Source organism: Acipenser ruthenus, chromosome 11 (genome assembly GCF_902713425.1).
Source record: "Acipenser ruthenus chromosome 11, fAciRut3.2 maternal haplotype, whole genome shotgun sequence".
In the NCBI taxonomy this organism is placed as follows: Eukaryota; Metazoa; Chordata; class Actinopteri; order Acipenseriformes; family Acipenseridae; genus Acipenser; species Acipenser ruthenus.
Window position 1 is genome coordinate 5,743,566 of NC_081199.1, and position 288,358 is coordinate 6,031,923.

The 288,358-nt window shown below is 40.5% G+C and overlaps 7 protein-coding genes, 2 non-coding genes and 1 pseudogene across 39 annotated transcripts in view; 2 read left to right on the forward strand and 8 right to left on the reverse strand.

Annotated features, from left to right (window-relative positions):
- LOC131739320 (serum amyloid P-component-like) overlaps window positions 1-66 on the reverse strand; it is a 676-nt pseudogene extending 610 nt beyond the window's left edge.
- Window positions 67-6,802: 6,736 nt separating this feature from the next.
- On the forward strand, window positions 6,803-27,206 carry LOC117426358 (refilin-A-like). Of its 3 annotated transcripts, none has more exons than XM_059033089.1 (4): window positions 6,803-7,205; window positions 8,074-8,424; window positions 19,984-20,093; window positions 21,538-27,206. In XM_059033089.1, exons 2-4 carry the CDS (start codon window positions 8,206-8,208, stop codon window positions 21,869-21,871), a joined length of 663 nt encoding a protein of 220 aa, XP_058889072.1. In that variant the 5' UTR covers window positions 6,803-7,205; window positions 8,074-8,205; the 3' UTR covers window positions 21,872-27,206. The 3 variants fall into 3 exon arrangements, with proteins under 3 accessions (XP_058889072.1, XP_058889071.1, XP_058889069.1); XM_059033088.1 differs by lacking the exon at window positions 6,803-7,205 and adding an exon at window positions 7,222-7,397; XM_059033086.1 differs by lacking the exon at window positions 6,803-7,205 and adding an exon at window positions 7,222-7,363.
- Window positions 27,207-37,172: 9,966 nt separating this feature from the next.
- LOC117426165 (nuclear receptor corepressor 2-like) lies at window positions 37,173-164,996 on the reverse strand. 10 transcript variants are annotated; one of them, XM_059033094.1, is made up of 47 exons: window positions 164,528-164,996; window positions 143,332-143,493; window positions 139,406-139,533; window positions 129,561-129,741; window positions 115,158-115,340; window positions 108,588-108,701; window positions 102,608-102,664; window positions 100,786-100,838; window positions 94,926-94,992; window positions 91,759-91,931; window positions 90,950-91,040; window positions 89,979-90,157; window positions 86,400-86,454; window positions 85,496-85,594; window positions 79,401-79,552; window positions 77,694-77,863; window positions 74,885-74,947; window positions 70,154-70,296; window positions 69,140-69,287; window positions 68,034-68,520; window positions 66,022-66,142; window positions 65,020-65,269; window positions 63,494-63,541; window positions 61,959-62,123; window positions 60,444-60,601; window positions 60,020-60,125; window positions 59,695-59,775; window positions 59,160-59,263; window positions 58,779-58,929; window positions 56,753-56,896; window positions 56,311-56,397; window positions 55,690-55,925; window positions 54,953-55,295; window positions 54,187-54,417; window positions 53,772-54,017; window positions 53,213-53,365; window positions 52,738-52,998; window positions 52,306-52,489; window positions 51,199-51,752; window positions 47,235-47,383; window positions 46,406-46,608; window positions 45,995-46,129; window positions 45,749-45,894; window positions 45,475-45,528; window positions 43,977-44,192; window positions 41,171-41,347; window positions 37,173-40,721 (listed from the first exon to the last, which is right to left on the reverse strand). In XM_059033094.1, the coding sequence occupies exons 2-47, from the start codon at window positions 143,434-143,436 to the stop codon at window positions 40,552-40,554; spliced, it is 7,521 nt and encodes a 2,506-aa protein (XP_058889077.1). In that variant the 5' UTR covers window positions 143,437-143,493; window positions 164,528-164,996; the 3' UTR covers window positions 37,173-40,551. The 10 variants fall into 10 exon arrangements, with proteins under 10 accessions (XP_058889077.1, XP_058889074.1, XP_058889076.1 ...); XM_059033091.1 differs by having other exon boundaries at window positions 79,401-79,558; XM_059033093.1 differs by having other exon boundaries at window positions 90,950-91,043.
- Window positions 164,997-206,575: 41,579 nt separating this feature from the next.
- LOC117427111 (nucleolar complex protein 4 homolog) lies at window positions 206,576-212,073 on the reverse strand. Its single transcript, XM_034045490.3, has 15 exons — window positions 211,879-212,073; window positions 211,293-211,413; window positions 210,925-211,031; window positions 210,510-210,617; window positions 210,226-210,375; window positions 209,769-209,871; window positions 209,635-209,669; window positions 209,496-209,546; window positions 209,295-209,406; window positions 208,982-209,042; window positions 208,636-208,746; window positions 208,073-208,236; window positions 207,726-207,808; window positions 207,312-207,425; window positions 206,576-206,821 (listed from the first exon to the last, which is right to left on the reverse strand). The coding sequence occupies exons 1-15, from the start codon at window positions 212,032-212,034 to the stop codon at window positions 206,705-206,707; spliced, it is 1,593 nt and encodes a 530-aa protein (XP_033901381.2). The 5' UTR covers window positions 212,035-212,073; the 3' UTR covers window positions 206,576-206,704.
- Window positions 212,074-213,059: 986 nt separating this feature from the next.
- On the reverse strand, window positions 213,060-243,331 carry LOC117426488 (E1A-binding protein p400-like). 15 transcript variants are annotated; one of them, XM_059033115.1, is made up of 53 exons: window positions 243,134-243,331; window positions 240,537-241,886; window positions 240,303-240,413; window positions 239,706-239,790; window positions 239,405-239,524; window positions 236,373-236,773; window positions 235,875-236,162; window positions 235,353-235,538; window positions 235,055-235,195; window positions 234,853-234,931; window positions 234,503-234,616; window positions 233,981-234,070; window positions 233,451-233,558; window positions 232,971-233,167; window positions 232,627-232,804; window positions 232,337-232,473; window positions 232,039-232,208; window positions 231,601-231,775; window positions 230,871-231,007; window positions 230,588-230,774; window positions 230,200-230,369; window positions 229,783-229,949; window positions 228,846-229,169; window positions 227,366-227,530; window positions 226,656-226,826; window positions 226,078-226,175; window positions 225,687-225,982; window positions 225,146-225,348; window positions 224,688-224,857; window positions 223,983-224,179; window positions 223,753-223,864; window positions 223,099-223,389; window positions 222,823-222,906; window positions 222,510-222,644; window positions 222,129-222,173; window positions 221,856-222,009; window positions 221,361-221,596; window positions 220,807-220,980; window positions 220,482-220,529; window positions 220,125-220,261; window positions 219,967-220,023; window positions 219,794-219,872; window positions 219,459-219,635; window positions 219,014-219,062; window positions 218,804-218,913; window positions 218,291-218,489; window positions 217,894-218,048; window positions 217,373-217,588; window positions 216,789-216,960; window positions 216,069-216,214; window positions 215,656-215,805; window positions 215,409-215,480; window positions 213,060-215,263 (listed from the first exon to the last, which is right to left on the reverse strand). In XM_059033115.1, the coding sequence occupies exons 2-53, from the start codon at window positions 241,866-241,868 to the stop codon at window positions 215,021-215,023; spliced, it is 9,438 nt and encodes a 3,145-aa protein (XP_058889098.1). In that variant the 5' UTR covers window positions 241,869-241,886; window positions 243,134-243,331; the 3' UTR covers window positions 213,060-215,020. The 15 variants fall into 15 exon arrangements, with proteins under 15 accessions (XP_058889098.1, XP_058889097.1, XP_058889086.1 ...); XM_059033114.1 differs by having other exon boundaries at window positions 219,014-219,059; window positions 227,357-227,530; XM_059033103.1 differs by having other exon boundaries at window positions 227,357-227,530.
- Window positions 223,501-223,634, reverse strand: LOC117428603 (small nucleolar RNA SNORA49). Its single transcript, XR_004548353.2, has one exon. It is a non-coding gene; the product is annotated as a small nucleolar RNA SNORA49 (small nucleolar RNA).
- Window positions 224,516-224,648, reverse strand: LOC117428602 (small nucleolar RNA SNORA49). The gene has a single exon (XR_004548352.3). It is a non-coding gene; the product is annotated as a small nucleolar RNA SNORA49 (small nucleolar RNA).
- An 813-nt stretch (window positions 243,332-244,144) lies between the features above and the next one.
- On the reverse strand, window positions 244,145-248,868 carry LOC117426444 (pseudouridylate synthase 1 homolog). 3 transcript variants are annotated; one of them, XM_059033117.1, is made up of 7 exons: window positions 248,745-248,868; window positions 248,326-248,388; window positions 247,307-247,575; window positions 246,825-246,962; window positions 246,441-246,543; window positions 245,589-246,280; window positions 244,145-245,313 (listed from the first exon to the last, which is right to left on the reverse strand). In XM_059033117.1, the coding sequence occupies exons 2-7, from the start codon at window positions 248,384-248,386 to the stop codon at window positions 245,278-245,280; spliced, it is 1,299 nt and encodes a 432-aa protein (XP_058889100.1). In that variant the 5' UTR covers window positions 248,387-248,388; window positions 248,745-248,868; the 3' UTR covers window positions 244,145-245,277. The 3 variants fall into 3 exon arrangements, with proteins under 3 accessions (XP_058889100.1, XP_058889101.1, XP_033899902.3); XM_059033118.1 differs by having other exon boundaries at window positions 248,326-248,348; window positions 248,745-248,867; XM_034044011.3 differs by lacking the exon at window positions 248,326-248,388 and having other exon boundaries at window positions 248,745-248,867.
- Window positions 248,869-249,254: 386 nt separating this feature from the next.
- LOC117426200 (uncharacterized) lies at window positions 249,255-252,315 on the forward strand. Its single transcript, XM_059033119.1, has 4 exons — window positions 249,255-249,868; window positions 250,156-250,542; window positions 250,842-251,187; window positions 251,397-252,315. The coding sequence occupies exons 1-4, from the start codon at window positions 249,814-249,816 to the stop codon at window positions 251,455-251,457; spliced, it is 849 nt and encodes a 282-aa protein (XP_058889102.1). The 5' UTR covers window positions 249,255-249,813; the 3' UTR covers window positions 251,458-252,315.
- Window positions 252,316-257,939: 5,624 nt separating this feature from the next.
- Window positions 257,940-288,358, reverse strand: part of LOC131739397 (serine/threonine-protein kinase ULK1-like) — a 34,582-nt gene continuing 4,163 nt past the window's right edge. For 2 of the 4 annotated variants that reach the window (XM_059033120.1, XM_059033123.1), the window contains exons 4-28: window positions 281,730-281,762; window positions 280,916-280,952; window positions 278,636-278,809; window positions 277,617-277,690; window positions 276,805-276,906; window positions 274,585-274,643; window positions 273,046-273,128; window positions 272,455-272,505; window positions 272,264-272,352; window positions 271,734-271,893; window positions 271,440-271,500; window positions 271,002-271,091; window positions 270,075-270,200; window positions 269,504-269,658; window positions 269,055-269,129; window positions 268,176-268,435; window positions 267,759-267,952; window positions 267,195-267,307; window positions 266,777-266,920; window positions 266,342-266,529; window positions 265,026-265,204; window positions 264,770-264,888; window positions 263,712-263,869; window positions 263,081-263,216; window positions 257,940-262,490 (exon numbers count right to left, since the gene is read on the reverse strand). In XM_059033120.1, the coding sequence (XP_058889103.1) occupies window positions 262,435-262,490; window positions 263,081-263,216; window positions 263,712-263,869; window positions 264,770-264,888; window positions 265,026-265,204; window positions 266,342-266,529; window positions 266,777-266,920; window positions 267,195-267,307; window positions 267,759-267,952; window positions 268,176-268,435; window positions 269,055-269,129; window positions 269,504-269,658; window positions 270,075-270,200; window positions 271,002-271,091; window positions 271,440-271,500; window positions 271,734-271,893; window positions 272,264-272,352; window positions 272,455-272,505; window positions 273,046-273,128; window positions 274,585-274,643; window positions 276,805-276,906; window positions 277,617-277,690; window positions 278,636-278,809; window positions 280,916-280,952; window positions 281,730-281,762 (2,916 nt within the window). In that variant the 3' untranslated portion in view covers window positions 257,940-262,434. The remainder of the gene's footprint in view (window positions 262,491-263,080; window positions 263,217-263,711; window positions 263,870-264,769; window positions 264,889-265,025; window positions 265,205-266,341; window positions 266,530-266,776; window positions 266,921-267,194; window positions 267,308-267,758; window positions 267,953-268,175; window positions 268,436-269,054; window positions 269,130-269,503; window positions 269,659-270,074; window positions 270,201-271,001; window positions 271,092-271,439; window positions 271,501-271,733; window positions 271,894-272,263; window positions 272,353-272,454; window positions 272,506-273,045; window positions 273,129-274,584; window positions 274,644-276,804; window positions 276,907-277,616; window positions 277,691-278,635; window positions 278,810-280,915; window positions 280,953-281,729; window positions 281,763-288,358) is intronic. The other 2 variants (XM_059033122.1, XM_059033121.1) reach the window with 2 other exon arrangements.

Below are 288,358 nucleotides of genomic sequence, written 5' to 3' on the forward strand. Positions count from 1 at the left end.
GGCTTTCCCTGATAGATCTATTTGGGGCATAAACAAAGGATTTCAAGAGTTGATGCTGTTCATTAGATCAACTATTATATGCAAACACTAGTTTCAAGACCGCAAAACTGGTAACTGAATTGGAACCTAAAAAGTGATGTAATTGCAGAAGCAGTGGCACAAAATAACCTCAATCTGTTATCACTATTACCTCAATTAACACAGCAAAAACATCCATCTCTTTCAAGGAAATCTATCAAACTATCTATGTATATACAGTGCAATCCATATTTTGACCAAAGAAACTGAGTGAACTGGTCCTAATATAAAGCAGAGGGATACTTGCTGATTATCTCCAGACTCAAAGGCACTGACTGATTGGTCTCATTGATAAACTGGTCTTCGCAATGATACACCCTGTTCTGAGGTCTGTCTTGCTGCCATGCTTTAGTTTTATTAGGTAGTTTAGTAGCACAGCTGGTATCTGGTTCTCATCTTGTGAAGCTCCAGAGCAGCCCGGCAGCAGAAGCAACAGAAAAAACAGCTTCTGCATGTCAGTGAATCCCAGGGTTCAGAGCCTGCTTCTGCTTCAGGAACATTAACATTTTCTATTGATTTTTGGTGCATTTTTATTGCCCACTTCAACAACTTGCGAAATCAATTTTTGGACTGGATGTACTGTTTTGTGTCAACACTTCGATTAGGCAATTTTATTCAAAAGGTTTAAAGATTACAGATTAAGTATCGAAAAGAAAATAAACACATTGTGCTGCTCATTAGGGAACATGCAAGATACATACACAAAAAGATCTTATTTTAATTAGCCTTTAGTAATGCTGTTACTACAGTTTCTAAGTCAAGTCTATTAAGCATATAATATATTAAGCATATATCTGAGGCAAGATAGCTAAGAACCTTGGAGTCACCCTGGACCCCTGCCTCTCTTATTCCCAGCACATCTCCACTCTGGCACGCACTTGCCGATTCTTCCTGAGCAACATCCGAAGAATCCGACCCTTCCTCACCAACTATGCTACCCAGCTCCTGGTCCAGGCCCTGGTACTCTCCCGCCTAGACTACTGCAACTCCCTCCTGGCTGGCCTCCCTGCGTCCGCCACCCGTCCGCTCCAGCTCATCCAGAACTCTGCTGCCCGCCTAGTGTTCTCTCTGCCTCGCTTCGCCCACGCTACTCCACTACTCCGCTCGCTCCACTGGCTCCCGATCACCGCTCGCATCCAGTTCAAGACTCTTGTACTAGCCTACAGATGCCTTGACCAGACTGCACCCAGCTACCTCCAGACCCTCATCTCTCCCTACACCCCCACTCGACCTCTCCGCTCCGCCTGCACTAGAAGACTAGCTCTACCACCGCTACGCTCCCCTGCCTCCAAAGCCCGCTCCTTCTCCACCCTTGCTCCACAGTGGTGGAATGACCTTCCTACAGATGTCAGGACTGCCCAGTCCCTGACCACATTCCGGCGCCTCCTTAAGACTCACCTCTTCAAACAGCACCGGTAGAACTCCTCTGTTGTATCCTGGGACACTATCACCCTTCATTTAAATATGCTTTATTTTGCTCTTATCTGCCCCCTATTTTACTGCATTTAATCCTGTACCTCAGAATATTGTAATCTGCCAAGTGTTTAATCTGTAGTATTTTGTACTTAATCATATCCTGATGTAACTATCACTATTTAATCATATCCTGATGTAACTATCACTATTACCTGCTGTATTATTGAATTGTGGTTTGTCAAACTTGTACTTTGCTTGAACAAAAGTTATTGTATTTCTTGCTCTTATTGTATTACTTGTATTGTAACGCTTGAAATGTTTTTGCTTACGATTGTAAGTCACCCTGGATAAGGGCGTCTGCTAAGAAATAAATAATAATAATAAAATAATAATATATATTAAGTATTCTTAATATATTAACGATATAGTAGTACTGAAGAAAAATTACAATCAGTAAACGAATAACAATGTCTGAACACCAATTCTGTGACTTAACAGAAAAGTAATTACAATTAGCTTGCCTACTAAAAAAAAAACAACAAACTTTGCGATTGATTCAAAGCTAGACTGGTGGTCTCAGTGGATGGTAGTGTAATCCACATAACACAACTATTGCACCATTCAACAAAGGTTGGGCATGGAGAATACAATGCTCTCTTATCCCCAAACAAACTTCATGCTGTTGCTCTTTAACGCTATATTAATCCCCCCATGGGTGATGGATTGACCCATAAGATAAATGAGATCTGCAATATTTGTTACCTGCCTTACCCCACTCAGACAGCGTGCCTACTAAATCACTGAATATATTTGTCCATTTGTTTTTCACTAACTATAAAACAGACTAACTGCGTGGGATATTTGTTCTTCAATTTTACCCCCCTCCAAAATGGTGAAATACCAAGACAGCGTTGAAACTATTTTACATTTGCTTTCTGCTATGTATTATATCGTGCTTCATTTCCAAAGGACTCCCTGTTAGCACCTGTGGACTGCCAGAAACTTAACTGAGCTCCTGAGTTAGTGTTTCTGCAAACATGGCTGAACTCTTCTCTGAGGGGTTATATTGTTTAAACTCCAGGCGACAACAGATGCATGTTCCTGCAAGTTTTCTTAAACTTATCATTAATCAAAAATAAAGCTAAGCTACTGTATACAATGTGCTTCCAATTAATATCATATGTAGTTTATGAAAGGCTTCAAAATAAATTATAATGGTAACTTATACTACTACTACTACTAATAAATAATATATAAAAGAGCACATTATCCATGAGTTCAAATGAATTAAATCTTGAGATGATTTATTTATTTGGGATATCAACACTGTTATCCCTAGTCTCCAGGATGTACTGCTTTGGAGTGTGATCTTGTCTGCTCTTAGTGTCTCAAAGTTTGGGCCTTGTCAATACTTGGGCCTCGAGGGACAGGCGTTGCTGTGGGCCATGTTTGTGTTGGCTCAGTAGGAGGCGCTATTCCTTCAGTGCGAGAGCCTGTGCCTCAGCATGGTGCTAGGAGTTACTCCTTTGTAAATATGACTGTCCAGTTGCAAACTGGCCTCACCAGTGGAATCACAGAAATAATACACCACTGCGTCCTGTGTTTACCTGTGTTTACCTTTCATCAGTCACTCAGCCACTGACAGATTGCTGTCCAACAGCCAGACTTCACTTAACATGCCTGAGGATTACTGCTAATCGGTCTAGAGAAACGAAAAAAGTAGGTTAGAACAACACAAGGGGAAAAGTTAATATATGATATGATATGGCAGGGAACCAGACAAAACACCACATTGCAGTCCTTTGTTTGTGGTTTGTATTTTAGTTTGGATTATAAATAGTTAGTCTAAAATACAGTCCAAGAGGGCTTGCTCTGGTTGGTCCTGTATACCAGGCCTAGACAGACCAATTAAACTTCAGACCAGATTCAGTTTCAATCTTGGTTTAATCTTCTTTCCTGACAGGGTGGGTCACATCCTGACACCTTCAGATTGGAACAGTGTTTCTAAACGGCCCTTATTTTCGTACTTTTAGGCGTGGAACTTGACACTCCAATGTCTGCACAACAATTACTCTTGTTAAAGCCCGACGAGCTCATAACAATTCTAATTGTCACGCTGGTTGCCATGTTTCGAACAGCGTCAATAAAAACACCAATTTTTATGTAAAAGCCTATTATTAATTTGGCAATTCAAAATACATAAAAGAAGTGTCAGTATCAGTAAAATGAAATACTCTAAGCGTGGACACAAGCTTTCCTACTGAATTCAGCCAGGCCTTCACGCCACCCCACACAAGCACGCATACAGTACATAACATGTGGCAGACTAGCTTTTGAGTGCAATATGAAGTATACCCATGGCAGGCTCTAATATTTATAATACAGGTAATATGGTAATTGAGAAATATCAAATCCATGTGTAATTATCTAAAGTCTTTCATCTTGCGCACCATCTTCTGTGCGGTACATATTCAGTATCATAATTCTCCTGTTTTAGCCAAAAAATAAATAAAATTATTCAAAAATAAATATTTGAGCCGGAACTGGGATCTATGCTCGTGGTTAAATGTTATAATTAACTTGCTCCTCTCCAAACGCACCAAAAAACATGTTCTTACAACAAACTAAAACAGCCTCGCGTTTCACAAGAATCATGCTGAATTCATCAGCCCCAGCAAAACTCACACTTTCTGTCTTTCTTTTTCTTTTCACAGAGCCACTAAGCCAACATTTCCATCGTATATGGTTTCATTGTTTCCATTATTATAAAATGGTTTATTTACTTTGTTTCCACTACAGCCACCATGAAGACTGAATTACATTTAATTGGATAATAAATATTATTGTTGCAGAGCGCATATCTTTAACTGACATGTTCTCAATGACTTCATAAGGTTTGGGATTGCTATAGTGGGTGCTTGTGGATTATATTATCTCTGCACTTTAAAGCTACAGATAAGAGACACTTAAACCCGGCAATACAGAGCATTGTTCTGGAGTTATTTTACACCTTAGTGAAATCATTAAAACTGTTACGGACACAAGTACAGTACAGTGATTGGTCAGGATCAGCTCTTGGGGCCAGCAGTATGCACCGCTTCCCTCTCACTTTTTGCGACCAGTCGCAACATTTGGTATGTCAATTTGCTGTACATACAGCACTTCTCCATTTATGTATACCCTCCCAGCCAATGGGAGAGCAAGATTTATTACCATTGTGAATCAATTATCATTTTAGCTTACCTATCAAAATACCCTACCTTCACCAAAATAAAGCATTATAGTTTCAACCTCTGTCAAATTCATCCTACTAACCTCCTGTGCTACAGTACAAGACTTTCACCTGCTTCGTCTATCGCTTTCCTACACCTTCATTTTAATCCCAGGTTAAGCCACTTTATTCAATTGAGTTATAGAGATTGGCTATGACAGACACACTTCTCCATGTTTTACCATACAGTGACTAATACAGTTATTACAAAACCAGTCTCTCAAAATACCCAGTCTATGGTGTTCTCTGTCAACACAGGTGTGAGATTGTGGGAATGTTCAAGGTGCGGAACGGAAAGACAAGTCTGATAAGATGCAGAAAAGGATGGAAAAGTGTCACTTTGGTTCTGAATATACATTTGGGTGCTGGTGCTTGTCAGAAATGGCACTGTTATTTGTCCAGTTTCAATCTCTGTCCAAACACAGTGCTTAGTCCAGACCACAGGACGCAACTGTAACTTGTAACACTTAGTTGGCATTCATCATCCGTGACTTTTTTTTTTTTTTAAATCATGTATAAAAAAATAGGATTTATTGGAATAAATGTGGATGACACTACCTATTAATGAGCCTAATTGCACAACATGACATAACTAAATTCCCATTGCCTGGTGATTTCATGCAAGGATGAAATTGAACAGGAAAGTAAACATATTATATTGTAGTCAAGCAGGAGATTGAACATGCTTGTGTTAGCCCAGGATCCCTTGCAGATTGAATAGGTTTAGGCTGAACAGGTTGCAAAGGACCAATAGAAGATTCACAAAGGTCACGTACAGTATCTTGCACGTGTTTAGATGACTTTCTCTGGGGAAACTTGAGACTCTTGAATACCCAAAGGCCAATATAAGGGCTGAATGTGTCCTGAAGGTTGTACTTAACCTTCAGGATCAACATCTGACAACATCAAGAACGGTGTGCAACTGAAGATGATATTGAGTTACCATCAACATCTGGGAGGACCTGATATGAAGGCCTTGTATCTAAGCACTAAACAGGCTGAACTCTGCTTAGCTTCTCAGAACAGACAAGATTTAAAAAAATAGAAATACTCTGTATCGGGAATGTTAGACAGCTGCTCACATGCACAGGTTGTGTTTTGTAGCCCTTAGGAGACTTTCAACCTTTTTTCCTTGAGTGGGAGAAGAAACGCATCGACCCTCTGAAATGGAAGCTGTTCATCTTTTATTTTATACAATCAACCTGTTTTAATAATAATATTGGGAGGACTGTAGTGCAGACAATATATACCATTATATCTGTGTAGAGTCTATTAAACCTGTGATGAAAAAGCTCTTTGCTTTTGCCTTTATCATAGAGGAAGTGCATGTGTTTCCCCATTTGTTTATCACAAAGTAACAAAAAAAAGAGAAAAAAGTCCATTAGCATGGATGATTGTATAAATACCAGCATATAGTGTCAATACTGAAATGTAATATTTCACTGAATGGCTTCAAGTCCTATTTTTTTTGTTAAGAAGTTGTGGTGTGTGTGTGCATGCGTGCGTGTGTGTGTGTGTGCGTGCTTGTGTGTTTATGTATATAGTGTATGCCTGCATCATGTTAAAAAGTCTGTCTAAAACAATTCCATTAAAATCACTTACTAAATTGTAGCATTTCAAAGTGACCTTAAACATGCCAGTACTGTTAGTATATTTACAGTATCCTTTAAAAAAAGAAGACAATACAGTATTAACATTGTAGTCCTTGACAACACAGTATTAACATTGTAGTCCTTGACTGAACTGTGGTGTGCAGTTTCGTATTCCAGACGGCAGCATATTAGGGCTATTGTGTGGGCTGCTGCCTCTGAGCTGTGCCAAGGCAGTAGTGTGTTCTGCAGAGGTTAGTGTAAACCGTTTACCAATCACAAGTGCTGAATACTCCACTGATTGTGGGGAGAGCTGGGCCTCCCTGGACTGGAATTGACGCACTGAAAGCACAACCCCAATAACTACAGCTTATTTAAAACGTAATAGTGCAGCTGCTGTGGATCTGCTGAAGTGTACTGGTACACGAGTGCTCTTTTTAAGGAGAGCAAACCAATGCTTTAAAATCAAAGCTGGCAGTGTTTTCTGTTCGGGGAGGACAGCAACATTTTAATTTGAGTGTAATGCGAAGACTGTCCAGTAGGTGCGTTTAGAGTACTGTGAAAACAGTAATGTGTTTGTGTACTATGTAGCATTGTAGTATTATAGTAGGTTGAAAACCTATACCATCAAGATTGTAATCCCATCATTTATCCGGATTCTCAAAGGCCTCAGTTGTTGCTGTTTCCATTTGCAACGTGTTTGATATTCACAGCTGATCAGCCCAAGTCCAGGCTGTGGAGTCCTTTCCTCGCTCTCTCCACATAAGGATGGATGTACAGTATATGAGAGCTCTCCCTACTGGCCGGATCTGGAATCGTTCCAGATAATCATTGGGCTGGAATCTCTCCAGGTAGGAAAAGTAGCTGGCACTCAGAATTAAGAGCAGTCTCTCAAAGCAGGGCTGCTCAGTTTAGTGCGACGGGAGACACTCGGTGCAAAGAGACTACGGATTTATAAAAAGAACCCGACTACTGTACTGACGAGAGCTGTATTCTTCACAGAGCTCGGGTACTTTTTTAAAATTATTATTTGTGTGCATAATGTACGTCGGTGTGTCTGTTTTTTCTTCTACTTTATTGTTTTCTATTTACAAATTATAATTACCTGCATAATTTCAATACTAAGCGGGTTTCTTTAAATATTGTACAGTTTACCTCTAAACAGGATTGTATTATTGTTTATTCGAGATTTATTTTGCCGTTCCTGTGCAATAATATATTTTTTTTTTGTGTAGTGTATTGAAAATGTCAATTTTATTAATAATTTATATACTTTACAGTTTAGCGTTTAAGAAAAAGTGAATTAAAGTACGGTACTATTTGTGGTCCTGTGCTTTGTTTACGCTTTGGTAGATTATTCCTTCGCGTTTTAAATGCGCTTTACACTAGTTACATATTTGCTGTCAGTCAAATCTATAGCTGTCAAAAGAAGGTTCGAGTCAAGCAGTAATTCTGTTCAGTAATGTTCACCGCAATGGTATAAGATTAGCCGAGCAAGTGTTAGCTTAAAAAATACAGTTGACATTTAGTTTGATTCAGATAATGACATAAGTATTAGCTAGATCTAGGATTTATTTAATTTAAATTATTATTGTGTTGCTTATTGTAAATAAAAGTGTTTTGTAAACACACACACAGAGCTTTCGATACGACATAGGTTAAAATAATTGCAACAAAACAACTAATTGTTTTTCCGGTTTTTTTCTTTCTTTTTTGCAGATATCTCACACGTAGGAGCTTCGTGGTTTAGCTATTTTATCATCCTGGATTTGTTAAACATTAACCCAATTCGTAATCGAGATTAACATTTACGAGCGAGTTTTCCCAAGTTTGAATTCAGTTGCCCCAGAAATGGTGGGCCATCTACACTTGCAAGCGATGGATGACAGCTTGAAAGGGAAGAACCGGGAAGGGTTGCTTGACAGTCCGGATTCAGGGCTGCCTCCGAGCCCCAGCCCGCCTTTCTATTCCATCTCCCCGGGTATACTGGAGAGCCGAGCCGGGGGAAGCAGCACACCCATTGAACAGCATGGATACAATTACAGAAAGGAGAGCAAGGAAGGCAAACTGGTAAGAAACCAAGTATTTATTTATTTATTTGTTTATTTATTTATTTATTTGTTTGTTTGTTTGTTTGTTTGTTTGTTTGTTTATTTATTTATTTATTTATTTATTTATTTATTTAGTTAGTTAGTTAGTTAGTTAGTTGCCTATTTATTTGTTATAAAAAATGAAATACTGTTTAGCATGTGATACTAATAACATACACACTTATTTAAGGAGATGTAATTGCAATTAAAAGGACTGTACTGTAATTGGATTTTATTTACAGTACATGCCCAGTCTGAAATCACACAATTACATGATGATAATAGTCTACATGCAGTAAAATAAAGCCTTCCAACAGCTAGTCTACTATTGATGATACACATTAAATGCTAGCCTCCAGTTAATATGTGACTAAATAACAAATAGCCTTGGCCAGGGAATATAGTAGACCGGTAATGTAAATCATTACCCATCAATGAGGGTCATCTGCCTTATGAGAAATTCCAGCGCACAGAACTGTTCTTGTGTTATAATAAAGGTGATGTACTTTACCCCTAGCTTATAAGCGAGTAGCTGTGTGTTATTGTTCTGAACTATTGCTGGTCTTTAGCGAAACCGCGGTTGCTGGAATTTCTGGTAGAGTGGAAACCTGAATATCTGCATACCCAACAATGCAGACTGCAGTAAACAATAGCAACCTGTTTTTGACCAATTATTGGAGTGTGTGGTGTTAACTGTGGACAACTGGTGTGTTCAGAGGCACAGTGGACGGTAGGGTGGAACTTCAGTATGTTACAAAATAAAGTTCTCCAGATAGGATTGAGATAGGAAACGTCATTATTCTAAAAGTATTCTGGGTTTAATGTTGCAGTACCTGTCTAAAGTAAATGACCAGGGCAGGGGTACAATGGGACCTCTCACTGGCTACTATAAGCAGGTCTATACCTAACATTAGCTGAAACAAAGCAAATGTTCTGCCATCAAATAAGAACACTATTGTTGGTATATTGACCTTCCAGACTGCTTATTCATTTCATATGATTACGTAGTGCTCAGCATTAGGCTTGGATGCCTGTTAGGATTTTAAGAAAATCATTGTTTGTAAGCTGCAATGTTGTTTTGTGTATTTTACTCATTAAGGCTCATGTGCAATTCTTAAAGACAGCGACCAAGTCAAAAGGCAACGTAATGAAAATACAATGTAAAATACTTGAGATTTGCACCAGATGTCATAGTAAATTAATATCTGCATATAAGAAAAATGTAAAATTATGTTCTTCATATCTATGGTCTTTCGTTAGTTACTGTTACAACAAGGGTGGTTTTCAAACCTGTGCAAAATGAATTACATTTTATTAATTTATATTTAAAAATTAGCACCACAATAGTACGGCAGATATTACAGTAAATGTGGCACATTTAAAGTAAAACAATTAGTTAACAAAAAAAAGGCACTCCATTCATTGAACAATCAATCCACACATTTCAATTTAATTAAAGACCTCTACATATTTACAAATACACAGCACATGTTTCCCTTTCATTGTCGATCTTTCAAATACCGTTCAAATTGAAGATGAAAGACTCACTTCAGGGTTTAACATTGGCTGCACACTAAGTAGAATAGGAGCAACAGCTAACTACGCAGACTGGCAAGAAATAACATGACATTTATTGGGTTGTTAAGCAGAGTAAAAAGTTATCTGAAAGATTGTTAGGATTCTAGCTATACCCCAGACAGTGCCTGATGCCTTCTTCCAATGGCCCAAGGGCGGCCTGTTGTTATGTTACTGAAATATATATGAGTTTCATCTGCAAAAGCTATTTCATGACAATGTACTTTATTCTGTAGACATTGTTTTCTAAGCTGTATGTCTTTTGAAGGATTTACATTCCCTCAGAAAAGTACATTGTTCTGTACAGCACTGCACGCAGAGCAAATTACCATGCAAATCTAGTTAAATAACCAGCCCTTTGCTTTCTCAATGCAGCCACGCAATGCCGTGTTTGGAACTGTTTGCATCTAATGCCCTGCTGTCATTTGAATATAGAATTGCAGCTCTATCCGTCACAAGTGCACACATTCCAACTTTCGATATTCAATAGGGCAGCAGTGTGGAGTAGTGGTTAGGGCTCTGGACTCTTAACCGGAGGGTCGTGGGTTCAATCCCTGGTAGGGGACACTGCTGCTGTACCCTTGAGCAAGGTACTTTACCTAGATTGCTCCAGTAAAAACCCAACTGTATAAATGGGTAATTGTATGTAAAAATAATGTGATATCTTGTAACCATTGTAAGTCGCCCTGGATAAGGGCGTCTGCTAAGAAATAAATAATAATAATAATACGTCAGCCTGAAACAGAAATCAGAAAACATACTGTCCATCAAATGTTAAAATCTTCCAACTACCTACTACCCACCTTTAGAAACCTGACATGTTCTGAATGAAGGTTCCATGAGGTTAAACATTCTATGGATCTGTGTTGTCCTTTAACCAGCATGCTTTAAAAATAGTTTCCAAGACCGTCAGGTTCCATACACGCCACTTATCAGGAGTTCTTGACTGCAGGTTACACAAATTCATTTTTTTGGGGGGCAATGTGTGCCAGTTCCCTGTTGCTGTTAGTTTAGGAATGTGTTGATTATTACTTTGGTCCTGCCTGTCACATGACTGGATTTCTGGAATTGCAGCCTTGCATGTAAGCTGAGACAGGCTGTCTGTCAGGAACCGAGCGTCTCTGCTGTCCAGCCTGTCCTCACAGAGCTACATTTTACTGGGGACGCAGGGTACCCTTGTCCTTGTGGGGGAAGGAGGGGGCGGGTCATCTTCTGTGGAATAAAAGTGCTTGTAAGGAAGCAGAATTCAAAACTCGGTATGCTAGATTCTTCACCAAGTACAATACTGCAATAATACTTCTGCAGAATTGTGTGTTTGCAAACCAGTCTTGAAGTCCATACTGCAGCAGCATACTTGTTCAGTTTTGTGCTACCATTTGGCATCAGAATTGGTGTCAGAGAAAATAAAACAATAATATATAAAAAAAAAAAATTGGTGTCAGTACCTATTTGCATAAATATAATTGTATCTATTATATTAACCACATAATAGTTCATATGAATTACAGAGTAAATAATAGGGCAATTATCTGTAATCATCTTCTCTGTTTCCCAGTAGTGCTTATATGCATATGAAAATATAAAGGAAAATGACTGGTTAATTGACATTCTGGTTAATAGACTTCCGGATGCTCAACTCTGTACTGTTCTGTATTAGCAGCTTCCCAATAGGTGGTGAATTGACAGCACTAGTGACTGATGTATTTATCCACAGATCATGTTTAACTCGGTGTAGTGTTGCCTGTACACTTTCCTGCTAATGCACTTGAACCATAACCTACTGCGACCTCTGTGCTCTGTCAGCCTGTGAGCCTGGCCGTGGTGTGAACTGTGCAGTGAGACAGGGGTTAGCAATGTGGACTGCTGAACCCAAGACCACGGGAATGAGCTAACAGCAGCAAACTCCTCTGTAACCCCGTCTGGCTTCAGCCCCAGCTGTCCAGCAGCTACAGACATTTACTTGACTATTTGAAAAGGACCCAGGAGCTGGCTAGGTACAGCCTGTGTTCATTTGTTTTCACCTCTAGGCTTTTAGTGAAATAGGTTTGGAAGTCCCAATCTACAGCTATGGCCAAATATATATATATATATATATATATATATATATATATATATATATATATATATATATATATATATATATATATATATATATATATATATATATATTTTATTTAACATCATGTAATCATAGAAACTACAAAATTATATCGCAAAAGTCTACCATAATAGTAGTACAGTATTTTATGTTAGATTTCAAAATGTCACATTTTTTTATTTTTGGCAGTTTTTCATTAAGTATATGGAAAACTACAAAGTACTATGTAATTCAATATGTTAACTTAACATTATTCAGCAGGTTTCATGTGACTTTATGAAGCACAATGAGTTAATTCTATAGGGGGGATGCAAACTTTTTGGCCACACAGCTGTAGGAGCCCAGCGGCCATTGCTCTTCACATAGCCATTGCGCTGGTCTCCAAGACTGAATGATAGGGGCTTCAAGACAGGATCAAGGTGTGGCAAACGATACATGGTCAGACACTGTATTAATCTGTACAGACAGCATGAGGTGCCATATTTTCTACCTACACTGTTTATATATAAGGAGATAAGTAAGGTATTATTTTATTTTTTAATATATGAATGTATTTATTTTTAAATTCATGCCGTTTCTCAATCATACCCAATATTTTCCATAAATGCCAGTATTCTCAGTTTTCTTTCTGGGATATTTCACAATATTAGTGCATAAAGTAAGCACTTGCATGAGGTGCACAGTGTCTGAAATAAGGACGGTTCTCCATAGCGCTTCACTGTTAAACAGCTTGTTTCCATGTAAGATGTAATCCTTTAGAAGTTACTATTTTAATAGCATAAATCAACAGTACCATACTGTACTGTGTTTCCTCTTTTTACGTGGGAACTACAATAGGGAAGAACAGTAAGTCACACTGTAGCTTTTGTTTTTTAATTTGATAGATAACCTGTTTCTGAAAGTTCTGCATTGTTGTTTAAACACATGCTGGCTGTACTAAAGAACAGTGGATTCATTATTTAATGCAGAGGAATGGCTTTTGATGGTCTTGATTATAGGGGTTATATGAGCTCAATGTTCTTAGATATCAGAGTTGCATGGTGACTTTTTCCCATTACACCTAGTTATGTGTGTATGTAAATGTGTTAGTGTGGGGCTTCCTGTTGATTTTTCTGGCCTGTGGTTTCTCTGGATACATTGCTTTGAGGGTTGTCCTTCATCTCTGTGTTAACAGCAGCAGCATCACAGCACAATTCTGCAGGGTTCACGTTTCAGATTGGGAATTCTGTTATTAGAGTTCATAGACTTCTACCTGGCTGGTTTACGTGGAGCTGACGTGGAGTTTTTATATTCCTTTTAAATTCGCAAACTCACTAAACAATTAATAAACAAGAATTGAATGATAGAAATACCATGTATTTAAATGGCAGAAACATAAACCATAAAACTCTGCGAAATGCACACACATTTACACTTACAGTTTATTTAGTCAGTGATTAGACATTCATTCCAGCTCATTTAATACGCTATCAAGTGAAATGTTCCTAAAACACATTGGAAATCTAAGAACAGGCTTTTTTCTTCTATTCCAAAGGAAAACAAACACTGGATAGACATCCAGCAGACAAAAGGTTAATTTATGAGAGCATGAACCAGCAGCTAACACTGGGAAGGAAAAAAATAATAATTAAAAAGTAAATAAATACCAGTAAGTCCGTAACGCTTACTAAGTGTTATCTTTTTTCAGCGTTTATTTTTTTGCTGTGATTAATGGTAATTTCCGATAGACATGCACATTTGTCAAAGTTAAATTTCACACGTGTCCCCTTTAATCGCTCCAGAGAAACTCTAAATAGATGCACCCCATTGGAAAAATATAGTACTTTTTTTTTTCTTCCCTAAAACGTGACATTTTTTAAATTCCACCAGGAAACCGGCCTTCACCTGAGATAACAAACCTTTGGGGCTGTGCTAATCAGTTTATTTTCTGCTGGTGCTGCTTTCCAATAGACACATGCTGTGCACGGGTTGCGTATTCCCTTACCGTGCACTTACTGTGCGTGGGATAGGTATTCCCAACACTTTTATGTGTACATTCACTCAGATTATATTCCAATCTGCCGTGCATGTACAGTAATATACTGCACAGCTGTCAACTGGGCATCAAAAGCATGTTTTTCTAATTAATCGATTACTCGTGCATGTAAACCTTTACACTTGTATATATTGTAATATCCGAGGACCACCTACCATTCCAAGGGTAACAAAAAGCTAAGTGGTATTCCTGGCATATCTAAAAGAAAGAAAGAAAGAAAGAAAGAAAGAAAGAAAGACAACATTCATTCTGCAGGAACTCAGCTTTATTTTTTGGAAACAAGTAGGTTTACTGAGAAGCTACACTTGGGAAAATAATAAGGTATTTTTAATATGTAAGCTTTTGCCTATGTGATGTATTATAACTATTACTGAATACTATATATACACAGTGATCTTCACTATTGAATGTTCAGTATTGTTTTGAATTTGTAACTGTTTGAATTGACAGGACACTGTTGACAGTGAGATGTTACAGTATGTTTCAGTAGGTATCTCACAGTTAAATACATTTCATTTAACTGCATAATGCTTTTGTATAGATTTCAAAACATGTTACTTATAAGATATTCAAACGTTTTGCTTGAAACATATAACATTATAAAAAGTTCAATACTAGGTTTGAAACACCTGCATGTTTTTTTTATTTTTTTTTTTTATTTTAATGAACTGACAGGAAACTAAATAAGTCCTGCCATTATATGAGTCTTTTTACTTAATAACTTAATACTCTCTTGTCCGTACCAATTACTCCGTACCTCCTCCCTAGTGCAGTGGCTTGTAGGTCTATTCTATGTATTGTTTTCAATTTCCTTCTCCGGCTCTCAATAACTCTCTTGAAAATGAAACCTAGTAGCTTTATCTCAAGACCTACAAAACTACATTTGAAATGAACAAACAGAAATAGCCTTACATATTTTTTTTCTTTTGATAAGTGTATAAAATTTGACTTTTTAGCTTTGTTTTTTGGTAAGCATGTAATCTGTCTACTTGGCAGCTGAATGTATTTTTATTTAATGTGTCAAATAGGCTAAATGATTGTAAGTACTTACTATATATTTACAGAGGGCACTGGAATCAATATCGATTGTGTGAAGGTGAATTAATACTTTAATGACAGGCCAAACATCTTGTTTTAATAAAGTACCTTGAGGAAGTGGTGTACACAGTTTTTATTTGTATTTTATTTTAATATCTGCTTCTTCAAACTTGATTGAATCCATTCTAGGATTAGACATTATCTGTTAAATGAGTGCAGTTCAGTACTATGTTATCAGTACAATTTGCTGATGACTGATCTTTCTGAAAGAAGAAAAGGCCTGCAAGACTTTCATGAATGCCGATTAAAGGTACGCATTTTTCTGTTGATAATACTATACACCCAGACACAGCTCCAGACAAATTAGTTTATCAGAAAACTTTTGGCATTCATTTTGTATCTGTGGTATTTTTTTTTAAATATAAACCTTTTCCAACATCATTCCTATTATCCGCCTGACTTTTCTGCCATGCTTTTAACATCATTCTTAAGAAAATATTAAGGAGATTCCCTCATCTGTACTTAAAATAAATGGGCCATTTTAACTTGCAACCAAAATGAAAATAATATTATGGAAGACATAAAAAAAAAAAAATTATCAAAATGCAAGTTCATAAAATGTAAGCTAAAATACATGTATCTGTGTTACCTCATTATGGGCTGGTGCCATGCGATTTACTGTCTCACTGCTCAATTACAGGCGTATGCCGTTCTTGTTTTGTGTGCATACTTTTTGTTTTGAGCACTGGACAGTGTTTTGCACACAATGGAGCATTTTTGGGTGTTAGACAATTCGGACACAACTACTCTACAGTAATCCATTATACTTATAGTGAGCTTCATTCAAGCAGCACTCAATACTGGAGTTAAAAATTAGGTTTCATATTAACGTTTGGCATTCTGGTTTGTAGTCGTGTCTCAAGTAGCAATAATGTGTTACTTGTTACACAACTCATTCCAATCAGTGAGACTATTATAAGAATGCTACTGCTGTATCTCAGGTGCTAATGCAACATTGTGTCTTCCCTGAGAGAACTGCTGACTTAGTGACTCATCTTGGGAGGTCTCGTTTGTTTTCTTCTGTCTGGTTTAAAATCGCGTTTCGAGGGAGTCCAGGTTAAAGATATAGGAATTGCTAAGTGCTAGGTGGCGCAGTAGCCTCTCAGAGATTTGTTCCCTCCACACTGATTGGTGTGGTTTTTGCTGATTGGCACTTCTTGAGAGTGAATAGCAGGAACGGTTCCGAGTTCTTTTGTACGGCTCATCTGTTGTCCGCCCTGCACTGCACCTGTCATAGAGGTGGATTTTCCACTTCCCCTTATTAAATTGTGTTGAAAACGCCCCCTCATTTAGGTTAAATATCCCAGTGTAAGGGACATGCAGTATGAAAATAAATGTAATCTAAAAGAAATATATGAGACAGGTGTGATCACAGCGTTATTATATGACCTTACTAAATTAAATAAGTAGTGATTCCAGCACAGTGGGGAATACGACCCATTGTCCCACTATTAAGAACATTATTATTTTTTTTGCAGGCATTGGGGTCCACTGAGCATCAGCATTAGAATGGTTAAAATAATTACTTTTTGATTATGACAGAAAGAATGAGCATTCAATAACTGAAAGAAAAAAAAGAAACACAAACTATATACCTAGACATACATACATTTACAGTATCAACAGCAGATACATGTTTTAGCAAAATATACAGTCTCTTTAGCAACTGGAACAAGCTCTGACTTGCAATAATTTATTGATGTCTTGTGATGGGTTGAGCAGGTGTACTAAGAGTGGTGCCCAGATACAGACAGACAGGCCAGCGAGTCAACCTTCTGATACTGTAAGAAAAACTATTGAGGTGCTGGTTGCTTATTCGACACTCATACAAAAACCTCTGCAAACAGCACATATGCTCTGTATGGCAATGCCCACCTACCATGATGAATTGTACATATTTTGTGAAACGTCATGCAAAATATAGTGTTGGCAGCAGGTAGTGTAAAACAACAACAGTCTTGTTCTCTAAACCGAGGATTTGGTGTTCCAACGAAACAAGATTATTCAATTTAGAGAGCATGAGAATGCACTGAAGTACTGGCAGTGCAAACTTCTGTATCTGGAATCTTTCTCTGGAGATTCATGGTTTAAATATTTGTTTTTTTTCATACATTTTTTGGTGTCTTGGTGTTTTCCAATTAGCATTGCGTCGATCTGTCTGTATTTAGATTAAGCTCAACACATCAGTTCTGACTAATATCAAAACCATAACCTAATTGTAGGTTATGCAATTAATAGCATTATCCACAAATATAAAACACTCAGTGGTGGAATATGTAGTAATACTTAAAGAAACAAAACGTATATGTTTCTTATAGTATTACTACATAAAAATGTTGAGAACTTGCACCATATAGCATATGCAATATAGCATATGCAATGTATTGTGGCTATACTAATACATTTGCATGCCCAGTGGATGAGTTCTGTACTGTACTGGAAGGGCAAACTTTTTTAACTGCATTAGATATACACCAGCAGGTGCCTTTCAGAGAGAAATCATTCCTGCCAAGACATGTTCAGGGAAAATGACTAGTCGCACAACCCTAGGTAAATTGAAATTCGGATGCAAAAGCTGCCGTATGGAAACACTGTTGTTGGTTTGTTCAGCATTTAGCCATCCAGGCGGTCTAAGAGTGGTTAGGAGACCAGTCAAACCACTCTGCTATAGGCACTGTCCTTTACCCTTCACAATGGGATTTAATATTAACTGTAAGATTACGTTCAGCGCTTAATTAAGTTATTAAAGTTACATTACTAGAGGTGCGGTGATACATTTTTTTTTCGTCATAATCATCAGCATCAGTAGTAGTCTGTATCTGTAGTTCAATGCCGTATCAATTCATGACTTTGTCTAGCCTGCTGGACTCTCCAGCTGGTCCTTCCATTGATTTTTCTTTTTTTTTGACTGGTTGTCACTCGTGCCACGCAACATTGGGTTAAAAAGCGTTTTGGGAACCTGTTTGTACCACAAACCTGCTCTGGAATCTGAGGACTGCAGGATGGAGGCTGGGGCTGATTCAGCGTAGTTCTGGAGAAACTAGCTGCCTGTCTGGAGTGTATGTAAATCCTAAACTGCCAAGGGGACATGGATCCGAAGCATGTCCTGCTGCTGACAAGAGCAAGCAGCAGGGTACCTCCAGCAGCATTAGGCACTGCACTTACCATACCTGGCTACTGAGTCACAATAATAACAGCACAATAATAACATTTAAATAGCACAGATTTTTAAAGCAGACATCTTAAGGTTCTGTACATTTAAATAAAGGTTTAAAAAAAAGTGGTGATTTTGTAGATAATCCACATTGCTGACTGTGCTTGAATGCCACTAAGCAGCATGATACCCCCCCATGTCCAAATATCCTAGCAACACCACTTGGAAAAAAGTGAACAATCTGCCCTAGAGTTACAGGCTGATAACAGCTAGAGAGTGGGAGAGAGAAACAGTTAAACATTTGAAGGGTGATTTGCTTTGCTTGGCTGCACACATTCACTGTGATAAAACTATATTACACAAAGGAGTTTTCTTACATTACGTTAATTAACTTAAAGCCTTTCTCACTCCAAAATAATATAGCTGTCGTCTAGTTTGTTCCAGTATTTTAGAACAGATTCAGCCATAGCCACCAATGCCAAGGCTTATACAGTTGTAAACAGCTTTCACTTTAAAACCTGGCTTGATTTTTGCTTTGACAAGCAAATCTTGAGCTCTGCCACTGGGGTAGACAGGGGGATTGAAAACACAATTAAACATTCAGGCTGAAGTACAAAAGGAACATTGTTCACACGTCCCTGCTTAGGTCAGCAAAAAACAACAACAAAAAAAAAAACCCTCCCCTACCATTCAAAAGAACAACCAACAAACAATGAAATACAAGAGCATTTATCATTCTTTTCTGCTTCCATTTCCCAAGCAAACTTAATGCAATTTCCAAAGAACTGGCAGCTTGCAGTTTTATTTTCACGCATGCATACCACACAAAAACAAACAGTCCTTATGCATCAAGGGCTGTGCATACTGTGCCGAACAGGCAAATGCTATCAAATAAGAGACTACACATAGACCAATCATGCCATGTACTGTAGGTCAGGTGTGTACAGAGTTGGCCCTTCCATTCCTGGTCTTTGTTCTAGCCCTGTTCTAAATTGTTTAATTGACCCTGACATACTTTGTTATATCATTTTACCTGTTAAACGTGGAGTGGAATGGCCCTCCAGGACTGGGATTGGACACCCCTACTGTAATCAGTAGATGAAACTGTACAGCCAACTAAAGAGAATGGTGGTTACAACCCTTGCTAACCTTTAAAACACTTATACTGGTATCTGTTTCCTCTGCTAATCCCAGGGAATCAGTACATAATCTTATAAAGACCCCAAACCATGACAGGCTTTGCCAGCAGACTCTAAACTTTATTTATTTCACGTGGCCGTTCTGAATCTGTTCTTATTGTTTTTGATTTTGTATATATTTTTTGTATATAGGTTTATATATTGGTTTTATTCTGGTTTGTCAACTGACAGTATGCAAAGAGCCTTACATGAAATGTGTTTGCATAGTATATAATGTAGTATAGTTTTAAAAATATATTCTGCACATGTGCACAGAACAGTATGTGTCTTTTCTTATCTCACCCTTGGAGTTCCGTAACGTTTATAATCAGTGCTTATTTTACAAAATCCAATTCTGAAATGGAATGCGTCTCAGCCTTTCATTCCCCTGTTGTGTGCAGCTGCCGTATCTCCTCCTGAACTCCCCTGGGACTGAGATGAAGCCCAGAATGTACCCGGTGTTCTTCGGAGAAAGCATCGAGGTCAAATCAGAACCAGCTAAAGAAATCAGGTCAGTTAAAAGAAGCAGGTGATGCTTTTCTATTCACTGCACCTCCTTGAGGTTTACATCATGTTGAGCAGAATATCGTGTGTGCACAACTGTATGGCTTGCAGTTTCGCTGCTTATTTAATTAAGCAATATTCTACACCAGGGGTGACCAATCCTGGTCCTGGAGAGCCGCAGGGTCTTCTGGTTTTCGTTCCACCCGAGTTCTCCGTTACTTAATTGAACCAATTATTTTTGCAATTGAGCCAATTGTTTTTTTTAAACGGTCAACACTAACATGTTTCCTAGGTCTTTGGCCATTGATGATTTAAAGAGACCCAGAAAACCTGCAGGATTGGCCACTGCTTTTCTACACCATCACCACCTTTACAACCAATCAGATCGCTCTGTCGCTGTAGGATATGTCACATTACAGCTTTTTCTGTAGTTAAGGAAATTCAACAAGAAAAACAACATTCCAACTGGCTAAAGTACCGCATAAGAGAGCAAAGTAAAAAAGAAGACTGTTTAGATTCATTCAGATATCCCAGTATAAAAGCAAAAGAAAGGAAACAAAAACATGTTTCATGGTATTTTTCTATAAAGTAATGGTGCCTGATTTGTTTTTAAGTGCAGTAAAGGTGGAGGTAAACATTCCAAATTCTAAAATAAACGACTTGCCAGGCATTTCTTATAATTGGGAATGTTAACCCCCTTGTGCTTTACACTTAAAAACTAATTATGGCTTAAATACACCTTGAAATGTGATTGGCTGAGATGATCTGTGAGGTTTAGATCATTAGAATTTTATAATGGATCCATTGAGGTGCAAATACTGTCTGGGTTTTTTTGAGAGCAGACTTTTTCTTTGGGGTAAGAGTGGTGATTGACCAGCAACGGTTCGACCAGTAATGAGAACATGTTTCTGAGTGGTCGGGGGTTTACATTTTCTTCAGTATTTAATTCTTAAATCCAGCATTAGTTCGCCTGCTCTGTGGATTAGCTCCTCACTGATTATATTTAGATAGCAGTGCCACCTAGTTGCTGGAACTGGAACTGTTCTTCTCAGAGTGGAATCAGTTAGTCTTAGCTGTCAAAAGTCATTCCTGGAGCTGCCGTTATGGAGCAAGGACACTGTTGTTTTGTGTTTACAATTACCTCCCTATCTTTTGCCCCCTGTTCTTGCATTCTTGAAAAAAACATATGTAACGGGCAGTGTTGTGATGGATTCTGTCGTCCCGTTGGTGAGATGAGGTTAAAAGCTCTAAAACCACGAATGCAGAGGAGCCCGGCTCTTTTGCATTGTGGTTAAGATGCTTGCTTGCGGTGTGTGGGGTCCCCAGTTCGCGGCCAGCCTTCTCCCTGTTACACATAGACAGTTCCAAATGAATGATTTATCAAAGAACTTTTCTTCTTTTTACCTCTGACAACATATTTTAATTGAAATTGCATTTCTTTTTCATTCCAGGTGCAACTCGGAGGTGAAGTACGACTCCGACAAGCACTACAGAAATGAAGTCTACTGCGCCCCGATCCCCACCGTCACCTCTTACAGCGAGACCTTCATCGCGGCCCCTAACTGCACGTGGCGGAACTACAAGTCTGAGCTCCAGTTCGAGCCCCGGCAGAAAGCACTGCGGTTCCAGAGCACAACCATCATCTTCCCCAAGCACGCCAAGAATATTTACAGAACCACCCTCAACTACAACTCTGCCAGCGCCAAAAGATGGTTTGTGTCCAGTGTGCAGCTGAAGTCGAGCGAGGACGTCAGCCCCTGTATAATCTACACCGAGGACCTTTAACTGGTGCAAAGCTCATCCCCTAGTGAGAGAGAGAGAGAGAGTCCTGTAAAGACTGACACGCTGGGCTTAGCGGCTGTTTGCTAACAGTGAAAAGGTACTTGAAATTTTAATGGCAGGACTTGTGCTGTCTGGATGACTGTACATATTTATATACATCATATACATTTGCTGCCTAAAGCAGACATTTTTAATGTTATTGCTTAGTCGTCTTGGTATAGGGTAACGCTCTTATTTTTGTTTTAGTTTGTGGTTTATTTGTGTTCTGGGATTTGGTGGAATGTGCCCCCTCAAGACTACGACTATATCTCCTGGGTTGGGAGTGAGACTGGGAGACAAGCACTTTTTCTTTCATTCCTTAAGCACTACTCCCACAAGGCTTCAAGCCCAGAGGCGGGGTATCACCAACAATAATACTATTGGGGGGCTATTGCCTACTTACCTGACTGCCTGTCAGATGTAGCAGCGGTGTATGAGGGAAACAGAATTGAGAGTTTCTGATAAGATTAGGCAGGTGTGGTGCCTTTGATTGCTCTGGTATACCCTCCTTGGTCCTTTTGCTCAATATACCAAACATTTTTCATTTGAAATTGCCCGCGCTACTGTCAGCGAGAGAGCCCTCGTGTATAGTTTATTTTATCCAAAATCACATCTCAGCTTCATATGAAAACAATATCCTACAATAGTGTCAGGGTAGTGCCTTTTAAATATTGGATGTAATATTAAGCATTTGAATGCGCAATGCAGATTCATTTTAATATATTTTCGGTTGTGTTTCTGAAACAGATTACTATGCTCATGAGTAAAATCATTCACCTGGTGTATAATATAAGTGCCTTTGTTTTCTTTTTTACACATGATTTAGTGGTAGCATGAAAAAAAACAAAAACTCCCAAATTGTCTGTATTGTGGACCAAATATTTCATACAGAATCAGGTCAAGCTGCGATGCACTGATATGTAAAGAAATATCAGCAATGCAAGGCCTTATTACTTCAGTAGGAAGGCTTGTTTTACTTGTGGCAGATGTAATTCTATAATAATGTTTTAAATTATTGCGTCAGTGTACTTTAACCAGCTTTTCTCTTTGCTAAATGTATCTAGTCAAAAAGGTAACATTACATTCTGAAGGACAGCTAAGAAGGATTTTCAAGCGGAAAAACTGATGCTGCAGAGACGGACAAGAATTGTGCTTCAACTTATGTTTATCAGTCATTCTTAAAAAATACAAAACATTTTCAATGAGAAAAAACAAGTTCAAATGACAACACCAAAGAGATGACTTTTCTAAAGTCGACAGGAGTCTGATTCGTTCGATAGGTCTTTGTGGGCCTTCCCTTAGCTTTGGTCATTACCTAGCACTGGCTTTGGCTTGGAGGCCCGGTTTATGCCATACACTGTACCTACAGTATCTGTAAGATATATTTATAAGGTTGAAATCTGGGGAAAATCTAAAGTGATGCAATGTTTGTGTCCTCCACTGTAGATCTGTATATCTTAAAAAGCCTCCACACCTGAATTGCATTACTGCACCGCTAATGCCAAATAACTGGCTTAGGAAGCCCTGGTTTGTTGTTGTAACCTCATCGAGGGAATAACCATAAATATGCTTGTTGTTTTTTAATGACCGAGACATGGACGCTGTAAACATTCATATCACTGTGCAATATCATTCGTCTCATGTCCTCTTTCCAGTTGTGCATCTTGGGCCCTAATTTTCAGAAGTTGGGTAATGGGGTTTACTAAATAGCAAGGATTATATCTTACTTTTGACATTTTAGGCCCTTAGCACAAAACTTTTGAATTCACACACAAAATGTATTCCATATGAGATACACAGCGTGTGCTAGCAAGCTTCAAACATTTTAGCCCTGCAGGTAGATGCATGTGTTTCTTGAAGCTGCGCTACAGTTAATGGGATGTGAGCAGCAGCCGCCACAGATTGCGTTCAAGGATAGAAAATGTAACTGGAAGGAAATCCCTCAAGTCTGCCTCTGTTTCACTGTGATTTACAAGCCTGGTACCCTGGCCTGGTGCGGGAAGCTGGACATGAAGCAGGAAACACAATGAATCATAAATCAGCTTTTTACAGCTTGTCACAGGCACTTATAAAACGGCTGAAACATAAAAAACGTTTATAAAGCTCTGCCACCACAACGCTGTGTTGCTAATACAGCGTGTGCACATAGCACTGCCTGATAACTCTGAAGATCAGCGGCATCTGATACTACCCAGGTCACTCTTACCAGTATCAGCCGCATGCCATTTATTCCAATATAGAGCAATGCACTCCTTATCCATCTTTTTGTACTCTACTGTAGCATTTAAAAGTGCTTTACGGAACAGATCAGCTCTTATGTAGGCAAATGACCACCCATAACCTAAATCCTCAATCATAAAAATTAGAGTACTGCTAAAAAAAATAACATGGTGATAAAAATCAGAACATGGTTTCAATGAAAAGACTTGCACTGCATGACTGCTTTTTCCAGTCAGTTTAGCTGCCCTTCAAATCTAACTTACTGTCTGTCTTTCATGTTGTTTGCCGTGCAAACTCTCAAAATGTAATCCTATAAAAACGAAATATATATATATATATATAAATAGTACTTGAAGAAGTGACCAAATCTTTTTGAGGATTTTTTTTTTTTTTTAAATCTGTTCCCGACAGAAAAATTAAGAGATTTTACAAAATATATATATATAAACAAAACAAAAACAAAATAGTCAGTTTTTAAACACATTGCATGTTAGTTGTTGAGTGTTGTAAATGTAAATTCCATTGGATTAAGTGAGGGAGAAACAAATAAAGGGATGCTTTTTGAGACCAGTTCAACCACCCCTGCGCTGACTCGGGAGGGCGAAGATGAACACACGCTGTCCTCCGAAGCGTGTGCCGTCAATGCGGACCGCTTTTTTTCACACTGCAGACTCACCATGCAGCCACCCAAGAGCTACAGCGTCGGAGGACAACGCAGCTCTCGGGCACCCGGCCAGACTACAGGGGTCGCTAGTGCGCAGTGAGCCGAGGACACCCTGACTGACCTAACCCTCCCTCCCCCTGGGCGACGCTCGGCCAATTGAGCGCCGCCCCCTGGGAGCTCTCGTCCTCGATCGGCAAAGGAATAGCCTGGATTCGAACTCGCGACTTGCAGGCTATAGAGCGCATCCTGCACTCACGTGGAGCGCCTTTACTGGATGCGCCACTCGGGAGCCCCAGAATGATAAACTTTTAAACATTGATGCTAGAGCTAAGAGTTCTGCCCTCCCAGAAACACAGAAAAAAAGTCCTGACCTAGAAAAAATGTGCTAAGTGAATTGAAACAGAAGCCTGGCTGCCTAATCTAAGGTACAGATTCCCTTTTGTGCAGCTGTGCCAGGACTCGGGTTCAGCAACTATTGTGAGATATTGTAAGCGCTGTATACTTAATGAATGAAAGTACTTTTGTTTTCACAGGGGTGGGTTTAGTAGCCACTGAATCCTAGTGGTTCTGTTTTTAATATACAGGGAGTCAGTCTTCCTTGCATGCTGCCACATGTGCTACTGAAACTTATCCTCACCAAAGGCTTGGAGAGTTTGCGTTTTATCGACATAATGATATGTGATTTGTAATAAGACATGCTGAAGGAGGTATTAAAAAACCTTTATAAATTCCCTCCCCAGTCAGTTGTTTTGTAGATTTCAGGATGTTAATTTCTATCCAGTTCATCACTGCCAGGAAAACAATTGTGCCTGTGATGTTGCACCTTATTGCAATATTTATAATCAAACTCACCTTAACGTTTTAATGCCGTCATCTACGTTTTTAAATATTTTGACAATTATTAACAAGGAAAACTGTTTAGTACAATGCAATTCTACGGGCACCTTGCTAGTAGAAATACTTGTGTCATATTATAAAGTAATTATGATGCTTCTATAATTCCTGATTATTTTTACTAGGTAATGTTAATAGCTGCCTAATACATCCTGTTTCACACATTTAGATGTATAATGAATTCTTCATAATGGATCCTTAAGCTAAAGTGTTGTTAAATATACATCCTGATACATGTACGTTATGTACTAACCTTTTAATGTTTGTATTACTGGTCTTATTTTAAATGTTGCTTACCTCGGTTTTTTTTCCTCACACACGGTCTGCCAGTTTCTCTTTATGTTGTTCAACACTGCATAATTACATCACAGAATTGCTGCCGTTTTTTGTTTTTGTTATTATTATTTAAGAAATATGTATTCTGTTGAAGATAATGATATTCCTGTATGTTTATGCATTTTAAATTCAAAATACATCGCAGAAGGACTATGAGACAAAGGAGTATGTTTTATGAATTTTATACAAGTGTGGGTCACACTGTATGTTTAACAGTACTGATTGTGTATAACAGTGAGAGCAGCTGGGCTGGAATTGTATAATTGCTGTTTCAGACTGTTGAATGAAGATGGTTGTGGTGAAGGTGCAGAAAGACAATGTGGACTAAATAAAACAAACAAAACTGGTGCCTTATACAATAGTTCCAATCAGTTGCCGAGGTTCTAAATGTAGTTACAGAAATAAAGTTGTTCCTATTGTTATAGCCTGTAAAAGGAGGCAGGGAACTTCGGTAGTTTTGGACATTATTCAAAGCCTGGCTCATACTGATCAATGGTGACTTTCTGTAAAGCACATTGAAAAAAGTTGAAATGTTGCCTTAAGTTACACCTCGTTTAAGTCAACAAGCATGAAGTTGAACAAAACTCTACTTCACACAAGTTTATCACATTCTGTAGCTGGGTTCCAATTTCAGTAGCACTTCATCAAACCTGTCTCAGAGACCTGCTAGACTTCCTTATCTCCAGCCCCCAATTATTAAATGCTGCTGCAGCCACCCAAGAGAAATCTTCAAAGGTTTTGTACAATCATTTTTGAACCCCCCCCCCCCCCCCCCCAACCCTGCCTCCAAAAAGATGGATACCAGCTGATTTGCTTTCTCATCTCAGTCAGTAGTGACCTTCCAGAATACAGCACTGTGCTTTGGAATTTTTAAAAGTTTGTGGTTTGTCTCTACCACAGTACCTACGGCATACGTGTCCTTGATGGCAGTGAAAGATGTAGCTGGTCCGAGCAGAGTAGAGAAAGGTGACGCGAAGGGAGTATGTGTAATATAAGTTTTTTTGTAATAACTGTTGGTTTTTCTAACTTCTTGACAACTGCTTGTAAAATACTTTCATGTTGTAAATGTGGCAATAAGGCACTTCACAATTTCCTTTATATTTTTGTATAATTCCCACGTTTATCCTTTTCTGAACAATCGATAAGAAAAGAATAAAAAAAAGACAAATGTATATCTTAATAAAATGTTTGTTGTCTTGTGGTTGATTTTCATAACCTCTTACATATTGTCCAGCAGAATTTGAACTATTACGTTGTGTACACAGATATCATTCAAGGACAACTGTGTTCTATAATCTGGCATCCATCCATTAGTGAATATGTCTCTGTCTGCTAACTGATGCTTGAAAACAAATTTCATACTGCATATTAACTTTACTTACATTACCTTTTATTCTACTGAGAATGTTTTACTTGTTTTGTTTTTTATTACCTTGATCCAAAATATGTAAATATTTCAAATACGACATTGTAGATAATCTGCTGCATGCTGCTACCTTTGCTGTGACTCACATAGTCTCATTGCAGATGAACCACTGGAGAGAGTTTGAACGTAATTAGTAACCACTTTGCAAAATTACAAAATACAAGCAAAAAACAAACAAACAAAATAGTAACATGTAGTATCAGCTCCTTCAAGTTATTGAGTGGCAGCATTCAGATCTACGTGTTTTTTAAAATAATTTTTTAGAATTTTACTGTCAAGGCATGTTAATGACTGAATCATGCAAATAATGAAAATATTATCAATATATAAACAACATTGTAATACAAAAAAAGGACGAAAATCAATTCCATCCAGTGCGATATTGCATATCCTATTGTGAGCAGCTGCTTGAAATAAATTGGAATAACTCAACATTTATGAAAAAAAAAACTAAAAAACATGGAGAGCTATATATCATTCATCGTAACTCCCTGCTTTCCCAAGCTTTCATGTCTACGGAAAGGAATTTAATTTGTCCTGTACACAAGCAAGGAAGTTTCCCAGACATCAGGGCACTTAAGGGAAAGGTCACTCAATTAACGTGGCCAGCTTTTAAATGGAAAAATGTGCACTAACACTTGGGTGCAGTCAGATGGTCCCTTTGAAGACTGGGTTGAGATCTCGTTCTCCAGTGCTGGAGTCAGTCCTGTTCTCATTGCGGCCTCTGCAGCTTCAGACCTCACTCTTTTAATCTGTCTCCATAGCCCACAAATATTTCATGCATTGTTTTTACATGGATATCTATTTTGGGATTACAATTTTATTATTTTTTTCCTATGAAGCTTTGGGCTGAAGGACACCCAATAAACACACAACTTAAGTAAATGACTTGCTGGTTGAGAGGTACATTGTACAAAAGCACTAAGAAAATACAATACCATGAAGTTCATTATCTATCTGTACCACGCCTAAACACTGACTGACAATTTAAAGAGATTACTGAATGTAGAACAAAATCACATGACATCGTTGGTGGTCTATCATGTGAGAACAGTTCCTGTAAGTTCATTAACAGGTACGGGAAATTAAGTTAGATTTTATACACAGCACAGAGAATAGGACTAGGGGGCATAAACCAAGATGGATTGAGCAAAAGCAAGACAAACCAACTGTACTTGTTTCTGGGGGCAGACTGACTGGCTGCAGGGGTGTTTCTCCAGCCTTTCTCCTGATGCCATGCTGTGCTATGCAAGCTCCTTCCTAAGTTAAAGCCTCTCTGTTTTCTCTCTGCTTCAGATCCTTTCAATTGGTGGCACCTTAGTTAGTTTTGCTGCCAGACCACTCATGGGCTCTGCTGTGAATTCACCTCCAGGCTTACCTGCATGCTGATTCTTCAAGGACTAACATGCTCTAGACCTGATTCAATAGACATGCACTCTGGTGCAAATTTCAGCAATGTTACAAACTGTTTATATTGCAGAACTAGCACCATGCAGGTCCATAGGAGCTCCTAAATTACACATGTATTTTGCTTTAGTTTAGACAGCATTGTGTTTAAATGTCCCTTCATTTAAGTTGCCCTAGTTTAAGAGGTGTGACATTTAAAAATGAATGTATTTTAAGAGGAAAGGAAAACATGAAACTGGTTTAATTACAGAAAGGGTGATGATATCATCTTTTGACCTTACTAAATGAAGTATGTCATGCCTTTATAATTAAAGCACAGTTGGAAATGGGCTACATTTACTGTATAAACATGACTATCTACAATATAACAGGTCACTCTGAGTGCATGATGGATTAGTAGTGATTATATATACACTGAATTTATATATACTGTAAAGGATACGGTAACCATGGAATGTATCTGAATCTGCATTGAATGAGAAATCATGTGTTAGCAATTACATATGAATTACTGCCACTTATGAACAGTTACCAAAATATGTCTTTAAATAAGTCTGGCAATTAAAGCTTGTGTGCTTTTATTGCAAGCACTGGGACTTGCTTGGCGTGAGATGGAGGGAGCTGGGCTCGTCCTACTGTAGTTAGTGGCTTTTGTTGACTGGCACATCTGCATAGAGTAGGAATTGTTTTCATTTTTACTTCATATTTTTGCACTTGTCAAGATGACAGTGCAGGAAAAAGAAAATAAATATTTAATTCTCTTCAGCCAGTACTAAAACCCTTCAGCTGAAAGGCTTATGGAGGGGCGTCAACAGAAGTACTTGATGCCCTATTCATAAAAAATGACTGCTCCCATACAGTAAATACACATGCAATGACAGCACGCTAATCCATTACTCAAAGAGAGCTCAGTGCCTCGAAATACTGTTCGCTCTGGGTTAAACTTATTGAAGCAGATTCAAAAGCACAAATCTTCTTGAATCATCTGACTGTCTTAAAATAGGGGAGAATCAGGATTTTGCATTGTCATATCCACCAGAGCCCATAGCCCCACTGATCACATTTACATGTAGAGTAGCATTAACAATCAATTCATTTCCAATTCAGGGGATTGCCCGGGTATTGTTTTGTATATATGTAACGGGCAGTGTTGTGTGATACACTGCCGTTACAGATTCTGTCCCCTGTCAGTGAGATGAGAGGAGGTTCAAAGCTCTTTTGCTTTGCTCCTCTTGGAGTTTTTCATGGCAATCCTCGACTCCTTGGTGTGGTATTCAGAAAGAAAACTTCTAGACAAGAGAGGGAGACCCCGAATTTCAACAAGGTGAGTCTCACAGCATGCATTAAATAAAACAGCCATCAATTACAGACAATAAATCTTTCTTCTGAGCAATTTCAAGAGGAAGGACTGATCTGGAAAAAACACACATGCTCCTCTCCTGGGCTTCCTAGAGAAATGACTGGATTTCTCTTATGGCAGTGAGAAACATCAACACCTCATTTTTCGTATTCACCGTAATTTATTGGTGTCACAAGTGGTTCCCAGATTAATGCTACAGCTTCTGCGTTCATTTTCCAGTATTTGTGATGCATGCTTGCGATGGGCAGACTGGGTGAAGTTTTGATGCTAATCTAGGTATTCAAAACCCTTTATCCCAACTAGTAAAATAATACTTTGAATACACGCTCCAGATGGTACATATGGTACACAGGCAGCCATTGTCACTGAATTGGAAGCGATTCAAGTTAACAGTTATAATATTAAAATATATAGTAGAATAGTATCTCGCTATTTTAATAATTAGCTACATCATCAGACTACCTAGCTATTTCTACCATGCTATCTAAAGAGGGCAGAAGCCAGAAACTGTGTAGCTAAATAGCAAGGTTTCAGTTTATCCTTTTCTTCATTAAGTATTGTTTATGATTGATGAGTATCCTGATTCTCCTTAGAGAGCGGTTTTCTGTTTTTGAATTAATTCTCTCTCTATATCTATCTATCTCTATCTATCTATATCTATGTATGTATACAAACGTTTGATTTACAATAAAGAATAAAAGCTGATTGTAATATTTGTTAACAGATGGTTCATGCATGGGCGTTGTGAAGTGCGTGCTCACCACAGACAGGGTGGGCGAGGACAGTCTACTGCAGTGGGAGGTGTTCTGATTCCTCTCCAGGCTCTTCAGCAAGGATCCAGGCTCCAGCACTTTATAATCTGGCTGTACATACAGACAGCGATCCACCGCACCAAGAGGCCACCTACACGAAACTCAAAACCTTTTACAGGCTGGAGGACGCAGAGTGATGACCTGTTTATTATCTGTGCGAGTGTCTGGGTGGCGCTCTGTCTTTAAAAAAAACAAACACCCAAAACCACGGCACGGACGCTCAGTGTTTGTTGGATTAAGCATCATTCATGTTCCTTCAGGTTTCACTGTGTGTGTCAACATCTGCTACACTTGGGATATTTTATAGCGTTTTTATGGATCGTATTCATTTTGTATCAACAGCAGTTGTTCAGCTGATGCCGGTCACTTTTATTAAATATGAAATACTGCCAAATCCATTGAATAAAATTGGCCTAAAATGGCCTATTTCATGAATACAGCAGGGCCAACAGTTGCTTGTAATTTTTCAAAATGGGAAAATTGCCTGCCAAAAGTAACATATGTAGTGCAATAACTAACTGCTTTGAAAGCCCAAACAATATACTAGATTATATTCTTTTTCATGGCGTGAACCTAATCTAGTTGTTGCAGAAATAGTGCACACAAAAGGTCAGTTTCACTACTTCTATATCTTCAGGGAAAGTCTCTACAGTTTCCAAGGAAGAGTTCAATTTCCTGATGAATCCAAAAGACTCCTGCTGACCCACTGAAACAGTTACAGGTTTTATTTCTCAGGAAATAATGTAGACCGAGACTAAACAGTCTACAGCTTCATTCACTGTGACAAGGTTACACATAACCCTGTGTTACATACTGCAAAATCAAAACAGCAAAACTGATTCAAAGGGTTTTAGAAAACATAAATATAGTCAAGGAAAGACTTTAAGTACAGCTTACCAGCAACACATCTTTAAAAACTTCCGAAGTTAAACTCTATACACTGTATGAGCTTCTTAATTGATATACCGATATTCTGGACAAAATGCCACCAAAGGTTATAACGAATGCCCTGGTTAATCAATGGATGCATCAGCACTGTAGTGTCTAAGAGTGTACAGTATATCCTGTATCTGCCGAACCATTCTGACTCCAGAGTAACCTCTCCAGTCCAGACGGGCAGAATAAAAGAACCCTGCTCTCCCATTAGTTCTGTTTTATATTATCTACCATTCCAGTAATACTGTTGTCTTATTATCCCAGTGCGCTGTAAGCCAAGTGGCCTGGCCTAGAAATCTCAAGCAGACAGCCTTCCTTTGAAGCTATAATTTATTGCTCATAACCAAACATTTATAAAGGAATTATAGTTATAATTGTCTTTTATTAACCAAATGAATTAAAAATATTTTTCAAATCAATTTTAAATAATCTTTCTTAAAATTGATACAAATAAAGAGAAACTGTTTTGAGCAAAATACAAAACAGGCAGACTATTTGCAATTGTTTCACCACAGCTACAATATGTCTTGAGCCTCTCTGCTTACGTGGCAAATCTGGAGAAGAATACAGTCTTCACCAGAATCTAAGGTTTTAGAAATTTGTTCCAAGCTTTAGGGCTTTTTTGTGGTCTTTAACTTCTAAAAACAGCGTGACACACAGTTAGTGTGCGATTTACAACCGAGCCACCACCACCAACGAAGATCCTTTTCAGGGGATGTACCGCAGCACCTCATGGATCAATAAAACATTCCTGGCTAGCAAAAAATAAAGAAAAAAAAAAAAGACTCTCCGATGCTGGATTTAGTTTTTGTCGAGTCTTAACACGAAAGGTGTTCCTGCAAGTCAAATATTTTTATAAGCCCATTTGAAAAATAAATCTTGCAGGTTGATGGATGTCTCGCAGTGCCACACCTCACAACTTACCAGCTGACAGAGGGGGGTGTCTGAGTTCAGAAGCTGTGTCTCCACGGCAACGAACCCCATTCTTGATGAGCCTGCTGTTCCTACGGTCACAGGCAGGTTTATTCAGTCCTCAGCGAGGGCGGTTAGTACTCTAAAGCATTCTCTGTATAGTATCATAGGTCTTTCTTTCCATTAATATTAGTAATTCATATGTGTTGTCCTATATACCGATTAATTAATTTCAACTTTAGAACAATCTCAGTTGGGTTTTGCCTCATTTTAACCATTCCTGTTATTTTAGACTTGTGATGAATCAGCGTTTGCCCAAATCTCTTATTGACGTAGCTGTTTTGATGTGTCCCAACTTTAACACACCTTACTTTCAATAAACAAACAACAAAAAAAAAGATGGAGGTTCACATTTTTTTGTGCATTATTTCATAAGCAGTTAACCAACTGTATAAAAGTCACCACGCACAACGCCAACCCTCTCCTTTACTGGGCTTTCCACACAATCAAATCAATTATCTCATCCCTGCCTGCATTCCTCAGTGGAATGTGATATCCCCACAATTAGCTCATTAACTTGACTACAAATGGATTCATACTATACCAATACCCTAAATAATACTCGATCCTCACATGTTGAAAACGTGGTTGTGAATGAATGGCGTGGTTTCAGAGCCTGATGATTGCGCATTACACATTACACTTTCTTATGCGTACAGACACAGTTTTACAGCCACTTTCTACAGAGAGCTCAATAGAAATCAGAGCAACACCCATGTTAATCTGAATAATGTATTCATTCATTCAATCATTAAAAAGGGCACGGGAAGGTTAATTATTACTTCACCCATAACTCAGCCGAAATGTTTGTCTAATTAGTTTGACCTGAAGTAATGTGTCTTGCATACACCGTTAAAACTTAACTGTACATTAAAACTGTGTGTGAATGAAATGTATATTCCTAGAATTGACCTTTATAAAAAGAAAATGCATCAACGGTAGACAGTGTTGATTCAGTATCTTTCTTCTTGATCTATGCCCCTAAAAGGAATCCCTCTGTACCTTAACGGGAGCCAAAACAACTAAATTGCCAGCGACTGCTGACGTGCTCAATGCACTGCCAAGTTCTGCTAGACTATTCCGTTTTTATTAAATAAGGGATGAGCTTGCATAATTGCAGCCTCTTTGTTAGAGCTCGGATTCTGCAGCTCTTGATTTACTGCACCTTTCCTGGCTCGCAGTCAAACATGTCACTTCCAGTAATGGCCAGTTGCCAACTAGAAATCCTTTAGTGGGAATGGAGCACCAGCATGGCTGTTGAGCTGCCAGTCAGAAAACCAAGCCAACAGCCTTGCTTCAAATTTGAAGGTTTTGAAACTAATTTACCCAATAAATTATCAAGTTCAATTAAGATCTTGTCCGCAGCAGATTTAAGTTGTTGCAGTAAATCAAATTAAGGTGGAGCTAAAACTCAGCACTTCTGAAGCATGGGTATTATGTGAAAAGTGTAAACTTGTTTCATTTTACCTTCCAATTTAATATTGAGTGTTGCATTTGAGGGCTGTTTTTTTTTTTAAATCGGTATTTGTCACTTGCCTTTTTATGGGACAAGAAAAAAGAAAACTAATATTTCCTCAAAACAGCCAAAAAAGTCTTGAAGAAGGAAAACAGCAACACACAAAAATTACGGACACTTATGAAATTAAACACTCAAGACCAAACAAAACAGTCGCGCATCAAATAGAATGATTCATTTTGGATAACTGAATAAAGTCAGAATAAACACAGACTGTCAACTCGTACTCAATTTAAAGCTCCTGACAATGCCACAGCTAAGCACTTGTGTGTCCATCAGGCTATTTCTGTCAGGCTCTTTTATATAATCCAGACTGTCCTGCCCTGAGGGTGTTGGAAAACACCAGGGGCTCGTAAACAAGTTGAGTCACACGCTCCGGGCCTCAGACCAGGCCTGGGGGAACGAAATGCCACCTGTGCACTTCACTGAATCGTGCTCGTCAGCAGATCAAGACGCACCAGCAAAGAGCAGGAGGGGAACCCTGGGGTTTCACACACACACACACACACACACACCCTGTACAAAAGAAGGGTTTAAAAAGGGTGATATAGAACGGATTCTAGTTTCACCTGAGGAGAGGGAGAGACACACACACACACATGCATGCTCTTTTCAGTCCTAGCACAGCAAAATGACACTGGTGGGTAGGGGGTGTACAGTTATTAGACAAATGAAGCAATCAATATAACACATACTGTACTGTACATACTAGACATGCAATTGTCCATTCTAGAAATTAGCAGTGCATCTCCAAGCAAACTGAACTCAATCACTACGTGTTCTTACTGGACTTTACTCATATAAGAAAATAGTTACTATAAGGTTTAACTGCACTTAGTCAAATTCACTCTTACTTATTAGTTACTGAATGCATTATTTTGCTCTTGAATTGATTTTTATTGTACTTTCATATCTGCATTATGATATTCTGTAATGTGATATTTTAGAATGCAATTCTTTTGTACTGTAGCTTGTAACAATTGTAAGTCGCCCTGGATAATAATAATATACCTGCTCATGCAGTGCAGCCTGCATACTTAGTAATACAAGGCAACCTCCCCTAATGCTGCTCAAAATAAGAAACACATTTTGGTAAACGCTCATTTGCTTACACAGCACTGCGCGCCTGGAACAAATTATCGCCTGACCTCAGAAACGTTGAATCTCTGTATCTTTAAAAAGAGCCATCACACAAAATTCTAGCCTGGCATTTGCAGTTGTTTTCAACGCGCATTTTATTACATTTCTGTTCTTTTTTTTTTTTTTTTTTTTTTTTTTTTTAAGATGAGGATACATTTGCTTGTGTTTCGACAGGATGTTCCTGTAAAGAGAAGTCTGTACAGTAGATCAACGACCCAACCTTTGGAAAGTATCCTGTCCACATCTAGTCAAAATATAAAAAAGTCACAAATAAAATGAATCTTCTGTATAAATAAATCTACACAGAAAAACCCCACTAATTAAATGAATATACTCATTCTGCAAGTCTTGGTAATTGGAAGTAGTTCATTATAAGGACTGGTTTTACATGCACTTATTAGCACTACTCTTTGACTACTGAAGGTAAGGTAGTCCAAGAGCTGTTCTTATCTGAATCAATGAAACCAGCAGATAACATCGGTAATAAAACGTTTCACCAAGTAATTGCAGCGGTCTAAGCAGTGTGAAGTAACCTGAGAGCAGCACGCTCTTTATAACAGAATCAAGCCCAATCCTCCACAGAGAAAGAGCTGCAGTAGTTCAATACCCCACCCCCTGCAGCACCTAGTCCCACAGGACACTTGACATGAAACACATTTAAACAATGGTTTCCATATGGTCTTAGTGTGGGGGAGCTGGCTGGTGGATCCAACTGAATCCACTTTGCGTTTTACATAATAATCCATTTCCAGTAATCTACTTTTTGCAAATGGGGTTACCGGGGCACACTCCATTCTACATGACCTTTAGCCCTACCCCGCTTAAAATATACATTTTAAAATTGTGTGAACAGAGTCTCGGTTCTGTGGTGGGAAGTTATTGTGTCTGTACAGCGTTTTTGAGAGTGGGGGAGCACAGAGTTTCCTCAAATGAATGCAACAGATGCTATAAATTAAAAGTGGCTGGCATGAGCTTCAGATGTATTTCTGTATAAATGCAGCCATCATGAGGATTAATCTTGCAACTGCAGTTTTTGGTCATATGATATCTCACTCCAGATTACTTCACTGACCAGCTGCAACGGTATTTAAACGGTGAACTACGTGTAAATGTGGAGAAACTGAGCATAGGTGTGGTAACAGAACTGTGGCTGGTTTAATTCTAGCTGCTCGGAATTTAATGGTACCACTGGCAGGGGTGCACATTGGTTTGAAAATTGGTGCTAAACTGTTTTGAAAGTTTAGCTCCAGAGAGCCTACTGGTGCTAAACTATCAAACCCTGCCCTAATCAAGGTCCCCTCACAAATTTCTCACACAACACAAATCTTCTCTCCTGTGTATGTGGATGAGTGTGGGTGGGTCATTTGAGTAGTCAGACCCAATGGGAAAATGTCAACATCTACTGGCGCCAGTATTTAAGTGTTGCTGGCACTATATGAGGTACCCTGGCGCTAGAATCTGAAGCCAGATTATCTGCGAAGGAATGAGATTTTCTGCTGGAATTTGTGACCCTGGTGTGTGTCGGCTGTCCCGGTTATGCACGTGTGAAAAAGTAAAATAAAATAAATAAATGTCAAACATATTGTCTTTGCTGGCAATAAGCTTTTTTATTTAAACATTAAGGCAGTGTAAAAACACTGCTACCCACAATGCTTGCTGGTGGGCATGTTGAGTAAAACAGTGAACAAAATCTCCTTCTGTTGAAGAAAAACAACCCTGTAGCAAGCCACATAAATATGTACATCTCTTCAGTTCTATATACACTCCATTCTATCATACACTGGGTTCGAAAGATCAACATGCACAATGTTGGTTGTACAAAAGATAGACTTTTTTTTTCCTTCCCCCTTGTTGTACAGTTGAGACAATAGATTGGCCTTACTCGTTCATTTTAATTACAAAAAAAAATAACACTAACATTTTTCACTTTTGCTTTCGAACATAAAATCGTTCGTCTGATTGCACAATCAATAGAAACAATAGCAGGCAGCACAAAAAGACACATTCCACAAAAAAAAAAAAAAAGAAATAACCAGATGCTTAAACAATGACTTTAAAAGTAAGAAAACTGTTTGAAAAAGAAAAAAATGAACAGTGTGTTTCTGGTACTGTTATTTCCTTAGCATCCCCCCTTCAATTCGACTGATGTTTTTGCTTTGCGGCCAGTTTTAATAATATAGATTTGTAGTCGGGACACAAACAGCCTAATCGCTCTACTCCGATGGCAATGATAGTCGGCAGGCAACCGGTGCATTAAGACCAAACAGTCCTGGTATCAGAGAAGTGTTCACTCATAGGACAGGTTCATTCACAGGACTGAGTTACAGATAACACTGTATAGCACAGTATAGTATTTCATAGTATTGTTTACCAGAGGTGTGTTGAACTTGGTTAATGGTTCTTTTTGAAGAAGTCCACAAAGTTAACTGGATAGAGGTCCATTTTATTTTTTGCTGAGGCTGTTGTAGCGGCCTACATGGCTGTCTTCGGCTAGGTCTTTGCAACTGTTATCTGTCGTTTTTTGTCGGGTTTTTATACGCTAAAGGGAAAGGGTTAAAAACATGGACCAGGACTACATTTGATAAGTGTTTCTGGGACCTGAGTAAAGCACCAAGGGATTAACCACAACTGATCACAATTGTTGATCCAACCTCCACCTCGGTAAGGTTAAACAATCAGATCACAAGATGTTTGGCAACACAGATTTGCTTAGTAATGAAGGGTAAACAGATCAGTCCTTCTGCCTGACTGGAAACGTATCTCAAGAAGGTAACCGTATGGGAGGGGGGGAGGGGGGGAACAATTCAAAATCATTGTCAGATTTTTTTTTTTCTTTTTTTTGTTTTTTAAACAGTACAGTATTTTCCAAATCATAAAACTGGCCAGCTCTGCTTGAAAACAAAACAACTTTCAAGTTAAAGAAAATGAAAACTTCACTCCTAACACTTTCCACCTCAGCAGCGATGCAACAGTCTCGTATTTGTAACAATAACCTTTTAAAAATAAAAACACCTGTATGAATGTTAGGATATTGAAATGACAATGTTACTGCCGCTTTCAACACTGCATTAGAGTTTGGCTTTGAAGATTGTTTTTTTGTGAATTGCAAACCAGGGACTGCAAGATACAATAACGTATATACAATACATTTTAAATGATGATTAAAACCAAGCTTACAGGTGAAATCTGAATTATAATATAGCATGAACCGTTCAAAAAGAAGTCTTTACATAACAGAAAGGTAAAGTCTTAGCAGTACACATGGTTCTCTAGGTTTAATCACTTGAATATTTTAACAAACTGCAGTCACTTTCCTTTTGTTTTTTCTTCCTGTGGTGCTGATGCTGTTTTTTGAAAAGTCTTGATTTTATAGAACACCATTAGTTAAACATCCAACAGGTTCGTTTGTTCTACTGCAGATGCAGTTTCACATTTATGATTGTGATTTAACAAAAAGGGAATCTCTTCAGATTTGTAATACAGTACCTCTAAACATGTACACCTTGGCATTTTAAAACACTTGTGCGTAGTCACTTGGTAAATTCACTTCTGTATTGTGTATGTTACAGCAATGGCACTTTAACACTAAAATATTTTATAAATGTACATAAACAAAACGTTTTTTTTTGTTTCTAATAACAATAATAATTATAATAATAAACAGAAATGTGTATAACGTTGGTTCAACAGCATGTCGTAGAACTGTTTCTCAGATTGACAGGCCAGTGCAACACCATGCACTGCTAAGATTGTAATACCACATTGCTACCAGCAGAGGGGGTCAATTTATTTTATTCTGTATTTTTTTTTTTTTTTTTTTTTTAATGTTACTGGGGAAAGTTCAAGTAAGCATGTGAATGGCCTTAGAAAACTAGCCTGCCACTGCCCCCTGGCTGTTTTTAAATGCTACTAACTTCAACCTATTGTGCAACAGTGACAAGTGTCCAGTGGTTACACAGACGGTGTACCATGTAAATTTAGTATACCAACGTCTTGCAGTAAGTGCCTATACAAGAAAATGATTAGACTCCCTCTGAAGAACATTCTGCATAGCTCGTTTACAAACTGCAGTAAAAACTGTGCTGCCGTGACACACATTCTACTCTTGTAATGGTTAACAAAGGGAAAACAAACTGTAACTGTTCATTTAGTTTGGGAAGATCTCTCTGATGCTTTAGAATAGATCAAACCCTTAATTATCTAACCACAGGATACATACAATACAGTGATTACATCACTTCCAGTTGTTGACCATGTAACTGATACAGTGCAGCCACCTGGACACACAGTGGTGTGTAGAACTGTCCTCTTCAGTCCTGTGCTGAGGTGCTTTACCAACCTGTAAATGCCCCCTAGACTAGAAGGGCCAACCTTTGAAACCGAATAGGATTTGGGGTGATTTGGTGCTGAATAAACTCCTGGAACAGTTATTTTCGCTATGCTTCTGCATGTTCAGCTGTTAAAGATATCTGAGCTGATAATCCAGTGCTTTGAGAATGTATGTCCCCACCCCCACTGACTGACACTGATTTAGAATCGAATGAGTTCAACAGTTCTGTTCAATTACCCAAACAATAGCATTCGCTGGTCCTGTTTTAGTTCAAGGGTTACAGGTTGCTACAGTACCTTCCACTAGCAAGCTTCAGCCCCGTAGGTATGTTGGGAAGGCTGGTGAAACACATGTTCATTACCCAGAATTCTTTACATATGTTTTGTGGTCGTCTTGACAGTAAGGTCAGCCAGTCCCAGTTCACAGCCAATGATTTGAGAACAGAGAAAGCCTTAATGTTAATGTGTGTGTGTGTGTGTGTGTGTGTGTGTGTGTGTGTGTGTGTGTGTGTGTGTGTGTGTGTGTGCTTCCCCTTAAGGCCAGCAAGGACATAAAAACCCAGCTCCTCTTAAAACTGGTTCCCCAGACAACGTCCGTGATGAATCTGCAGCAGACCCGCAGTCTCTGCGGCTCACTCGCTGTCCGAAAGGGTCTCATACTGGGAGCAGAGCAGTGGCTTTGGTTCCTCGTCCCACACTCTGTTGGGACCGCTAGCGCTGCCCTGCTGAATTGTCGAAGGGGCTGCTACAAGGCCGGTGGGGAGTTGCATTGTCAGTGGATTGCAGGGGAAGGGAGTCGAACCTGTAACCGGGATACAAAAAAAAAAGAAGAGCCTTCTAATAAGAGTGGACTCACACATGAACATGAAATCAGACGGCGTTCAGTTTTATACCAATGTTGTTCTTCAGTGGTACTCTAATCTAGGACCTTGCCCCCACCAAGTTACTAATAATTCAATTAGGAGACCGGGTTGGACTGTTCAAATAAATAAATTAAGCAAGCGATTAGTACAAGATGCTGGACTGGAAAGCACAGGAGTACTGTTTTTGTTGTTGCTCATACAGTGGTATTGAGAATGACCTAATTTGCCATACTTGTCTTTACACACATTTATGACAGACTATTGTTTCCTTTTTTTGTTTTTACTGTATTGAATTTGTATTCGATTTAGTTTTGCAGATCGTTTCAGTGACCCAGCTGAACAATGCGGTTCTACAGCACAGGTTCTGAGGCTGGGCAGGGAGCTGTACCTGCGGAGGAGGGCCTATCCTCCCAGACCCGGTTGGTCAGTGGTGTCCGGCGGTTGCAGTCACCCTCGGAGTGCACAGAGGAGACGGATGAAGGCCTCTCGCCGCCGGACAGGCCGGGGCCCGGAGACTTGCTTTTCCGGCTATTCGACCGGCCGCTGCCCTTTGGCTTCCCTCCAGCTGCAAGCAAAAGAGTTCATTACTTAATCTTCACCTGCTCCTTCCGTTACTTACAGATAGCACAGAGATTACAGCGATCTGCATATCGCCACTTCTAAAGCTGAACCAAAACCACGACTGTTCTTGCTGCCGGCGCTTCTTTCTCTTCTCCTTTGATGTAATATTGAGCGTTTATACCGGCCTTGCCAGGAATCTCTTGTTAACAATTTGTTTAACCTCAGTGGCTGCTAACATCTACCCTCCTTTGGAGTGCCCAGAGTAAGCTTTCCTGGTGTCCATGGTTACCACGTAGATGTCAACCAGTCACAGAACTTGTAACCTACAGTATTCCCTTGAGATCTCACGAGCCAATAAAAGTGCCTTAAATGCTTTAAATAAGGTCTGTGGTCCTGTTCTGAACCAAAGGAATCAAATAAAAGTAAACAAACACACCAATTCAACTGCTCATTCCGGTGACTAAGTTGTTTGTTACGATTTCCTCATAGCTTGACCCAGGAAGTACCTTTCCACCTGTTGCTGTGGTTACACCAATAACCATAAACACATTCCTAGTGACCCAAACACCCACATCCTGGCACTTGGATTTGGTTTGGTACACAGACACAGGTAGTGAGCTACTTTCTGAAATCGGGGGTGGGGCAAGGGACACACTTAGGGCCTGATGTAAGGACAGGCACAGTGCAAAATTACCAAAGCAGCCAGGCAATTATTTTGCACTGCGGCCTACGTGAACTTAAGAGCAATGCAAATTACTCAACACCCGCAAATAATGAGCTGCAATCATGATAATGAGGGTCGCAATGAGCACCGCCTGTGCATCGGGCGGCCGCACCTACAGCCCAGAGGTGAGTTAGGAGTACGGAGAGCAGTAGGCACTGTATGAGATTTGTAAAGCACGAAATTCAAACCAAACAAAAAAAAATACGTCCAAAGAAGGGCAGCGAAGTCCTGTTGGCGCACAGAAAATAAAAGTTTTCTGAGGAGTAGCCGAGAGTCCTTACGGCTGAGATCACTCAGCATGAAATTTAGTTATTTGGAAAAGCCTCAGCTAACATCAGTTTTGCTGCCAACAATCTTTATTTGTATATATCCTTATTCAATCTTTATTTGTAAATTCCTATGTATATATCTTTTTGTATTTTTCTTTATTTATATTTATTTTGTATATGTGTTTGTTTTGCATTTTTATTACCTGTAAAGTATATACTTTTATATTTTGTTTAATTTTCTGTAGGTCTCTTTGGATTAATAATAATAATAATAATAATAATAATAATAATAATAATAATAATAATAATACCAAATAGGCCATGTGGTTCTCTATAGTGGAGAAAGTCAATGGTGTTACCAGGAGGACAGGTGATGAAAAGGTGGCAGGACCTGCGGCGACGAACAAAAGCTTAACTCGCAGCAGGAACAGGAGGAGGAACGCCATCCACATCACAGCTTGACATCGCTGGACAGGCAAGCGGAGAGGACAATCCATCCCAAACAAAGTGACCCTGGGTTTGAATATGCAGGGTCTTCCCATCTCCTCTGAAGGTTTTCCTGCCTGTCCTCAACAAGAGCCAAACTCGTCGTCGCATCAGGAAGTGCTCCACAGCAGCCATCCTGAGGCCAATGTCAGGTCTCTGAAGGTGTGTGCTTCTATACAGCTCTTAATTACTCGCTTCTACAATGGTTTGCATCTTGTCAGAGGAGGTGCAAAGTTTTTGGAGGGTCAGCAATTGCCCAAATGCAAGGCAAAATCCTTACATCTCATTATAATGTTTGCGCCCGCTTAGTATTCCGGATCCCTGCCCAATTCCATGCTCTTTTCTTCATTTGAATACATTTCAATATCATGGATTCATGATGGCAAAGTGCTAATTTGATAGCAGGTGCAGAACGCCAGGTGAAAACCACTCTTTACACACGCCGCATTTTTAGTGACCGCTATAGTCTCAGTTTACGCTAGCTAAAGGCGTTATTTGGCAGCACTATGGGTGTTTTGCAGCCGCAGATCACTTTGCACGTATCCTTACATCGGCCCCTTAAATCAGACAGTGAGGCTTCTCAAAAGAAAGCACATGTGTGAAATGGAGAGCATAAAAAATGAATACAATTGCAAAACTGCGGCAAACAGACAAGCAGGCCCATTAAGAACACAAATCTATGAAGAAACTCATTACTGTACTTTCAATTGCTCATTATAAACAGCCTAAGAAGAGTGAATGAAAACACTAGACTCAAATAGACATTCAATACATAGTGAATTACAAACAGCCACATGGTGTGACACAATCATAGGTTTGAGTGCCAATGCCTCATTTTCACTTTTTTTTTTACCTTAGGAGAGAAAGAGAGAGAGAGAGAGAGAGAGAGAGAGAGAGAGAGAGAGAGAGAGAGAGAGAGAGAAATGTGATGCATCCGTTCAAAGCAAACAACCAGCTGTGGCTAAAAGCTGACAGATAGAGAGGCGCCTTTTAGAGGTTTTAAAAGGTTACGGTATTAGCAAATTAAACAGAAAGACACGTTAAAAAGAGGTAAGAAAAAACAAAACAAAGCTTAAAGCCTTTTGCAGAAATCCAGACAAAAAACAAACAAAAAAAACCAAAACTGTGGAGTAGTCTGGAAAAGAAATGCAGACCTGCCAAGGAGTGAATGTCCTCATTCTGTCCATCAGCAGCAGCAATGGGGATAGCAGCAGGCACACTTGCACTGGCAGCCAGAGTGTTAATAGCAACGGCACGCTCCTCCCCTTGGTCATCATATTTACCCATTAGGGCCTTCCTAATTATTGCCTCCAAGCCTATGTTGTTACTGGAATGTTCTGGAGTGCTGTGGCTTCTATTACTGATTGGCCCTGGGAGACAGAGGTGTTGAAAAACCAGTGAGAAGGAAGAAAGATATGAAGGGAGGGAGAAAAGAAAGAAGGTTTCAAAGTGTGGAAAGTACAAAACAGACAGAGAGAGAGAAAAGGGAAGAAACAAACAAACAGTCAGCACATTATGGCAAGCGACATACTTATTCAGTGCAAGTAGTAGATTAAGTTTCTTTACAAGCTCTTGGAAAAAAATAAAATAAAAACCAAGCCACCGCCTTTTAGAACTGATTGCAGTACAAATTGCATAGCTTGGCCAGGTTAATAAAATCCAGTCTGTTAAATACAATACTAATTCATACTGCACTTGCATTCCCATCACCAGCTCATTGACTTTATTAGGTGTGGCAGTGTAATTTAATACAGTAGTAATGGGCCTTTAAATGATCATTTCTCTACAAAGTCTGGACACTAAGTGGTAGGCCAATTGTCTTGTGCTTCAGTCTGGTGCCCCACAACCTTGGATTGTAGCGTGTTAAACTTTTATAGTCTGCACTGCAGCAAGCATGAAGATGCTGAAGCGATTCCAGTCTGCATGCAACTGGACGGGCGGTGGCAGAGTTAAGCAGAGAGCTTTCTTGGCATGTCCACGCGCTACAGGCCACAGGAAACAGACAAAACAAGGAATGTCCAGTGCTGGGACCCAAACCTCCTATTTGTGTTTAAAGCATCAATATCAGCTACTGTAGCGTCTATTAAGAACATACACATATTCACAAGGTCCTAGGATTATTAGAATAGTTGAGAGGCTAGCATAATACATTTTCAAATCAACTTCTACAGATTATCTTTCTTTCTTTGTAGAATGGCAAAGCCAACTTAGCTCACTGTGCTCAAAGTGTAAAACACAGAACTCAAGGTATGCAAAATTCTTTCAAGGCACAAGATCAATATGTTCTTATGCTGTACAGTATACCCATTCTACTGGTCCATAACCTGTCCTTCTGGTATACCCTTACTGTACACCCCCTGTAACCAAAGGGCCCTATTGATTAGTCAGCCTGCATTGGAGCAACTTGCTTTCTAATATAGAAGGTTACCAAAATTGCCACCTACAGTCGTTTTGAAAAACTATTCCAGAAGTTTCTAAAACTCACACCATTTGTAATGAATAAAGACCAGAGCAGAAACAGCCAAACCTGCCTAACAACACACACTCAAGGTGCAATTTAACAGGCAAGTAAACTTTGTCTTCATTTAAAGAACCCCTTCAACAAGCAAAAAGGTATCATTATTACAGAAAACACAAAACTAACAACATTACCTGCTGTCGTCGAAGCTGGCATATTGAATATTTCAGTTCCTGGCTGTCCAGTGTCTAGAATAGAATGATAAAAGCAAAATGAGTTACTTTCTTTTATTTTCCAACAACATTTTTTAGCCCCCACAGCAAAACTGATTCTAATTAGTAACATACAGGTAGGTAATGCAGTATTGGCAACCAGGAAAAAGTTCATGTAAGATTGAACAATGTGCAATAGCAGCCATGGTTTTGCACGGTCCCCTCCAGATACAGAACGCTGAAACAATGCCCTTACTGAAGTGCGGCTCATTTCCACTGACTGCGCTCATCTTCTTGAACATCTCCTGCTTCTTGGACTTGACGATGGCAGAGTTGCTCTCCGTCAGCTTGCTGAAGAAGGCTGGGGGCTGCGAGCTGTTCGCCGGAGAGCGGGAGCCCATTCTGCAAGAAACGAAGAAATCACGAGTCTCAGAACACACCGGCGAGGGAAGACTCCGCTGCTCCTTACACACGATATAAAACAAAACAAAAAAAAGCTTACGATTGATCTCCTTGATCCCCGTGACAGCCAGGGCCCTGGGACTGCTCGGACTCAGATAGGCCCCCTGCTGGGGAGATGGGTTCAATGCCATCTCCTGACCCACTCATTGGTGACACCTTGTTCTGCAGCGGAGACCTAAGTGAACAAATATCTTCTGTCATACGATGTGAGGGTATGGAGGTGCATTAATACCAGGGATAATCCAAACCATCTGCCTGCAGAAGGTTTGAGTTTTAAGCCCTCTATAAGGATCTATTTTGGATCCAACGTGCTCAGCGATTTTCTTTCAGTACTGCACGCTAGTCTCTTTGACTAAGGCATGCTGTCATTAATTTGGAACCTGGTGCTGATGCTTGAAGGGTTGCACATGCTTGGTCCTGTGCTGAGCTATAGTTTTCAAAGCTGCCCTACCTGTCACGGCCCCTGTCCATGCCTGCCCCATCCGGAGTGTAGCGGGCACTCTGGCCAGGCTCCTGCTGCTGCTGGGAGAGCTGCTCACTGGGGGTGCGTCTCAGGTCCAGCACTGGGGAGCTCTGGAAGGGGTAGCCCTGCTGCTGGGGCTGGGAGTTCAGCTGCTGGGGGTACTGACGGGTGTAGTCCTGCGTGATCACCTCCTGTCAGGACACACAAGGCAATTATGATTGTTATTAACTATTCTAGCATTTCGTTCAGAAGAGACAGCAATAATAATACATCCATCCATCCCTTGATCCTTATCCATTAACATTGGAGACGTGTATAGATCCAGAGTACATGATCTCATGATGCAAGCTCTACAGCTCTTGTAACAGTACAGTGTTATTATATAAAGGTCATGGTTATGGGTATTTAACCCTCATGGGGTGCTGGAATCAGCTCCTGTGTGTCTTCGTTACTACCAGATGGCCTTGTGATTCTCTTTTCACTTTCATGGGGTATCCTCTATACCAATCCTGGTCCTGGAGGGCTGGTGTCCCTCCTGGTTTTTGTTCCAGCTGCACCCTAAATTGCTTAATTGGTCCAATTACTTCATTCATTTCACCCTGTATACTTTATATACAGATATCATAAGTGATTAACAACCAAGGCAATCGTCTTCATCTTGTAAGTGAGCACCTATTTTAACCAGTAAGATTGCCTTAAGCTGAGAAGCTATTGAGCTACAACATGACAATATACCCTAAACTTACTATAGAATATTTCCTACTTATTGAATATTTCCTACTACCACCGCCCTCATACTAACAACGTTAACACCTACGTTGATGTGCTGAGCCAAGGTGACGACTCTCTGATGCCCTTTGAAGGAGGAGGGCTGCTGTTGCTGTGTGGGGTGACCTGGTGACTGGTACCCTTCAGGTACAGTGCGGAAATGCTGGAGATGGGACTCTGAAGACATCTTCTGTTGAACTGGAGAACAAAACAAAAAACAAGATGCGTTCAGCCAACGAGGTTCAGTTTCACAAGACGACAAGAACTAAGCAAGGATACACACAAGAGGCTCTTAGGGCCAGATTTACAAAGTTTGAAAAGAAATAACCAACCCATAATCTGACCAGTCTGAACTCTGTTTTCCACAATAATAAACAGCGTCATTTCTTTCAGTTGCTTGGGGGAGTTTCCTTCATTTTTCTTTATAGGGAGTATTTCTAAGGAGCAGCTACTGTGTACAGCACATTTGCAAACGGAAGAGCACACATACGTTTTACTTTAAACTCTTGGGCATGTCAAAATGGAATCAAGGAATTAAGTAAGTTTGCCTTGTACTCTAATTCATCAGAAATGTGAACACAAAAAAAGTCCAGGTGAACATAATATTACAAAAACTATCTGAGCTACAGCCACCCGGTGCACCTGTTAAACCGACACAAAGCATTACATACAGAGTCATCATGCCACCTGTTTTATTCATTAGCAACACTGGCCTTTCAAACACTGTGCACATGTACTGCTGTATTGTATCAAGCAGTCATGGATTCTGTACTGCAGGCCTGGTTCAAAGTGCTATGCTGGAGTACTGGAAAATAGTTTCTTGGGAGGGGGGTAATCTCAAAAGGTCTTTGGGGCCAAAGGTACAACCTGTTGGCTCCATTTAAGTTATTTTTGTTAGTGAGTCTCCTTATGGTTTCAGAGTTTGATGAATGACTCAGAAGCACTTTTTCCATGCTTAACCTGAATATAGAAAAGCTACAAACTCAATCATCTACATGTACACAGCACCTTGATGAAATAACCAGAGTGCCTTCAGAAGGTTACGCATCTTCTACATAATGTACCTGTGTGTGCTTGTGTTCTCATTAATGAGACAGTAGGGGAAGTCAGGCACCATTTAAAAGGCAAAGCTTACTTCTATTTATTACATGCTCATTGCTGATCATGTATCTCTACACAAAATAACCCCCTACGCGGATTTGCTTATTGAAATGTGTACTTTTATTGTTGAGGTTATAGGCAAGTGTTTCGGGGCGAGACACCGCGTTAGTCCACTTTTTTTTTTTTTTTGTAGTGTCCAGTTTCAGTGATCATACCTGCCTATGTGGCAACCACCTGGGCCAGGGTTTGTTCAGCATCATTCAGTTTGAAAGAATGGGGACTGCTTTGGAAACAGCTGATGCACACAATAACAAGCACTGACAGGGACCTCAATACACATAAGAGAAGTAAATACAAAATACACAACTGCACCCTTTGATTTCAAGCCAGCCTTTTTGCATGTGATGAAGGACCATCCTTGGTCATGCATCTGACTAAACCAGCTTCTCTCTTCACTTGCGTAACATGGAGAAGATCTCCATTCACAGCAGATTCAGCGCTACCTGGACTACTGAAATATCCTTCTAATCCCCCACCTCGGCCGGAATTAAATACATACAGTAATGCTATCTTGTAAAGGCTACATCATTGTTAGAAGTTTAATTCAGGCCGTATCACTAGATTATTTTTAAACACCAAGTTAAACAAAATGCAAAGGTCACAGAAAAACAAAACTGTAATATACTGTGGTGGTTGCAAATGTAGTTTTCACTGAAAAAAATTCTCATATACAGGTAGTACCCATATAATAAGACTTAACCATATAATATGTACCCTGCTTGCAATAAACATGCAAGTCAACAACATACAGTAAGCATCAACTACTGACTACCAGCAGCACACTAATCATAGCAAAAAACTATATATAGTATAAAAAAGAAAAGAAAAAAAAGGCTAACATGCAAGTAACTAGGCAGAAAGCTGGGGTGGGCCTGTATGCCACAGGAAACATGCACCTACAATGCACAGATACTGTACACAGGTTTTACCCCCCCAGTGACAACATACTAAAAGGCAAAATCTGAACAGCAATCAGTACAGCTTAAAAGTAGCTTTAAAAAACAACCCAACCGAAAGCTTCAGGAAATGCAAATATCAGCTTTAACAGTGGTCTGTATGAGAAACATGGTTCATTCCTTCTTTACTAAACCTCAGGAGGAGATTTAAAAAATTCTGTTCTGTTTTTGCTTCTCTATACACTGCATCCATGAAATTGGCTCTACAAAGCGTTTAGAAGTGGCTTAACCACAATTGTATAATTAGAGCTGTTTGTCTAGGTTTTTGTCAAGATTTCTCTGGGAATGAGATACACTTTTTTCATGTTATCCTAGATAAATGAATTGAGCATTATAAGACCGAAAGACATGCAATTTAAACCTGGTTCAAAGCCCTTTTAAAATCTACATTTAAAGACCACCTTCATGCGCATGTGTCTGCTTTGACACTTGATGATGTGGCAACATGGATTGTCCTTAATCTAAAGCCTTCAACTGTGTGTTCAAGATCGAACATAAAAATGTGGTTGCCCTGTATTCCTGAGAAACAGCCTGCAAACAAAGCATCGTTTTTCCACGAGACACATTTTAAATAAACACATTTAAACTCAACCTTGGGCAGGCCATGTGTCCAAATGAACCTGCTGTGCTACAGAGTGGAAGCAGAGCCCTGCTGACGACTATTCCTCTTGGTTAAATGTAAGGTCAATCCAGCCCTATTGTATAAGCCAATACATTCTGTCCAGCTAGTTTTCTACTTTTGCAGTGAAAGAGCGTTATGCAACACAAGTTATTACGAACGAGATTCTCATCATTGATCTTGATAACCAGCATCTGCTCCACAGTTCAGATCCCAGTGCTCGCAGTTCACTTTCGTTCTGGTGTGGGTTTTAACTGGGGAATTATGGGTGAGGGAATCACTGTATTAAAACAGCAGATTAACCTCTAGTGCCCTCTAATCTCTACACGTGAAATCTTTGCAGTCTGACTCCAATAGGATTTCAGATAAAGTAGGAGCAGAAATAATCCCACCAATAACCTCCACCCCTCTCTTGAAATGCAAAATGCTGTGCATTTCCTGAATTACAGAGAGTACTGATGCTCTAATTAACAGGTTCTAATTAACAATGTTAGTAAAACACATGGCTACGAGTACAAAACTAGAAGTCATCAGTTGAAAATGTTTGGAAACAGGTGCAATTACTGAAAGAGTGATAGTTTCATTTGATTTTACTAAATAAATAAGTCATACCTCATTACAGCACAGTGGGAAACTATTAAAAAAATGTAAAGCAAGTTTACTGCTGTATAAGGAATTGTACCTTATGTAATTATCTTCTACAGGCATTGTAGCTGGATGTAGACAGATTGAGACGTAAATAATCTAACTGACAGCACCGTGAGATCACACCACAGCACTGTCCCTCATCGTTGTAAATATAACCCTGTTATATCTATACATTACAAATGCATTGTCTCTCCAGTCTGGCATTTTTCCAGCACAGTGATGGCTTAACAGTGATTTCCACTGGTTCTGCAGTTTGCCATAGGAGAGTCTCCACTTGAGAACAATTCAAAATTCTTCTACAGCCACTTGCACATCTCACTTAAATTAAAAATCGACCATACCACACACAGAGGCCACTAATAAAACTGAGATCTACCAAAGCTCAACACCCGGACAAAAAAATCATTGTCTAAAAAAAAAAAAAACAAAAAAAAAAAAATCCACCTAGCCCAGAAATTGTTTTTAAAAACAAACAAACAAACAAACAAACAAACCCACAAATGATTACAACAATAAAATAAATATATAAAAAGAAAAAAAAAAAAGTATATATCACTGATTTGATAATGCCAACCACCACAACGTGCAATAGGCCACAAACTGGAACCCCTTGTTCCCGAGCATCTTACCATCACAAGCGGAGCTGGCAGCGAGCGAGCCTCTCTCTCGCTTCCCCTTATCGCAAGGAATTTGACGCATGATAATTGCGTTTATGAAGTTGGCCGCAGTCATGGTGGTCTTACCGAGTGCTCGGAGCTCCTGTTCCTGAACCGAAACGGCTTTGTTTTGAGTATTGTCCCTACTGGGGTGCTCGTTGGCGGCCGGGTCCGAGGAGGGCAGGGTGTGCGGGTGCTGGTTGGGTAGTACATGATGGTTTCGACCCTGTTGCGGTTGGTACTGGCTGTTGTAGCCCGCGCCCAGTGTGGCAATCAATGTCCTGGGCTCAGTTTTGGCGGGTGAGGCTGCGTGCTCTTGGGCGTGCTTTGGCATCATGATGTTGCTGCTCGCCCTGTTGTGGTGGCGCTCTGCCTTGCCTCCTTCATGCCCCCTCCCTAAGTCCCCTTTGGGCACGTTGGCAGGGTCCATGCCTGACTGGTAAGTCTCTGCTGAGCTGATGGGTCTCTGAAGCTGGGGGTTATACCCAGTGTATCGGCCTGCTGGGGAGCCTGCTGAGGACATAGACCTGAAAACAAAAAAAACAAAAATGAATAAAAACTCAATAGAACTCAAAACTCTCAGAATGAATAAGGCTGCCACCTTTACATGTGCAAACTTCTCGGTCAGTTTATAGCTAACTAGTAAACATTTAGTTGTGTTATTGCACTACAATCGCGTAGTTTACTTGAAAATTAAATCTAGATCAATGTTTCTGGGAAAATCTCCTAGGAAAAAAATAAATAAATAAATAAAAAAACACTGAAGCAGAATAGGCCTGGTCTGCCTTAAACCAAGTAAGCAAGCAAGCAGAGACAACATGATGTCAGCACCTGGCACAGAGGCACACGACATCATTATCAAAAACGAGCGGTCAAGCCGGTGGGTGGTGGGTGGAACCCACAGTGGAAACTTTCTGACGTCAGCTACCAGCGTAGGGGCCCGTCTGATTGGCCAAACGCACAGACATTCAAAACCCGAGCAAGTGGTTTTGAGTGCAACAAATTCACTATTGCAAGTATGAACACTAGTCCCTGTTCCAGCATGTAGCTCCCTCCTCATTGTTTTTCTGTACAGCTCACCTGAGCACGGAGGGTGTGGTTGACTCGCTGGTGGGCAAGGGGAGCGTCTTGTGCAGCACGCTGGGTCTCTGCTGGATGTTGTCCTGGGTGCGCGGGGAGACCGGGGAGTGCTGGAGGCTGTAGGAATGTGTGGGGGGGTGGCTGCTGCTGCTGCTGCTGCTGCTGCCGCTGCTCTGCTCTGTGCCTGCAGGGGAGAAAGGAAACAAACACCACTGGATGTCACGCCTCAGCTGGCAAAAAGAGCAACTCACTGACACATGAAAACACACCACATGCTCAGGACTAGACCTGGTGGTGTTCCTCTGTGTTGCCTGCTAATTGTAGGAATTTAAATGTTGTCTACCATAAAAATCGAACTATAATGCTTTTATGTGATCCTTGATTTCTCTGTATCCAGAGGTAAATAAAGTGATAAATAAAGCCAACTCTCACCGGGTCTCCAGATGGGGGCATGCTTCTCGTTGGCAGCAGACGGAGTAGGCTTCTCCCTCTCCCTGTCCCTGTCCCTGTCTCTCTCTCTGTCCCTGTCTCTCTCCCTCTCCCTCTCCCTGTCTCTCTCCCTGTCCCTGTCTCTCTCCCTGTCCCTGTCTCTCTCCCTGTCCCTGTCTCTCTCCCGCTCTCGCTCTCTTTCCCGTTCTCGTTCCCGCTCTGACGAAGGTGTCCCGGGCATTTTGGTCATGTGAGATGGCCCACCTGAATTAAAAAATAAATAAATTAATAAGTAATAATAAAAATCAATATATAAAATATGTGTATGATTTCTTCTGAGATGTGTTGCTGCTGAGGCCCTGCCTCACTATCTTGTAAAGGATCTGGTTCAATTAACTTTAAGCTGGAGCGAAACATTATGGGCAGGTGTAATATCATGCAGGTAATCTGAGTGGAATGTAGAGCAATATATATTCACCTGGTGAGATCGGGGAGGTGTTGTAAGGCCTACTCCCGTAGGCAGAGGGCGCTCCAGGGATGTACGTGATCCGATCCATAGGGGGCGCTGATGCACCAGCACTAGACTGCACCAGGACAGGCAAGTGTGGAACTTGAGACAGGTCAATGATCCCTGCAAAACAGACCAGGTGTACATGCTTACAATCCTGGCAACCGAAATCTACGCATGGTGTTGGACACCAATTGTTCCCATTTGGAAATTACCAAGACACACACGGGATGATTCATTTTGAGCGATACCACTGTAAAAACCAGTTCGATCCTTACATTCCTTCAGTGTCAGGTCTGGGTTTTATTATTGTTTAAGTGCCTTGTGGTGAGCATGTGTTTAAGTATGCTTTACAAGTGCTATTCTGTATTACACAGCCCATGAAAAACTGTTGCCAGGAAATCCCCCCAACACCATTCCACACGCTCCAGTAAATGAGCCTATGGATTCCAGAAAATGACTCAGTCCACACTGTGTACACCAATTACTGCCAACCCCAGAGGTGGGAGGCATGGAAAGCTGTACGTACCCCGCGGGCCTGCAGAGTAGGAGAGAGCCAGGGCCTGTTCCCGAGGCGACAGCCCACGCAGCAGGTCGGCCCTCTGGGCCATGGCAGCGGCTGCGGCGTGGTGCATCTGCTGGGAGGTGATGTAATCGTTGAGGATGGTCTGTCTGTTCTCCAGTGCGGCCGTCTCGGGGAACCCACGGATCAGGTAGGGCGGGTAGGGGTGCCCATAGGCGTGGTTGGGGGCGAGGTGCCGAGGAAGGTAGTAGGCTGTGAAAAGACAAGAAAGAATGGCTTGCATCTCATGGAGAAATATAAATATTAAAAGAAACTTACTAAACTCAAATCACTTTCAATGCTTAATGTACATGTTTTTTGTGACACCCAGGCATATAGGCAGTTGTTTTGTAGGTTCCGCTTGGTTCCCTTAGCACAGTACCTGGTTCCATTGGGATGCCCCTGGGCAGGGAGGCAGGGTCGAAGGTCAGGGGGATCTGCCCGCGGTACAGCTCAGCCGCACCCACGCCCCGCAGCAGCTGCTCGTAGGAGGCCAGCGAGGGGTGGTGGTCCTGGACGCCGGTGTGGGGGGACTTGGTGGCGCTCACCTCCCTTGGTGTGGGCGTGGACTTCCTCTCCTGAGACTGAGCCTTCCCTGAACTCATCCCACTGCCTGGAGACAGACGGACAGAGAGCAGAGCGTCATGACACCCCCAGACAGACACACTGCATACAGTATGTGTGTATGCACTATATAGAAGCACTGTTATACTGTAGGTAAATATAAGCAAACATTTAAATACAAGTAAACAATATACTTTATGTTTGAATGGTAAACAGCTGTTAACTGAAAAGTTTTCAACATTTATGGTTAGATTCTCAAAACTATTAATTGAAAACGGTCTTTTTTACCATTTCAGCACTTTACAAAAAGACTACCCAAGGATAAATAATTAAATAGTTTCTTCGTCCGATAATGAAAAAAAATATATATATAATATATAATATATATATATATATATATATATATATATATATATATAAATGGGCTTGGATACACATGATAGTATATTAGTTTACTGGTCTCCTTATTCGAGAGGCATTATCTTCAGTGGTCTCTGGAGTTATCCTTCCCAGGCCTGCTGTATTGTGTCAAAAGGCCCATATCTTGCTCAGTTCCCCACTGAAGATGAATAATGAAGCCTTACTCTCGTGCTGCCTGGCTGCGGATTCCCTTGACGATACAGGAGAGCAGCGGTGGGGGTGCCCAGCGAATGCGGCCCTGTGTGCGGCCTTGTGGTCCTCGTAGGCCAGGGGGCTGTGGTGGGCCTTGCCTGGCTCAGTGATGATGACCGGGGAGCCGCGGGAGATGGAGCCCGGGGTGCTGACCACCGCGCTGGGCCGGCCCTTGAGGCTCTCCTCGTAGCGCGCCCGCGCGTCCTGCAGCATCTCCAGGTGGTGCTGCATCGGGTGGTACCGCGAGGGGTTCCCGATGATCGAACGCACATCGTGCCTTTTACTGGAACTGCTGTCATGCTTCATTGGGGTGCCCTAGAGTTTAAAAAAGAAAAAAAAAAAATATATATATATATATATATAGCACCTGCTTTACGATTTGTCTGTTTACTGTTTACATTCTTCCAGGATTAGCCTTCTATGTATTGAAAGGTATATTTTTTATTAATGCATCGTTGGATGATTTTGTTGTGATTTTATGGATTGCATGTGTGTAGTTATTGTTCTGCCTGCTACCTCTCCACTTGAATAAACAATACATTGCATCTCAATGAGATTGCAGTTAATGAGGAATCAGTAGGGAGTGGAAATGAAGACAAAACAGGTACAGTAAAGCTTCTCCTCAAGTGAGACTTGTACGGAAACGGACGGTCATTAACTGTTAAACCAGCTGAGTGCGACTCCAGTGATCAAAGTGATAAGCACTCACCTGGGTAATAGATCCCTCTTTGGCAGGCTTTGTCGCTATGGAAACCTCTGGAATGTGCCGCATTTCCTCTCGCGGGATCTCGTGAATGGACCTGCCTGGCTCCTTCACCGTGGCAACTTCGTGCCTTCCTTTGAGAGCCTCAGGGGGCGGGCCTCGGGGAGGAGTGTTCTCTCTCTTTAATTGTTTGCCGTCTCTTCGGAGATAATCCTCCATGGGCTCCATGTGGCGAGGTATACCTGCAAGAGCAGTCAGCCTGTCAGCACAGGAAGCACTGGACGGCTTTGTTTTATACGGCTTATTGGATGTTTAAAAGCAAACTCATGCTCAAAAAGAAAGAACATAAGGAGTTTAGCCATTGTTATTGAATTACGGCGCTTTGGGCACCTGCTGTTTTCCTATGTGTTTAAAACATGCCATACGCTGGTCATAATGTGATCATGTGTAAAAGGAACAAAATGTGCCAAGATGTACGTTCACAAAAAACAAACTATAATATCATTTCAGTTGCTGATACTGAAATGATATTATAGATACTGTGGCGATGATCAGCCCGAGAGTCAGTACAGTAAATGAAGAGCGAGCCGTGCTCTGTTGTGTCCACGCTCACACACTGTACTGTACCTTGTGAGATTGATCCCCGGATGTGATGCGCATCCTTGTACTGGTGAGGACTGTGTCTGTCCTGTGGCATGGCTCGACCAATCAGCCCTGAGCACAAAGAAAACGCTATCACTCAACAACACCCATCATCCAATCACAGACTTCTACAGTCCTTAATTAACACCTAGAAAATTACGATTTAAGAGACCTAACAGAAACTTTGCCTATGTAAATGTCCCTCTTAATTATATCATTTGTTTGGTTTTGTAAAATGATCAGGGGTCTTTTTCCTTTAAAAAAAAAATTAAAGAATGAAAGAGCTTATAAATCTTCCTTTTTTTTAAAATTTACAGCCGGTGTCAATGCATCACCCAGGCAAATGCTATGAAAATAGTATAGAGCAAATGTAGAAACCAACGCAGCGAGTAAGACGAATGCTCAGGCTGACTAGTCCCGCTCGTACCTTCACAGTTGACAGACAGGGAGTCCCGTACAGGTAACCCTCTGGAGATTCCTCCTTCCATCATGTCATAGGAGCGCTTCATTCCCGTCGCCTCGGGGGGGGCGCTCGGCCCCCTGCTTTCCTCTTTAGAGTTCTGGCCAGCACCTGGACCCAAACAACACACAGTCATACCCTACAATAGCAACTCAAACAGAGTACTGCAGGAGAAGCTGAAAATGTACATGCAGCATAACATAAAACAGCATACTGTACCACTTGTTTCTTGAAGCTTCTGTTTTATTGTTACAGTCTATCATCAGTATTAAAAAAGAGCTTTACACTTTGAAAAATCTCAACCTCCAGCAGAGATCATTTTTACAGTGTCTTTGGGACAGGCTAGGTCCTAATGCATCCTTCTAGCGTGGGTACATCATTGGCAAAGTGGTAAAATAAAAAAAAAACAGGCAATTTTTTGTATTGCCCAATAGGAACATACGGTAGGAACTTTTATTATAGCAACAGTTTGCCATGAAATGCTGAAAATGGGCTTGTTTACAGTGCACTGCTTTAGCGATCTGAAGGGTGCACACTCAAGATAAATGCAATGCCATTCAGTATTGTTTGAGTTTGTCCTTCAGTGCATACAGCAGCTCTCAGGTTCTGATGAAATGGTTCTGAAGTACAAACACAATCCATTATCCATCCAATCAAGCATCTAATCAAAAAATGGCTGCGGCATTACTAACTGGACGCGCTTCATGTTTGTACATTATGCAACAATGGACTCGTAGGCTTCTGACATTTATCTCTCGCATTTCAGACTGGAGCCCTAATTTCCCATCTGGGGTACATTACTCTCCTAGACAAGTGATCAGCAAACATCAGGCTTATGTGCTTGTTCCCCCCCCCGAACAAGACTGTACAAACATCATCTGAGCAAACAGTGTTTGTAGGGCGAGGGCCATGGTTGTTGAGTTTAGTTGTGTAATGTGATGGCTATAAGGACATCCATTGATAGGAGGGTGGCAGTAAAAAAAAAAAAAAAAAAAAAGTCTCGCATTTTATATGACAAAAAATCAGGCAATAATAGGCAGATGTGTTCCACAGCCATGCTTTTGGATGGAAAGTATCTGCTCAACAAGATGTAAGGTTGGTTAATGATTTTCTCAGATTATCCTGCAATAATGGATAGCAATAAAACAAAGCTATTCTGCAATACTAAATTAAGCTTGTAATAAAACTGACTCTTAAAGGTTTTATAAGTCAACATACGATAAACCTCATGGATTTTTTTTTATAGGCTGGAAAGTATATAAAAGCCTGGAATGATGTTCGATTCTTTGACACTCCCTGTATTAGCAGGTTTTGTTGTAGCCGACACAAAGCAGTATTTCACTTGAGTCAGCTCTGTTTCTGGCAGGCTAACTCGCTGGCATGCAGTTTCAGGAGCGCTCTCTCTGGTGAAAGGCACTGTCCTGGTGGTAAGCAAATGGAAAGAGCGTTATTGGGCACGGAAGCCCTGTCCCCCAGGATGTGTACAACTCTGCGGTCAGTGAACTGTATTTCCTGCCACATATTACAGAGAGAATGCTGTTCCTGTTAAGTCAACGCGAATCACCATTTTTAGTGTGTAACGCATCTTGCTCTTAATAGAAATGCAATGGATTTTGCTTGTTGGTTTTGTAGATCACTGATGAAGCAAGTATTGCATTTGTCGTGAGGTTTTTAACTAGATATTATTTGTTTTTTGCAATACAAGACACTTAGTCGTAATAAAGCATACAATATTTTACATTAAATATGACAGAGAGCATGTGTTTTCTGCTTTGGGCTGACACTACACTGTATTATAACATTTTGATACACATTTGAGGTGTCGGTACCATGTCACCACAGCCTACAGGAGTGGAATAATATATTGTAATAAATGCCCATTTAATGTATGCAGCCTTCATTCCTGCCACCAATCAAAAACTCAAGAAAAACAACTTGTTCCAAACATTCAACGTGAAGCTTCCAAGCAAGAAGCTCCCTCCAGCTCCCGTACCATCGTAGGACAGTATGTGGCCGATCTTTCCCTCGTAGATGACGTGTCCTTTACTCGAGGCCTCCTCTCTCGATCGCTCTGCTCGGTTGGGACTGTCTTCAGTTATTATCCTTGCGATGGTACCTTTGTACAGGACCTCTGCCGGAGTGCCCTTCAGGAAAACAAAGAAACAGAATTCATTCAGTAGAATGTTGCAAACCCTTTCAATCTGAGCAAACCACTGAACCACGCTTTAAAAAGCAAAGCACTGTGTCTGTGTGTGTTTATTAGGGGTGTGCTAATACTGCCTTTCAGGAGTATTTATTGGCAGGTATTAAACCAATCCACTCCACCTGCTTAGAAATGCTGTGCAATGCTTACATAAGATGTTCTCAGACTAACCTGAGTGATGGACCCTCTGTAGGTCATTGGTGCCTCCTGAGGGATTCTGGTACCGGGGATTCCCTTGGTAATGCTGCCCCCTTGCACTGCAGAGATGGAGGACCCTGCAACGACATTCTACCGTCACCTTCTAGTACGCAACAGGCATTTAAGAGGCCGAATGATTTCAACAGAGATGAAACAGTGGAGAATGACTGCAGGCTGCAGGTTAAGACAGTTTCAGGTTAATGGAAATGGCTTATTGTGTCTACAGGAAGCAGTTTTCATTCTTTAGGGTTTGACAGGAGTATGCCTTCCTGACCCCACGATTAGGAACACAAACTGGAAACAACACTTGCGATTCCGGTTAAGAATTAGGTAAACTAAACCATCATTTTATTTTATTGCGTTTTGTAACAATGCTGCTTCCTGAAGTACATTGTGTATTTCTTTGGCTGCAGTTTAAGATTAAAAGAGGATGTTGCAGCGAGGCTGGTTGCATCACACCTGTGTATCATACAGAGTTCATTAGTTTCACAAGAGAGTCCTGACTCACCCCTGATAATGGTGCTCTCTTGGGTAAGCATGCTCTCCGCCTGGATCGTTTGACTGCGAGGAGAAAGCTGCTCCTGTTTCACTGCAGGGAATGGAAAACAAGCAAAGCAAACGCATCAGTAAAACCAGGAACACTGAACATACCACTGCAATAGGACGCAAACAGGAATGCAATGAAGTCTCCCTAACTGTGTTTCTAGTGTGGTGTGATCTAGATGGATGCACGCAGTATAGACTGCTGAAAATCACTGAGAAATCATGACGATGAACAGTACAAGATGTGCAGTATTCAATAGTTCCCCAATCTGTTACAAAGAAATTCCTACCCGTTTTTTTGTGATCCATCCAGGGCATCCCCAGGGTGAGCGAACCTGCAGAGTCCTTTCCACGCTCAGAGACATAAGCCGAACTGTGAAGCTGAACAGGTGTGCCCTAAAAAAAAAAAAAAAAAAAAAGTATAGTACAGTACCCCCTATGGAGCTAGTGACCTATTGCATGACTTAATATACAAGTCTATTGATTACAGTACATTTTAGAAATCAATGGTCAGACTGCCCTTATAAAAAGTTTATCATAGTGAAAGCATAGCAATGTGTAATATAGCACCTTGAAAAGCATGGCAAAGCATAGGTAAGCATGGAAAAGCGTATTAAAAAAACCAACAACAACATGGCAAACTATGGTAAATGCATAGTACAATCATGGGACAAGCATGGTAGAACTGTAAACTTTTCTAAGGGTGGTCCTTACCTGTGTGATGGAGCCCCCCGGCCTCTCCAGCGTGCCGGGGGGTTTGGTTGACGAGATGAGCGGAGGGGGGTTGGGGATTTGGAGGGGTCTGACTGCTGCCAGTCCACCGCTGTCCTGCTGCAAGTTTATTGGCATGTGGTGAGCCGCAGTCTGATAACCTGGAAACGGCAACAAAAACGACAGCATTAAAAACAACGCTAACAATAATAATCACAAACATGAAAATTCACGTGCATTTCTTTTTACTTTGACAACATAGCAATAAAGACTAGTCATCTTATCATCGTATCTGAGAGCAGGTTCCACCAGTATGGTAATCATTTTATAGTAAGACCGAACTGTCTCGGGGCTGGAATGAAACTCAATCTGAACCCAGTTCTCTGCAGTGAAATCCAAGATCGACCCATTATGAGATCTGCGTCACACTGCTATGATTTCGCAATGAAACACATTACTAGTTATACTGTTACTGACTGAAGCTGGGAACACAGGCCACTTCATAAAAATGTATTCATCCAAACCCTTTACCCTTGCTGAAGGCTTTTGGTGTTGCCAGGTAACAGTGCTCTGTAAAGATCTCTGGAAACCCCAGAAGGGCCTTCATGACACGGCACTTGTGCAGCTAGAACAAATACTGTTTTTTTCTTTCCATTTCTATCGCAAAAACATTGCGAAATCCTAATCATTACCTGTACTCTGTGTTTCTCCAAAAACTACAAAATACACTGATAACCTTTAGTTTACTGCAGAAGGCCTACATCCCCTACACACAAGAAAAACCAAGGGCCTGATTTTCCAAGTTGGTCAATTTGAAAACTGATTGTATTGTTTTTAAACCCAAGAACTCCTCCTTATGTCGGACAACCATGTCCGGTTTAGCGAGGGGCTACTGTATGATTATGAAAAGCTTAACTATAGAATCTGATGGGATTAAACTGCCTTTCATTTACACATATATTATATATATATATATATATATATATATATATATATATATATATATATATATATATATATATATATATATATATATATATATATATATACACACACATACACATATAAACACAGTATTAAAACAGGTAAAATGAAGATGGAACTGATTGCATTGTACAGAGGACGTTTACACTTAACAAAAACAATGTTATTTTGATTCTTGCAACCTTGCATGTATAGACATTATCCTTTGGGCACCCTCTGCTGCAGCAAACCACAACTCAACTTTGTAAATTGCGGCTCTCTTCATTAACATATTTTTTTCTTAGTATATATGACAAAATGTTTACTTTGCCAAGTGTCGCAACGAAAATGCAAATTGCGGTATGTTTGCGCTGCGACTAGCCCATCTTAGTACATCTACCCCTCAGTGTTTAATAGTTATGGACGTGCAATAAAGAAATCCTTACAGGTTACCACATGCAGTTCAAATAAAAGGGGTTTGTGAAAATTAAAATTACTTTACATTAAAAGCATAAACTTAGCTAAATGATATATGAAACAGGCTCTAGGACTCACCTTGGTTGTAATGCAATAGGTGAGGCTCAGGGTGAGAGGAGATTTTGGGCATCTCTCTTGGAGAATGCTGGTATGGCGACAATGTGGGCCTAGACAGGTTGGTAGGCCTCAAATCCTGCTCCCCACTCTGCTTCCTCCCTTCTGGAGAGTAGGCAGATTGTTTATCTGGAGGACAGAGAGAATAGCAGAGAGTCAGTACTGGACTCATTTAAAATGAAAACAACATTATTAGTAGTTCTGTATTTATTTATTTATTTATTTTAAAAAAGAGTACCATTTTTAATGTCAATACTAGAATTTTGATTTAATTCAGTGCCAAACAGAATGGCGTTTAGCTGCAACACCTTTTGGTTTGGGAGCTTGAACAATGGCTGACCTCACAAGCGAGTCGAACATGGATAAAATCATGACCGGTATGCAGTTCAAGGAATGAACAGGTTAACTCTCTTATTTACTAGCTGAAAAACAATCTATAATTCCGAACTTCCAAAACCAAACCGAAAGCCTACATGTCCTTTATTACGATCGCTTGGCATGTATCCAACAGTTCCTTAACATTAACATATGAATTGTAACACAACACAAGCCTGTGTGCCCAGTACATGGTCAAGGGCAGGAAGCTGGGGCTTTAGGTTCTGACTGGATTATTTAGGAGCTCTAAACTGCGTCTCCCTTTGGGTAGTCTGGACTGACTGCTCCCTAGAGAGAGGGTAGCCACAACACTGCACTTCTGTCTATCAGTGGGAGGGCAGATTGCATGTGGGGAATGCACAGATTAAATTGATATAAACATCAAGACAATAAGACGATTTCTTTCAAATTCTTTTGTGATATGGACTGTTTACCTCATCAGTGGCATGCGATTAACCACATGACTAGATCAACGGCTGAAGCAGCTGTATCAAATGTCCATTACTGATGTCGTTGCTGAATATTGTAATTTAGAAATACTGAAAAAAAACTTAAATAAATACATTCAATAACAAGCGCTTTGACTCTGATGTCTTTTTAAATATCTTCAAGTTGAAAAGAGCTTCTCCTTGCTTACAGTAACTAGCGCCAAACACACTTGTGAGGTTAATAACGTCTGATATGTGCCAAATCAGCATATGCACATTGCTCTTAATGGGTCCATTAAGAGATCCTTCACACTTTATCATTTGGTGGGGGAGTCCACTTCACCCAGTGATAAAAGTATACGAATCAAAACTCCTTTGAATACTGACGACATTGAAAAAGACATCTGAGTCAAAACGCTTGTAATTGAATATAATCTAAATGATGCACTACTGTATACTAGATCACATTAAGCACTAGCTTCTTAAATTGGTCAATTCTAGCTCAATATAAAAGGTGTGCGTTTCCTTGGTCAACCATGCTCCGACCAGTGCCGAGGTGTATCACACACACACACAACAGTTCTAGCAGGTTAAAAGGTTAGGCATTTCTCTCCACACACAAGGGGTTTTACGAATTTGAAACTTGCGAATTAGTTTTGCTTTCGCAATACATAAAAGGTGTAAAGAATAACCTACGCAATCCATGTAGCAGAGTCTGCAGCCATCTCTCGTTCTCATTGATTTCTGTAAGGGACACAGACACAAGCTTCCTCTTCAATATGCATACGTGTGGGTCACAAATTACATTCCAGCCACAACCAATCATTAGTGTTTGAAAACGGCCTTCTGAAAAAACAATACTGACCCTTTCATTCCTAGTTTTCAAAATTTTCGTTTTAACAAGTCAAAAATATATATATATATATTTACACTAACCAGAGTTTTTTTTTTTTTTTTTTTTTGCTCAGTACGGTAATTTCAAGACACCAGTAAAAAGTAAACACAAGTTAAAAAGGAAACTTAGGCCATTTATTCACATCATGTGTTTATATAAAATATTTGGAAGCAATGAGAAATTCCAACATGAATGGAAAGTTAGGTCTTTTACTTCAAATACAAGTCATTTATAAGGGAGTTTGTCTTCACTCTAGTAAGAAGTACAATGCTTGCTGGTGAATACACTGGAACTGCAGTCCATGTACAACAGACGATTTCAATACACATACACAGCTTCACATGTTATGATTGGGCTGAATCAATACGCTATTATTTATCATGAAGAGTAAACAGGAAAAAAACCCTCAACGAAACGGCTTGTTCAAAGAGCATCATTAGGGTTCATTTACTCAGAAATCAGCAATAGAAATGTCACTGTGCTCTTAAGAGCCAGCTGCTCACAGTGCTGCAGGTTGCTAGTTGAGAGGCTGTAACCAATAAGAAAGTAAACAAAACAATAAAAAAACCCACACTCTTCCTGTTACGTCCAGAAGAGGTATTATTTGTGTACAAGATTATTTTTGTACAATGACTCCAAATACCTAGAACCTAACACAGTTTCCCCATTAGTGAATTCAGTGCACTTTGTGTGTGAAAGCACCACAATGCCAGCAGAAAAGCAGAACCCCCCAGAGCCTGAGTTTTATTTCAGCGAGAAACAAACTTGTCATGTTGTAAACTGGAACTGAAACCAATCTCTTCTGGCCTAATTCAGTGAGGGTGCTGCGGCTACATCACCTGGCAACGCACTGGCCTTTGCGTGGAGAGTAACACACCAAAACTGCCTGCAAGGCTGAGTTACAAAATAAATCCCCTTTATTAATAGAAAATAGGCACAAAAAAATTGAAAACCACTGCGTAATGAATGGCTAAATAAACAAACAGAACGGTGAAAAAATATGCTGGTATCTTTTTCCAGTCAGATTTTATAGGCATAAAAAAAACACAAAACGACTGATTAAATTGGAAGGCGTAACCAAGCAGCTGGTATATCTACAATATATAAGACATGGCAAAAACTACAGAAACAGAGAGCTTGTTCAATATCAGCCTTAGGACCAAGAAGGACTTTTAAACCCCTGTAAAAAAAATACAAAAGGTGAAAGCCTACTACTGTTATCTGCCCTTCAGCACCTGCAATCTAAAAAAAAAAAAGTACCGTATTTAATTTGTTGTGTGAAGTAGGGTAAAGGGTTATGAGAACATGGAAGGGGAGTGCTTATTACCTTCTCTGTCGCTGGGGGCTGCAGGGCTCCTGGTTTTGATCCGAGGGCTGCTGCTCAGCTGCTTCTCTCTTTCAGCCTGTTGCTGTTGCTGCTGCTGCTGCTGCTGCTGCTGCTGCTGTTTTATCGCTGCCTTATTCTCCTGCACAGATTCATGCACCATTGTAATTTGTTGCTGGTATAGGGCCAAGGCGTGGTGAGGAGCCTGAGGCTTCCCGCTGCGGGGCGTTCCCTGAAGGGACACCTCGGGCATCTAGCAAAACAGAGAAGAAAAAAGCTCAAACGCTAGCGCTGCAGAAAGCCAATCTGACCCCAATTACTTCAAACTCCAGCATCGTAAAGGGGCTGCTTAATCCCAGCGGCACAAGCAACTGAAGCTCTAACCTCCAGTTTGAATTAGTCCTACAGCAATGCTGCCACCGCACCTGGCTTCACTTATACCATCCGCCAGAAACAAACAAGAGTACTACAGAGGAGAAGAGATTCTTCAGCAAACAATATTACTGAATTCTCATCTTCAGGGGCCGGTTGCTTAGACAATAAGAATATTATACATACAATACCTGCCCGTCAATCTGAAGCTGGTTATCATGTGATGTTCTGCTAATGGTTTTCAGAGCTTCTTATGGGGTGTGTTCTTTAATACCCAACACAACCAAGTTACTTTTTAACAATGAATCTGAGCCAAACTGCTACTTCATAAAAATGGAAGAAAAGTAAGAACACAAGTGTTTGTTTGTTTATTTTCCCCCCAGTTTCCCTTCTATTTTTTCTGACTCAGATGTGCATGTTGCTAGGCGGATTTCAGCTGATGACCAGTATTAATGTATTGGTCATTCGCTGTGGTTTATTGTGGAATAATATAGTATGTGATTTTGGTCTCTACATGTGGTTGTGTACTGCTGCCTATGTCTGTTTCTAGTCTGAGACCCCCACTGTTAATAAGGTTACTTCACCTCACCTGGCCGTGTTTTTACCTGGTTATTTCTTTTTTTAAACACTTACAATGGGAGGGATGGCTGCAGCCCGCTGTTTTAGCTGTTTGAGGTCCATCGGCTTCTGCAGCGGTGAGTTTATGACAGTGTCGTGGGAGTAATTCAGCAGGCTTGGCCGAGGCGAGGTTATCCTAAATAAAACAGAAATCCTTCTGTTGGCATGGTGTACAATACTCCAGTGCTGAATCATGGTGACTGCTGTTGGATCACGATCCCTTCTATTAGGTGTGCTCCAGCTGGATAACAAGACCGTGAAACACCAGGCAACTTCCACGCAGCGTTTATCTGTCAGCTGAATGTGACATTTTCAAGCAGTTTTCATTGTTTCTCACAGCAAAATTGCTGACGTGTATACTGCTCAACCGACTTGCACGATGAACATTGCTAAAAAACAGCAGCTGCATACTTCAGTAGCTGCTTGAAAGGTTGACAAAGTTACTTCACAAAATACACTGAACCTGGGAAAGACTGTTCTCAATTCAGGGAAACATGTACTGTACCAAGGACAAACAAACACAAGCTTGTTACAATAAATGAAAACCATGCCAGGTGAAACTGTAATTGCCATTAGTTAGAAATGAAGTTCAAATGCAGTTCCTGTTTACTGTAACTGTATTTACAGAACACACATGGCGTTCAGACAGGGTGACTCGCAATGTTCTTGCCACCACGGAATGGATCAGACCTGTGTAAAGCCGTGTAATGAAACCATTAGATGCCTGCATCAATAACAGAACATGTCGAAGATTACATGGGCACACGACTACAAGCCACTCTCAACAAGACAGCAACACGGAAACACACTGTAGTGCAGCTAAAGGAAAGTTACCACGCAACTGCAGCAGGTGAGCAATTACAACGTAAATACCGAGTAACAAGTTAGGGAGGTTTTGACCTGCAAGAACAACCAAAAAGTGTTTTGAAAAGTATTTGCATTAGGGGTGTGCTGATACCCGTACTCGGAATTGCCTTTAAGAGGGGTTTATCGGCAGGTAACACACAATGTTCCCTTCCAATCGGCTTTTAAAACACATTGTGCTGCTGATTGGTACTTGGTTGTAGAGGTGAGGGGAGGACAGCTGTTCTTGTTTTGAAACAGACAGTTTCAGACGCAGACAGCTATAAAAGCTGTGCACTTCACTGTTTGCTGTATGAAGGACGCATCGTGTCGCAGCCCTTTTGACTGCGCAAAGTGGTCACAGCTGTTGTTCATACTTTAAATACATACTGCATTCGCGAAATTGGATACATTTACATTTAAGTAGATGTGCTGAGTTTTAAAAAACAAGAGGTTTTTCCGTCCTCTCAACCAACAGATAACCCGAAAGGGAGAATTTCAAACATTAATTAGAGAGATACAGGTATGCAACAGTGAGAGATATTTGAGGTATTTTAGAATGACAGGTGAAAGGTTTGACGATCTGTTAAGGAGGTACACCTTTTCAAATAAGATTGCAGATGACGTAACCACTCTCAAGATTGCCTCTGGCCTGCTGGTCCCCAGATGCTAACAGAAATGTCAGCCTGTGAATTGCACGGTGCCCTACAGGGTTCACCTGGCAGACTGCCAGCTTTTAATTGTTACACAACTTACACTCTGCTCTGTCAAAATGGATCAATTTTTCCAGAAGTACGGCTCGTCCTAGCTTGTTTAACTCTCCTTTACACTTCCCCTCTATAAACAAATCCGTTATGTATTTTGTATAGTATCGCTTATTATTATAGAAGATGTAGTATTGCGCAGTTTGGGAGACTGGATACGATTTCTGTTATACATGCAAACGTAAGAAACAGTTGTTGATTTTTTGTTTTTCTGAATTAGAACGATGTCATATGTTCTATGCACCAGGTGACGGCTATACAAGATGGTACGGTACATGGACGGAAACATTTTAGAAAGCCGACAACTGCCTCCATGTCTCCAATAGTTACGCAATGGAAATTGTATTAAAATCAGCAGTACCTGGTGCACCTCATTGCTGGCACCTAACAGCCACCTATCTGTATACAGTCTGCCCTTACCTGTTCTTGTCTGAGGTATCCGGCTCCTCTACTTCATCTGCACTGCAGGTGGCGCTAGAGTCACTGTCAGTGTTCGCGCCAGCCTTGTGTCCATGCTGGTTTTCCACTTTCATAGCCTTGGCTGTCCTTTTGCCTGCCTCAATATCCACGGCTGGTTTCTTGTCAGTAGAGTCAGACTGCTGCTCCTTTGAGTCCTCAGAGGCTTCACTCTTAATGAGGTCTTCTTTGAGAGTCTCCTCGACTTCAACTTTCACCTCTTTCTGCTCCTTAGGCTTGCTGCTCTGAGCAGAGGTCTTGTCTGGAATTCTATGGGGCTCTCCAGCCGCAGTGTCGTCTGATCCAGCACTGGGTCCATCGCTGTTCTCTACTCCAGTTCCAGGAGTTGACTTGGGCCTGTTACCTTCATTGCTGTTGTCTTTGGTTTTGCTTTCCTCTGAAGATCTGGGAGATGGGAGGCTTTCTGTGTCTGAGCTGTTATTGGCTGCACCTTAAATAAAAAGAAAACATATCAGGAGATATAAACAAGGCAGGATATTACATTTATTTTCATTATGTATGACTAAATCAGTTCTTAAATAGTTATAAAGAGCTAGTGCTCAACACAATCAATTTACACGTACGCCCAAGCAATTTCTAGCATTAAAACATGCCATCATCCAAATGACTGAAGGAAAGAGAGACAGCGCTGGATAAAGGTGGTTACTACTCCAATGTACGGGTCCTGTAGCTGTCCTTTTTTTTTTTTTTGAAGCTGTGTTTATTAAAAAATAATGAAAGATGAGGGATGTCTAGCCTTGGATAGGCTCTCTGCAAATTTCCTCACAAAGCTCCAGCAAAACTACACAATATCTCTGACAGGCGGTGACATCACACCCCCATCCTTTTACATTACAGCATTTTAAAAAGAGCCTTCTGATAAATTCATATGATTACCATTAGCTCATAGTTCAGTGACTCACTGCAATCAATGCATTCTGTGGCCACCTCTCCACGCAGCAGCCTACAAATCGCGCTACAATCTAAAGATATCATTCTGAATTATTGTCCCTTCAGCTACGGAAGTGAATTCGACTCCCTCCCACCCTCCCTTGCTGGGAAGGTCGTACCCTCTGCGTCCTCGGCCATCTCCTCCTCGTTGCCGCTGGCCCCCGACCCCTCCATCTCCTCCTCCTCTGCTGCAGACGGGGCGCTGGCCTCCTCGCTCTGCACCGCCGCTGCGTTCTTCTTCTTCCGTCGGCCGTTGCGCTCCTTCTCCTGCGGCACAGAACACCCCCCTGTGTTAAGCTGCTGTTACAATCAAGTTCAGGGCTCTACTTTCCTGCCGTAGATACATGCAACCTAGGCTAGATCAAGCAGGGTCTCTACAGAAAGCAGAGCCAGCACCAGGGGTCAATTTTCCTTTAGTTTGGCTGGCAATGGACTGCTGTGAACTAGATGGCCTACATTGCTGTCATATCAGAGGCAACTGAATAAATCCAAGTTGTATCCAAGCGTGTAAAATGCCACACATCCTATTTATTGAATAGCTGTCAAGACTCTGGAAGAACAGACTGGGAAAGTACCAAAATTGACATGCCTATGTTTCTTTAAAAATGAATTTTCTAGAAAGTGATAAACAATGAATACAAAAGCCCCATAAGTACAGTATGATTGATAGTAAGGTATACCCCATAATGATCCAGGGCTGTGAATTAGAAATACAAGGCAAGTTTTCAGCTGTTACTTGCTTGTATCATGTGATGTTCTCGTTAACATGATCTCCAAGTTACCTCACCTTTAACTATTGAGTTAAAAATAGTCGGCCCAGTTTCTACGAGGGGCATCGTCAAGCTTGTTTCACTTCTGCTTGGAGCCCTGCAGGGTTTTTTTTTTTTTTTTTCACTTCTCCCCCCTCCAAAGTTCACATTTATGGTTTCCTCTTTCTTGACTTATCAGATAACACCCTTTGGCTTTGATTCAAAGCATTGCCCCATTAAACAAAGAGATTCACATTATTAGAGTGATCATCTCTTTATTCACAGGCATCACTTACTGGAATGACAGCTTGGAAAACTCCAGGAGCCTCTATTTGCATTGTAATATATTGTATTGTATTATATAGTTAACCTGCACTGACTTACCACTTTCATTTTGTGTTGCTGCAGAATTTCATCCAGTTTCTGCCTCTTCTTGTAGTTAAAGTAGAAGTTCTTGCACTGGGACACAGTTTTGGAGCCCACCATTTTGGCAATAGCAGACCAATTTCTGCCATGCTGAAGAAGGCCTAGTGAAACAAGAAAATAAGATTTAGAACAAGGGAGGAGACTACAAAACAATAAGGACTTTAAAAATATATCTGTTCACCAGTATGATCCAACCTTTACAACACAGTGGATCTGGTAATGTTTAACAAACCATAGCAATCGAACTGTGAAACTGAAGGGCACTGTGTGTTAAGACTGGATTTGAATCCTTATCACAAAGTTTCCTTTATTAGGATTATTTATTACCCTGAGCAAAAAAAATAAAATAATAATAATTCACACATTCTAAACAATGTGAGGCTGGGGAAAAAAAAAATAAAAAAAAAATCATGAAATCATCATCATTATTATTTATTATTATTATTATTATTATTATTATTATTATTATTATTATTATTATTATTATTATTATTAATACAGCTCTGTTTATATAAATAACAGAGATGGAAATAACTCCCATTCATCACTCAGTTTAAATAAACACAGCTGAGCTTGTTACCTTATACACTGTGGCTAATCAAGCTCAGAGTAAAACCTGAAATGGGTGAAATTGTTATGAAATAGGATATTGTTATGAATAGGATTGTTATGAATAGGATTTCTATACCTGAATAATAATAATAATAATAATAATAATAATAATAATAATAATAATAATTAAATGCTGCAGTATATGAAGTAGCTAGCAGAGTGGAAAAGGTTAACCTGGCTCACGCTGGGGGAAGTCTCTGTAAATCATTTGCTTGTTACAGCCCAATAGCTCCATGTCATACAAAAAGGTACAGATAAGATAGCTGGTTCGATTACTAAACTAACAGAAGCACAAGATACACAGACAGCAAGGCAAACAGCGCAAACCACTGCTTACCAACGACTTGTACAGTACAAAACTTTAAAAGGCATCTAAAAACAGGAAATATTCTGTGTACCACAGTCCATTCCACTGACCACAGTCCATTCCGTTGACCACAGTCCATTCCACTGACCACAGTCCATTCCACTGACCACAGTCCATTCTGCTGCAACAACTACTGTACTGTTACACTTCCCAAGGAACGTTTGCTATTTCATGAGAATATAATACTTTAGAAAACTGCACAATTTAAAAAACAAAGACTGTAATTACATTCACCCTGAGGAATAAAACAGCAGACAGGACAAAGAAACGTCAATCCCAAGCTTAACGTCAAGAACACAAACACATTTTCCATTGAAAGCCACAGATTTTTAATCTCCTGGGTTGGTCAATGTTGGTTCTACAGTACATAACACAATAAACCTAGCAGCCTCTTCAAAGCCAAAATCCCAATTAACTTAAAAGCAACCTCCCATAGATAGTCACACAGAGCCATTTCTTCTTTTTTTCCTTTCCAATATACCGTAATGCATGGCACAGCGTAAGACATTACATCCTTGATTACATTTCTAAATGCTAAACTACCTTTTTATCTTGTAGAATCCTGTAAATGCTTCACATTCACTCCGATAAGGATATATAAATATATATTTTTATTTTTAAAGTACCAACATCAATCCAAAAGAAAGTAATATTTAAAAAAAAAAAAAAAAACAAAAAAAAAAAAAAAAAACGCAGCTCCAATTCCCAACAGGACATAAAAAAGTTGTATTTCCCAATCCCCTCCTTCCTGGCGTCCTCAGCTCAGATGCTTTCCACCCCTATCGCCTTCAGAAAAGAGTCCCAAGAGGCTGTTTTGATTTGCCATAGGCCAGGTCTTCAATGTAACACGTTATTAGCGAGCAAATACTTCAATATTGAGCTCAAATCCAGGGCAGAAGCCCTTAGACCCCCAGGCCCCGCCAGCAAGGGCAACACAGACGACACTTGAGAAGCTGTGAAAGGCACATGCAGCGGCTGTGCATACTTTCCTAGTGTGGGCCTGTGCTGTGATAAATACAGCGCCCCTTTCACAGCTGCAGCGGGACTTCAGAAGTAGTATCTGCTCTCTGCTCAGTATTCCATGCCTCCTTAGCCATCCTCTCTCTCTGCCACTGAGCTGATGACTATGAGCGGGTACCAGAATACCACTTTCAAAGCCCCGTCCCTACCAAGTAAATAAAGTGGAGGGGAGGGAGGGAGAGAGAAAAAAATAGAATGTGAGAGAGAGAGAGAGCGCGAGAGAGAGAGAGAGCGAGAGCGAGAGGGAGAGAGTGCCAGCCTGGCAGTGCTGCAGGAAGCCTGCCAGCTGAAGGAGAATTGATGCCGTTGCTATAGAAAGGAGCAGCACATGAGTTCTAATCTTTCCCCTGGCTGACCCCGCGTCTCATCTCCTCTGAATGTGACCTTTAGACTGAGCATTAATATCAGGAAGAGTGGCACCGGTCCAGGCTGGCAGGGCTGCGGGCGGCTTGGCACTGGTTTTGCCCCCACGCCTCTCTCTTAAACACACATCACGCATTCTGAACGTCAGCGAGGTGAAGCGATTGGCAGGAGTCACTCGACTGAGCCGAAACTCCTTCAGTTCCTACAGAACAAGGCAGGAGGTGATTATCCGACTGTATTTCGCTCGGCAACAGCTTGACAGATTAGACGACTTACATAAAAGGAAGTCAAGGTGCATCAGGTTTATCATGTTTTTTGTTTACAGAGAAAGCACTTGACTATGAAAAGGCACTGCTGTGCCTGTCTTTTGAGGACATTTAACAGCATCTGACAAGTGTTTTAGGTTTTGCAAGGAAAGGAGGCACTAACACTTTTAATCTTATCCTTAAATAGACACTATCTATATACAAGCACCTCTATTCAACAGCATTTATTAAATAGGTCAACTGAGTTTCAAGGAGAAATAGAGAGAACAATCTATTAAGCCACTTCAAATTATACATTACAATCACATACGCAAGATGTACATTATGTGAACAGCGAGAGGAAACTCAATAAACGAAGGAGCCAATGCACATTTACCCTCTTATAATAATTCTGGAATAAAAGTTTGGCTGAACTAACCAGTAATCCACTTAGCCTCATGTGAAAGTCAGCTCTCTATTAAACGCCAGTATATTAGCTCTGCTGCACAATGCCAGCTGTAGTAAAAACGAAACGAATGCCATGCCAAGGTTAACCCTTCAACCAGTTACACATTTACTGTTGAGTCCTTGTTTAACCCCATTAAACAAATAGGGCCATACACTACAGCCTTCAAACACTTGCTAAAAAGATCTTGAAGTATAATACTGTTAGGTTATATTATTGTATGGCTAGACAGTGTTCATTGAAAAATAAATACTCATTCTCCCAAAGTTGCAATCTGATTCCATTGCTATAGTCACTAGCATCTCAAAAGCATTCAGTGCTGCACAATGCAGATAGGAGATGTGCTGTACAGAAAAAAGATAGCACAGGCTGAACACTGTATAATGTATCCGGCATCTACTATATTATGAGGCTAGTATGCCAGTCTGGTATTAGGAACAAGATGCCAAATCCACAAACCCCTCTATAAACCCTAAACAAAATCTGAATACTTGTTTCCAGAATCACCCAAGTGTAAAATACATGTATATTTTCATTTTATCCTATTTATAGAAGCCAACCCTCCATCCATCCACTGCAGTTATATCAAAGCCTTTATACAGATCCAGATCATCGCTCTGCCTGCTGCAGAATTAATCTAGGATCTGGGACTGAATCCTGTTAATCTCCTTTAGGAGAATGGAATTGAAAACATTACCATGGATTAAAAGGGGCTTGTTCCTAATGAAGACATACTGTAGGGAGGGACTGCACAGTAAATAAAACAGACACTTCTACTGGGAAGACTGATACATCTCATCAGGTGCTCTGATGGTGAAGTGACCACAAGTCTTAAAACAGTTCTTTAAACAAGTGTAACGTTTTAAAAGCTCTCCTTGTAAGGTACATACTGTACAAAACAGTCCCACTAATGTTTTAAAAATGGAACAGCTGTTATTTATATGATATTCCCCTGGATCATGCAGTGTAGATTACTGGCCCACTTATTAACATTACCACTTATCATAAAAATGCAGTGAAATGAGGCCTGCAGAAAAATCTGACTCACACTTTCGGGCAGCAGTATTGAGATCTGCCTCTGTTTAGATCATTAAAAGAAAACCCTAATAGCCCAATAACAGCAGAAGGTATAGATATGTTACAGCTGTATTTGGATTCAAATACTTTTGTGGCTGAAATGCCAAGATTGAGATATACTGGAAGTGACTTAAACTCCAATAGTCTCCTATTCGAAGGGCAAAACCCTTTAAAAAGAAAAATGAAACCGTTTACGTTTGAACTGGAACAAAAGCTTATTAAATGGATTCATCCTGTTTACTCCGCGATCGCAGATGGATCTATTTGAGTATAGTGAAACCGATTTTCCTTTTACAGAAAATAGTGCAGATTACATTCAGTGCTTCTGGCAGAACCTTGGGTTCCAGAAGCAGTGTCTTCAGTTACATATTAGAATTGAAAATGATCTAAGAAAATAGGGCATTCGCTGAGCAAGGGAAAACAACGCATAAAAGAAAAAGGAGCACGGCACACTAATCTAGGAAGTGAAACACAGATCACTGAGGCAGACACCCTTGCCCCAGTCAGAAGAGGTGAGGCAACAACAGACACATTTCTACCTTTTTTGGCGGTATCCATTTCCTCCTCTGTCCAGCGAGAGCTTTCATTCATCTCCAGATTAGCTGGAAAGCAAGTCAGAGTCATATGTAAGAAAACATGAGCAGACAAGCGCAGGTTTACTCACACACAGCTATTCACCTGCTCCGGGTTTAATCAACTAAACGCCATTTAGCGGGAAGCCCACACTAAATTCAGTTAATCATTACAGTTATTACAAGCATGCGTTTATCCCACAGCATGACTAGGTTTAGTGTATCCCAGTCACAACACCACCAGGAATAACACTGCAACCCTTCAAATCCAAGTATAACAAACATAAGTAAGAAAATGTACGAGCGAGAGGAGGGCAATTCAGCCCAGCAACTCTTGTTCTGTTTCTAGGAGCCTGTTGATCTCAGACCACTTCCTTCTCCCACGTTATCTGAGACTCGAAGCATCGAATTGCTTATTCAGCTTGTATAGCTGAGTGCAGATGGCTCAATAATTGTCAGTAGATATACGCTCCCACCTGTGGAAAGATGTGTGTACTGCTATAATCCACAGTTCAGAACTGGATACATTTAAAAATAATTGGGGGGGAGGGGAGGGGGGGAACCGGGGTAAAAAAACCATTGGCGACAACTAAATTTAAATAAATAAATAAATAAATAAATAAATAAATAAATAAATAAATGCTTCCTGAAATGTAAAACCAATTACTGACAGCCCTTGAATGTTTTACAGTTTATGAAAATCAAGGGACACGGGATGCACTATCCATAAAATGAAAAAAAAAAAAAAAAAAAAAAGAATGTTTCCCCTGCCCACAGCCAATTACAGCTAATATTACAAAAATGATGCCTGTGGTTTGAGCGATGAACTGGGAGCCAAGAATTTCTGGTTTCAAATCCCTGACTGCCAATGCACTTCCTCCTAGGAGACCTTGAATTATGTTTCTTTAACTTTGTGTTCCTTGGCGTCTTTCAGCTTTTAAACCAGGAACAAACAGAACTCCCACAAAGTGTGTGTGTGTGTGTGTGTGTGTGTGTGTGTGTGTATGTGTGTGTGGATACAAACTGTGAAAACGTTAGAGGATTAAGTTTCGCCTCTGTGGGCATGTTCTTGCTACAAACCTGGTCAAAAATGAAGTTTCCAGTTTGAACTGGATTAAGGTTCCCCTACCATATATTAAAAAAAAAACCCCAAAAAACAACCACAGGTAATCCCCAGTTAGTCACAGTTGCAGATAATTGCATAACAACTGTGTAGGTGGAAGTCGATTCTCAGACAAACCAACACAGCATAGGCACTGTTCTACCTCTGCAGATTACCTGAAGGACAAAAAAACACCTGTATGCTTGTAGTGCTTTACGCAGGTGGTTTTGCAGGTCAAAAACTAGGCCTTAAAATAGTTGTTGGTTGTTTTTTTCTTCACCTTATTGTAAGTTTCTCTTCAAATACATTTCCAGACATTTTCATATGTGATATTAGAATAACTGTAAATGTTTAACTTTTGACCATTGAACAGGTCAGGCACTGTATGGGTTCAAACACAAATCGGATTTCCTTTGCTCCCACAAGATTCCCGCGAGTTGTAAAGCGCAGCAGTGACTCACTGTGCAGTCAGCAGAGCAATGCTGCAGTGACCCTGCCTACATGAAGGTCGCAGGTAGTTTGGGGATTAGCAGCAATCACAGGAGCGGCCTGGCTCGCTTCCAGGGATCCTTATCCTGGGCTGCTAAGCTCCCCTCACTCAGACTGGCTTTGTCAGGCACTAGCTGTAGGGGAGTCTGCAACTGTACTGGCCAGTCACTCTGCCTCTCATCACACGAAGCCAAGGGGCAGGCTGAGCGTACTGAGAGACAAAAGAGCAACATGCAGAGCAAAACTCAAGTGAACTCTATGCATGACTGGCTTTAAGACAAGCAGTCTCTAATTATGCACCCATGGTGATTAAGCCTTTTATTATATTCTCCCTTTGAGCTAAGTCATTAGCTACGAGTAACAAACCACTGCCAAGGCGAATACATTGTTTGTAGGTCTGGATTTAAGGAATGGCAACAGCGGTGCACATGTTTGGATGGGAATTTACAGCAGTTGGCCCAACACCCTGCACTGACAGGCCCTCCCCATCCATCAGAAATGTTACATCTAAAATATCTGACAATACACGTTTCAGTACAGTGTTTGTGGTAAAATATAATATTTACAGCATTTGTTTAGGCAAATTAATTTCTAAGATGTCAAAGTTTGCTACTCAAAACTAGAAATAAAGAACACCGACATGTCAACTGCATGCAATTTGAAATAAGCACAATAATATTAGTAATAACAATAACAATAATAAAATTACCGGTACTAGAGAGAGTTGTCTTACGCGTACTAGTGGAAAAACGAAAATAAATCTTTCGATCATCGTTGTAAGAAAAACTTGGAATCTTGTCAGGGCTTCCTCCGAGGACTGGAGCTGTGCGCCTCGCCCCCAGCCTTTTCTTGAGAGCTGCTCATGTTTCCGTAGTCTCAGGCTGGTACTTCCCCTCACATGAGCCTCAGACAAAGAACAAGATCCAACCACATGGCTCTCTGGTTTTCACTATTGCTCATTTTGTAATCCTGTTAGTTATTGCGCAAGCTAAGCGGGGCACTAACGGCTATACAGTGCCTTCCTTATGTGTTGTATCTCTACATCTATCTAAACCACTAGTAAACTGAAGGTGGCAAATGATTAAACTCTTATACCATTACTACTATTATAAATATATGGTAGTCTACTACTGTACTTAACGTGTGCTTGCAGATTTGAGGCACTGAAAGCAGAGCTTCTCTTACCAAGTTCGTTGCTGAGCTGTGGCGCGGAGGCCTCCTCGTTCTCATTGGCCATTGAGCGAGTGATGCGCCCCTTGCGCCGCCCTTGGCTGTTGGCGGTCCGGCGGCCCTTGAAAGCGACAGTGGGCTCCTTGTCTTCCCCTTCCTCTCCCGAGGTGTCCCCGCTTCTGTCCCTGAGAAACCCAAGCAGAGGGTGGGGTCAGAACACTGGAAACAGGAAGCATTTCAACAGCACACTTCGATTGTGTTGTCTTCTAGTCAACTGTAAAACTTCACTAGCAAAGCATTGCCCGCTCACAGCCAGAAACACGTTTCTCTACAGTGCTGTGAACCCTGTTTATCTACAGATGTATTAATTCAGTTATTTAACCTGTTCACAAACGCCTCTCAAGAGAGTCTTGTCATTTTACAATACTGTACGTTATTCAATATGCAATACCGCTATACCTAATCAAGGTCAACAAGATTGTTCTTTTAAAAACACACTTGTTCCAAGGGAAATAAAAGGTAAAAAGAAATAACTTTACAGGGTTTTACCGAAAGGACCTTCAAGCAGCGTTCTGCAATTTCTGCAACATAGGCACAACCAGCCAGCTGACAGCAAAGCCTTTCCAAATTCATCATTGCCAGCTCCTAATTAATCCTTGTCAAAGAAACCTGCTGCTGAACTTCGGGCTAAACTAAATATAGCTGAGCCAGATGTTACACCGACTCATCAGGGTGCCAGAGCCCGCTCTGGACCTCACTAAACATCACTTCCTTTAGGAAACTTTGTATGCCTCCCTGCTGCACCGAAGACCCTCTGTGGGGAATGGAAGAGTACCTTTGTGGCTGTACACATTTTTCTTTTTTAGGCGCACTGCATTATTAAATATGATATTGCTTATTGAGGTTATAGTGAATACTGCTACTACTAATAATAATAAATCAACAATTTTACATAGTTACGTAGGATTGGTCAGCAGCAGATTTCAGTCTTTCTCTCTATCTAGTTCAGTCTGCTCCTGCTTGCTCTGACTCAAGTCTGATGGAAATATAAAGTGTATGACCTAAAACATTCCTCTGGCACCAAGCACTGGCAGAAACAAAACAGTTCCCTCACATCTGAGCTGAAGTGCGCAGAAACTCAGAAACAGCTGCAACAGTTGGAGCAGTGTGCCGATCGCATTGTTTAGACTAAAAAGGACTTTCTTTGGAGAACACGTCTCTGCCCTGGGGACTGGCTGTGAGAAAATAATCTCATTTTAAATTGGACTCTGTGCCCCTGGAACTCAATATTGGGGAAACAAAACCGAGAACAACCCAGGAAATGGAAAACATGGGCCAGTTTCCCAAAACACTGTTGGCACTTAGCAGGGTTCTAGTTAGCAAGCTAAATTATTTTACTTGTTTTAAAAAACAGTATTTCAAGATAGAACAATAGTTTAGTAGAAATCAACTCAGCAAGTCTATGATTAAAGGATAAATGCATTACTTTAAAAACATTTTTTTATGGAAGTGAATTAATTAGATTTAGCCGACTGCTACCTAGAACTGCTTTGTGAAACTAGCCCCAGGAAACTAAATGATATTTAAATGTACTTTAAGAAATACAGAATTGTAATAATACCCCGATGAAGGCAGAAATGTTTGCCTATTTGATAAGGAAGTACAAAGGGGGGTACTGACCATGGTTACCCCAAATAAGAAATCGAAAAGCTCGCCACTTACTTCAGAGGGTCATCCTTATCGTTGTCTAGCTCTGCTTTCTCCTCCTCCTTCTCTCCCTCTTTCTCTTTCTCATCCTTCTCTTCCTGGCTGCTGCGGCTCACTTGCTGTTGCTGCGGCTGTTGCTGCTGTTGCTGCTGTTGCTGCTGCTGCTGCTGCTGCTGTACAAAAAACACACACAGCAATGAATTGATGGGGGTTTGAAACCTGCACGCTTATAGGTGGTCCGTATCCCTTGGCAACCTGCCTGAATCCTCATTGCCAAAAGGTGAAAGTAATATTAAAAATAGCATTTTTTTTTTCAAAGAATCCCTTAAAATACTTTTAAAAATAAATCAAATCATGCAAGCAAGTAGAAACTGAATTCCCTTTCCAAGGGTGCCAGCCAAAAAGTACTTCTTCCTGCAGTGCAGGTATTATTGCTGAAATAAAAAGCACAGAAAGCTGAAGAGCTCCTACACAGCATTTATATAAACACTTAGTAAAATATTTTTCATTTCCAGGGAAGAGTAACATGTACTCACAGTACATTTGACTGATCATTGTAAGTGTGCAAACATCCACGATTATCCTGATAGGCTGGTGCACAACAGAAAGAGATGACTGTAGTCCCACAACCATGCTCATTACTACAACAAAACAGAATTCTCTGTCTGTTTACAACTGTACAATCTTCCACAATTTATGTATCTTCCATACAGTCCTGTTTGTTCACAGCTCCCTGATATAGTTTCAGGAGCAGCTTACTCAAACCCCCTCCTGCCTTTGAAACCAAAAAAGATTTGCCGATGTAAACCCAACAGCCACACTCCTCACCCTACAGTATCTTCAGACAGGAGGCTATAACCTAAACCTAAAAAGTTATTCAAGTATCGTTTAAGGCATTCCAAGGCTCCACCTGTTTATCAGCGCTTGATTATCTTTCCATGGGTCTTCAAACGAACGTAATTTGCGCTCAGTGTGCAAGCTTCCTTCCTGGGGTTCGAGAGAGTCTGGCGCAGCAAAAATGAATCCCTGTTTGTCACTCCTCGTTCCCTGCTGCTGGAAGGAGAGCCGAGGATCATTTTTTAAATGTTCTTGGCACTGGCACGGCTTCCTGCTGGGGGAGAAAGCATCTGCGGAACAAGAAAGGGGACCTCTGCGAATCTCTATTCCTAGTCCAGGGGAAGCACACAGGCTTGTCTCTGCTTTGGTTCAAATCTGAGCAGCTCCTGCTGGGCACAGACTTCAGCAAATGATTTTTTAACACTGCATTATTATATACCATGTTTTTATACTCTTTATAATGTAGGTAATTATTATATACCATGTTTTTATACTCTTTATAATGTAGGTAAGTCTAAACAGCGATGCATCTAAATACTGCCACCATCTGGGAACTAATCTGTACTTGCTTTTCAAAGACAAAAAACACACTTAAGGGACTCGCACACACTGTTTGAGATTAAAGTTTTGTAAAAGTCACGTTCGTTTAATGATTTCATTTTATTCAGACCGGCGGTAAACAATGAAGAAAAATAAACGAAAAATACTGACCCCTGGTCTTCGACGCTCCAAAACAAGGTCGCATTTGGAGAACTCTCCAGTACTACAGGACGCCTCTGTGATCACTTCATAAGAAACTAGCTTAAATAGCTAGACTGCTGTGGTCATTTGTGGCTCCTGCCTAAAAATTATGTAACTGCGCTACAAACACAAAACAGCAGCTGCAAAAGTTAAACTCCACAGCATGTTTGTTCAATTGATAAAAACAAGCAGAAAAAAAATAACAATGTTGCTTGGAGCGATAGCCAGCCAAGCCTGCCTCCATGTATCTTGCGTCTGACGAAAGGGTATTCCAGGCCAACAAGATGATATAAACACAACACCACACAGGCAGGGCAGGATGCACTGCGCTACCTAGAGAGCTGACATATACAACAAGGAGGAGCGTGTCTAAAACGCTTTCCTTAATGTTCCAGCCTCCGCTGTTTATAAAACTTCTCTCCGCGGTCTCGATGTTATGAAAGGCTCTGAAATGACAAGGCAGTCTGCCAAAGGAGCTGCATAACTGCACTGAATCTGCCCCGCAAAACAGCCTGCTCCCTCGGCACCCAATGGGTTAAAACAACAACAATCTCAATCTGAAAGAACAAGCTCCACCCACCTTCTCTTCCATGGGCTTTGTAAGTGCCAGCAGCTCTCCAGAGTTAAGCAAAGCAGCCGAATGTTCACTGAGAGAAGCCGCTGGGCCAAGCCCGTGCTGCTTGCAGTCTCTCATCACTCCCGACCAAACTGATTTTTTTTCCCTTCTCTTGGTGCTTTGCGTATTGATGCCGTCAACTAACCAGGGCATTCCAGTTATGATTTAGCAATTTACTGGAACATCGAAGCAGCTTAAAGGCTAGGCTATGATTCATAATCTAAAAACCACACACAACTGTCACAACCCAAACCACATTGTTGGCTGGCTCTCTGGGAGGTGATTAATCTGCAGGGACACACAGTTTGAAGTTGCTGTAAAGTGGGTTTCTCTGTTATTTTTACCTTTCAAAATCGGGGAGGCACCCACACCCGCACATACATGTATATATGACGGAAATGAAAACCTTCTCTGTGCCCAGTTTAAATCTGTTCCAGATTGTGACTCATTACACAGTGCTTAACCCCTAACCGAGATCTCTCAGTCACACCACCTGAAACCTTATGTTTTTTTTGTTTAGTTTTTTTTCTTAATATTTTGGATATTCATTTTCAGTTTAAACGTTAGGTCATCTTACATTCATTTTTTATTTACGAAGCGTTACGAAACGCTACTATGTTGCTTGGAGGCATACACTTCCATATGAAGAGTTATTTATTTGCTTACGATTGTAAGTCGCCCTGGATAAGGGCGTCTGCTAAGAAATAAATAATAATAAAATAATAATAATTTATGCCCCCCCTTTTTAGCCTTCCAAAACCGTATTTGTAAAATTCCATCTACAGTCTCTGAATAGGTCAAAACGTGGAACCAAAGTCATGTGTCTGTCACACAATACGCAAACTACCTTGAAAAGCCTCATAGCGTTCTATAGACCATTATGAAAACATTTAGTTCAAATCTGATAAAAACAGATGATTTTATGCAAATGTTTACATGATTACAATGACCTTTTTGTTTTTGGTGCCGGCAATCATTTAGATAAAGGATTAAAAAATATATACAGCTTCAATGAGAGCGCAAGTGATTAATCTATCTTTCTGAAGATGATACATTTCAATTACAATCTGCAAAAAAAAAAATTGTATATTCTGGGCAAGGAGAATCCAAGTAAAGTGTGTAGGCGGTGATCTCAGATGCACAGTGATACAGTACGGAAGAGAACAGAGCATAAGCAGTGCTCCCCCCATGCCGCTGACCTCTGCCTGGTGAGCTATAAACCTTCTGTAACTGCAGGCGGCTTGCTGTGAAAGCACTAGGCACCTACCTCAACCTGCTAATAAAAACCACTGAGGAAAACGTTCCAAAAATCAGATTACAGCTCAGGTACCTTAAAATGAGAAAGCTGCTTCTTTAAATACACAAGCAGTCGCTGGAGTGTTTCAACCCTTATCAGATGGTGAGCTTTTCAGGCTAGTGTCGGAACAAGGGGCCATTATCTTTTCCTACAAACGAGTCCTTATCTCCTCAATCCTACAAATCAGAGTAGACTCACCTACTGCTTGCACATAACCGCTAGCGTTTCCTTGATCTCTTATCTCAGAAAGGTTTAAAATGTTAATGGTTCATCAGGAAGGTTTGATATTCTTAAACCTGCAACTTATTCGGGGATGGGGATTTTCCGGGACACGTATCCGTTGAAATCTAAAAACCACAAAAAAAACAGGCTTCTGGAAAAATCCGTCCGGAAATTCACAACATGTTCCACATCTAGACCCAAGTGGCTCGTTTTACTGGCCTGCAGTCATACTGCCTTAGAGTAAGATCTTATCAGATCTCTGAAGCTAAAACAGGGTTGTGCCAGGATAACACTTCCATGGAAGACTCCAACAGACACATTCCCTCCATCTACTTCCCAATTCGGACACAAGTGTGGTAAAGAAAATCATAACCCAATTTTATCACAATTCGTTTTCTCAATATCTGCAATAATGAAAGCGTGACATATGTCCATAAGTAAAGACAGACAGCTATGCATCTCCTTATACCCCCAGATTCTCATACCTCTCAAGAACTGAAGAATGTCCCAAGTTTCAGAACATACGTAAGGATAAGCAGCCCCAGTGTCGTGGGCAAATTCCAAACCACAATAAACTGACATAAAAATAAGAGCCTGAACTTAACACTTCCGCCAGCAACTGGGACTGAGAAATTCAATACGAGAAAGAAACATGCTGCAAGTGGCTGCTGCTGCTGCTGCTTCAAAACCTGTACAGATGCAAAACACTGTCTGCCTCACAAACATTACAGAGTATTTCAACTTCAGCAGTGGAAATGTGTTTACAACCACTCCAAAAACATAGTCTGCAAACCACCATGGCTACACTGCAGAGTTCTACAAATCAACACTAACTCTAGACCCTATACAATACTTTAGAACTACAGCCTTCCCTCACCACAGTGGCGTGCACGGATCCTCCCGCTTGCAGTCTTGCCATCTGAAGGCTACCTCCCTAGGCTAGTTTTCAAAGTCCTACACCAGGCAAATAAACCAATCAGGTTCACCATAGTGAATGAGCAAAATGTGAATGATTTTCATTGGCCAAGCCTGGAAAGCTCTGCTTCCCTGTCCTCAAGTCATTGCTTCCTTGAAGTCACCGGAGATGTTCAGCAATACTACTCAACCTTTAAGGAATTACCATGGACTAGTGTGGTAAACATAGAGAGCTGACAATTTTAGTGACTGAAACATTATGTCTCACACAGCCTACAAGCTATTTTTTTCTACCTCTTTGGCTTTTAATTTAGTTCATTTCAGGCCACAGATATAAATAAACCTACAGCAAACTGCACAAAAGCAAGATAGGTGTTGACGTCAAAGATGTTTACACTCTTCAAGAATTGGTTTGAGAAGCCACAGCCTTGTTTGGAAAGGTTTTTATTTTTGCTACATCATTTCCTGAATAATTCTGCAAACCGGTTAGCAAGAAGCTACACGTTATCTGTCTGAGATTGTTAACTGATCACTATTTCACTGACTTGCACGCAATTAAAAACAAAGAAATAAATAATCCTTGCACATTCTTTTACCAGAGATGAAAGACATCAAAGCCTGTTTATTAAGACTGCGTATATTTAATCATCCTTGGAGGTCACTGGCACTAAAACATACAAAAATCATTACAGCCGCCACCTCATTATCAGGTTTTTTCTTGCAACCTTCTCTCTCTGTCACAGACAGTTAACAGTTCTTGCGAGCTTCTAAATGAGTGAGTATTAACATCACCTTCTCTGACTGCGCTTACTGAAGCACTAGAGGATGGTTATCTAGTGAATGTGGGATTTGTCATAGGAAGACCAGCCTCCTCCATCAGTTAGTAACTCAACACAGTGGGACTCTGGATACCAATATTCCCTGCTGCCACATGCCCTTGACATTTCAGGAAGCAAAGCTGTTTTTTTTTGTTTTTTTTTAAATGTGGATACAATACTGTAACATTTGACGCCGTACCCAGATCCATATTCGGTTCGTATGATGCTCCAATGTTAATTTCTCTTTTTAATTTATATAAATCGCGTTTGAGGAACTCATCCAGTTCATTTTATCCTGTGTAGAGACGTCATCCCATGCATAGAAAACAAGGATCAACTACAAAGTTAAACACTATGTTTATTAGCAGTTCCTGGCAACAATATCAGTTATCTAAATCAGTAATATGTCAGCTGGAGGGTGTTTTATTAGAAGATGCTTCATTACGCACAGTTTCAGCAGACATAAACTGCAGGAGATGTCTTATACACACACACCATATTAACTTACATTAAGTGTTATGTGAGCTATGTTTTCTGTAGTAGATTCTTACATTTCATATACAAAAAAACCCCACGCACACACCAAAATAAAAGAGAGGCTGGTGAAATGGAATCTCAAACACAATTCAAACAAGTTCAAGAAAAAAAAAAAAATGACAACTACCTGGCTCCTTCCGCGGCGGCGATAGTTTCTTCTCACGATGTTTTTGTAATTTTCATTTTTCTTGGTAATATAGTAAAACAGGACACAGTCCGCCACAGTCTGAAACAAAGGACATGCATTTTTAAGATCTATACGGCATATACAGACAGACCATACAGTACAGTACACAGATACAATACATACAGTACTCAAATCTGCATACACTACTGGGATGCATACAGCTTTTGCTATGTTTGGTGTGGAGTTTCATCTCGTTACAGTCATGTAGATTTTCATGATTGAAGGAACAGAAATCAATCAGAGAGGCTAACAAACTGTGTGAAAAGACTTTTAAAATGAGAACAACTAACTAACTAACTAACTAGGTTTCAGCTGCTGCCTGAACCCATTTGAAGTTGCAAACCCACACCGTTCAGCACACAATAAAAAAGGTTGCAAGCAGAGGCAAGAGGCGTTTGAATCTGGAAACTTTTTTTTAATAAAAGCAACAAATATTTCAAGCACCCCGAGCGATCTAGTCCAAATTCTAAACCTAAAAACACATTTTAAAAATGTCCTCATCCACAATATGATTTATTTAGTTACTAGTGATAATAATATCCTCTAGATAATGACCTTGTCTTGCACTGTGTCCTTGCTTTCATCTAGGGGCTCCACACTGTCACCACAGTCAATTATCTAGCAGGTAACAACCGATGCAGAGAACATTAGTGCCCAAATAACTCAACTCAAATGGGCATAAATAAGACATCTCAAAGACTACCCACGTAAAGCTAATGCTGCCAAAACAACCTTTTCCAAAGTGATCCCGTTTAATCTCAGAGGCTGGTTTAAAGCATGCGGTGCCCTTCAGATAAAAGGCTTCTGCCTTTTTAAAATCGCATCAAATCAAAGCGACTCTCACCTTTCTCTCCAGGAACGAAGCGATCAAGCTGAAGTTCTTCGGGTGCTGGATGAACCTGTTGGCCCAAGAGGGAAATAATAAAGCTGGAGTCGCAGAGCTCTGTAATTGTTTTACCTGCATTTTAATCTCGACCCCCTCAATCCCACGGTGCTGCACTCTTGCCAAGCTCATTTAGAAAACTGGATCGCTTCCCACCTTCACTGACCCAGGGCTTCGTCTCAGAGAACCAGCAGCTAATTGAAAACCCTTAAATACTTTATAGACCTCGTTCTGCAGTCTGCATGAAGGGTAATGAGAGCACGAGGCCACTTAACACCAGACTACCCCTGAGCTTCAGCAATTTACATTCTGCAATACCGTGTTAGGTTCTTATTTATTCATTTTTTAAAGTTTTTTTTTTACACCAAGGGCAGGGAGTTCTTATGTTAAATAAAAAAGATAAAGGTAGTTCCCCCTACTGTAGTTTTTTTTTTTTTTTTTTTTTTTTTTTTTTTTTAATTATTATCTGAAGATAATAATAAAAAAAGTGTAATACAAAACTCAAACAAAAAAACATGTGTTATACAGCTACTGTGTAACACATGTTGTTCAACGTAAGTTATAACCCCCTACTGCTGCAAGACCAGCTGTAGCACAAACATGTCGATTTGTCTCACTTAGTGACAGTGGAAAGCAGGTTTCAAGGTTTTCGCTCGTGTGCCTACACCTAGAATTACTTTGAGTCAATGTAAATAAACTGCAATTTACTGCAGTATATTATATTGAGTATAACACTGAAGGACGTGGCATAAATGCACTTTGCTGGAATCAGAATTCATGTTTTGTACACTTCAAATAACAAATCGATAACAAAGACTGTGCAGCTACTGAGCTTTTGTGTACAGTATGTTGCACTCTGCCACAGAACATCTTTTTAATTACGCAGTGAAATAAACAAACAACGCATTCACTAAAGCATGCCCTACTCTAGATGATTAACAGCATGTTTTATGAGTGAAATCCAGAGAAAAAGAACTAACCACAGCCTGGACAGCAGAACCCATAACTCAACTGTTAACTGCACAAGCAATGCAATGACTCGGTTCTCTAAAGAGACATCGAGTCGGAGCCCTGCACCCCAGTGTCATGGACCGGAACCAAGACACTTTGAATAAGGTTTTAGGTTGATTGATTAGAGATGAATCACACTGCCTACTACAGCGCTGTTGGTTCTGAAATTGTAACTGCAGCTTATGAATAGTCAATTCCTGGTGGGAATTCAAACATAAATACATGTTTTAATAAGAAAAATGTGTGTTTTCTGTTTTAATTCCAATAAAATCATACACTTTATGGTAATACCAACCTGTTCACATTTTGTGTGTACAAACTTATTGTAAAAGTGCTTCCAATAAAAATATATAATATAAATGTCATAAAATGTATTTTGTTTTGATTCGTCCTGATCGACATTTCTGTTTACAAAGCAAATACCCCATTTGCTTTGTAGAGCTTGTTTTAAACAAAACAAACAAAAAAATAAATAGGAGTTGCACATACACAATTGCGGAAAAGTTAAGGAAATAACTACTAATTATTTCTCAAGCCAGCCTGTTTTGATTCCCTCAGACGCCTGTGCGATCAATAATTAAAATGGTCTGTCAGTACCATTGAATGACACTCATTCTAAAAAACTATTATAAACTTAAAACGCAGAGCTCTTAGCAAACCATAAAGTAATTGTTTTTCATCGACAGACAAACTAAAACATTTGTGAAGGAGCAGCGGGCAAAGTTACTTCAGAGAGAACAGGACGCACCCTTGCTTCCTTCACTTCCACCTTAAGAACAAGACCTCTGTTACCGAGGTTAACGTCAGCCACTCAGGCATGGAAAAGCACTCGACATGAAACATTCACACTCCTCGCTCCTCTAACCCCAGGACTGTTAAGAGCAGGGTTTCACTTGAAGGCAAGTGCTTTAAGAAAACAACCAGTTCATTAAAGATCAGACAACTGCTTTGAGAAACATCTTAAAAAATTGGATCTTCATATTTTTTTTATTGCCACCTTTGATACGGTATTCAAAGAACACTCTTAAGCGACAGAACCGCTGTGAGGAAAGTGCTCCTTCAAAGCTTATTTTCGACTTTCTCGAAATTTGTATTCACATCGCAACCAGGAACGAAATGCTAAATGCTGTAGGTGTTAACGAAAATTCTCTCAAATTGATGCTGAAATGGACCTGCAAAGAATTTTGAACTTTATTCGGTGCTTATTTAAGTGGTAAAATAACTACATTCTAGTTTTTTGTACTGTATTTATTTGTTTTTATTTTGTTTCAGGAGTGTTAAAATAAAAAAGCTACCTGCAGCCTATTTCCCACAAAAAGGGAATTAAATGCTGTCATTTTATTCACTCTTTGGTCTTTCCCCTTGACAAATACCCTTGTCCTTCTCAAGAGGCTGTGTTAGAATGCATCAGACGTGGGAAATGACTCACATCACCTGGTTTCCCTCGTTGCTCAAATCCCTTCTGCTAAATGGATTGCGTTTTTTTTATCATGAAGGCATAGCAAGAAAAACCGAAACAAAATTGCAGCCAAGTGTTCATTTCAAAACAACAGTAGCCATACAATCCATTCTAGACATTTCAAAATGCTGCAAATCATCTAGTATTAGGAAATGCTTACTGGTGAATTGAATGTATATGCCAAATTTAGTTTTAACTAATTGTAAGTCAATTTAACTGTTCCTTCGAGAAAAACAACAATAAAATGACACAGCTTGACACTAACCCTGGTTATCAAATGAAAAATAACAAGTTAAAAAGGTCAACAAAGTATTATTGTGCCCCATGCAACAGCAGCCATTTCTGTGTTGAGATGAAGATAGAGCCCTTTACTGTGCTGCATGCCTTGGAAAAGAACATTATGACATCACACACATCTAAATGGCAGACCGCATTCCATCACGTTCTGTTGTGATAGACACAGCTGATTCAGTCACACTAATAAAACAAGCTGACTGTTCAAGTGAACATCTCAAATCAGCAGAGGAAATGGTCTTGATTTCCCAAGCACAACCATCAACTAACCGACTGATGGATTAGAATATCTGTGGGGCCAATTCTCCTGCTTTGCACCCTCGTACATTATAATAATAATGTGGTATTAATGTAGGGTTAGGAAGCAAAGTCTGAGAATTAGTCTCTCTCGCTCTCTCTCATTACGTACACTCCCTGAGAACTTCCAGAAGTGGGAGACACTGATGCTGCCACCTAGTGAGAGCAGAGGGAAGTTCATTCAACACATTTTGTGTAAAACAGGTATTAAAGTTACATGTTAGGGTTCACAGATAAACACTAAAGGGTTAACGATGCAAAACAGCATCTCTCTCTCTCTCAGGGACGTTAAGATTCATGTTGACTCTGCTCATTCTCTCTCTCTCTCTCTCTCGTTAAGATTCATGCTGACTCTGCTCATTCAAATAGCAGCTCTTAAGCTGTGGCAGGCTATCAAACCACCAGCCTTGTGAAAACTGAGCCCAGGGGACCTCCTGCGCTACCCTGCCCGGTCGCGAACGCAGCAGCTGGGCTCTTACTTCTCTCGAAAGGTCTCCTTCTCCTGCTCGCTCCACACGTTCATGACCTGTCTGTCCTTGTACACCTTCATGGGGTCGTCCATGAGGCCGTTCATGTTGATGAATTTGATTCGCTGCTGCTCTGCGTCAAATAGCATGGGTGGGATCACGGCCAGATGACGCATCTGCTTCTCCGAGTTCTGAGGGGGGAAAGAGAATAATAATACTGATGTGGAAAAAGGCTTTGCAAAAATGTTTTGAAAAAAAAAAAAAAAACACAAGGAAAAGACAATTGTGCCATGGCAGCATAAGAACATTAAGTGCTCTTTTGTCAGGGTAATCATAAATAATACAGCTTCAACATGGGAACATCTGATCCTGCTTCCATGCTAACAAAACACAAATGTGGTACTACACACTCTGCATAATCTTGATTCAGTGATTGACAAGTCTTTTTCTTTTATTTTCAGTTATTTATTGGGTCTCATTTTTTTCTGTGAAAACAGGGTCAATTCTAGAAAATAAGACATCTTAGTAAGGTCTCCTAAAAGGACTCCCAAGGTTCACAATATATTTTATTAGTATGTCTCAGTATTATATTCTTAGTAACCTTCCTGACTGTAACAATTAGTTATTTTCAAGACCAGTAGGAGGCAGTGTAGCCCTGTGGTTAGAGCACAGGACTGGAATCCAGTAAAGCCTAAATTAGTAGCAGCTAGCCTATAAGGTGAAGTCGCTACAGTGCCTGAGTTGGGATTTGAACCCAGGCTTTATATATATCTATATATATCTATCTCTATAAATGTGTGTATATATATATTATATATATATACACACACACACACACACACACACACACACACACACACACACATATACATACATACACATGTACGTTCCAGATCTCAGCTCTGAAATGCTGTCAATGATCTATATAGATAAATACATAGATACATGTGAGTATGTGTACACGCATGTATTCCAGATCTTACCTCCTGTTCTGAAATGCCATCAATGATCTCGGACACCTCGTGTTCGCTCCGCGCCGCCGATGTCGAGAGGCCTCCACTCCTCTGTCCGACCCTGCTGAGAAGCAACCTTTTAACTTTAACAGGCTGCCTTGAACCACAGTACAGTATGAAGGAGCCCTCCCCTGTACAGCTGGTAAACATGACATTGTGGGCATCACTCTGAGATTCAAACTCCAGTGCAACAGAAAAGAAAGCGGGTGAGATTTTATGGTTAACATGCGAGTTTCGCTGCAGTGGCAAAAACAATATAAGGAAACAATGATTCTCCTACAGTACTACAGATACCAAAAGCTACCATATCACTCCAAGTGTAAAATAATTGTATTGCATATCGCTGCAGTTAGTAAGGCTTTTTCTCCTTTGGAAAGGTGTCACCAAAGGTTAGTGTTAAAATAAAAAAAAAATGTAAATCTTAGCCCAGAGTTTAGGTCATGCCTTGTTACCCAAACTCCCCTCAGGAGAGAGGCTGCACTACACTGCATCCTGCCCAACCTCATTGTGGGTCAGTGCCTACTTTTTTTTTGTTGAACAGATTAAAAGAGATCAGTAGCCAGTTTCCTGAAGTGCAGTTTATCACATTCCATCAGTCCACATCAGACACATTAAACCTACATTGCTTTCCTATTATTACAGTAAGTGTACCTCCGCTCAGCATGACATCCTCATTTCTCTCATTCCCTAGCAGGCCTGGCTATGTGCTAGAAGGCAGCCCCCTGACCATGACCTTGGACTGTGCTGCACTCCACAGCGCTGTTCTCTGCCTGCCTCACCTCTGCATGCGCTCCTGCAGTTCTCTCTGCTTGCGGATCTCAGGGAACTGTTTCTCGTAGTACTCGCGCACTTTGCTGTCCTTGGCGCGCCGCCGCGGGTTATTCTCGATGCGATCCACTTTCTTTTCCCAGGCTTCCATCAGCTGGTCGTAGCGCTGGCAGAACTTCTGTTCCTGAGAGGGGGAGCGTGATCAAAGAGAAACGACAGCTCAGGATCAGGGAGGGGTCACAGTGTCCCCGATTGGGTGACACTCAAGAGACAAAAAACTCTGAATGAAAGGGAAGAAGCCTGTAAATAGGGCAGGCAGGGAGGAACGTCTTATCAGCAGAGCATCTTGTTGCTGCCAGCTTGCCTGCAGTGCATTTCTGTTACAGAATTCAGACCCAGTTTTATCTCTTATTTATTTTCAAAAGGACATTTGTTTTGATTTGTTCTCCATCAAAAAAACAAAACACACATTTTTATATTTATATATATATATATATATATATATACACATACATACACACACACACACACACACACACATATATATAGATATATATATTTTTTTACAGTAAAATTATCTGTATTTCATTGTAGGAATAATTATCAAACACTGCATATGAGAAATTCAGATCAGTAACAAATTATAAATGTGTTACTTGTATTAGTGTGATGTACCAACATCCAATCTTCTAAAACCTATTTATAGCACAGAACTTAAATGGTTTTAGGATCAAATAACATGCAATTATGAACAACCAGTAGTCAAAAAAAAAAGAAGAAATGTAAATTGGTCCACAGAGCCTCCTCCTGCTTCCTGCAGATTGAAAACAAACCTGCAGTGGCAGCCTATTCACCTTCGGGATGTACGAAATGGCTTCAGATTACACTGGCATGTGAGTTTGAATTTAAACCCAGGAGAGTCCCATGAAAAGAAACAAAGCTTCTCACCCAAGAGCCATCCCAGAAACCCCCTAACCGCTGCTTCAGCTCAGCCACACTCTCAGTTTCACAATCGTTTAACTGTAATGAAATGGTCATTACTAACACATACTGGAGAATGAACAGACCCTCGCCTGCTACCAGCCTCCAGTGCTCATGTTACCAGACAGACGGCTTCATTAAACAAGCTGGGATGACCAGCTTGCACCTAAACTATCCAGGCAACTCACAAACCACTGACTGGTTTCATTCATTCTGCTTGAAGATTTCCAAACACAGGAGGGTTTATTTATTTATTTATTTATTTATTTATTTATTTATTACGGTATTATGTGAACGCCTGGTCGCTGTGAACACAATGAAGCACACATATCATAAAAGCTTGTCCCAGTGACTGTAAGAAACACCCTACACACAGCTTATTAAATCAATACTATATTTCCAACACACACCCAGTGGGGAAAAACAATCAGCTCCATTAGCTTGCCAGCTCGAACCCAGCTCTCTCTAATCATTATTATTGTCTTCGTATATATTTACATCTTGCTTGGATTTACTGTAGAATTGTTGAGCACCTTATTCTCATTTGACGCTGCACTGTTGTGGAGAATCATTAAATTATATTCCACGGGATTGAATACTGCTGTTATGAAGCCTTGTTATTTGCTACATGTTCTCTAAACTGAGCACAGAGCAGCTCTCTGGGTAACAAATCTACCTGGAGTGCTGAAAGCCCCGTTTGCGGGCACACACGAAGGCAAGGTGAATGCTTCAGCCTGCCCTGGACTACTCTCACGGTGCCACAGATCATACCAGAACTCTCTAACTGCAATTTTACTTCCTAAAAGTCACATGGCTAAAATAGGAACAGGAATAATACGGCAATGGCCTTGTCAACTCAAAAATAAAAACTGAACTTACATTAGTAACCCATATAAATGTTTACCACTGTATGTTTGCAGTCTTCTCATGGTTATACAATGCATTTACAGTACCATAAACGCATACCCTGGTATGCCATGTTTATTAATATGCTTACAGACCAGTTCAAACTAATTACCTGCCAAACTGGTGTGTAATATCTGTTAATTCAGCTATGACTTAAACCTTCGACATAAAACTATAAAGGAAATGATTCTACAAAACGTGTTGAATTTACTGATGTATAAATAGTGAAATTCCCTTATCTGTGCTTCTTATTTCACTGACCGGAATGCAACACTATTGTTATCTGATCTATTGTTTGTACAGACTACATGTCAATGTTATAAAGATGTACTGCATCAAACTGGTTTTGGTTTCTCTGGGACATTTTTGGATCAAAGACTATTTACTCAGGCTGTTGACACCCAGGTGAGTAGAACAAAGAAACAAATTAACAGTCCTATCAGAACAGCCATAATAAAAGTTTGGAAGGCTGTGCTACAGCAGTTTATTAACAAGTAACTACAAAACTCCATGACTAAGAGGCTGTATTCCCAGGGTGATGGAAGCAGACTTGACCTTTCTCTTAGTCTAAGTGCCTGGTACAGCGCACACACACACACACACACACAAGGTCACATGTTCAGTACATGTGCTTCCTGATCACATTCATACAGCGTTCAGCTGCTTTCCACTGAAACTGAACACATTTTACTGTGCTTCAAATGTTTCATATATGTAAGACACAGTACAGACAGAATACTCAAACAAACACACAATGCATTTTTCGACACGGCTAGACTTAGACACCACCTTACTTCACACAGTACAAACAGCATATCATTTGCCTTCTATCGCACTCACATTTGGCACATCTATTGAATCAGGCAGCTCAAACTTAAATAAATTGAATTAGGTTGCTAAAGGAACCCATAGGTCTTCTATTTTGATTTCAAATGCAGAGGCGTATTTACATACCACTGCTTGATGAGACAATGTTGGCTTTAGGGAAACGCCTACTGGTTTCATTATTGGTCAAGAAAGCCAAGTCTCCAGTGTGGTTTATGTAACTCCGGTGAACATACAAATGTGTCTGCTCCCTCTCACACACATTAGCACAGACACACTATCACACACACACAAAGTAAACAGTAAACAAGAAAAACACAAAAAGACCAAACATGAATCAATTACAGTGGTCTTATCAGTTATTTTTAGGCACGTAGTCATCCTTCTGTCACTTCCTCCCTCCCTTTACACCAAAGGAGTCTCAGATCTATTTTTTTCATCTTTTTATAGAAAGGGAGAGACTTACCCACTGTTTACGAGCATGGTTTCTCCTCTTGAAGTACAAAATTAGCTTCTTCCGCATTGCCTGGTTTCTAAGATAAAGGGGGGGGAAATCAATGGCACGTATTAATAGGCTGACCCTAATCAACGGACTTGAAAGATTTCGCAGGCGGTGAACTCAGCCAGTACTGAACTCCCTGTTCAGACTCCTGAGTAAAAAATAAATGTTTTCCACCCACTTCCACAATGAAATAAATATTTTTATAAGCGTCTATGCAGCGTGACAGCACTGGCTTATTGAGTCAACATAAGTATTCTAATACAGCACAGTATTTACTACTTAAACATTTTTTTTAAAAATCAGCATAAATTTATACATCAGTATGTCAATTAGCATTTTAGCTAACCTATGAAATGTTTGAGATATACAAAATATAATACAGGCACTATTGTATTTTAATTAGCTGTAGATTAAAAAGAGTGTTAAAACATAAAACACCATTTATTTTTTTTTACCACCTTGCTTAATATTTAAAACTACAATAAAAACACCTTCATATATTTTTTAAATTGCACGCTTGAACAATAATCTAGATTGTAATAATTCAGGCTGCTCTTAAAAATGACCGATTCTCCTTTCCAATTTTTCAGCATTGAATAAGCTGCTGCACTTGTTCTTATGCGAGCTTCAAAAACAACAAGGCAAGTTATATTCCACAGGGACACTGAAAAATAGGTTAGAACATTTCAGCTACAGACAGATACTTCGAAACAGTACTGACCATGTAGAGGTGTATACAGTTTATACAGATGATTCCAATGTACACATACAGTATACTGAAACTATAAAGCCACCAAGGCAAAGTGAATTGACTTTGCATGTATTACATGATTAACAGTGGAAATATTGGGGATTACCAGTGCTTTGAAGAGGCGGCTCTTTAGAACAGTTTTTAAACAGTTTTCATATCCCTCATCCGTGATCTTAACCATACAGTATCCTGACAGTACTTACCGTTCCACATTGACCCAATCTAAGATTCTCGGTATAGTAACGTGGCTTCTCTGGTTGGTTGCTACGACACATCAGAGTTTGACGAGATCCAATTAACAAATGCATCCGATCATCCTAGATTACGAGCACCACACACGACCCGAGCAATCGGCCTCTACATCACAGCTATCGGATATCAATCTCTTTACATTTCTGAGGAATTCAGGACAGGGGCAGAGGTCTACCGTCTTTAAAGAGATTCCCCCGAAAGGAGCGCAGCTCTGTCTGTGTATTAAGAATTACAAGGACAGTCCGTTAAAATTAAAATGTCATAATTCCCTTATAGTGCAAAGAAATCCAGGTATAGATATTATAGCAAGAATTAACACACAGATGATAAAATGAATAACGTGTTACTGTTCTCTCAATGATCTGGGGTATTTGTGTGACCTGTAATCCCAGTTAAAGATATTAGCCAATTAACCAATTAAGCCACTCCTATCCCCTTCTTACTATGGGTACACTGGCTAAAAATAAAACAATGAAACAATACCAGTGAAGCATTTGTATACCCAGCAGTCAGGCTCCTCCTCTTAATGACTAATCCATGGGAAGTCTTGAACAACACTGGATCTCTCCACCTCAAATCAGCAGCTGCATCAGCTGTTGAACCTTGTCATACATGGTCATGTTTTAAACACAATTAGCCGTCGACACATGTAACGTTTCAGTGTACCAGATTCTCTACTGTCTGCCACTCAAAGGAGGAACAATCGAAAAAAGTGAACATAAGATATAGCAGTATTTATTTCAAGGTTTATCTGATCCAAGTATATTAATTTAATTCAATAATAATTTTGCAGCATCCTGTAATGATTAAGAGGATTCCACGCCTCTCTTTCCATTTAGATCAGCGATGTTAACCCTTGTGTCTTTGAAATTCAGTAACATTGTAACCGTCTCCCTATTCACACAAACACTGAGCTAATAATTGCCTGCTCATTTCTGACTGTTTAACAGAACTACTGTGACATTTCAGTTCCCTTCTTCAATTGGAATGAAAACAAATACAAGGCAGCAAAAGAATTTGACCTTTAAAATAAAGAACAGTTAAACGAATGAGAAAATAAAAATGGCAAAGAAACGGCCCGCATTTTCTGAAGAGTAGCCTTGAAGAGGGTTTGGATTGTTAACACAAATGGGCATTTTAAATTAGCCTGGGTTTTCAATACATTCTTTCTGAATCTGAATCCATATTAAAAGCAGCTAAAAAAAGACAAGAGGAACAAACTGACATTAAGCTACAACATGTACTTCTCCAGCAAAGTTGCACGTGTAAAGCACATGCTGTGCCAATGAGATGAATAACAATGAAGTTCAGAAACAATGTTGTAGTGCTTGTACTGTACTTTTTCCTATACGTATTTATTATGCATTTGCGTTATGCAACGAATGATACATTTTGTATGCCTTTCTTAATCCCTTTTATCATTTTACACAGTCATGGTTTGTTTTATATAACAGAATGGAAACATGGTTATTCAGCTACAAACTCGTATGATCTCTTCAGCTCAATGGGCCCTGCGTGCACGTGTTTGATGTCAAGCATAAATGTATTAAGAACCCCAATAGGATGCTACAATGGAGAGCAGAAATAAGCTGTCATCGGGTGTCTCGTGGTAGGCACTCTTCAAAGCAAAGCACTGAAGAAAAATAAATAAATGCAGCATTCAGGTACTATTATAGGATTATATACGACTACTTTTCCTATTACGTCAATGATACTAGACATTGAAAGAGATTGCATCTGCCAGTTGAGACACCGCATTTGCTTCCTTCCTGTGCACACTGGTGGCCAGTCGATATTGATTCGTTCCTGGAAATAAGAATGTTTTTGGGCGGGGGTTGGTGGGAAAGACATCAAGCTGAAGAGATATTTTGAAGGCTGGTTTCACAGACCATGATTAGCCCTGGTCCTGGACTAGAATACCTGACGTCCACGATTACTGCTAATCAGGCTCTGTGAAACTAGACACGAGAGTTCAGTATGTATTAGAGCAACCCTGCCCTGCAAGAATGGCTCCAATCTGTCATTTTAAACACCTAGCAATATATTCAAGCAGAGTAAATAAAACTCACTGGGATTTACTCCTAGTTTTCCCTAATTTGAGTTTACCGGTGCAGTGTGGAAGGCTGCCCGGTCTTTGAATCATGGGTTTTAAGCCTAACCATTTCTTATTGAATCAGTGCATACGTATCATCACAGTATCTGATAATAGACACCACAGTAAATGGAGCATGATATTACATCTTTAGAAGATATATCCTAATATATTCTATATATTTCACAGAAGGTGGCAATAACACAAACAGTCTGCAGAAATGACCATTCCCCAAATCAGAGGGAACAGCTGTTGTCATCGAACGGGGCTATTGACTTGTAATAAACATTTGAAATACAATTTTAAAACAAGCCAGCTTGCCAAGGTCAGATCCACACTTCCCTCTTATCTTCACAAACAAAAACCTCCTGCATAAATTTAAATCATTTCAATACCCTTTCCTACACAAACGCTAGAGGATGACTTAATTTAATTTAACCGTTTTCTTTCTTTCTTTATTTATTTTTAGCCAAAATCACAGCAAAACCATGCCAAGCCCCACCCTGTGTTATGGCTGAACTTAAAACAGCTCAGGAAACACAAACCCTCTAAAGAAAAGAACATTACAGCCCACGTTCTGAATTAAATCAGCTTATAGCAAGTAATCTGTCTCCCAGCGGGACTCATTTTTGGAGCACTTCATCTTTTCATTACAATGTTAAGTTCTTCTATATGAATGTAATCTTAGTCAACATGAGTTGCATCACTTCAGTAACAGAACCAACACCTGCTGCCCTTGGCGCTTAGCCGGCAATAATGCGGGTGTCATTCAGGTCAGCCATGTGAAAAAAAAGCAAAGGATCCTTATCTATCCCTGATAAAAACACCAGCTGGGCGGATACCTCGCCATTTCATTTCATGGCCTCCACATCTGATTTTTTTTTTTTTTCCTGCCCAAACCGACTGACCGGTATTTCAGCTCTCCAAAGCTGGCGTCGCTGATTGCTGCACTCTACAAAGCCGTCAGCTTTTCTTAGTCTCTGCGGAAAGCAGCGATCTGCAAACATTCATGTTTTAAATTAGAATGACAAATGAGCCCAGTTAACATCCCTGAGCCTCACCTGGGTGTCAGCACCTGCTGGCTGAGGCGATCTCAATCTGAATAAAGTGATTTAAAATGACACCTGTGTACTTAAATACTAGTGTTGCACAGATGTCTGGAATTACAGCTCAATAAAATAATTTTACATACAAATTGAAATAAACCACCACATTCCAGGGAAAAGGTTGCTATAAACACTGCTTTACTTTAAAACAGAGAATACATACAGTACATGCGTGTTAACCTGTGTTATTCAAAACTCAAAAACGATGCAAAAACATACAGAAATGATCATCAGTTGTTGGGGAAGGTCTGATTATCACCCATCATTGCAAAATACTACTGGGGACAAATGCTGCTATACTGCCTGCACTTCTTCCATCTCAAGTTTTGCTGAAAAATTAAACATACAGTACAACACACTGTCATCTTATCTATAGCGTATCTCTGCTACCTCACCCATACCTATACCTCAACACTGTAAATGGGGACTGAACACCTTTAGAAACAGGTGAGGAACCGGGTATCAATAACTTGATACAAATAATAAAGCTTTGTAGAAAGGAGGATAGAGAATGGGGAGAGAGCGGGGGGGCTTTGTTTTCAGTGCCAGAAAAAAACAAGGGGGCACAAAGAGTGGCTTGTTGTGCGATCAAAGCGAGTCTCAGGTATTTAATAACACAGAAGTCTTTATACATATCACTGCGAGCCAATGAAGGTGAAGATCAAACAGCTTGTGTGCAGGGAGCGATGATGGAGCTGGCGCGGAGCCCCGTTCACAATTAGATGCTGTTTTGTTGGTGGAGAAGGGGGCTGCTCGAGGAACAGTGGCTTGTCCTATTAAGTAAGAATCAAAACAGTGCTATAGAGCTGCAGTAAATGAGAGCTGGCACTACAGAGAGAAACCCTGGTGAGCAAGAAAGAGAGAGCGCTGATCAGCTGTAGAAGAAGGTCACAAAGATGCATCTCTCTCTGCTCCACCAGCAGGGACGGGACCCTAATTCACTGACTGCGTGAGAGTGTGTCAGGGCCGAACTGTGCCTAGCAGTTAGAAATCACAACAAGGGAAAAACACTTGGGGCTTGAACTGCTCTTAATCCTATTGAAGTCAGAGATTTGCACTGCAGTAAATTTGTTCTTAAGACAAGGTCACAGCAAAACTAAATATACTGGAATGTCAACGTGGTCAGGTTTTTGGTAGAATGTACAGTAAACTCCGACATAATGCAGCCAAGATAATATTTTAATGCAAAACTGACGTGGCTGAGGTTTTAATTAGTCATAACACGTTAATTTTTTAATTCGATATCACGTCTTGGCAGACTATTGGACATTTTAAATAAATATTTGTTGGTAATTTGAATGAACTGAATACTGAACTCCAATAATTCTCAGTATTTTTGATTGCGATTATAAGTACAGTCTACAGTTTATAGAGAGGTCAAAAAAAAACTTTCAGGAAGTACATTTCCACTGGGTTTTGGAAAACAAAATTGTTAATGCGCTGCCCCTTTCATATCTCAGGTTGACGTATTTTTTAGACACAACTAAATCGATCTGAAAAGGGTACAACAGATGGAAAGATTCCTGTACAAACATTAATCAGAGAATAATCAAAGGCGTTGTGCTGCCCGTTTGCATCAGGCTTCCTCCTAACCTGACATTCAGGATATTATTGCATACTTACATTTTTATATTTTCATGGTATTGCTTGGTGTCTGAAGGCTGGTTGTACAGAGGCTGAAACAAATGAAAAGATGAAAGTGTGAATCACACCGTCGGAGATTTCAAAGGGAATACGTTACCAGGTCGGAAGTTTATTTTCATCACAAGACAGGCTATTTGGAAAGAGGATATATTTCCAGCGTGCTCCAATAGAATCTCTTTATCTGCTGAGCACTGAGACCCTTTGCATTCCAGACCCCTCATACTTGGAATTTGCTGCAAGATTTTACCTCTGTGCGTGACACAGACCTTTCTGCAGTTGCCCATAAAGTCGCACGAGGCAGGGTTTCTGTTTGAAGCAGCTCCCAATAAATGACCGAAATCACCCTGTTTGAAGTTGAAAATCTACATTGAAAATTATTGTTTCGTTACTCACTGTCACCACTAAGTGAACAAATCAAGAGAGAGAGAGAGAGAGAGAGAGAGAGAGAGACACGTGTTCCTTCTTTGACTGGGTCTTTTTGGTCCCTGCATATTAGTCGCTCTGACTGTTTGTTAACACCTGAACCCTGCTGCGCTTATACGATTATGGAAACGGTGTCTTTGCTTTCAAATCAAGTCGGGAAGGCTCTAGCTGGTCATCTTTTCTTCCTTTCACACAGCCTTATTTTCACACTCAAAGCCGCAGTCACAGCACAGCCAATCACATTCTTTAGTATGCAAACAGCGGTCTCACCTAGAAAAGCAGACATGACAGCTAGCCAGCAGTGTGAGGAATGGGTGAGGGGATGCAAGACAAGAGACAGTCTGGATATCCCCTCAAGGACCTTTCATTTGTTCTTTTAATATTCTAATCTGTTACACATTTGATATTTTTAAAAGCTGTTTTACATATGTGCGAAAATGAATCAATTATAAATTGCAATTAAGAATAAAATTTATAAAACTGATACTTGACATGAAGAACTGCTAAAACTGATAAACACAGTATAAATTTAAAGAACGATAAGACTGACACCTACACAGTCACCCCAGTAAGTTAACCAGCTTCTTTATTCACTTTAATATGCACCTATTGGACCAGACCAAGGAAAAAATAACTCAATTTTATTTTCGTCTTCAGCAAACTGATTTCATTGTGTGGCACACAGCCGTCTATTAAATGGGATAGTCGACTTCATTTGGCAGCAGAGTCTGTCAAAGGTTTAGCACTGGTTTAAAACCAATTAAAAAAGAGCAAGGTTTGGTCTGGGCACTGCTTGGATGGGGGAGACCTCCAAGGATCATTCACTGTAGTGCCAACTTAAGACCACTTAAATGAAATATCTGAAGTTTATAGTTTTAGTAAAATTATTGATTTTGCTTTCTGAAAAAAAAAGCACATTAATGAAGATTTGGAGGGAAAAGCTTTGGAAATTGAATTCAATACATCAGTTGTGTACATATATACTGTACACTGTGGTACACACATACATCATTCATTCATTTTGAATGCCTATCTGATAGCTCCCTTTTAAACATGGCGACTGACAGTCATTGCAGAAGCAGCTGATCTGACTAACACCACAAACCAACAGTCAACCCCACAGTACATTGTGTAGAAAGCAAGGTATTGTTCAATCCGGCAGCGTGATATTGCTATTTAACCTCAACATCTCTGCAAGCCCTTCCCTTGCTAGATAGCTTGAACGCAAGAGTTTGATGACTTAAAACCCACACAGAGCACTTCCTCCTTCGAGCTGACAGGCAGGCACTGGCTTGGCTTGCCTAATAAAGAGACTGTGAGCGAACTGGCTGGCTGGCTGTAGTGTGCTGCACTGCATCCACACGACGCACACACTTACCAGCTCCACGCGTGGACCGAGTCCCTCCAAGATCCTGTGGGCCTCCTCTGCTTTTTTCTGTCAGGAATCAAAAGAAGATGCAGGTCAGGATGTGTATTTCTCTGTAGTGGTGCAGTGCCACTGTCACTCACTCCTTGTGTTAAGTATTAGCAACCAGAAACAGAACTAATAATAGAAATCCCACCGTGTACTGAACAGAGATTAGTCACAGCTAGAAACAGATATATAGACAAGTAATGGGCTCCTGACAGACATACAAGATGCAAAGAAAATAAAGAAAAGGCTCACATGTTAGGTTCTACCTTCAGCAGCTTCATTAAACATTTTCACTAAACATTTTAAATGACAGCCACCCTTTTTTGTATCAAACCTCCTCCTCTACTACCTCCACCTCTTCCCCCTACTCATTCATTTAGTAGCAACACACTACTCGCTTCCCCTTAGCGAGACAGCAGCAGAATCTTTCACTTTCCAACCCACTTCATTTCCTTCAATTACCTCAGCACTATCAACCAGAGAGAGAGAGAGAGAGAGAGAGAGAGAGAGAGAAAGAAAGAGAGGGCGGATGAGCAAGTGAGAGAGAGAGCGAGAGAGAGAGAGAGAGAGCGAGAGAGAGAGGGCGGACGAGAGAGAGAGAGAGAGAGAGAGATAGAGAGAGAGAGCGAGAGAGAGAGAATGGCAGAGGCTGCAGTGCTAATACTAATTAAACAGAGCTGAAGCAGGGAACACAGGGTCAGCACCAGAGTTATTCTGAATAAAAGATGACTGCTTTTTTTTGTTGCTATCCTAGACAAGACTGGCTGTTTCTTCTTCCCTCCCTGAAGCAAACTTTGGTACTGCGTACAGCAAAGACAAAATAAAAGGCGTCACGAGTCATTTTTACTCATTGACAAACACTTGTCGAAGCTCATCAAGCGCCTGTTTTTGTAAATGGCCCTCTCGTTTGTGCACGACTCTTCTACCCTCAAACCAAATAATACAGAGAAAAACAGTCAGCCTTCCACTCCCCCCACAAATAATAATAATTATTATTATTTATTTCTTAGCAGACGCCCTTATCCAGGGTGACTTACAATTGTTACAAGAAATCACATTATTTTTACATACAATTACCCATTTATACAGTTGGGTTTTTACTGGAGCAATCTAGGTAAAGTACCTTGCTCAAGGGTACAGCAGCAGTGTCCCCCACCAGGGATTGAACCCACGACCCTCCGGTCAAGAGTCCAGAGCCCTAACCACTACTCCACACTGCTGCCCCGCATCAAATGCATCACTTTGGAGACCTAGTATAGATTCATCCTTCTGGATTCTGTTCAGTGTTGTAGATGTAGGGAACACTGCATTCTGCTTCTAAAAACAGATACAGTAAGACTGACCTATAAAGATGCAAACTGCTGATTCATTTAGATTAATTTACAGTAAAACAATATACAAAGTAGTACTGTAGCTTATTTTTTCCCCCCAAACCACTTTTCCCCTTTTAACCACACTCCTTTAATTTGTAAAGGAGTTTTACAGAGCCAGTGTAATTGTACAAGGCACATGTTGTAATTGCTGTGTGTTTCCAAAACACAATCCGTGACTCATGAGGTCCACTAATCGTCAGAGGAATCTTATGCAAGAGTACAATGGCCTGGAATGCCAGCGCATTAGAAGTGTACTTTATTGAAGACTAGTGTTTTAAAACTCAACCCCTCCTCGCCTCTGTTGAGTGGAGCGTGAACGAAGCTTTGTGAACGCTGTCTATCTACAGCACTTACAAGGGAGAGCTTTCAGTTGGGAAATTCCTTTCGCAGTTGACAAGTTGAAAAAATACATGGGGATTAAGTCAAGTTTCAGTAGCGTGGAAAACAAAACACAATAACCATACAGCACTGAAAAGCCCTTTTCTATAAAGAAAGTAATAACATTCTTAAAAGGGATACCATATGATAATATTTATTTATTACCGGTTTAATATCCGCTCCGTGTATGTGTGTCCCATTGTTCTGAATCGTCTTTTGTTGCTTGTGCTGAGATCACTGTTCAGCATGCTTACTAACCATCCTCTTTCAATCACCAGTCTGCATCTAAGAACTACGACTAAGATGCACAGTTTCTGAAGTGAGGGGGCGTGAAACCTGACCGTGCAGTGTAAGGGTCAGTCCTGCCAGAAACCCAATGCCATATTAGAATGAGTTCATTGCAGCAACTGGCCAGTGGTGCAGAATGCACATTATCTTTCTTGTTCTTTAGTTTTCACTTACATTAATACCCACCAGGATGTATTTACTCATATTTGTGACAGCTATTGTGCAACTTGTCCACTAGGGACAGCCCTCCCATTATAAAAATATATTATATTACAACATTTCCATCTCAGCAATAGTATTCCCAGTTGAAAAATAAATACCATTGGAACAGCTTTGCTTATTTTAAATGGTTCAAAAATTCATATTTTTATATGGTGTGAGCAAACATTGGTTTAATTAAGTTAATTAAAATGACTGATTTTTAGTTCATGAATCAAAATCAAACCACTATTAAGTTTGTGTTCTTAACTGCTCAGAAATGGTCGGACATGCCCCTTGTTCTGTCTCGCTACTCATGTGAGGCTGAATTTATATTGAACTGCAAATAACTGTGGGCTATTCTCAGAGGCTCAGAGACTCGAATGTTGAATTGCACACAACACTGTACAGCAATAGGGCACAACATATTGCTCCACTAGTGAAAAAACATTGAGCATTAATGGGTTAACAATATAGTGAAAGGACTTGAATCCCAGTGTGAAATGTAACCCCTGCCAGAATAAAAAAAAAATGAACTGAAAACACTAAGCAAGCACCAAGCAAGAAGCAAATAAGGACAAAGAGCCTGTCATACTCTGCAGCAGCTTGTTAAACAGAAATGCCTGGAGGGTTTCCTCAAGTTATGCTGAGCCTGTAGCCTCCCTGTGGCCAAAAAAACACATTACCATCTCAGGCTGGTATGGATTAAAGACCACAGGCATTACTCTACACAGAGCAGAGTTACACTATCCTTTCTACAGTGACCGGAGAGACACGGGAGTAACATACAGGGCCAAATAAATAAACAACGGAACAATGAATTATGACAGGAGCAAAAGTCGGTTTCAAAGCTCTTTTCAAAATGGCCGCTCTAGTGCACTGATAGTGTAAGGATTATTGTCCACATTGTCAAACGGGTAACACAGCAATAACGATCCATGATATGGTACGGAACAAAAAAGCCAGAGCACTTTTTTAAATTTTAAAATCACTCTTCCTGCAGTTATTTAGATGGCAGAGCTCAAAACCCAGTGCACTACAGCGGCCATTTTGAAAACAGCTTCGAAACAGACTTTAATGTTATAAGTGTAAAACGTTGTCAGGATGTTAACAATGAAAAGAAAAATTACAGGTACGTTATTTAAAAGTTGTAGCAACACGTGGGGACGTATAACGCTATATTTGTCGGAAACCCGCTACTTACTCTTTAAGCCTGATTATAATTCAAGAGCAAGTGAAACGGCATTATGGGTAAAACAGGAGCCACTGACTTCATGCCTTACTACCAGTTATGTGCTATGAAAGGTTGCATTAAAAAATGACCAACGGTCATCAAGTTACTAAAACACATAATGGCTCCGATGCAAGTTAGTGTGTAACAGCGACTGGCAACAAGAGCCTGAAAGAGCATTCCACGTGTTCGGAACATTACCCTTTTTTCATGCATGTCAGATGTCATGCATAACCTTTGAATTATTGGTTTTGCTGTAAGATAGGCGTGTGCATGAGCTCCCAGGGAGCTTGACCGGTAGGGTTTGCTGTAGCTTGATTAGGAGTAACAGTCTGTGTTGATCTGGTTTTCCTAACCCGCGGGAGCAGCAGAGACAATGCAATTCTCCCTGCACAATCCCCAGCATAGACCGACCGCCAGCTTCACACAGCCAGGATGCAACTCCGTGCTCCTTGACTGCACGACTCCTCTGCTCCCCACTTGTTTTACCAGGGGATCCACTCGGGAACCAAGCTAAATAGAATTACGATAATAATGATTATCACTGTGTCTACAGCTTGGAATCCATCTCAATACTCCATACCACAGGTCTCATATTTGAGTCAATGAAATGCTCGCAGGGTTTTGCTTGAGTTGAAATGAGCAGCCCAAACCTGCTTTTCTCTTTTCCCTTGATTTGTAGATGGTTTCAGTATGAATCTATTGCAGCCCCCAGCAGGGTAATGACAAGAGTGTTAAAAACACCCAGGTCAGTGCAGAAAGCTAGGTGTGAAACGCATTTTAAATTTTTAAGTGCCTCTGTGGATCCCAGTGACACTCAATCAAACACAGAACATCACTCTAACCAGCGCTCATCCTGGAAATGCCAAAATCAATCATTTCCCTTTTTTTTGCATCTACCTATGGAATTAAAAGTGACAGAAGCAAATTACATAACATGTGTCCTGGGTCTTTGATGCTTGGAGCTGCTGCTGTTTCCTCTAAAAAATAACACTGATGTGCACACACACACACACACACACACACACACACACACACACACACACACAAAAAAGATGCTTCTTCAAAGGGCCACACAGGATCAGAGAAGAGAATCACAGGACTATTCCTTGGAAAGAGTCCAACATCATTCCACAAATACTCCCAGAAGCAGCCTCCTAACCTGTCTGGTCTGGTCTTTATTTATAGAAGCTCAAAAAATACGAAAAAGGAGCGGTGCTCGTAGAAGCAACAAAGGCTGGTCAGGAGGGACGAGAAGCTCTTTGGAAAGCAACTTCCTCTCCAGGAACATAAGTCCCTGTCCCGGACTGTGCATGCAGCTCTTCAATAGCACAAGGTAATGACTTTACAGTGCACATTCAACTCAATACCTTACACTTACTCCAAACAGTAAACTCTGTTGCACTGCAAATCAAAAGCACTGGATTTATTACCACAGCTATAAATATCAATAATGAATTACAACCTTGTATTCTGAATCTCAAGATCACAGATCAGATAATGTCACTGCTCCGTTCCAGTGATGATAATAAGCCAATCCAATCATCAACATATTTTAAGGTATAAAAGTATCACAATAATCCTCACAGTGCTCAGCCCAAAACCAAGCAAATCGAATGCAATGTATTACTGTTTGCAAATCATCCTGGATAGACTACATTACAGATAAATGACTATCATATCATTTTCAGATGTGCCATGCAATAGACAATAAATACTGCATGTTGGGTGGGCAGAGGGGTTAGTTTTTTAAGAACCTTTTCCTGATAGACAACTGAAACCACACCACCAGCTCTCCAAAATCCATGTACTGCATCTTGTCAGAAGCTCTGGTGTATTTATAAACAGAAGGTGTTTCACACAGTGCATTCCAGAGCTCCCAAGAGGAAGGTATGACCTGGAGCCAGCAGGTATCACTGACTTGTTTGGTGGCTCTCAGGTGTTCCCCACCCCATTCACAGGTGCGGACAGCTTGCCAAGCGGCTTCTGTTAAACAGTTCAGTTTCAGAAGTTTTTTAGGTTCTTTTTAAAGTCTGTGGATTAATTATTTGCTAAATTGCACAGTGGGTTTGGTGATGTGTACTGCTCTGCACTAGGAGTTTTATTGGAGGGAACCAAACTCATTTGTAAACGGAGCAATTTTACCAGAATTAGGAGCTGCTCTTATCTTTCACTTGCATCATGTTTATCAGCTGCCATGGTCTCCCTTTGATAAATCCTATGAAGGTGGCTAAGTAATCCAAAGTTACTTCCTTGTTAAATAGCTGGCAAAAATGGGAGTGCAGTATACCGGTTCTCTTCATCCAATAGCAAACAAGTAAATTATTTAGACATCAGACCACCTAGCAGTTGAGTATTATAACAGGTCACAATGCAATTTCCTTCTTCCAGCAATCACTATCTCCATGGCGACCTGGTAGCAGCTATTCGCAGGGTAATTGAAATGTAAGTGGTAGTTCTTAGACATTCTGCTCACCCTGTTTTCGTCGTAAATGATCTGCACCAGACTGCGATGCTTGGCTTCACCTGGCGGGGGAGAAATTGGCTGCTCAGGTTCTTGGGGTTTGGCCACTTCCTCTTCAAACTGTTGCTGTAATATAAAAATGCAAAGGAGGGGTTAAAGGTGTTAGGCACTGGCACTATTTCAAACACTCTTTTTCATTATTATTTTAAGGGAGGTTTGACAGACTCGCTGGTTATTCATTCAGTGACTATTTTACCATTTGCCAGAGACAGTTACATAAAATCATTACCACACCTAAAATCAAAATTAGTCAAAAGAAAAAAATGCAAAATGAAACAATCTTGAGCTTTTCAGAACAGGAAGCTCAACTGTAAACCATTTCCTACGAGACGCCTATGGAAAGTGATAACAGCTTGGGACAGTCAAAACAAAACCACACAGACACACAAACTCATTTCAACGGCAATCAATTACTGTACACTGCTTGACAAATACAGGCAGTCTGCATTTCAACTCCTATATGCAACACACAGCACACCGCAGACAAGAATATACATGTAGCTGAATGTCTCCGTTATACTGTATGTTTGTATGAACAGTAGGTCAGACATCTGTCTGTAAATATAAAGTGTTGCTAGAAAAGGTGTGTATACTGTAGATGACTGTTAAAAGGGAACTTGCCAATATACCTAAACACAATAAAAAAACATGAGGCAAGTCATAACGTTCAATGCTGTTGTGGCGATTATGAAGAACTAGACAAAGCAAATCAACCTGGCTGACCTCGGGATAAGGGATCAGAATAACCTTCAGATGCTGGCAAAATTTTCTAAAACAAAACCAAAATAATATATCTTTAATATTTACAGATGGGCACTGTAAAGTAAACGGCCATAAACAAGTATTTTTATAGCACTGCTTATTCAGATTCTGTGCCTGTCCCCACAGTAGAGTAATCAAGACCCCTGTGAGAGTCACGCAAAACGCTTTGAAAGAAAATGAAGCACCTATAAACTCAATAGCACTTGAGTCACAGCTTCAAATGTGAAGTGAAACTGACTCGAAGATGATGACGAGACCTACGGAGCGTTCTCACACCAAACAGAGACAGCATGGCTTCTCTGAAACCTGGCTCCCTTCTCGTTTTCACCAATTAAAAAACAGCAGGTTTAATACATTAATAATTATGCTGCAAGCAGTTAACCAATGCAAAACGTTTACAATATTTACTGTAGGTAATAGTGTATTTAAAATTATTGCATTAGTCATTTGGTTTCATCTTAAAAAAAAAAAAAAAGAAAAAAAACCTGTCTAACAAGACTGGTGGGGGTTTCAGTCAGGCCTTCAACCAACGCACTGTCCCAGGTTGCTATAGAAACTGCACTGGATTAAGGTCCTTGCTGAAGTAGCTCTTGATACAGGGAGTACATCGTTTGGCAGACAAAATGAAACTAAACTAAACGGATCTGTCTTTGTATTTTAAGTTAGGCTTTTGTCTGGTTCTCTGAAAGAACCTCTCTGAATGCAAGCATTTATCAAATGCTCTTTTTCAATTTCTATAGAATTCCCACTTCCCGCTATTAATGCAAACTAAGCCTAACGTATTTCTATGTGTAGCTCATAACTGTGGAGGAGTCAGAAAGAGCTGAATTTAAATGCCATGAAAATATGAAATACGAGCATGTATACAGCTAAGGTTTTCACGTTTCCAAACAGGTTTTTATTAAATAAAAACATTATCATGCATGTCCTCTTCAGCCTTCAGCTCAAGCACTGTGGTTCAAACCCAAAAGATTTGCTTGATCACACAGCTATTGATTTTGCGAGAATGCAATTAAACCTCATTTTACCCTCAAATTTAATATGGAGCAACCCCACCATGAAATGGTCAGGTGTCGACCTCACTTGTACTGTTGCCAAGGGAACATGCAATATATATGAAAAGTCTTGTCAATATGGAAAGTCTATGCAGGTACATTGCAGTACTTTCTAGATTACAGCCAGCAGGTATCACTAGATTACAAGGTGGTGAATGAATCAGTCAGTGTGGAGATATGTCATAATGTGCATTTTGGGCTAGAGAACTGCAAAGTAAAAACAAAAAAATGTAATCATCTTAACAATTCACCTACACGCCTGAACTGGCCAAGCCAAGGCAGTTTTTTTTTTTTATATTACCTACCTGTTTTAAATAGGATTTGAAATCCTGCCAAGAGTTCAGGGGAGGTTAAATGGCCAAACAAATGAACGAGGAGTCTGTCTTGTACTAGGTGTGTCTAGAAGCCTCTTAAAAGGGCACACCCACCCAACACAGGTCTCTTTCTTTTGCCCAAAAGACATTCTGTCATTTCATTCTGCAAACATGTAACTTGACACTGCGATCAAGTTACCAATTCAGCCTTTGTTTTGTAGAATATAAATGTCAATGTTTACAGTAGCTCTGTTTTATGCCTGTGTGATCCAGCGAAGTTTAATTGGAAGCACTGGTAGTGACTATAAAGGTCTATCCTGTGCCACTGTATGAGAAGAAGTCCTGTAAAAAAAGAAGGGGATTCCATAACGAGTTACCTAGACTATTTGAGTTATTGCGTTACGACTTTACTGACAATCAAACCATTATAGGATGCTAGTAATAGAGAACGTTAAGAGGTAAACGAAGCGAGCCGACGCCAGTGGCAAAGGTAGTTCCAGCTGTAATCACACGGTGCAATAACCTACAATTAATAAATTGCCAGGTGAGATTTTTCCAACCCACTAGTCATGAAACAAGAACTCTACCTGGGATAGCTCTTTGTTCTCTTTGAAATGATAAACCTGACCTTGGCAGGGCCAAGCAGCTAAACAGCATTGCTGTGTAAAATTAATTAAAAGGAGAGGCAATAATAACAAATCAAAACCAAAAAAAGCACAGGCTTGAAGCTGCCATATTCAAACCACACAGTCCTCCGACTGCAGCCTATAATGACAACGACGGCCATGTGATCTGCATAGTGATCTGATCCACTCCAGGTTTTATAGTATATAGGGTCCCCTTTATCACTGCTTTTTTTACTCCACTGTGCTGTCTGCACTGTTTTTGTGAATAGGAAAGTTTAAACCTATATTGGAAAATCAGCTTTTCAGTATTAAGATCCGCCACGGTTTAGAATCATCAAAACAGAATCCCTGCCAATGTCAAAACTACTACTGGCTATGAGCCTTAACCAGTCTAAGCTTGCCATGATAAGGCAAGTCTTTTCTATTGTACAGTATGTTATTGGAGTGAGTGGCCCAGAACACCTACATCTGCTACTCTGTACAGTGACATTCTCCACATTACAATACCCAGTGGATTGAGCCTTGGAGAGCTGGTACTGACAGGGAGCGATCTTAAGATTGTTTGCATGAAAGGGGCTGGTCGAGTGGTCTGAAAGGAGAGGGCCACAAAGAGAAAATTTACTGCGTCTTGGAATTCATTTCTTTTCTCTATTTCTGCATTGTTTGGGGTGCGTCATGCTCAGCGCCACAGGTAATTGCTGCCGTTGCATCTCCAAAGCTGTGTTCCTATTACCCATCCAAGCAAAATACATTTACTGAGCTCTCCTGCTACCTCCCTCTGCATAATATTTGCAGCAACCAAAAGCATGGGGTACCAGAGTTCCCAGAAACAGATGGCACATACTTCCTGACTGTGTTGCTGCCATTAACTCTCATACTGTAGGTAGTTTCCACTCCATAGCTAATGAGCAGGATAATACAGGCATTAACACCTCCACTTGTTTAGAGTAATTTAGTAAGTGATGCGCTAACCTGCTATCAGCAAGTAATGTAAAAGTGTGACGGGTATACAGATCCACGAATGGTTAAAATAGGCAGATAACTGAATAACGAGAATGAGAATGAAATGGACGGTATACACGTGCAGTATACAAAACTTAATGGTACAGAATACCCTGAATAGGGGTACACAAACAAACATGTGTGTTTTGAAGAGGTTTACAAAGTCGACCCGGGAGATCTTCGGATTTAAACTCACTTCTCCCTCCAAAGATCGGTCGTCACCAGCTGTGATCAATCTGTTTTAGCCAAGCTACAATGCTCTTTCGCAGGCCTGCCAAATGGGCTTATGAGTAGGCTGCAGTTTATGAAGAATCCTGCAGCTTATACTTTAACTAAAACCAGGGCTGGCTTTTATAAGGGTTTTCATCTTGTATAGAGAAATGACAAAGGACTGTACGGGAGTAACGGAGGTAAAAAAACAAACCTTAGTTCTAAGTATTCATTGCCGTTGCTGTAGCTCTAACTCATTCAGGGCTTATGTTTGTGCATGCTTCGTCTGCAAATGCATTTCATTATCTCTAGGAGCTCGTCCAAGGACCTTCACAAAGCGCCCAGGATTGAAGAGCTGAAAGGAACGCTCCAGGATTGAAGAGCTGAAAGTAACGCTCCAGGATTGAAGAGCTGAAAGGAACGCTCCTGGATTGAAGAGCTGAAAGGAACGCTCCAGGATTGAAGAGCTGAAAGGAACGCTCCAGGATTGAAGAGCTGAAAGGAACGCTCCAGGATTGAAGAGCTGAAAGGAACGCTCCAGGATTGAAGAGCTGAAAGGAACGCTCCAGGATTGAAGAGCTGAAAGGAACGCTCCAGGATTGAAGAGCTGAAAGGAACGCTCCAGGATTGAAGAGCTGAAAGGAACGCTCCAGGATTGAAGAGCTGAAAGGAACGCTCCAGGATTGAAGAGCTGAAAGGAACGCTCCAGGATTGAAGAGCTGAAAGGAACGCTCCAGGATTGAAGAGCTGAAAGGAACGCTCCAGGACTGAAGAGCTGAAAGGATCGCTCCAGCTGTATCTCTGCTTCCCGTTGCCATGCTGCTGACGAAGGACCCTCAGGTTAGCTCTTCAAGAGGTGGCATGAAAAGCAGAAACACCACAATGATGGTCTCAGGATGTTTCGGTACCTGTATCCATTTGAAAGCCGGCTTTGTTACATTTTTCAGACTGTGTGCCCAGTTAATAATACCACTCACATTTCTTTGTGAATCAAAAGAATGTATGGAGACAATACTTTGATATAAATACCATGTGACTCCTAGAGCTATGCAACTGCAATTTGGGAGCTTGCAGGTTATGTGAAAAAATAAATTCAAAAGGCAATCACTGCCAACATTTTCTTAAAACACTGGTTTTAAGATGCCAGCTGATAGCAGGAAACTGAACTCAAGATGGAAACATTTTGGAAACTGAAACAGAACACCTTGTAAAAGAAAGTTCCTACTGACCTGGCTAACTTCCAATACATAGGCTAAATGAATAAATAAATAAAGACCCATTGTCATATTTAAAAACAAAAATCCCCCTATCCCTACAAGTAACGGCAGGAAATCTCCCATTGCAGTATGCACAAAAAAACATCAAATGTAAGGGGCTCTAATTGAGTGTTTAGCTCTCAATCCAGGTGTTCTTCCAAGACTCCATGTCATTGATAGGTGTTCAACTTGCTTCTAACACGCTCACTCCAGGTGTAGCTAGTAACCTAATCACACTATCATGAATGAGCATGGGTGCTTAGCAAATGGTGCTTTCTGCTTCAGTGACCCAGAGCCTGGAGGGTAGCCTCTAATGCTTCATTCTGTTTTCATACAGAATCACTGAGATTAAACCCATTTCCCTGGTTAAATCAACCATGTTCCACATTTTGGTAAAATGCAGATGTATTCCCCAGCCTCATATCCCTCTGCCGTTTCTAACTGCTCCAGGTGTTTTGGTTCCAAGAGCGAAAAACAAAGGAAAATGCCATCGAAGGGGCGTTTCATTTTCTTTGGCATCGGAAACTACTCTAAACCATTCCCTAAGCCTCCTTCCCCCCCTCCGCCCCCACCTCCCGTATAATGAGCAACAGAAAACAGGTGTCTTTGATTTATGAAACCATACCGTGAAAAACTGCCAAGTGCAGGAAGGAGAGAGGGAGAGAGGCAGGCTGTGTCCACCACTGCAAGCAGCCCATTAATAAGGATGTTGCTGCGGAATGCAGTTTTCTAAAACATGACGTGGCTCTCGGCCAAGAGGGAGAATGCGAGTGGTTTAACAGCCTGAAACGTAGCCTTACTCTCCTACCCTTCTGGGATGCTTCTCTTGCTTTCATTTTTACATTTTGTAACCTATTTTCTGAAATGAGAAAGAGCTGTGTGGATGTGGTTGTGGAAGGGTTTCAAACGTTGCTATCAAAATAAACTGCTCCACTTACTAAAAGCATTTGTACAGAAGACAAATGTCCAGCACTAAAGTATGGACTCACTTGGGATTAGTGCTCCATTCTGTCGTGTTTTTTTTTCCATATACTGTTTCAAAAAAACAAAAACTGCACACATGCCCCAATAATATTGTAACTAGATAAAAGAAACACCCACCACAGGGCCTAAAGGAACTGAGATCCAGTGTTGTCAGAACAGCATTCAAGGCTGTATGAGCCACACATATGACTACCTTACAGTCTTGTCTAATAACAAGCTTACATTCTAGATTGATTTAATAAAGTGACTGGTCCCAAATGCACAGCATTGTGGCTAAATACAAGCAAATCCCTGGCGATTCGACTCCACTGACCTGCTTCTTCCTGAGTTTGGAGATCTGCTGCTCCACCATAGTGATCTCGCGGTCCACTCTGTCCATGTTCTGGATCAGTTCCTCCTTGGAGAAGCGGGCTGGTACCAGGTCCAGCTCCCCCTCCAGCTGGGCAGGGCTTACCGGGGAGACGGGCTCCAGTTTACCTATCCCACCGCCACGCTCCTGAGGGAAGAAAAAAGTGACGCGTTATCAAGAGGCAAAAGCGAGGGCAGTGCTCAGATCTGGAGATTGTGAGCAAGGCGTACAAACATAGAACACTCAAGCAGTCAAGCAGATAAATGTGTATATTATATCTTATGCTAACAGTCACACTAAATATCAATGTACTGGATTCATTTTTTTTTTTTTTTTTTTTTTTTTTAATCCTGTGGTTCCCCCCCCAATTAAAAGGCCCTCTTCCCACTCCCAGAGGACTGTATTTCAGTGACTCACTCCAGATGGACTCTTGTCAAACTAACATGAGCCGACAACAGGTGGGCCCTTCCGTTTCGTTAATCCTGAAAGCCTCCCTCTCAGGACCCCTTCTCTCTACACCAGCTACCGCAGAACGCCTCACCCTGCCCCTCCCCCTCACTGTCAAGGACTCCAACACGTTCTCTGTGTCTGGGGGCCAGCTGTTGAACTCCAGGGACCTGCGCCTCAGCCGGGCTAATCATTAATTTACTATTTTATTTGCCCACGGAAATACTACAGACCGCGGAGGTTAAGCGAGTTGCTGCAAGTGTAATAGCTTGTTTGCCCTGTGCCCATTCTATGTGAGGGGACCTCGTGGAAGGACGTAGGTCAAGGTACGGTGGCAATTGTCACGAAAACCTGGTCAAAAACATAACTACATAATATCAGAACTTACAATGTGCTGTTTTTTTCTTTTTAAAACTGTTAAGTAAATGCAGGTGAAGCCATTTGAGGCTGTATCATAAGCCTAATGAGTCACTCCTGATTTTAAATTATAAGCATCCTTGAAGACAAGGTTCATATTAAAACCTGAAATGGACTTAAACTGCTGAGAAACTGCGAGTCTGACCAGTGACACCGAAATGTGATAATATTTAATATCAAGCCTGTAAACTGTGAGTGGTTCCATAAACTGGTACTGTATATACACATTTGAGATGGAATCTTGTATTATACTTGTACTGTAGTTCATAAATATGAAACAGGTGTATAGTTTTATTCAGGGGCATTGTTTAAAATGCTGAAGCCTCAAGTTCTTCTTTACCTGAACTATCTTAGTTAAAATGGACTGCTGCACGGAGCAAAGAGATTCAGTAAGAAGATGGGGGATTGCCAAGGATATGAGCACTTGTCAGACCATTCTTCCAGGAAGCTTCCAAAGGACATCCAGACCTTTAGCCAGAATTATTCTAGCTTACCATTCCCACAAGCACTGTAGGATGCATTTGATTTAGCATATTTAGCTTGTAATTGTAAATGCATGAAATTAAAATCAATCCCACTGATCTGTCGAGCAGAGACTTGCAGCTCGATAAACTTGAACTGAACAGGTCAAGTTACTGCGCTCAAGCCAATGTGCCTTCAGTGCTCTAGTCTTACCTGTACGCGAGTGAATACAGAAATCACAAAACACATTCAAAGCATTAAGGGGTGTGAAACAACATCACATTCAAACCAAGATAATTTTTTTTTTCTTTTTTAAATAGTAAGAAGCTCAAAATGTATATTTTCATGTCCTTTTTTAAACAGTGCTTTTACCTTGCTCTTGTTATTTTTCTAGTCATTCTTGACTTTGTTTATTGCTGTTTGTAGTTTGCTTTGCAAGCAGTTAAAGAGTTTATTTTCTTTTCCCCCCCACAAGGCAAACTACTGAGCATACAAACTGAAAAACTGAGTTCTAAAGACTTCTGAGAACAATATAAATGTGTTAAGCTGAAGGAACATGAGGCCACTTTGTGGCTTGGAACTTGGTTTCAGGCCACTGTATGGCACACCAGGGGAGACTTGGGGGTTTGATACAGCAAAGTTGCCTCAAACCAGGTCTCCCGGTCTCCTGAAACCAGGTTTCAAGCCGTTGTTCCTGAAAAAGTGGCTTCATGTTCCCTCAGCTTTACATACAGTACTGTGCGTGAAAATGTAGACTTCCCTGATGAAGGAGAAAGTGGCAATGTTTCTTTAAAGACAGGCTTCGCTCTACACAGGAAATGTATCGACACATTATATTCTCGTCTAGGAGGGAATATATTCGACAGCCTTTGTTAAAGGAAATCCTCACTGGTTTGGCTGCTTTCTGAAGATGGCTTTTCTGTTGTCTCCCACTCCCTTTCCTGAAAGTCATTTTATTCAATTATGAACGAACAGGGATTTTCTTTTACTGTCATTTTAAAACTTCTGAAATACGACTCACTCAGATAAAAGGACGTAATAATGCTTGCCTACAGCACCTCACCTTGAACGATGAGAGGCTTTAGCAATCTCACAGAAACTTTAGGGATTTTAGAAAAACATTTCCAATGACTAAATAAGAAAAAATGCATTATTTATGTCTAGTTTTATTACCACAGCCAGCACAATCTTCACAGTTCATACACAATACAAGAATGCCTTCCTCTGATAAAGTATGTGGGTGTCCGCTTCTCTTGTAGACTGAATTGCCTGCATGTTTTTTCTCAGCTCTTTAGAAGCAGATGGATTACTGCCATGCAAGTATTTTTCTCTTGGACGATGAAAGGTCTTGACCTTGCATTATTTTTAGTCCTTAAAAAGGTTGGTACAAAGCAATTTCTGTTTCAATACTGGGTAATACATTTAGCATTTGCTTGCTCTGAAGTCTGGATTTGTATTTAATTTCTTTTTAACTAATTTCTTCACTTTATCGTCCTGCCTTATACAGAAAAATTGTACATGTGCTAAGTTGTGGATCTGGGCTGGAGACCCACAGTGAGTTCAGAGCTGCATTGGCCTTTGTGCTGTTAGGGAGGAGTGGGCGAGTGGGTTGAGGTGAATCGGGCAGTTTGTTTTGTACAAATTGGCTATACTGGTCACAAAGAGGGTGAAAATGAGGAAAGAAACTGGCATGATGCAAACAGCTGCTGGCTCACTGCCTACTCTTGGTGACACATGTACACTGCAACATCCACTTTGCCTTAGAAGAATTTCACAATAAATAAATCACTCCCAATTGATGACTGAAGGTACTGAATCAATACTGTAGCCGTTTAAGGTATGGGGATCCTTAGTATTTCATTTTGCGGCTATAAAGCCCTTCAACACTTATTGATTTTCAGTCAGGCAGCAGGAATGACCCAATAGCATACAACCTTTACAGATCTTGTCAACAAAGTCATCTGAATACTGCTTTGCGTCTGCAAGGTTTTTGTTACACAGGACTATGAATCAATCTATCAGCTATCAAGAGATCGTCGTCAAGCCTCATCTGGGGGGAGTAGATTTCAAACTGAACTACAAGCTAGAAGCATTTACTTCTCCCTGTGTTTGCTCATCGGCAGGTGCTGAACTTACAAGGCTCAAGCATTAAAAGGGACCAAGCCACCCAATCAACACAGGAGTCTAAACATGGTACACTGGAGGTACAATACCACGTACACATACAATAGCCTTTGCAGAAATATGAGGATAGTTCAGATATGCTGGAGCATCAAGATTTTATGAGAGGTTCCACACAACAGGGATGATAATGAAACTCCCACTGTATTGCATTACCAGTCCAGGTAACTCACTTGAGTTTCACAGATCAATCACAAAGTGAAGCTCTAATGAAATAGTGCAAAGTGCTGCACTGTGTGGGAGTCTTGCTGTGTTTCTATTACAGAGCCATGTACTGTGCACAGTTTTCACCTTTACTCCCTGCAGTGGAAATGCTCAGGATGTGCGGTGTGAATCTGAGGGAAGTGCTTGTGTAAACAGGACTGTTGTTCCTGTACCACTTGATTCCTCACAGCCCCAATAAATCAAGGATTTCTGCAAATCCAGCATCTGCCAGGTATAGCTTTATGAAGGTCATAAATCTCGAGTGGCTTCACGCACCAGACTCAGCATCTGGTATCAAGCCCCGGTGCTTCCTGGGCTGTTTCTGGGAGCTCAGACGAAGTGAAAACAAGCCCTGAGCCTTCATACACACAATCTGGGACGCATTTTGAAGGCTGGGGTTGGTTTCAGCAGTCTGGAAAATAACACTGACTGCCTGTCTGTCAACAGCTGATCAATACCAGAAACATTACCTGCACATGCTCAGTTTTGTCAAAAAAATAAATGAATTTGACTTCCAAGCCCAACAAGGAGCCTTCCCCAGGGCCATTATTTGTATAGTGCTAAATACAAGGTAAGCTGCTGGCTCTTTGACTTTCCTACAGCACCGGAGTAACCAAGAATAAATCAGGCAAATTTAGGAACTTTTAATCTACATATTCTCTGGCAGTATACTTATACTGTAGATTCCTGAAGTGTTATAAGCCATGTTCTTTTTGTAAGGAATATGGGAAAGATATTTCATTTTGCTTTATTAAGCAGTGTTAAAAATGCTCAACCACGTAGCGGAACAGCCCAGTTTAACGGAGATGCAACATGAAAATAATAAGACATGAAACAGGTGTACAGCCATCGCAGGAACTGTGATTATTGTTTCATTTGTTGACCTTACAAAATGAATAAAAGTCATGCCTTATCATTACAAAGGGGCCAAATATGCCCCTACCTGTGCAAGGCAAGAATTGCAGACGCGTTTTGGTTTATGTTATGTGTGGAGCGTTTAGACCCCTTCTGCTTTCCAAAGAGAATAACATTTGCTAAAAGGATTGTCAAGCAGGTTTGATGGGACTTCATGAATGTTCTGGTTTCACTGACTTCTCTGTGATAATGTATTACAAGAGCTGAGAAAACGTGACACATGGAGGTCACAAAAGCAATGCTGTGAATATTATTGTGAATATACATCCAAACACGCTCAGATTTTTGCACAAACCCCCCATGACGACACACCGTAAAATGCAAGTGAAGTGTTCATTAGGAAACAAACAAGATGTGAACTGTAATGCCTGACAAGAGTCTACACCCTGTGTTCCACCAGAAACTCAATAGCAAAGCAGGCCGTTTGATCCTGGAATCGCATCCTTTCCAGGATTTTTGTATTGCCTCTGTAAAACTGCCCCATTCTGAGAAATGCTGCAGGTTTCCTTGATTTCCAGCAGATGGCAGTGTGTGTGTCCAGGCAGTACTGTATCTGGTGAGCTGTTCTAATAAACATGGAGAGGAATGCAATGTGGCTCCTTCACAGAGGAATTATTTTCCATCCAAACGTTTCCACTTGGTAGAAAGGAGTCTCATTTGAATTTGTATTTTATTAAATTTTCTGCCAAGCTAGAGAGTTGGCAAGCTCAATCCTCCTTCAGGCTTCACACTGCGTGCATTACACATCCTCAGTGGTAAAGGTAACCCCTAATGCGCAACGTGTCAGAACAAGTGACCTGAGAAACACAATCACAGACGTGATTTGATTACTTTTCCAATACGCCTGCCTCAATGTCAACACACCACAGCTTCAAGCAGGCTTCTGTTTTAACCCTCTCCAGGCACAGCCAACTGCTGAGCTGTTACAAATACCAACACCACAACCTTAAAGGGGAAGTGCCTTTAGCCACAGTATCAAACCTGAAATCTATCCAGTCTCAACAAACCGTAAAGTGTACAGCTAGATTAGGGCTTCTCAGTGAAATGAGATTTAAGGCACAGTGCTCCTCTTGCTGTGTTTAACAGCCCCCAATCTAGCCAGCTTCTTAGCCACACAGCAAGTGGAATACTCCCTGACAATGACTTTACTCACAGAAAATATCATTTTGTTGTGTGATGGGGTGCTGGGAATCACAGTTAAAGGACATATTGTAGCTATTCACAGCTCAGGAGCACAAGAGGAATACACTTCTGGGTCACTTTATCAGGTAAAACATGAGTGCTGCCCTTTGCAGTTGCCAAGCACAGCCTCACGCACCAGTTACTGCACAAGAAAGACTGCAGTTCAGAAGGCCGGATTTCTGTAAGAAAAGGGGCTACAGCAGCTAATGCCTGGAGCTCGATTTCAACAGCAAGAGCGGAATAACCTATTAAACTCGTCTGGCCAACCCATCCACTGAACTGACAGCCCTGGCGTTTCTTTACATCTATCCTCTTGACAGTCATAAATGAGAAAGCACAGTACCATTCATCAATGCCTGTCCACTCTGCTCTGACCTTCACCACTTCACATATCAACAGAACATCAACAAGTATTTCTTCTTTACCTAAATGGTTTCTATTTTACCTTGGTGAGTACATGACCTAATACCATTCAGTGATGCATTTACTGGAGCAACCTGAGATTGCTGTCTCACCATTAGGATGTCTAGGGTGATACTGCTACAGAAGTCCCCAAGGTGTTAAGTACACAGATACCATAGAATTGTTTCTGGAAGTAAGACTTTTTTTTTATTCAAAAAACAGTGTACAGCAATCTTTTAATAGAAACATGGAATGTCTATTAACCTAGTATCTAAAGAAACAAGCACTGGTTCTACACAGACCAAATTAATTTGCAGCGTGCAGATGTTTGATTGAATCTCACCAGGCACAGATAAATGTCAAATCAGTATTCAGTCCTTTTTACCACAAAGTATTTTTGCTCTCCCAGCGTTCTGTTCAACCTAACGGGGGATTTCTTAAGGAAGCTGTATCGCGATTACATTGAAAAACAGAAGTGCAGAACAGTGCTAAAACACAACCCAATGTAACCCAAAGGAAGGAAGTGTGTAATGTTTGAGGCTCTGCAGTTATTAGAGTGTTGTTTGATATGCAGACAGTCAAGAACAATGAAGAAACTGGCACTTTGTTTTTATCTGTGCCTATATTACAGGGGAAAGGACAGGTTACCCGATTCAATCAAAGCACAGAGGTGTTTGCTATGCTTGAAATCTCGGCTGCATGAAAACGCTCTTGTTAAGGTGATGGGTAAACTCTTTAGTATGAGTGGCCATAAAAATTCAGATCCTATCCTCATGCTTTAAGAACTCACTGGATGAAGCGAGATAAGCGGTCAGTGACAATCAATCCCGGGCGAAGAAATACATCACTTTGCGACACAGGCAGGGGCAAGGACCACCATAAAACATATTAGAAGACAGACCTGGGTTCAGGGAAAGTTTGAATCCAGGCAAACTCCAGTTCAAGACTCTTTCCATGGAAATAACTCATCAACGCAATTAACTACCCATAACCTATGACCTGTATTAAATGCAAACACTGACAATTACAGATAAAGCAAAACTGGGCCACTGACTGTCAAATCTTGAAATTAAAATCTCACTGCTTTTTTTTTTTCGCCCCCAATTTCCAAAATTAAATTACCTGACTGTATATTTTTAGACCCACATTATATACAGATCTGGAGCTGGCATTCATCACAATTTCATTCCAGTGTCTCCTGTGTCCAGGACTGTGTGACCAGCAACAGAATGCTGTACTTTCAAGCACTTTCAAAAACACTTTAAAGCACTTTAAATGAAGTGAAGACAGACTTAGGATAGAGGGAAAGAGACACTTCTTCACACAGAGAGTGGTGCGGCTATGAAATGGGCTACCTAGTCATGAGGCAGAATCACTTGGATCCTTTAAGACTCAATTTGACCACGTTTTGAGATTGTTCAGCTGCAAGGAACCGGACAAGCTTCGTTTTTCTTATGAATACTCACACGTCCCCCATCATAGCGTGAAATACAGTACTAGAGCTATGGAAATCACAATGGCCTACAGTTTGTTTGACATGTCAACCAAAGAACAGAAGGACAGTTTACTCCATATATCCCCAGACCCTCATAACGTAGGATAAATAAATGTCATCAGAATTGGATAAGCTGTTCTCCATCGTGTATGTCTACAGGGTATGTGTGATCTACAATACTGTACATCTATGTATATACAGTACTTGTGCATCCCCAGTGGGAGAAAGTACCCTACTGTGTATGGGGAACAGCTGCATCTAGATTTGGAGGGGTGTCTTTAGAAACTGTCAAGCTGCACTCTGGGTAGAATAATGAATTGGATTGGGAGGGCAAAAAACAAGGAGACCTGGGACACTGGGCCCTACTCACAAAGCTTTAACACATGGGTTAGTTAAAGACAGAGAACAGTTTCATGAATATCAAACACTAAAACTTGAAATGACTTTGGGAGTTCAGCCTGTTTGCAAGTGTGAAAAGAACATGGGCAAAAAAAACAACTCTGAAGAGCTCTCTTTGAAGACTTTGGGCAACCGTATGTGGAAACACACACCCCTAAAAACAACGTAACCAAATGAGCGGTTTGATAACGTCACCTAAAAAACACAACAACGTTGGAAAATACAGAGCAATCTCATCCCTTCATACGCAGAGCAGCCCTTTGAAAAAACACAAGCCACTGCCTGCACTTTAAAGGCTGTAACCTTTATATAAATATATAAGAGATGTCAGATGGCAGCGGTCTGTGGAGAGCGTAGGAATGTAAACACCCTGGGGTACACTTTTAATAATGTACCCATTGCAGGATTACAGAAGACACTGCCTCTCTCATATTCTCTTATGTCGCCCTCATTTAAGTCAAGCAACTCGATTCAAGATTGTTCTGGAGATAATTTAGATAAAATAAAGATAACAGTATGGCCTTGAGGTACAGCATGTCAAAGGGTCTGCGTCATATGTAACTGCACAGAGGCTGGCTACCACACACTCCACAAGTCTTAACCACTGTGTAAGAGCCAGGCTCGTCTGCAGATGTGGTACAGTACATAGCTTTTAACATCATCACGCAGACAGAATGCATTGTAAAACATTGCCCCTTACAAACTTCCTCTTCTAACCTCAGCACTCGGCTGCAGCAAGTCTGTGAGAATCAGGTTAAGGTGCCAATGTAACAGGGCAGAGACAGACGCAAACCGGAAACGAAGGACAGTTTTTAGCTGCTTTGGAGGACAAAAGGCTGCATGAATCTTTCCACCTGCTGGAAAATGTTTTTTTTATAGTTTATTACCTTTGTGTTGTTCTAGCAGTATGTTGTCCTCACTCTACACGTTTACTGTAATGCAAGGTCGTGAGGCATTGCAGTACAGACCCAATAACATTGAGAGATGTGAAATAATGCACTTATAACGATGCCAGCTCCATGAAATTAACCCTGGTAATGACTGACTGCTTTTCAACAGCGGTTTATATATTTTACAGGTTTATCAATGAACATGTTCACTTGTTTCTCAGATATTTACTCCACAAGCAAAAAAAAAAAAAAAAAACAATACCAAATTGTAATAACTCCCTTTAAAAAGGATGAAAGACTCGTAGAATGTTTAGTCTTCTTAACTTGAAGTGCACACAGCCTGAGGTAAACAAGAAAAGGGGAGAGTTACAACCAGCATCTCTCAGTCAGTCAGTGGTTGAGCAAATAATTCACAACTATGACCTCCTGGCTCCCAGCCATCAGCTCAAACCACTAGGCCTCTGTAATTCCACTCTGAGGCCACCTGTCAGATGTGTATGATGTGCTAATTAACTGCATTCAAAATTCCTTACTGAAGGCATTGTTATTAGGGAATAAATGTGACGGAGAGGGTTTTTTTCAGCATTTTATAGGAACTAAACTGCTACAAAATGTTTTAAGAAATGCAATGGTTTCCTTTACGCAAGATTTTCTTCCTTCAGTGATTTTTCTTTTGTTTCGAACTAAAGTAATCTGGAAGAATCTCCCTTATTGAAGTTATTGAAATGTAAATTACAATTGAATTGAAAAACACACAACACAAACACAGTATAATACTATGCTTACTTCATTTTCCATGAGGAAATATAATCCCGAATCCCACCAGTGCAGCACTATCCCCAACAAGCTAATGACTCAGCTTTATATCACAGGCTACCGACCACAAGCTGACTACGAGAAAGCAATTAACAAAAAACACAGAAACACAACAATACCCTAACATGACCACTAGGGGCATGCAGCTGTAATTTCAACAACCCTTGAGTTAGTAAATGGAACAGCAGAAAGAAATCGGTTTCAGAGGGGACAGAAATTTCCGTCGCACAACCACAAGTTGTCATTTTAAGAAACAGAAAATTCTGAAATGTATCTTTGAGGAGTCTTTTCAGAAACAGTTCCCCTGTGTAAAATAAGGACATTGGTTAGTAAATAATACTGATTGCACTGATGAGCACAGCAGTGGTCTTTCAGAGATCCCTTTCCCATTGGCAGGGACCCATAGAGGGAAACCAAATGATAGTTTTGTTTTCTTAGAAAGAACCCCAACTGCCTGCTGCTTGCCATGCATTCCCCATTCCCCGTTCCCCTCACTAGCACGGAAGGGTTCTGATCAAGAGGGTCAGACTTTGAAAATGACAAAACACCACAAGAGTCTGTGCCAAGTCTTCAGGAGGCTTCAGAGCCAAGGGGGGTTAAACTGCTTCCCCTTTTAAAAAAAATGTCAACAATGAGAAGAGAATCAAATCCGTTCAGATAAGGTACATCAATGAGTGACTCGTTTATTAACCCAGGTTTACAGCGCGGACACACATGAGCATAGCTGTGGATCCACTGAAACTAAATGCCATGCTGCTGCTGTAATAGCTGTGTGTGGTTTAGCTGCATTCTTCTGCACATATCGTTTCTACACGAAGACAATATTGTACCACATTTGCACACAGGCGTTTACCAATGTGGATTATCTACAGTATGGTTTAGTTTATAAATGTCTGGTACTATTTTTGTATGTTTTTATAGATTTTCTTTTATTGCTGCTGCTGCTTACCGCAAAGATACTTCTGTAACCACCCCACCCACCACCAGTTGTTACTTCAAATACGTTATTAAAACACAATACACAACTGTGGATGAGACATACAGTGAATAAATACAAATGAATAATAAATCTGTGGCTAACACTCCATTACTTATAAATCAAACTGCAGTCTAAATTGTTTATGACCAGATTAACACTAACTTTAACCTGCGTCTTCCAAACCATTTTTTTGGAGGCAAGGGGGCTTTGCAGAATGAGTTAAACTACGTTTAGGGAGCTGAGAAAAACACATTACAGAACGAAATCAGAAGTGTGTACCCAGCACATACACTGCTAGAACAGACCCTTGCTGCAATGCTCCAGGATCCAAGTGACAGAAATAGAATCCATGTGCTACTGCAACCCACTTATCTTCTGTTCCTGCTGTCAAGCCAATCGTCTGTTTTCACCAAGCTACTGTACCGTGGAGGACCCAGTCTGGGAAGTCTCTGAGTGGACTTGTCATGTGCCTAACCACTAGGGGCCATGTGGTGAACTACACCCCACTCCCGAGGTCTGTATTACGTGTACCTCGATGCATACATAACGACTTACCGTCCACCTAATGGTTATTTCATGGGAAATAAATGTGATTTATAGTTGGTGGGACTATAGCATGCTTTTGAATCGTTACACCATTAAGGCCATCAGTAAACAAGATGTGTACCTTCAGTAATGCTAAAATCAACCACAAACACCACTTACATAGTCAATGGTCAGATGACCGCTTTCTCTGAAATGCTTGTGAACAATCTGGGGGAGCGAATTCCAGGAGAACGGAGCCAAGAAGGGCTTAAAAAGATGCTGTGGTCCTGACATTCGGAAAAAGACCAGGATTCCAGGAAATCATTATAAAAGATGCTGGATTGCGGGATCGTTGTCTGAAAAGGCTGACTGATCCAGAGGAACCCTGCAGCTGAAAGCACATTGTGCAATTCTGAACCGCGTTACTGACGCCGGATTGCTTTGGGACGCGGGCTGCTGCTGCTCCCGTCTTGTTGCTGTGGTTGCTAAATAATGTCCCATCAGCAAACTGGGACAGCCAGGAGAGAGATGTCGCTATTGAAAACTGCTTTTTTTAGTTTTCTTGTTGCACATACCGTCACTAATACACTATTAAACTGTTGTACTTTACTACTGATGGTCTACTACATCAACAAGCATCCCACATACTGGGTAGTACTTCCGAAATCCATAATTACAGGTTCAAAAATTAGACTGGTTTCATCAGTCCCAGATAGAATAGTCCATCAGGACTAAAGCTACAAGCCCCCCTTCCTTCACCCGTTACTGATATTGTTGCTGCAACACGTTCTCTAATAGTTTAACCAGTGCTTGGTACGTTAAAGGTTTAAGGGTGAAACACGCTAGCGATTTTGTGTGTAGCGAGATCCCAGGAGCCCAGAGCCGAGGCAGAAAAGGTTTTCTTTTTTATAAAGCAATTAAAAATGAAAACATTTAGCTGGGTCCCCGATATTGGATCACTCAATTTGGGATTGAGCGTTTCGCTGCTGCTAAACTCCTGGCCAACTGGGCCAGGTGCCAGGACCCATCCACTTCCCCGACAGTCCTACTAATTGCTGCCTGAAACCGCCCACTGGAAACTCACTGGAAAGATTAATCCTGGCAACAGATGTGCACTCGCATAACAAAGCTGTGTGAAAGAATCCAGGGAACCAAAATATCCTGGGTCATCCACCAGCAGGGCCCGTTCAGCTAAAACCTTCCCACATGGAAGCTTCCACTAGACAACCAGCAGTGACCCTGTGTGTGGAACACGAAGGGTATTCTGACATTGCCAAAGGGAATAAAGTAAACAACCAACAATCTGACCCCCGGGTACTGTACGACAGACGGCACACTGTGTGCAACGCTAACTAAACAGCTGGCACTCCCAATGGTCACCACCTCTGTAGTCACGCTGCGTGCAGCAATCAGCGAGATGTATCATTGTAATTCAATACACAGTAAACACCACCTTCATTCTAATACAGAGACCAACGGATGTCAAAGCAATTGGAAGCTAACAAAAGCGCTTCATTTTGCTGTATATAAACAACCCAGAATTAACAATTACAAACAGTGTGACTGACTGTACAACCTCTAATGGCTTATTTCCTCAATGGCCAGTTACAAACAGGTAAACGTTCTGAGAGGAACACAAACACAATGTCTCTGTATAAAACCAGCAAGAACCAACTTCACTGAATGGGGGATTGCTTTCTCTTATGGGGCTCTTATGGGTTTTCAATGCCTGTGTTAAGAAAAGATAGTAGCAGTCTGTTTTTTCTTAAAGCTTGTATTTCTAGGTAATGCTTTGTAAAGCACACAAGTAATGTGTTAAAGGTGATTTATTATTACAGTATAATTTAATAAATGCAAGTAGGGCATTTCATACAGAGTTATAAATGTATGGAATAGCTTACCAGGTGATCTAAAACACTGGGAACATAAAGACTAGATTCTGTGCTTTAAATTCAACCCCCCCCCCCAGAAGGGGAGAATGCTGTGCTAGCCAGGGACGAGCCTTGATGGGTTGAATGGCCTTTTCTCTCGTTCCCAAACTGTTCTTATGTGAATGCTTAAACTCTTTATACTGCAGCAAAGAGAATATTAAAAACAAAAAGTGTCCCTTTTAATCTAAAAATAAACAAAAAAAAAAAAAATCAGCTGTCTCAGGTAATAAACAAACACTGGCACACAACACAGCAGACTGCCAGAGGGCTGTGAGCAAACAGCACACGCAGTTCTGAGAATGGAGGAGCATTCTTCTGATGATTACTGGTAGATGAACAAAGCAGTGCTTGGAATTCTTGAAGATGGTACAAAACGACCCAGATTTCCCGTATTCTTCCAAGAACAAAGTCTTAAGTTCAGGGAACAGGGAAGACAAGGTGGAGGGGTGGAATGGTAATTTCAAAGTGTTTTGCGGTATGCAGCCAAGCCATGCAAAACAATAAAAACAAACAACGTACTTGTCTACGTTTAACCTTTTGCCTAGAAAAAACCTGTTCAGTCTGTTATCTAGGAAAACAATGGCAGTCGCGAGAGGCTGGATAGCTGCAGGAGTAGAAGTCATGTTCATGTCTCACTGGTTCCCTCCCTTTTCACCTGATTCTCCCTCTATCACACACTGCAGGTATGTGTCTCTGTCCTTGTTTAAAAAGGTATGCATCACTACCTCTTGTCTTTTAAGGTGATTTCCTATTCTAGGGGAATCACACTTTAGTGTGACGTTTGTTTTAAAGCACGCCTCAACTGGATTTCTGCTCTAAAGTTTCATGCACTGCAGCAATGGTGTTGCACACCAGTCTGTTACAGAACAGGTCATTGGTTTCAACAGGCAGGTAAAAATAATGTGTTTCACAGCTTGATTTGAATGGATCAATATCAACTGAGTGGCTGTGAGTATTGCATTGTGCACCGAGTATAAATGCATGAACACCACTTTAAATGAATAAATAGACTGCTTAATTTACAGTGGGTAAAGATCTGTTCTACTCAAATCATACTAAAAAGGAACATGTTGCTACCATACACCAGGTTTGCTGGCAGTACGTTTCAGAAACTCAACTTACCTTTGACACATCTTCCGCTCCCCCGAGCTGGGAAGAGGACAGGTGGGCAGGGTGTCGCATCATGGACTCTGCCGCCAGCTCCAACCTTGGCCGCTTGGCCTCGGCATACTCAGCTTCTGATTGGTTGTTTGACTCAGTAATGTATCCAATCTGTTCGTACCTCAGGTGCTGGTCTTGACCTCTGTGAAGAAACAAAAAAATGGTCAAGTTAAAAATAAATGTTGTTGAAGAATGCACTGCAGATGAGCATGCTCTTGCTACAAATTACTACAACACCTCCACTAAACCGCAGGCTGAGAGACTGAACCTCTTTAATAGATGACAGAATAGCAATGCTGCCTGCCAATCCGGGCTGGCCGTGATTGACCAAGCTGCAAAAGAAATGGCATGCTTCATGTGCTCTTGCCAATGTTCTGAGCCACTCAAATGTACTTGTCCTTAGAAACTTAAATACAGATGGTCTCCTTGACTGCCAAGTGTGAAATCCCAACTCTGCTCAGTCTGAACTGAAAGCAAATGGGAGGCTTGTGGACCTGAAATGACGCATTAACTGGGTGAGGTGAGACTCACAGACTTCAAAAGGAAGCCGTGGTTTGCTGAAGATTAAACAAGGCAATAGGCTAATGCTCTGTGCTTGAGTGAAGGAACAGAGTTAAGAAAATTGCAGTCAACACTATCGGAGAGGAAAGTCATTGTCTCCACAGGGGTATGCAGATCACGTTTGGAATTCGACTGGGGGGAGTTTCACCTGAATGCACAGGATTAGCAGAGTGTTGGAATGGGGCTTGTGCTTATCATGGTTGCTAAATAATACACAGTAAATACTACCTGTGTCTGACTGAACACCCCCCTGTACTGCTGCTGCATTCTAGGATGTATTAAGCATCTAGAAAGCTTCAGGGCACAGAGGGGTTTTCTTTATGAAGGATCTTCTACTCTTCTATTACTGTATAACAAAACAATCTAGAGACCGGTTCATACAGCATTTCAGAATAAGCCTCACTGGAACTTTCCTAAGCACAGTTATTAATAGCTGGTTATTTTATTGTTTATCTCCCGGCACTAATGAAAGTGGTTCTACCGAGCTCACTTCCTATTAATCAACCAATTCATTAATAAAACCTAGCTGATTTTTTATTTTTTATATTTTCAAGGCTATGGGTATGGGAAGTGGTTATTTATGTCTAAGGCCCTGTGAAAAATCGTGATTTCACAGGCTGCGCAGAAATCATGAAATTAGCCCAATACCGTGATTTTCACAATATTCTTAAGAAATAAAAATAATTTCATAATTATCTGTATTTCATACAAAAAAATATATATATTTATTTTTATGAAAATTTACATTATATTCATATGGCCTTATTTATGTCATTTCTTTATCTATAAAAAGAAAAGAAAAAAAAAAAAAACACAACACTTGGCATGTATATGTTATTGCTTTGATAAAAATAAATTGGTCCCCGGCTATACAGAATCTTTATCAGCAGCAGCTGTCAACATCAAGTCAATCCCGAGCGGCTGTGAGTTTTTGAAGCTGAAGGGAGCAGTCTGTCAGTCCTAGAGTACAGTACTGTGGGTTCTTAACTCTCCACTGTGAAAACACTGCTCAGCCAAAACACAGCGGCATTCACTGGCTAACTTCCCAGGGTGATGGCATCACCAAGGAATGAGCAAAAGTGTCCTCTGTCTGTCTGCCGGTCTGAAGGTCTGTCTGTCAGACTACAATCAGTGCTTTGTTGTCGATGTCAAGGGCCATTGTTTTCTTCCCTTTCTTAAAGCAACACAGACCTAAATTTAATATTTTGTTTTTATACAAACAAATATAAGAGGCTTTATACACTGCTAGATATGAAAAAGTGTTGGAGCTTACCGTTCCCGCTGCTTCCTTAATTGTTTAGTGGACCTGTTTATTTAAAGTTTTTCATTATGTTGCTCAAGTCCCTACAAGCTTTTAAATAGTAGGATTTTTTTTTTTTTTTTTGCTTTATCAAGAGACAAGCTATAATTTTAACTATTGTACTTCCAATTTCAACCAGAAAGAAAGAAGCAGATAGCATTAAGGGAAAATATCTTTGTTTCCATTAACGTACCTTTTAATTCAACGCCAAAACTAAGAACAAAAAAAAACCCTGCTGAGCTCCGATCAAGACTAAAATAACACAAATATTTCAACAGTTCAAAAAGGCCTGCCTTGTTCAATGTCAACTAAAAAGCACTTGATTAAGCATATCAGTATTACAATAATGGCAAGGACTTCACAATCCATCAAGATAAAAAAAACACACTGCAGGACTGAAAGCGCTCTGCTTGAAAAGGGTGGAGGGGGGGTGGAATGTACACAGTAAGCAAAGCCTCGCTCAAGCTTCATCACAAACAGACTGTACAAATAATAGAAGTCAGTTCATTATCACTTGTCTTCCCTCCAAACTTATTAAATGCTCTACAGTCCAAGGACTACAATGTTACTGCTGCGTTAACATGAAACGCCTGACTTTAACATTGCTTTATCTTGTGTTGTCTGCATGCTGGTGTTCTGATTGAAATCAGTGGTGCATTGTGGGAAGACAACATGAGTACTGTTTCTGGGATTCCCCATGTGATTTATGAACATGTGTGAAAAATATAATAAATACAACAAACAATATTATGCTGAAAAATATATTGCTGCGATATGGACAACATGGGTACAGCAAGTACAGAATTGAGTAAGAAGTACCCGTCACACGTAAAAACAAAAAAATAAAAATAAGTGTACTTTCTTGAAAACAGGTAAAGACTACGCTGTTGGAAAAAGAATAGAAGTGGCTAATACTGTTTGAAAAATGATGGTGTTGTAAATACAATCTGCAAGTCAGATTCGTCCCATCACCACAGGTATTACTCTCTCCAGTGCTCCAAATCCTCACAGTAAACATGTCAAATGAAACAGGCCTCAGGGGAGTTCTACACAGCTGAGGTTCCATATTGGACTGGGGGGGGGGAAGGAAATGTTACAACAGGCGCATCTGATTGGGAATAATCTGCACATCCACTATGCTATCGTTGCTGATGTTCAACACACCTCTCATTATATGCAGTGGATCCACTGGGATATTTTTTTGTAAGCTTTATCCCTCAAAGCCTGCCCTTTAGCCAAGCTAATACTGTATTATGCAATGTCATGTTACACTACAGCCAGGCTGCCACATTTCACAACATGGGCACACTGGTGATCTGATAGCACAGGGGGGGCCACTGGACCACTGTGAAGAAAAATAAACCATATGAGCAACCAGAAGGATTCAGTATTTTATCAGAGAATGCTGGGCTGAGATCGGTTAGTCTGGCACCGTAGATGTTTTGTATAAATACGAGAAAGGTACTATAAAACAGTAAAGAAGAAATGGGAAAAGGGAGATGATTTAAATTGATTTACAACCTGCCTGAGCATGGCGCCGTTTGTTTTACAGAAATAACCCAAACGCTATGTCGATACTCGCTGGTACATTAATTCCATGTGTGGGAGGGTGGGGGAGGGTGTGGGGGTGGGGGGTGTTGCCAATAGCTGGGTGGTCACTAAACTACCAGACTACCAGAATCCGACAGTGATATCTCTTTTTCTGGTTTGAACTGACATGAACTGGATTCTATCAGGCAATAAAATTTGCTAATCTGGCTCCATTCTTCAATGACCATTTCCATTACACCCCAGTAACGTCAAGCACCAGTGGTGTGCTGAGGTCACTTGATGGTATTATAGGAAACGTGTTGGTTTGTGATGTTATTTTTGACCAAAAGGAATTATAAATTAGCTTGGGTCACAGCGCTGCACTTTGGCTTCCACCACATGATTACAGTTGACAGTGGAGAGCCAGCCTCTTCTGAATGCAGACGCTCATCTCTTTTTCATCTTTCTGTTCAAGGAGAATCTTTTTCAAGGCCTCTGGTCGAGAGGTCTGGTCACAGAGGGCCCTGTTTTTAATCTCATTGGTACGATATTGCAGTCAGAGCACACAGAGATTAAAATACAGATGCAATGCCGTATCAGAGGAGGTTTTCTACTTCAGACATTGGTGACAGCAAGTTTAACCATTTGAAGTGCATAAAACCTGTTTAAGAAATATACCAATATAAATCAGTATATTAATTGTAAACGACTGAGAAATAAAAAGAACCATTTCTGGAACTGAAGATCAGTCTATAATGTAATGCTTGTACTGTAAAATGCATTAGCTACGAGTATGACAGAACTATATAAAAAGTTACCAGTTTTATTCTAGCACAGCAGGAGTAGTTATGTTCTATTTAGGGTGGAAGTAAATTAAGGGGGAGGGGCCAGGGATTGGAATTCCAAGCTGATTTTAATCAGTGGTATAAGCCGCACAATCTCCTTCACCTACTTAAAGTAATAAGCATTCTTTGAAGTTACCTTAAAAAAAAAAAACACGTTGGTCTCTAGTCTAAATTCACCCACCAACCTGTCTGTACATGCCACAGGTGAACATAATATGTACGTGCAGATATTTACACTAAATATATGATACTTGACTAGGATTATAAATGATACAGCTAACAAAGAACATCTATAAAAACAAAACAAAGTCCTGGCATAGATTATGTTTGCACAGGGACTGTTTAAAATCAAATACTGTAGATGAAATGGGTAATCATGCTTTTCAGCTCAGTAATTATTACCCTGGTTCACTGGCTGCAAAGGACATCACAGCCAAGCTGGGATTATTTTGAAACAGCTGGGTTCAAAAACTGGCGCAGACAACGTTGGCTGTGGATAGGCAAACAATGGAAGCAAGCTGTCCATCCCAAGCCAGTGTACGGCTGGTCATCGGGCAGTTACACATGGCAATAAAAGCCCTTTCTGAAAAATAAAAAACTCTCTCTCTCTCAACTGCAATGAGGATTGTTTTCTCTTACGGGGCCCTTCCTGTGCAGAACACCTTAGTTAGTATACCTTTTCTAAAGACAGTAGCAGTCTTTTCTTAAGGTTTGTATTTCTAGGTAATGCTTTGTAAAGCACATGAGTAATGGGTTAAAGGTGCTTTATTTTTACAGTATAAGGTAATAAAAGCAAGTAGGGAATGTCTTGGTAGATGTCTGGAAAACGACTTCATACACAGAGTTATAATTGCATGGAACAGCCTGCCAGGTGACGTAATAGGATAAAAACAATGGAAGTAAGCGAGTGTATGGCTTGTCATCTGGCAATAAAATCCCTTTCTGAAAAATAAAACCTTTTTCTGGTTTGCCTTTGCCCCTCAAATCACTCTCTCTGGAGATAACATTAACTTCCCCCAAAGCAGTTTAATGGTTGATCTGGGAAGCTGGCCAAAATGGGGGCTTTCCCAGATTTGTATCACTAACCTGCAGATACCTCAATAAATGGAATGCTTTGTTGGTGATTTGCAGCAGGAAGCGGAACAACAAAAGTACCACTTACATCAACAAAGCCATCGCCAGCCTCATCAGCAGTCACTGATACACTTGTGGTTGAAAGCCCCCTGCCCCCCCCCCCCCCCAACTTCCTGCAGTGTTTTTAACGGTTATAAAAGTCTTCCGTGTCCATTTCATGCAATTGTTTGGGCTGTATCTCAACTCTCCATCTCCCTACTTCCTGATGGCTGTCCTGAGATCATGTCATGCCGACTCCTCCCAGCAGGGCTGAAGCAGGAGAAACGTCTTCATAGGATATACAGTAGGGTGCTGCTTGTGCTCATGAAGGAAGGGGTTCTCTTGTCTCCGCCCCCTTTTTTATATAAAGAGAAATACAACAAGCAGCTTACGTGCCATTCCTACAAATTGTGGATTCCACACAGCGGTGTGCAGTAGCTGGTAATAATGTTAACCAATAACAGTGGTTTACAGCTTAACTGCTTCCTAAGGGGCAAAATACAATTAACCCACACTTTAAACAAATTGCATGACACACAAAATAGAGAAAGTCAATGAATAATCATGGCTTTTGGTAGCATTAACGTAAATCAATTTACTGTAAAAGCAACTCCTAGACTGTGTGCTCATAATTCAAATGCGTATGGAGTAGTGGTTAGGGCTCTGGACTCTTGACCGGAGGGTCGTGGGTTCAATCCCCGGTGGGGACACTGCTGCTGTACCCTTGAGCAAGGTACTTTACCTAGATTGCTCCAGTAAAAAAAAAAAACCAACTGTATAAATGGGTAATTGTATGTAAAAATAATGTGATATCTTGTAACCATTGTAAGTCGCCCTGGATAAGGGCGTCTGCTAAGAAATAAATAATAATAATAATAATAATAATAGTATCAGACGACAAAGCAATTTATATGTCTTTTTTAAAGGGACTTTTATTACCATTATATTTGTAATGTTGCTTGCACAACCTAGACTCCACCTGCAGTGCTGACAAATGTTCGATTGTCTTTTACCCCTCCTTTGTAACTTTCCCACACTTTGCGCTCCCTCAACTGCCAAAAAAACATAACTATGGAAACCGTTACAGTGCTATTACTCAGCTACTGTCTAATATTAGCTGGTGTTGTGAACAATGGTGTGCTGTATCAAGTATGAGCCAAGAAAAATGGCAATGAAAAAAAAAAAAACAAGACAAAAGAAACAGCTTCACATTCAAACACGAGGGAAAAAAATATAATAATAATAGGGCTTTACAAAGTATTAACGGTAGACATGTTCCAGACACAGCGGTGGTACTATTATTATTAGGGAGCTAAACGAGCTGGAGCCAGGGGTATCCTGAGAGCCTGACTGACTGCCATGCTAAAGAACAGTTTGCACTCAGCAGAGGACCACTTCCAATGCAATACAAATACTCAGTTTCGCATCAAGGAACGTTTTCATACCAATATACTGGTTTATTTGCTTTAGGGTTCCAGCCTCCCCTCCCCTTCGAATAAATGCTTTCTGCTTCCATAATACCAGCAGCAGTTAAATAGTAATCCATTTGAAGTCCTCATGCATGAGCACACACAATAATGATATAATGGTGGGGCAGGGATTAGTCTTTTACCCCCCAAGAACGTTTTCATCTAATATTAAATATGAAATTAAGAGACGATTACGCATATCAGTGTGCTATAAGAATCAGAACAATAAAAACCTTTATGAGAACCACTGGAGATATCCTGTTGCCCAAGGGGAAAGAAAATATTGCAATGGCGATAAGCTGTGCCATTCTGAGGCCCAGAAGACAGCCTACAGTATACTGTAACAATAGGAGTACGATACTAGACGCTCTCGCAATGTAAATGCAAAGAAATGACTCTGCCTTATTAAATTAAGCTAGTTACTGTAATTGACAGGGGCAGAATCCGATTGGCCGAAACTATCTGCAAGCCTTAATACACATTTGAATATGTAAACAACTGCCAAGAATGTGTAGGGCCTGATTTTCAACGATTTCGGAATCGCAGAATTAGGCATTGGGAACAGAGTTAGGCATCTTGCTCTTCAATTTATTATGACGGGAAGCTACTGTATATAGATGAAGAAAGTGATTTGGCCCAAAAAATAATCTGCCCTTGGCTTCAGGGGAGCTATTAGACATCCTTTATCCTTTCTAACCTTAATAGCAACTGATCGTTGGGGCCCGTGGCTTTCCATTATTCTACAGGTATGAAATGGGTCTCTTTGTATTTTTTTCAAAATGAATTAGCATTTCTGAATGTGTGCCCTGTGATTCACTTTGTCTATTCATTAACCTGGCACCATGTGAATACACACCATGTGAATACAGGGGCACTGCCAGACCTTTATTCTGACAAGAGCTTTATATATATATATATATATATATATATATATATATATATATATATATATAGTAATACATTGTTTGGAAGCTCAGATCTCTGCCTTTATAGTGTACTGCAAGAATACAGTATTTGAAAATCCAACACACAGGTCTCACAAATCTATAGTTTATATTTACAAAGACCTGAATGCCATACTCCCAGTTTACATTTATTCTTTATCAGTTCTTACACACAGCACATACACACTTTGTATAAAAGCATATGGATAAATGAAATGGAATTTAGACATGGTTATATGCAAACATTTATCCTTATTTGCAAAGCCTTTACGCCCACTACAACAGACTACAGCTGGAAACTGGGTTTATTTGAATTCTAAAGCCTGTTCTGAATGGCACTTGAGAGCCCCCAAGCATTCCTTCAGGCAAATACTGCAGTCACCAGCTGAACGTTTTATTTTTGAAAGCTCGGTATAGCTACAGAATGCAGTTGGGAAACTATACTGTAGATGCACCCAATTGAAACGCTTGCTCCCTCATTTACTGCCTTGCCAAGCTTCCAGACTGCAGTACAGTAATTCATTTTCCTCATCCACAGACTAGCTACTGAAAGAGCAATGTCTGTAGATCACAGAGTTTTGTTGTGATCCATTGAATGCACTGAATTATTTATTTTGTTTCACTGAAGAACAGGCAGCACCGGCCCATTTAAATCCACAGTGCAGGAGTAGTACAGCGCAAGCAGTTAGAGTTAAAAGCAGCTACCTCTATTCGCTGAAAAACACATGAAATATCAAACCTCTCCAGCATACCTCAGAGTATTACAGCTCCACATTTCCATTCTTGCCAAAGCGTTTCACACAGAACATTTAAACCATGCAGCTGGTCAGAAAAATGATTTCTGACAGCAAATGGCCTTGAAATGTTACATTACTTATTCTGGCCTCATCTGTATTGGTACAAAACCTTCCTGTCCCATTAATATGACAATTTAACAGGGCCCTGGTTGCTCAAATTGTACTACTGGCACCTGTTCACTTATTAAATGCTGGAGCAAAACAAGGCTTTTTATAAAACATGTGACTGTATCTGGAATGACAGTTGGGCTACAGCTCTGCTCATGTAGATTGCTAACAGACATGCGAGTACTCCACGCATGTCACGATAGGAGTTTGCCTTGATAAAATACCAACCATCAATAATGAATGTGTATTACTGTTGTGTAGGGGACAGGTTTGACCAGCAGACAGACTATGTAAAAACATCAGTGGCCACCATTACTCTCGAGGACACTGGTATTTTGCATGATGTATTGTCTATGAAGCAACACAACTGCGCAAGTTAAAAAAAATCTGAGTGGCATCCTCAGTGGTTTCCGACCCTCCAAACGAATGGGATTACAAGCTGCTCAAAGCCTGAAACAAGTCGGGACAGAGGCCAGATATTAGAAACCGAGTCAGTGGAATGGTACGCGGCTATGGGAAATTACACCCAGAGTATGGTATGCAGACCAGGGTAAAAGAACGGGCTACAAACGGCTCAGTACCTTAGCAGTGCTTGACCCCAACCACATACTTAAACAAACAGAGGGTCAGACTTGACCATGCCATAAAGCATATGGCAAGGGTGGCCAACCCTGGTTCTGGAGAGCCACAGGGTCTTCTGGTTTTCGTTCCACCTGAGCTCAATTACTTAACTGAACTTGGTTTTCTTAATTGGTCAACGCTAACTTGTTTCCAGGTCTTTAGCCATTGATGATTTAAGATATCCAGAAAACCTGCAGGATGGTGGCTCTACAGGACCAGGTGGGCAGCCCTGGCATTTGGGATCCACAATAGAACTCAATACATGTATGGTATGAATAATATTTTCCAAGAGCCCAGTTTACTCACATTTTGCACCTTTTAATTCCTGGACTGTGTTATGGCAACCACACCTCTTCACTATGAAACCCCTCTCAGATGAAGTACCTCACTAACTATAAAAGAGAGGGCTGCATCAAGCTGTGGATTAGCCAAGAATGGACACAAGCCAAGCTCCAGCAGAACTCTCCCCAACCCAGGCCTCTTTAGAAAACCCGAATACTGGAAATCCAAGTGCATACCTTTCATTTCCTGGCTGAAATTCTGACAACAAAGATGGTCTTCTTCTATAAGGCTGGGACATTGCCCCATGAGACATGTGAGAATTGTAGTCTCTAGAATGATGATGGTAATCCGCAATTCCTACATCCTGAAAGAGAAAACAAACGGATGATATATTAGCTGAAATGACCTCCCATTCTAATACCTGGACAGGTAAACCATGAATTACAGACACAACATTCATACATTATGATCATGAACATATACAAAATTGCCGTATGGATAGAAGCCCTGTTGACAGATATTATTTTAAAGGCATTACCTACTTATATTTCTTTATCATGCTGGTTTCATATAAAATACTACTAAATAAACACAGTTCAAGTGATTATAAACCACCCCCACACTGGAGTTGAAATAATCTGCTGAAAAGCCCTGCATGGTTTTCTTTTGAAAAATACTCCTACAGACACAGCAAATTGGCAGTCGTTTTCACTGCAAGCGCCCTGCAGTCTCCGGTCCCCTGAAACACGTCTGAATTTCTATTTATTATGATGGAAATTCAAGGCTGTTTGTTGCACATAAGCATGACCTCAATACCAGGCCTCTGGAAACACAAACTGGCACAATTAGACAACCGAGTAACCTACTCATTACAATTTATTTACGTTGCTGGAAAAATATGACCGCATCAAGCTTAGAAAAGCTGTGTATCAAACCATGTTTGTGTCTCTGTTCAGCAGTGGAAACAGTAGCTTACACAGACACACTGCCCGAAACGTTGCCCCCTGGGGGAGACAGTCCATGGGGGAGGTGTAGTGTGAGGCTATTCAGTCTTCATCTCGCTTGTTATGCTTATGAAGGTTTCAAGTAGTACTACAGTGCTTTTGTGACGACATCTTCTCATTACCATGCAACCATCAAAACATACTCACTTCAGTGCTGAGGAAAAACATCCCAATATTCGAACATACAACGCTTAAAATACATTTGGTAGCAAAAATGTGCATGTTCGTTTTTGTTCTTATAGCAGAATATATATTATTATTTGTTTATTTAGCAGACGCCTTTATCCAAGGCGACTTACAGAGACTAGGGTGTGTGAACTATGCATCAGCTGCAGAGTCACTTACAAATATGTCCCACCCGAAAGACGGAGCACAAGGAGGTTAAGTGACTTGCTCAGGGTCACACAATGAGTCAGTGGATGAGGTGGGATTTGAACCGGGGACCTCCTGGTTATAAGCTCTTTTCTTTAACCACTGTACCACACAGCCTCCTATATAATTGACTGTATCCAAAAAGATATCATGCAAAGGAAGCCAATGCATAAATGATATCTGAAATAAATGCCACCCATTTTACTGTACTGAAGAACGTTTCTCTTCTTTCTTCAATAGGTTATTGGAAATTGGAGTTCTCCTCAGTCAGTACCAACCTGGACGAGCTTCCAACACACAGCGCTTCTGAGATCAAAAGGCGATATTCCCAACCTCCAATAAACTGACACAACTGTTACCGATGACAATGACTTCACTACACAGCATTAACTAAAGGTTCAATGCTCCCAGGGTTCGTTTTCATACAGTATACATGGCTGCTAGGGCTAGACATAGCTGCATTGTGAAGCGATTTGCTTGTACACAAATGAGTAACAGCAGTAAAAAACATCACAAGCCTCGGTATGGGGAAGCCCCACTGCAAAGACCACTATCTCTGCAGATGACATCAAGAAACTTCCGAAGAGAATCGACTGTGGGCTGGAGGAAAACCACATGAACTGTAAAACGGTACCAAAAAACAGCCTTCGAAACTGGAGATCTGTTTTAGCAGACTGCAGATGCCTTATGACACAAGGGAGAATGAAAAGCTATTGAAAACCGCCTACAGAAGCTATCTGAAGTAGACTTGATTACCTATTGCTGCAATTTACTCCCAACACATAGCTAATCATTTGTTTGTTGTTTGATTGGGTAGTAAACATAGTTTATTCTGTATTAAATGACACCTTATCAAAAAAGACCAGGTATTTAGAAGACACACCGACACCTGCACTAACTCTAAAAGCAACCTCACATTATAACTGGGACATTATAAAAAGAATGGCTGGTTTTAGCTCATGAAATAATTCCATTGAATCTTACTGGTCTCGGATCCATTCAATCCCTTATATTATATTGTGTTATGTTCTTCTGTACTGTAGTTTCACATGTGCAGTTTTCAAAGAAACACATGCAAATGTATTTGAACACGTCCATTTAAAAACATGGTATCCTGCACTAAAACTATGTTAAAGAAAGCTCTGAATTGGATATGTCTGTTCAGGTAGTCTGTTACGGTTTAACTTCCTGTGTCATTTTACAGCAGCAGTGTCATCGCGGTCAAAGCATGTTACTGGCTGCAAAGCATGTCCTTCAACAGTGGACAATTTAATTACCATCTGACAGTAAGGAATTATTTTACTTTGTTAGCTGCAAATCACTTTAAAATGCTCCCTCTGTACCAGCGTTTCAGTTCCCCTTTAAGAAGTCTGATAAGACATCACATTCAGCCCCCCTACAATCCCAACCAGTTCTATCACATGCTGCACCGGCTAAGCCACGGGCAGCTGAGTGCAATGCACTGTATGTTAATCACATGAGCATTGCAAATAAATGGTCTGGTAACAAAAGCTATAATCCTGTCCACAGGGAATGTGTAACAATGGCAGCGTTCGCTTGTAGCAAGCTGCAATTCATGAGACAAAACATTTCTGATAAGAGTCCGTGTATTAAGCCATGTCTCAATAATATACTGCTTCCAGAACATCAATGTGGCACAAAGTTATTCTGAGCTGCTTGCAGCACATAGAAAAGCAGCTTTACCTTTAGACATGTAAATTGTAATCTAGGACATCTTCACTTCACAACCCCCCAGCTATAATCAGTTTTATTTTGTGTCAAACAGTAACAGATAAGGGGGTGGGGGCTACAAATGCTTTCCCACTTTTAGTGTGAATTTGTCCATGTCTGGCAAGACCGATCTCAAATCAGTGCTGTGCGAGCGGCAAGCATTTTTACTGTATCTCACAGCAACATTTCATTTTACCTCCGCTTTCATTTGTCAACCTCATTTTACCTGGAAAAAACTCAGGCAATATTTGGAGAAGGGTTCGCAGTGTTTCATTGACGCTAAACACAACTGAAGGTCATCTTTTTTTTTATTATTGTTAAAACGGTTTGATTGAGTAAGCTGCTTTGGAGAATTATACAAGATTTGTTTTGTGATTAAACAGCTAACTAGACCCTCAAACCTTGTAAAAATATTGTTCTTTTACTTCCTGCATATACATCTCTCCCTGGATAAGGGCGTCTGCTAAGAAATAAATAATAATACTTATTGGGTGGGGTTTGACTTTACCATGAACTTTGTGATTTTCAATGGAACAGTAAGTCCTCTCTCAACTGTGTCTTTTGGCCTCAGTGATGTCTCTTGATTAATCATGCAATAAACAAATACAGTATGGGCACAATAAGGCCTGCTCTATGTTGCAAACACAAAAATCTTTCCCAGATCTATTCAGGAGAAATTGCTCATCTGTCTATATCTACATATATGGGCAAAAAGGTTGCATCTCCCTAGAGAATTAACTAATTGTGCTTCATAAAGTCGAATGAAACCTGCTGAATAATGTTACGTTAACATGTTGAATTACATACCGCTTTGTGGTTTTCCATATACTTAACGAAAAACGGACTTGAGGTATGATTTGCAGTTTCTTTGATTACATGACATTAAATAAAAGATCCAAAATGATGTTCATATGTATATATTTTTTTAGAATGAGGTTTTAATTCTAAGAGATGCTAAACCTTTGGCCATAGCTGTAGACTGCACTCCTGCCTCCTTGTAGCTGCACTGCCAAACCCCTTTGTTGAAGTAATCTTTTGCAAAAGGAACTGCTTACCGTGCGAGCCCTGGCTAGCTGCATGGGGATGTGCAGGGGACTGGAGAGGGGACGGCTGTCCACCGGCCTCCTGTTCTGGGGCACAGGCTGTGTAGGTCTGGACATTGTGGTGGTCCCTTTAACGGTGATTTACAAGCTGCTCATTATTGCTCTGCGTTCAGTCTGGAAAAAAAAAAAACAGGACAAAGGGGATTAATCACTTGGTACAGTAGCTCAAGATCATAGCCAGCTACCACACGGTACAGTCATGCATGTGTTCAATAAAAGACAAATGTGAACTTGACATATTATTCTGCGTGTATGCTTGACTGCACCCACACACACACATTTTAAAAAAAGGACAACTGCTGAAAGTCATTACCCGTGAAACTGGCTTTAAGGTCATGGAAATGTGAGATATGTATATAGCTTTCTTCCCTCAAAAAGGCAAATGAGAAAGAAGCTACTATTTATGATGTCACCTGCCCGAAAGGTACTTCACTCCAAAACAACTTCCCCCTGTTTCTCGGTAACCAAGGAAACCGAGTCGTGTAATTCCTTGCTCACTTGCGAGTCTCATCTTTGTCTGCATTTTAGCCTTTTATTTATTGCAGAAAACTAGGATCCCTTCTAGGATCCCTGGTAATACAGCCATGCATGTATATTTTTAGCAGGACCTGCATGCTCAAAAAAGAGGCAATCGCTACCTCCTTCCTCCCTTGGCACATATGTGTCATGCAGTTTCATTTTACACTTACACTGTGCAGATAGAGACAAACAGACAGAAGAGAAAGAGACAACAGGGACACACAAGGATCATCGGATCATTCATGTGTCAGAGGACTACTTAAACTGGTAAGCAGTTATACTGCAAATCACATGTGTGCTCACACACACACACACACACACACACACGCACACAAAACAGACACAGAAGGCAAAAGTATTGAATAATTTAGGAAACAGACACCATGACAACAACATGATTGTTGTGTGAGCTAAAACATTATTGCCGATAAGAATTTATATCCAAGAGAATTACCTGAAAGGGACCACTTGATACAGCACAAACCTATTCAACTTGTAGGAACAAGCACTGGACTAGATGAGCACAGAAACAAAGGCCTGCCCCCCTAAATCAAGTTTCAGATTTACTCAGGTGACTAACTTGTTTGCAAGAACACTGATCGTTTCCAGATCTCTAATCGCAGGATGCAGAGGCCCCTTTGTGGCCTGAAGCCAAGATAACCAACGACCTGCAAGCCAATAAAACCTGCTGAACCTAGAGCAGGCCGGGGACTGGAGGTGAACCGGTATCCGCTCAATACCCACCTCCCACGGAGACACGCCATCACTTCACACTGGGGATTGAGCAGAGCAAAGGTGGACTGTAAACCTTAGCCGTAATTACAGTATTACACTTTAAACCCTGTTTGCTATTTTGATGAACTCTTATGCAATGCTTGATACAATTCTATACAGAATCAAGGGTCTTACTCTACAGCATCATCCGATCAGACGGTCTCCGCTCTCAACTCTGAACTGCTTATCTTTATTTGATTACTACAGATTACAGCAGCCCCTACATTACTGTAGTTGCAACAGAATTACAGAAGATGATCAAGTAGAATACAATTACATATCTACTATTTAGTCTTGGCGTGTCCAGAGAATTTGGATTCCTTTTAGTACTGGAGCAAGGGAATTCAGAACCAATGAGAATGATTGCAAAAGGTCAGGGAAAGGTCATACACACATTATATAAGCCTGTTGCTCGCTGGGGTTAGCCACATTCTAAAAGGATCTGTTGCACATGCATGCCTGCTTCTACTGAATGCCAGGAAACAACTTTGCAGAATTGGGCCTGTATCATATGATATTGTACATTATAGGGAACGTATTTTAGTAGTAGTTGTAGTAGTAGCATTTTTATTACATCCGTACCACTACACTGCTACTGATGTGTTCACATGTCCAGGCACAGCACACTGTGTAACAATCTGGATCCAACAACTAATGACCAACCCAGGCCCTGGCCAACATGATGGATGCAATATGATTGGTGTTATTCTAAAGAAACGGGACCCTCCTCAGCCTGTGCATTAATCTGGCAGCGTAACAGTGGGAAAACAAACCCAGCTGGCAGGCTAGAAATGGAATCTGCGAAAGCCCACATCTTCATCTGGAAAATGTAAGACTTGTTTTTCTCTCGATTGCCTCATGTACACGGTATGGTTTTCCCCAAGCAAAGCTTGCAAGGTTGTGCACAGTGCATTACTGCTGAAAGGACTACAGGACAGTCTGTTCCTGGCACATTTGTAGTCTCTGGATTTTATAACTCCCTCTATCCCTGGAAGGCAGTTGCTGACAAGGAACATTCCTCTTTTCCCTCTTGGGAACTCATCAAAACCTGTCTATGTAGATAAACCCAGCTTATGGGACCGTAGCTCATTCTGTATGAATTTACATCAATTTAAAACTACTGGTAGAATGCATTGATGAAACTGCAACTGAAATTGAAGGGAAAACAATTTTTAAAGAAGAGCAAAATGACTTCTCTTCTTAAGGAGGAAATCATTTTGATGTTGGTTGTGTAATAGGATCAAAAGAGCCCTTCAACTTTTGAATCTCACTTGCACCGGGTGACACAGTACTTTATGGCAGAAGGTAATCATCTGATAACAGATACGAGACCATTCAACAGTCACTAATGTTTAACTTTGCTAAGCTTATACCTTGGCAGCGCCTGATGTAAACACCCCTTGAACTTGTGCCTACTTTTTGCCTGTGTACTGCAAAAGCTGGTGCTGGTTCTCTGGATTAACTAAAGCATGAGTAATCTCTTCAAGCAATTTAGAAAGACACAGTGAGAAGACAGCAGTCCATTGCATAATGGTGACCGGGCTTCAAAACACAGCAACTCCCCTTGTCTTTAAATCTCCGGGGGTAGAAAAATGAAATTTTCACAGTATGCAATCCTCATACAAAACATGTGTAACACATAATATAGAGATGAATAAACAGTCACCTGAAGGTTTCAGAAAGCTAAAAAAATTACTAAACCACCCCTGACCTCCCACCTTACCCTCCCCTCTAAAAAAACACCATCAAATATTTAAGAGCTCTTGAACCTCATTCACAGTCATCCAAGAATGTAGCCCCCTGTCAAATTGGAAGAAGCTTATCCCTAGATCCTCATTAGGGAGGCTTGGGGTTGTCTCTGTTACCACTGCTGCTATGAACTACACTATAAGGTGTCTAGAGAGTATGCTGCAAACTGTGTTGACGATCAGCGAGGTAAAAGGGCATAGAAAAAGATAAGGATTAACCAACTTTTTCACTTTTAACATTTTCCATCTGCCGCACAGTTTTTCTCCACTTTTTTTTCCCCCATATCCCTCAATTGTCGCTTTCTCCAGTTAAAAAAAACAAACAAATATCCTGAACACATTATTTGAATGACCTTTCCTGGTAACTTAACCCATATGTGCCTTGGTTATTATCACTGCTTTAAAAGGGATTCCAACTGAATTGCACACAAACTGCTGCAGGTTCACTGTAGGACTTTCTATTATTTATAAAACAAGAAACAACTCTGTACTGAACAGCCCTGTGGAGAGTTCACAGGGTTCCACACTAACTACCTTAGGGCCCATTGAAATCCGTGTTGAGGAAAACACAGACGGAATCACGTAATTCAGAGAAAAATCTATTTTGAAATGTTATAGTTCCGCTTGTGTTGAAAAGAAAAAATCTACAAAAAAAAGCCTGCATTTTGATTTTTTTTTAAATTTACAATGTTCCTAGTTTGTTTCAATGTGTACCTTTTTTTCTGAAAGCACTTTGATTAAAACCGTTCAGAAAGGATTTTTTTGTCATATTTTTTCATGCATTTCTAGCTTCATCATTGCTGTCAATGTAGCCAACACTTGTGGTTATAAAAAACCAAAATTACAGATTACAGATTTTTAAAACCGAAAAATCTGAAAATCAGGAAAAAATAAAGCAGAAAACTCAAAATAATAAAACAGATTTCATAGGGCCCTACTAACTGTTATTCAATTTTAACCGATCCAATTTCCCTGTGCTGGTACTGGCTGGTCTAAAGTGCATTGCTTTCGCTGGATAGCACCAATTACTCTGGGCTGGCTGACATTTGCCCACTCATGCAGAACAAATGCCTGGATCACTGCGATTCCAATCAGAGGCACAGCAGAATCTCCAGTGCTGTTAAACACTTGCTGTCTGGCTTTCCTCTGAGGTCACAAATTACGCTGAAGAGGCTTCAAACGCACCAAGTAGAGCACAGCACAGGGAGTTCCTTCTAGTGTTTAAGACGTTTATCATACAGTGAAGTCCCTTTTAAGGTATGCCTTCATTTTGATCACATAAAAGCAGTCAGTTTTGCAATAGCTGAACAGCAGTATTACACTATGTGGTTCATTCAATTACCCAGTGACTACTAAGCGGTTTTTTTTACTATCCTTCTAAATTACAATTAAAATAAATATTAGATTACCTTATCATTTTCAGAGAGGCCCTTGCTCATTATGAGATGATTTGCCCGTGTATAAAATGTTTATTTCCTTAACGGCGTATAATACTGAATCTATTCCAGTGCATGAATTATTCCACTAGACCTGGTGATCTCCACCCAGTCCAGCAATTTCTACTTTGTGTTTCCAAAGGGGAAGTCAGCCTTGAACTCTAGGCCTCCCTCTGTTGAAATAGCCCCAGCAAACCAAAGGCTGTTTGAAATCGCTCTTTGCACACAGTATTATCGGCTATTCACAACTGGAACCTAACATTGCAACACTGTCGGAGCTCCAACTAGGCCCTATACAAATTTCCTGTCGTTTCCAAAAAAAGGTTGCTGAAAGGTTAAGCTGGTAACTGCAGGTCACTGTCGAGGGAAGCGAAGGTAAACAGCAACACTGCCAATTTACCAGTTTGACACACATACAAACTTTAAAGGGGAAGGGAATGACTTTCAACAGAGAGTGCGCTCCACAATCAACGCTGCCCATACCAAGTGACAGTGGACAGCCTCTAAACGTGTGGGTAGTCTCAGGGTGGGCTAATCCATGTTCATTATCTCAGTCAAACAAATCCCAGTGAGCGACAGCAGTGACCCAGCCACTGATCAGCACACTAACACGCTTCCTCTCGGCCCAACATGTACAGTAATTCTAGACCACAGCATGTGCGGATATTTTAAATACTCCAAATTATTAAACTCAGGGAACTTAAGAGGCTCACGTTTCAGATATTCACTCCGACAGTACAGTACACGTAACAAACCAACTAGTAGGCCAGTATTATTAGTAGGATAAACTTTAATAGTAAAAGACTAAAACCACACCAAATTGGATGATTATTTAACTTACTCCACACTCCAGGGGTTTAACAAAAAAAACAAATAAACATCTGCTACTGTACAGTATGTAGCTGCAGTAAAATCTATGTAGGGCACCCACATTTCCTCTCCAAATCATTTTTTTTTTTCACAAATAAAAACAAAACAAAGGCTCACCACAGTGCTTCTCGCTGTGGGGGAAGGGTGGCAGTGTGAGGATTCGCTACACAGTACTGCCAGACAGATGTCATTTATACCTCTCATCTCCCAGGCAGTGCGCCTTAACAACACGACAGGAACACAAGGCCAGTCAGCACACTACACACACTACCAGAGATTCGAACAGGAAAAACACAGCTCGAAAAATCTACCAGCATTCCAGAGTCTTTCTTATGAAGAGTTCAACTACATCTACATGTAAACCTTCTAAATATTACGCCTTTTTTCCCCCCAAAAGTTATATTAAGCAGTGTGGAAATCTGTTTTACGACTAACAAATGCAATTGACATTAACCAGTGTGTGTGAACTACCAAAGTGATATTATCAGGACATGGACTCCCAATTATATTCTGGCCATTTCAACATGGTAATATTAAGAATAGGGTTGGACCGGTATTAAGTAGGTTTGACAGTACTTTCCTTTTAAAAAAGATAAAATAAAATAGTAGTGCCATTTGGACCAACAATCTCATTAACGAGGTGACATAATCACAGCCACTTATTGAAAGACAGAAGAGGCGATTGACAAAGATGTGTCACCGTGGTCCCACAGAGCCGAGCTTCACATTATGGAAAATAGACAGCAAGCTAATAATGTAAATGATCGCATGCGACAAGATTTATTTCAAATTATATAAACCATTCCGGCTTCAAATAAACATGAACTTCTTTCTGAATGAGCAATTTCCTGCACAGATTAGTCTCCGCTATGTGATTTGCACATTCCACAACCTGACCGCCTCCCGGGTTCCATTTCAGCTCCCTTAGTTACTCTGCTAATGAGTTTCATACATAGAACCTCATTGCCAGGTCAGGGGAGGAGTTTGCATGATAAACCGCCACTGTTCAGCGAGAGTACATATTGCACTTCACATAGAACCTCATTGCCAGGTCAGGGGAGGAGTTTGCTTGATAAACTGCCACTGCTCAGGTGTAAAATGTGTTGACAGTCATACTCAAATCAAGTCAAATAGTGTCCTGGAACTAACCAATGACAAGAACAAGCCAACAGAAAGAGAACAACAAAACAAACTACTGTATTGCATGCAAAACTTCATAAAAAAAAATGATGCACATTTGTGGTCAGTTAATTGATAACATGTTATGTATGTACTGTATATCTGGTCAAATTTAACGGATATCATCAGAGAACAGGGAAATAATGCAGGCTACAGTAAAAAGCAACTGTGCTTTTTTGTTATGAAGTTTTTTAGTAATTGAAATCAGCCCAGGGAGAGCTAACCCATGCTTTTGTCCCAAGGCGTGAGGTTTTAGAACTCGGTGAAAGGACCGAAATCTCAGGAACACAGGCAAGGGTGAAAGGAGACGACTGCAGGCACTGCTTTCTGGAGCTGAAAGAGAGATGTACTCGTTGACCTGGCTGCAACGTGACACCCACACAACACGACACCCCTTCAGGAATGGCAAGTGACCGTGAAGCATGGGGGCCAGCCAGCTCTCACACATTCAGACTAAAACAGGACGCAGGGTTTGAGGAACATGGCAACAGTGAAAGGTAAACGTCCTGACGGGCTGAACTGCCTACAGCGTGGTGTTATGGGGGTTTCCACCTCTGCACTGCAGTCACAATACATCAATCCTACAATAACAGTGCAAGAGGGCCATATATTTTTAGCCGACAGTCGTAACCTATAATAAATTCTACTGCTCTCCGTCTAAAGAAATAATGATGTTAACCTTTCTCTTAAGAGACAGAACCCAACTGTGGATCACAGCATTTTTTGGCTGGTAGAATAGAGGGGGTTGGTTCTTAAAATACTTAAACTGCCAATGAGCCAGTAAATCCACTTTAAGCTTGCTTTACTGTAAAATCCTTCCAGAATAATCTAAAAACAGCAGCACACCTGACTTCCCCTATTTGTAGCAGCTGCATACAGTTTGCCAATATACCAGGTGGACCTTCTAATGCTACCGAATCAGTAAATCCTTGAGAAATAAAGGCCAAGACACAAAGGAGATAGCCTACACTAACAGGGCCTCCCTGTGATATATAGAACCTGTTAGAATTTCCTGACTGCAAAACTGTGTGGATTACATAAATCCGCTCCTCCCGCTGGAAAGCCAAGAGGGTATGCTTTTATTCCCAGCGCTGGCAGGGAGTAATAATTCTCGGTAACCATGGCGGTATTGGCCTACTGCCAGTAGACACTCAAGAGTTGCAATCTATCACAAATATAATCTCACCCCTAAATAATCTCATCCACTAGGATAGTTTATTCTGGCGAGAGATGATGGATAGTCCCATAGGGGAAAGAAAAAAAAAAAAAAAATATATATATATATATATATATAACCATAGTTAACACAGCATATGAAAGTGTATTACACAGACCTTTATAGCATAAATTTACGAGTAAAAGTAATATGCACAGAACAAAACACTCCTCTCCTGCTTTAGCACAACCAGACACAGAGTCACAGGCAAGGCAGACAGCCCGCTTCATCCTGCCTTCAAGTCACCTGCTTCAGCTGTCAGTCAGGGTATTGTGCACAATATTCATTAAGTGTTTTTCTCTTGTGCCCCATTTTCAAATCAAACTAGTAACTGTCACTGTATACCTAAAGCAAAAGCTTACGTACACCTTAACCCGCTAATTTCAAAGTAGGCGCTTTGAATGACAGGTGCTGTAGCTGGCAAATGAGAGCATTCTAGCACTGCTTCAGTCAACAAGATCTGTCAAGCCTATATATATATATATATATATTAGCAATAAACATGTTCAAGAACAGTTTTAGCTTAGAAATGTCCTTTTTCGATTGCAGTTTACTGAACGATGTGCTGTTCTCAGTTTTTCTACACGATTAGCACATCTTTGTCAGAAGAAGCCCCAACTAAACCACAGGAAAGTCTAAATCCTGGAATACAATGTTAGCTCCTTTACTGTTGAATTTCCTGTTTCAAGGAGGCACAGGTCGATATACTGAACAGCGCCCAGTCATTCAGTGCACAGATTTACATAGCAGGATACATCATACAGTACTCCGGAGACAAAAGGCCTCATCATAACTACTTAGTGTTGAAATCTGAAAAAGGTTTTTATTAGCCTCAAGATATAATTGACTCAAAGCAAAAAAAAAAAAAAAGTGTTGAGAACAATGGCTTAATATCATCTTTTTCTCCTGTAGTACTTGAGATAGAGAAGGATAAGTACTGTTCACATGTCCAGCCAACAGTTTACATGGCAATAGATTGGTACTTACAGTATTCACAACCTCATTGGAGTTTTAGTTTGTTTGGTTAAATTGCAAGGGGGCAGATTATGGTGCATCAATCTTGCAATTCTGCATCCTGAAACTAAAAAAATGAATGAAGGTACAGTAATAAAAACACTGCATGAACTTTGATGGAAGCAAGCAGCTCTGTGGCCTACTTTGGATTTAGATCAAAACAGGGTAGGGGGCTGTGAGTAAAAACAAGGCGGCTTTGACAAGAGCAGACTATTTTCTATACTGACATTTATTTCATTATTTGCTTTGCCTTTCTCTGCAGTATTTAGAGGAGTGTAACTTTGAGCTAAATTTAGCGCACCTGACCCAAGCCAATGAAGCGTAGCTTTATAATCTCATATTAAAGCCTAGAAAGGCTCAAACGATTTCTGTACACATGACTTCTTATTACCTCATGAGCACAGCAGTAGTTCAGTATCCTGGAACACAATCTCTAGCAAAACTGTGTGGCAGATGAACTGATAACAATGGTCTCGGCCCACAAACAGTCCGTTTTAGATGCAAGTCACCCTAAAGTAACTGCTTGTCTAAATATGGCTTCCTGCCACCAGCAGTGCTTGATTTGTTATCTGAATTTCTACATACATTACAGCAATAACATTCAGTGAAGCACAGCGACCCTGAACAACACATTTACTGGAAACTCACTCGCTCGAGAAACCCCAAAACGCTGTCCCTCCCTCCCTCCCCTACAGACAGCAAACAGGAAGCAGTTAACATTTGTGTTAATAAAGCCATAATAAAATATCAGGAAGAAGCAGACTTCAACAGAAAAACACACACACACACACACACACAAAAGGTGCAAGACCCTTCTCTGTGCTGAAATACAACACACATCTGCAAGTGACTTCTTAAACAGCATACTGAAAGAATAGACATTATATATGTGGGTCACACACTAGATTAATGCTGCGACAAATTTTGAATACTTGGGAAAAAAAAACTGCTTGAAATGTATTTCAGCAAAAATTCACATATTTGTTTATATTACAGAATGTATAAATGACCGTATCAAAGAGATACCATGCAAAGGAAACCATAAATGATGTCTGAAATAAACAGCACACTGATTAGCGTTTATCTTCTTTCTTTAATGGGTAATTTGATCGGGTACCTGGTTTGTTTTACTCCAGAGATGTTTTATTTGTTTAACATGGAACAAACTGAATATCAGTTTCATTTTATTTTAGAATATTCAAAACCAACGTTCCCGTTCAGGTACCAAGCGTTAATGTCAAAGTTGTTCGTTGCCATGCCCAATTAGATGCAGACATGCACAGAAAACGTTTCAGCCGTCAAAACGACCTCCCATAGGCAAGGCATCATAAGCCACGGCTACGAGTGGCAGCTTAAGTCTCCTATTAACCCAACCCCCAATCTGTGCCTTGCCGGTCATAACTACACCCACAAACTATCAATCTGCTTGACCTGCCGGAATGTCATCTGTGCAGTCAGGCCCCAAACAAATAAGGCTGCAGGTCTGTCTAGCCATCAGATTCCATTAACCCCGAGGTCAGGAACTATTCATTGAAAAGAGCAGGCTGTTGTCCACTGCCCCATCCCCCCGTCCCCCTTAATGAGTTGTTCAGTTTGACGATAAATCCTTTGACTGCTGGGTGCTTCAGATGTAGAGAGAAATGCATTAGAAACAGGTCAGTGGTGAAGAGGGGAAAAAATTACATTATATATATATATATATATATATATATATATATATATATATATATCACGGCCTTCTCCCTCATGCACATTCATTAAACTGGGATTCCTGAGAATGGCCAGGGGATACACCACACAGTAATTATTTCCTGGGAATCCCAATACAGCTGAGCTGCTGGGATTTTGCAAAAGAAAAAAAAAAAAAAAAAAAAAAAAAGAGCTCCGAGGCATAGTCTGTATTGCAAGTGCCAGAAGAATCCCACTGCTGAAAACTGTAAATTACTCCTTAAAAGTCAAATCCAGCTAAGAGCACATGGTATGTATTCTAAGCCTCCAGACAAATATGCAAAACCCAGCCAGGCCAGTGAACTGAAGCTGTGCTATTTGGAAAGTCCAATACTACAGATATAATTACAGGGTTATATTAATCAGTTAAGTATTTAGGCGGTTCCCTACCTTATAATGCAAGGAGAAAAATATTGCTTTGTTTTAACATCTGCTACTTGAGTCAGAAGCAAGAGTCCCCTACCTTGACAAACTGTAGATCAAAGCTCACCGCAAAAATGCCAGCAATGTGCTGCATACTATTATTATTATAGGAGCACCGAGGCATGTGTGTGTCAGTTGTCAGATTTCAATGGGGATAGTGGCAGGTTCTCTTATCTGACAAGTACTGTATGTTTTCATAAACTGTGATCAAAAGCCAGTGATAAAGCTATAAACCAGAACAATTCAAACAAAAGTTTCTCCTCCACAATTTATTTTTCCCTCAAGCGGCTGCTTGCGCTAAAAGGGTGTTTTGTTTCTTTTAAGGGCTTTCCAGCTATACAGCGATTTATCCTAGCAGGGAAATACCCGAATCCTTACTATGCACTATGCATTACTGGCACCCTACGGTCTCATACAGGATTTGAAAAAGAAGCACTTTAATGAAGCTTCTCATCTTAACCAAAAATAAATGTCTTGTCCTTCCAAGTACTGTATAAAAATGGCTAAATTAAATCTGCTTTGAAGGCTTGCAATTCACTGGTCTTTCCTTTCCACCATACCACACCCTGAAAGATGGCAACTTAAGGTTGGCTTTATTAAACACAGTGTCTGGGCTCAAACCTCTACCACACAGATCTCACTACCCTAACCAGATTAACTAGAATATTGTAAATGTCACCAACTTGGAAGCAAAAAATAAAAACACTCTGGGAACAGAGTGGTTTTATTTTATTGAGCACTCTATTTATTCAGGGATTAAGAAGCTTCCCCTTTTAAAACGATGACATTCCTGCACAAACGTCACGTGCGTCTGTCTGACTAACCGGCCATTCAATTCAGAAAGCAGGAAAAGTCACTCAGTCAATCTGGCAGGGTAGCGAGACTGCAGTACAGTAGCTGCAAGAATGTGGCTCTCGAGGTAATAAAACCACAACCGTGCCTCCTGCTGAGCTGCAGCAAAGCACACCAGGCCAAGAGGCGCTAAACAAACAAAAGCAATCAAATCACTAAGTATAGTACCGGCTGTCATTAGGAGAACACTTCTGAGATGGGGCTGTGTCTTTATCTTCATTGACATACAGGACTAGTCACTCTCCAAATACTGTAATGAATGCAAAAATATCTCCGTTGAGTGCTTTTCAAATAATTAGGGTGGGGGAGATTTCCTTGTTAATCGTTTAGTCACTATCTAAATATTTATATAAACGTTCCCTTTTATAATATATTGATTTACAATGAAGAATCAGCTTACGACTACTGATGCTTGACTTCTTTCAAATGTATAGACCAAACATCTTCCTCCATTAGAAGCTGCCCTCTACCAAGCCCAGTCCTGTAAACTCATTCCCCTGTATTTAATTCTGGTGGGGGGGGGGGGTGGTGGGGGGGAGCACAAAGAAGAACTGCTGCCCCTACCACCACCTCCCCACTGCCCAAGAGCAACAATTCACATGGGCAGTTACATGCAACACACCATACAATGTTTATCAATTACTGTACTGTAGGTGTATTTAAGCCCAGACTTGTTCTGCACAATGGTTATGAAAAGAAACAAAAAAAAAAGAATCTGTCTCCAGATGTGCGCTGGCTGGAACTTGCCTGTCATTTCCATCTATTTTCAAATATTCCGAAACGTGATACAGAGCGAGAGCGGCTTGCTAGAATAGTGTAACCCATATTATTAAGGCAGTTACAGAATGGAAATGAACAGTACTTTGGGAGGGGGATTTAGTTAGTTGCTTACAGTATGTATTCAGTTCTAGCAAGGGTGCTTTTTTTCCAATGGATAACAACAGCCCTTTCAAGTAGCGGTTCCTGTTAAGTATGACTTCACTATAAGGTCAATGGCTCACACGATAGCCGCTCATCCTATGCTGTCTGCTGTAGCACCACGCCACTAGAACACAACACCAGGCGGCTGGGAAGCCTTGACATGCATTCTGGCAAACAGCACTCACACTGTGTTCTTGGCCTGACTGCATTGGCTGCATGCCACAGACCTTATCTGCAGCGTTCTACAGTTTCAACATATCCCATTGCTAACTTCATACATTAAAAACGTGTACTTCCCCCATTTCTTACCTGGTTGTAAGAGTACAGGCTCTTGTTACAGGACACACTGAGATGTTACTGTAGTGCTCTACACAAAAAGCAAAACCGTACTACAGTGCCAGGTTTTTAATCTAGATATCTCGGAATCCAAAACCCCTGTTCATTTGTATCTGTCTTTCTTCCACTGAAACATGAACTCCCAGTTCCTATTTAGTTTGTGGCTACAACAGTATAATATTCTGCTCATCAGCACTGTCAATATAACCTGAAGATGTTAATCAGGTCGTAATGAAATGGAGGCAATGCTGCATCAAAGAAGTAATTTGAACTCAGATTTGAAGATACAGTACCCGTTAGTTAATACAGACAGTTAAACTGTTCACACTAAATACCATACAATTGAATCAGCTCCAAACTGCGGAGGGGGCTGTGAGGAAAGACATGCTGTAACTAAATGTGACAAATACATCTGATATGGTTCAGCTCTTGTATGACAAGAGACTATGTAAATATAGCTTGTTTATTAAAACGTTGCCTTCACCCCCTGCCCCACCCCACCTTGTCCTAACCCAACAAGACTCCAGGGACATGGACACCTGACACTAACAAACAGCACAGTCTTGTAGATTTCAAGCCACAGAGGAATAACTTCAATCCACAGAGAGAGCACCAAGTGATAAATACTGTATAAATTGCCATCTTGTGGGGAATTACTTTCACCTGCAGGTAAGAGGATTCATGCTACAGTACACAGCGGCTGCCCATAAACTCAGACAGTGTATTACTGTGCTTGTTATTTAAGCTCAATCGTATGCAAATCACATTTTTTTCTCCCCTTGTACTTTGCTTCAAAGCCTTGAGTGAAGGTGGCTTGAGAGCTGCCAAAAAACAGTATAACTGATCAGCATTCCACCCACTCCTACTGCAGCTGGAATGCCATTGGAAGAAGGCAAAACATGTATTATCCAAACTGACTGGGGATGTTGGTTAAACCAATTAGTCAGGTTTCAAACCAACAAGTCACCAGAAATAATTACAATCTGACATTTTAAATAACTTACAGAACTGTAAATACCAAGTACAGGAATGGAAGTAAGACTCCTATTGCACAGCAGCTTCACCCATTCCAGGTTTTACGATTAGCCCCAGTGTATAAGTAACAAGTTCACATGTGTCTTATTAAACTGATAGTAAAACAGGAATATATCAAACTGCTATGCAATGGGAGTCTTATTTCCATGCCTGAAGCATAGTAAGTTACAGGACATTGCCTAGTCAATTAGGAGTGTGTAAATTCAAGGTTTGTACAACCAAGGTTTTACTGTAGTTTTTATACGAAGGCAAATTGAGTGACTTCTCCTCTTGCCTACTACCCACTATTTTAATAGCTTATTGGTGTCACGGCATGACAATGGCCTTATTGAGAGTCTATTAATAACATCGCAAATTAACAATTATCCCAACCTGCAGCCAAACGGTCCTAAGCTGTTTCATAACTCAATAAGATTTTGAAAAGTCAGTGCATCTCCTCTACAGTACTGTGCCTTAGCCAGAACACAAACCTAACGCCTGGCTCTATGCAGAACAGAAGATTATCTTTAAATTGCCTCCATCACGGAGCGCAAACTGGCATGTGTTCTAGGATGCTAGATAATGCTGCAACAGTTTGTGTGGTGAAAATAAAAACATCTCACTTCAGGTTTTCAGGGTCTGTTGTTCCCTTTCATAAGAGGTGCTCCATTTCCTGTTAAACATCTTGGCAATAAAAGAACGTTTTTTTTTTCTTTTTGATCAGCATAGCTTGCAAGCGCACAGAAGTCTGAATGTTGCCTCATCAGCCAGGAAGATCATCGGGTGATGTCTGCTAATGTCCCTCTGATGTTGCCAAGCACCTGGACCCTGCAGGCAAGGGTGCAGCCTGGGAAGTCTTGTTGAGTGCCTGGCCAGTAGGGTTCCCTGAAGCATGAACAGGCAAACCATCCCCAGAAGACTTCACTCCTCGACCCTGCAGGAGCACAGAGGCCAATGCAGCGCTTCCTGTGGGCCCCAAGCCAAGATGGGACAACTTGGCACAAGCAGGATTCAAACCATGCCTGCATCACTGAACCTGCACCCCAGGCGCCAGTGACTGACAACCACTTTGACACAGCAGAGCAGAACCAAGCAGCAACAGTGCTATACTTCATCCTGCAAAGCTTTCTGCATACACCTTACACATGACGTCTTGCAACAATACAATAACGGTGCCAGTTTCATACAAACGCATTTGTTTTATTGCGGTCAGTAAATCTATCAGCAGAGCTGTAAATGTGTAAGTCATTTAAGAGAATTTCAATGCAGTGGGAAACTGCAATTTTCCTTATAAAACTGAACCCACCTGGGTAATTTAAATAGAGATGAAAAGATACCTTATCATCCAGAGACCGTCAAATTATGAGAGATACCTTATCATCCATTATAAGCAGTGAGGAGATTCATTTCAGTCATTTAATAAATGAATCAAAACACAGACTAATGCAGCCAGCCTATTATAGGACCAATAGATGTTCATTTGTATACAATATAGACTGGGATATATTGGTTTAATGTCTTCTTGAACGATTAGTAGGATCTCTGGTGGGTATTAATCTGGTTTGAGGTACAAGGGCTGATTAACGCAATCCTATGTGTTTCCTGTAGCCCGGCTGACAAAGAATTCAAGCGGCTTACTGACTTTGTAACCACCCTGTGCCTTTCACATGAAGCATTCGAAACAGATCTTGACACGAAGGAACAATCTCTTAATTGAAAATTGCTTTAAGAAAAGGAGGAGCAGGTTTACAAATCACTGGAAAAGTACCAAAACTGCAACTGCTACTGCCACTCTGCAGCGCTGGAAGTTCTGCATCAAGCCTGCAGTATCTGCACCCACCACAAAGGGGCTCCTGTATTTCAGAACCCCCTTTCTGTTAGAATCACTGCGCAGCTTCAGAAACTCATCCATTTCATTCATGGGGGGGGGGGGGGGGGGGGGGGGGCATTGTGGGTTCCAGCAACAGAATATACTTTGTACAGTAAAGTCTACAAATTAAAGGAATACCATTTTTTGTATCTTAATATATTTCTCTGGTGGTGTTCCAGACCCTGACTAGCATTAATCTTGGACTGTCTGATGTTAACATTGGGAAGCTAGTCCTAGATTAGTGCTAATCAGGGTTTGTGAAACCAGCCATTGAAGTTCAGCGTATCTTGTTGAGATGCCTCAAGCACATCTGACAACCTAAAACCCTTTTAGTATCCAGGCAGTGACCTTTTTGAACAATTATGACAGCCTGCATTTCACAACCAAGCACTTTCGGTTCTCTCAGCATACAGTTCCTCTGAAAATCGAAATCCGTCTGTAATGGAACTTTTCAGCCTGAGTGAGCAGTAATGCAAAGGAACGTGTCTCCCTGGAGGGCTGTAAGAACACGTCTCACTCCCCTCCAGACACCACGCCCCGACCCTAGTTCTGGCCACACATTAACAACACATTCTATTACCAGAACTGCTGTTGGTCACAATAAATGTGCCGTATTTTCCCCCTTCCACCCGATTCACATCGTTACTCTCATTCGTCTTTGTCGTGTCCTCGGGTGACCTTTCATTTAGATGCATCTTTATTTATTTATTCATGTTTTTTTAGAAAGCAAATAAACACTGCACATTCTTTTCCAATCATACTGACAGGACTACATTCTTTGCGGTGAGTTACACAACTGTATGAAACATGATGGTAAAAATGATTCAGAGGTTGCTGAATTACTGGTATGACTACAATTAGAGATAAGAGTTATACAACCCAGCATAAAACACTGGCATTATTAATACTGTATTAATGCCGCTTTGTTAAACCTATATTAAACAGATTGCTGTTATTATTACTAAGAATGCCATACATAGGGGATATTCTGAAGGATATGAAAATCTTGCTTATCTGCATTTCGCAAGATGAGAATATTGTACTCTAGCCTAGGCATGCCTTTGGCAGGATTTCTGGCGCTGTATCTGGGCAGAACGGAACCCTGGGTCACCTACAGCACTGTAGCACAATGGAATCAGAATTCACTGGGCTTTCACATTACAGCCCTATCGCTTCTAGAGAGACATGGGAGGGAAAGCCTGTGGAAACAGCAGGGCTCCCAGGAGGAACGACAAGATTGTGTGACTTGTTTTGAAGGGCTTTCGCTGCATCGCGGGGCATGATCAATACAACGTCACACCGTTACACAAAAGCACAGTCTAAAACCCACACAGAGCTCTCATTACTAAAGACAGCCTAGAGAAAGATATGCTAGCTCTAAAGAACTGACTAAAAGACCTTTAAGACAGCTATTAAAGAAGTGGCCTGTTGTCCCAATGTTTCACAGCACTGTATCCCACGAACGCTCGGTAAACCTTTCACAATGCCAGCAAATGTCACCTCGCTTGTAACCAATATGGAGTGCTGAAAGGTCAATATACAGTATTTATTTTCATACCTGGGAAAGGCCTAGCTCTAAAAAAATAAACTGCTGTCCGCTGGGAGATTTAAATCCGATGATGCTCGGGCTCAGACAACATGTAATAAACACAGTACAGTTATGCAATGTACGTAAGCCTGTTTATTTTCCAATTTAGATTTATGCTTTGTTTCATAACGTAAGACCAGATCTGGATTCATGCACCAGGTCTGATTATATTGTGCTGGTAATGGGCTTTCGGAACCCCCTACTGCTGCAGGTCTTTGTGGGAGCGGGTCTGTCTGCTGCACGTTGTGATGTAAAAGCTTGCAGCTTTCAAGGAAATGGAAGCCAGCGTTCCTGCTGATAAAAATCTTGAAATCGTTGTCAACAAACTGTTTTTTGTTTTTGTTTTTTTCCCATTTTCCTATTTTCTCCCAATTTGGAATGTCCAATTATTACTCAACCTGGCACCACCCATCTGTAAGTCATAAAAAAGGAAATTTGCTTGGATTTTAGTTTACAACAGATCAGCTCCTATTCACACCACGAGAATGCTTAACATCATCAATCTCAACATTCCTGAAACAAACATTTTAATTTGAACTCAAAATCCCCAATGATTGCATTTGCCTTCATTCGGGAAACCATTACAGTATATCAATCTCTCGTACGTCATAACCCAACAAAATGAGCTTCCCATCACACTGAGCTTAATATCAGGCTAAACACAGATAATCTCCCGGGAGCTTCCTTAGATTCCTGCTAAGACAAATGTCATCATTTCAATGGATGCGATTCCTTATAATTAGAGTACCAATGTAATGAAAAGTGCTTAATGTCAGTACAGTGGTAGCCAGAAGTATTGACACCTGACCTTTCAGATTCTCAACTCAATCACCTAACTGCCTGTCATTTAAAAGTGCTGGTAAATGTGCCTGTACTTACTAGCCAATTTACAATTACACATATACAAATAAATGTGAACAAACAGGCATTTAAAAAGATCATTTGAAGCCAAGCTCAAAAATGTTTTTTAAAGTTTTGCCTATTTAAAATGCTTGCGGCACTGTCTGTCAAACTTGGCAGCGGCAAAGTCCTCAGACTCCTATCACAATATACTGTACCACTAAACCCTTGGCAAGCACTGCTAAATAATCTATATGACCAGAACTGCAATATCAGCTAATACATTCCAAAAATGTTTTATTTTCCTCTCGTGAGCTGCCAACTGCAAGAAAGCTTGCAGCTCTACCAGACTCTTTTAGCACCTGACTGTCTCGGATGTGGGATTATTAATACTGTCCAGCACTTTAAACACTGGCAGACATCCAAAAGGGAATGCAATTTCACTGAAGGCCTCTTTCTGTTCAGATGAATACGTTTCATTTAAACAGTCCTTGGCTTAAAACACGCACAATTTTGTTGACGTCAGAAAGATTTCTAGGCAAGGTAATTAGCTTGTCCCGGCTGTGTATATGGCCTACAACTAAAGACTAGAGAGGTTTATCCCAATTAACATGATCAACTGCAATAGCCGGATATGGGCGTCTACAGATCACATGATTAAATATGCAGACTCCCCTTTGTGGACAGTGAACAGTAAGCAAACAGTCAGATGCATATGCATTGTGCCAATATACCAAAGCTACAGTAGCATCTTCTGGAGTCAATGAGAAATGATGTATGCAATGCAGGCTCAATGCAAAACTGCAAAGCACTAGATTGCATTTTAAAGCATCAGTTACACTTCCCTTATTTTTAACATTGAAAATAATACCAAGAAACCCAGGTAACCAAAAGTATGTCTGGATAGCAACAAGCCCCAGGATGGGGGTGGAGGCCTCCAAGTATGCAATTATTTATTTGTTTTTATTCCTAAAATGAAATTAACACACGGGAGTATAACTTCCATTTAAAAAATAACAGATCAGACACAAGGTTCTGAGTTTGTTTTAAGCTGCAGATTACAAAAATATATATATTAACTTGGGAATATAGTAGTACAATTTATCAACTTAATTGAATTGGCTCATTATAAACATAGTATAAAACAGAATGCTTCATTACAAAATATATGACATGGGAAAGGAATCGTTATTAAGGCAGATTCTTTTTTTATGCGTACATTGAAAACATTACTAAGTGCTGTCGCAAAATATTTTGCCATATAGAATGTTCAAATAAACTGACAGTTCCATTTATCACAAGGCCATGCAAGCCCATACTAAATATTTAAATGTTACCGTTTTTTTGTTTTCTAAAACCGCCCTATGCAAAACTTTACAACTGTAATTCTTCCAGCTGGTGTTACTTCGGGTCAAGTGAACTCACAAAACAAACAAAAATATCCCACAAGCGGTGTTAGGCAAACCGCTGGCTGATAATGTATCTTGACTTTATTAGCGTGAATCCCCAAAGCCAGATTTGTCGTTATAAATGTATTTGCATTTATGTTATGCAAAAAAAAACAAAAAAAAACACACCTTATAGGAAAAGTCATTTATGGTCTATTATATTGCAATTTAATTGCAATTAGTAGTACAGAAATGCCGCCCTGCTGGTCACTGACCCGCCCCACCAATGCAACTGAAGACCTGACAATGGCATGCCAATTTCTGAACGGTAACAGTTCAAGCACCACGACGGTATGCCTATGACAACTGTCCCATTCACATTTCAGAAGCGATCGCACCCCAGTCAATACCATTTGACACACATTGGCTTTCCAATACCCCCCACATTGACTTCACGTACATTTTACTTTCAAAAACTGAAAAGTATGCAGCCCAATGAGGATTTAAATGACTGCGTTGATATTTTAGGGGTTTTTTTTATTTTATTTTTTTATCCATTTGCCATGCAATTGGATAAAACTAAAGTTCACCGCGAACTGTTTTATTTTTATTTATTTTAATGACAATACAGCAATAATATATATGATGTGTAAAAACATTAAAACACAAACCATGCGTTTGTTGTGTTTTTTTTTTTTTTGATTTCCTTAATCACAATCGTTCAGTGGAAGAGAATCAGTCTGGGTGTCACTGTTTTTGCCTTCTAGACTGAGTTTTCACTTTGAGTTAGAACAACAACACAGACCCATTGTGGGAATATAGTGTTAGGATCAGATAGTGTGAATGCTGTGGTGTTGAGCCCCGGCGTCAGCAATAACACATGCAATAACATGCGTGAAACACAACTAAGCACATGATCAAAGTGGTTTACCACGTTTTTTGCAAAAACTATTTTATAAAAAATAAAAAAACGGTGTTAACATGAAAAAGGATAGCTCACGGTAGTACCAGTCAAGTTATCTGTAAAACGAGAATGCAAAGTTTGTACTACGTAACACTATTCATCCAAAAATATCAGTTTTTTTTAACAAAAATCATCCTTTTGTTTATTTATTTTTGCAGATCAAGGTCGGTTGATCGCTTACTTGACAACTGAAACGACTGAAGTTTGATCTGTGCAATAAAAACCTCTTGATTTGAAATCCATTTTAAATTAACACCACGTCCTGCGAAAACACAATATAAACAAACAATACTAAAAGATGTGTACCGCGTGTTGCATTGTTATTTGATTAAAAGTTAATTGTGTATAGTAAATTAATGCTTAGTCTGCGATTAGATGGAATAAACAGTAAATTATTGACATAAGACTGTATCGGGGGGGAAAAAGGGTCACTGGCCGTTTAAAACTCGTATATTGTTTCCGCCTTACCTTACTAAATCCGACAAGGAGTCCTCATTTTGCAAAGTTAACAAAGCTCCATAAACAAGCGGCCACCACGATTGTCCTATATCAAGATTTCTCGGCACCCGCAGTATTCTCTTGTGACAGTAATCCACAGATTAACGTTTTCTCCGTTTCTCCTCTTCTCCTTCCTCTTCTAAAATGCCTGCCTGTGCTGTGCCGTGCTTCTCTCTCTCTCTTGAGCTCCCCCAGTCGCTCTTTCTCTCTCTCTACCTCTCTCTCTCTCGCTCTCTTTCTCTCACTCACTCGCCCAATCTAACTTTGTGATCATGCTGGGTTTTGTGGTGTTGTTGCTTTGGTTTCCTTCTTTTTTGCAGCCCCTGACTGAAAATATACAGTGGAAGATTGATGGCCCGCTTCCAACAGCAAGACAACACTACCAGACACAGCGTTTCCACTCTGTGTTCTTAAAGGCGCAGTACACCCCTTAGCACCACTTGCAGAAACATATTGTTAGACTACACCGTTTTGTAAATATCGCCACATTTCCCTGCTGGTAGATTGTGCAAATGCGGTTGCAATTACATTTATTAAAAAGACCAGAGGCGATTATGCAAGATCTAAATAGAATACGCTTTTGTTTGTGAACTGTAATCTGAGTTCAAATGCGGCGAATGTACTCGCATAGTATCTAGCTAAACTGCAATATGCTTTTGCTATAGTGCCTTAACCTTCTACTCTGAATATAGCATTAGAAAATAATGGACAGTGTAGGGTGCTTTTGAAGATACATTAAAAAACGACCGATTGCTGTAAATGGAATTATCCCCTTCAAGCCCCGAATTCAGGAACACATAATAATATGCAATTCTGGGAAACTTTTTTGTTCGCTAATTACGGGGGAAAAAACGGGACTTTGATGATTTTTTATGATAGTGTTGAGTGCGCGCGGGTGGAGCCAAGGCTGGTTGGTTACGTAATCTAAAAAATAAACACATAAACCTGATATCTGCGCCTGCTGTGGAACCCGGCTCTTTTGTACAGCGGTATCGACGCTGTGCTCCAAAACGGAAGATCCGTAGTTCGCGTCCAACCTCCGCCTGTGACAAACCCCTGCTTGCGCGGGAACCTTCATTCGCCACAATGCTTACAATTTGCCTGTCGAATTATCATGCAGCTGTCTGACCCCTTCCTTTTATCTTGTTTACTGCAAATGCAGCATGCAGAAGTATGCCAATAAATACAAAAGTTGCTATTGCTTCCTGGTAGCATACTGTAGGTTAGTGGTAAAGCTGCAAGAATGAAAAAACAAAAACAAAAGGTGTGATTGTCAAGTCATGTTTTTCATTTCTCCAGCTTAACCCTGATCACTGATACTGGTTTCCTTCTTTGTATTACCTTGGGAGATTGCTCGATGAATTCCACATCACAAAGAACTAGGTTCAGTGTTATGGACTGCATGAAATATTTAGAACATCTCTCACTAAATATTTAAAACCCTACAAAGTAAAGCAGACCACAAACTCTTCGGTGAGGAGCGCTCCCCAGAGGAGAGCATACCATTTTAGTAGCATTTGGATCAGGGTTACTTGGTAGAGTTTGTTGACCCTCAACCCCCCCCCCCCCCCCCCCCTGTATTTAAAAACCCCACATTGTATGAGTCATATAATACTGTAGGTGCATGTAACAGCTTTGTGTTTAGTTAATGAGCTAGGCCTTAAGGTTGTTCATTCAGCAGTATTCTATTTGAATTATCTTGTAGATTGTAGAGCCTGTGTGCTGTAGTGGTTTCTATTTGTGTGGTGAAGCCCCTTTCACTTCATTTGTCATCTCACCAATATAGTCCTCTCCACCCCCTACAGTGCCTTCCTTCCTGTCATTAACCAACCAGCTGCATCTCCTGATGACTAATAAGGTGACATGCTTTGACCCCGAAGAAACTGTGCAATGATCTGAGAAGTGCGAGTTTCACAGACTGCCTGACAGTAAAGTATACAAACCAAGAGATTTTAAATAAATAAATAAATAAATAAATAAATACTATTAACCCTTAGAGAAATGTAATTCATTACATTGACATTTAATGCATTACCCTAAAACCACAACCCCTTTTGAAGAAATATTACCAAGAAGAGCTGGGGGAATGAAAAGTTATTTATATGTAGGGCGTATGATTTTCGGGTGACATTTTTTTCCAAATTTGGATGAATGCTTATTTAAAAATCGGGTAGAATTATTTAATTAAATCGGGTGTATTTATATATATATAATCAAGAAAGAATAAATATTCGGGTAGAAGTCGGGTTTTATTTAGAAAGAAGTAAACAAATGCTTCAGCACAAAGTGTACAAAACAAATAATTGGGAAGAAAAGTGTGCAAAAAAACTGAAAGTTATATTGCTGTAATTTTGAAAAAACAAAACAAAACAAAAAAACAGTATGTGCCTATTTGGGGAGTTTTCGGGTTTAACCCGAATGCATAAAAAAGCATTTGGGGGGAATCGGGTTAAATCGGGTGAAACCCGAACATCAAACGCTCTATGTGACTAAAATCAATTACCCAAAAAATTAATAAAAATAAAAAGTATATTCAGCTTCTGTACTGCTTGTCTAATTCTTAGTAATTATCCACCAATTTGGTTTTTTCGAACCAGTCTAATAAGCTGCCTTTAACAGTAAAAACAAGATCAAAGCCACCTCGACAGTAAAGGAAAACAAACAGTAGACCACCAAACAGAAGAGGAGTGAGCTTAACAATGAGAGCCAGGCATGCTGGGGAGTGCCGTTACTTACAGTTAAAGCGAATGTCAGCATGCACCCCAGACTGCATAGTTTCAAAGGTAATTGGAATGAATGCATTAGCATGTGCTTAGCTCAGTGGGGGTTGGGGGGGGGGGATCCATGCCTTGGAGGAATGAACATGATCTATGGAGTTCTCTTAACCTGCTCATCAGTGATTGGAACGTGCTGAAAGCTCCACCACTGGTCCACTACTTCCTGTGGAGATAAAAACAAACACCTTCTATAGGGTCTTTAGACCAGGCAGAGCAGGGGCACAGCTTCAAGATCATCGGTTCACCTACTGTATGTGGCAAACCAGATTCAACAGCAGCCTTATTTCTAATTTCCCTCATGCCAGTCTCAAAGATAGCCTAAAGAAGAACAAAACCCAACAGAGCACTGTCAAAATGTCATTCAGTATAGAAGAATATTTGTTATCGTGATGTACGACTTGCTAAGAATATCAGGAATATTACATCAGGAATCGCATGCAGGCTGCTGTAAATAAGCTACACATTTCCTGGGGACAGGCTTGGAGAGTCAAACCTCAAGTGGGCTGTCTACCTTCCAAGCAACTTTGGGCTTCATCCAGCACCCAAAAAACCCTTCAGACTTAGTGGGATCAATTAATCTAACCAGTAGAGGGTTTTGTGTGTGTCTGATGATGTGCGAGGGTTCAAGCGTGTTGAAGCTGTATAATATTACTGCCCTGAGGAGCTGTGCATTCCTTTCCAGCCAAGCACACACGTTATGATTGCATACTGACATTTAGATAGGATGCCATGGAAACAATGGATTAAAGCATTTATGAGGTGTTTCGTTTTGCTTGGGAGACGATCTGTACTGATGAAGCATACATGAAAGAAGAATTCAACAGAATATAACCTGCCTGTTACTTTTACCCGACCTTCAGTGTCCTTCTTGGGAAAATGCGTAATGCAAATACCAATCAACCTCTCCCTAGCCTCCAGCTTAACATGGTATATTTGCATAACAGTTTATCATTTATACACAGGTAGATAATTCAACTTCTAACTGCCTCGATTTTGCATTGTCACTCAATTTTCCTAGCCTCCTGCAAATTTCTGATTGAAATATACTATAATCCGATAAACTGTTGATTTTCTACAAGTAGTTTTAAATGTTTCAGGTACTGTATTATGCGATTATGAGGACCCTCTTTAAGCGCAGGCACTGTTTTATAATGATTTACCACACGTCCTGTGCATTATCACACGTTCCTGTGTTTTACTATAGTCACTGTCTTTACCATAGTGTACTGCACAAAACATTTATAACAGCCTATACTTAAAAAAAAGAAGATGGAGTTAACCAGCCAAATAAGAAAATATTGCTTGAAGTTTTTCTACTCATATGTCTAGTCTTCTGGAAGCTATGAAGCAAAAGAGTTTGTGTGCTTTTTTGCTTATTTGCTATGTCAATAAAGGGTATCAGTTTACCACACATTTGTGTTATGGTCAGCTAAGGCTGCTGTCACAAACATGGGCCAGTTGTTGAGAATGTATTGGGAACTGGCATGATGGAAAAAGTTCAAGTAAAGCAGCCACACATTACATTCATTCTGCAGTTAGCAACCACATCAACCATTCAGTCCTGGACCTCTTGTCAAGTAGAGACTGCCCATTATGCCAAATCAAATGTATGACTACTGTCTACTGCGGTGAGATCACCGAACAAGGCCAGCTACAATGGCATGATCCATTAGTAGAATGTTACTATAGAGGTTATATTTTCATATTGTGACATCATTACAGGTATTAACCAATAAGAACTGTCATCCATGGCAGTACAGTACCATTGTTCTCCTGTAACAGGGTGCCATTATTGGTAATGCTGTCATCTGCTAATAGTTTGGCTTGGGTAATAACTGGATCTCAAAGTTATTTGAGGGAGCAGGATTCAGACCAAGGCTTCCACTGTGGCGGTGCCACCAAGCTCCAATTTATTTCACACAACAACAATATAGAGGATTTGGTCTGTGGGAACCAGGAATGATGAAGGCTAGGACTCAACCCGATCTCGTGTGAGACGTTTACAACACAGCAAAGTACGTTAAGGGAATGCCATGCACGAAAAATAAAGGCTGTGCTTCTGTTTCCGGTCAAAAATATTTCACTGAGCAAAAATAGAACAAAAAAAAAAAAAAAAAAAGCTGCAGGCTTCGAGATCTGGTTCAATTGATAATGAATCACACTCCAAGAGAGAAAGCCAGAGAGGCGATAGGGAGCTGAAGGAAAGAAAAAGAAGCATTACAGAGCCTGCTAAAAAGACCCATTATAATGATGATGCAACTGCTATTCCAGAGAGGGGGGTTACTGTACATTGCTGCCTGCAAGGTGTATATTAGTCATACCTCTTACATTGTAGCTTTCTTCCAGCTCACAAGCTAAAAATCCAATTATTACACCCGGTTCTAGATGTTAAACAAAGACCTCATGGCATTTCGTGAAGGATCAGGGTTTTTAACCACAGTACATGAAGTCCCTCGAAGCTGACCAGTATACAGTAAGAATGGGTTTGCACTGGCTTTGAATGAGGACTTCACTTCAATTCAGGGTCCCAGTTCTCAATGCATGAATGACACTGCTGAAGGCACGAGATAAAACGTTTGTTTTAGAGCCTTCTGCAGATTCCACCGAGATTTTCAATCTGTGCATTTTCTGTAGCTCACTCCAACTCAAACAATACTAGGATCAAAGAATTTAAAGTCAGTACTTACCTTAATAGAAATTGCTTGAGTTTGGCCTGACCCATATGATAGCGGCTGTTTGATTCACTGTGGCAGTCATTAACAGGCACTGATTTAGAAATGCTTTAAATAAGTTTTGCAAAACCGCTAATGCATGTAGGTACGTACAAAACTAAAATAAATGAGCCAAAGGCTAAATCTGTTGAAACGTCTTTCAAAATACTATTGGCATGCTTAAAGGATGCAACTATTTATTTTTTTTGCAAAGGGACTATATATATATATATATAGTCATGTTAAGAAATGCAGAGTAGTCTAACGTAGTTGAATGGTTCACATTGCAGTGGTAGAACTGAGTGGTTGCTGTTGTGTTTCTAGAAGTGCAGCTCATGAGATTAAAGTGATGCCTGTAAGGTAGAAAAATCAGTAGGGGCCTCATACAGTAGCTACAGAAAATATACGTCCATTAGGCAGACTATTAAAGCGCACTGCTGAAATGTATTTAGAGAGATTCTGCTAAGCGAGCTCCTGCAACATTATGAGGCTGACATTAGGAGTGACAAATGAAGGTGCTACAGGGTGGCAAAGTGGAGAGGATTTTACACAGAGCCATTACATCCAAGCTGCTGATCGTTCATTTTTGATGAAGTGTTTTTATTGCTTTTTAAAAATAAATGGAAACCATGACCTACACAACATTATAAATCACGTCTGAGAATTCCTTTCCATCTTGTCCAGTGTACTGATGCTATCCCCTGCTTAGAACATGCACTATACGTTTAAAACTATTTTTGTGATTTATAATAAGTGCAATACATAGCAAAGCTTTGCCCCAAACTTGGTTAGGGAGGCAAAATCGGTTGGGTCTCCCCACTATGCTACAACAGCCCCTACTGCCCAGGCACCAGGTGTGCCTAAGCAGTCTATAGGGCTGGTCTTTGTACACCAGCGACCGGTAGAGAGAAGCTAATTGGACACTCGAAATCGGGGAGAGACCAGGGATACAATAATTAGGCACTCAAAAAAAAGTTAATATAGATATATAAAAGTTAATATAGTGAAAGGAAATGTGTACTGTTTTGTTTCTGCATTGGTTGTGCAAAGCGATCAGTCCCACCTCATAAGACAGCTGAGCGGTAGCTAAGCGTGAGAGTTTTTAGCGCTGCTTTGGGATAAAGCAGCCAGCATCTTTCATTCATCACAGCTGTCACAGCCTTGACTTGATGAGCACAGAAAAAGAAAGAACACTTTCTGTACCTCGCCTGTAGTCTTACCTATACTGTCTTGCCTCTCGCTATGCAGGTCTTCTATGCTGGTGTTTGAAAGGAACAGATCTCATACCATGTATTCTGGATTTAATAACACCAGCGAATGGGGTGTGCAATATCAGTGGAATTCCATAATAATAATACAGTATAACAGTCCAGCACTCTGCCCGCTCATCTGCATATCTCAACATAGGTTCGATCAGGCTAAGTAATCAATTAATGGTTAACATTGTAAGTGTAAAAAGTTGTCTGGATGTTAACAATGAAAAGAACAATTACAGGTACGTGGAAACGTGTACCTATATTTTTCGGAACCCCGCTACTTGGTCTTTGAGGCCTGACCCAACCTGTTAAAATAAGTACAGGATAGCTGCCATTTTGGATATGATTTATATATCCAAAATTCAACAAAAAAGCGTGGAGTGATTTATGTAGCTCCGAGGGAATAAATTACTGAGAAATCACATCTAATAGCTAGCCCAATTCATAATTTTTCAGTGCTACCAAGGTACAGTATCTGCTGCACAAGGAAATGGTGGTTTTGATCCTGGGGTTTTCTGCATGCGCCTGTGCTAGAGTTTCACAGAGCACAACAGAAGCATGCCATGCATCATCTTGTAATCAGTTAGAAAGGTCAAACCTTGCAGAGAGGAACAAAAAGTACACCTTACTATCGTTGACTTTCATTTTTGTTACGGCGAGCACATTCTGTAGCACTACAGAAATGAGATGAAGGCGCAGTACTGCCACAAACTGCATTTTTCAAATAGTTCTGATTTATATTTTTTCATATTCAACTACTGGAGGAATCCTAAATGGTGCCAGATTAGACCAAAACATTTTTTTTTTAAATTTTACCATAGAATATGTATCCAATGGTTTGGTATAAACACTTTTTATGTGATTTACAAAACATTACATCACAAACACTTTTACTAAAACAAATTACACATGGTCACCCCGCATGATTTTTAAATGAAACTCACAACTGGTTTAGCAGGTGCCAGTGAGCTCTAATTACTGTACAAGAGGTAACTATCTGCTGTTACTTTGCATATGATACTCCAAGATTAGTACTAATCGTGCTCTGTCAAACCAGCCGCATGTGGATCGCCTAGAAACTTTATAGAAAACATTTTCAGGTTTTTATTAAGTCTCTTTCACAAACCATGTATCTATATCCTTAAAAAGCCTTTTAAGGGTTGAACATTAAAGCTTTGCATGCACTTCCACACGACTGCTGTTATGCATGGTTTGTGTTGTCGTTGTCTTAGATTGCCTCTCGCATTTGCCTAATTTGTTACATTTCTTTGCAGTATGTGAAAACTAGGCTTTCTCACCTTGTTCTAAACAATGACACTGACTTCAAACTGTGGAAGCGTTGGAGACGTTGTAAGTGTGAAAGCCCTGTCGCTCCACATCACATTTTAAAACCCTTCCTTGTGGTTTCTTTGTTCATCAGTGCACCTCTTGTTTTTGCTGCATGTGGCTAAGGCAATCAATAAAGCAGCCCTGTATATACGGATTGTGCTAGTTGTCACTGTTGTGTCCTATTTACTTGTTTTAAATGGATCACTCTTTGCTCACGACATATAAGGCACCATATTTCTATGCCCCTTTCCATAGCAATATTTGTCATGTTTTAGCAGAAATGAACAATGTTTACAATTAGAGGGGAAATCAGTAAGCAATTTCCAAAGCAAATATCGGCCAGGTCAATTAATCTGCATTGAGATCACTATTATTCAAAGGAAAGACAGCATTCAAATACACATGCATGTGCTGGGAATATAATATATAAGGGAGATGGGAGGCTCTGAATAGGGCCCCAGTCTGATTAATCAATCAATTAATGTTTCATTGAGGTTTGCAAAATAAAAGCCATGGCGATCAATCATTGGTTAATCAATGAATCAATGAATTGTTAGTTTCGTTTTACACATGCTTCATTTACTGCAGAATGCAAGATAACTCTATGAGTCTGTCTACTAACTGGAGCTGCCAATGAGTCACAGCAAGCATTCAACACCCAACATAGTATATCAATCTAACAGTAATTGATTCCTCTGCTCCAGATACAGAATCAAGTTGGGAAAATAGAAGTCTTACCTCTGATAATTCAGCACTCTAAATAGGCTAGGTAAGCCATAGAATACTTGATATAGCCAAGCGACTTTATTTATCCCACTATTTGTGCATGACTGTGTCATTTATTATTTTGCAGCCTAATCTAATATAAGAAAATATATTTTTAAATAGGTTACTGAAGATTTAGAGCAAAAGAGTAATAACATTGGAGCAATAGAACAACTCACAATTATTGCAAACACCATAAAATATCACATGTAAAAAGCATTATTATTATTATTTAATTTTTAAGCTACTAACTCTTTAACTAGCCATTCCCTGAAATGTAGTATTGTCTATCAATCATAATTACTGTAGTTATTGACAGGTTTTATTCAGCCCCATCCTCTTACGCTACACTGTAAAGAACATCTGGGGTTTTGAACAGGAGAGAATCTTTCTCAAATAGATGACACAGGTATGCAATACTTCTTTCCCCACACTCTGACACATACCAAGAGTGAAACCAAATTAACTTCATCAAACAATGATGAAAAAATCTCAAAGCATGTAATTGGGGTAGAGATATCTGGGTCCCACACAGCTGTGCATTTAGTGAACTAAATTGTATGAATTCCAGCACTGCTTCTTGTCTGTTTTATAGTGGACTGAAGCCACAATATATCTGGTACTTTTTCAATTAACAGCATGTGTTAGCTTTGTAGCAGAGTGATGACCTAATTCAATAGAATTCAATGTGAGAGCGTATCCTCTTAGGAAGACTGACTTGAACAAAAGGCTTTTTATTAGTTTGGCTGTATTTTATGAATTTGTTTTCTCTTCACTTTATGGTAAGGGCTTTAGGAACCACAAAAAGTAGTTTGTATATGTCATTGCCTTAAAATACAAGACATGCTTCCTCAAGTCTACATGTGCAGATTAGCCTTATGATCCAGCATTGGAAATCTTCACAGTCATTGTGATTCTTTGCAGGAAGGACAGGCCCGTGTCCTTGAAAAGATGGCTAACCAAGGCTTGTATTTTACACAACAATTTAGAATGAGCAGATTATTTCAGAAAGAATGCTCTAGATGGAAGGTTGTTGCTGCTTCCTGAAACCTAATCACTTCCTGTGTTGTAGTTCAAACAAACTCCAATGGTCCAGCTGTAACCAGACCATGTGATCCACAACAAACGGTACCAGGATGTTTATGTATACATTTGAAACATCTGCATATCCTGAATTAACTTTAACAACGTGAAAGCCCAAACCATTCTCAGCACTATTAAAAGGGCAGCGGTAATGATGTGAATAATTGTTGTAAAGCTTTAGTTAGCACTCAATTAAGCAAGACCATTCAGTAAATAGATTATGATTCAGGCTTGTGATGTTTGGTTTTAACCAATAAAAACCGATAAAACACCTCCAATACAAAAAAATGAAATTGGTGTAGAGCCAATAAACACCAGAAAAACACTGGAAACGGTTACTCAATTCATGCTGACTTCACCCCTTTCCCATTTCAAAAAAAAAAAAATACAGCAAAAAAAAACCCAACACAAACTACCTTTCCCAGTGCAGTTGGGCAATGTCCCTCCTCCCTGATGGTATCTATCATTGATTTGATCTGAATACTGTACTTTAAACCCACCCCAACTACTGAGTGGCAGCAAATTCCTACATTTCTATTGGAGACTCCACTTGTGAGATTTCAAACAAGATTACAATTAGGAACGAAGGATTGTTCGTGGATTTAAAGCTATATATTACAGTCAGATAGGGAGGATTTAAAACAAAATCGCAAATTATGGCAAAATGCCTAGACACACAAAAACCCCAGAAGAATGTGCCCGTGACCATTAGGATTTTGTTGAGGAAGATAGCAAAGGAAAGACGGTACCATTTAAGCGTGCAAGTACTGTCAAATACATATTGTGACAAGAAAAAAACAAGCATTTTGGAAAGTAACCGAAAACAATAATTTTGTACAGTATATAAAAAGCGAAAGCCCTGAAAAAAAACAATTTCGAGGTATCTCGAAAATAGCAAAAAATAAGCACCGAAAAATGAAATGAATAAAAACTGAAAAATAGAAGCCCTAATTATGATAGAACGAGTCTAAGGGTTCTCTCTTCAACATCCCAATACCCCCTGAATCCAAGATGACCGCTTGCGATCTGATAACACCTCTGGCTGTTACCACCCCCTCCTTCAGAAGCCCGGTCTTTAGGATGCAGACACAGATGTACAAATCTTTTGCTGTTGTTTATAATGTCTATTTAACCCTATCTATTACGGCTTTCAGTATACTCTTACTGTGTTTAGTGATGTTAATAAATCACCACTAGAAGAAAATACCAGCATGGTTAAAGACCAGCTATATTTAGATTATTCAAATAGACCGTAGATAGTCGTTAGTTGTTTTTGTATTTGTTATTATTGCTTACATTATCAGTCTCTCCTTGTGGGTGAGTCTCTATAAATATTCCAGTCAAGCAAAGCTTTTCATACAGTGATCAATCACTGGGGTGGTAAATATAAATATAGCCCCTAAAGAGATCAGCATTGTACTCACGCAGCCGAAGAATCCCTTACAGCTGCTGTTTCAAAAAAAAGAAAAACAGAAAGGGTTCAACAGTGAGCTTTAAATCCTAATGTAGTCATTTGTTTAAAAAAAAGGCATATCAGGTATTTGAAAGATTAATAATAACATTCCAGACTATTTCAAACCCTTCGTTTACTGCTGACATGTAGAACATAATGGAATTACTGTATTATTCTACGGTCTGTTTTAAATTTGTTTGCAATACTACCCCATTGGTGGGAGGGTAGTGCATTTACCAAAAAGTCACTTAACAGTAAAGGTGTATTATTTGTATTCAATTATGATGGGAAATTAGGTTGCATTGGACACGCATTACAGAGTGATTAGACATTTCCCTGCACAGCTGTAAAGTCAATCCCAGACCAGTGTTTGTCTTCCAACAAGAGAGACTGTTTGAAACTGTGCCATATCTCTATAATAGCTCTGAGTGTGGTCAATAGGAGGCTGGAGAGAATGGACATTAACAGCGAGTTAACAGCTGTTCAGTACCCAGCATGCTGCTTCTAAGTTGGGGTCTGCATCTTTAAACTTAAGTCCAGAAGAAAAAAAAAAGTCAGGAAGGCTCGGAGATCTGACATATATTTGTCTTGTAACCACAGGATTCTCCTCTCCTGCATTAATGTCCTCTGGTGACATTGGATTGCTGTTCCCTGATGAACACTGTGAAACTTGCTGAGATCATCAAACTTTCTGTCTGGGGTTTTGTTGCATTGTCTGACAGTGACAAACGATGCTGAGTCTTTAATGTTTAGACAAAGCACAGAAGGGATGAAACAGGAAAAGGGTGGCTGCCCTTGTTTTTGTTGGAATGGCAGAGGGGTCGAAGTGTCCAATCACTTGGCATTCTCACTGCCAGGCACCCGGCCACCTGTCACTTGATTGACCAATGAGATGGAGACAGATTGAGAGTTCCAAGTCCCATTTGGAAGAAAGCTAAAGAAGCATAATGCCCTTGAATTGTAAATATTATTCAAATGTTTTATTCAACATTTTTATACAAAGTACACTGTACCCTGCTCCAGCATCAATATAATGGGCTACATTCCAGGAAGGCTGATACTTATACTTTGGACACACACACACTGACAATATGATATACAGCACAATGAAAATGTGGCAAGACAGCTCTTGTATACATTACTGTAAATTACATTTCCATACTTGTGTGGGTGGATAGAGATAATGTGTTTGCATGCTGTCCTTCTCTAACATTATCAACAAAAATGAAATACTTCAAAGCAGAAAAAATCCATTTATTTAATCTTGAGTCACAAGGCAAGATTACGTGCTAGTGCAGTCCAATGTTTCAGTGGGAAGTGCCGCTATCTTGAGTGGTACAGACTTGTTACCACAGTACAATTTAGAATGATGATCGAATCTCAAGCAGGTTTTACAGATTGCAATGATTCATTTTACAAGGGTTTAGGCATGCCAGAATTGGACCTGCATTGGCCAATTGAGAACAACAACAATCCTGTTGTTCTCAATTATTAAATTTGAATGATATTTACAAAGAAGAAAGACCATTGGTCACCAAAACCTTCCTTGCATGCCCCCTATATATAATTGACCAAGGCAAACCCAGTATATCTTTGAGATTCAATGAGACTGGATCAATGCTACAGCTTCTTCCTTCCCCTACACCACCTGAATGGAAGCTGAAGGTAATGTAATCCATGTTTAATCATGGACCGAACGCTACAATATCCTGTCTACAGTATCAACTCCAGCCTCTGAATAGACACTCCGCTGTGTGATCTCCTGCCTTGCTGTGCTCCTATTTTATACAATGGACATCTCAGACTGAACATGAACTCTGAGCCCTGTTGGCGACAGATGGGGCGTCTGGTTGGTGTTCCACCCTTGTCACCAAGAACACAAACTGTTCATGTGTGCATAAAAGCTCTGAAAGCTTGAAGAAACACTCCAAAACAAGCAGAGCTCAGCTCCCTGATCACTCACCGACAAATACATTTCAGCACTGGTTTAGGGAGTCTTTTGTCTCCTCGTCTTTAAACACACAGTCTGCAGGAAGATGGGAATTAAACAGCTTTTATAAGGTTGCATTCAAAAGAAAATATGTCAACCTTTCACCTAAAAAGAAATTGCAGCAAGAAATAAGCCATAAGAAACACATTATTAGGCATGCTTAACTCTTGGGCTTGTATACATTTTTATGCTGTGTTTAAAACCCATGGGCACATTTTGTCCCATATTCCTGACACGTTTATTTTTAAGCCTGTTTTTAAACCAAAACATAAGAGTCTCTACACAGCGAACTGTATGTATACTTGTATAAATACATATTTACCTTTCTCTAAACAACAACAATAAGATAGACATATATATTTAGATTTCTTCAGCCTTGACGTTACTTGAAACTAACAAACAACAAAATCCTAATATTAAACTCTTTTTTTTTTCTTCCCAACCAAGATGTGATGACGCTACCCCCTTTACAGAAATAGCAGTCCAACAGCAACCTAAAGTTTAAAGGTGAGTCAGGGGAATGTTTAGGAATGTTTGCTCTTTATGTCCACTGTCAATTTGTCATTCACACTTCTGCTCCAAACATAGAGATGTACATATAGATGTGGTCATCTAGCTTCAGAGGTGTGATAAATAAGAAATAAACAAACCAACCTACATTTCCTCTGAAAGACCTGACAGCTAGGGCTGCAAGGCTTATTTCACAGCACTTCACAGTCTAAAAATAGGTATTTCAATATATTTCACGATTGGACATAATATGTATTAAAGCAGGAAAAAATAGCGCTGTGACATTCAAAATTGATCATTGTGACTACAACAAATGATCCTAAATATGTAAATGCTTACCTGAAAAACAGTAAATGCTAAAATAGGTCAAATATTTTGTTTATGTTCACCTTTTAAAGACATTCTACCTTCACCATCAGTAAATTGTCAAACAAAATAAAAACCGAAATAAATGTAAAACACATGAAGAGTCCCCTCCCTGTACTGAACAGAGTGTGATCATTAGCAGAAATATTTCCCATCTTTAATGCAGCTTTTTCATTGAATGACATGTTAAAAAAATTATGCAACTCTATGCAGTGTATTCAATCATTAACGGAAGCAAACTAAACTGGCTGCCAGGTTCCTAAATGCACTGTAACAGGTAGTGTGTCTATAAGGCAAACATGTGCTGTATTTATTTTTAAGTGATAAAAAATAATTTTCACGGAACTACATATTACACGGCAATGTACAGATGTCATGGAAACCTGTAAAATCTGATAACTGTGAAAAAAATACAGCTTCACTGATAACAAAAGTAATAATGTTGAAGTTCAAACAGCTGGCACAAGAAGTCTTTATCTTGTACTTGACAGAGCTGCTCCAGAACACTATCAGACAGATTGTGGGCAGCTACTACTTCATAAGCGTGTCTTCTTCTAGCAGCTGGAAGTTATATGGTTAGAAACTCATTGTATTTGATTGCATGCCTGTGGCAGCACAGTATTTGGAATGATGCGCTCGTTCTGGGTGGATGATCAATCTGGCTCATTCGCAGTCGTAAGGCTTTCCTTCGCAGTTCATTCCAGTCGACCAATAGGTACCACTCACCTTTAGACCAGAAGGTCACCGGATCATTTCAGCCAGAGGAAACCCTGGAGGCCATGATATTACTGCCAGACCGAGAGAGAGAGAGACGAAAGAGATGGGTATGGAGTTGAGAATGCCCCCAATAGGGTTAAAACCCCTGAGTATAGGGCTGACATTTATTCCAAACATGTATGCTTGTTTTTATTTAACTTCACTGCTATATACAGTAGCAAGTATAGGGACTTGGCATCGCCCTGGTGTGGGGCATGCTTTCCTGGTATACCCTGGGTCCCTTGGTTAATCTGGAAGGCCGAACGAATACATAACAAACTAGGATGTCTTGCATATCCAATAGTACAAGCTGGTGGCCAAACGGAGGTTTCTCTGATGGGGGGTTGTGTTTAAAATACAGTGCCACCAACCCAGAGAGGAGGCAGTAGTGCTGAGGTTCCTTGTTTAAGATGATCCTTTTGAAGCAAAACTGAGTTATTGCTCCCAACAGCCCTACCCAAGTCTCCCCAGATGTTTCATTCATCTCAGCAATTTTTTTGCAACAATAATAATACTTATTATTACTATTATTATTATTATTATTATTACTACTATTATTATTATTATTACTACTACTACTATTATTATTATTATTATTATTATTATTATTATTATTATTATTTCACAATAATCCTGAATGCATAAAAATTACCATACCCAAAATTCAGTATCTTATTTGAACAAAGACAAAAATATGTTCAGATTCAGTGGTATTTTTGTCGCCTCATCCATTGTGCATTAATAGATGCTTCTCAGGAGGAGACAGAGGATGCATGACTCATGTCTCCGACGCAAAGCTTCCGAACACAATCACAGTGATAGGCACTGCTCACTTTGTGCTGTCATTGAGATCATCAACAGAATCCTGATTTGGAAGTTATGACAACCTGTCTAAAAAATGTATTACATTAAATAACATGCCGTCCCATTGAACTTTCATTCACTGATCAAAAAAAAAAAAACACACTGCTTTGTTAAAGACGACTCAGATTGATCGTTCAGACATAATTGTTTGCTGAAGTTAAAACTGCTGTAGATTGGTATTTCTGTGTACATTTGAATATACTGGTCAAACAAAAATTGGATGGCGGTGTTAAACTTTCCAGTTACATCCAGTGCTTTTATAACGTGACGTGCTTTTGCACCTTTTGCAAACTTGGATCGTGAAACACTTCAAAACGACGGCACTTTTTTTTAGTTGTTAATGTTACTGGATTCAACATACACGGAGAAATCCCTTACTAAAACAATATACTCCTTGTGATTTCAAAGACACCGAGCTTGTCTTCCCCCTGTGTGCAGTATTCTTGCATTTTTACAATTAGCTTGTTCTATTCTACCCGATTCTACTGCTTTTCTAATGCTATTTAATAGTGCTCAATGTTAATTTAAAGTGACGTATGGGTCCTATTCATGTTATTCATCTCGTGTCTTATCTCTCAATATTCCTGCCACAGTGACAGGCCACGTCTGTCAATGAGATTCTGTGTCTGTGTGGGTTCATCTTGTATTTTACATATTTTAGCATAAATAAATATATCAATAATAAAGAGCTATTTTTCAGTTTAAAAAGCAGAGGCATTATATTTTGAATATCGTTTTACGTATTCTTTGCTAAAGCAGGTGAGAACCCTTGGGATATAACTGTACGTTTGATTTGCTAGTGAGTCTGAGCAAGGCAGCGACGGTTAAAAGAGAATTACTTATTACAAGAATATTTGCATGGGCGTAATACAATCTTGGTAAGAAATTACACATATTAGCATTGTATGTACATTTCTATGAAAAAAAAATTAAAATCATTCCACTAAATAAGCGGGGAATTTTTTTTTATTCAATTCTCAGTTACAATACAAGCAAAAATATGTAAAAAAAGGTAGTCTGTTAACAGGGTATAAAAACAAGAATGTGACAGACGACGGACAGACAGATGCAATCAACGCATAAGGGAACCCCGTTTTTGGAACGAGGACCCTAATAAAACGATTTCCTTAGGCTTTGCATTCCACTTATACGTAGATTTGGAATCTATCCTTTTTGGTAGTTCATAATAAATGTCATTCAAAAGCTATATGATTCTCTAGTATTGAATGTGGCTTTGATTATGACTCAGCAAACTAGAGCCTGTTGTTTGAAGCAAGTTGCTTCTCCTCTCTTTGTATCCTAGGGATATAATACATAGCAAGAGTTAAGAAGAATATTGTCGTTACATAATTGCTTTGCCTGGAGGGGTTTGGTTATAATTGGTTTCTACTTTATGGGATATGAAAGACTGGACAATGAGCTTTGGCTACAAGATGTTTTAAAAAAATGTTTCTCTGTTTTGTTCATAGCAGCCAGGCTGACCAGGAGTCTATATTTATTGTCCTGTCCTATTTTTAATTGCAAGTGTTTGGAAAACCTGTGGGCATTTGTTTTGAGGTAATACAGTGAAGAGAGCTATAACGGTCAATAAGGTTCTCTTCCTCCCCGTAACATTCAGAAACTATTGGAGTTGAAATGGAAACCCAGAATGACACCATCAGATAATATGATGCTCTAATGAGCTTAAGAGTATGTGTGATGTGATGAAAAGCGTCTTTCTTCGCTTTACCAGTCTCTGAGATGATGTGTTTGGCGAATCCTAAAAAATATTGCTCTCCATTCATTCAGCTAATTTATAACATTTCCCTCCAGATAACAAGCTAATTGAATCAGGCCCTGTGATGCAAAATGTAGTTTATGTTTCACCACAGGTCCACTCACTATGCAGTCATTATCTAGACGCTGTCAGCTCTGAGAGATACACTATTTATATGAATGAGGAAATTAAATATAAAACAAAAGTTCTAACAGTACTTAATTGATCTAAACGCTGGCAGATCTAAATACCACCACTTCTAAAATAACAAATCAAACATCTAACATTTTAGATTTGTTTCTGTAAAAGCATGAAAAAACCTGTGTCAGTTCTAATAAAAAGAAAACATACAAGCAAACATCTTCAGATACACAAACGAAGCATTGTCACGACCGTCGGGGAGTGGGGTGATTTCAGTAATAATACAAACGCAGTGCCCACGTTGTTTCCCTGATGGCAACAGTCAGACTTTCCAGGGGTGCAGCACGTATGTGTCTTTAACTTTATGGTCTATTGAACATTAACAAATAGCTTTTGGCATTTTGGGGTATGTGGAAATAGCAGCCTGCACTTAAATAATCACAGTGCTGTTTCCTTGCAGGGGTGATTTATGTATAAAGTACATTAAGAATGCAGCGAGGTTTGCGAAGGATCTGGCACTGTTTAGATCTGTCTGGCTGTTGAATTGAATAGCGCCAGAGATCAGGAATATAAAGCAGGTCATGATGAGAGGCTCTGCTGTTTGACAGAATGATCTTTCCCACTAAGTCTTCCAATACCGAGCTGCCTGTGATTCTTTGACTAAAGCAAATATTCAGAGTACACTGTTCCACTCTAATCCTCCATTATTCTGACTGCAGGATGAGCAAAGTGGTACACATAGCTATGAGTCACTCTAAGAAGTAATAACTCTCCACCTTTCTTCAACGGATATTGAAAGGAAACACATTTTCCTGAGACTGACAGGTCGGGATTGCTTATAATTCCCAGCCTGTCATCTTTTGAGCAGGTAGAAAAAAATGTTTAGATTCAACCGGGACATTCTGTGTAGACCTAAAGGTCAATCCGATTGTGTATGAAGCAGATAAGAATGATAACAGTACAGAGAAAAATAAATTGATTTAGTTTTAATTCTACTAATATGCTAATTTCTTACCACATGCTCTTTGGCTCCAATTTATATTTCATAATTTAACAATAAATTAATAATGAAACTTATTTCAGCACTAATGTACCATGCTTTATAAATTACACTGCTTGGCTGAAGGCAATGCAAATGCTAAAGCCAATGCAATTAAGAATGATCAGGCAAAGCATATGTTGATTGCATCCCCCTTCTTGTGTCAGACACACTTTAGTTTAATTACAGTATCTATTTATAAAACACCTATAAACGTGTGTCACAGAGGATGGCTTGAGTGGAGTGGCAGGTGACGTCAGCGTTCAGGAAGCAGTACAACACACAGATGATACTAAAACGGCCGCAGCCATATCTTTATTAACTAATAAAGCAGAACAACCAAAACAAAACACACAAAAGAAATGGGCCAAAACAAAATAAACACAAACAAATGATCTTTTTATAAAACGAGTACTTTGGTTTGCTTACTGGTAGCTCTCGCATTCACATTCACATTCGCATTCGCTCTTGCTCTTGCTCTTAACTCTTCTCCCTCAATGAGCCTGGAGTGGGTCTTTTATTCTGTGGCTGGAGCCTTAATTACCTATTAAACAATTACCTTTTTAAGGCTCCAGCCACATTCCCACGAGCTTCTCGGGATGGAGATTTAACCCCATCCACACCAACTACATTTTATAAGACTGGCTTTTCTCCGGTCTCAAATAATAAATAATAATGTCGGATGGCTTTCGTCCGTCCGCACACAAACACAATATTATTATTATTATTATTATTATTATTATTATTATAATAATAATAACAATAATAACAATAATAATAACAATAATAATAATAACAATAATAATAATAATAATAATAATAACAACAACAACAACAACAACAATGATAATACACATGAAAACACATCCATAAATAAATTAATATCCACAAGGGGTGGGCACCCTGTCACAATGTGTAACAGATTTTGACGATTATTATCAAGGAATAACAGTTGTATTACAGTAGCATTTTACAATGGCGCACAAATGTGATAAAGCACACTCTGGCATTTCTCTTTGAAATGTAAGTATACTGCAGGTCATGCATGATGTGAACCAGCTTCTCTTGCCCTATGGAACTGGCAATCTTTTCAAAAGGTCACCAGTGTAAAACTGTCCTCAGTTTGTTCTACCGAATAAAGAATAGGATTAGATTACATTGAATGAATTTATGACACTTTTTTCTTTTACGATTGCTACATCATTCTGCTATATGTCTTTGTGCATGCCTGCTGCATGTCAATAAGGACGTCTCTTATGATTTAAATCAGCAAGGAATGCAGCATCTCCCTTGAAATCTCACTGCATGCTCAATAGGATTATTTCTGAGCCCTTGCTACCTTTCATGTTGAAATGAAATACGGAAATGGAAACCTGGCACTCTCCTTGGGTTGATCCCAACTCCACCTTCCTGTTTGATCTCTGCAACCTGCATTTCCAAGAAACAACATTGAGGTCCTGATTTTTTTACCTAATTGCCTCACAGGAACGGCACATCAGAAAAATAACTGTGAGATCAATAGAACCTAACATGTAATTAAATAATCATTGCCAATTGTTGTATCATATGTAAAGCAGTTCCATTTGAATTCCTGGCACCCATAATGGAAAGATAATTCAGCACTTTCATGATATAATACAATCCTTTATAAAGCAGAACTGTTCTTTTTTGTGGTATATCTTTTCCTATTGAAATCAGGAATTTACTTCATTTAGACTCAATAGAAAATCAAGGGCTGGTTCATAATAATTAAAATGAAATGTTACAGAAAAATCTCCAATGCTCAATAAATGAAACCCCTGTCAGGGCTCGTGGCTCAGTGGGGCTCTAAACAGCTCCCTCGCTCACTAAGAGATACGCTGGCAGAGAGGAAAATTACTTTTCAATTCCCTGTGCTAGTCCTGCACTGCGAGAGATGCCAGAAAAAGAAACTCAAGGCCGTCTTCCAGAAGGCTCACTCAATAAACGTCTGACCTTCTGTTGGATTTTTATCTCAAAGAAGTGAATTAGTCCTGATTTCTCAATGACAGCCGTGTCCCTTGAGCTCCTTTTGAAAATGAGAGTGTTCTGTTCTCTCTGTCTTTTCCACTTGTCTGTTTTTATCTTTTTTGATTATGTTAATAATTGGTATCAAGTCTGGTGGCAATAATGTGGCCATTCTCAGGCATTTCCTCAGCAGGTTATAGGTCACGGGTGATTAACACACAGGATGGGACCTTTCGCCCAGAAGCAGTTCCTTGTAACATTAATCTGAGTCAGCCACCAGTCAAGAACAACAATGCCACATTAATGAATGATGGCCTTTCCAAACACAGAAAGGAGAGAAGTCAGTACTGCACAACAGAGCCACTGTGCAAGGTTAACCCTATAATGTGTGTAAAGATTAGTAAACCTACGTTATATCCACATATGCTATTTCTATATGCTTACAGTATGTAGTAGGGGTTAGGTGTATTGCTACAATTACTACACCCAGCCACAGAGCGGCGCTGTGTGCTATGTGAATATCTTATTAGAAGGTAAGGGCAATACAAAATGTTCGGATTTTCTTGGGGGGGTTACATTTAAAGTGTACTAGCATGTGTCACTGTCTGGTATATAAACATGCCAGCACACATTTTATCCTGCTGGGTAATGTGTTAATACTATAATGTATATAGCATTCAAAAATGAGCAGAGGGAAATGCACCAAGAAAGTGGAGCTTTCCTGTATATAAGCCAATTACAATAAAACTGGCATAAACCTGAAACTAATTTAAACTAATTTAGTTCACTGAATGTTGTTACAGATGCCTGTATGTATTAAAAAAAAAAAAAAAAAAAAAAAAAATCCTTTATACCGGCAATCTTAACAGAAGGCAAGTTTTGTTTGTATGAAACTGAGGAAATAAATAATAATAAAAAAAAACCCTTGAAGGGCTTCTGCATGGGCAGTAAAGAGTGGATCTGAAGAGCCCTTTTAAACCAGAAATAGCTGTGTGACTCCACTGCGTTCAGTTAATATTGTACTCAGTTTAAGTAGGGGTTGAATTGTAGAGAGGCAATTACACTGCACTGCTTCATGTGTCATACACAGGCCTGGGTGAATAATGATCGCTAATCTTTTCTTAGCAGTTAACAGCATGTCTAGGCTGGAATTTTTTATTTCATTTTGCAGTAGTATAATTCCTGCCGAAATTAATTTAGTATAATGTTAAAATATGCTTGCTTATATACATATGCCATAATACCTTTTTTAGCCTGTAATTTACATAACAAATAGGTAATACTTTACATTAAGCGTTATTATTCACAGTTACAATGTACTTAATGTGTAAATCTTTTTGCACAATACAACCCTAACCCTTTTCTGATACAACTGTGTACTTACATGTATGAGGCAAAAAGATTTGCACATTAAGTACATTGAAACTATGCATAATAACATTGTAATGATGTGTAGGTGCACAAGAATTTACTAAGATACTACTGTGATAATACACAGTAATTAGAGGAACAACTTGATTGTGATTAATAAAAACAGACATGGTAAACAAAACCACAAAAAACTCATTTTGGTCGCATGATCATATGAAGACACTTCTGAGTAAAATGTATTTATCCATTACTCTCAGGGAATTAGTAGTGAACTTTTAAAAAAATATGTATCAGGTGCAATAGTATAAACTGTTTCAATGTGGACCCACATACAACTACTCTCCATTACAGTTCCTAAGAGTACCACCCCCCCAGTCATGTTAATGAGTCCTAATGGGTTATTAGTAGCCGCTGTGGGTCGCTGGGATGACACAGAGGTGAGAATGGGGCAGGCTGACTGCTCTGATTGATCTGTTACTGCCGAGGCTCAGCCGGAGCAGAGGGGCCGCGTCGGGAGGGCTGATGGATCGCCAGGCCATTCCAGCAGGGGGTCTGCTACAAAGTAAGCGCAGCAATGCAACAGAGAAATCCAAAATCCGGAGATCTGAGGAAGAGAGACCACGTGTCTATAAACAAAGGGTATTGTAGCCAGCCTGAGAAGGAGTGAACCAAAGCAGTGTCTGTCCGGTGAGAAGTGAGACGCGCTCGATCCTCTTTCCCTGTTTTCTTTTCGTCTTGAGTAATAGCGTGTTGCCAGATGCGGTTTTTATTTTTTATAAATGGAAGCATTTCTAGAAGGGACCAAAGCCAAATCACTTAATAAGATTCATTCGTTTTTGTGGCCAGATTCGAAGTAGGATCGTCACCTGTTTTGTATTATAAGGAACTGTGTTTCTATCTGAAGAATGAATTCTAGCGTTCCATCCTGATTGATTTTGTTCAGTTCTGTCAACACCCCCATCCCCTCCTCCTCCCTATTCTGAAAGCTTAATGTGCAGTATTTCCTTTGCTATCTTTTTTTTTGCCCTGTGCTGATGTGTGATTAGGAGTGATCTTTAAAGAGAAAACTATAGAAACTGTATTCATAAAGCATTAGCGTGCCAATAAATGTGTAGTTGAATGTAATGTCCCACTTTAGAAAGTCAGCCGTATGTTGGGGGAGTTATTGCTTCTTAGTGTGACTCACAGCTATCAGTACTACTTTGCATATGTTTCTTGCAGTGTGACAGGGACTTCCCTTTAAAACAAAGACATGACTTAGAAAGGAAAGTAACACTTCTGTCGAGCGAGATTTCCTTTCAGTTCGATCCTTGGGAGCAAGTTACATTCATCTGTGTAAACTTCTAGTCATAGAGTGCTCCAGAAACAATATTCTACTAGGAGGTTTCTGAGTAAGAAACTAAACCCTAGGATAGGGCTGGGAAACGCCTTAAAGAAAAGTTACTTTAGAAAGATATTTCATCTATTCTATTTTCTACGCTGAAGGACAAAAGCAGCTAAAATACTCAAGAAACACCGGGACTTTCCATGATTCTTTATAACATTGACACACATACAGTATACAGTACAAAAAAAACAAACAACCAAGGTCATTAAGAAGCAGCAAGGTGCTGCCGTTAACATTCAGCTAAAATGAGTAAGTGTGCTTCTCCTTGTTCTGTGGGGTTTTTTTTATTATAGAGACAATTTATCAATGGTTACTTAAAAGCCGTTGAGTTTTGAGAAAAAATTCCCCAAGAGAACAACACACACACACCACAACGGAATGACAAACTGACAACCAGGGCTTCAGTGCTACTGCTGTGGGTGAAGACACCAGAACTAACAGTATTGTAGAAGGATTCCACAGACAAGCACAGTCTGCCATGGGGCAGGAGAGCTCCTGCACTAGTCACTGCTGCAGACTGATGACACTGTTATCTCAATTAATGAATGAAGTGTGGGGAATGGTTTGGAAGCTTATCTTTTAGAAATGTTTAGGGAATTGTGTAGTGGGAAGCATAGTAATAGGACGAGATAGGCACAGACGCAATACCTCATTTATTCATGTCTTCTGACTTCCGAAACCCGGGAGTAAAATCCTGAAGCATATCAAAAACATATTCAAGTAAACACCATACTGGTATATTATAAAAAAGACAATGGGGTCTATTATGATCTAGAAAGTGGTGTATCCTGCTGGTGTTTTCCCTAACACTCATATAGGGCAGCAGTGTGGAGTAGTGGTTAGGGCTCTGGACTCTTGACCTGAGGGTTGTGGGTTCAATCCCCAGTGGGGGACACTGCTGTTGAACCCTTGAGCAAGGTACTTTACCTAGATTGCTCCAGTAAAAACCCAACTGTATAAATGGGTAATTGTATGTAAAATAATGTGATATCTGTATAATGTGATATCTTGTAACAATTATAAGTCCCCTGGATAAGGGTGTTTGCTGAGAAATAAATAATAATAAATAGGGACACTCTTGTTGACACTACTACTTATAACAAATCAATGAAATTAGGTCTTCAGAAAATCAGGTTTCAACATTTTTACAACAGCGGTATAAAGATCTGCCATATTTCGATTGTTAAAATCAAACAGCTCAAACGAAACTGCAAACTACATCCCCGGGATAATAGACTACAGCATTACATAACTCACATTCTTACTCACCAAAAGGACCTCATCTGACTAGAAAAGGGAAATTTGCTCGTTAAAAACTCAACTGCTACAGCCTTTATGATGAGGCTGTTAGTGTCCCTGTGCATCCATACGTTGTGTGTAGGGTGTCTCATCAACCCCCCCCCCCCCCCCCCCAGCTATAAGCTCCAAGGCTCAAACAAAACTCCACAGTAAATGGGTCAAGGCATCTCAGCTTGGCTAGACTTATGATACTTCTGACAACTTGAAGAAGAAAAACACAGGCCTCCAGCTGACGAATGGGAATGAATGGGCAGTGGGGTGAATCATTCAGAAGAGAACTTTGCGAAATGTCACCAACAGACGGGGCCTAATCTTGGCAATTACAGTGATGTATTTTGTTAGGAAAGTAATTAAACCCCTACGAATATCAGCAATTTTTTAACAGTTACACAATACATGCACGTCAAGAGGCAATGCCTTGCATTGAGACAACACTACAAAGCAGGACTTCCTTCCTCCTTATTTAATTTTGCTGACTTTCGTGTCAGTTATGAAGCCATTGTAGCCAGCCACTTAATTGTGTTATTTGCTTATCAGTTTTTAAGTGCTGTATGCGACATGGCCTCACTATAATGTTCCAATGTCTATACGTTGTGTGCAGGGTGTGCTGTGTGTTCCATGCACGGGATTACATCTTCACAAAAGTACAGAAATTCAGACAAATCCTTAACACTGATTGATTTCTCATATGCGACTCATAACAATCCTACAAATATTAGAAAGAGATAAAAGATGGAACAGTGTATTATTCCCTACATGCCTGTGGGAATCTGATCCTGTGGCTGTTAAACACAAAGAAATGAAAGCTTGGCCTTGATAAACCATTATTCAAGCAACTGTGTCTCTGTCATCTCACTTCAACACAAAAAATGGGGATGTCATTGCACATGACTGCGGATGTCATAATTATTTTAAAAACTGAAAGCACTGAAATACCTCCGCTGTAAAGAGAAAGGTCAACAGTGTTTTTCTTAAAATATACAGCAGTATGAATGCTGTACGTGGAAGTGGATTCATTGAGGTTTTACTTCATGTCCATTACATAACCTTGTATCAGTTCCTATGTTACTACATTTAGATTGCTGACATTTGACGCTAAAGCATGCTACCCAACACTCTTGGAACCCAGAGTCAATGCCATAAACCACTAGCTCAGTCTGTGCCATTAAAACTGAGCAATGTCTGGTTGACTGGGGCCTTGTTCAGTACAGAAATTTAGCGTGCCAAAAACGTTCATAATACAGTAATATGCATTTGAGAACAGATGGTTTGTGAACAGTGAACAACACTCCAAACAAACATACCCTCACTGCCTGCGTGTGCAGAAAGAATCGGAGATCAAGTCCACCCACGCACTATAAGGACCATTGCGATTTTGAAGCGGTTGAGCAAAACCCCTTATCCAAGATTTACACATAGCAAACATTGAACAAAGGAGCACAATAATGACATATGATCGTGTCCTAGGCTTTTGTGTACAGTAGCTGGTGTTTGTGCAGCTTCCAATGATCCTTTGAATGAGGTTTGTGTTTCTTTTTTCACTCATTTCTCTTATTTGATGGCTTGTTGTTGTGGTCCTGGGAATGTAGAACGAAACCCACCTTTCAGTTTGATGTGCATTCTTTTGCTCAGTGGAAAAGTGTTACTGACCCAAATTCTCATAACTGACAGAAAAAATACAGGACAGGTAAGTTTCACGTCCGCAGACGAAAAACAAAATAAATAAAAAGATGCTTTTGACTTTCGCATGCTTGGTAGCTGTGAGAACACAAAGAACACACAAAAACATGTTTTGAGCATTTGCCAGGTACTAGAATAACACATTTCTAGCATGCATGATAAAAACCACAAATCACTCTTCAAAGTCTTCTGTTCAGTGGTCCCCATTATTGTTGGCTAACATGGATTAAATATTAACCAATCTAGAAAGAATATTATTTAACACCCACTTGCTCAGGACGCAGGACAGATAAATAGCACTGCCACAATGCTTCCATGTCATTGTCATTGCCTGTCATTACACTGCTATTAATACACAGCAAAAACGACAGCCACGTCATAACAGCTTTTAAAAAGCAAGTGCAATAAATAATTCAGAAATGGGATGAAGAAACACCCTACCAGAACATTATTGTTTATTTCCCGTGCATTTGAAAAGTATGAGACAAACTAACCAAGAAATGGATTTATAGATACTTGTATTATAACAGGATTCCAATGGTATTTTTTGACCTTGAATGCATTTACACTTTTGGTACATCTATTGTCTTTATATTTGTTATTCTATCTACCCCCCTTTCACAAAATTGAATTTTATTTTAAAATCCTTATCCTAAATCCTTAATACAGTCAATTCTCCTTTTAAATGAACACAAAGCTTCTTTCTGTTTAATATACCTCCCACACAGAGAGATTGATCTGTGCTTTTAGAGTAGGGCAGGGATGCCTTGATTCATTAGTACAATTTGGCTCCCCACTGGGCCCATACTTACAGATAATATATGAAGACTTCGGCCCAGGTTATCTCACGCATGTTAAAAGTTAAGATCTTATGACTGTGAGCTGAAAACACAAACAAAGACATAGGACTTTCTTTCAGTTAGTCCTGTGCTGACATTTGATTTGGGTTTAGTTTTGTCAATACAATATATTCAAGTTATTAAATGTCAGAAGAGCGATAGAAAATCTGTGACGTATCTGTGATACATATATAACTACATGGAGTATTTCTGCTTGTCTATACCAAACAGTCTTCAATGGCGATGTGGCAATGGTTCTGTCCTAATGTAAGCACAAAGGCAGATAAAATCCCATACGTCATTAATACAGTTGTACCACAATGGAAACATTTTCATAGTATGACATACTGTACCTATAGCAACACAATGGTATGAACAATACATACTGGTAATCCATTGCAGTACATTATGATAGCCAGTGTGCTTCAGCATTAGGACTCATTTGTTCCAAACACACTGTGTTGCCATTGCTGGTAATGCTAAATATACCACTGGGATAGTAGAAGTATAACAGCATAGCATGTTCTAATAATAGTTTTGGTATCGAGTATGGGGCAGAAAGTACAGTAAGTAAGGCTTCTACTACCAAGGATATCAGGGAAATACCTGTGCATATTTCTTATTATTATGAGCAAATAACTGAATTAGATTTCTTTAAAAACTCATTTGTACACTCTGCAGCAGAGCCTGTGGTTATTTCATTTTCCACGGATACCAGCAGGGTCTGTTACTGACAGAGAGGAACACCACCTGTTTCTCATCTGAACTCGGGCACTCCATACATCACAGAATGTTTTACCAATCCGCTGTGTGCCGGAAGGCATCAGGTTTCACCAAATAAATAATGGCATTGCCGTTAACCTTTATCAACCTTTACAGAAATTCATTACTAACGGCGGCACTGATAATAAATAAATAAATAAATAAATTTTAAAAAAAGCATAGCAAACATTTGTAAAGCATAGTAAATCTCAAGCAATGCAAATGAATCTGGTAAAACTGCAAATTGACCATGATTAATTGTGATTACGATCTTCAAGGGACATTAACAATACAGGGCTTTAGCTCTTTACAACAATTGCATGTTTAATCCTGTCATGCCCAAGCATTTTTGAAATGAGAAAAGCTACTTTATTTATGTAACTCGATTCTGTTTCTTGTACAAAACACATTATATTTTTCCTTCCAGGCAACACAAAGTACTGCATATGAAAAAGACTGGCTTGTGAGGCTGGATTTAAGAAATAACAATCTAGAGGGGTGTCTAAGCATTAGATCAGATGTGATACAGGAATGGGCTTTACAGGGTTAAGATAACCTAAGGGTTTTTTGCATGATGTGCACAAAATCATTACCGAATAGAGAAAGAGACAGATCCTGTGAGTATTGCCTGTTATATGTGCGCTCGGGGAAAGCAAGGAAATTATATTGTGATATTAAATAGATATTGCAGTCTTGCCCAGGAATAACCAGGATTGGACATCCTTGACTGAACATAAGCTTGTTAGTCATTCTACCTTGTTCACCAGTCTGGAGATTTACACCAGTCTGGAGATTTACACTGGGATCAAGAGGGTTTTAAAACAACATAAATTTCCCAGTGGAGGGGACAACATGGCTGCCCAGGATCTTCACAAACTGCTACAGGAACAGCGCCATCTAGTGTCTAACCCCTGACTCGCGCTTATTCTGTGCACCCAAGGCTGGAGGAAGATAAATAAAGAAATAAAATGATAACATCGGATATGTGTCTTTTGAGCAAACAGAACTGATGATTGATAGTCATCTCTCTCTCTTTCTAGTGTCACTCATCATTTCAAAAGCCTGCCAAGTACCTATTCAAGCATAACAACAAACACAATACTATCAGTGAACAGGGATGGACACTGGGAATGAGACAACAGCATCTGAGGAATTAAAATGCTTTCTTTAAATCACTGCCCCTATTCAAGTAAAATGTAGATTTTTCTTTTTTTGGACAGTGGAGGCACCTATGCGTATGCTGTGTGTCACACTTTTTTGTATCTAAAGAACAGATGGTCATCCAGGTGAGATGAAACTTGGTACAGACATTTCTTAGTTCTTGAGAGTATCAGAATCTACGCCATTGTGGTTAGTTCTAGGTTGTGATAGGTCAGGATAACGAAGGCTGTAAGGATACAATAGATAAAGCAATCAAATAGCCGGAGACCCTTTTATGAGTATAATGCTACCTCTTCTCTTCATGAAACCCGTGTGTGCTGTGTGTGCGATTACAGATTAGTCAAGGGATCTCCCAGCCGTGGGCAATTCAGCTCCTACTGCCATGGTAATCAGGCAGCACTTCAAGGCAGTGGAGGTAAAATAGACCTAGAGCTTAAAGTAAATATCACTGTCTGAGAGCTTGATGGATTGCAAAGGCTGTGATTACCTATCAACTGTTTCTGGGAGAGAACATTGTGGACTTGCCAGGCACCAGCTGAGCTCTAATGTTAGTTAGGAGTGACATATGGCATACAGGCCACTTTCACATTCTGCATTGCACCTTCTAGCAGGAGTCTGCTTCAGGCTTTCACAGATTAGCTGATTATATTTCTGGGGTTTGGGTTCTACCAAATGATGGGAAGAACATATGGAATGAATTACTTACTACTTGATTACCACAACAATGACTAATATACACAATGCAATGAAACTGCTGAAAAAGCAAAGAATCCAGTTAATTCAGGTAATTTATCAGTACTACAGATACACATTTAAGATTTGTTTTGATTTATTACCCCGAATTGTTTAAGAAAACAATTTAAATTAACTCGTACAAAAAAATGCAGTCATTAAACCAAGTAAATCTACTGTGGTAAAATAATACAAATTAATTTTAATAACCTGAATGAAAGTCTTCAAACTTTTGTCAGTTAATACAATTAACTGTTTTAACAGGACTGCATACAACTTAATTGCTGCAAACGAATACTGTACTTCTTGATGTTAAGCAGTGAGACATGCTCAAGTAGTGAATGCAGAAGTCCAGCCCTTCATAATACAAATAGTTACACTAAGTCTGAGTGACTGAGTCTACAGGTTTTCTAGTAGAGTAACTGGAGTTGTACTGAGCAGTACCGTTTTTGTAAGGGAAGGCAAATAGTTGTTATAAATCTATTACAGGACTTTATAAAAAATCTATTCAATGCGTGCCCGGATTCCCAGCATAGAAACTGAAATTCCAAGCTTATCCTTTGGAAAGGAAACTCGTCAGAAACAACGCATTGGAATAAAGGCTGCCAGTGCAGCTGTTTTGCTTCCCAGCTGCAGCAAACAGGACAGAGATAACTCCCACACTGCTGTAGATTTAGTAGTTCAGAAATACATTTAAAAAATGCATGAACAAGGCCTATTGGTTTAAAGCTTAATAGATAATTGTCTGCTTCTGCTGGGTAATAAATATATTATTTATTAATGGCCTACTGTGTGGTTTGAAATAAACGTTTCTTGCACTGTAGCTATTTACTGCATAACAGTGGCCTTCGATAAAGAGAAGAAATCAAACAGGCACAGCTTGCCGGGTATTTTACAGTGAAGAGGACAATTAAGCGTGACAGCTGCTGTTTTTCAATTGATTGAATCACTTACATTACAGCTAGGATTATCCTTAACAGTATGGGTCACGGCATGTGATTGCAGATGCAACATCCGTTACTGTATGAAATCTAGCATTGATTCAATTTTAAACAAAATTAAACAAATAAAGCACTGTAATAAGAACAGAATTGTTATTAATTTCCTAGCATCCTTGAATAGAGTCCCATGTGAGCAGAGCACTGTAGAAAACCACTTGACTTCATCTCATTAAAGTCTTTCATTCACCCTTCAAAACACTGCATCAAGGACCTCAAAGAGGCAACTGGGGAATCCTAGCGTACAAAAAAAGGACACAATGATCGCGGACAGAGTGTCACACGAACACGCAACCCGTCAGATCGGCTATCGCTAATAGGACAGAGACTGTGGCTTGTGGCTCCTCCAAGGAATAAAAGCTCCCTTGTCTCAAAAACTGTCAAGCTTTTAGCATGTTTCTATGGAATATCACATCATGAAACTGTCAGCCAGGCAAATGACAGTGTAACCCAGACGTCAAGGAGAGGGAGAGAGGGAGGGAGACAGGTTGATAGCTTTGGTTGACAGGCTGCCACGAGGGTTTCCCCCCGTAGGCCTCTCTTTTCTCTCCACATATAACAAACCGCTGATTTGAATAACTGTACATGTGGCGGAAAACGATACTATAATTTCATTAAATGATACCGCTTTTTTTTTCTAGGTACTTTTGAGTGAAGGGTGCAATTTACTTCTCAGTAACTCTGAGGTCAGTTTAGCAGAAATAAATAAAATAAAATAATTTGAAAGGACGAAACACTTCTGGGCTTTGGTTTCCAGTCATTATTATTATTATTTTTTTTTTAACTGAAGTACTGCAGTTTATGAAATAGATGGGGTTTTTTTTTCCAAGTGTTGATTCTTGTTTTAGACGCTGCAAAACACCAGGTCCACTTCTGTCTGAGGAAACAATTTGTCAGAGGGCAGAGTAATGTGTTCATCCAAGCTGTGTCACTCAGCAGTGTTCCTCTGCTAAATATCTTTGACCTTTACCAGGGAAAACATAGTGGTGGGTCTCTATCTTTAACCCTCAGTGCAAAGAGAAACAGCCTATAGTCTTTTATTTACATAGCTGACTGCCTCGTGCTGTTTCAAACTCTATTTAGTTACTATTTATTTACTATTAGGGGCCCTGTCAGTGCACAGGCACAAACCCATTTCAACGGTACAAAACTAGCAAGGAATTGCTCCGAACAACAATTACCCCACTGCAGACTGAAACTAAGTTGCGTCTCTGGTTTTAAACAAATAAAACGGTTTCATTCTTGTCAGAAAATGTGCTTTTGCCCTTGCTTAGCGTGCCAGTTGTAAATGTTAGAAGAGAGAATTGTCATAAGATGCTGCTACCTTTAGTCAGGCCTGCCATTTTGTAGTGTAGCAACCCAAACAGCACACAATCCAATGCCTTACTCTTGTTCACTGCTGTTCTTGTCTTTGGACTGGGCCTGTGTGTATTATGTCATCTTTCCCTGTTCCCAGCACGCTGGAGCTGGCGATGCTCCTTTAGACTTTAAACCCCTCTAGTACAGTATGAATAAAATTGTAATTGTTGTCTGCTTTCATTACAGTGTCTCACCACTAAAACCACAAGGGCCTGCGAGACCGGCTCTTTCCACATGAAGGATAGGAGAATAATAATTCTACTGGCATACTGTATGAATAAATCTCTTCCCTCAGCAAGGGTGCTCTTTGTTTGCCTGCCCTTCCCACACCTCTGATGAGAGATTACAGCACAACATGTTCCAGGCATTGATGCAAGTTCTAATTCTTCATGATGGACTTGTAAGGGTTTCGACACAGCTGGGTTTGTATATACGACATTGAAAACTGCTGACACAAAGAATCCAGTATTTGAACAAGAATATATTGAGGCAAACATGACCATGTTCAGTTTCATTCTTACAACAGAAAGTCACGCAAAGTAATCCGATGCATAATTGATATACAGTGCAAATTAAAACAAACCAATTGTTCTGTACAGCTTCTCTCTTTACAAGCTGGTGGAGTAGCAGATTTGGTTTACTTTTTGGACTTCCCTTGACTAGAATATGGTGGAACATTATAAATCTTTTAGCTCAGTGCTTTCCAACCTTTTTCAATGTAGGGACCACCTTGGTGTTTGGACTTTTCCCATGGACCATTTGCCACGTATTTTTTCACAACAGCATTTCGAAACAACCTTTTATGTGTATATGTATAAATACATGTAGAAAGTAAAGTATTTATATAACGTACCAAACTTAATGAGATTCCTGGGCTTGGATCGGCGCTACCAGGTCAGCAAGGAATGTTGTCATGTTAATTGTGTATTGAAAGTTGCTGATGGCAAAGTTTCTTTTGTTTAAAATTTGTATTTGTTTCACATTCTGATATGATTAATTGGATTCTGGTTGTGAATAATGTTTCCTAATTGCTCCACTATAATGCTAAAGAAGAATGGAAAATGATCCCTCAATTAAGGCTGTCTGACATGCTGCTAAAAGACTGGTTTGAATTTGAGACATTTACTAACTGGCAAAATCACAAAGAAACAGTATCTAGGGACCATCTCTTGCAATTAAAATGTAACATTTAGCAATTGTGTGATTGAACGTACTGCATATAATAAAAAACATACCTATAACCATGTAATAACACAGTAATAACCATGCATGATTCCTGCTCTTACACAGTAACTACTGGTGTAATAAGCGTTTAATTACACAGAAATGGTGTGTACAATGTTGTAACCGTGTAACTGCTCACATGGTCATCTCTATGTAAATAAATGTAGCAGGTACTGGTACTGCTCTCAAATTGAAACTGCAATAAGAAGTTCTTAATTTACTGTACCTGCATTGCTTTGTATCTATCGGGCACAGAATGCAATGTGAATCTGGGTTTAGTATAAATCAGGTGAAAGGCTATAGTGCTCATACAGCCACCAAGATTTATTTTAAAAATCTGCAGACGAGACACACAGCAGATAACTTGCCGAAGAGCCGTTTTCTATGCTGGAGTTTCACATCTTGATTTATGTACAGTACTCAATTACTGCAGGAACAATCCATTTATGACACACATCACAAACTGCATTTAAAAGTATTTTGCACATTGTCTTTCCATGTTTGAAATTCACTTGAGTCAAATGTTCTAAAGTAAATGACAGGATTCACTGCAGCCTGTACATATTTTTATTTGCTACAGTCGGTAGATTTAACCAGCTACCTGAAGAAGGCAAATGTATGAACTCAGTTGTGTAATACTGCACTTGGTGAGGTGGGGATTATCTATTCTAAACACATGAGCTTGTTATTCCCAATGAAAATAAAGAGAAACAGGAAATGTGGAGTACATGAATTTGAGCTGTTTAACATGCTGGGTCAAAGTCTAATGGATTGCAGGAGGAGGAGAGTGTTTCCAGTGGGGAGGCTGTGGTAACCATGGTGATGTTTGATGTCATGCAAAATCAATTCTGACTAAGCACTGAAAATCTGGCCATCTTAAAAAATAAATATATTTCAGATTTATGTGTAATGTTGATATGAGGGACACAATGATTCTATCAGTTTTCCTATGAAAATCATGTTTATTTAAATGCAACATGTATTTATTCATTCACAGTATGTCTGTGACACTTCTTTGAGAAAATGCATCCTGCACTTTGCTCAGTATGGTCTTCCATGGCTAGAAGCTCGTTCCCTTAACAAAGGATGTTCAACCCACATGCAAGCAGTGGCACAACTAAGGCAGTGTGAGGGGGCAGTTGTTCTGCAAGGGCTGCCTCATGCATATCACACAGTGATACCGTTTTCATTTCATTACCTACCATATTGGAACCACAATGGTAAGAACCAATGTTGCATTACTATACTATGTGCTACTACATAAGGACTAGCAAACAGTATTTCAAATTATTTTACTGGAAGGCTTTCTTCAGAGCATAAAGTTAACACGTCAGTAACTTGGCTTTAATCTATAAATATACAAAAAAAAATACATCCATACATGAACTCTGCTGATCATTAAATGTAATGCTGGATTCTCACCATGCTGTTCTTCGTGTGCCCCCTGTCTCCTGCAGGGACCATCCTGTCTACACCTACTGAGAAATTAATCTTGGTTCTCTTTCATTTATGCCCCCCCCCCCGAAAGAAAAGCTATCTATCGTTTCACACTGTGCTGCAGTCTTGTGATGTGGACAACTCCGATCCTTCAGGAACTCGGGTATGAACAGAAGTCTCGTTCACGGTTGACCTCAGGACAGCACTCTGTAGCAATGTGCTCACCTAAAAATTGCCTTTCAAGGCTTCACTAAAGGACAAAGTCTATAAGATGGGAGTTTTGCCTACAAGTGACGGCCAAAAATGAAATATTAACTATGGAAGTTGTTTCACCTTTAAAGGAACTACAATTAACATCTCTATTGCCTCATTCAAATTATATGTAGGCTCACTTGTGCATTTTGCTTATTTGAAAGTAATTTTGTAAAACAATCAGCTTTAAAATCACAAATCTTTGAGGTCCCTTTTAATAAAGGTCACAGCTTGCCCCACTGTCCTAGAGTTTGTGCTGTTTTAATAGTTCTAATATCAAATTGCAAAAAGAAATACAAATCAAATGACAAGCTCCTAGTGGGACGATGACTCGGTGATGTGATTCAGGTCACCCAGCCTTTCCAGTCTCCCTTGTACAAAGAAACTGCAGTTGTACTGACAAGAGGGACGCATCACAGAAGAGAGGAAGTTAGAAGTCCAGCAGCACACACCAGGATGACATTAGCTGTTCAGTATCGAGGGCATTATGTACAGAGAGGGTAACAAATGACTGCACACATCCATCTCCGTGATAATATGAGAGTGGAACTGGCTGTGTGTACACACATCCTGTTGATAAAAGATGCTAAGGCTCCCAGACACGGTCAGCCCTGCAACGCAAATGAAAAACGACACGGTGCCTTTCGTTCCCGCTGGGCTTTGACAGGTAAAATAAATGCAGACTTGTCTGTATGGTGGAGTCCGAGAGATCTCGGAACCCTTCAAAGCACAGGATGACATTCTGAAGCATATTAACTGAAGTGGAGCGTGGCGGCTTCAACGCAACTTCATAGCAATTAAAACAAAGCGCTGGACCGAGGAATTAGAAGGGACCCGTGTCATCAGTTAGAATAATAGACCTGTCCCGGTGGAGGCAGGAACAGGGTGGTTTGAAAAGCCCCTCTCTATCCCTCACCTCCTGGGTACGGTTTCAAAGCCTCAGCCCAGGTGTTATACATCAATTAACGCTGAACAAATGCATGTGTATTCAAATGGAATGCCATCCATAACGCCCCTAATGCATATTAGTTTGTGTCAGATTTAAGGTGGTATTGCAAGACTGTGGGGGAGGAAACCAATAGCATATTTGTATCCATGCAACTCTCAAATCTGCCTTGCTTTCCACTGTATTAAGGCTATTGTCTCTCAAGAACAAAAAGTATAAATAAACGTTATAATAATACTGAAAAACTGGTCACACTTTGCTTTTACTATTCTTTGCCATTTATAGTAATGCTTTTCCTAGTTGTAGCTGTAACACTTGCAATACTTTAACCATGCTATAAAGTCAACCATTATGTGAGAATGGTTAATAAACATTTGCAGTAAACACTCTCTCTTACATGTTCCACATGCTGTGTTAAGCTCTGCAGTGCCCATTCCTAGCCAAGGCTGGTAATAAAAACCCAAGCACAGACCTCACCATTTCTCTTAAGTCTACCAGCACTTGGTTTCAATTTCAGCTGGAATGAAAGGAGAATTGCGGAATTATCCCCTCTCCAGTATTACACAGCTGATATCCATCATGTGACTCTGGTGAGGGGGGCTGTTGACAAGGGCAGAGGTCCCCTGATGGAGTCATTGCTCACACAGACAGGGTCCTACCTTCCCAATCCTCATTCATTGCAGTCAACGAGGAGGGCAGTGCAATCTGAACAGCTGTCTAGGTGCAATGAGTTATATCCAGATCTCATACAGGCTGATTCTGAAAGAGAGCATGTTAAATACAACAGCCATACTGCAATTCACATCACTCTGTATACAAGCAGATAATTTCTATTATCTAAAACTGTTAGCTTAAAGATAACCTAGCATTCGCAGTTAAAATCAATGGGTTTAACTATTTATAAAGCCCAGAAAGGTTAAACAAGTGGATCAGTAGCCACTAAGCCTAATGCTAGATAGACGGATGCATGGTAACATCCTAATTTCAGTTCTGTTTACAGGACACTGAAGGCCAACAGTACAAACTTGTCCAATATTTCTCTTCTGTTGGTTATAATTTAGTTTCAGCTCACACTGGAAGCCATGCCTCGCTTTTCATTTTAATTGTTCATCTGTAAAAAGATTCAAACAGCCTTTTTGGATTAAAAAAGGATTTGCAGTTTCTATGTTAATTAAACCCAGTGTGTTCCCGTGCATGACATCGAGACAATCACAGTCATAGTGATTCCCACAGACTGGTTTTTAATTAGGACAGCATGCTGTTAAAAGAACCCTACACCTGAATATGGCACGTAATTATCTTCATTGAAAAATCATTGTCGTTTTATATTATTCTAAACAGATTAAGTCGAATATGTGATCTGCAGAGACAATCTACAGAGAACAAGCCTCAAGCCCACCTGTACAGTATGCATAGGGCTGATGGATGTGGTGCACTGAATGGCTACTATATTAATACTCAACCTCTTCTAGAAACTCATCATCCATAACTCTCATTTTAGTATTTAGTTTCTTTTAGTATTTCTCAGCAACGCATAGAATAATTATATGAGTATTATCCATCTATTGGATAATAACTCCATTACACTTTCATTCTGTACTGAACCATAGCCCCCTGCTGGACAATAACACATTTCATCTGCATTCTACATCAGCACAGGCCACCTGCTGGAAGGTAAACGCATTTCAGCTGCAATCAATACTGGTTTCAGACCGAGCCCACTGCTGGACAAATCATGTCACTGCTCGTTTTACCCAACCCCATTAGTACCCTGGCTAAATGGATTTATTTTGTGTTACAAATGTTGAGAGATGACTAGAGTGCTTTTAAATGTTTTTTTTAAAAAACATAAGTCTTCAGGGCTCCACATAACGTAGTTGAGCAGCCAGGGTAAAATATCAAGTTTGAAAGCCAGCAGGAAAAATATTTAATATTTCAAAAAATAATTTAGTGGCGCCGTCTTTATATTTACAGAAGTTTGCCATCAATGCAAAACTACCACCACACATGTACGTATGCATTTGACACGGAGAATAAAAGACTGAACATAATCTCTGCTTTATAGATACTCCAATTCAATTTTCAGTTCAATTTCCTTTGGCTCTCTGCACTGCACCAACACAATAGCGTACAACAGCTGCACAGAACAAAGCAATAATCAGAAATGTCATCCCTTTTTTCTTTCCACTCCATGCACTGACAAGACTTCTAAAACTGTAATGCAATCTGTACAAAGCACATGCAGTAGCTGTCAAGCAGTAACACAGTGTAGAGTTAATATATATTAATTGAGCACCAAGTAATGGGTGGAATGCATTCCATTCTCATGAAACACAGGTAATACAAGGTCAAAGCTTCAACATGTGATATTGGGAAGCAGCCAGCATCAGATTGATTTCTATTTAAAACACAAAGCAATCAATGAAACGCAGAAAGAGCCTTTGTGAGCAGACAGTTACATCATATCAGGAATCACTGGGGATACACGCAGGTACATGCTTGAATCCTTAGATAAGCGACACAGCAGTATAAAACAGCACATTTTATCTCCCCTCACCAGCTTTGTGATGGCTCTTTCTTGATAAGATTTCTGAAATATAAATCAACACGTTTATTTGCGTGTTGTGTTTAACAGTCTTAGGCATAGTGGAACAAGAGAATTAAGAATCCCTTTTTTTTTTTTTTTTACTTCAATGCTTGTCTATTACGTCGGATAAACCTGAAATGTATACTGAGACTGGTTCCATTTTTCTTCCTAAAAAATTGGAAAATGATCTTGATAAATTCTCATCCCATGGCAGCAGCTGCAGGATAGTCAGGACTGATGTGTAGTTCCTTTGGAGCTTGATGCCTGCCCCTGGAACACAGGAATCTGATACTTCATGAAGGGGTTAACTACTTGGAACAGCTTTAAGAACCGCACTAGTGTCAATCAATGGAATTGCTAAAAAAATCCAGATTTAAACCCCTGTAAATCCATTTAGATTAAACCAATGTGATTCATAAGGCTAGGATTTAAATCAGCGCAAATCAAAGCCAGATAGATGTTTGATCTGGCCCGGCTTTGTTCTGGCTTGTAAGCTTCCCTGTGAGCCCCAAATGACAATAGACTCGGATTCAAATCCGACAGCTGGTTTTGTGTGGCTAAACCAGCACTTAAATCCAAGAACAGAAATCGGACTCGTCCCCCAGAGTGTAACCATCTTCGCTGGGTTTACTGCAATTATTAGATGATTTTGAGGACACCCTGGTATGTGTGCGCCCTGGTTTCTAAACTGCATAAATAGCTCTCGAAACAGCACAACCACCATTTATGGTTAGCTTAGAATCAAATATTGATATTTTTACATGAGCATACTTATTTCCAGTATGGGAATTAGAAAAAACCGAAATCAATACAATATACTTGTTAATGCCATTATATAAAATGTGCAGAAAAAAAAAATCAAATTACAGATTGTTTATAATTGACAACTCTTCAGTCTGGTGCAGACTCCTAAAAGCCAGTTTTCAATTTAGCCACATAAAAGAAAATTCCCGTCATTAGACACGCTGATACGACAAGGCCCTCTTCACACAACAGATGTTATGAAACGATGGTGTGCGTGTGGATAATATCATGCAATCACATCTAGGATTTCCAGGGTTTTCCCCGATCTCAACTGCACTTGCTCCCTGAGGGAGGGGAATGCCACTAATTACTTTTTTTAAAACTCCTGGGAACTGTGAATGTTACTATCGGTGACAGTCTTCACATGTAGAAGCCACACAAGCTATAATCCAGCTGTGATGGGTATTGGTAGTGGGCAATGGAAAGCTGTAGCCCAGAAACCACTTCTCTGATTTTGCATGCATTTGTATTGAAGTGTTGAGGATGTACAGTACTTCATGTTGACCTAGTTTTTTTTTTTTTTTTTAAACTGTGGTGAGATCTGTGATGTGTTACTTATATCCGTGGAGGTGATCTGTGTAATTGACATTCCCAGCTCTCACTGAAGCTGCGTGCCTCACCTCAGATCACTCCTGTTTAGATATACTTCACTGCTTCAGACCTTGAAAACTTCCATGACAGTAGATTGGGTTCTCCTGACAGCTTATGTTGAAATATTCTGTTCCTTTGCGAGTCAGTAAATAGTACAGTGCAAAGTAATATAAATAGTGCCAGTGTTTTTTTTACCATTGTAGCTAATGCCATCAACGTGTACAACAATCTTCAGAGGTTAAATAACAACAGTGCTACAGATCCTATATATCCTTTCCATCTATGTTAAATCGTATTTTATAATACAATACAAAAAATTATTAAAGATTAATACAGTATTAAGTCAATTATATATACTGTACATGCAAGCAAACCTCAATGTGTTAGTTAAATTCCTAAATGTTGAACACTAGAAACATGGCTTTCTTAAGCAGTAACTCCAATAGACCTTGACTAAATGGCCCACTGTTGTATGTACATCTCGATATGCTTCTCATCAGACATTGAAAAAAAAAAAAGTTTAAGTAAAAGCCTACCTGTCTAGATTGTCATTGCTGTTTATTGTGTTGAAAAAAGTGCTGGTTTTAAAATCATAAATTATAAATACTGGTCAGACCTTTTACTAAAGAAACTAAGAATCAATTTACAGAGGGCTGACTGGTGTTCAGTATCGCAGTGCCCTCCAGTGTCAGTAAAAGCAGAACACTCCGCCCTGCACTGCACTGTTCTGTGGGGACTGATACCCTCTATCAAAAGCCCTACTTGTCATGCAAACTGGTCTTTGGTTTTGGCTTATTTTGTAAAGAGCTTTGCTGTCTGCCAAAAGCCCCTTGTCTGACTATTTCTTATTTTTATTCAATAATAAATTGCTCTAGACTGTGTGCTTGGCCCCATTCACCCCCACCTAAAACATTTTTTTATTCCAGTGACTCACCTTTTTGGCCATTTGCCAAGAAACCACAGTACCATAGGATTCAAGTCTTGATTTAAACCTTTTCTTATGCTCCTGTCATCTCTCACTGACATTCCCAGAGTTGCATATAAAGATGTTTTGAGATAAATGAATGCTGTTTGGCAGATCTATCTATTAACTCAACAAACAGCTCCTTTATTAAGTTTGCATAACTTGAAAATGGCTGATGGCTGCTTCGCGGTCATGTAATAGAAGTCTGTAGCCCGACTTTACCCATTGATGAAATGTCAGGATTTTAGCATACTCTAAATTCTTTAGGCTTCTGATGAGAAAGCCTGTCTCTGCTATGATTTACTTGTCAGAATCGACACAATGAATAAACCCCTGCAGCTTGAGAGGAGGCAGCTACAGTACCTGCATGACACAAATACAGAACAATTCTAAATACTTTAAATAAGGAGACACATACAGTAGGCACATTATTTTCTCTAAATTACCATATGATGATGATTTATAAGGATTCTTTTTTTTGGGGGGATCCAAGAAAGCCGGTAACGTACCAGCAAATCAAAACAATAATATTGATGCTCACACTAATCCAAACTTCTTTCTTTGTATAACTTACAATAAATGCTATTTGTGTGATAAAGCAATGAAATGCTTTTATTGTACTGAAAACTCAAGTTTAAAACTAGTTATAAAATAAAATGGTAAACCTGAATGATAAATCTGACCTATGCAAATAGTTAAAGCAGTAAAGATTGTGACTAAAGAATTCCACAATATTGTGGCCACAGATACAGAAACATTTAAACCCCTGAGTTTTACCTTAAGGTGCTATAAATAAACACTGACCTAGCCACTGAAAGAAACCACAGATATGTCTTAACCAAGCACTTCAAAATAGTACCATGAAATGGTATTTATTGATGAGGCATTATACAATGTGGAAATACTATAGGAAGCACGAAAGTGTACAGTTATTTTAGATGTGGAACAAAGACACTACTCCTTTTAGGATCACTATTCCAATGCAAAGTGCAATCCTACAACTTCATCATTCCTTCCAAGCAATGTGTGGGCTGGCTCAAACTCCAGGGGGATAGTCTTTGCTTTATTCTTCAATTCCTTTTCAAAGATCTGAAAGCACATACTTAAGAGTTTAAAATGTGTGGGTAACAATAGCCTCTACTATATAAAAGCCAACAGAAAATAAACACTTACTATCCACTTTTACACTTTAGTGTGGGGTTTGTACTGAAAACTAGTTGACATGTTTGCACTATGCATATGTTTTCGAGATTCTCTTTGAAAGTCACAAACTTGTACCTTCCTTCTTGGGTGACAGATTATGTGAGACTGTGTGTGTGTGCAAATGGCACAAGTGTCAGTACAGTGAATGCGCAAATCCATCTGCACAGTAAAACCCTTGGGTTACTTTACTAGGTGAAGGTCAAATGTGAGTGAATTGACTGGTCAGGTGGAAACAGATCCTGGAGGAGGAGGAGGAAAACTGTGATATGTGCAGAACAAACAGAAAAAGGACCCCATACAATTACACAAAGCTGCAAACAGGACTGATCTTTTTAAAGAAAAGAACGTGCGTCCCCCAGTGTAAGTCTGAAGTTACCTCAAAGGCTGAAACCTCCAGCAGCTGATTGATGTCCACCTCCTGTTGGCACAGCGGCTTGTTGACAACAGAGGCTGCTTTTGCCACATTCGGGTGGTAATGTTTCTGCAGGCTCTACAGGCAGCAATACGAGAATGAAATGTCAACACAAGCAAGATTCTAATACCGGGCTCTCTCTCACCAAGGAAAGTAGCTCAAGAGGTTATCAAGAAGTAACAAAAACAAGTCTGACACAATCAATGAAATACAATACAGGATAATAATAATCCATGTCAGAAATTACAACGAATATATGCTGCTGCTTCTGCGCCAAACTGTTTCTTACCACTGTCCATTATCCTTGATAATTCTGTGTGTCAGTCATTAAATAATCCAGTCACACTGCCGTCCAATCCCAATACGATGCCAACTCACCTGCAACTCCCACAGGGAGCTCTCCAGAGCACAGCACTTGGCCGGGTCCTCCTCTTCCATGATGTAAGGGTCTTCAGAAGGATCTTAAAGAGGAATAAAACAAAGCAGCATTCAGAACACAGCTGCATCAATCAACAGGCCTGAGCCGCTTCTGTTTGTAGAATGAACTGGATTGCAGCATGTTGACCACATAAATGCAAAACTCTAGACCGCATGTGCTGTGTATAAAACAGCAAGGACAGGAATTCATTCAATGCAGAAAAGGCCTGTCTTAGTTGCTTATGCAATATTGAACATTTTGCGCACTGATATAGTTAAAACGAGGTTGGAAAGTTGGGGAGCCCTACCTTCTGCTGCGCTGGGTCTGTGGATGAGCACTCGACAGCTGGGGTGTCGGCGGATCAGGTTGCAGATGAAGGGAATGACCATCAGCAGGGCTTGTGGAGGAGCAGTAAGAGCCAGCCGGGACAGTCTCTTGGCAAATGCAGCGACCAGGTATACCGGCAAATGACTGGAAAACAGATAAAGCATAATCAACTTCTATACTAATTCATCATCACTGCAGCCTATAGTATGCACTTGATTTTGTAATGCAAGTCAGCAACAAATTATGGCAAGCCAAACTACCCTTTACCTGCACTGAATATTGAAATCCGATAGTCCTTAAAGTCACTCAGAGGTTCACACAGCAATGTGGCAACATATAAAAAGTATGCTACATTTCCAGAAGCATGTGATCGACCTACAGACTATGGTGCTTCACGCTGGCCATTTAAACTACACTGTAGATTGAATCTCTTGTCCTTGATTTAAGATATTCTGCACAAGGAACACATAGTGGCCTGGAAATGGGAAAAATAAATGAAAACCAACCAGTGTTAAAGTTTATATATAAATCCAACATTCCTACCTGGAACTCAAGAAGAGGTCAGCCAGGTGGAAGAAGCGAGCCCGGTACTTCACGTGGAATATGGAGGGCTCCAGTAGGCTGTAGAGCTTCTTGTAGAAATCAGGGTAATCCCTACAGCATTCCAAATACATGCACAGTTACTACATCAAGTAACCTTTTGTTAGATTTTAAAATATGCAAAACTACTCCTATATTAAAACTAAACGACATTTTCTTGCAATGCAGCGTTCACATTTATATTGTTTTTATGTCCCCCTCAAGAGATCTATTCATGGAATGACACACCCATGCCAGGCACTTTAGTGATGACTCCCAAGTAGTACTGAACCAAACATACAATACTTACAGGTTGTGTTGATGAATGAGAACGAATAGTCCATTCAAGGCAAGCAGGCTGATGGCTCCACCTGTAAAAAACGAAGCTTAGTGCAAGTTTGGTTCGTTCTACTCTTTCTGTGCTGCGCAGCTTAGCAACACGCACTTATAATTCAGGAAATCCTTCAGACACAGTAGGGAATGTTGGTCTTTAGAACACACTGTAATGCATTTAGAGGACTTATTGGAGCGTAGACTGGAGACAATTTAACATTGCGCATTTTAAAAAGACGTGGGTGGACAGTGGAAGTAGTATTTTGGTCTATAAAGGAGAGCGTTCTCACCGATGTCGTAGGCGGCAGTGAGGAAATCAATCATCAGCGTTGGTTTGCTCATGTGTGGCAGAATGGAGTCATGTAGAATAACCAGGACCTTTTTATACATGCTGCTCGGCAACTGCAGAGGAAATGGACAACTGATGTTGGGTTCATTTTCATTTCATTGCATTTTATTGAATGTGAAAACAGTGGCTTTTGTAGAATTACCTTGTGTTTAAGAAAACCAAGCCACATCCTTTCAAAGGCACGCTTGTGTTCCTGGAATGCAAAAGGCAAAAACATTAACGGCCTGAAAAGAAATCGTCTTGTGATTTGATAGATTTTACGAAATTGAGAAGCTGCTTACTTTTAGTTTTGCTGCTTTCCATTCTTCATGTTTAGCTGTGAAAAAAACACACACATTAATATCTAACATGAATCCATACATTTATAAAACACTAGAACAGAGCAGTGCGCTCACAAACACAGGTATAGACGGACCTTCCTGTTTCACCTGGAAGTTGGTCATTTCGCTTTCTTTGCTGGGCATATTGATGTTTGACAGCAGAGCAAAGACATTGTTCTGATACACTGGCAACAGTGCCTGGGGGGGGGAAAAAAAAAACAAACAAAAAAAAAAAAAAACAGATAGTTACTGTCTATTCAATTGATCAAAACTCAAACCAACACTGCCAAAGTTGAATTCTTCATAACATTATTTGGCTCATTATATGAAACAAAGACCATTATAGATAATTGTTTTTCACCTTTGGTGCACAAAGGGCTCTACTTTAATTCAGTTCAGTTTAAATTAACTGATTAGACCCGATTATGCATGGTTAGACTAATGGCAGGATCCTTCATGAATCTGCAGTTTGCAAAATGATCTTGGACATGTCAAGAACAGCTACATATGCTACTTTAATAACCAGATGACTCCAAGGTTTTCAAAGCTTACCTCTTTAGTTTTCTGCATAACTTTGGCCACATTTTCATTCACAGATGCCATGACGTAGTACCGAATATCCTCAAACTCAAGGTATTCCTGGAATCTGGAGATCAGGAGGGACATGTGCTTTTCCAGGGAAAGCAAGTGCTCCACCACAGACTGTAGACACGGTGTAGGGAAAAAATAGATCTTTTTTTTTTAGTAGTCATCTATAAAAGCCTTTTGGGAAATGACACACATCACCCGTCAGCTGCCTCTTTGTGAAAGCAAAGATGTGTAACATGCACACTTACTTTCAGAAGCTCCCTGGGAAAGCTGTAGTGTTCGTCCCAATCCACTTTCAACAGCGAGCGTTTCCCTTCCATCTCAACAAACTTCATCAGCGCGCACAGTGCTGCCTCCTAAAGCACCCGAAGCAAAAGTCAACACAAAAATGTTCTCACTATGTTTCTACTGCTACATGGTCTACTTTGTTATTACTTAAGGGGCCCCTAGAGGGTCAAGACACAGACTCATGACAAACAACTACCTTCACTTACATGAGCAACTCATTAAGATCTTAGCATTGCTTCAAAAGGTTGCGCAATGGAATTCCTATACCTAGAGTGTGTTCTGAACAGATGCATTAGCTAAATATCAAATCAGCAGCAAGATGTGCCAGGATCGGGTCTGTAAGCGCACACCTCTAGTGCTGCAGACTGCACCCACCTTGACCTGGTATTCGTCATGGCCCATCAGCTCCAGGAGCTGCTGCACACAGCTGCTGTAACGGTGCCTCATCCACACCTTGTACTTGTCTTCAGCACTGTAACCTGCTGCAGTACGAAAGAAAAAAAATTACTGTAGGATCATTATTTAACTTGCTTTAAGATTTTCTGGGTATGTCCTCCTGGCTTGCAGATACAAGCAAATACACTTGTATTACCAACATTTGAAAGCATCCATTCATTTAGCACAGTCCTTCCATTTTGTTAGAAAACTAGTTTGCTTTAGAAAACAATAAAGGCTCTCAAACTGAATGAACATAAAAATACTGTTAAGTTAAAAAAAAAAGTAATCAGTGTAACATGTGATACCTGCGAGTGTTTCCTCCTCCTTTGGCAGCTGACCAACATAAAGATCCCCCCTTTCTAACAAGGCACTGAAAACCCTGCTGCAGGCTCTGATGGCACAGACCACCTCCTCCTCCTTCTCAGACTGTGAGGAAAGAAGCACAGAAAGAGCTTGCTAAAATCTGTTAGCATATACAGCAGCTTAATTACAGGTACATTTCAGGGAACTTTACTGGGAATTCATTTAATTGCTTAAATAAAGTGTGTGCGCGCTATTTCTTAAGTAGCAGTCAAAGTGACGTATTTAAAAAGACGTTAACATTTTCATTTTAACTTTACAAATGTAATTGAATTTTACAACGCTACTGATAACGCTTTCAACATTCAATAATCATATTTAGGTCTGTATAACAGTCACGGCTAATAAGTTTTTCTGTTACATAATTCTGCTTCCACTACTGGTGCACGCAAGTGTTTTAATTTAATTCAGTAAACATTACTTTAATAATATTTTAATTTTTTTTTTAATTGTACCTGAAACACTGGAAACAGATCCGCGACACACACAGTATATAGTAAAATAAACACGTTCTGGGCTTCGGTTTGTTACCTGCAGGTATTCCAGTATATCAAATACATCGTTGGCATGTTTTCTACTTTCCAGTACAAGCTCCGCTTTCGTGCTTAATTCCTTTTTCACAGATTTCTTTTGTTTTTGTTTTTCTTTTTGCTTCTCGCTCACGTTTCTGTCTCCGGGCGGCGCCATCTTTGTAGTTAACACGACACCAGATCACGTGGCCCTTCTACGCAAATGAAAAATAACCCGTCTGGTAGACGAGCGCCACCTGTCGCCGTTGATACCGAAAAGCAGGCACAAGTACAGCTGTACACCAAACAAAACGCTTTAATTGTTTTTTTCCCTAACAGGTTTGAAAAGGGGGTCAGCATACACCCCTCACTGTCAATATTAAATGCATCGCTGAAACCATCTATAGCATGCAGTTATATTACTGCACAATTGTTGTTTGTTTTCAGCATATCCTGGTAAGCTTTATAGTGCGGACAGTAATATTCTGCAGCAGTTGGCAATGAGAGACAAGGCTGATTTTGGTTGGCCAAGGAAACATGCAAGTCTAAGATAGGCTGAACGCTGTAAAAATGCCGGTGCCTTGTCCCAAAATGATCATATCAGTCATACGGTCCTTATATTTAGGAAGGCTGTGTGGTCCAGTGGTTAAAGAAATGGGCTTGTAACCAGGAGGTCCCTGGTTCAAATCCCACCTCAGCCACTAACTCATCGTGTGACCCTGAGCAAGTCACTTAACCTCCTTGTGCTCCATCTTTCGGGTGAGACATATTTGTAAGTGACTCTGCAGCTGATGCATAGTTCACACACCCTAGTCTCTAAGTTGCCTTGGATAAAAGGCGTCTGCTAAATAAACAAATAATAATAATAATAATAATAATGTTGTATAAATCAAAGTAATTAGAACTCTGCCTTGATGGCACAAGACCAACTCTCAGAACAAATACAGGCTGGTCAATGCAAAAGGTATACTTAACTTTTTCAAATGAGATTTTAATGAGTTGCTCACGAATGTCTGTTCATGCATACTTTCATCAGTGCTGCCCCACCTGCTTCACCAGACAATTAGTGAAAACCATCTAGTTTACCCATTAAGAAGTCGAAGCCCAAGCTGTACATAATCACCTGACATGACCTGGAACTGAAAAAACGAAGACTAAAACACCAGACCTTTAGTGAATTGCTGTCATTAATATGACACAAGATGCTTAAAAAATGTACAATTTATTACACCATCGGGTCAGGATGAAAAAAACTGAACACACATCACTGCTTGGTACATCGTCCCTGCTTTACAAGTACAAATTCTGTTTCTTGCTGTTCACAGGTTATTTACACTTTTAAAAAGAACTAAACAACATACATGTATAATGTGAAACAAAAAAACCTAAAGTATCTATATCCTCAGTGATGAATATGTACAAACAAACAAAAAGATTTCTTTACAGAGTTATAGTTTAGGCAACACAAATCAGTAAAACAAAAAGGTACATAAACTTTTCTTTTTTAGCCACTTTACAGTCAATTTTTTAAACTCAAGAAATTATAAATGTCCATTATTTTATAAGACTTTACATTTCCTGGGAGAATGACAAACATGAATACTGTAATGTGAAATAATAATAATAAAAAAAGATAAACATGAAATACTCGTAACAGTAGCAAACATACAAAAGCGTATCCATATTCCATTATGAAACATCAAAATGTACTTCCGTGTTTGGAATGTCAAACAACCAATTTTACAATCAACAAGGGATGGGGGGTTGGAAGTCTATGTCTGCGATTGCCCCCCGCCACCCTCCAATTTTGAGCTGAGCAGTAGTCATTTTTTCTTTAAATCATCACCAAGTAGTTTTATCATTGAAAAGATGGACTGGTTAAATTATAAAACATTATAAAAATAAGGGAGTCTAACAATGCTATCAGGGAAGGACACATATTACATACATCAGACCTGTTATATTTGCCTTACAAGCCATTGCTTGACCTTCTAAAATAAATTATTTTTGCTATAGTATTATGCAAACAGATGCATATCTATCTCCGTTTCAAGCAGTCAGTAACAAGCGTAGCATTGTAGATCAATTGGTTTGCAAAAATGGTTAAATCATTAATTTATTTAAAAGAACACTATACCTTCCTGTATTTTGGGCAAGGTTAGCAGCCAGACATTTAGCTAGTTTTGCATTGTGGCATTTTATGGCAAAACATGATGATTTTAGTTCTACATAGAGGGGAAAGACAACACACACACACACACACACACACACACACACACACACACACAATATCTGAAGAAGTCCAAAAAGAAAAATTACAAAACATATCAACGTATAATTCAATATACAAGGTGACACATTCAACAGTCAAACAGCACAAAAACTCTTCAGTGGGGTGAAACATATAGGCCAAAATAGGGTAACACAACCCCAATTTCTGAACCACCTCCCACCAAAAAAGAAATCACGCACACTCTACCTCCATCTCTGACAGTGTGAGTCAATGGCCAACATACCAAGTAAATCTGCCATCCTTGAGCATTACTTTAATGTTGCAACGTAAATTATAACAGACCCTTTTTACCTAAACTGCTTTGCGGATACTTTTTTTTATATATATATATAAAGACACGTGTTCAGATACCTGGGAATTTATGCCCACCAGAACGGACACTGGAGGAAAAATTTTAGGGTACATGACTCCAGTTATGTTAAAGGGGGTAAACTAAAAATAAAGCTTTAAAATGTGAACTTTAATTATTATTATTTATGTTTTTTAAATCACTTATTTATTTGAAATAACCGAGTTATGAGAAAAAAGATTTAAAAAGCAACCAGCCGACAGAGCATTAACTTTCCTCCTCATCAGCAACTTGAAGTCACTGTAAAGCAACCCAACACCCCTGTTTTTGACGACTGAACAAACTTCAAAAATTGCTTGTTGTTTATGCAATTGCAAGAAAAGTCTTTGTCGAAGTCAGTTCTGCAGCAAAAATGGTGAACGCACAGCTGTTGCCTTTCTTAAAATTCCATTTGACTGCCGCAGCACATCGACGTGTAATTCTTGCTTTGCTTTGACACTCTTCCTTGTGTGCACATATAAACACACAGGAGTGTGTGTCAACCTTTCATCCCATGTTCAGTTTTCTGTGGCCCAGTTGTTCTTAGCTGGGTTTGGTGGGTGCCTTGACCCGCACTGCTGGGGCTGCCCGGACTTGCACCTTGGCTTGCTGCTGGCCCTGGCTCTCGGAGGAGGCTGCCCCCTGTGCGGGGCTATGCGGGGATGCTGCCAGCCCCACCTGCTGCTGCAGGAGTTTCTGTGCTGTGGCAGTGCCTGCTGGGATCACCTGGACTTGCTGCTGGCCGGTATTCTGGGATAACGTCAGCGTCTGTGTCTGACCCTGCATCTGTAAGACAAACGAATGGGGTCGGGCCAGAATGACTAAAAACAATTCAAACAACTCAAGAAGGAAAAGTGGCAGGACTTAAAGGAACTTATGTTAATCAATTACTGGACACATTTATTTTTATTATTAATTCATTCACTCTTACCTGTGATGCAGACACCATTTGTTGGATATTGGCTACAGTTTGCTGTTGGACGATCTGTGGAAGCTTTGCAACCTGTTAATAAAAAAGAAATGATATATACATTTTTTTTTTTTAAATCATATTATTTCCTTATTTATATCAAATTCAATTCTTTGTGCATTTTCACATGTCCCAAACTGTCAAAGCTGTATCTCTTCACTTTTATCACTGCAGTATTAGCAACATTTAAAATGCTTTCTTTCTTTACCTGTAATTGAGTCTGCACTTGCTGTGCTGCTGATGGCTTCTGTGCCTGGGCAATAGAGGTTGTCAAAAACTGTGTTTTAATGCCTGGCTGGAGCTGAGCGGTTGTGTAGGTCACTTTCTGTTGTGTAGGCTGCTGAGCTTGGACGGTCACCTGAATAAAAACTCAGATTACTACACAGCTACTGACCCATGACTTAAAAAACTTTTCATCTTTTGCCAGCTGAAGACGATAAAAAAGCAAATAGGTACGATCCTGATATTGTAATACAAACGTTGTTTAAAATATTCCATGAACAATTTTAAATGAACAGTTTTGACACTACCTTAGGACCTCCGCCGTAAAAGATTGCACCAATATCAAACACGTTTTTAATACTGTCCGAGGAAAAACAAAGCAGGGAGGTCAAAAGTTACCTTCTGCTGCACAGTGCCTTGTCCCTGCCCCACCTGGGTCTGCACTGCTTTTTGCTGCTGTGCGGCTGCAGCGGCAGCTGCCTGCTGTTTTTTGAGATTCAGAAGATGCTGCTGCATCTGCAGCTGGTGCGCCACCACCTGCCCACCTGAAAATACAAACAACCACATCATCACCATGAGAAGCGAGTCCCACTCCAGTTCAGAATGTAGTTATTCCTAATATGGAATGGCTCAATAAGATAGGCCACATCGAGGAGACTCCCATGGCATGGCACTTTGATCCATTCCTGGTTTTACCAGGAGTTTAATAAGACACACCTGACCTGGTTACTTATACACTGGACTAAAGCACAGATTAAAACCTGGAATGGGTGAAACTGCTATGCAATAGGAGTCTTATTTCTATCCCCTGCCAGATGAAACATCAACATCTAATTTCCTTGTAAAAACAAAATATGACTTTGTTATGATAAGGGTTGGTTCCTAAAGTACATATTCTGACCCTCCACCTACTGCTTTTTCAAACACACTAATCATAACAGATTATCAAGATTATAGTACAAGACATTCCTCAGAGAAATATATTGTTTTTCATATGAGATGCAGGGGTTGGTTGATCCATTTTGTCCTGCATCTAGAAATCAAATGACAAAACAGTATGCTTGGATTCCTGGCACCCAACCAAGAAGCAGGAGTATTGAGCAGCATTCCCTCGCTCACCTGCTTTCTGCGGCTGTCCAATAGCCACGCTGATCCCTGCCATAGTGACAGGCAGAGTGGTGACTGCCGGCACCGACACCACGGGTGGTTTCGTCAGGGTCACCTGGGCGGTCTGTGCAGGCTGGCTCTGGATCTGCCCCTGAGCCTGCAGCTGGGTTCCAGCCACTCGTGTCTGCGGAGAAGTCACATCTGCCTTTAGGTCATTTCCACAAATTACCAAACTATTTTCCTTAAGTAAATTACTGAGCTTAATTTGGCCCAGCTGAGCTTTTCCCCTTGGTCGGTTTGACTAACAAGGTTCACTGTAAACCGTGAAATGGCTCAAACTGCTATCCTACTGTATGTCGCTTGTTAAAAGTAGTTGGCAGGCTCTGTTTAACGGAAGCCTCTTTAAATATAAAAAATACATCTCAACAGGGTCCAAAAAAAAAAAAAAAAAAGTACACTGGAGTCGTGGAAACAGTTCTACTCGTTTCGCCCTCTTTGAGAACCATGCCTTCAGTGACCCAATCAAGTTTCGCTGAGCATTTTGCAACCTACTCTTCCTTTAGAAGCGAGTCCTTCTGATTTCCAAAGGAACTCACCAGACGTGCGACCTGCAGGTTGGTGACCGTGGTGCCAGTGAGGACCGGCCCTCCTCTGGACGTGGTCACTGCAGTGATCTGCTGCTGCTGCTGCCCCTGTTGCTGCTGTGCCTGAGCTGCCTGTTGCGAGGGCTGTTGCGTCTGCTGCTGGGCTGCTACTGCCTGCTGCTGCTGTAGCTGGAGTTTCTGCTTCTGCTGTATCTTCAAAACCTGTTCCTAAAAACAAGGAATTCTTTTTAGAGTGCATCTCCCCAAGAGAACATTTCATGAACATCTCAGAACCCCACATGTCCACCGACTTGACAAAAAAAAAAAAAACACAAAAAATACCTTTCATACCATACTTCATCATTGTGCCATACAGCAAAGCAAGACCACCACTGCAACAAAAGTCTGGTAATAGCAAAGTAGGGGCAGCAGGCAGAAGTGGCTCCTGCCCATTGAAATATCTAACAATGTGATTACTCAAAAAATGAAGCACTGTCGCCTCGCAGATCTATACTGTTTCTCTGAAGTCGTACCTGAGTTGGCTTGCCGACAGTCTTTATCTGGGCAGGAGAGCCAGCCTGAGCCTGGATCTGCTGGACCTGCACCTGAGCCTGCTGCTGCCTCAGGAGGTGGAGCTGGGCATGGGTGATGCCTTTACCTGGAGGTAACTGCATACTAGGGGCTGTGGCTGGAGGGGGACATTCAAACAAAAGGCCATTCCAACATCGTTGAGGTCCAGTCACATTAAACACGGTTATATTGCTTCAGTACTAGTTTGACTAGTACGTGCACTCAACATGCACAAATACGTATAAATTGTTTCAGCAGTTTGAATGTACTCCTATATTATAGCTCAGCTAATACTGTAGCATTTAAACAAAACTTTACAACATTTTTAAATTGCATGAAATGTATACATCTTTATTTTACCTGGGTTAACCTGTGTAATCAAAGACCTGTTCTGCGTTTGCACTGGAGTGAGGGTGGTCGACACGGTTGATGCCGTTACCGGTGTTACGGTTCTGACTCCTTGGTTGGTTGCTATGGCAACAACCTCAGCAGGTGCAGCGGGAGTTGAGACTGTCCGTTGCGGAGTGTGTACCACCTGGGGGGAGCCGCCTACTGTTGTCTGCGAAGAGAAGGTGATTTATTTGATTTTTTTTTTTTTACAGGATAAACAAAATACTGTTACTAACAATATCCCACTATTAACAATATCAGAATAGATTTCTTGTATAAAGCAGCCAAACCCTCCACTCTCCTTGGTTTTCTATTCATTTTCTTGTAAAAACAGGGGTGAAGAATTGATCAAATAATTGCTATGTTATTGCATTTTTAATCACCTGGGATATGCAAGCAAAATATCATTCCACAAATGCTTTTCCAAGCAATTGCAGATTTTGAATAAGGCGTATCGTCTGGACAAGGGAAGGTAAAGCTTACTGTCAAAGTGGCAGGAATAACCGGAGAGGCAAGCCGCTTGTTGGTGGGCTGAAACGAGCTTGCTGGTACTCCTGCCACTGTATTCACGATCACATTGCCACTGACAGGCGCTGGAAAAAAAAAAATAACAAAGAGGGAAAATGAGACGTTAAAACAACAGAACACACACATCCGTTTGTCATGCCTGTTGTGATAAATAGGGGTTCGTACCAGTCTGAAGACTTGTTCCAACAGCTGCTGTCTTGATTGTTCCAGCCTGCTAATAAGGACAGAATAAAAAAAAAAGATGAACTGGTGAAAAAAAAAAAAAAAACTATTTACCTGAGAACACCAGAACTTGCAGAAATGCTGTGCCTGCTGTAAGAAGGACGGCAGTACAGGAGAATGCCATTGTTTGCCCTTCGATTCACACACTGGGGATGATGACGCTCTCGTATCTGTTCCTGTACTGTTCGGGTGAGTGATAGATCTGGCTGCAGGAGTCTAATTTCATCATTAAGAGGCTCTAATCCACACACACACACAGAAAAAAAAATCCTTCCAGGCATGAACTGTGTAACTGCAAGCCAACCAGAGCTAAATACACTGTATGGAAATAAATAAAAAAACATGACAGCTGCCAAGCAAGGCCTCACTTCCAGTTCCATGCTCTTACCAGTGAGGCTGTGTTGGTGACGGTGTTTCCGGCGGCCTGGACCACTGCCTGAGCCTGAGGGACAGCCTGGGGCTGGGCTGGCTGCTGCGTCTGTGGCTGTGGAGTAGGTGGTGGTGGAGGCTGTGGGCCAGCCTGTTGCTGAGCTAACTGCTGAGCCCTCTGCTGCTCTGCCAAAGCCTTGAAACAAAGCATGCAGAAAATGCCATGCATTAGCACAGGGGTTCCCAAACTGCAGGCCGGGGCGCGGTTAAGCTTTAAGAGTTACTTCTTTGAATAATTACATTTTATTTTTTTATATATAAATATTAGTATATGAATATTGATATATAACAAACCTTTTTCTCCTTTGCAATTCTCTCCGCGCGCTGTGATGCAACCTGGATAGGAGGCAGTGGCTTATCATAATTGATTCCGCTAGGGGAAACAACATACAAAAAGTGGGGTTGATTAGACGGTGATTTCATTTGATATCCAAGGTTATACAAATAATAAAAGTAAAATGATCTACCTCTCTGCTAACACTGAGGCATGCTTAGGATTCTTCTGGAAAGGATTCATACCCAGTCTGGGGTGAGAAAGTATACAACAATTATTATTGTTTTTATTAAAAGAGATGAATAATTATGTATATTCTACAGCAATTAAATAATACAAGAAAACACTTACAGCGGCTTAATAGGTGGACTTCGCTTGCTGGCGATAATCTTCATCAACTCAAAGCGACTGTTATACAGGTGAATGTGAGTAGCGCTGTCATCCTGGGCGTAGATCTGGCAGGTGCGAAGCGGACGGCTATTTTTGGACTAAAAAATAAAAAAAACACATTAAAAAACGCATAAAACAAGCATAATAGGACAATATAAAAGTATTTATTCCTCTCTGGTGTTTGTACTGCTTTTTTGGGAGTTCAATATAGTATTTATGTTATCACACGGAAGCATGCAGTATTGTATTAACATAGATGCTGAAACCTAATAAGGTCCAATATTAGCGTTTTGCAATTTCAATAGGATTGTAGCTTACCTTGTAAATGCTTTTGGTTTTCTTTTTTGGATTGGCTTCGTAGACCAACTGTAATAAAAAAAAAATTAAATAAAAACATTTAGAAAGCATTACTCTTTTCTTCATAAAACAAACACTGTGGACGGCACTTGAATCTGTGCTTTAGAACACAAAAGGGGATGTTATTTAGGTGGGCTGACACACAGAGCTTATATGATATTTTTTTGCCTATTACAAGTCTCAAAATGCTTGATAACGCTTCATAGCTTGCCCACAGCGTCTCTTGCTCTTTAGCTGTGCTGAAGCCTGCAGTTTTAGCTATAGAAAGGCTCTGAACGTTTCCCACCTTTCCTTCCTCCCTGGGGATGATGACGTTCTCGTATCTGCTCCGGCACTGTTTGGGGGAGCGATAGACCCGGCTGCAGGAGTTAACAACATCGCTGACCATGTCCCAGTTTGGTGTGTGCGCAGCTGAAACAATGGAGAGGTTCAAGGGCAGCTCGAGCAACTGCTTCACGGCCTGTGGGGAAAGTAAAAACAGACATTGTATTAATACAATGACACAAAGCAAAAACCTCCACAAACTCCACAACTGAACACAATGAAAAAACAACCTTGTAGCGCACTACAAGTTAATACGTTGGGTGAAGAGTATCTCCTATTGTTATAGGAGAGGTTATCTTGTGCAGTTTTGGAGAAAGGAATGCCAGAATACTAACTTATATTAAATCACAACAAATATTGTACTCAGAAAATCCTATTAAAAACATTTTTTTTTTTTTTAAATCTATAAAAACGGGATGACATCTATACACAACATAAGACGTACTGAAATTTGACAAATTCTTAACAAGATTTTTTGGTTGATTTAACACATGCATTTTTATGCAAATCTCATACCTGTAACAGGGCCCAGTCCTCACTGATCAGCCACTCAGGATTGTCCTGCCCAGCCTCAACAGCAGGTTTGACAAGCGAGGGTAGAGGTTTAGCGAAGGGAGCCTGCTGCTTGAGCGAAAAGTTCTTCTTCTGGTCTTTCCCCTCTCTGCGTGGCTTCAGGAAGCTGCCCTTGTCAAACAGCGAGCGCGGGGGGATGACTGTCTCTCCATGACGCTGCTTCTTCTTCCTACCTGCAGCTACCACAGAGACAGCAAATTACTGCGCTGCACTAGTGTGAGAGAGACAGCACTCTCCCAAAGCAGAGGAACAGTTTCTACGTCATTCTGACCTGGCAGGTGAAGCCCACCCATAAAGGTATACTATACCATTCTGCAAGAATGACATCTTATTATCTTTTGTACTATGAAGGCAGCTATCCATGTGTGCATTTGGACCAATTTGCTTATCTACTTTGTCTGTCCACACATATCCCTGTTTGCAGAACTAAACCCATACCGGATGGATCCATCTTAAGCCGCTTGTGTTCCTTCCTCACGTAAACAGGTGGCAGCTTCGATTCAGGCACGGGAGTGCTGTCATACATGAGACAGATCACAGAGTCGATGTAGACGTCATTGTCATCTTGAGGGGGTGTTGGTGGGGTCCACAGCTACACAGACAAAACACATTGTGTGCAACAATTACATAAAAAATATATATATTTAAATAGACTCAAAATGGTTTGCAAAATATACCTTTAAAAGAAAGAAAAATTATAAATCAAGTTACCGGCATTATTTCCGTCTGTCCGTCTGGACCATCATAGACATATTCCTAAAAAAAAAAAAAAATAATAATAATTGTTGACAAAACATTCTTTAAAAAAAAGTCAGGTGAAAAACTTCTAGACATTGTAAATTATTAGGGTACTATTACTCTTATTGTAAATAACTAAAAAATGACATATGCCTTCCTATCGATATGAGAAGTCGCTTCTCCTCAACTTAAAACATGCAGTGAAAATTTCTAAATATTTTTTAAATAAAGATTTTAAAAATCGATATTGGAGGTCTCAGACAGATCGCAAAAAGAAACACTATAGGTTGTGCATTCCATTATCAGATGAAATCACAGAACTGTTTTATGTGGAGAGATTAACTCTTTAAGTACCATGTTGTAGGCGTCTTCACGAGTATAAGTAAAGAGATCTTCTTCCTCCTCCAGCATCATTCTCTCCTCGTCTTTGGTCTTCAGTTTCTTCAGCTGCTGCACCTCCCACTCTTTCTTAGCAGCAACCATCTTCTCCTACAATTGGAACCATTAACCATCAGAGCAGGTAGTAAAGATTAGCAATTTCAACTTGAACTTGAGGCACCCTCATATTTATATCATAAATGATCCACTTGCATTCCCAGCTAAATAAATGTAACCAAATATTTTGTGTGGAAATTAAAAAAAAAAAGGTGTTGTCAGTTCTTCTTACCATAGCTTTCCTTTCTTCCTCTTCAGTGCTGGACATGTGAACAAACTCCAGGTAATGTAAAGCATATTTCTCAATTGGAGTAAGCTGTAGAAAGACACATATTAAAAAAATAAAATAATGCACAATTCAGATAACTACACTTTCAACTACATATAACGAGCTGGTTGACATACGCATCTAAGAAATGTCTGGCATACAACTACTGTCTTTAGGAACTAGTACATGCATAGCTAAATCGCTAGCATGTTAGTTTGGTTATGGTAGGTTTCACCTTACCTGCTCTACAACTGCGACCAGTTCCTCCAAGCGAGAAGGCTCGTCTTCATACTTCACATCTCCTTCCACACCCAAATCTTTTTCACTCGTTTCTGCAGCACTGTCGTCTTCAGATTTTATAGGAGCCCCCGAAGCCCCTTCCTCGCCAATGCTGTTTAATGCCTGTATGTATGGCCGTGCTATTCTGGGAGAGATGGTTTCTGCTGGAGATGGGTCCTGATGGAGCACCACAAACTCTTCCACTTTTTCTCCAGACCTAGACTCCACTTCAAACAGGTCCTGGATTGTTCGCTAACAAAAAAAAAATGTAATTGGCTTGTGAATTACTAGGATTAAATGACTAATTTCAATCTTTAAATGGTCTGCAACACTTGATTACAACATTTGAAATTGATTCCTAAGTCTGTTGGCTCACATACAAGGCTTAAAAGGGAATAGAAGCACAATAAAGATGATATGCAAGCGCTTTATTCTTTCCCCAGACAATGCCAGAACACTTCACTGCATTTGAAGCACCTGGAGTAAGGAAGGGGATTGATTGTATGCCAGCAGAAAGCATTGCACAAGAATGCAAAAAAACATTTTGAAACAGCAGGTTGACACTTCGGTACAGTTACATGGCTCTACCAATTCGCTTTTAAAATGGTTACATACCTGTGTTAAAAAGGCCAAGGTGTAGTCAGTCCCCTGGGCAGCCACCTCTCTGATCAGATCCTTAGTTCCATTCTTCAAAAGCTTCTCTTCAATAGAGTTACCACTTCCAAGCCTGTAGTGAGGTGGGACAACCATTAGGCTCAAATAAGTAGTTACTGATTTTCGACTTTGACATTTTAAAATCACCCTGTAGGCATCAGTTAGTTCCAAGTTGCTGGTGTTTTGATTACCTGTATATATGGATATCCTTGGACCTGCCGATCCTGTCACACCATTCTTGAGTCTTGGCATCCATGCTGGGGTTCAGGTCAGTGTCATAAAACACAACAGTGTCTGCATCCAGGACACTGCCCACCACAGAACCACACCGGTTTGAGAGAATGGTGCAAAATATCTGCTTGTTCCTGTTGAAGTTCCTCATCTGTTCCTAAGTTTAAAAAGTGTTTTTAGGATACAGATTTTTAAAAATTATATATTTTTTGCAACGTCAACACATACTCCATTTGATGAAACACAGACACTAAAAGCATTATTCACCCCCAAAAAATAAGTTAGAAGTAAAAGAAGCATTGTCTGCCACCAAACATGAAAAAAATCACAAAGCTCAGGCTATTGTAACATGATACAAATATAAGCAAAAACAATGCGTCTTAATCAACGTATGACCATAGCGAGACTTGACAGATTGGCAATTGCCTGGATTACCAACAGCAATTTCTGCTAATGATCCCTGCGTTGGGTCTTACAATCTAATTAATTCACGTCTGTTGGCTCACATATAGGCCCCAAAAGGAATACAAGTCCAGTCAGGGAGGGAGGAAAGCCTTTAAATCTATCCCTGTATAATGCCAGGGCACCACACTGTATCGGAGGCCCCTGGAGTTAGCAAAGGGAACACCTTTGGATTAGCTTTACCGAAAGCGAAGATGCATTACCTGCCGCTGCTCGGCTGGGGTTTTCTCGTTAATCCTCACGTAGGTAAGATGGTGATAGTCCAAGAACTTCTCTAGGATGTCCAGCATTTTCACCATCTGTGTGAAAATCAGCACCCGACGGCCTTCCGATCTCAGCTTGTGTAGCAGAACTGACAAAGCCTCCAGCTTCCCTGAAGGAAACAATTTAAAAATCACAAGTGACAGTGACACAAGGATGCATTGTTGTGCTCAAAACTTCAATCGAACACTGCTCCCAAAATTCAAGATTCACAGAAAACACTGTTATACAAGAATAGATCACAAAATTGTTGAAGTCATGTCAGCAGCAGTCCAATTATAGAGCAATCCGATAAGAGGCAATCATTTAGTATAATAATTACTTTGGCATATTGCTGGTTTTATCTTATAAGAGTTACAGAACAAATCAAGTGGACATTGGGTGTAAAACACAGACCGACCTGAGTCCATCTGTAACAGTCGGAGATCAGGAAACTCTATAAGGTGGTTTGCAGTAGGGCTCCTCAGCTGCTTTGTGTGCGGAGCCATTTCTTGGTGGAACTTGTGTCTGAACATCTTCAGTGCGAGACTGTACTGAGGGGGAGGATTTGCTGAGTACAGCTGTGGGGCAGGTGCTATAGCAGGCGGAACGACACAGACAAACCTGAACGGAAAGAGACATCATTAACTATTTCAGTACAGAAGTAAATTTAAAGATGGAGTCATCTTTCCAAGACCTCTGTACAGGTCTGCAGTGTTGAACGATTTAAAGACAAATGGCAGTACATCCAAGAGAACACGTCTTGCTCTGGTTTAGTTTATTCCCCCAAATTGTTTAGTCAGGTTTTACTTTTCAAGAAGCCTTTCTTATAAACAAAATGTAAAGAATATTAAAGTAAAATATTATGTAATTTTTTTTTTTTATGCAAATGGTAAAAACACAAAGTCCTAAAATTCGAGAACATGTGTTCCAGTGACGGTTTCAATGATAAATGTACGTACCGCTGTGCCATGTCCTGCAGGGCTTCTCGTCTCTGCTCTGAAGTGAATAAAGCTTCTTGTAGGTGAGAAACAGAAGCACTTGCTTGCTGGACACTCAGGCAGTTGGCCCTGCCAATCCACCTCCAAGAGTTATTGGACACAGTGGCAGGTTTGGGTACTGGGTCTTTGTCGAACACAGAGCAGACTTCCAGAAGGTCTGCCCCATAGAATACAGATCGAGAGCATCTCCTCTCGTTTGCAGAAAACACCCTGTCTAGCCGTTCCTTAACGAGCCGGTTCCTTGCTTCTGAGGCCTCCTACAAGACAGACGCAAACATTTTAAAAAAGCACTGCTCTCAATTAGTTCAAAACGTGTGGACAGACATCCTGAAGTCACAGAGAACAGCAGTACCTGGGTCGTAGTTCCTGTCGCAGCAACAGCTTTCACATTAGCAGTCTGGTCTCCCGCAGCTGTGCTTGGAACAGCAGTTCTCACAACGACGGCTGGGGCTTTAAAGGAAACGGGGATATGATTTAATAAAGTAATCTGCAACATGAGTTCATATCTGTTGGTTCCACAAGTCTAGCCAACCGGTGAGGTAGGCTTTTTATCTATCCCTAGACCATGCTGGGAAACTACACTGTACCTGAAAAGTACTGGAGTAAGGAAAAGGAATTTGTATGGGTGACTTCCAAAACTAGAAATGTTTTTTTTTTAATTGCGAGCAAAAATAGACATAGGGTATGGCAGTTCATATTGAATAGTTTGTTAACATGGATATATGAAAAAGATCTCTAAGTAAACAGTAAATCCCGTGAGGATCTCAATTGAGAAAAAAAAAAATCAGAGTGCAGCTGTGAACCAAATAAGATGCAACTCCAAAGTGTTCTGCCTCTAACTCGGAATCTTCATGCGACTCTACTCCGGAAACTTCAGCAAGGCAGTCATGCTAGTTATGTCATTAATGAATGCTATCTTGCGTTACTTACCCTTGCCTTGCACTGCTGTGGTAGTGGGAGCAGTGGCGGTCTGTGCTTGTTGGCTCGGCGCAGTCACAGCATTCTGCACAGGCTGGGTCTGAGATACCGTCTGCATTACAACAGAGCCCTGAGGTCTTAGGATCTGCTGGCCAGGTGCTGACACGATCTGCAGAATATTGCCTGCATGATATGCATGAAAAACAAACCAAAAAAGGTACTTAGATAAGAGTTTCAAAGCTACACATTTTATTTTAACTTCCCTCTAGCTAGATCCTGTGTTACTTCTATAATTCTATGTTCTATATTCAGATTAACCCTTATCTGAAATAAAGTTACACACAAAAATATTTAAGTCTGGTCCGCTGTGCTAAGTGGAGTTATCTTTCCAATGCTGCAATGATGTTCTGCTGTATTGAAGAGAGTTCTCTTTCATCTTCTTAAGATCACTAATGTTCTGCAGTGTTGAGTGAAACTGTTACAAAATTGAAGTATAAAGAAAAATGACAAAAATAAGTGTTACTACAAGTGTTAGAGCGAGCATTGGGTCCAGACCCATATGAGGGTGAAAAACAAACAGAAAACTGCACAGTAATACAGATGTACTCTGGAAAAGTAATAATATTTTTAAGTCTCAATAGTCACAATAATAATTTGGCCAAAAGAGAACAGCAAAAGGTTAAAGAAAATATGTTGTTTTGCTTGTACATTACCGAGTGTACCTTGTAGCTGCAAGGGCTGGCCGGCTGTAAGCTGCCGAAGCTGGCTGGAGGACAAGGTAAATTTGTTGCCCTGAAACTGCAAAGTAACGGGCATCTCGGGCTGGGTGATTCTACTTTGGCTGCCAGTAATAGAGGCGAGCTGAGCGATCTTCACAACCTCTCCACCTTCAACAAAGTGAAACGGCAAAAAGTAGAGTGTTAAAACATACTTTGCCTAAAAGCACAGAAATCACATTTAGTGGCTTTTGTTAGTAAACAGGTGAGACAGTGATTTTCATGCAAGATTTAAAAGAGAGTTATTAGGAGCGGCAATTTTTGTTTTCAAAAAACAATACTCCCCAGCAAACATGATGCTTAAATTATTTTGCCTTTTCAAAAGCGTACAGCAAAAATCTTAAATTAAAAGTAGAAAAAAAGGAAAGAAAATTTGAAACCTTAATACAAACAGCCTTTTCATATATGTACTATGCCATACATTAAGTTTGTTAATACTTATGAGTTATGTGCCAATTTACCACTCCATAAAAAGTATCAAGGTCCTACATCAAGCAGCATTATAGGAAATGAACTGCACATTTAGATTTGCAAACACATGACAAATCTGTTAATAATTAAGATGTTAGGAAACATTCAGCTTCTGTAAAGGCAGTGTCTGGTCCTTGGAGGAAAATGCCATCAGGGCAGGGCTTGGTCTGCTAGCCAGTGCACATTTAAAAGGGTTGCCACAGAACTGACCATCCCGTTTAAAGAATATAAGGCACAGCAGCTCTGGGTTCAGCGTTTCTCCTTGCAGCCGGGCCGCATGGTTGATTTTAAAGCAAGTGGATTAGTACCATAAGGGAGGAAAAAAAGGGATAAGACGTAATCTTGGTCTGAAGACAGTCCTGGCAGTGACTGAACAATAACACATGCAGATCAGACAGAGGAAGACAGAAACAGAGACACAGAGGCCAAGAGGGGATGCTGCTAAGGTGCCTTCCGTTTCAATTGCTAAACAATGGTGTCTGCTTTCACCGATTATAATAAATACTATTTGGTTTGGCATAAAGTTAACTAAGCTATATGAATACACTGATCAGAAACAAAAGAGATTCTACCATTAGCCTGCGCTGCACTCCCACTTATGGGATAATCACATTTGGTCCATGTGTGGTTGAGAATCACATGGGACAGCAGGCCTTAACAGTGAAGGGATTCTTTCAGAACCAGTTAAAAGGGAAAGGTTAAAACGTTCTGCCATATTATAGCACTAATCCAGTAAAACAACTGTCTTATTGAAACATGGGTAAGCATATAAAGAAAGGTAAAAAAAACATATATAAAAGTTAATCTAGCAGTGAACAGTTCTCATCCAGAACAATTATATAACCACCTTGATGCAAGTCAGACAATTTAGCAGCATCCGATACAGTCACCCCGTTTTTTAAACGTTTGTTTTGTGGCAGAAGTGGGAGGAAACGTGGAAGGGGAGGCCACTTACTAGGCAATCGTGCCTGGGCCTGGGAGGTAAGCACCAGCCTCTGAGGCAGCACGCTCTGCTGCATGGTATGGGCTGGGGCCTGTGGCGTGACCTGAGCCGGCCTAGAAACTGGCACAGGTGCAGTCTGGCCTAGCTGGGGCACAGCGCCACCTGCAGGGCTGCTCAGAGCCTTGCTCACTGTGCTAGTCGAGGAGGTAGTGCTGCCGCTGACAGAGGCTGCTGATGTAACCGTTTGCTGTCCTGGAGTGGGAGGAGTGCTGACTGATGATGCAGTGGTAGTAGTAGTAGTAGTGGTCTGGGTTGGCTGAAACGGCGTCCCTGCTGCTGCAAAGGACAAGGTTTGGGGTTTGCTTGCTGTTAGTGGTGTGCAGAGAAATCATCCACCGAGTAAGGTTCATTATGAGTTAAGCAGCTTCTTTTGGTAGCTTTTTTCTTTCACACCTTTGTTAATAGGCATCAGGAATATACTGTAGCCACATTTAAGAAGGATGGAAATAAAAATAAAAATAAAAAAACATGCTTGCATTTAAGTTTCAGCCATCTAGTTTTGCTTTTGATTTTAAAGTTGGACCCAAAATGTAAAAATCAGACAATATCATTCTAAAAAGGTAGCATCGACACAAACTGCTATGCAAACCAAATGTTATTTCTACTCCACCAGTAAATCCAATTAAACAATTTCCTTATTTTCAAAAAATGAAAGCACAAATTATGTTTGGGAATGGAAATTTAAAAATAAATAGTTACCCATATGAATTGGAACTATAATGTTTCGGCACACCACATCATCCGTTCCATGTGATTTTTTCTTTATGAAAACATACAAATGCTGCAAATTGTTTTTTTTTTTTGAGTGACTGAATGGTACAAATATTGGACATGGCCATCCAATATGGTCCCTGAAACCGAGTGTAACTAAACAGCTGTGCGTTCTTACCCTGTGTGGCTGGGACTGTGGTGACAGGAGATTTCCCCCGCACCTGACCCTGCTGGGACACCGTAGCCGCGGTGGTGGTGGTGGTGGGTGTGCGCTGAGGCGGAGAACCAGGAAATGCAACAGTCCTGCCCTCAGGCTTCTGACCGTACTGCACCGGCTCAAACAACCTGCCAAAACGGGTTACAATAAGAGATCAGAAAAGATATCTACAAACATGACATTATGTAGCTATGATAACTTTATGCTTAACCATTTAGTCACGAATAAAACATGCACTTTATTTCTTGAAATAGTTCAGGCTACTACTTAAATTTACAAGGATGGTACCATACCATGCTATTTTAGAAATCTTAACTGTGTTCATGGTTTTTATGATGGTGCTGACAGTATCGATTGCTTACAGATGGAAAGACATACCTGCTGGGCTTTAATTTTACTTGTTTGGGTCTGGCTGGAGGGACAGGGGCGGTGTAGATTTCCTCAATCAGCTTCCTGGTCACCTTCTGCTTTGGCAACACTTCCTCAGCTTCATACCTTGTCAGCTTGTTTTCGTTTCCGATCAGGTCAAATATGGACATGTCCACATTCTGAACGCAAAAACAAACACATGGCTTGTGAAATGAAACTGCAGCCTGGGTGAAATCAAGGGCACCATTCATTTATCATTAAGTCAAAGCAATGCTATAAATATCAGATAACACAAAAAAGATAACCACAGTCCAGTTACAAGGCTTTATATATCCATTATTTTTTTCCCTTCTTGATAATCATATATTTTTGACTGTAAGTGAACACATTCACACACCTTCCAAGGATCATATTGTATAGCTCCCAGTACTAAGGAGGGTGTTGTATACTGCAGTGCAGCTGACACATAGGCAGACCGTGTGGTTCTAGGATGAACCAAGTCTGGGTGATTGCAAATCCTCTGAAGTTGCATCAAAACGTGAAGAACGCTAACAAAGTGACCGGTCTTGAGGGCTTCTTGGGCTCTGGGGAAGGAGATAAAAGAAAATGACATTTACTTTTATAAAACTCTGACAAGGCTCTGCATAGCACAACACAATGACAAGCTGTGCTTTCCTCACCGGGTCTGAATCATAACATCTTCGTACAGTATCTTCTGTCTGCTTGAGAGGCGACACTTCAGGATGTGCTCGTATTTCTTTGGCAGCTGCTTCTCAACGTCTCTCTTCGAGCGCCTCAAAATGAAGGGCTGAATCACCTGCAGTAGTGTCACATTTAATATAAAAATAAATTCTAGGTTCAGACAATACACAGGTCCAGGGGTTAAATTGGCGCGTAGCGGTCCGGAATGGTGTTCCGCCTCTTCAGGATTCCGTTCCTGGTCTTCTGATTGAAAGTACGATTCCGTTCCTTTTACAAGGGCTACGACCGTTCCACCTCTTTTAAAATCCCAATTTAACCACGGCACAGGTCCTGTTCAATCACACAGTTTTTTCATACAGAGCAGAATGCTACATAGTTCTAGTAAAGATAAAACTGCAATGGTACCATCATAATTATCTTAATGGTTTTGAATGTGCAAAATTGAATATTTTTAATATATAATTCAGCAACCATGTATAACTCCTAGAGAAATCAATCAAAACTGTTACAATGTATTTAAAGTAATGTACAGCTCAAATGAACTGAGTAGATGCAAGTAAAGAATGATGCTCTCACAGATGAACCCAAAACATCTTGAAGCAAGTGGAGAAAAACAGAATGTCAAAGCCATCTGCTTGCATGCCCTTCAAAAGAGAGCAGCTTTGATCAGACTTCAAACATATTGGCTAATCCCAACAGACAACATACCCTGTGCAACCGGATAACAAGCTTGTGGCAGTACTCCTGGTTTTCGTCTGTCCCTGCCTTGACTGGGAAGTCTAGGTACTGTCTTGTAATTCCAGGCAAAAGGAAATGTATCATGGTCCACAGCTCCTTCAAGGTATTCTGTAGAGGGGTGTTGATCAACAGCAGCCTCTGCTGACTGAAGAACAATGCATCAAAGTTTAATTGGGTTGTTTTAATAAATTTTAAAAGTGGCCCCCACCCTTCCACACATTTTTAAATTTCAGTGCCATTGATTCTGTAACTTTAAATTCTAATTATTCACATTTTTTATTTATTCTACGATTTCTTTTTTTCTTGGTTGACTGGTATCTATCTTGTACACATATGTAACTTTAAAACCTTATGATGGATAATACTACATTGAGAAAAGGGAAGCTTTAAAAAAGAAAAAGTATGAACCTTTTTAAAGTAAGGATTGTTTCCCAGTGTTTTTCTGTCATGTTTTTGAGAAGCTGGATTTCATCCAGTACCAGGTACTTCCACCTCTTCCTGAGAAAGTCCTTGTGATCCTTCAGCAGCAGTTTAAAGGAAGTCAAACACACGTGGAAGCCGTTTGACTCGGACCACATCTAGAGAAAAAAAAAAAAACAACAACAGTAAGATTCAGGTTGTGATGAGAGGGATACTTTATGGTAAAATTGTTATACAAAAAAGCAAATATATTTGGACTACTAGATGAAGTTCCTATTTGATTTACCCTTCTTTTTAATCTTCGCTCTTTTTTGTTGCCTAGATACACCAGAATTTTCAAACTCGGGCACCAGCGTTTAATCTCCATCTCCCAGCTCAAAATTTTACACGTCCGCACCACAACCAGATGTGGACCCCAGTTCCCTAAAAGAAAAGTGGAAATCAAAAGTAAGCTTCAAATCCGCAAAATCCGATAAAGCAATCAAAACTCCATTCCCAAACATCTTGCTGTATATTAATTGTTGGTTGTGCACCATGCACAGACAGGCATTTAAACACGGGGATAATCATGCTTACCTTCTTTACAAGCCAAATGTGCCAGGAACGCTGCTGTTTGAACAGTCTTGCCCAAGCCGGTTTCATCTGCCAGGATACCATTCAGGTGTTTCTTATAGAGGCTCGCCAGCCAGTCCACACCAATCTGCTGGTATTCCCGGAGGCTGCCATGCAGGAGAAACGGTGCCGCATTCCGAAACTGTAAGACAAAATAAGCGTTACAAAATGTAACATCCTACGCAATTTGTTTGCTTTGGGTTCCGTCTCAATATCGTGCAAATAAATCAAAGCAAGTACAGTACAAGTTGCAGTGTTTAAGTTTCTATGCATTAAGTCTTCCGGACACAATAGAAAACAAAACATACCACAGCGGTGGCCCTCGCGCTTCCCTTGGGCAGGAGAAGTTCTGCAGCAGCAGCCACTTCAGCAATGTCTTTCCTAGGTTTCTGCCCGTCAGTCAGAGGAGCTTTTGAGCTTTCTGGGCCTCCGTGCTCCTCAATGCTGAGCAGTGAGTCTATGAGGATCTCTTCATTGTAGCTCTCAAGCGGAGACTCTTCCACTTCTAGAGGGGAAACATGTCTTAAATTGAAGAGCTTTTCGACAACGCATAACAACATACATGTAGGACCTATCCATTTGAGAAGACCATAGATAATTATATGATAATTCTAAATTCAAAGATGAGGTGAAACACTGGGTTGTTTAACAAGCTACTGGATCATCAGTTTAGCTCAGTAGTGAAAAGAGTTCTCAAATATAAAAAACAATTCTTCACATTCTCAAAAAACTGCCTGTCTTTGTTCAGATGACTATTACTGGAGCACTTTACAGGAGGAAATACATACCTTCATCTCTGTCTTCATCTTCACTGTGAGAACTAGGGTGAGGCCACTCAAAGTTTTCTGCATAGGCACCAGCATACTGTTCCACCAAGATGTCCAAAGACATCTTGGCTGAAAAGTGAAAAATCATACAGTTAAAATTAAAAATAATTTCTATACCAGTCAATCAAAAATCCTTTTCACCAGACAATAGCCTTAATGAGTTAATCATCAGCAATCCTAAGAATGTGGCGATACAAGGCCTGACACTCTGCCTCCAAGCAGCTACATGTACTGAAACATTCAAATTGAATACACACGTGTAAATCTTGGTCAAAAGAGTCTGGGTAAGAGTAACCCAAAGGTTTAGTAAAGCTTCTTGGCTGTTATATGCAGAATCACCACAAACACAGAAGGGTTTTTAGCAATTTCCAGTCCTATTAATGTATTTAGATGAGCTCCCTTTATGGATTGTCTTCGTTCCAGCTGCTAATGAACTCCTGATCTTCTTTTGGACAGAATGTTCAATGGAAGACTTTTTACGAAAAACCTACCTTCTTTATCCAGCTCTGCCAACTCGTTCTTATGATCTGCAGCTCCTTCAACAGCTTCCTGCTCTTCTAAAGTGCTCTCCTCATCCTCAACTAAAATATAAATACACAGAATGACTAATACAGGAGTGCAAAATGCTACAGAATGCTCCCGACGAATCGGACTTCAATGACTAGTTACCTTCAGAGTTGCAATCACCGTACTGCAACACCTGCAGTGCAATAGGGCGTCAAATTTCCAACCTTGGCAAATATATGGACTTGGGAATTTCATTAGGTAAAGTACAAATCTGTTTTTATATTGAGGACAAACTTTATGAAATTGATTCCTCTGTTTATTGTCCAGGAATTTTATTAGGACTCCAACTGTCTAGCTATTTGATCCATTCCGGATTTATCAGCCATAGTGCACAGGCTACATACTCAAGTGTTTTAGCTAACAATAAAATTTGACATTCAAACAGCTGTGCAATGCAGAAATGGGTAGCATTATACAGGTAGTTCATTAACATTAAACTAAATTACCTTCTTGAACTGTTGATGTGCTTGCTTTTCGCTTTCTTCCAGCAGGGGATAACTCTAAGCTGCTCTCTTTTTCTGATTTAACTCCAGTTTCCTGAATAGGTTTGGCATCTTTTCCTGAAACAATCAACAATTTAAAAGAACCTTTTAGATACTGTAAACTAATATATATCTACTGTCTCTATGAGCAATTTTGAGCAAACTCAACAAGTTTCCATACATTTTAGCAATGAAGGAAAAACTATTGTTTGGTGTAGAACAGCACAACTAGTGAATATTTAAGTCTGCTGAGTTTGAGAATTTGTAAAGGTTTATGTATGGCTTGGAATCCAGTATTAACCCTTCACACACACCTTCTTTTGGTGCTCTGCGTAGGCTTAATGCTTTTCTTCTTTTCTCGTGGACCTCAATCTGTAGTTTGACTTCAACAACCTTAAAAAAAAAAAAAAAAAAAAAAATTAAACAAAATTTAACAAAATAAAAAAATAAAACACACTTGATAATAGACCACAGCGTTTTCCTTTCCTCATCATTTCTTAAGTCCCAAAAGTTTACCTGTTCAATATTAGCCCAGAAATACTCCACTTCTTTTGCAATGGTGCATGCAATACGTCTGTGTCTGGCTTCCTCCTCTATCTTCTCCCTTTCTTCTATCTGTCTTTGTTCATCATGGTAACGCGCACAGGTCCTCACAAGCTAAAAGAGATTAATGTAAATGTAGTTGTAAATGAGCAGATAACTATAAATGAAAATGCAAATATTAAATACTACAATTCCGCTCAGCATGCTGTAGCAGAAATGTATTTCTAGCAATGTTGCCAGGACATCCTTATTGATTTTATTGATGGTCTACCTTCTTAGCAGCAGCCACCTTCCACCTCCTCTCCTGGGAAAAGTCGGCTGCCATCCACTGCATCTCCTCCAGAAGGTAATCCCAGTGAGACTTGGGCCGCAGGGCATCCTGCAGTTTGGGCAGTCTGCTCATTGACCACAGGCCCTCTTTGCGCAGTTCAGCTATCCTCTGGTGGACCTGGTTTTCCTGCGATACAGAAAGATTGCAAATGTACACAAGAAGTGTTTTTAGTAGAGATGCAAATACTACTACAAAGTTTATCTGAATAATAAAATAGCACATAATGGAAATAAAGCAAGTTCAACATTTTCATTGTTTATGGCATCATAAAAACACTGGATTAGTTTGCTTTCTTCTCTTAGACTCCCTTTGCATAGCAATTTGATACATTCCTGTCTTTACTATGAGTTACCCGTTCACTGTGGCTAATCAAGCTCGTAGTAAAACCTGAAATGGGTGAAGCTGCTAGGCAGTAGGAGTCTTATTTCCATTCCTGTACTTCATCAATACAAGCTTGCTTACCAGTTTAGCTTGCTCTGCTTGCTTGTCTTGAGAACCGTCTTGTGCACCCCCCTGCACCAGGCTAGACATTTTCGGTATTGATGAAACAGTCAGTTTGGACTGAGAGATTGGAGAGAGAGGTTTGCTGGATCCTGGGGAGGTTCTGTGTGTCAGTGTTGAGTAGGTGGTAGAAGGCGACACTGTACCTGCAAGGGGTGCTGGTGAAAGTGAAGAAGTAGGTATAGAATTGACCACCAGCCTCTGACAGGCCGGGGAAGAATCAGCACCAGGTCGCACCAGAGCTACAGTCTGAGAAAAAAAAAAAAAGTTTAGATCAGATCACCTTTTCAAAATATTACGTATTTAAAATGTCTAATATTTAGAATGCATTCTGCATATGCATTTGAAATATTCTAGTACAGGGCTACATTTAAGAAGATAAATAGTTAAAGTACATGTTCCAAAGATATACAGAAATAGCTATGGTTTTATATAAATACATATGTTTGATCTTATTACCGCTTGCACTTGCTGTAGCTGGGCCTGAGACTGTGGAAGCTGTTGTGCCGTCTGCATATGGACATGAAGTCCTGGCTGCATTTGTTGCTGGAGCTGAGCCTGGAGCTGCGTCTGAGGGGTGTTAGCGATGGACGCTGGTCCCAGCTGCTGTTTAACCTGGACCTGGAGCGGAGTCTGGGGCTGAGCCTGGGCTTCCACCAGCTGCTGCTGTGTTAACTGTAGCCCGGGAGGGAGTGCGTTCAGAGGCATGCTGGTCGGCTGCAGTCTGCTTGGCAACTGGGGCGGAGGGGTGTGGAGGCTGGCAGCATTCTGGACCGGAGGCCCTTTAGATGGATCATACTGCTGCTGGCTCTGCTTCTGACCTGCCATTTGAATGGTTTGAGGAGTTGGGGGCATCCCTCCTGTAACAAACAAATAACAGAAAAAAAGGGAAAATAAAACATGTAGAATATTTTCCTTCAGCAGCTTCACCACGGAGAAGGGTATAAGCTGACACACTAAAAACAGGCAGACACAGAAAGACTGCAGTCTTCCGTGATTCTTCAGCACTATCGCAGCAGCGTCCTTCTATAAATCAGGGCTAAGAGTTTCAAAAGCACTTTACAAGGGACTGGTACCACGCCTTCCTGAATGCTTTTGTTGGTTAAAATTGATGTTCAAGAAGAGCTGTGTTTTCTACGAACAGTTCCATACTCATTACTGTAATAAGGACTTTATGAAAGCTCTACTGCCTTCTATGCACTGGCATAAAACATCTCATCTCTACTTCACTACTGCTTGCTCTTCCTCCTCTGACCTCTCTATCTCATTCTCCCTTGACTATCACTCTTTCTCCATCTCATTCTGCTAAAAACCTAGGTGTTACTCTCGACTCTTCCCTCTCCTACTCTCAACACATCTCCTGTCTGTCATGCACTTGCCACTTCTTTCTTAGCAACATTTATCAAATCTGTCTTTCTCACTACTTATTCCACTCAACTCCTGGTCCAAGCTCTTGTACTCTCCAGATTGGACTACTGTAACTCTCTCTTGCTGATCTCCCTGCTTCAGCTATCCGCCCCCTTCAGCACATTCAAAATTCTGCTGCTCATCTTGTTTTCTCCCAACCCCTCTGCTTTGCACTCTCCACTGGCTACCTGTCTCTGCTCGCATTCAAGACCTTTGTTCTTGCCTACCGCTCTCTTCACCACACTGCTCTCTCCTGCCTGCAATCCCTTGTGACTCCCTACACCCCCTCTCCAGTCCTCCTCTACTGGCTGACTGGTCATGCCTTCCCTCCACTCTCCATCCTCCCGTGCCCACTCCTTCTCTTCCCTAGCCCCGCTGTGGTGGAACCAGCTACCGGAGAACTTCAATACTGCTCCGTCTCTCACTGCCTTCCACTGCCTCCTCAAGACCCACCTGTTTAGAATGCACTTGCAGATCTCTTGATCTAAACCTCCCTACTGTATACTGGACTTGCCTGACCTAAGCACCATGTTACTGGATGCACTCTTATGTTAGTTGTTACTTCTTATATAATATTTTCTTCTAGTAGTATTTGCACTTACTGTAAACTACACTGTATTTAAATATTGTTTTTGCACTGTAATCTTGTATTGCCCTGTAACACCTGCAAGTTGCCTTGGATAAAGGCATCTACCAAATAAACTAATAATAATAATAAATAAATAAATAAATTACGCTTTGTTTTTCTATTCAATTTGAAATGCCCAATTTAGATGTTGCCTCATCGCTGCAACCCACTTACCGATCAGGTCTGAAGATCAATGGGCGACCTCCATTTCCGCTGTGAAGCCAATCAAGTCTAAGTAGGGGGTCACTGAAGCGCAATGAGGCAAACTAACCCACAGCTGACTTTCCTCCCTAACCCAGCGTATAGGCCAATGTGCTCTAGTGGGACCACCCTCACACGACTTACCTTGCACTCCAGTGCTTTTACCATGAGAGCCACTGGGGCACTGTCAAGCATTTTTGAAAAGCTCATTTAACATTTTAACTGTAGATTTTAAAAACTAGTTTTGTATGACTTGATCCTTCCTGTTAAAAATACATTTAATTAACAAAAAACAAACCAAAAAAAAAAAATGTTAGAATTACATTGTTAGAATTAACAAATAAAAAATCATGCATAAACAAATAAAAAGTTGAATCTGTTGAACACAACTGAAAATAAACTAAATGACATGATTAGAACATTCAGCACTGTTACATCATCACATTTGCAGCATGCAGTTGCAGTCTCATTCCTGCTGGAAAATTGCATTTAAATCCTTTAGTTTGTTTTGCACAAAAATACAGTTTGCAAAGCAGATGATACCAGCATAGCAGACACCCTTTTTTCAGGTTGCATTGAAGCTGCGCATTTGTGCAGAGCCGCATACATATAAAAGCTTCCGAGGGAGAAACCTGCTAGATCCCTATACTTCCGCGCTAGTGTTCCGAACTTGAACCGATAGCCTTTTCTGAACAATAAGGCAACTTCCCAAGAATAACCTCACCAACTCGCTACAAAATAACAAGATTCTAAAAACGAATGCTATACAACAAACAATGGGGTAACCAAAAGAGTGATGGCAGAACACAACACCAAATGACAAGAGAAACCCGTTGAGAATCTCTCTGCGCAATGAATGGAAAACCTGCTACGCGACCCTGGCTGAAATCATCCCTGGTCATGCACAACCCTGCTGATCACAAAACAAATTAAACGACTTAAAAACAACTCAAAATGGTGGCCCTTCCCAATGAGAGTTCAGCAAAAAATAAACAAATTGATGGTATCTCTTAAAACAGGATGCTATAGCTGCCCCCCCCCCCCCAACTTCTGCTCCCTTTCCGAAAACACTCACACTGCTCATGCATTCTACTAATCTACCTCTTGCTAATTTTCAGATGCCCGTGATGCTGCATGGGATATGCATTACCCAAAAGTGGTATTGCGGCATACTTAAAAGTGGCCGTTCCAATTGATTCAGGGTTGAAATACTTCCAGCAGCATACACAGAACTGCCTTGTAGTAGCTCTCCTACCTTGCACTGTTGGCATAAGCTGTTGAAGAGGAACCCCAGGTGATCCTAAAGGTGCTATACCAGGATGCTGGAAAACCATCCCATGGCGACCAACTTCAATCCGGGGCCTCCTAGCCTGATCTGGGATTTAAAACACACAATACCCTGATAACGCAAACACTTGGCAAAAAGCAATGACCTTCTGCAAACCAGTCACTCCCTTCACGGATTTACTTCTACAAGCGCTAGAAGAAGATGCCGACTTTCTAAAAGCAGAAGCAGTTTAGGAAAAAACACGTGGAATTAAAAACCCTAGTCCTACCTGCTTGTGCTAAAGCCTGTTGTCTTTTAAAGGCTTCAATCTCCATGGAATTTGCAGTACCAGCCACTGGCGTACCCTGATGAGTCTGCTGCAGGATTTAAAAGACAGAGTAATTACACTGCTCTAAATAAACGAGGAACTTGATGAGACGGTCCTTTTCTCAGGACGTTTTGTCAACAACCAAATTTTTGTCAATTAATAAAAGCACGTTTACATTATAGGAGGCAGTGTGGTCCAGTGGTTAAAGAAACTGCCTTGTAACCAGGAGGTCCCCGGTTCAAATCCCACCTCAGCCACTGACTCATTGTGTGACCCTGAGCAAGTCACTTAACCCCCTTGTGCTCTGTCTTTCGGGTGAGACGTAATTGTAAGTGACTCTGCAGCTGATGCATAGTTCACACACCCTAGTCTCTGTAAGTCGCCTTGGATAAAGGCGTCTGCTAAATAAACAAATAACACAGGAAGACAGCAGCCATTTGTCTCATTATCAAATATATAAATGAGGGGAAAATAATCCAAATATTGTATGAATCAATGCTGTTTTTCTAACAGGCCTTTGCTCCGTCGCAGCTGTGCTCCAGTTTCCAACAGCCTTACCTGAAACTGTTGCTGTGGTGAGGAAAAGGCAGCAGATACATTAGGAGGAAGCTGTGTTGCTATAGCAACAGGAGTACCGGCCTGACCATCTTTTCCTGTCACCATTTTTACCTGTAGAAAGTTTAGAGAAAAAGCTCTGAAACACTTTAAACGTTTAACCGAAGAAGACTCGAAAGGTGGTTTTGCAGCAATATATCTGAACAGCAGGTAAATTACATGCAATCGTCTTCCCACCTCATCATTAATGACTTCCGACTGCTCCTCTTCCTCATCATCCTCCAGGTCCAGGTCGTTCTGCCGCAGGTACATGAAGAGCGGCCCGCAAGGCTTCTTCTTGAAAGCCAAGAAGTCCATCATGTTCCCTTGCAGGTGCTGCAGAAAGAACAGCTCGATCAGATGCTCCTTGAAGCTGTCTTTCAGGCTCTCTGTGGCTTTTCTGTGCTGCTCTAGGCACTGCTTCCTCAGCTGGGCAATCTCAGGAGTGGCAGGCGGGATCTCCAGCTTCTTGGGCTGCTTCTTGACCGAGGCTGAGGCGCTGGTAGGGGTGAGCGGGGGGTTTGACAGTCCCTGCGGTGCGTTGGCACGGGACGGGCTGGAGGGAGGCAGAGGGGAGGCCATGCCAAAAGGCGCAGCCGATCCACCGACCCCACTTAGCATCCCCGGGGGAGTCCTATCAAAACCCATGGCCCTGCCGAGCTGCTGCCCATGAAGCACCTGCTGCTGCTGCTGCTGCTGAATCAGCTGGCCCTGGATAATGCTGCTGATCTGAGGTGGCAAGCTGGAAGTTGTGATCTGACCCGGGCTTCCCAGTGTCTGTATGCAGGCCCCGCTTGCTGCTGGACTCTGAGGCCCCAGGTGGTGAATGGTCCCGCCGGTCTGGGAGTGGGGTTGAGACAGCCTGCGTTCCCGCACAGACCCTGGGGTGCCAGGAGAAGACAGCTGCACCTGTCCGGCCGAACCCGATGCCAGCTGAGCCAGTCCTGACCCATCCTGGTACACAAAGTGGCCGCTGCTTGATGGACTACTGAGGCTTATTTGCCTGACAAGCATGCTGGCATCCACAAATCCTCGAGTCGGGCTTTGACCACACATACTTAACCCAGTCGCAGGAGCGCCAGCCCTTTGCACCCCCTGCAAAGCCTGAACTGGGCTGTGCTGGGTGGGGCTCTGCGGCTGAACTTGCTGTGGTAAGGGCGACGTGACTTGGATGTAAGAAGGAGAGCTGTGCTCAAACCTCCATTGCTGGGCGCTGTGCTGGAACCCGGGGGATGCCGGGTTCTGGAGTGGCAGAGGGGTGAGGGTTATCTGCTGGTTCCCCCCTACCATCTGCCCTACATTCTGCAGAGTGATGTTGACGTTCTGCCCCGGGACCGGACTCCGGCTCATGATGATCTGGTAGTTGGGGGACTGAGGGGCAGAGGGGCTGGCGGATGGAGCAAAAGAGGTCACCGGTGATTGAGGAAGGTTTGTGGGCTGCTGTTGCTGCTCTTCTGCCTCAGTACCTGTGAAAGACTTGGATCTCTGAAGCTGGCGCTGCACATTCTGGGCCCCACTTCCATGGTGCATTTTGTACTGTACGGCTACCTAGGGGGGAAAAACAGGGGATACGATAAATGTTAAAAAAGATTCTGCCAGATTTGCACCTTAATGATGCATGACCATTTTTTAAAGGAAAGCAAGAGTTGCAAAATCTCCTTTTGTACAAAGTAATAATAATTATAATACAATAAAATTTGGTATCTGCTAGTTGCAATTAAACATATATTGTACTCAATACATTTGTGTTTTTGCATTTTTACTAAACAAATAAAATACTGTAGCAATCTGTACTAAGTGCCATGTTTTGTATGTCTGGTTATGTCTAAATGTTACAAGTTTTCACGGGGTTTTGTGTATAAAGGGGCAGCTTGCAAGCTGCTGTGGGCTGTGTTGTTTTGTGCTGACCCTTGCTGAATAAAGTCAGCTGTTTGGTGAACGAGATCTTGCTGCTGTCATCTGGCTCCTTACTTTCAAAATACTGTAAGACAAAATAAGCGCATACCAATCCACCAAAAAACTGATATGCATTTATAACAATCGGTTCAATAATTTAAAAGTATATTTTAAAATGTTAAACTGCAATACAGTACTTCTATTAAGGCATCTGTAAATAAGAAAAACAGCACGCACCTCTTGGCGCTGTCAAAACTGTATTCTGATTTCTGACAGCTGAGGAGCGGGGTTTGTTTAAGTGTCTGTTTTTCTCGTGCTTTAAAACTGTATAGAGCACAAGAGAAAACCTGGGGCAGGGCAAAAGTTAAATCACTTTTATATGAGCAGTTCCTTGGGGAAAAACACGGTGTAAATGGCTCGTCTGACGCGGAATAAATTGTGAAGTAGCGACAGGTATTGAAAACTAAAAGAAAGTTAATAAATAAATAGATAGATAAATAAGAGCTGTCGGAGCACCAATGAAAACAAATGACAGTTCTTCTACGACTAGTGCTTGTAATATATACAGTACTGGTAAACGACAACAACAAACAAATAGTGAATTACACTGTACACACAGCTAGGCCTTATCAAGACAGGTTGAAACACACTTAGTGTATAATCGTTATACCGCTATCAAGGAATATATTAGATTGCAAATGTGACATCAAAGATGCAAGGGCTCCTGTTTTCTTTCTGCTCCGCTCAGATGCCCCCAATTTTGGGATCGCGCATAGGGTCAGACGCGCGCCTCTCCACTGTGCTCCATTGCGATCCGACACAATAACAGAACACAGCCTGCCTCCTCTGCCTCCTCCTCCTCCCCTCCTCCCCTCCTCCCCTCCTCCTCCTGCACTTACCACGAACAAAGCTCCCAGAGATGTTGCATCCACATCTACACCTTTCCTAAAACATCAGAGAAATGAAATGTTGTACTCCGGAGCTGGTAAACCAGGAGTTAACTCGCGAAATCCTTGAAGACGACTGAAAAAATACACTCCTTCGGCCAACACAACCTTTCGAGACCCTTGTCTTTCTGTTGCTACAAGAACCGGAAGTACTTTCTGACTTTATTCAGGGAACTACGTCATTCTAGTACATCCTAATGATAGCCCCGGTGAACAACCAATCACACTCAAACGTTGATACTCTCGGCCCAATCAAACACTAGGGACTAAATGTGCATCGAGTCTTTGTTTCTGATGGGGAATAAAGCAATAAACATTTCAAACAATAAGAAAAACGTTAATCCTAGATAACAGACAGCTACGGTCGTGACTGTATATGCTGGCATTATATTTGAGAACAGAGAGACAGACCTGCTGTCACTGAAGCACATTTTATTGATTTTTTTGTAATTTTTTATATACAGTAATTGTTTTTATCTAATTTTTTAAAATAATAGTAAAAACATGTCTTTAAATAAAGATAAAATGATATAAAGATAAGATACACTGTAAAAAGAAAATGGTAGACATGAAAATTAAACAAGACACTCCCATATGAGCAAACAATTGGGCATCACACTGGATTGCACTGTATAAAAACAGGTTCAAGGTGAGTTCCTACTAAAAAGGGCTGCTGATGTTAAAACTATTTAAATAAATTTCGTTTTCTAAATTTTTCTTTAAAATGTTTGACAGTGCAGGCCCCTGACACACGAAGGGTTAATATGCAATGCCATTACAAATGTTTTTGGTAGAGAAGGACTCATTTGTGAATACGAACATATGTGAATTTCCTGATTTAGTTCATAATTGGGATATGTTCTTACGACTGACCACCTCAAAATATAACACGTGACAGACAATTGCACAAGCCAGTTGGCTTGTTATTTGAACTGCATACAAGAGGCAACACAGACAAAAATATTAACATGATTCAAATGTACTTTATTAAGAAATATGAGCAATAGTTTACAGCATTTATTTAGATATGACATTGGGGGAACACCCTTTTTTCATATTTAGCCCTTTTTGTTTGCATGAAAAATGCATGGGTCTTATTTGTTTTTTAGTTAGTGGAAAAATATGACTAAAATCAAAAGAAATGAGAACCAACCCATACAATACAGCATCGCTTATACAGTTAGTGTTGGACGTGGGTTTTATACAGCAAGTATGTACAACAACAAGATGATTACATCCAAGAAGATTGTATTTCTTGATACATTTTTACACAACACATGACCATTCCTGCTAAACATTTTGAAATCGGGAGAAAAGCATTCATGTTGTGATCATACGTCATACAGACCAGGTCCAGACAGCCTTCAAACTGTATCAACAAAACTGGATTTGCAGCAGCCAGGTTCAATCCTAAAACATATTCACATGACTTCTAGTGATAGGTAAAAATAAAGCACGTTTACATTAGGAAGACCCGATTTATTTAAATGATGATTGAATTATTACAAAAGACAGTACTTTTAGATGCACAAGAGTATTTATATGTGCTCATTTCCATACAAAGTATGAGCGCTTGCAATTCCCCAGCATTAGTACATGTAACTTACACCTAGTTTTCATGTTATTAAACATTTATTTTCGCTTTCCAGATAGGAGCTAAAAGTACGTTTTTTGAGAGTTTCATTGAGATGGCCATAATGGTACAGTGCCTGTACGTTACCTTACAAACACACATCAACTATCTCTCCATCGCCTGGAAATAATAGTAATAATAAAAACAAGAACCATTTCCAAACGTTTAAAATAATTCCGTTGATGCAGCAACAAAAGAAAATAAAAGCCATCATCTTCTGCAATGGCAGACGTCCTGCTGAAAAACGTCTTTCAGATGCAACCTGCTGCCGATGCTTCATAGCTGTCAAAAGAGTGATTCAGATCTCCTTTTACATTCTTTTGGTGATACCAAATAAAACCACGCCTCGGCTCCCTGGGTTGAAGGGTAATAATGCTGTGCTGGGAATGATTTTGTAAGCCAGACGCAGCAACTTTAGTACCAGTCCATTGGATGAGGGCGTCTGCAGCACAGCGGTGTTCTTTCAATCAGAGTCATTATTGCCATCCTCCTCATCGTCCTAGAAGAAATGAATACAAACCAAAAATAATACCATTTTAAACACTATGAATGGGCATAGAAAAAAATCTATATTTTACAACAAATATTGAACCTGATTTTTGTTACCAACTGTGTAATGTCAAGTGTTAAATGTATCTGTTCCCATCAGTATCACTTAACATTAGAAAAAGGGTTTGACCTTGCAGAAGTAGTAAGGTTTGCACTGCTTCAAACAAATAATGAGAACTGGACCCATTCTGAACAGCGGATGTAATCCTGAAAAAAGAATTGTACCTGGGCTTTAGCAGACTGATTCCCAGATGCTGTGGCTTCGAAGTCATGGATCGGCAATGTGCCTAGCCAGTTCACCATGGACTTCTCCTCAATTTCAGTCTGGATGATTGTGGGGTAGATGTGTTCTTCTTTAAAAGCAGCAATCCTGTCCTCCTCCTCCACCCAGTCCAGGGGTTCATGGAGCCCGTCGCTTCCGAAGCGCATGTTATACTTTTCGAAATGGACCCGCTCCAGAACCAAGCCCAGCCCTGGCGCTTTGGGAATATCCACCTTCTCCTCCCCCCAGCTCCTCTCTATGATGGAATCGGCCGCGTAGCCTTTCAATACCGCGATGACCAGGCCAATCATCTTCCTGATCTGGTGCATCATGAAGCTCTGACCTTTCACCTTGATGACGGCGAACTCCATGCCCTGCCGGGTGAAGGGTTCCTCCAGGTACATCTCCATGATGTAGCGCTTGGCACTGGGGTCCCGGGCCGCCTTCTGGGAGGTGAAGTTGTGGAAATTGTGCGTTCCTTTGTAGCAGGAGAAGAGCACATTGGCTCTCTCCAGGGTCTCCCTGTTGAGCCGGTACCCTTGGTCCTGCTTGTCGTTGTCCTTGTGTGCGAAGGCGAAGGTGGGCAGCATGTAGGAGTAGGTCCTCGAGTCACACTTGTTCTTGGAGTTAAAGCCACCAGTTACTCTTTTCAGCCCTAAAAGCATAAACAAAAGGCAAAATAGTAATTGAACTGAGTATGGGAGGCTGTTTGAGATGAGTGTTCCCAACGTATCTATGGGCAGATAAGCATGAAAAATGTATACTTAAATCAATGCAATTGATAAGACCAGTTTTAGTCTTTTTTTTTCCCTTACCTAAAATTCTGATTTGAGCAGGTAGCTGTCCATTGATCTTTTCCATTACGTCATCAATGAGCCAAAGTTTAAGAGATACAACCTGACCAGCTGCAGAAACTCCCTGTTAAAAGACCATTTAATTAAGCGTTGGTAATAGTATTATTTATAAGAATTATTGAGGCTCATATTGCACTTCATATCAATATTTGAATTTTCTATTTAAATGTACAGTAAATTAAACATGTAGATATTTTGGAAATCGTACAGGGATATCTGGGGAAAACAAATGTTTGAAATTGAATTCTTCAACTACTACTAGCATGAATGAATCAGTATCTTATGTGCAAAGTTGAAATCAATACAATTGAAGACAGATTTTTTTTTGTTTGTTTGTTGCTGTACCTTATCAGTCCTTGCGCATCTTTGGAAAGACATCTTCTTCATTTCAGTGCCATGGTTCTCTGGAATGCAGCCTGACTTGACGAGCGCATGAACTAAATCGTCTTCGATTGTCTTGAACTGGGATGAGCCCACATTTCTCTGGTAGAGCAAGAAAAACATGAAACACATATGGGGTTTAGCAATAAATCAGCTGGATTCAATTGGGCAGGGCTGCTACCTGCTCAAATAAGATACCACAACTCTACAACTCTGCTGTGTAGAAAGGGAGTGACTGAAGTTCACACAATCCTATGTGGAATGAATAAAGTGACTTATCAAAATAAGCAGAGTAAAGAAACAGATTTTCCACATACAGAATACTGCAACTGGATCCCACTGCATTAGTCTGTCCAGGACAGTGTATTGCTACAGTCTGCCATATAAGGAAGTACACTTGACTCCTTGTGTTTTAATGGCTTGTTTTTAATAGAAGTAATGCATACCTGCATGCCGTGATAGCCTTTCCCTGAATATGCCATAAGTAGAACCACCTTCCTTTTGAGAAGTTTCTTTTGCTCCTCCTTGTCGGGCTCCTCTGCGTTTGCCTTGAATCTTTTCACTCCTTTCCCGTTCTCTGCTGGTTCACTCTTCCCTTCCACGCCTCTCTTCAGGGACTCATTCCCCATCGCGGGGAGCGCTTTCAAACACTGCTCTTCACTCATTCTGCAGGTCATTCTTAACAGACAGCTGCTCTTACTTTTATCAGACCAACCTGCCAAAAATGAAAGATGAGAAACGTCTTTCACATTTACTGGGGCTGGACAAAACCTGAAACAGTAGCGTGCCCATAGACTCCCAACAGGGTTTGAGGTCACTTGGGCAGCCAGTATGGTACTTACTTCATGCAAGGAATCTGCATGCTGTTTAAATTGTTCTGGATGGATACGATAATAATGCAGCTGTACTCAAAAGTATTGACACAGTCTTGTCTTTTCAATGCGAAATGATCTGATATTATTACCACTAAGAAAATGTGGATATATATGCACTATAAACTTCAATTAGGCTAAGAACATTTCATACTTTTGAAAACAAATCATTTTAACTATTTTGGTCAATTTTTTAAAACTTTTTTAAAATTTTTATAACTTAAAAAAATACCATAAAGCATAAAAACCAACAAATGAAAAATGTTTTGCTTTAATCTTTTGATATCAACAACACTAATGTGGAGTAGTTAAATTAAATAGATAAAATAATGAGCACCACTGTCTGTATATAAAGAAATTACAATTTTTTTTTCCAGTATAAAAGCATGAATTACAATTAGTTAAACTTCATTGCCTGCTTATTTGAATGTAACTATTATTGCTATGCTCAGCCTCAACATGCATTTTAAGGTATTTAAAAAGTCACCAGTTTCTGCGTAACAGTAACACACAGATTACATCTAAAAGAATGACAGAAATCAGTGTAGTGTAGTTATGAACAGAAGAGCTGCATAGATCATAGTAAGACTTACCTGGGACACACAAAAATTGAGGTCTTGCAAATTTACTCACACTTAGACTTAATTTGAGCATTTCTTAAAAAAAAACATTAAAACAAATTAAATGCCAGTAACACCAGTAGTATTCTGCTATTGGTATTTCACATTGTAGCAAGCGTTTTATAGTATATACAAAGTGACTCGTATTATCGGTAGGTTACAACTTTGTTTTCATTAAACAAAAATGTATTTAGTAAATAAACGGTTTACATAACTGGAATATTTAGATCATGATTGCAATTTCTTACAAAACTGTTTTTTAATTTCTACTCCAGGTGCTAACCCCACACACATAAAAAACGTGACATGTTCTCTACACTGAACTATCCGTACTGGAAGAGACTGAAATGTATTGAAAGTTTATTCGGAAACTTCAGAAATGTTCTTTTTACCCCGTCAACACACAGCCCCAAGTCTTGGAATCGCCTTTCCTTCCTGCTCAATAAACCCACGTGGACCGCTTCACTAACGACCCCTAACCTTCAAAGCGCATCGCGACAGCTGAGAACACTGAACGGAAGAAGAGTATAAAATGTAACAGAGGAAGCCAAAAGGCGCCATATTGGTCACGGCAGTTATTATTATTATTATTATTTATTTCTTAGCAGACGCCCTTATCCAGGGCGATTTACAATCGTAAGCAAATACATTTCAAGTGTTACAATACAAGTAATACAATAAGAGCAAGAAATACAATAACTTTTGTTCAAGCAAAGTACAAGTGTGACAAACCACAATTCAATAATACAGCAGATAATAGTGATAGTTACATCAGGATATGATTAAATAGTGATAGTTACATCAGGATGTGATTAAATACAAAGTACTACAGGTTAAACACTTGGCAGATTACAGTATTCTGAAGTACAGGATTAAATGCAGTAAAATAGGGGGCAGATAAGAGCAAAATAAAGCACATTTACATGTGCTTGAGTTGAGTAAAGCTGCCTGCAAAAGGATTAATTCTCCTTTACAAGATACAGTAGATGTACAGTACAGTACAAACTGTATTTTTGTCATATGACGAATGTACAGTAATTACATGACGCAGATTATAAATTAATTGTTACAGTATTTTTAATTTCTTTATTTTTTAGTTCTACAGTACAAATCCCGACGAATTTCAGTTGTCAACATTGTCATCGCGCACGCCACAGTGAGCTAGTAGCACGTAGGTATGCAGTTTCTGCTACTGACACTTTCAGTAAAAATAGCATAGAACCCACAACGCATGGTATCCTTGGAAACAAAATAGATCACAATGCCTTCTTATAGAATGTTCATTCATGAGTGAGGTCATAATGATGTCATAATTCGAAATATAGGTTTCAAGAGGTTGAAATAACAGAGGCATCAAGATGTGAGCAATAGAGTCATTGTATTTTTTTTTCTTATCCAGTCCTTTTAATGTGAATAATTTTATACTGTATGGCTGTCTAAATCACACGGATTCTGCACAGTATGTGCCTTTGGCTGTCCATATTGGGAGGTGTATTATTTCTAAGCCTGGCAACAGGTAAGTCTTAATTGATATTAGGAGCAACATTTTATTCTATTAAATCACAAAATGACAAAAGAGAAGGTGTGTTTTAATGTGTTTTTATTTCATAACTAAAGAGTTGTATTATTATTATTATTATTATTATTATTATTATTATTATTATTATTATTATGTTTGTTGTTGATGGTGTTGTTGTAAGCACATTATCTAAAAACTGCTTTTCACTGAGAAAATACAACAAACTTGATTTAAATGCATACAACTGTATCTACTAAACCATTATCCTTTCTTTATTTTTTTAGCTGTTAATATTAAAAACATTATGTTTCAAAAAAACAATCTTGATGTGAAAGAAGGGGAAAAGCTTGTAATTCCATGCAGATTCTGGACAGAAACACCAGCAAAGCCTAATGATGTCAGACTAGAATGGGAGTACGCCATACTGCGAAACAGTGCCTTCCTCCCTGTTTACCAGGTGGCTGACGCTGTTCTGGAGTCCGTCCCGACACCAAACCCGTTCCACGGCAGAGCACACATGATCATACCCACAATCCCTGAAGGAGACTGTTCACTCATCATCAACCCAACGCTTGCCAGTGACACTGGACGATTCAAGCTGAACATATACAGTGACGGTGCTAAAAAAACTTCCCCAGTCGTTCAGATTTATGTCAGAAGCCAATTTCACGGTAAAAAAAAGATTCTAATATAGTACTTACAGTGCATATAATATGTAAACTAATACTCAGCTGTATTCACCATGAGTTATATACGATACAGTATGTACAATATATAATGTTCAGGGAGCTGTAAGGAAGTAACTCCTGGCTCTTGACAATTGAAACAATGTACTTAACTGAAGGGAGTTCTGAAACCCAGGACTGGGAGCAGGACTAGTGCGAGTTTCGGATACTCAGTAGTAGCACATGATAGATCCTCCTGAGTACTTCTCACAGTAATGCACTAAGCCTTAATCTTGCAACTTTAGGAACTGGCCTGAGTTTTCCAAGAGGAGATGAACCAGCACCAGAACCCCCGACAGCAGCAGCAGAGGCTCCCCCTCCTCCAGAACCACCTCCCCCCGAGTATGCCCCAGATCCAGCCCTTCGAGCTCATAACCCCCCACCCCCGCCAAAGGTAGGTGGTGGTGGTGTTGATAAAGACGACAACAGCTGCATGGACATTGCCGAAGTGGACAGCGGCATTATTGAAATAGCCAAGGTGATCAGAGCCATCCTGAAAAAGACTGGGCTCACTTTGGAGATGTTCGTGTACGCAGTGGGAAGTTTATGCGGAATTCTCTTCATCGGAAACGTAATTACTGCCATGATGTGGTAAGTACCATATTGGCAGCTGGCTTTCATTTAGAAAGATATACATGGCTCAGAATTGCTCGCTGTAAATGAGATATAGAACCACAGTGATTCTATTCTGCTTAAATAGCTTTAAACAAAAACCAATAGAGTAAGAGTTGAAATGCTGTATGTAGTGAAGTCTTGTGATGTGGTTTTGTTTTTAACTCTTTCTGTTACCAATTGTACAGGAGCTGCAGTACAAGCAGTAAGGAGGAAATATCCGAAGAAGGCTCTCTACTGGGAGACTGATTGACTTGTACTGCCCATTGCACCAGCCATGACATTCTGTATTTGAGGCTGTAGGAATAACTGATATTATTGATTTTATGGGACATTCTGGAGCTTTGCAACACCTCTCTACCCTATCAGAGTCACTAATCATCAAAGAATGGTGTGCCTCCCTCCAGAACAGTAAGCGCTTTGCAGACGAATCACTTGTGTAATCAGTGCCTGCCCATGGTAGCCCTTCACCCTACACACATATTCTGGCTGATGTAAAGTCGCTTGCGGTATAGCCACACTTACTGTGACTTATCTAGCCGACTGAATTCTGGTAGAGGCACAGAACAAGCCACTGCTGAAGCCCACATGCCATTGTTAATTAGTTTTGAGTGTTAACATCATCAAGCTATACAATGCTGAACACAGTTTTATAGCTTCTCATAGTGTCCCATAAATTTCCAATATGAAATTAAAGAATGAAGCTACCCTGCCCCCCACCCTCCTTTCAGCCACTTCCCATAATCCTTTACCCTTTATTTTTGTGCTCAGCTGAACAGTCCTTTACTGCAGCAGTACACTGTTCAGAACTTTTGGTGTGATTCGTCTAGCAGTCATACAGTAAAAATGAAAAACATTACACATCATTACTCATACTTGACTGTAAATTATTTTATGTTCCAAATGTTGATAACTGCACAGAAAACTAGAAGTAACAGAATAAAAGCAAGCAGCTTGAGCCACTGGCAACTACAGTATCAGTTGTGTGTAATCATGTCGTCATAATGAGATTCTGGAATGCATGCTTAGTGATCTCACAATGATGTCATAATCCATCAGTACAATAGATAGCAACGGTTGTGCTTTTAAATAAAAGAGGACATGCGAGGAACAGGGTTGTTGTGCATTTTTTTTACATTCTTTTTCAACATGTTATAGTAATCATTTCTACATGGATGGCTTTATTATAATTTCTACAACTGGACAACTGTGTCAGGGATATTATTACTATTAAGCCTGGTAATAGGTTTGTATGTTTTTTTTATTTTTTACTATACTGGATAATGTTATATTGATTAAGATTCTGGTGTGCGATTCCCATTGCAGATATACTATGATCAGACTTACACAATGCATAATGAATATGTAAGATCCTCCAACTTTAACTGATAGAAAAAAAAACATGAAGAGACGGAATACAATACATATTTCTAATACAATTAAACAAATACCAGTTGAAGGAGCATATTACAAATAAAGAGATGTCAACAGATGAACTAAACCACTGTATTACATTCTAAAAACTTGTGTTTAATTAAACAAACAGACATTTGAAATATTTCTAATGTAAAAGGGTTGTATTACATAGAAAGATATCCAGAGGCCTGTTACTTTCAATTACCTAAATCATGTTACATTATCATAGGGTTACCATGTGGCTCCAGATTAACCGGACGCTATGAGACAGAACGGGATTTCAGACTTGCCCCTAAATTGAAATAAATGAAGGTGTAAATGAACCATCCTTAGCTACAATTAAGAATGGTGCTTAAATACACGCATGCGCGTCAAATAATTGTATTATACCAAGAATGAATTGCAGCCAGTCGCTATTTTTTTCTGTTTGTTAAAATTCAATCGCCCATATTATTCTGCAAATACAATTTCATCATCATCTCGTTGCTCTATCGATAAATTAGCTATTTGTTCATTAAGATCTGATCAGAAGCAGCTGATCAGTGTGAATTGTTTGCTGCACCCAAGCAATTCCACCACAGCAGGATTAATCTCAGCAAAGGTGGAGCTCATTTATAAGTGAATTACTTTCAATTTAGGGGGAATTTTGAAATTCCGGTCTGTCTCAAAGTGTCCGGTTAATCTGGAGCCATATGGTAACCCTAATTATCACCATTACATAAACAACTTTCTTTCTTTCTTTCTTTCTTTTTTTTAGCTAATAATATTAAAAGCCTTACACTTGAAAAAACATACTTTGTAGTAATAGAAGGACAAAGACTTTTAATTCCATGTAGATTCCAGACAGACCAACCAGCAAAACCAACTGATTTCATCTTAGCGTGGGAGTACTCCAGGCTGAGAAATGGTGCCTTCCTCCCTATTTACAAGGTGGCTGACACAGTTCTGGAGTCTGTCCCGACACCAAACCCTTTCCAGAGCAGAGCGCTGATGTTCATACCCTTGATCCCTGAAGGGGACTGTTCAAGCATCATCAACCCGGTCTTGGCAAACGACACAGGATTTTTCCAGCTGAATCTATACAGTTATGGGGAACCAAAAAAGACTTCTACGATAGTGCACATTCACGTTAATGGAACCTCACAAGGTAACATAAAAACTCTCTTCTAATGATCTCTTAAAGGTTTGAGCAGTAAGTTTAGTAAGGTAGAATATCCAAACGTAGAGAACACTGTATAGGTTCATCATGCTTCTCAGGGTTCAATATATTAAAGCACTATATAGAAGTACACAGTTCTGTAGAGGGAGCTCTTTAGGCTGCTTTCAAATGGAAAGGATCAGATAGTCTATACAGGGAGGGTCACACAGAGGGAATTTTACAAGACTTTGATTGAAACCTGTAGCCCTCACATGCATTTTTGTTTTTACCCCCTCAAGCAACTTCCCCTCCAGATGAAGTGGCCCCAAGTCCCCCTCCTGCCCCTTCACAAGATCCAGATGAAGTGGCCCCAAGTCCCCCCCTCCCACTTCACAACCTCCAGATGAACTGGCCCCACCTCCACCAAGTGAAATTGCTCCCCCTCCACAAACCCCCAAATGAGATGGCCCCAGCATACACCCCTGCTCCCCGCCTCCTGTCCCTCCTCCTCAGCCCTATAATCCCTCGCAATCAGTCAGGGGTAGTGGAGCCATTGATGTCGAAGGCTGCCAGGATTTCAAGGAAATTGACAGTGAACTTGTGGAGATCTACAGAGGGATTCGACTTATTCAAAAGAAGACTGGAATCAAGATAAAAATCCTTGCTTACACAGTGGGAAGTGTTTGCACTCTTCTTCTCGCTGGCACCATTGCCAGTATGTTTATGTGGTAAGTCCTGCGGACTCTTATGCTTCCAGTACTGTGTCATAATTGGTCAGAGATGCGATTGAATCTCTCAGTCATTAATTCAATGTTTTTATTTTCCTCCTCTCCTACCATCACCTAATCTAGCTGCTGTATGTATAATAGGCAGTAGCGAACTATTGCCATCACCCTCATTCTCAGAAGAAGAGGAAGAAGAAGATGATGAAGAAGGAGTAGAAGGAGGTTTAGGAAAGGGAGGAGGAGAGGGAGGAGAAGGAGGCGAGGAAGGAGGTTTAGGAAACGGAGGAGCAGATGGAGGAGGAGTAAGAGAGGGAGGAGAAGGAGAGGGAGGAGGAGGAGGAGGTTTAGGAAACAGGAGAAGAGGGAGGAGGAGTAAGAGAGGGAGGAGGAGGAGGAGGAGGCAAGGAAGAAGGTTTAGGAAAGGAAGGAGCAGAGGGAGGAGCAGTAAGAGAGGGCCCATTTTATTACCGGCAATATTAGGTTAGGTCACTGTTTGCCCTGATCACAAGCTTGACATGATGTGTCACATGACTCCACAAAGTGCTGGAAGGTGTCTCCATTGTAATATGTTTTTGTACTTTGTTTCTGCCACAGGAGCCACGAAGGATGATACAATGTGGCAGGAGCTGCAGTTTCTCCAGGATGAAATTGGACACCAGAAGTCCTTAATTAAACCCAAGCATGATGCCTAGAGAGCGGAGAGCCAGAGCCTGCAGCTGGGAGGTGGTGACCTTTTACCGGGGCAAGGAGCCAGCAAACAGGAGCTCCCCAGGAGAGACACGACCGCCGTGCCTCTGCAGCTGCCAGGCTCAACACAACTCATGCTTTTAAATAGTAATCACGCATTAAAAATGCAGCTTACACAAATCCACGTGGGGAAATATGTTCCTCAGCGCTGCAGGGCTTGAATATAAATGGGAACGACAGTAGGAGTAATAAAACAAAAAAGCACAAGTATGTTAAAAAGCTGCCCAATATAAACGTGTTCTTAAAGCCTAAGTCCTGCTGTTTGTCTCAGGCAGTACACTTTATTATTTAAAATGCATTGTGTACATGGTTTGTAGCAGATGTGAAGATGGGCTTGAAAGATGCAGCTGAATATTTGAGAAGACGCCATGCCCTTGTCATGAAGGGACTTTAGCTTAGCTCCGGCTGTGCTTGGTGCATGCTGAATTAATATTAAAAAATATCAACACTTCAAGAGATCCCAGTCGACCACCAGCTGTCACTGTTGCCCCAAGTAAAGATAATATATTCTACGACATGAGATGCCACCTGCGGTAAAGTGTGGCCAGAACTGATGAGGACAGAGGCTGCATCACAAGCATATGTATCCTTCTCATTGCTTCAATGCTGCTCAACCCTGTCTGATGGGTTGTGTGTGTCAGCTGCCTAGCCCCTGGAGCACAGGCTTAAGCTTCCAGAAAGGAGCTGATTCTGTTGTGAGCAGCTTGAGATAGAAGCACATGAGTCACGGCTTGTTTAACAAACACAGACAGCAACCCTCCTTAGCCAGGCCCGTCTCTCCAACAACACGGCCTGCCTCTCCCCTCACACCACTGTAATCTTCTTCTATCCCAGGGTATCAGTCTTACGCATTCATTTAACCTGAGACTTGATCTCCTGGAGTGCCAGTAATATTGTGGTATTTGCAGAATGTCTGTGTGGTTCCACTTTTAATTGAGGTTCATTAGTGCCACGCAGCGTGAGGCCTTGTTAGAACAGATTTATATTCTACTTGTAGTTTCAGGAAATTGTTTTCCTGGTATAATATATTATTCTGTTTTTTATTCAGCTATCCCCAGAGGTAAAATCGTTTTTAATGATGATCCTGGGCCACCAGTAATCACCCAATATTTACAACTTATCCAAGATGGGTCTGCAGTCAGATAATAAAATGATCTCTGGTCTGATCTCAAACTCCTGCCATTGATTGTTGAGACAAGGTACGGACGCAGAATAAGACAGATCATTGACTGAAACATTTCAATAGAGTCGGCTCTCATTCATTCCCATTACATACACATTGCATTAATAGTATAAGAAAACTACAGGCTTGTAATATTTTTTACACCACTGGACCTAATCTGTACTAAGCATGCATACCACATTTCAAGCAAGATTACCATCGTTATTAGAAAATGTGTCCAAAAAATAAATAAATAAAAACCAACTGGAATTCTAAAACAAACCAGAAACTTTTTAAGACTACTTGCAAGTCTGTAAATGAATAGCCAGCACAGATGTTGAATTTGCTGGGGATGTCTGCCTTCCTAGGGCACTACATGCCAGTACTATAAATTGAGTACAAGTTAGATAAATCAGGATGCAATATCACTGCAGCAAGATGCTCAATGTGAATTGGTTGTCAGTGCTATCGTAGTAATATTATCAATGTTTCCTGTTAGATGAATAGAGGATTTCTAAAGAGATTAAACTTTTAACACCCCCCCCCCCTTCCGTTCTGAGGTTCTGTTTTTTTTTTTGCACCTCAGAGGTGGCGACTCTATGGACTGTCCAGTCATGTGACAAGATTACTACCTTCGCTCCTCTAAAAACACCTTTCCTCTATAAATGCGTGTGCTCAGGCTATAGAATTGAGTGTTTTAAAGGTGTGCTCCTGGCAGCTTCCCAGTCACCTGAAGAATTTCTCTTGCCGTAATGATTCACCAAACTCAAATCACAAGGAAGCGACCGTGAACTATTTTACAAATACGCATGGTGGCGCTTATGTGGCTTTAAAACTCAGATCGGAGCATTAAATTGGGAAGATGCCACGGACCAGATCCTCAACCCCCCTCCGGACACATAATGGACAACTGAGACGGCATGACTTTAAATCAAGGGCCTATTCAGTGTGAAGCACATTAGGAATTTTTTTTAATGTTCTTATGTAGAGCCTATTTAGGATCTGGGAAACTGTCCACTAAGCTAAGGCACAAAGCTTTTCTCCCCAGCGAGCCCAGCTGCAGCAGATTCGCCTCCAGAGAAGGTTGTTCGTTTTGCTCTGTTACTGATTCTCAGATATTGAAATACAAATAGCTGCATTTGCCTTTCAGTTTATTAACAAAAACCCAACAAACAAACGACTAATTTTAAAATGACCTTATTGTAATAGACTTTTTTTTTTTTTCTTTTTCTGATGCTTTGGATTCCCATAGGTTTCCTACCACAGACAACATGCACTCCTTTTACGATTTTGAAAGACTTCAAATCATGTCCCCCCCTAATTCAGTGATTATACTGCTTGTCCACTGCAGCACTGGTTCTCAAACTATTAGAACCTCGCCCCCCCTTCCTCTTGTCTGTGGTATTTGACGTCCCCCCAGGATATAGTCTGTGCCCCCCAGTTTGAGAACCACTGCAGTAGAGGTTGACTGATGCTATATGAGCCCTTTAGATATTATGGTATGAACCACAGACTCAGAAAAAGATGCACAACAGCCCTCCGATTGTTAAATTACATTTTATACTTTATTTGTGTTGCAGTTCAAAGCAAAAAAAAAGGGTTACATCACAGACAATGAAATGAGAAATTAAAAAAACACATTAAAAAAAATGGTCAAGCTTTGTTTCAAAGGATACATAACATTACAAACCTGAACACATTATATATATATACTCTTTCTTTTTTTGTTTGTTTAGCATTCCTTATATCTATAAAGCAATAAATACTCATTTACAGAACTTATTTACAAGCTAGGGGTTAGATAAAATATTTGCTAATAGAAAATATAGCAAAACAAGTCATATATAAGCACAGTAGCAAATTTTCAAGTATTATGAAAACAATATACATTGGTTTGGTGAATTGTAAACCACATACACAGCAGTACGTGTTAAATGTGGGCGTCCACGGTACATTCATTTTCATCAACAGCTCGAAAGGAATAATGCTGGGCACAATTCCAATACCTTCACTTATAACCCAGTTTTAATCCTGGAGCTCATCATTCACAACTCCACTCATCAACCCATAATGTCAACTGGCAACTCATTCACTTCAAACAAATCCGAATTCGGAACCTGAATTTCCCTTTTGTGACCTCACACTGTGGCCACAGTTATCACCCAATTGCATCAGACTGATGTAGCCAGTGTACTTTAAGAGCTGATATTTCAGTAACAAATAAAACTGATAAATACACCTATTGCAGAAAATACATGCATGGCCTCTTTTCATTTAGTTTAAACTGTGATCTAGGAAAAATGTATATTAACTCACTATTTATTTTTTCTAAGAATATGTTTGCCCAGCCAACACACTCTTTCCACAAATGTATACTTAATTAAAATCTGCTGCCGTTTCCTCCAACACACATGCAAATCTAAGCATACACTCAAAACCTAAAAATCACTCTAGCAAAAACAAAATACATGCGACTACAAACAAACTTGTAAAAACACTCACATATATATAAGTTTAGTTTAGTTTACACTGGCAAAAAAAATTAATAAAAAAACAAACAAACAAACAAAAAAACACCACGCACGCACGTTGCCACACCCACAAACAAATACAAAACTTGGAAAAAATAGAACACAAAATGTGTTCCAAGTTCAGCTCAAAACAAACAGGGCAGCTTTTCTGTGTCTGCTGGTAACATTAATATGTCAACGAAGAGTACCAATTTATTTACTAGTAGTGCAACAAAACAGGAGGGACAGAGCATGGTTAGTGACTCAAGACGCCTGTATCTGGAGCCTGTTTATACACCAACGCATGCAGAAACTGACACTCCGGCCGAGCACCAGTTTGGGAATTGAATTTGGGCTGTGCAGTAGGTCCTTGCAGATCTCAGCTCGTGCATAGCAGGAGAATCACTTTCTACAGACATTTGAGGGGAGGAGGGGGAGAGGGAGAAAACCCCCTAATGATTGGCCTCATCTGCAGACAACAGAACCAGCTTTTTTTTCGCAGTAAGGCGGGAGGACAAGCAGTTGAAAAAAGTTAAAAAGAAAAAAAAAAAAAAATGTAAAAAAAAAAAAAAATCTGAAATATTTTCTTTCATTGATAGCTTATAAAGTCTCCCAATACTGTAGCACATGGCCCACTGGCAGCCTGTATTTTGATACGATTTTAAAACTAACACCTGCTCAGTTTCATTCTAAACTTCTTTCCAATGCGTTTTCTTAACTTTGAAACATATCCGGAGGTACAGAACTAGCATTAAAGTGCTGGCATTAAAGTACTCTTGTGTGTCAATTCCGTAGGCAATATGAAACAGTAAAGCAGGGTGGAACATCAATTTTAATTGTTTTTAGCTCTTAAACATTTGCAGACTTCAAAGTTAGCTATAACCAGTGTTGGGCACCACTGTAATAGATTCACTTTAAACCTGCGCTACTTTCTAGTGCACTTTAGTGGTCCTTTAGCAGTAGCAGGATTGGTTTGCTGTAATCATTTAACAACACCTTTGGACTGTGAAACTGTCTACAAAGCAGCAGTCAGAAAGGATGCCTATTGGGGGCTCCCGAGTGGCGCATCCAGTAAAGGTGCTTCGTGTGGAGTGCAGGATGCGCCCTATAGCCTGGATGTCGCCGGTTCGAGTCCAGGTTATTCCTTTTCCGACCGAGGACGGGAGCTCCCAGGGGGCGGCGCACAATTGGCCGAGCGCCGCCCTGGGGGAGGGAGGGTTAGGTCGGCCAGGGTGTCCTCAGCTCACCGCGCACCAGCGACCCCTGTGGTCTGGCAGGGCACCTGCGGCCTTGCCTGTAAGCTGCCCCTCCGACGCTGTAGCTCTGGGTGGCTGCACGGTGAGTTTGCAGCGTGTAAAAAAAGCATGCGGCTAACGGCACACACTTTGGAGGACAGCGTGTGCCATTAGCGACTACTAAATTAAAAAAAGAAAGAAAGGAAGCCTACTGAAGGATGTTCTTCAGCTTTTGAACCCTCTAGGGGACTTCCTTTGGCTGTAGCCACTGGGCACATGGCTACAGTGTATCGGGGGTACAATAGAAAAAAATGGGTGGCAAATTCTGTAGATTTAGTAGTACTATGATGCGTTTAAACTGGCATCACATACAAGTATTTAAGGTGCTCCTCTTAACAGACTAGTTTAGTGTGTTTCAGTTTGTGTGGGATCGAACGGCTACAATTCCTTCTGCATTTCCTTAAGCCACTTTACAGCACTGTCTTGATTTCTCTTCCTGGTTTTAGTACCAGGGAGGGAACCACCATACCCTATTTCTGAATGAATAACTAATTTAGGAATTGATAACAGAGTAGATAGTAGGAATAAAAGTCATCTTAAAAATAACTAAATACAATTTAAAATAAAAACGAACGATAGGGGATTCTCTATATCCTGATGGGCCAAACCAGACTGAAAGCAAAACACAAGCTTCAAATAAAACTCTTATTCCTTGATTAAACGTGATTTTGCAATGTTAGCTTCTACTTGGTGTTTCAAATTGTCCACTTCAGACTGATACCCAGCACCACCACAGGCACTGGGATACTGTAACGCATTGGTCTTGATACACTGGCATACCTTCAATTTGATTTTAAGCACTGGTCGTACATGATTACTATGCATGCATGCATGCATGCAGGTCTGTTTGTGAACAAGGAGAGGATCCCTACATTCTCTGCCAACGTGTCCTCCATAAAGATGGGATCTTACAGCATTGCTGGAATCTATCACTGTAGTTCTCATGTCTATGTTGAGTTGACACCATTTTGAGCAGAATGACGGCTTTACACTGGAACATGAATCATTTGCTTTTACAGTCTTGTTGAATATTAGCGCTACTTGTTAACTACGTCACCCCATAAAGTGAGTAGATTTTGTTATCAAGTCTTGGCTTCACCCTTTTTTTTTTTACATTTAAATTTATTTTTTAAACCAACCTAAAAAGTTTCAATTACCCCCCCCCCCCCCCCCCAAATTTGAAGGGGTTACAAATTTTGGAATTATTCCTCATTTATCAAGGTTTATTTAATTTCCTCTAAATATACTCTTCCCCACAAACAGAAGAAACCAGATTATTTGAAGGTGACTGGTTTCTTTATATATATATATATATTTAAAAAAAAAACCCAAAAAAAACCACACACACACTAAGAGAAGCAAACAAAAGCCTTCCGCCCTTCCAACAGGAAACAGTCCCAACAGTGGCTTTCGAAATAACTGTTTCTTTCAAGTCAGAAACTCAAACAAGCTGTCCTCCCAACACAGTAGTAGAGAGAAAAAAAAGTGTTAGGAGTGCCTTAGGGCAGTGTTTGATATAGAACTACCACAAAAAAAAAAGATACAAGTGAAGAGAGTCAGACAGAACGTAAGTGTACAAATCGGTCTCTCATCTGGTAACTGGCCTTTAGTTTAAAACGTATTAAATGCACCCAACTCCGGCAGCAGCTCTGCGCTTTGAGTGAGGATGTTCGTGTGATATTCACTACAGTTCCACTGAGAGACAGAGCCAGGAGATAAAGCGGAGGAGAGTAGCTTTCTTGAGTATCTTCTTAAAATTCTGTTAGAAGTACCCCAACTTAGGTCTGTTTTCATGTCTGTTGCTTTACCAGTTACATTCTACGCTAAATCTTTATATTATATATTTATTGGTAATGGTCAGCGCTGTCGACATGTAAACAGAACATCACCTGTGCGGCCTTCATACACAGGGCTGCAAATCAGCACCACTTTCTTCCTTTGACGAAGCCCAACTTACAAGCTGCTCAAGCAGGCAAATCTCCAAGGAGACTGTGCCCTTTAAGAAAGAACAAGTGCTTCTGTCTCCAACACGCAGGAAAAGGATTTCATTTACATCAAACCGGCTTGGAGAAGAAGCAAGATTGAAGAGAAAGACAGCGAGAAGTAGTTGCAGGACAGTGAGAAGTAGTTGCAGGAGAGCGAGAGCGAGAGCGATTGCCTTGTGTCCTGTGGCAGGCACATAGCTGGGGCCAAAGGTGGTAGAAAATGTTCCGGTCAGTGGTGCAGGAAGTCATCAAGCAGAGTGTCCTGACTGCAGTGCAGAAAGTCTTCTTTCAATACACAGCTTGCCTAAAGAGAGAGGGAGGGGGGAAGAGAGAAATGCTTAAGCATCACACAGTAACCTGCCCTGGGAACAAACAGCAGCTGTGTTGTTGTTTATGACCTCTACATGCTAAGCCGTTCATGACAGTGGCTGTGCTTGTCAGATTACAGGACTCTCTCTGTATCCTTCAACGTGTTTAACCCGGGCTTACTCAAAATCAAGGCTTTTCCTTGGCGTAGGTAAAAGTTTCACACAAAATCGATCTCAGAAAGCTTTAGAAGCTACGCATGGTTTGAACACAGCCACAGATATTAAATCAGGACTGGCATCGTTGAAGTCTCAGAACTGCAGACAGGGGAGATCCCAGGGAAAACGCCTATAGAGCTGGGTAGCTGAACCTCAAAGTGAAGTCTCTAAACTAGCTGAAAACTACTTACAACTCCTAACAAACTGTTACTATTATACATATGAAATCAATCTCCTGCATTTCTGCTGTTGACAAACAATAATCCCTTTACACGTCATTTTTATTACCTTTAGAAACCAACACAGGGAGTTCCTATAGTGGGTAACTTCTTTTTTTATTCTGCATTTTCTTTTGAAAATGGTCACTCACATTTGCTGATGTTTTCCACATCGGCCTGCTCATTGATGATGAGAGACAGCCCTTCCATCAGCAGCAGAGCCTTGTGGTATCTCTGTACCGACGCCTCACCATGGTGGAACATCTCATCCAGAGCAGCGGACTGAATCTGTCACCATAGCAACAAACACCATCACAAAAACTGTGTCTGCGTCTTTCACGTAAAACTAAACTCATGTTGAAAACCACTGGCGTACAACGCTCGTGCACAAAGATCAAAGTGACAGTTCTGTGATTCTGAGATACAGAAACAATTCAAAAGGGTCTGAACCCCCGCTAACCAAATAAAAAAACACTGCAACAACCAATTTCCATAACCAACGCGCCAGTGGCTAGTGTATTTTTGTATGTAAAAGTATACAGTATAAATACGACAGTGGCATTTAGATCAGTCACTGTTAAAATCAATTGTTAATACCACATCTAAAAGCTCAGTATTTTCTTGATTTCTACGCACCATTGTTCATTTTACATGCCTCCTCTTTACTGCTTGTTGATCTAATTATACATTCATTAAACCATCATTAAAACTTGTAACAGTGGCTGTGGATATCTGAGCATTGGCTGTATAATTAAAGGAGGAGGATATGAAATGCAGCTGTACCATGTGGACGGTGTGGTTGTAGATGAGCTTGTCTGCGGTGATGCTGTTGATCCGGTCCATCAGCTTCTGCTTGTCGTAGAAGAACCTCTGCAGGCGGGCATTGAGGGAGCGGCAGGACGATACGCTCGACTTGTACAGCTCGTTCAGCTTCTTTACCACTGTGCAGAGAGGGAGATCCCCCGTCAGCACACACACCCACCCAGGTCTCTCTCTCCCAGGACAGGGAGACCCCGTCAGCACACACACCCACCCAGGTCTCTCTCTCCCAGGACAGGGAGACCCCGTCAGCACACACACCCACCCAGGTCTCTCTCTCCCAGGACAGGGAGACCCCGTCAGCACACACACCCACCCAGGTCTCTCTCTCCCAGGACAGGGAGACCCCGTCAGCACACACACCCACCCAGGTCTCTCTCTCCCAGGACAGAGAGACTCCGTCAGCACACACACCCACCCAGGTCTCTCTCTCCCAGGACAGAGAGACTCCGTCAGCACACACACCCACCCAGGTCTCTCTCTCCCAGGACAGGGAGACCCCGTCAGCACACACACCCACCCAGGTCTCTCTCTCCCAGGACAGAGAGACCCCGTCAGCACACACACACACCCAGGTCTCTCTCTCCCAGGACAGAGAGACTCCGTCAGCACACACACCCACCCAGGTCTCTCTCTCCCAGGACAGGGAGACCCCGTCAGCACACACACCCACCCAGGTCTCTCTCTCCCAGGACAGAGAGACCCCGTCAGCACACACACCCACCCAGGTCTCTCTCTCCCAGGACAGGGAGACCCCGTCAGCACACACACCCACCCAGGAACTCGTATGACATGCAAAGTGGATGTCAAAGTGGGTAACTAATACACTGCTGTGTTAACAGGCCAGGATAATGAATCTTAAGGAAAAGCTTAAACGGAGCAAAACCTTCAGCAAGGCCCCCCCGTTACAAATCTCATGAGCACATTGAGGGGTGGGGAGCGGAGTTATATAGGATTCCATCTGTTTTTCTGCTCTATTATAACTGAATCGTTATTAGTGTTTTATTGAGGTGTCTCCTGACCTTGCTTGACGGTGGTAGAGGGACAGAGCTTTCCTTGTTTGATGCTTTCCATGGCTGTGTGCAGAGAGGCAGAGAGAAGCTCTGTGGTCTTCATATACAGGACCAGCTGCTCTGCGTAACTGTCAGGAAAGAGAACAGATAGAACCAGGGGTGAAGGACTGCTTCTCAGTATCTTCAGATCAATGCTAATAGTTTCTTTGTTAAAAGTGTCCCAGCTTTCCAGGGCTGCAGCTAGCTAGGATTGTGTGCTCCTCACCTCCACTCCCTGCTCAGAAGGCTGATCTGGTCGGCCACCATGCTCTCCTGAAGCTGGAAGGATGATGTCACCGAGCTGCCCCCTTCCGTGACAATGCCCTTGGTGGCAGCGATCTCCATCACGCAGTGAACGAAGGCCAGTGTGAAGCGCAGGCTCCGCAGAGTCTCTGTGTGCTCCTGCTGCAAGGGGAGAGGAAGAGGAGGGTTACCCTTTGGGGTCCATTCAATGGATCTTCTACAACACAGCAGCCCTGCCAAGAAAGCCTTACTACTGAAATACTTCAACAGCATCTTAGTGTTTCAATACACTTTCTGAACACCACTAGTACTGAAGGACCACCTTTCTCTAGTGCAAACTCCCCTGCATGTTGAAATCACCTGGATATTAAATACCCCAATAAGATTAGTAGTCCTTGAAAGTTCAAGAGAAGTTCAAACATTATTTAGAGAATGAAAGGGTGTTCAATACCACCCGTTTTGATCAACTTATTCGTCTGGTGTCCACTATTGATTTCACAAGATGTTTTTTTTTCAAAGGAGGATTGGCTTTGTTTCCAACTAATCGGTTCAAACTAAAATTGGTCCTAATGTATCCTGGCTGATCCACACTGTTAGTCCTTAATATGAATACGGATCACACTGCTCTCCTCTGTGGACTTTGTTACTCTTTACACTGGTATGCGCTGATCCTGCTCAAATGCCAAGCTTTAGAATAAAGAATGGGAGGTTTCTGTTGAGCTAGAAGGCAGAGCCTGACCTCTCATTGTTCAACATACAAACACAGAGAGCAGCTGGCTGTCCAAGCCTGAAAGCCAGAAATGAGAGAGACCAGGGGCTTGGGTCAGCTCAAATCCTGCATCCCAGCAAGATCCATCTACCTATTTTTTTGCTTTTGTCATTGCAACAAAATACACTCATTGACCCAGATACGACAATTCCTTTCAGCACTGTTTTGCTCAGATTAATTCGGCTTACATAGCAAATGATTCCCTGGCCGGGGGAAAAAAAAAAGGAACATTTTGCTCCATTTTTAGGTTAAGCTAATTAATGGAAGTGTAGCACTTGGCAGGGGTTGCCGAGGGCCCAGGCGCTGCACGGACTCGTCATATCTGGGTGGAAGAGAATGCAAGAGACAAGTGCTTTTGCAGTCCCTACACTGCAGTTATAAGCTGAAGATTTCCCTGTCTACTGCTGAATCCAGCTTCATGTGTTCATCCCCTGCTATTTGCAGTGGTAATGAGATGTTTTTTTCTTAAGGATAAGAAAGGGTAATAGATTACAAAATGCTGCCCATGATTCCTAGCTTCACCCGCTCACCTCCATTAGGGTCTCCTCAGGAAGCTCAGGGGCTTCAAAGGTCACTCCACCCTCAAGACTGGCCGCCACAGGGTCACTGAAGCCATATCGGAGACTGGAAGGACCCTCGCAGCCGTCTGCGCATGTGCCTGTCAAGAACTGTCTGCCACTGAAGGACCCTCCTGAACTCAAAGAGCTAGAGGAGCCAACTGTACAAAGGAAAAAAGCACATTTTTAAATGGAACAAGGAAAGCAAGTCTGCAGGCAGTAACTTTAACCACCTGCTTTAAAAATAACTGCCTTTTTAGACCCGATTGAACTGTGAGAGCCAAAAAGTGAAATGTTCTTGCTACTCCTAAGCAGGATGGATTTAAAATGAGTTCTGTTAATAAAATAGAAATGTATAAAAATAGATTTTTCCCTTGCAGACTACACTTTTAAATCAATGCAGGTTACCCGAGAACATCCTGGTCCTGTTTGTCTGTGGAGGGGTGCTGCCGCTGGGAGGGGACCCCACAGTGAACACCACAGGAGCCGGGCAGCCAGACCCCACCACCATCACACCAGAGTGCAGGTCTGCACCATCCCCACTGGGGGGCGCTGTGGGGAACACAATGCCACACATATAAATATAAAATTGAAACAACAAAAATATTAACAAGCTAAAACAAACTCTTGGTATAACTAACTTAAGTAAGGACTGTGTTGTTCTTAAAAAGGTTGATCTAAAAATCCATTGTCTTGAAGGCATATGAAAGGGCTGCTTGGAGAATAATCATTTGTTTTATTTAACCAGCAGAGGTTTTCATTACCGCAAATCACCACAAAGAGAATAATATGACAGCGGGCCGATTGTATCAAACACACGCCATACCTGTATCCATTGGCCTCTCTGTGTTCAGACTCTCACGGCTACCACTATCCAGCACCTGCCCTCCGAAGGCTGCTTTCAACAGCATTTCAGACAGCCTCCCGGCAGAGAGAGACCTAAGGGGCAGGCAGGTCAGACAGGTTACAGTACTGCCACACACAGCAACAAGTGCCTGCTTTCACTGCCTTGCCCTGAAGGCAGTAACGTTTTGGACGGATAAGAGAACTAAAATGAGTGAAGTACATGGCGATGACATCTGACAAGTCAGGAGGTGTTGATCAAACAGACAAAGCTGGCAGGCATTCCGCAACAATGCACAGCACCTGCATGTGGAGAGGCTCACAATGTACCCAATTAAAAATACTGTTTAATTTTAGGAACTCCACCCTAGGAACTGTTTTCCACCCTCATGTACCCTATCCTATTACGATACAACTATACAAGCAGTGCAAACCAAGCTTTGAAATACAATTCAATTAAAAGCACAAATTAGGATCAACCACAAAAGGTGCAGCATTATCTCCGCCAAATCAACTCCCTTTCAAAACTAAAAAAGTCAAATCATACCTGCCAAAGGCTCCTTTGTTCTCCTCCACGGGCCTCATGCTAGGGCCGGTCTGCTGGCAGAAAGGCTGGCCCAACTCCTTCAGATCCGGGATGGTTCTGTTGCGTGTCGGGGTGAGGACCAGGCCCTGCTGGGCCAGTAAGGTGACCAGGTTCTGGGAGCTGGGGGGTTTGTGGAACTCAAACGGAGGCATGGCCTGGGGAGGGAAGACACAGCTGACCTGTTATTCACCTGGGCTCAGCAACAGGGATGCAGGTAATGAGTCTCATATTGGTGTGGTCACCCATATAGATTTACTCAAAATATATGATATCTATCTATCTACAACACTATATTTTAGCTCAGAATTCAAAAGATACATTTCTAATTCTTTAGTGCTTGTATTTCTTTGTCTGTTAAGCTGTGATTGGATTGCTCACCTTGGTGGGGGAGCCCAGGATGGTTGGCAGGGGGCTCCTATGCACGAGTTCAGAGAGTTTGGGAGAGGAGCGCAGCTGGCGGCCAGGCTGCAGGGAGGGGACCTGCTGGGGCTGGCTGCACTGCCGGTGCACCACAGGGTCCGAGTGCTGCTTCTTTATCTTCTGCCTGCAGAAGTTTGCGCCACCCTCTGACAGGTTGGGGGCGCTGTGGAGCCGGGAGCCCATGCCGTGCCGAGGCAGGTGCTCAGGTACAGTCAGGCCTGCATAGATACAACAAACAAGGTCATGAAATGTAGATGTAAAACAGTGACTAGACGATAAAAATGAATGTCTTACTGATAAAACATTTTTATAGGAGGAAGCGCCAATAGTCACAGCAAGAAAGAAATAGATACTTTGCATGCAAGCAGGTTCCTTGACCAAGAAGATGGTTAAATGCTCTTAGCATGTCAGCAATGTGTGCTCACTTCACTCTACCAAGCCTCCTGCATTATCAGTTCTCTTCTGGCACCACATTATTTCCCTGGAGAGCGACAGACAGATTTTAAAAGAGCAGCAAGCCCCTGGACTGGGACCAAAGCTGCAGAGCTCTCTGTCCAAATCAGGGTGATGAAGAGGAATCACTTCTTTAGTTACTCAAATGCATTAAGCCCGTTTAATGCTGTAATCAGGTTACGTCAAAATCTATTCTCTTAGCTTCTAATGTGAACAAATTGATTCATCACACAGTGACTACCGTGTGTGTGTGTGTGTGTGTTGATGGGGCCAAATCAGTGAAAATCACCTGTAGATGAGAACTAAAAACGACTAAAATAATGTAATGCAGTGTAACCACAGAATATAGGTATTGAACTGCGACTCTGATTAAAGCCTGCTCACCTCCACCCTGTAGCCTACTCCGAGTCTCTGATCCCAGGGGAAAGGTCTGGCCAGGCACCTCTGGGATGGTGCCAACTTTGAAGAAAATACATTTAAAACTGAAATTACTATTATTGTATTTCACTACAAAACCGCCCAGACGTAGAGCTGGCACGGTTGTAAAAAAAAAACACCACCCAGATTGCACCCGTTAAATCAAGGTTTTCCCCGACTAGGAGAGCTTTTTCACACCTAAAAACGGTCAGAGTCAGTCAGTGGACTGGATGGAAGCAGAGGCTCGAGCTCGAGCAGACACTGAGGCTTTGTCATAATAAATCATCATGACCTCATGAACACAGCTAATTAGAAGGGTTCATTCAAGCACAGAGCAGAACATGTTTGTGCTAAACATCTTGAAGAGGCCTGGGACAGCCAGGACTAAGTGCAGGTGTGTGATGGGATGCTCCTACCTTGTGGAGACGGCTGATAGGGTTTGGAGCCCCCAGCTGAGAGTCTGCGGGAGCTGAAGGCTGTTCCGTGGTCTCCTGGGAAGGGTGGCGAGGTCCCGCTCCTCCCAAATCCCAAGGGGCTAGCACTGCTGGACTTTCTCACTGGTGGTCCTGATCTGAACAGTGGGAGGACAGAGATATCTATTAACAAAATGACACAGACCCCCAGCTACAAGACCACGCTAATTTACCTAATGTAATCATTTCAACACTCAGACCAGTAAACGAATATACTTATATGAATATCAATGCCCTGAAGCAATTTAATTAGTCATCCTGGGGTAGCCTTTCGCTACAAAAGTTACTTAATGAAATGAAAAAAGTGAATTAGCTTAAAAAACATAATAAAAGGTACATGTGGTGTCTACTGAGTTGATTGTATAACTAAGATGGTAAAAACCCAAGACTATGAGCATCTATTACCTGTTTATTGAAACAAAACTGCTAATTTTAATGTGTCTTTGGTATTTTACCAAAATGACATATCATATCTCCAGGAAATGAAAATGGCTGCCATCTTCCGGAGGCTCACCTGGGGGAGACGTGCTGGCTGGGGCAATGCAGGTTCTGCTCGATGCGCTGGTAGTTGTGAATCTGGGTCGGAACCGGGATCGGTACCGACTGTCCATAGTTACTGGCTGAAAACTCAGTCGGCCTCCTGCAACCAAACCAAAGTAAAGTAAACCTGACCTCTCATGGATATCAAGACAACGGATTTTATTATTAAACTGGACTGAGCCTTCTGCTCAGGAACCGCATTATTCGCCTGCAGAGCGACACAAAGATTTTAAAAGAGCACCAACCTGCACAGAAATCCTTTGGACTGGGTCCAAAGCTGCAGAGCTCTCTGTCTAAATCAAGGTGATCGAGAGGAACCACTTCTTTAAGCACTCAAAGGCTGAGTCAACTCAACGCCATTAAAGCATGCTTAAAAACTGCAGTAAGTTTTGTCTGAATCAATTCTTCCAGTTAACAGAGGAACCTGATGTGTCAGACTGACTGTGCATGTCTGTGTCCCACTGCAGCAAGAGCAACTTGTGGTTCTAATTACATTAAATCAAAAATCCAGGAAAGAATACAAAGTAAAGGTACAGAGACAGTAAAAAGCTTTAACTGTGGAAAAGGCAGTGTCTGTAGTGCTTGGTGGAAGATGAATATCATTTATTTTACGATAAAGGTGGTTATGTGGTCACCCCCCCAAATTGACAATAATCCAATGCTTCTCAACTTCACCCAGGACAGACTTTCAATTCAACCAGGGGAGATAAAGATTGTATTCTAAATAATAATAATAATAATAGCCAGCAATGCCTTGCCAGTTGAGAATTAGGACAGTGCTTGGCTGCTGTCAACTGAAATATCCTGATAGTCCTGACTGAGGGAAGGCTTTGCGCAGGCCCTGAAGCTCAGAGATGAGAAGCACTGCTCCACACACCACAGAGCAGCCAGAGTTTCTTACCCTGAGGGACTTGGAGAGTTGCTGAAGGAAGGAGACGGGGATGGTGTCTTGCCCTGACTCCCCAGTCCAGCAGAGATCAGCAGAGAGCTCCTAATCACAGTGAGCAAAAATAACATTTAAAACAGCAGAACAGTTTACTAGAATCTGCTTTACACTGCGAGGGCCCTGCTGCTGCAGCTGTTAATTACTACATGGACTGCACATGTAATCCCTCCTAATTTCAAGTTTTAAATATTAATGATTTGCTGTCTTCCTGGAGTGTAGGGAATCCCCTCCTTGAAAACGTGTCAGAATCAAAGGTTCACTGAACATGGTCACATGTCTGAGACAAGAAACTGTGCTAAGAAGTTTTCTGTGAAGATAAAGCCAGCAGTGTGAATGTGTTGGTTTTGTGTGAAGATGTTGCACTGTGCTGTACTGCACTGAGGGGAGACTCACCCACTGCACATGAGGCTGTCCAGCACTGGTTTTTCTCCTGTGGCCTCGCTGGCGATGTCACCTAAGCACAGACAGAAAGAGCACTTTACACGGCGGAGAGAATTTCTACAAAGACACCATTTTTTGCAATTGAACAGAAATGTGCAACCCCCCCCCCCCCACCCCACCACCACCCACACACAATTAATTGTGTAGGAAAATAGTATAGACTACACCAGGTTTGAAACCAGGTCTCCAAGTATTTATTTAAAGGTCTCCGTAGTGCTGCTAGGGGTAAAAAAAAGCCAGCCTTACTGGAGAACTGCACGGGCACCATGACGAAGTCGTCCATGTCGCAGGAAGAGTCCTTGCTGCTGCCTGCCGAGTCCTTTAGCTCGTGCAGGAAACCCGGGGAATCCTGGGTAGGAGAAGCCAGAGTCTTGGCTCGCAGCTGCTGCATCTCTGCCACAGACTGCTGCGATGGGAAAGAACAAGACCGAGGGAGAGGCCTCATTACAGTGTTACACCTGGCAAGCGGAATGACCCCCATGCACTGCAAGACCGAGGGAGAGGCCTCATTACAGTGTTACACCTGGCAAGTGGAATGACCCCGATGCTCTGCAAACCCCATGTACGTAACACAGATGTAAGCACAGACAGAAAAGCAAAGTCCTACTGCAGGACTGCCAAAGCTTTTCGTTGAAAAACGTTATGTTTCTTTTTAGTAGCTCTAGAAGAAATTGTGTCTGTCACATTATGAATGGCAAAGAGGCCTGAAAAGTGTTGGTAGGACCTCATTACCCACAGGCTTGATCTGTTCCCTTCCCCTTGTGAGTGACACTTACAGGAGGAGAGGCGAGGTGAGAGGTGGATGAGCTGCTGCAGGAGCTGGCAGACCCCGAGCTTGGGTATGAAGGCATTGGCACTGGGGCAGCTGTAAAAACACCACACAAACACCAGAGGGGTTAGAATGTACGAGATCGACTTAAACACACAGGAAAAAAAATTAATAAATGGGTTCAGTAATTTCACTTACATTTCTTCATGGATGAGCTCACTTCCAGGAACGGATGTCGGAAAAACTCATCTGTAGAGAAAATAAATTAATTAATTAAATAAAACAAAAAGAGAGAGTCATGAGGCAGGGTGCAGACAGAGTGTCACAGAAAGCAGCTGTTATTTTACTTGGCCTTAGAGAGGTTTATGGATATTAATAATAAAACATAATACATGGTCAAAGAACGGAGATAACTGTGGTGGCGGTAACAGACATATGATAAATGGTGGTCATTATTATTACTATTGACACTATGACAGTGGAAGCAAAACTGCTGTACGACTACCCCAAACGTTCACATTAATTCTAAACCCTTCTTCTTTGCCATCATTCTCCACAACTCTGGAATTACCTGCCTAGTGTAATCTGAAAGGCAGAGATATTATATATTTATAGTTATATTTCAGTTTTAGACAAGGCTTATGTTTATTTGGCATTAGAGAGCTGGGGTGTTTGTACAAGGGAGATATATAAATGTAAATTCTATGTTACAGTACTTTAGGAGACACACACATCTACAACTGAAGACAGCTTTAAAAAAAAAAAAAAAACAACACCACCACCACCCACCAAAGTCCATGCGATCTTTGTGATTGCGCTTCAACAGCCCTGACAGTAGGTGGCGCAAGTGGGTGGAGGTCTCCCGTGGGATGCTGGGAACAAAAGAAGAATGTGATCAGTTTGCATCTCAGAAAGACAAAAACTGTTTTACCAGTTAAATTCATTTAAAAAGTGCCTAAAGGTACTGTATTTCAAATAGTGAATAGGACAATCCAGCAATAGGTAAGAGAGATGCGCAACCTGAAGGTTAATATCACATCTCTGGTTGTGATAGTAAATCTAGAATGAGGTTAGAAATTGATTAGCTGGCAACGCAAGATCACAATGACAGCGAGATCCCGGCTTAGGAATAGGAGGGCACAGATGGGGAGAGCAATTCTGAACAGTAGGAGTCCATTAGTGAGTTTTTTCACTGCCCAGTTTTACATGTTTGGCTTGTGTACAAAGCATAAAGTGAGCATTAGCAATGACTAATCCCATCTGTGGTCTGGTCTGAACTGGGTTAAAGCTACAGCAGCACGTTTGCTGTTTAAATGAACCTTAAAAATGAAAAGTTTAATGAAAAGAGCAATTTGGTGTGGGTAAAAATGTATTGCTGTTATATTAACCAGTATATTCTTCTTGTTAGGATTCGCTTTGCAAACCTTTTCTGTTTGTGTAGTGCACCATTAACCTGTCCCCCTGCAACCAGCTGTACTTGAGAGAAAACATGTCTGAGCGCTGTTAAGAGGTCACAGAGTTGCTTCTAATGTACAAGTTTTAAAAAAAGTCACCAGGACAAACAGAAAAAAGACATGCAAAGTGCTTATAAAAACAAGAATTAGTTCAGGGAACTGTGACATTTCAGATCTGTAACAAGTTGTTCTTTAAGTCTATCTTTAGTTATACTGACAAGTTTAGTTGTTTTAGATATGTGAGTGTGTGTGTGTGTGGGGGAATTTGAGCCAGGTCCTTGAGATGCTGGATGTAAGCTTCTGTGGTGTGTTGACTGTGAAGCTCAGTGAAAAGTGATAGTGTGATGATTTAGCAACTGTTCACTTAAAGGTAGATATAAATAGAGCACCAGCAAACATTCCTTTTTACTTAACAAGCACACCTTCATGTAATCCAATGTGAGCAATGCTTGGTAGCACAGCGCTGTTGTTTAGAAGAGCTACGTAGTGTAGTGGTTATCAGTTATATTCAACACAGGATGGTAAACGTCAATAAGGACACACTGTTAAAAATGAAGAGATGGGAAAACAAAACTAAAAAAAAGATACAGAAATAGAATACATAGGTAAGAAATGACAACAGTGCAGTTCAGCAATAGCAACAACACAAAACTTTGCACGAAGGGAATGCAAGGCTAGGTGCCCACATATCTGCCATAAAAAGTGTCAGGTCGCAGGTAGAAGTTTAAACAGGGTCACAGCAGATGGCTGGAAAATGTGAGTAACAGAACATGACAGAGAATGCCGAGGCATGTGATAAAGCCATGGGATGGAGAGGAAAGGTATGAAGGGGGAGGAGAGGGATTATTGTAGCACACAGACTGGCAACACTTACTTGGGAGTCAGGTTCTTGTTTTTCTCATAGAACAGCCGGAGATCCTGAGGGCTGCTAGCCTGCAAGCATAAATCCAAATGCATTTAAAATGCATGTGCTACCTTTGAACATCACCCACTGCTGAGTTTCTCCTGTATTTGTACTGTATTAAATCCATGGGCTTCAAACTGCATTCATTGACTCTCTGTAACTCTCGCTCAATGTTTAGGCCTGTGAAGTAAGACTTGCTGGCCCTCTGGATAGGTAGAAAGCATCACTTCACATAAGGTAGTAATAAAGTCAGCTGGCTGAGTATTGCTCCACAATAAAAGCATCACTAATTATAAGGATGCCATCTGCCAAGAGGTGTTGGCGCCCCTGTGAAAACGGGGCATTGTCCTGTTTTTAATCTAGGAGGACGGAACTGTGAGACAAACAGTGCATACTTCATGGAATCACACACAGAGATGTTGGGTTTGTTACCCAGCGTATGGTGCCGTCACTTGTCACTTTTCAATGCACTCCCTGTTATTTCATTACAATTTAACCTTCCAGACCACATCTACCACGCAGACTGCATATGGTCTGCGAAGAAACAAAAAGGTATTCAAAACACACACTAAAAAAAACCACGCTGGTTTGAACAACATAAACTACCACGCTGTGCACTGTACATTCTTCTTTTGCTAAATCACATGTCAATTAGAACGCTTCAATTGTATTTCGTCTTTCCTTGTCTGAGTTTGTAAGCCCTCACTGTAGAAATGTGTCGCCAGTTTCCACAGAGGTTAGCAACTAAAACGCCTGACCGCTTTCCTGTAATAAACTAGAAAATGTATTTTAAAAAATTAGAATACAAATGTTCACATGAACCTGAATAAAAGCGCTTTCTTTATCCTGGGTCTCATGATGAGACCGCAAACAATTCCCACATCATCTGGATGATCTTATCTGTAAATTGATACAGTCTGTATTCTTAGTCAACTGAATGTTCAGAATCCCAGGCACGGTCTGAACTCAGCTGACCCTTAACAAGGAAATACAGGGAACTATAGAAATAAAACTATCCCAGCACCATGACAGGGTGCTATTGCAATGCTTATATATGTGACTCCTACCAGCTTTGCTGAAGGAGCTGCTCCATTAGCTTGCCTGGTAGTGTGCTAGCCTTGGTGCCAGATGAAGACTATGAGTGGACTACTTAAATGCATGAATAGTACAAGAAAGGCAAGCAAGTGAGATATGAAAAAAGAATCCTGTATATTATGAGCCAAATATTATTGACACCTCAGTAACCACCTGATTGAAAACAAGGGATCAATAACCAGCTATTCTAGATAAATCTGCAGGACTGTTAAGTGCTTTCTGAGTAAGGATCCCCCTGCATACAGATCACAAAATAAAATTAGAAGTCAGCTGATGTTTATACACAGTTACACTGTATTTTTTGTAAACAATTTTTTTTGTCAGTGATTGCAACATCAGAAAGGGACATCGAGAATGATGCCAAATAAAAGGCACAGGGATCAAATGTTTGACATGCAGGTTCAAGAATGACACCACCTCCTCCTCCCTTTCCGAAAGAAAGGAAACGGAAAGCAAAATAAATATTGCTTCCTATTAAAACCCCTTGATTCAAAAATAACTATTTTACACCCATTATGTTCACTGCAGTTAGAAAACAGGCTTTGCAATAGAGTTGTGCAACACTGTTTACTGAAAGAGACCTGTCGGACACCCATTTTTTACTTATTTTTTATCCTGAAGCCCACTGAGTGAATCATTGCAGCCCTTGAGAGAGGCTGTTCAAATAGTATGAATCAAATATTGAAATAAATGCAGAGGTGACAAATCTGCACTTTATATTTCATTCTGGGGAAATGAGGACACAATGAACTCTTGCGTCACAAAAAGGGCAGAGAACACAGTCATTTTTATAGCCTTAAGTTGAAAAACATCTGCTGTGGAAACACACAGTAAATGTAACAGCCGATGCCAGTTACTTGATAAGATTTTGACAAACATGGAGAACACTGGAAACCTAGCAATGAACCATTCAGGGTTCACACAGTAATGAGGATACCAGATAGGATTTCTTCAATAAATAGAACCATTTGTTTTGGGTTTAAATCTACTGTTTTGCTGCATAAAGCTTATTGTTTTACAGGGCGAGGTTTATGCTGTTCAGTTAACCTCACCATAGGGGTTAAGGGACCACTTGAAAACAGAATAAGGACTCACCTGAAAGGGGGCCTTCCCAGTCAGACACTGGAACACTATGGTTCCTATGCTCCACAGATCAGCCTTTGCATCATAGCTCTGGGACATTATCACTTCAGGAGCCTGGAAAAAAAAGAAGCAACACCCTTATAGAAGTGTGCCACAGTAAAAGCATAGCAGTGTAATGAAGCACAGTGAAAGCATGGTAAAGCATAGGTGAGCATTGCAAAGAATAGCAAGGTCTGGTAAAGCATATTAATAAACATGGCTAACCAGGGTAAACTATGGTAAATGCATAGTATAACCATGGGAAAAGCATGGAAAAACAGCAAAAACACTACCATGGGAAACTTTTATAAGGGCAGTAGTAGTATGTAGTGGTTAGGGCTCTGGACTTGACCGGAGGGTCGTGGGTTCAATCCCCGGTGGGGACACTGGTGCTGTACCCTTGAGCAAGGTACTTTACCTAGATTGCTCCAGTAAAAACCCAACTGTATAAATGGGTAATTGTATGTAAAAATAATGTGATATCTTGTAACAATTGTAAGTCGCCCTGGATAAGAGCGTCAGCTAAGAAATAAATAATAATAATAATAATAATAATAATAATATGTAGGATTTCGGATAGTCAATAGCTTAAAACAAATACGGGTAAATAATAGCAAGGACAACAATATGTCTGAGTTTTTCTACATTTCGTGGGAGTTACCAGTATGTTAGGCACAGACTTCAATCTAGAGTTCCAGGAATTGGATCAACCTTATAGCTCCCAAACAAAACCTGGCTATGCCAACAGCCAGACCACGTACAGTACTCAATGGCAAGTCACTCACCATGTACATAGGAGAACCGCACAACGTAGCTGCCATCATATTGGTCTGCAGGTACCTGGCAAACCCAAAGTCGGCTGGAGGGGAAAAGAAAAAAACAAAGTGAATAGAATACCAATGTGGTGTTTGTCCTTCTGGTCGCGAGTGCTAGGTTTTAAAATACATTTTCTTACTACCGTTGGCAATATTATCACTGCTCCCTCTTTCTTAGGTTGAATAGCATTGTTTTTTGTGTTTGTATTTTGACACTTCAATCTGGGTTAAGCGGACGTTTCAAAGACAATGCTGTAGTAGGTGAAAAGTTGTTGCCTCTTCGTGGTACCTAATCACTTCCTGTGTTGTAGTTCAAAATTCACAGAAATGGTCCTGTTGCAATCAGATCATGTGACCAGCAGTTTGTCTACAGCGTTGTCATTGAAAGATTTGCAAAACTTTAATTAAAGCAAAAAACAAGGGACGGCTGTCTCAGCACAGCAACACGTTAGTAATGCTAATAAGAAACTTGATTTTCTAGCATGGGTTAGCACGCTATTAACTGCTCAATGTCATGTTTCCCCATCATCCATATTCAATGGCCCCACATGAGCAACTGTTCTGTTCATGTTTCCAACCATAAACCATACGCTTGCAAATCCATGAACTTTCCCTCAGTTACTGTAATCATGACGGTGGGAAACAATCAAACCAACTCAAGGCAAAAGTCCGAGGTGTTTGGTCAGCAAACAATTTTCTGCAAAATGGAATCTACATGGGCTTTGCAGAAAAAAAAAAAAAAAAGTACTGAGGATAACACTTGTGAATTATATTTCAATTCATGATATGCACTGGCTTCAATTTATCCCTAAGTACAGTATGACTGTAAATGATTTATTATCAGCAGCCAGTACTTATCACTGCTATTTATATTTATGTGTACGTGGGCAAATCACAGCAACTTAAACCTCTTGGATAAATATGTGCATCCAAGCCTTTGGTTTCTATGGGAATCACAGGGGATATAAAGACAGAAGAGCACAGCGCACCGATCTTGATGCAGGTGTTCCCAGGGCTGGATTTGCGCCCCCCGGAATGGGACAGCAGGATGTTCTGTGGTTTCAGGTCCCGGTGGATGATCCCTTTGCTCTGTAACACCTTCATGGCACCTGCGATCTGATGCAGGAACAGACGGATAGTGTCCTCGCTCAGGGTCCCCTTAGCTGTGAAAAAACAAAACACAACTCTGAGAATGCCAGCTCAGAGAGACAGCACGCGTATACCCCAGATTCATTGCCACGGAGGACATACAGATGGAGAAAGTCTAAGATTATAGATCACTGTCGGGGATGACACAAGTTTACTGCTCTGCCTGGTTTTGGAACTCTAGAATGTTGAGACATCACTTCCTGACTCCACCCGGGCCTGTGCCGATTGGTTTCCCAGGCAGGGCACCACCCATTCCAAAGAGCAGGAGCCATCCTGTGTTACTGAGACGACACAGCCGGCACCACAGAGGATGCTGCGCCGTTATCAGCACTATGCAGCCAAGGGGATTCTGCACAAAGATTTGAGCAGAAAGAAAGAAGCCTTTCAATTTTTGTTGCAGATCTTTTTTTTTTTTTTTTTTTTTATATGCTAATTTATCCCAACTAAAATGTCAGAGTCGTATTCTTATCAGTTACTGACCCTGGATATATACAGATATGTGTAGTCGGTCTGTCTCCTAGAGTATAATGTTTGTCAATGCTTTATGTTGACTGACCAATAATTACAAATGTTACTAGATTCCTACAGAGAGGATTTCACTCTCAAAGTGTACAAGGAGGAGGTATGGTTTTATATGTACCAAAATAAGTCTGTGTCAACTGCACAACTTATTATAAAATTAAACCGAGATGTATATTTGATAGCAACCACAGTTGAGACAGAGGTATGTGGCGGTTTTTCAAACAGTTTTTAAACTAGACGACTAGCAAAAGAAAAACGTTCAGAATTCAAATCTTCTCCTAGTTCTCCACTCTAACCAACTGCCTGAGTTCAAGACCTCTGTTAATTCCTGAAAGAGGCTCAGAGGAGGGAACCTGTTTATGACTGCATCCGGATCTAGCCCTCTGCTTTCGTAAGCTAGAAAAGTTAGCCCCCTGTTTACGTGAGAGTGCCGACGAAAAAAAGCACCGAAGTTATTTCCTGCCAAACAGCGCGCAAGGACTGAACGTCACAGTGTAACGAAGCAAATACAGCACTGGTGTTTAGTTTAAAATCAGTCCGCTTCTGACCGGGAGGGTTCTCCAATTGCACTTGATGTTACTTCTTACTGTATGATCATTGGTTCCTCTTTTCTTTTGCTGAAAATCTTTAAATATGCAGATAATTAAAAAAGACAACACTACTGATGAAAAGTTGCTGGTCTCAGTACAAAAATAGGCAGGGGACGGGACGACAAATAATAAAGTTAATAAAGCAAATAAGCGGGAATAGGATTGGTCAGCACTCCTTTAACAGCGTTTAACAAAACACCCCTTTGATCACTGGGTTCTCTGCCCTGTTTGTGACTCAAGAGTTACAAACGATTCCTTTTTATTACAAAACCCAGTGAGGTGACTCAGCCGCCCAAACCACATTACTGCCTGGGACAGGAAGTGGCCAGTTCAATAGACACCTCTACATTGTTTTTCAAAACACCGCTAGGTGGTAATAAGATTTAGGGCCCATATTTAATGAATCTTAAAGCTAGAGGGAAATTAATAGAGGATGCAAAATGTGAACCAATATACTGTACACTTAACTCTTCAGTAAGCCCTTATTGGAATGTAGGTCCAAACCACTTGACTGAATGTCGCCATAGTACAGGAAATTATACAGCATGTCTACGGTTTGTACTTGAAATCCTTCCCTAGGTTAGGCACCAAGAAATGATGAGAACTTACAGGGATGGAGAAAAAAAATTTAAAAGCAGTTTCACCCATTTCAGGTGTTAATACAAGCTTGATTAGCCACAGGGAGTTTTATCTCCATTTCGTTAAACTGTTTCGGACTGGCTTTTTAACAAAAAGGGACTGTAGAAAGGAAATGTATCCCAAGCTGCTGTATATTCAGCTTTTAAAGACACCTTGTTTGCGGTCTTACCCAGCCCTCAGATACAGGCACTGTCAATGTTCAACACTTCAATACACTGCCAGTATTTCCAAAATGGAACAGCTGCAGTTTTGACTCCTCATTAAGTGACATTTCTACTGTGTGTGTTTAAAGTTTAAAAAGAGCCAATTTCACCAGCACAGGGAAGTAAAGGTTTAAACCAGGTAATGCAACTCTCAAATGTAACTTACAGTGCAGGTAGTCAGCAAGGTCTCCCCCATTGCAGTACTAGAAAACAAATCAAAACAGGATAAAGTTAGATAACTACCACAAAGGAGCTGGGCAGCTTAATAATTCATCAAATAAAGTACAGAACAACAAAGAGAAAGTCAAGAACTCATAAACAATACATGAAAAAGGAGCATTTCACAGATTGATCTCTGTGTGTGTGTCTATATATATATATATAGTCGACTCTACTTATTTGCATACTGGATAACTGCATACATCGCTTAATTGCATTGCATGCAACTGGTCACGTATTTTAGTGCATCATTTTCTAGGATTGTATGATACGGTTAAATGCATATTGGCTAAATGCATCATTCGCTTAATTGCATAAAGCTGCGCAGTCCCAAAGTCCATTGTACGATAACTCCACTACACAGCGCATGGCATAAATGCCAATAAACATAGGCAGCTGCTGAAGTTTCTTCAGGTTTAACTGTTGATTATGATAGAAACAGGGCCTGGTGCATCACTGTCTTTATGCTAAATTGGTATTTATTGCATTGGTCTGTATATAAGTTGATAGAACAGGTGTTCACTTAATATTCTGGTGCACTCTTGTAGGTATGTTGACCATGGTGTGACCTGTGCAGTGCTATTCACTGTGGTCCATAGATGACCTCTTGCTTACATCTTACACATCTGACCATCCAGCACTAAAGGCTGATAAAAGGACCATTGTGTGAAATGGATATAGATAGGCAGGATATTAATCCATTACAAATTATTCATGAGCTGTGCATATTAATCACACAGAGGTAGAGAAAGATGACTTGCCTCCATCACCAGATAGACACAGCTAGCCATTTCCTGAAAAAAAAAAAAAACACGTCAAGAGAGTCATGTGACTGCATGGCACCACTAAAAGGAATCGTAGAACGTTTCTGTAACGTAAGACATCTAAGCGATTTCTAAAATAAATAAGCGACATTAGACATTGTAAAAGTTTGCATTGTTTTGTTATACCCCAAGTTATTGGACATACAGTAAATTATTTATTATGTTCTACTTCTTGTTACTGTTGGTGCATCATAAATGCTGTAGATGTGTAAACTGTGTTAAATCAGATGGATCAGGTCTTTCAATACAGCCACAAGTAGATTACTTAGTTGCTTTCAAAGCACTGTTTTGTTCAGTGTTGGCACCGACAAGTGCTTTAAAACAAAACAAAAAAAAGGTTTAGGAAGCAAAGACAGAAACAGAAAAGGTTGAGTAACTTGATACCAAGCACACATTTGCTAACTTGATTAAAAAAAGGAGAGTTTAAAGGATTAGCTCCAAGCTGCTTATCTTGTAATTTCTTTCCTTAGGTATGGCTTACTGTTCTCCCCTGCCTGCACAAATTTAGTTTTTTTCTGCACGGGTTCTCCGATTCCTTTTATTCATAGAGCTAATTTCACTAGAGGCCAAATCTATACGGCTGTGTTTACAACAAAAACAGACAGGCCTACATTTTACAGCTTTACATGTACGGTGCAACATGGAATTGCTTCCCTACAGCTGTTCCAACACTTGCATTTGTCCGGCAGTGTGCCAGTTTAACAAGCAGGTTAAATCAGTAATGAAGGGGCAGATTTAGAGAGAATTTAGAGTCTGAATAAAAAGGCTTTTTAATCAAGCTGCTCCCAGCTGTCTCAACGTTCTGATGAGGGAGCACAGCAAGATGTACGTCCTGCCATGTCTGATTCACCACTATTCAGTTGAGAAGCAGGTTTTAGAAATGACATTTTGACAGCGATGACTCCTAACGGAACACATACTTGCCAAATGACGCTTGAGATGTATTATTAACAAGAGTGTACATTTATAAATAAAAAAAAAGGCTTGATGTGTCTGACATTTTAAGCCGACAATTCCTTCCTTGTAGCATATGTTCCATTAATAGTATCAAGACAGCAACCCATTGTTTAGACTATGACTCTGAATATGCTGAATAAGAAAAAATGTCTACTACAGCAGAGATGGCAGATATATGGCTTAATCTTCTCAACAGTAACTGGACCCAGATTACTGGCCACGTGAGCTTCACTTTACTGGTTATACAATATTATCCCTACAGTACATTTTGCTCAAACACTGTAGGTCAAACACTGTTGTGGAGTTGCTGGCCAAACGTTCAGGATTACAAGACAATTACAAGAAAACACCTGGATAACTTCAATGTTTGGGAAAGGTGCAGTTCCTAATAGAAAAATGCCTCACTGAATCGACTTACACACTCCAGTGCTACTGTACAGGGTTTACTGTGAACAGAAGACGTGCATAATAAGCTCTTTTTTATTTGCAAGGTGTGGAGACAGTTTCAATGTAATATTGAGGGTCATAAAATAACAGTAATGTATTGTTTGTTATGTAGACATGCATGTTACTGTAAATATTCAATTAACTTAAAACCAATAAAACAAAATTTAAACTCAATGACGTTTTTTTCTGAAAGAGGGTATGCTGAATAAGCAGTCCATGTGCTACAGTTAAGATGAACTGTGTCATAAGGTTCATCCCTGTTTGTGAAATGCACACTTCAGGTTCTGTTTACTGTGAGTCGTTGGAGGACAGGAGGGTCGAGGAGTACAGCCTTAGGCAGTCGAACACCCTTAAAAAAAACGTCTGCCGGAAAATGAACGTCAAAGCTTTTCAGACTGAAAAACTGGCATTCAACTGAATCCAACTGGAGTTCACACCATTCTGTCAACTCGACAGCATTTCTCTGTATTGAAAACAAATAAGCCAAGCCCTTTGAGAACTACTGAACTATTAAACAAGCTCAGCACACACATTGTTTTCAAAGGACTCTTGTCTACACTAAGCGAGCCTGGGCAAAAAAAAACAAAAAACGGATTTCCTGAACAAATACAGTATGTGGCGTGGACAGCCATCAAACAGATGAATGTTACTGAATGTGTTTTTTTTTTTTTAAATGTGAAATGCATGGAGAGTTGACAGTATCTACTGCTTTCATGATCAGTGACAACCTAACAACTTTGAAAAAGCAGCAACAGGCACAGTGGAAAGAAGTTAAAATATTCCCATCATGATTTAAAAAAAGGTTAAGAAAACACATCGACTTGCAATGGGGTTAAAAGTACGCTCTTGGACGCAGTTTGCAAATGGTGGAACCTGAACAGTATAAAAAGCTGAGGCTGTTGTATAATTATCCCCTGATCAAGGACCTTGCATTTAAATGTGTTTTTGTGGAAAATGATTAGGGCAGCTTGCTCCAGGTTGTATTTTACCCACTTGGTTGTATAGCTGAATCATCACTGTTTGACCTGTTGACATAGTAAGCATTATCCCCAGGGGCAGTAGCCCCAGAGATACACTGATCAATGCGTGTAGCTCTGCACTGTTTTCACACTTTCAGATATTAGTAGCTGACATATACATAACACTTTGACTCTATCTTTATTCATCACATTCCTGGAGCAGCAAGGAAATTGCTCTCATCTGTTGTGTCTGAACCAGAGTGGGCTGAAAAGCTTCCATAGGCAATAAAATAAAATGTTGAGCCAAAGATACTTCATTACTGACATCAAACAAGCCCTATGAAAAACAAAGTGATCAGCTTGGCATGTAAAGCATTTATAGATAGCTCCCATGTATGTTTTTTTGTGTTGTTGTGTGAATCTTACAAAGAAGCAGGAGTCTGCACTACAATCCATGTCATTCTCTTTCTGCATAGTTTGCTGCTTGGCTTGTAAACACAGTATTGTAGACGTTACACAGTTGCACCAGAGCAAAGATGGAGTTAAACTTTGTACCATGTGGAGCACAGATTACATGTCCTGTGTACCTTACTTAACTAGCTGACATGGGCCATGCAATTTGTTTAACTGCAAGTCTGCAAAACGTCCAGGGTCATTAAGATACTGCCTTAAGCATTCCAGTTGTTATTTAAAACATTACATCGATCTGTATCTTTTCCTAGCAGAGTGCCAGATTTGAAGGAATATAAAAGAATTGGCCAAAAATAAAAGTTATATTTTTCTGCCAAGCTAGTGCAGCATTCATCTAACTAAATAAATGTCTACCGAATGCAAGTTCAAACTGCAGAAATATTTGTATGCTTGACCAGATTTCACTGCCTACAATTCCAAACCATGACTACTCTTCTTACTCATAACATAGCGTGGATATAAGCACATTTGCAGGAGCATTTCTGCTTTAAAAACAGAAGATTAAAGCATTATTACAGAAAATTCTAGTTGTCTTATGACCTCAGCATTATGTTTTCTGTTTTCTTGGTCACAAACTCCCTGGATGTTCAGTCGTATCTCACCTATCCTGGTGTCAAAACGGGATAGCAATTATACAGTACAAATACAGAGCAATATTAAGAGACGTTATGCAAAGGTTATTCACCAATGCTTTGAATGCAGACATCGATAATTAAACGGCTGGTTTAAAGTTCCACCCCAGAGGTTTATCGGAGAGTCAATAACCATAGCATTAATAACCCTCAGTTCCCTATGGGAGCTGTAACTAATGTGACCAGTGTTTAAATCCACATCAGATGGCACCATTGTGTCACCATGCCCACCGGAACACATTTATGCTGGATACTGAAGCCTGTATTGCACGCTGCTCAAGCGAAACAGTCAATAACAGTGTGTGTGCTGCCCAAACCTGATGCCTGCGTCAGTTTACATACACAAAGCTGTGCCTCTTTGATAACTCGAGGGCCTCCAGGCAGAAAACAAACTCCTAAATCACCAAGATCCTCACCACCTGGAGTGCTCCCCCTTGTCACCTAGCAACAGATGACACTTCAATCTCAACAGCCTATCAGCGGTCAGTCTGTCAGTCCCCAGCCCTCGGCCCGCTGCTAACTAAGGAATATGTTTCTTCTTTTTTTTTTTTTCTTGTCTGGACGAGGAGATATGCAGACCATCTGTTTTGAATTGCATTTGTAACCAGGCAGATTTAACTGCTGGCTGGCTGGTGCTGGTCTCTAAATGATTTACCACTAAAATGATAGCAGGCAATGTAATGTAGCTGTAAAATACTCAGCAAACCAAAACACAAAGTATACTTCCAGTATGGCAACACTGATGAATGCATTCAACTAGCTGATGTGCTTTTCTGAAGCTATCCAAATGCAATTCAAATACTTCTGGTAAAATACAGTAAATAATTCTAGTCAGCTCATGTTGCCTTTTAGTACTAATCTTATACTGTAAACAACTGTAAATGATTACAGCTATTGTACAGGGTCAGCACCTGTATTTTTTTTATTATATTATTAAAAAAATATATTATATTAACCAGGGTTGCTTACTGAAAAACATGACGTTTCTCTTAATGATAAGGTAACCTTCTTTAAATAGCTGAAACAAGTAGATGGCAATTCAAACACTGCTGACAGGCGTGGTTTTCTAAATATAACTACGGGAGCTTTTTTCTAGATTTTTCTGCACAAAAGCAGCCAAGCATAGGGAGAGATCATAAAACACTTGAAGGCTGAAGGAAGTCCGAGTTCTGCTAAACTAGCCGATAATATCTGATGGCGTTATTGTTACTCCCAGCTAGGATGTTCGGCGCCAACTAAAAATAAACAAGAAGTATATTCTTTTTTTTTTAATGAACTAGTTTTGAATTTACCACACAGCCTTTTATTTCTGGAACAGACATTGAAAATGTACTTTGTCAACACGACTGCCTCTCTGCCAGTGGGTTTAGGGGATTACCTAGCACACTCATTCCATTCAAAACCCCTCTCTGTGCTACTAACGCACTGACACTGAAGAAGCTTTTTGTTGCTTCTTGCTAGTCTAGGCAAGTTATTTTCCTGAACTTTTTTTAAAACATAAAATGCTTGAAATTGCTTCCTGGCTGTTATAGGGTAATCATGGATTGGTGGGGAGGTATTTGTATGTGGAAATCGCTTCAAAACATTTCAACTGTTGTATTGTCTTGTTTGATAACCGCTGCAATATTAAGTGAAGCTGATGTACTGCAACAGGGGATAATACAGCTTCCTATGAACGATGTCACTTTCTCACTCTCTTATGAAGAATCCCCACTGAGGAACAATGAATAATGTTGGAAGCAATCAGGCTTTGTGGTTCCCATGTTCTGCTAAACCACAGCCTGTCTGAGATCTGCTGTGTGTACCTTAACAAAAACAACAGCTGTTTGCAAACTGAAACAAACAGCAGAGTATCAATCTATATGCCTGAAAATGAATGTCAAAGCTTTTCAGACTGAGAAAAGTGGCATTCAACAGAATCCAACTGGAGTTCTCACCATCCTGTCAACTCAGCAGCATTCCTCTACACTGAAAAAAAACCAAGCACTTAGAGAACTACTGAACTATTAAACAAGCTCCAGACACACACACATTATATATATCAGAGAGAGAAAGAGAGAGAGAGAGAGAGAGAGAGACAGAGAGAGAGAGACAGACAGACAGACAGACAGACATTTGGCTGAACTGTCAAATAATTTAACTATTGTTTGCTTGCAATGCTTGCACAGAGAATCCAAGATATTTAAATGATCGGGAGCCAGGAGTGTGACTTATGATGTGATAAGAGCAATCAGTTTATAGCACATTTACCATGGGCCAGACTACTCAAACTCCTGGCACCTGGTCATTTCAATAATATGCCTAAACCTAGGGCTGAGTACAGGGCTAGTGTGAGTGTTAAGCCCTTCTGTGCACTAATCTAAACATACAAAATATTTTGTAGCGTCTTCCACTCCACCTGGCCTGTTCAAATACTCACAAGTGTCTGTGGTGTTCTCAATGTGGACTCTATCCTCACCACTCCCTGGAACAAAGTTCAGGGTACCAGCAGATGCAAGACATCAAGCCAGCGTGTACAAACTGCATTAGGATCACAAAGCCAGTACTAAGGGGCACCTGAAGCACCTGCACCTGGCTTGTAACCATCTGGCAGCAACACACCTCTCTGCTCTGGTTTACATTACCGGGCAGCCCAGAGGCGACTCGACTCCAGTCAATGAGCACCAGGCTTTTGTTGCAAACAGGTTCTTTATGAATTTTTAATACACACTCCTTTCCAGTGCACACAAAAGACCTAACCTGTGCAGTAATTATTTCTACAGAATACCCTAATGATACTGTAGCGTGCACGGGGGAAGGCAGCAGTAGGGCTGGTAGGTGACGTAATCACACACAAAGACATAAGCCCGATATACACTCCTTGCAAGGGAGCCGACTCTTTTGTACAGCGGTATCGGCGCTATGCTTTAGTGCGAGAGGTCCCGGGTTAGCGCCGCCCTCCGCTTGTGTGTGTTGCCTCGCCCTGTGTGATGCGCCTGCCTGCGGGAACCAGGATCGCTACAATACAATAATAAACCCATTTTAATAATACAACTTTTTTTAGGTTCCCACTAGAGACTAGAAAACTGCAATTAAGAGACTGACCCATGTGCCGATTTAT

Bases quoted from the DNA above. Each gene is read 5' to 3' on its own strand.
- LOC117426358 (XM_059033089.1), top strand. From the start codon at position 8,206: ATGGTGGGCCATCTACACTTGCAAGCGATGGATGACAGCTTGAAAGGG. The intron at 8,425-19,983 runs GTAAGAAACCAA...TGTTGTGTGCAG, and splicing joins AGAGCAAGGAAGGCAAACTG to CTGCCGTATCTCCTCCTGAA. The intron at 20,094-21,537 runs GTCAGTTAAAAG...TTTTCATTCCAG, and splicing joins GAACCAGCTAAAGAAATCAG to GTGCAACTCGGAGGTGAAGT.
- LOC117426165 (XM_059033090.1), bottom strand. From the start codon at position 143,436: ATGTCCAGACCTACACAGCCTGTGCCCCAGAACAGGAGGCCGGTGGAC. The intron at 115,341-129,560 runs GTAAGTTGAGTT...TTCTTCCCTCAG, and splicing joins GAGCGGAAGATGTGTCAAAG to GAGCGTGGCGGTGGGATAGG. The intron at 60,126-60,443 runs GTAAGGACCACC...TTTTTTTTTTAG, and splicing joins CGGGGGGCTCCATCACACAG to GGCACACCTGTTCAGCTTCA.
- LOC117426444 (XM_059033117.1), bottom strand. From the start codon at position 248,386: ATGCTCAAATTAAGTCTAAGTGTGAGTAAATTTGCAAGACCTCAATTT. The intron at 246,963-247,306 runs GTATGCATTACT...TTGCTCTACCAG, and splicing joins AAGGCTATCACGGCATGCAG to AGAAATGTGGGCTCATCCCA. The intron at 245,314-245,588 runs GTACAATTCTTT...CATTTCTTCTAG, and splicing joins ATCAGTCTGCTAAAGCCCAG to GACGATGAGGAGGATGGCAA.
- LOC117427111 (XM_034045490.3), bottom strand. From the start codon at position 212,034: ATGGCGCCGCCCGGAGACAGAAACGTGAGCGAGAAGCAAAAAGAAAAA. The intron at 208,237-208,635 runs GTAGGAATGTTG...TCTGTTTTCCAG, and splicing joins GACCTCTTCTTGAGTTCCAG to TCATTTGCCGGTATACCTGG. The intron at 207,426-207,725 runs GTGAGTTGGCAT...TGCTGCCTGTAG, and splicing joins GCTCCCTGTGGGAGTTGCAG to AGCCTGCAGAAACATTACCA.
- LOC117426200 (XM_059033119.1), top strand. From the start codon at position 249,814: ATGTGCCTTTGGCTGTCCATATTGGGAGGTGTATTATTTCTAAGCCTG. The intron at 249,869-250,155 runs GTAAGTCTTAAT...TTATTTTTTTAG, and splicing joins ATTTCTAAGCCTGGCAACAG to CTGTTAATATTAAAAACATT. The intron at 251,188-251,396 runs GTAAGTACCATA...CCAATTGTACAG, and splicing joins GTAATTACTGCCATGATGTG to GAGCTGCAGTACAAGCAGTA.
- LOC117426488 (XM_059033101.1), bottom strand. From the start codon at position 241,868: ATGCACCATGGAAGTGGGGCCCAGAATGTGCAGCGCCAGCTTCAGAGA. The intron at 222,174-222,509 runs GTACTTAAAGAG...TTTTTTTTTTAG, and splicing joins GTGAAGACGCCTACAACATG to GAATATGTCTATGATGGTCC. The intron at 220,981-221,360 runs GTATGAGATTTG...CTTTCCCCACAG, and splicing joins AGGACTGGGCCCTGTTACAG to GCCGTGAAGCAGTTGCTCGA.